Source organism: Pinus tabuliformis, chromosome 3_2 (assembly GCF_031772625.1).
Source record: "Pinus tabuliformis cultivar Carrire ecotype Pingquan chromosome 3_2, CPIR1, whole genome shotgun sequence".
NCBI lineage: Eukaryota > Viridiplantae > Streptophyta > Pinopsida > Pinales > Pinaceae > Pinus > Pinus tabuliformis.
The window spans coordinates 539049566-539337923 of record NC_142302.1 but is presented as its reverse complement, the minus strand read 5'-3'; positions in this window follow the sequence as shown (position 1 = coordinate 539337923).

The following is a 288358-nucleotide window of genomic DNA, read 5'->3' as shown; positions in this document are numbered from 1 at the left end:
CCTTTGGTTAGGGTTTTCTAGAACCTATCTAGGGTTATATAAAATCATATAAGTGTGGGGTGGGTAGATTTATCAAGAGATGAATCACCCAAACAAAAATCACTAGGATTCAATACTTCTAGTCATAACAAGGTTAGTAATATATCATCAAAACAATAATCTTTTCAATCAATGAATTCAAAGCATACCTTTGTTTCTTGACTAACCTTGTCTTGAGAGATCCTCCTTGTGGATGTTTTCCCTAATCAAGAGAACGGAGGGAGAGAAGTGATTAGTATTTAATATAATAAAAACTAAATGAGTACATGAACCCAAAACTTAAAATACATGAGATACTTATAATTTTCTGGATCAATCTCATTAATGGCCAAGAGATCATCCCTCAGTCTAGATATCTTCACAAAAAAGGTTTCCACAATATCTTCTTTTGTCATATTTGTATTCCTCATCTCATTCTTCGAACTTGATACTTGACCCATGTCCTTAATAGTGAAAAACTTCGACAAGTCTTCATACATCTTCTTAGCATGACCGCTATTAGCTACGAAAGGGACAAGATGGTATTTTATCCCTTCGACCATTAAATTCATAGCCACCATTTCGAGAGACCTAAATTTCTCTTTTTCGGCATCACTGGCTTCTTTGTTAGGCTTCTTTGCATTTCCTTTAACCATATATAATACCCTGTTCTTCTTGAGGATTAGGTCAATTATCTTCTTCCAGGATCTGAAGTTAGATTCTCCTTCAAAAAGTTTCTCACCCTTGATAGAGTTAAACATGTTCCTTGAATATAATAGATTCCTTCCCCGAGATAGTGCCTTCGAATGGATTTTCCTTTTTCTTCTTTCTTCACCAAAGCTTTGATACCATGTTGGAAAATCAGAAAGGCAGTAAATATTTTCTCAATCTTGATAATTACTTGTGATGTCACTTGTTATTATGATTCTTTATATCTTGTTTCGGTAGTTCATCAAGCAATGACACAAATCAGTAGCACATAAAACAATGAACACAAGATGTAGGCACATGCCATCGAAATCCCCCCTTGAGGGGGAAACCCAGTCAAAGTAATTCTTCCTTTCAATAGTATTCTTTAAGACTCTTCACCCTAGACCTTGAGTAGACCTTCCCTCCACCCCAAGTCAGCCTCTAGAAGATTGATCTCTTTCGAGAAACTTTGACTATGTAGAAACTTGCGGTAGCTCACGCCTTCAGGAAGTATTCCAACTTGGGAGACTTTGTTCTCCCAATATAGAGCACGAAACAAAGAGAGGCCACCACCAAAATTTACATTTTCCCTGACTCAGACTCCCCCAAACTCACATTCACTTCGACTTCTCGACAACAAACTTTCCCATCTTCGTACTTAACACTTCTACCCAGAAAATAGATTTTCACACTTCTGCCCAAAAGAGAGAGAATGATAAGTGATTCTCCAAATGAATTTGTTGCCCTTATTTTTCTAGGATTCTTGTGGGTTCGAATGGTTCCTTTGTCCAACTTGATATTCTCTTAGGATGACATGGTGTGGAGGTTACATAGTTCATATTTGACTCAATATTTAATCAATTTACATGATTCAAAAGCCCAAGAAGGGTCTCTTTAAATGTACAATAATTCTTTAGACTCATAATAAAGACTAGAAGTCCTTAATGGGGAATTTTACCTAAAACATAGTGACCCAAGCATGAAATCCATGCTTTAATAAGTCATAATAATAAGAATAAAAATTATTTTCTTTATTCTTTTAACAAGTACATTACATAATGACTCAAGAATGTTATTGAATATCGAACAGAGTTACTTTTTCCAAAATGTCCAAACCAAGTGGGAGAGCTAGGAGGGATAGTAGAATAGACCAAGGGATGCTTGTGATTAGAGAAGGGATGGTGCAACACCTTAGGCCAAGTGGGCTGATGGGGAGATGTCATATTGTTGGATAGAGGTTGTAGAGGTCAATACCTTGAAATTGTTTGTTTTTAATATTGGTTATGTATAGTACTTCACTCTCAGTAAACCAATTCCTTTGTGGAGTCATGGCTTAGCCTAAGAGTGACCCATTATTGAAAAATATAGGAGCAACAAAAAATTGTGCTTAGATGATATATTTTATTTATGAAGATAATATGAATGAATGAACGATAAGAAAATAGAAGTTGGTACTTCAATGTTTTTGGTAATACAATAAGATTACCTAATGAATTCAATGTCACATGGAATGTTCATATAGAAAGTGTACAAGAGTGATCTCTCCTTGTTAACTACAACATGAAGGAAAATAGTGTGCTTATTCTTATGCTTCTAAGACTTGTGATGTGGATGTTTGAAGAAAAGAGAGGCAAGAAAATAAATTTGAAAGTAAATTCATATGAATAGAATGGAATATGTGCAATTATGTCACATGCATGAAAATATGTATGTGGAGATGTTTCAGTGCATGATTGGAGGAGTTGTTTAAATGTGTAAATTTGATAGATAGTGCAAATACCCTTGATTAATATTCATTAAAACCTTGTGTGTAATAAGATGAAATGATAGATTTGTGATTAATATGTGAGATTGAGTAGATTTTAGGAGCTACAGAAGGTTGAAACCTAAAGTATGCTAAGAAGATAGTTAAAATCCTTGAAAAGGTATTAACTAGGAATGCATGTGATGGTAGCCATGTAAGTAGGGAAAGTAGAAATAAAAGGTGAAAAAATAAATCAATTGAGTAATAATTCCTTTCAGTTGAATTTAATATCTTTCTTTTCAAATTAATGCACGTATTGCATGGATGCCTAGGAAGGGTATGGTTGAGGATAAAAAATTAAATAGAAAAGGATTTAGTAAAATCAAAATAATGTGTGCATGCTTTGAGATACCATGTGGAATAAAAATAAAATGAATCAATAAAACAATCATCAGATAAAATATGCTTGAAAATACATTGTATAATGCATCAAAATGTGGGATGTATGAAGAAAATTTAGGGACTGCAATTGTGTTCATGAGTCCAAGAGTGCTAACCCAATAGTTTCTAAGCTTGATACAAGTTATTATATTATATATTTTTTAGTTTATTGGTAAGTAACATGTAATTGAAGGATTGGTTTTCCATATATAATGTGAATATTGTATTTAATTGTTGATATATGTGAGTAAGTAGGGCATTATTACCTTGTGGGTTATGAAAAATTCAAGAATCCTTTAGTGTGTAAAGATTGCTAGAATATTTGTGATGCATGCATGATTTTCTATGGCATGATCTGATCATAAAACTCATATTATGAACCATGATGGTGCATATTCTTGGTGCATTGAATGCATTCATGCTTTTATGAAACAATTACTTATGTTATTGAATGTCATGAAGATAAATAGTTTGTAATAGTTTTGAGGAATTGTTTAATAGTTGAATGAGTGTGATGAATCTCTCATCCTGCAAAGCAATGTAGAGGTGAATTTATCATGAATTTATAGATATGCATATTTGAATTTTAACCCCTTGGTTGTTGGAATAAATGTTTCAACAGATTATGGAATGCTTGGAATTATTGTGATGCAAATAAATAATGCAATGATAGGTTCATTCAATTTATTTTTAAATCAATTGAAAGTGATGAATTATTATGTGTATAATAATTATAGGGTAAATTCAGGAGACGTTATAAATCTTGCATTGAAAATATTTAATGTTAGAAAACTTACCACTCTTTAGATTATTGAAACTACAAGTTGTAGTTCAAATGGCCTTGGTTATGATAATGAAGGCTGAGTATCTATCATATGCAAGAGTTGAACATCATGATAGTAATCTCATATTTATGAAATCTAATTCCTATATGAAGTAGGTTTGGAAAATAAAAGAAAAAATAAGAATATTTGATTTAAATTATTATGATTAATCTCATGGAAATTCTATTCTTGTGATACATGTGAGATGATGATCTATCTAGGAAATATAAGTGATGCTTCTACAACTAAAAATCCTAGGGGCAAGGCCATTATGGTGACACTAGAACCTTATTACATAAATTGATCACCATGAGTTATGTTATGACAAATGTATTGTGTTATTCAGAGAAAGCTAGAGGGATTCCTTGGCTATAAAAATATTTAAGTCTTGAGACGCTTCCTATGCATGGAATCCTTGCTAAGGAATGGATCATGCAAGAGACTAGGGAGCTAGAGAATAGGACGCCTAGACTTGGAAGTAGGGAAAATTTTAAGAACCACCATAAATTTATATGTATAATAAATGGGTGAATCCCCATGATACATAGGAAAAATGGGAGGCGATTTTATCAATAATCTATATATATATATATATATATATATATATATATATATATATAGATATATATATAAAATTTTTGTCGAATCTCTCACCAGATTATATTGTCTTCTAAAGTCATGATGAATCTTTCACTGAATTATAAAATCTTGTAAGATTTTCGCAAATCTTTCACCGAATAATAAAACATTATGAAGTCTTGGTGAATGTTTTTTTAAAGTATGAAACCATATATGATAATAGGAAAACATATTCATTAAACTCTAATATACTAACATACATGTTTGGAAAAAAGAAACATAATTTTATCTTCCTACAAACAATGTTGCAAGTTTCAGTGGCTTTGTTTTTCAAGGTTCTTACTATACACTAGTTCATATCCTTCTATTAGTTTTGATAATATTCCACAACAAAGTTCTTGTATGCGTTCATCTTGACCACCAGTTCTGTTAAGGTAGGAGAGATTAGTCTTTTCTCTACCACTTTTGTCAAGCTATGAGAGATTAATGTTTGTACAAATTTTGTTTTACTTTTCTCCCAACTTTTGTTTCCTTCAGTGTTTCCATCACTACCTTTTTGGTTCCATATCAAACCAATTTCTCAAATGCTAGCCTAACTGTGACAAAGGACTTTCTAGCTTCTACAAATTTGCAGCCTCATTGTAAGGAGAAGTTGTCATATTGCAGGGGAGGTTTATAAAAACTTTCATTTTCTCTCCAGGTAGTTTTTAAGTCATCGACCTTCAGGTAGTTCATCCTTCCATATGATATTTGGTCATTACACTTTGTTCTTCAAGAAATATATAAGTTATGAAAGTCATTCTACCTTGTCATGAAGTGTTGAATCGAGTGAATCCCATACCCATGAACCTTACCTGTGGTCTTACGATGCAATATTTTGTTTTGAGTCATTGTGTTAAAGTCCCTCCCCTTCAAGTACGCTTTATCCAAGTAGGACAATGATATAGGGCCCCATACTTACTGACCTTCCTTTCTCTTAGTTGAATAGTTTTATCTTACCAAACCAACAAATGGTTCCTGCCTTGAATGATGGAGTTTAATAGACCAACAATAAAATATTTATGTAACTCTGGTCCCCACCACCTGAACACATTATGGCCCAGCATGAATGAAGGCATGTTAAGGATTTCTTCATTAGTCTTCGTAAAGATCATTTCAATTCATATTCATCATGGCTTCCACTAACCACTCATATAGGGTCACTTGGCTTTCCAATGGAAATTGCTCATTAATGCTTCCCATCACTCGACCACCTTCAATCATATTCATTTCAAAAATTTCATTTTGATTAGCATTTGTAAAATTCGTATGTGGTTTTGGTCATCAATAACTACTATTTTTTCTTAAATTTCTCCATCATATTATTAAGTAGCATTGCGATGTTCATCATCATCACCTAATATATGATAACATCCTTGAGGTAGACTCAACCTATTTATAACAACTTTTGCATCTTTATCACTAGGTATTTCAAAAACTTGGCTACAAGCCTCATCATTGGTAATAGCATCATAATTTACTAGCCAAATTCCATTGCACCTACATTCCACATTAATATTAGAGGGTGTAAAGGTCCTTTCAATAGATATGCTAGAAATTTCAACTGTTTCAAACCTTTTTACCTCTCTCCATGGGTTCTTTGCCATCCAATTTATTCTCTCAAACCTTAAAAATTCTTAAAAGACCCAAACACACTTCTAGGGGTTGCAACTTATGAGTAATATCTAAGCAGTGCCAACACTATGTATTCCTATCATGTTTGCCTTTATGGTTTGTAAAACTTTGTTGTTGTGATGGCCATAAAAAATTAACAAGTATATGTTTATAAGATAGATGCCTCTAGTTAAAAAGTGACAAAATGATATAGCCAAGTCATAAAAAAATATTTAGTCATCCATGAACTAGGATGTGAAACCACAATTCTTGGCATGATTCTTCATATTTTTATTTCCCTAAAACAAATATAGCCTGTTACACAACATTTTGTCACTGTCCCTGTACTCCCCATTCCTTGATCCTGGAGGACCTCTACAGTGAACCCTGCATGCTTTTCCTTCATGGAAAAACTCCCATTATGTCCCTCTTCATGAGCAAATCATTTTCCTTTTGCACCATTTCCCCTGAAACTTCGGTTTTTCCCAATTTACAAGATCGGTGCTAATGGCCTTTGTCTCCCCCACAGCGATGTGTAGAGATTAGCACTACCCCATGCACTGACAGGAGTGACTAAGTTGTGTTTTAACTGTGCCAGTCCTGTTATGGAAATTTTTTTAAAGTAGATCAGAAGCTTCCAGCTTTAGAAGCTCCGTAATGGAAGATTGGTAAATGGTTTGGCCAGATGGGGTCAAGGATGATAGTTTGGGCTCCTTTCCCCTACAATGATGGAACTACCTCAAGGGATAACTCCTTCTCCCATGAGAAGAGGATACATCTCCAATCCATAATTTTTATATAAACCTACCTTCTTCCCACGCACAAACTAGGCATAGTTGATAGTTTTGGTAGAGTTATTGTTTTGAGTGTTGATAATATTTTGGAGTAGCCAAGAAAGCTATTACTAGTTGTAGCTATCTAGTTGTGTTGAGGGAGAAGTGTGTTTCGGTTTCAAGTAAAGCCTAAAGGGAAGAGCCTTTAAACTTTTTTTGTTTGAAGCCATCATGGAATGCTAGCAGAAGTGTGTGGGAACTTGGTCTTATTAGAGAAATACTACAGTGTCAAGACGAATGGTTGTAATCTCTCTTTGATATTAATATATGCAACTATCGATTTATTTCCTACATGTTTTGTAATATTACATATCCATGTCTTAATGCTTCTTGACTCGTTAAGTAGGTTGAATTGCAATTTTTCTATTATTATGTTTGTGTGTTGTTGTTGTTTAGTTGTTTCAAGAACTTGAAGAAGGAAGCGAGAGATTGCTGGAGCGAGCAAGCAAGGACATCATCAAGCAGGATAAGCGACCAAGAGGTAGGCCCTCTTGATTGATTCTAACCTAAGGAAATCTTCCATAGAATGTATTTGTTATGGCTAGGCCCATTATCAGGCTAGAGGAATTCGTTTGTCTCTGCACTTATAATTTTAGTTCACCACAAATTGGTGACTCCACTGGGGAGATCCCAATTTTTTGTTTGTTTTGGATTTCATGATTTCATGAGAACTTTTCTAGTTTCACATTTTCCCTTTGGTTATATTTTCTTTCTCCTACTTACTGGCCTGAGTCTAAAATTCATAGTAGCAGATCTGGTCCCTGTTTTTGAGTTTTTTTATTTTTCCTTAGTTACCTATGCTAGCGTGCTTAATGCGCTAACAGTCATGCTAACTAGCGTGAATTGCTCAGGAATAGTCACGTCGACCAACCACTGGCACTTGTTTTCATTTAGGTAGCCGTGTCGATGCCTGTAAGTGAAGATTAGGGCTTGAACCCAATCTTGGCCAGCGTTATCTGCTCTTGTGTTTTTGACCGCGTAAGCCTTTTTTATTGTTTTCTCCCTGGTTAGAAAGCTACTTTTCATTTGGTTTTTCTTGCTTGTTGGCTTGTCATCTTGCTATTTGATTGATTGAGTCATTGAGTAGCCCGCGACACTAGGGCATCTAGTTGGTCGCCCATTCAGCAGCTTGTGGACTCACTAAGTCCGGTTCTGGGTGTGTTTACTTGTTGCATTTGGTTTCTGGTCCTTTTACAACTTTGACCTATTTTCGCACAAGTTTGAAAAAGTTTCTTTTACTAGCTTGAACATCTCTTTCCGGCATAGATTACATTAGTGGCCTTGTGTTTGGTAAATTCAGTGTTTCATTGATATGAATGAAATTCTACTTTCATGTTTTCATCTGCTTGAAAAGCTCATTGTTTTGAAAACTTTTTCATTGAAAGTTTGTATGCGAAAAGTTTGTTTCGTTGTTTCATGAGAAAGTATGAAATTCTATCCTGTTGCACCATTGTGTACGAAATTTGAATCTTTTTAAAGACAAGAATTGCATTAGCATTTGAAAAAGGAAGATAATTTGTTCGTTTTCAGAGGACTAAGATAAGTGCTTGTCAGAAAATTAGGAATTGGAATGCATTTTTCATTAGTTTGTTTTTTGAAAAAGGAAGGTAGTGAAAGATCATTTTGTTTTCAGTTGCTTGATTGTTTGCATATGATTGAGTAGTTTCTACCCTCTCTAGTGTAGGAATTTCATTGAATTGAAAGGGTCTTGTCCCATTTAGTTGCATTTTAGGTTTTTCAAGTAGCATCGCTAAGACCTGAAAACTAAAACTTAACTCAAGATCAAATCTAAAATGAATTCAATTGACCTAAGGTGCATTTGACATTAATGATCATATCTAGAAGGTCTAGGCTAGAGATGTGTTCTGGCATCTTTAAGCTCAGAAGTTGTCGTTAGCTTTGACATTAGACAATGCTAGCATGAATTTGTGCTCCTCGTACCATCGAGTATATAGCGGTAGACCCCACTAGGCAGCAATCCTTTTATCCTTAGGAAGCCGAATTGGCTGCCTTGTTAACGTCATACACCAAACATAGCATTCAGGGAGATTGTCTGCTCGTAGTTCTTGGTTCACCAGGAGGTATTCTGCAGTCACCTGGTAATCTTGTTTACCTAGATCATCTAGAGTGGTCATTTGATCTTTTTGACACATTAAATTTAAAAGATCATTCGAGCACTTGTCCTTTCGAGCTCGTTTCCAATCGAAAGTGATAGAGTCATCTTTGTTTCTTTCTCGACTCTTAAAAAATGAAATAAGATTAGTCTTTTATGCATCTTAATAATTGATCGCCATGATACAAAACATCTTGTTAGTCTTTTAGACCAAATCATGAGTTCCCTTAAAAGGAAATTTTAAAGACTTGAAGTTATTTTCTCTATCGACTAAGACAAAGTCATCATGGCTGAACCATCTGGTTCACCCAATTCCTCTTTCTCTCCTCCATTTGAAAGATTGTCTGAGTAGTCGTTTCCTAAGTTATCAGAGTCACTTAAGGACCAAAATCTTGAACTCGCAATTGTTTTGAGTGTTCAACCATTGCCATCTTGTGCTCTGTCTACTTTCAATTTAGGTTCATCTATTGATCTTGGCCCGGAATCTCTGGACAATCCCGTTTGAACTGTGTAGAACTCATCGACCACTGACAGTCATCTTGGACTAGTTATCTATCCTCTAGACCCTCTGTTTGATGTTGTTGAGATATCACCATAGCATCCTTACAGTCTGTATGACCAGCTGGGTGCTTCTTTGGAACTATCCCCCAGTACACATTCGGTCGCTCGTCATGCTTTGTTTTCAAACATGGAACCCAAAGGTGATGCTCCAATGACATCTCCAATAAGTCCGAAGTTTCTACTCCACACACTGTTGAGGGGGAAGAATTGCAATTGCAATTCCCTCCCAAGGGTTTCCCTTATTCAAAAGGTATTCCCGCCAGTTTGTCACCCAACTATGTGTCTTTGGGGCACCTAGTTTCAGGCACACCTAGTGCCTCATCACTCTACCATAATCCTGTATGGGCATCAGGTGTCAGGCCTACATCAATTCCATTCATCATGAAAATGACTTCCCAACAGGCTGTTACTTCAGTCCCGGTGTAGCCCACCATTCTGAATACCCTTGTATCATCGATCCCAGTTACACGTTAGTCACAACCAATAGTTTAAAAGATTGTCTCTGTCAGTTCCTTTGTCCCATTAGTTAGTGGCTAGATTGTGCCACCACCTGGGGAGCAGAATCTGAATGTCTCTGTGGCATTAGGTGCCACTAATGTGAGTGTCTCACAAGCTCACATGCTTGGTATAAACCAGCCCTCTTCTAGTATTATTTATAACCCTGCTAACCCTACTGGATCAAGCAATGTCCAGTACCAACAAGTTTAGAATCTCATTAGTTCATCTAGATTGAGCAATGTTCAGTATCAGTAGCCCTATGGGGGTCAGGTCCAATACCAAAATCCTTACTCTCCATACAGTTCTAAAGGATTGGTTAATCAACCTTACACCCTCCAACCTGGGTAATACATCCAGCGTGGCTATGGCCAGATTCAGTTAGGTAATTTACCGGGCACTGTTCAAGTACCCTTGCAATAGCCAGGACAACCTTTAAAATAACTAGGGTAGCCTTTGTTACCACAAGGGAAACCTTTGTTGCAACAAGGGCTCTTCATGCAACACTAAGGGCAAATTATTCCATATCAAGGTCTTCTGCAACAACTGCAAGGCCAATCATTACAACAGTTGTAGCAATCTACACAGCAGTAGATGCAATATGCTCTACATACCTATCAACCCATACCCTCGCAAGGCCAACCTCTGCAAACCCAAGGACAAATTTTGCAACTGCAAGGTCATCCCTTGCAACAAAAAAACCAACGAGGGTAGCAGCAACCCTTGTATACATACCAATAAGGTCAACCCTTGCAAGGGCAGGGTCAAGGTCAAGTCATGTAGTAGTAGGCCTAGAATCCTCTTATCCTAGGTCAGCAGGTTTAGAATCCTACCGGCCAAGGGAACCAAGTATAAAACCCCTATGTCCAAGGGCAATAAGCATATCAACCTTATACAGAAGGAATGCAGGTACAAAATCCTCTTGTTCAGGGATGACAGGTTCATCATCCCTATGTTCTAAGACTGCAGGTCCCATATCCATATGTCAAAGCTCAACAGGCTCAACAACCTTTTAACCCATACGTTTCTTATCAACAACCTATGCTTGGACAGTTTCAAGGTGTTCAAGGTCAAAATCCTCCCTATGGTCAAGGTAATCTGCAATGCAAGTAGCCTCAGATGCCATATGGCCAAAATCCCCCATTGTGGGGCCAAAATCCTTACTAGCAAGGATGGGCTCTTCCTTATGGGCCCACATATCAAGCTCCCATGCCTTTTAACACTCAATTACCTTTCTTCGCTACACTCGAGTTGCCAGATGTATCGCGCCTTACGAATGATCTGATCCTTCATTTGTTGTACTAGCCTCCAGTGCCATCCAAGATACTAAATGATTGCCCAAAGTTCGATGGAAAATCTAAAGAAGATCCTCAAGCCCATGTGATGACATATCACCTCTGGTGCTTGTCAAACTCATACGTGGATGATTCCATTTGTCTTCTTCTTTTCCAACAAACCCTCATGGGTGCCACAATGAAATGGTACATCGAGCTACCTTAGAGTGCTTTCCATGACTTTAATTCATTAGCCATGGCTTTCCTCACAGATTTTTAGTTGTCAGTTCGCTATGAAACTAGCACCTATTTTATGACATCGCTTAAGCAAGACACTGTGATGCACATCTCTGATCATATCCATGAATGGAGACATAGACGTCGCCTGATCAAATTCGAGATAGCTGATAATTTGCTCACTGAATGGTTTACCAAATCATTCGTAGCCCCAATTTCTTGTGATATAGCTTTAGGTGGATGCGTCACTTAATAGAAAGCCATCGCTCGTGCCCAGTACTTGGATCTAGTTTACTCTTAGTTTGGCACTTTATACGAGTTGTTACCAAATTCTCCAGGACCATCATCTGATCCCACAACATCAAAGTCACCAGTTGTTCCTCCCGTCGATGGAGTTATTGGTTCAGTATCCCGGACGCCTCCTAAAACTTCTTCCAAATAGAAGTCGGTCTTGAATGTTGCTCCTAATAGTTCATCTCAGAATCCCCCTGGCCCTGGTAAGACCTCAGAGGTCCATGATGTCCAATCTATTGCAGTGGACAAATCCTCAAAAGGAAAGAAGAAAGGCAAAGGCAAAGCTAAAGTCTATGCCCCAAAATAGGGTCTTCCCAAATCATTTTCTCGCGAATCTTCACAGCGGAAACCAAAGTATCCTTGCCTCATTTGTGAGGAGGATCACTATACTAAGGATTGTCCTTGACAATCTCAAGTTAGTCACCTGCTCAAAGGGACCCCTACCATCCTTAAAGAGCCATTTCCATCTCAGAAAACCCAAATGGTAGACCAACCCTGATCTTCTTCCTTTGGATCTCAAGTGTTCATGATGAGCACGCCCATTAATGTGGCTACTCGATTGAAAGATTATCAAACTCCAGCTCCGGCAGATGGGAAAGAAAAATAAGTTTCACCTTCTTCTTCTACCCCAAGTTCTGGCCCTCTGCAAATCGAGCACCCTAACCCTGATTCCACTACGTGGCCACCCTCTCGAGGTGTGCTATAGAAATCCTCATATAATCCCAATGCCCGAGCTGCTCAACACTACAATATTGTTGAGGATTTGGCTCAGGCACCGTTAGCCATGTTGGCTCTCGAGGTACTCCAAAGCTACCCATCACAGTGGAAATCTTTGCTATCAGCTATCAGGGGCATTGATCCCACCGATTCTAATTTGATATGTTTCAATTGAGAGAACCATGTTCCATGGCTCCCTCATCAGATTCCCTTTCTTATTCAGGTAATCATTAATGAGAAGACCATCCACCGCACTGTCATCGATGAAGGTGCTTCCACCTGCATCAAGTAAACTGCATGTTGGAAGGCTATTGGTTCCACCGCACCGAACCAATCTCTAAACACTTTAGAAGCTTTTGACGAGAACGATTCACGACCCTTTGGTGCCTTGCATAACCTTGCCATTGCCCTGGAAAGCAAGACAGTGCAAGTTGAAGTAGATATTGTTGATGCCAATCTTAATTATAATCTTCTAGTCGGCCGAATTTGGACTCATGCCATGCATGTCATGGCCTCCTCTTTGTTTCTCATGATCCGTTTTCCCCATCAAGGGAAGATTGTCACCATCCATCAGCTGTCTTTCTTTTCCTCTTCTGCCTCCGATGGCAATGTTCAGTACGTCAAGCACTCTGGTGCTAGCTATGAGAGTGTGCGGGTGGGTCTCTTCAAAGATTCTACCTTAATGGGAATTTTTCCACTTCCACCTCCTCATGTTACCTCTATCAACATGATCTTGGTCCAATCTGATCCCTAGTTCATACCTGCACCAGATCTTGTTGATACTTGGGGCGAGGTCATATTTCTTAGTCTCGCCGAAGTCAATTACATGGAAATTATTTCAGATTCAAACTCCACATCCTCTGATTCTCATATGACGAAGAGATCTCTCAATATGTATTCTCAATCCCCTTGGATTGGCACTTTAGAATCATCTGATCCCTTAGCCGAGACCTTCCTCGTTGATGAAGGTATCATGGAAATCATGTCTCTCGAGGAACCACCATGGATTGATACTCATCATCGCTCCTCGTTCCTGCCTCGCCCATCGGTCATGTCTACCACTTTTGAAGAGTACTCTTCTCCATTTCCGCCACTGACTGTTACTCATAAAGTATGGTCAGAAGGAAATTTGGGTAATATTACCCAAACGATTGTGATTGACATTTCTATCAAACCTGATGTCATTGAACATGTTCATATTGAGGTATCTTGTTCTTCGGCATGTGGTGGTCATATGTTTGGTTATGCTACAGCTTAGAAAATCCTTTGCACAGGTTATTTATGGTCTTCCATCTTCAAAGACTACATTCTTGCTATTCGTAAGTGCCATGAATGCTAAATTTATCAATGCAAGATGTGCACCCCACCTACTCACCTACACCATGCCATTACCATTGGTCCCTTTGCCAAATGGGACATCAATTATATGACATGTAACCCTCGTTCAGCCGGGGGGCATGGCTATATTATCATCACTGTGGATTATTTCACCAAATGGGCCAAAGTGATGCCTACATATTCTGTAGGTGGTAAAACGATGGCTTAATTCCTTTTTAGCCATGTTATTTCTAGGTTCAGAATACCCTAAGCCATTGTCACAGACCATGGCTCCCATTTCAAAGGTTACATGATGGCAGAACTAACATCTACATTGGGCTTGCGGAACGATGGATCAACTCCATATTATCCTCAGTCCAACGGCCAAGTTGAAGCCGCAAACAAGGTTTTGGTCACCATGCTTCAATGTACTATTGGGATGCACAAGTCAAATTGGCATCTCATGATATTTTTAGCTCTGTGGGCCTACTGAACTTCAACCAAAGATGCATTGGTTTCACACAATTCCAGCTAGTCAATGGTCTGGAAGCAACATTGCTGATCGAATACGAGATTCCTTCACTCAAGATAGTTGTTGAACTCCTCCTTGAAACATCGCCTCAAGAGGAACGCCTCTTATACTTAGAACAACTATACGAGACTCGTCGTCTCACTTCCTTGGTCATTGAAGCACAAAAGAAACGAGTCAAATCCCATTTCGATCAGTCGGTCTCCCCTCACACTTTATCTTAGGTTGATTTGGTCCTGTTATATGACCAAGCAAATGATAAGCTTGGGGCAGGAAAGTTCGAACCTATGTGGCATGGGCCCTATATTGTAAAACACGTTTTGCAGAAAGGAGCCTATGAGCTTATTGATTATGAAGGAAATCCTCTCGATAAGCCCCGAAACAGGCTTTACCTCAAAAAGTAATATTCTTACGTCATCTTGCATGATCACTATGTACATTAGTGTATGATTCATTTTTGTACAAGATGGTTTTGTGTGATATTTTTCAAACAACTTTCCTATTTACTATGCTTTTCTTGCTTTGCAGATGTCTGCAACTCCTCATGTTGGTTTCACTGATGGTGCTTTTCATAGTACCGGGAACCTATCATCCGCGACATGGGCTATCTATGACCCTAACAATTAGTTGATTGACCTTCAAGGTATCTGCCTAGGTTTTACAACCAACAACGTCACTAAATACAGTGTGGTCATCGAATTGTTGTCAGAAGCCATCGTTCTAGGAATTAGAGAATTGGTTGTCAACCTGGATTCACAGCTTGTCTCCTTTCAACTCAACGGGAAATATTATGTCGAGAACCCTCAAATATTACAAATGTATCTCTGTATCCATCTATTAGAAAGGAATTTTGATTATGTTACATATCATCATATTCCTAGATGCATGAATACATTGACAAATGCATTAGCTAATTATGTGTTGGATAGATATTTATGAAACATGTAAAAGATAAGACAAACCATTTGTACGATAATAGACAGAAAAAGTACAACATATATATATATATATATATATATATATATATATATATATATATATATATATATATATATGGTGAGAATGTTTGATACATCAGAACCCAAAAAAATAGTATATGTGTCTAAAATAACATCAACTGCTCGCAAGCCTCCAAAAATATGTAAGTGTTAGACCTAGCAACTACTCAGCATGGTGGTCATGGTAGCACAAGACAACTCATGCAACACAACTCAACAGTTGACAGATCCAACCTGAGAGTCCCACTATGTGCCTCTGGTACTGATGAGGCATGTCTCCTATCTGAGCATACTTCAGGATACCATGAGTTAACCCCTCAAGGTTCCTCACGATATCCTCCTTGTTGTCACTCCTTTCCTGATAAGGGCTGACAACATCAATAGGGCGAGGTATGTGCCTAGTTATTGGGGACATCACAGTTGGCAACTCTAGTCCAACATCTGCATAAACAAGAGAAATGTTATAAGCATGCATATACCAAAAAAAATTAAAAAATCTTGAAATTAAATTTGATTTTTTACCTTCATCATCGAAGTCCTATCCATATGGTAAGGGAATATCTGGGTCCCCACAAAAATTAATACCACTATATGGCTAGTCCTCCATGACAACCTTCTGTCATCGTCACCATGAGAAGAATGTAGGTTGTTATGACAGATGTTGACCCCGAGTGATCCTGGGCATCAAACGACTCCAGCGGTGTTATCGGGAAATCTAGTGTCCACTCGGAGTTGCTAGTCCCACTAAGACTGGTAGCTATCTTAGAAATAAACAAACTAAAACTACTTTCGTTTTCCTTTATGAGAAGTAGATAAGAGTGGAATGAAGGAGACCAACCTCAGTCTTGCGCTTGGTTCCTTGCTCGATTCCTCTCCCTTCTGACAGATCCTTGCTGCTTCTCCTTCGTCTAACCAGCTTCAAAGAGCACCTGTGGAATCAAAGCAGCATAATACTATCGAAGAATAGAGATCTACAATCATAAACAATATAGGACCAGATGTATATTGACCACACAAATGCATATATCATCAAACATACAAGAATGTGGAGGAAAACTTGAATAGCTTTATTAATATCAAGAATAGCAAAGACAATTAAAACCAATTGTTCTGACCCAACGTCATCCTCCAGCATGAAAGCCCTTCCTTCACCTCATGAAAATCTTATATCACCCAACACTATGATATTCCAACAAGAAACCAACAACACTTCCTTACAAGATACAAAATTCCAGCCTCTGGATCTCTGGGATGAGGGATCCATATATCGCAGCTCGGATGGATGAAACTAGATCTGGGGTCTTCAAACTCATTCAATCCTCACTCGGAGTACAATTCGATCCATGTGAAAGATGTTTTGGAGTCAAACATGGAAAGACATCGCCTGATTACCAGCCAATGATGTAAGCTATTAACAGGCGCGAGAGGAATCACCGATAATGATGATGACCCTCAAGGTACTACAGTAGAATTCACATGGTGTGAATAAGGGACTTGGCGTCAAACACCACGCAAAATATTTCGGTCGAAGGCCATTGATGTAAACCTATCACCGGAAATGAGAAACTTGCCATTGAGGCATGCAAGCTTCAAAGTACTAAAAGGGTTGTTCCTAAGTCGACTTCTTGGATAATGAGCTGATGTCGACAAGAAGCGACGCGCCGTAGGAGGGCCTTAATGAATCCCACATCTATGACATGGAATGGAGTAAATGATTTTAGAGGTGAAAATGATCTAGTGATACAGGGTTTAGGGTGGCGATCATGAAAGAATGGAGCGTGAATGCATTGCAGCGGATGAGACACAGGTGAATTTTCTGAGCGACTTCTCTTGAACATACCGGCGACACTGACATGATGGATTGGTAGCATTAACCCCAAATGTGGACGATGTGATGGACCAATGGTGATATGACCAGTGATTGGAACAACCCAACCCGACTCGGATGTAGAGTGAAAGTGTCATGTTCACGAGCGACTTGCTACCGATAAAGTTTCTTCAAGTTTTCTTCCCAATTTTTCCCCAGTCATTGCTAACTAGTACCTCTTTATTTTTGTCAAGCTTGAGGAGGATAACATATGCTTGTTCTATAATTTTCCCTTTGGGCAAACCCGTCGCTATATTTTAACGAGCCTAGCGACAGTGAAACTTGTTCTTGTCTGTATGGACAAGTTTGTAGCTATTCAGTTTTAACGAGTTTAATGACAAAGATAACTCGGTCCTTTTCAATTTTAGAGAGTCTGAAAGGGACGTAAAGGAAACTCCAATAATCATTTTTCGTCATGTAATCCCTTAAGTCCAAAAAGTATAAAATAATATGAAAGGGATGAATTTTTGGTAATTTTAATGAGCCGAACAAGACAAGCGCTCGATCTTTTTGTGTAATAATCCCTTAGGTCCAAAAAGATTAAAATCTAGAGGAGGGATAGCACTTCCGGTCACTTTAACGAGCTAGAGAGGCCAATCGCTTGGCAATATTTTCATGTTTTACGAGTCAGGTGAAAAGAGCTTAAAGGAGACTCGTTTTTTGAGGAACAAGTGATAATTTCAGGTAGCAGCTGATTCCAGGTAAGGTTTGGAATTTTCTAGTCACAGCAGTGTCACAAGGATGGCTAACAGGATCACTCTTCGTAGTTGTTCCTCAAAAGGGGTAAACAATCAAATGGAGGTGAATGATCGGCTAAAACAGAGTGTAGGTGATGATGAGAACATGACCAGGGCTCAAAAGCCGATGATAATGCATTCACAATGGTTATTTACCAGAAATTGGTTCATTTTTTAATGAGCTTAAACTCTGGGGGAACGTTTTCTCATTGCTTATGTTTAATTTTTAACGAGCTTGAACTCCACATAAAAACTGCTTGTGATAATGGTCATTGATTTAATTTCACCGTTCATCACTTTTTTCCTTCAAAGGTTGTACCGCCTGTTCAATTACTTCATCAAACCGATTAGACATGGACAATATATGTTTCAAAATGAGTTAAAACACTAATATTTTACTCGGATTACGTGAAAAGTAATTTAAAAGTGGTTTTTTACCCGTCATTTTACCATTTCATTTGAACTTTGGTTTGTTGGAGCTCTGGAGGTGCTTTTCCCCCTTGATTTTCACCAGCTGATTTCGGGGGATTCTATGGATGATTCTTGGCGCTGTCTGGACCAAGTAGGAGCTAAACCTGAGCTCTTCAGTTGCATTCCTTCCTTTTTGAATTCTGTGCATGTTTCCCTGTTTTTCTGAGCCTCCGAGGTTTGAAAAATTCACCTTGGCTCCATTGCACCCTTTCTATATCGAAAGGTGCGATGCATACTAGCTTGGCCATTGGCCAGTCTAGATGCATCCCACCCAGTACACTGCTGGGGGTGTGATGGGCGCGAGAAGGGAAGTTTTTGCATTGTTTTCTCACGGAATTTTTGCCTGTTTTTTTCCAAATCAGGATCTTGACTCTTCTCTTACTTTTTTTGCAGAGATTTATTGGAGCAAAATGATTATTACATGGCGAGAACGTGAGCATGAATATGAGGACATGCTTGCTCTACATGATCCAGTTACGGTAACTGCACTGCGGAACTATGGCCTCTTCAGGTTTTTCCACATTTCTAGCATGAGGCAACAAATCAACTTGTTGCAATATTTTCTCGATGCATGGGATCCTACCAACCAGGTGTTTCAGATTAGAGGCAAATCTATCCCCTTGACTATCATGGACATCTATTTTTTGACCAGTTTATCAAGGCGTGGTACCCCTCTTTCACTATCAGTTCTGCTCGTGGGGGCGAATCCATGAGAGATTATATTCGCCAGTTTTGCAAAGAGGGATCTCAGCCAGGTAGGGACGGCAATATCAACATCCAAGATGTCGATGACCGGCCCTTGAGGACCATTCTGTTCACTTTTACTAGACTGGCTGGTAGTGCGGCTCCTCACATGGCTAACAGGTCCTATATGCAGTACGCCTTGGAATGCCTGGAACCAAAGGTGTTCAACTGGTGTGACGCAGTACTCCCTGTGATGAAAGAACAACTGACCAAGGTAAAAAACTGAAAATTGAAGAACTTCGGCTATGGTTCTATTTTGACCGCTTTTGCCTTGGAAAAGATCCCACTGATGTAGCTGCAATACATCTCACTTGGCTTACCTCTACCGACTAAGCCACGGATGCAGAGATGGGTCGACCTTATGGCCCGACATGCTGGTCAGTCCTAGGTTTCCTTTTTTGATACCTTTTTCGAGTGGTTCAACCATTAGGAGATGGTTTTTTTTTAGTATCCATATGCTGGTATGGATTTCCGGGGTGACCCGGGTTTGGTGTTGCCGGCTGGTGAGAAGTGGGGTGTTATCGGTAAATCCTCTGACCATATCTCTGTTCATCGTTTCTTTTTATATTGTTCTTATGCTTTCTTCTATCAGGACTAATCAAAACTCATGTGCTCATGCAGATGTTGGACCAGTTTGGCCGGTAGTACGTCTGAGAGTACCAGCTACCACTCTAGCAGGAGAGGTTGTGGGGAGGGCTATCCTTCGCGACCTTGATGTGGCTAAGACTCTTTCAGCATTGCAGGATCAGGTCAAGGGCCTCACTCTTCATATCTTGGACGTGAGGACCAACGAGCTACCCCTGAGGTTGCAGCGACATACTACTGGCGTGCTGAGTTGATGGACTAGGCTTTTACGCATGATTGCACAGGTGGTGACTTGTTACCACCAGCATCATTAGACTAGGGTGCCCCCCAGCATTTTGAGTTTTGGGTCATTTGACTGATTTTGTCCTGGTTACAAAACATTATGTATGAACCATAAATAGTTATATATATATTTTTGATTTTCGGAGCTTTTTTTTGGTTGAGTTACGTGATCTTGATGCAAATATTTGATGAATGGCTTCTTTTATAAATGTTGCAAATGTCTATCTAACACATAATTTTCCAATGAGTCTGTTAATGTGTTTAAGTTTCTAGAAATATGTTTATATTAAATAGAATCAAACTGCCTTTCCAAAATCTTGACCCTTAGGAACATGCGATAGATAGCTGGAATCCGTACGGAGTAGATACCAGTGAGCTGTAGGATGACGAGTTGTGAGTTTAGCCTGACGACTAGTCGGCGTATGCCATGCATAATGGCATCAGAGAAGAGCTCTATCAATGCACTGTATTCAGCAATATTGTTTGTTGACCGACCAATACATACCCCTCTGAAACTCACTAACTCACCACTTGGATCAAGGATGGCCTAGGCCGCAGAAGATAGGTTCCGCGAACTACAACTTGCTCCGTCAGCATATCCAACAAATGATTCCAATAGGTCTAACATCTGCAACAAATGTAAAAGTAGATCACTTAACCAAAACAATTACCCTTAGCGAAAACAAAAATGTAACAAAAGCATAGGGGTTACTATCTTGAGTCAAGCATAGTAACGCTTAAGGTACAACCCATTGCGAGGTTGCGCCAGTGGAATCCCATCATAATCTACTAACTCATAGGCTCCTTTTGCTAATACACGTTTAACAATATAGGGGCCCATCCATAAGGATTTGAACTTACCTGCTCCCAATTTGTCAGATTCCTGGTCGTAAAGTAAGACCAGGTCACCTTCTGAGAAGACACGAGGTTTGACATTCTTGTCGAACTGCGCCTTGACTCATTTCTTATGGGCTTCGTTAGCCAAAGCGGCATCACGATGGGTTTCATCCAATTAGATTAGTTCCAAGAAACGAGCCCCTTCTTCAGAAGTTTCGGGGAGAAGGTCGACTGCGAGTTTGAGGGACGAGATTTCACACTGAACTGGTAAGATTTCTTCCAGGCCATACACCAATTGAAAGGGTGTAAACCCGGTTCCATTCCTCACCGATGTCTGGTATTCCCACAAGGCTGAGCACAGGATCAGGTGCCAACTCCTTTTGTGGACTCCAATCATCCTTTGCAACATCTGCTTCAGGACCTTGTTGATTGCCTCAACTTGTCCGTTAGCCTGCGGATAAAATGGAGTAGAGCTGTTGTGGGACAGCGCTAACCTGGCAGCCAACTCCACCATCATGTGATTACAAAAATGTAATCCATGATCGCCTATGGAACGCCGAATCTGGAGACTACATGATTGAAAAAGAAGAGGGAGCCATTTCGCCGCTGTTGTTTAATATAGGAATCGCCTCGGCCCATTTGGTAAAATAGTCTACTGCGACTATGATATACCCATGCCCCCCGGCCGAGGTGGGGTTACATGTCATGAAATCTATACCCCATTTGGAAAATGGCCCAACAGCAACTACTGGTTGCAGAGGTGCAGGTGGTATTCTGGTTTTTCAATCAAAGATTTGACATGCATGGCAACTTCTAACTACGGTTATGCAATCTTTAAATATCATTGGCCAGAAGTATCTTGCTCGTGAAATCTTTTGCGCCGTAACGTAACTAGATTGATGCCCCATATACACGCCTGAATGGCAATCATTCAGGACTTTTTCGGCCTCCTTGTGGGTGAGGCACCTCCTCAGAACTGTATTGACACCACGACGGTAAAGTGTATCACCAACAATCATGTAGTCTTTTGCTTGGTATCGAATGCGTCGTTGTTCCGAGCGGGAGGTATTAGACCTATATGTTTGGGTTTGGAGATAGATTATTATGTCTCCATACCATGGATTTCTTGAAGATATCAGAAACAAAGATTCATCCACGATTACTTCTTCTGATGTTACATCATTGGACGACGATGGGAGATCGCATAGTAAGTCCGCAAAAACCAGTGATTTCTTCGATTTGGATTTTATAAATTCCAGATCAAACTCTTTTAGAATTGCTATCCATTTTGAATATTTTCCCCCCAGCAAATGTCGTGACAATATATAAGTCATGGGGTTGCAATTTGACAGAATGGTAGTTTTTCAAAAGAGGATATAGTGTCGAAATCTCTGTATTGCTTGAACAGCTGCGAGAGCTAGCTTTTCAACATAGGAGTACTTTCTTTCTATATCATTTAAGTTTCTACTTAAATAATATATAGGATGTTCAATTCCATTGTCTTCTTGAACTAAAACCATTGCGATGGTTGTATCCGCTGCAGCTAGATACAGTTTAAAGTATTTTTGATAATCAGGAGCGTACATTAATGATGCTTTTATTAGGGATTCTTTTAAAGAATCAAAGGAAGCTTGCGCTACCTGATCCTAGACGAAGGGTACTTCTTTTTTCAATAGATGAGTATAACCTTTAGCAAGTTCGGCATAATTTGGAATGAACCTCCTCACAAAGTTTGCTTTCCCTTGGAGTTTCTGAATCTGAAGAAAATTTGAAGGTGGAGGCAAATTAATGATTGCCTGAACCTTACATGGGTCAAGACGAATCCCGTCCTTTGAGACCACAAAGCCAAGTAAACAACCAGAACCAACACAGAATACACATTTGTGTGGATTGAGTCGTATCTTGTAGTGTTGGCAACGTAGAAATATTGCTCTCAAATGTTGTGTATGAACGGTCCGCTTTCGAAAATGAGCTGGAAGATTGTCGAGATATGGTTGAATGATGTTTTTGATATCATGGAAGGCATAATTCATTGCCCTCTGAAATGTTTCCCCTATGTTCTTTAAACCAAAGGGTAGCTTGCGATATGCAAATGTGCCCCACGGACAAATAAATGCAGTCTTTGACTGGTCCTGTGGGTGGATATTTATTTGATTATACCCGAAAAATCCATCCATAAATGAGAAGATTTCACATCCGACGCATTCATCAATTATCTGGTCAATGAAGGGTGTAGGGTAGTTGTCTTTTGGAAAAGCTTGATTTACATCCCTATAATCGACGCACACTCTAATCGTTCCTTGTTTTTTCGATACCCAATCAGTTAGAGGAACCAGGTAAATAAAACAGCATGGAGAAGTTTTTCAACTTCTGCCTTGATGGCAGCGGCTTTCTTGGGGTGCACCTGCCGTAGCCATTGTCATACCGGTTTGACATCTGGATACATCTTAATTTCATGTTAAACTATGCTCGAGTTAATGCCTAGCATTTCATCAGACAACCAAGCAAATCCATCTCTGAATTTGCGAAAAAGAGCGTTATATATTTCCAGTTTTGAAGGAGAACAAGATTTGCCAACATGAATATTCTATACAACATCTGTTTTGGTCGAGATATTTATGGTGATAGTCTCTTCAATATTGGATAAATTTTGCTCGGAATCCACCATGTTTACAGTATTTGATAGAAAATCAAAAACTAAGGGATGATGAAGGTCACTAGGAGTATCTTCTTTGTAACCTAGAAGATGGGAACGATGGTGGTAATCTTCCCATGGTGCCCTGTCAATCATCGTTGACTGAACAATTCCTTCATCTGTATGATGTACTTGCGACCAAGGATCTGAAGGGGTACCATATTCCTTAGACCTATCTATCCAAACGCTTGATAAGCATTGATTTGGGTTTTCCTCCCATGCCGAAAACATTGATTGCTACAAGATTTCTATTGGGCTTGGAGGCAATACTTGCAAATGATCCTTTTTAATATCGTTTTCATAGATCTTTTGAATAGAAGATATCATATTGCATGTTCCCACTGTTGCCACTTCCGCCAGATTGATTAGAGGCGGTAGGGAAAAAGTCCCCATTAATATAGGGTCTTTTAGTAGGCCTACTCCAATATTTTGAAGCGAGTGAGGGCTTCCGTGGATCATCAGAATGCTTCTCGTAACTTGTGAACTGTTGGGGAGAAATGTTTGTTGGTCGACGATTGTAATTCCTCCTTGAAAGGGGAATGCAATCTTCCCGAAGTAGGTCGACACAACAGCTGCCATAGCATATATCCAGGGCCTTCCCAGTAGGATGTTGTAATCGAGGTTTCCGTCAATTACTTCAACATATACTTCTACTATTTTTCCCCCAGTTCAATTTACAAGTTACTTAAAATCCCATATGGGGTGTATGTTCATCCATCAAATGCTTTTAATGTTGTCGAAGATCGCGACAAGGGTGGAGATCCTAAATTTTTCTAGCAACTCATCGACATAATACATGTAGATGCCCCCTCATCAATAATTGTTTGACGAACAGTTTTGTTGAGGGCTTTCACTTGAATGAGGAAAGCTGTTTGAGCTGGTAACTAAGGGTCATATCCTTTGTGAATAAAGGACACAAGATTGGAATCCGTTGGGTCAATCCCACCTATTTCTGATAATAAATCCTGCTTTTGTGAGGGGAAATTTTGCAGTACCTCAAGTGTCGACATAGTGGATGGCGATTGGGCCAGATCCTCCACTATATTATAATGTTTTTCTTCTCTGGCACAAGGATTAAATGTCAATTTGTGTACTACTCCCTTTGGTGGCTTTATCATTAGTTTAGGAATGATGGGTGGCACAACTTCGGTCGAAGTTGTTGTCGAACTACTGGGTTGATCATTGGCCTTGTTGTCTAACAGCTGTGGATTCCCGTAATCTTTATTCCTTATTGATATCAAAGCATCGTTTTGTTGCTTTGAAACTAAAAACATTAGCACTTGGGATGGGGAAGCATTGTCACTAGCAACCAGATTTGTTCCTGGATTTGAAAACGGATCAGTTAATACTGCCGAGGTTTTTGAATTCTTGAAGAATTTTCTAAGCTCAGCTTTATACGGACACTCTCTTGTCCAATGATCCTCATCACATATTAGGCATGGACGATTTGGTTTCCTTTCTCCAGAAGGGTTTGTAGAAGATTTTTCAGGGGATGACTCCTCCTGTTTTTTCTTCTTTCGTTTCTTTTTCTTCTTGCCTCCTGGTTGCTTGGTTTCTTTTCCTTTATCAGTCGATACAGCATTTACTTCTGAGGCGAGAAGTTCTTCATTTGCATTTTGACCTGAAACCGTACGGGCTTTCTTCAACTTAGCCTTTACGGTTTTTGTGCTGGTCATTCCTATCACATTGTCCCCAGCATGAGAGTCTTTGTTTGATTTAGGAGATGGACAAACAGAAAATTCTAGTCTAGGAGCATCAGGGATTTTATCGTAGAGCATGCCAGACTGAGTATAGATCAAGTCTAGATATTGCGCACGAGCAATTACTTGATCTTCAGTGATGACTCCTCCCTTTGCCACATCATTCGTAATAGAAGGTAACAACGACTTAATAAACCATTCAGCACAATAGTTGATCAGGAACATATGTTTTTACAATTCTACGATGACGTCGCCACTCATGAATATGATCGGATATATGAGTGGCCGTCGTTTGCTTGAAATTGGTAAGAAGCTTTGTTCCCGTTTCGTACCTTATGGGTAACTGAAAATGGGTTAAAAAGGTTGTGGCTAGGGTGCTGAAGTTATCAAGCAAAGCTCTAGGCAATTTGATATACCATTTTGCTGCCGGACTAGTTAACATTCGCTGAAAAAGGCGAAGCCTAATCGAATCATCATTTAGAGTGTTAGATGAACACCACAGGTAAAAGGTCATCACACGATTCGATGGGTCTTCACCCGGATTTCCATTAAATTTAGGAATATCTGACAGAAGTTGATGAGGAATCGCTGGCCACCAAGGGGCATAAGCGATTGGATCATTTGTTAGCCAGTTTAGATCTGGTAACTCTAAAGTTGCCAAGAAGGGCAACTGTTGATTCAGGTTTGGCGAAGAGTACCCAGGATAAGATGGGATCGCCTGAGCAGTGGGTCTTTGCATACCAGCATAGTGCATTTGATGATGATAACTTTGATAAGGTTGATGGGCATAACCATTATGAAAAGGTTGATGTTGTCTGTTTTGAATATATTGCTGCCCATTACTTGCAAAGACTTGGTGCTCAGATCCTTGGTAAACTTGTTGGAATTATGGTTGTTGATATTGCACCAGCCATGGTTGTGAGACCATGTGCTGTTGCCCAATACTGGCTGTTTGACCGAGATGAGGGGTAATGGTACCCGTTTGAGCCTGGGTCACTCCAGTTAAGGAGCCACTAACCGATGATTGTGGTAGCATCGCAGTGATAAGGGGTTGTTGGATTGCGACCTGAGAGACTTGAGGTTGGCATACAACAGGTAACGCTTGTACTTGCGACACCATCACAATAGCTGGTGTAGTGGGGATATTTGACATAGGAAAACTTTGTTGCATTGAGTATACAACTCTTGGTTGTTGAGGCAGTATTGGTATCCAACCACTAGATGTAATTCCAGCATAACCTGAATTCTGTTGTGAACTCTCGTATGTTTGACCTCCCGGAGGCGATAATGAAAGGGCATATTGCCCTCCATACGGCGGTAATCCGGTGCTTAAGGGAATTATTTTCCTTTGAGGACCGGACTTCCCAAATTGACATTGCGAAGGATCAATTTGCTGAGACTCAACATAAGAGATTCTAGATATTATTCCAGATGAACAAACGGGAACATACCATACCATCAAAACAGCCCCTGGATGGATCGCATCCAGTGATTAACAGCTAGTTGTGATAGATGATACATCGGCGAACATTGTTGGAGTAGCAGTAGGAAGTTTTGCCGCTGCTGTGTCAGATGACACAGTCCTAGATGTCGACAGTTGTTCAGACTTATCTAGTCTATCCAAAAGGTTTCCTAGTGATTCTACAGGAACTTCCGATAACGGTAGACTAATTTCTGATGAAGAAGGATATAGAGTGACCCCTACTCCAAATTGCGATGGAGTACTGGATGGTGGATCCTCCACAATCTCTTCTATAGCAATCAAACCGGGTGGAAGAGGTAGACCGTCAGGTCCATAAAATATTTTCGATGCCGAAGAAGGTATAGATTCTACAGCGACTGATGATTGGGGAACAACACCTTCCAAATCAGCTATGGATGTAGCCGGTTCAGGTATAGAAGTGTTTACCTTCACACTAGGATCAGTTCTACTGTCCTTTTGTGGCTGCGGAACTTTTTCTGTAAAGGCAGGGGTGCCAGAAATGTTTGGAGTAACCAGAGTCTCCGAGGGTGTCGGAACACTTGTTCCAACTAGACCAGGGGACTTTGAGCCAGTTAAATGAGTTCGCTTTGTCCGGAATAGTTTTGATTCTAGGGACAAAGACGGTTGACTCGTAAGTCTCCGCGAATGATGGGGTTTCAATTGACTTTCTTCCACGATTGCAGATTACTCGATCAACTAAAAATAAAGGGGAAAATGTTTCTGAATTAAATGAATTTTAGACGCTTTGACACAACTTGTTTTTTCAATTTTTAAGAGTCGAGAAAAAACAAAAGATGACTCTAGTCACCCTCGATTTTTAATGAGCCTGAAGTGAAAAATGATCAGATGGAACTTTTCCTTTAAGGAGTCTGAAAAGGAATGAAAGAGACTACTTTGGAAATCTAGACAGAGGTATTACCAAACCAATTGCAAAACTGCATAATACGTTTTTTGGTACGGCAGTCAATCTTCTCGAATGTTGTGTTCAGTGCATTGCGATTCATAGGGTGGCAAACACGGCTTCCTATGGATAAAGAATATAGCCTATTGTGGTCTCCCAATATATACTCAATGGTACGTGGGAGCACAAGTCCGTACTGGCACTTGTCATCTCAAAGAGGAGGAATCACCCAACCAACAGTGAAAGCGACAGTTACCAGGCTTTACGACGCCGGAATACGTCTCTAGCCTAGACTTCTAGATGTTGTGCGTTAGGTTCCAAAGCGTTTTTAGGTTCATTAAATTTATTTTACAGTTGATCTTTCTTAAGAAATTTTCCTTTCAGGTTCACTGCGTGATGTAGATGTACAATTCCTAAAATGCAATCTAAGATGATAAACAATCGTTTAATCTTCTTTTTGCAATGAAAATCCTAGCTACTAAAGAAAGAGAGACGATATTATTTCAACATAGAGCAGAGAGCACACACTAGATGCACTATCCTAAATCAAACCAACAAGCAGTCTAAATGAAAATGCACATGCATGTATTTGTTTTCAGCTTTCTTAATGTGTGAATGACAAGAAGAATGCTAAGTACAAATCTGAATTATCTTTTCAAAGCGACAGTACTAACAAATTTCTCTTCAAAAATGAAAGGAAGATAATAACGACACTTTACTATTTTGAATTGAAAACTGCTTTCGACGCTTGAAAAACTACTAATTCAAATCAAATACAAGAGTAACTTTATAATCAACCATCAATAACAATAGAATTCTTTTCTTTGACTGAAAACGACACTTGCGACACTTTCAAATCAAAAGACGATAGTATGACTATGCTACTACTTTGCAAAAGAGAACTGAAAAATGGCAGAAAATACATAAAAAAATTCACAGTTCTTTGCACAATGGAGGTGGAATGATGGAAAGGAAGGGGGTTTCCATAGTGGTATATTGATCACAGACAGCAAAACTCCATAATAGAGCTGAAAAGAGTGAAGAAAATCCAAGACCTGGAGGCAAAATCAGCCTTTTCTGATCATCACACCTACAACACAGGGAAACAGGGATGCATCCCACCTTCTGCACAGGGGATGATGCATACTAGTTTCCTTGAAGAGAGGGTGCGATGGTACTAGGACGAGACTTTACTTGGCTCTTGGTCACAGTTTACAGCTCAGTTCAGGGATTTAGGCTGAGCAAATGATGTACAGTAAATAGAAATCACAGGGGCTGATCTAATGAGGTTACTAGAGCCACCACTAGGGAAATTAGAAAGTTTTCAAATCGATTGTTCAATTTATAAACAAAACCCAGAGATAGATTGAAGCAGCATTGATCTACTTTGCACTTGCATAGCAAATGTAGTTTGAAGGCTAGCTGGCTTGACTTCAGGCTTCGTCTATAAGTTTATAAAACAAACAAATATAGATAAACAAACAATCTATTCGCTCCCCAGTGGAGTCGCCATTTTGTTATCGGGAAATCTAGTGCCCACTCGGAGCTGCTAGTCCCACTAAGACTGGTAGCTATCTTAGAAACAAACAAACTAAAACTACTTTTGTTTTCCTTTATGAGAAGTAGATAAGAGTGGAATGAAGGACACCAACCTCAGTCTTGCGCTTGGTTCCTTTCTCAATTCCTCTCCCTTCTGACAGATCCTTGCTGCTTCTCCTTCGTCTACCCAGCTTCAAAGAGCACTCGTGGAATCAAAGTAGCATAATACTATCGAAGAACAGAGATCTACAATCATAAACAATATAGGACCAGATGTATATTGACCACACAAATGCATATATCATCAAACATACAAGAATGTGGAGGAAAACTTGAATAGCTTTATTAATATCAAGAATAGCAAAGAGGATTACAACCAATTTTTCTGACCCAGCATCATCCTCCAGCATGAAAGCCCTTTTGTCACCTCATGAAAAGCTTAGATCACCCAGCACTATGATACTCCAACAAGAAACCAACAGCACTTCCTTACAAGATACAAAATTCCAGCCTCTGGATCTCTGGGATGAGGGATCCATATATAGATGATTGCAAGGGGGTGAGTCAGCTTCTGGGATTTTGATTAGTGTCCTCTCTCTGATAGTTCTTGATTCCACTTGGAGATTGATGATCTCTTACTCATCCCTGGGCGAATTCAGAGAGGCAAGTGTCACAGGAGAAGTTTATGGAAGATTCCATGATCATCCACCTCGCAAACTATCTCTGCCATTTGTCCACTCTCACCCATCACACCCCATAGAAAGGATTTTCAGTATGCATCACACCTCCCGTGTGCATTAGGTGGGATTCATCGCACTTTGACCATGGAGCAGGTGAGATGGTCCAGTTTTGAGCAGTTTTTCATGGAGAACTTCTGGGAGATGATGTAATCAGTTGACCTTGTTCTTTTAGGGTATGGAAAAACACTTTTAGGGACTTAGTAGCCCTTGGTTTATGGACATGTTTGATTGGGGTTACAGTGCCCAAAAATGTCTATAACAAGCGGGCCATCCGGGGATCGCGTGGTGCAGGAGGATCAACCTCAGTGAACTGATACTAGAATAGTGGCACTTGTTCCAAGAAAAAGGTCACAATTACTGATTCAAAGCCAAATTGCTTTAGATTCCCTGCCTTGGCCTTGGAAAACTAGCACTTGATGTTCATCTTCATGGCCTCTACCCAATTGAAGATTGTAGGAGCTATGGAGTCAATAGCATAAAGGAACTTCAACTTGTTAGTCACATGTTCCGCCTAGGACCCCACCACTTTGTTGATAGTCAACAAAAGCACCCTCAATGTCCAATCCTGTACACTAGAAATCTCTATCTTCCCACTCTTGGATTTCAAGGCCTCAGACTAGTGTTTGGCAAGCAAGGAAGATATGCTTGCACTGACCAGACGTGACCCATACAAGTTCACTGGATCACCTCTGTGAGACATTCCAATGATGAAGTAGATATCTAAAGTTCTCAACTCCAACTCTTGGTCCCCAATGAAAAAAATCTCAAGATTAATGTCCCAAAGGCTTATCAAGTATCGAAGCAACTCGGGTTGGGCCCGCATCCCAAGTGTAAGGAAGAATTTGAGGAGCCTGCAAGCCCTCAAAGACTCTATGCAATTTGGATCATTCATTGCCTGGGTGTCAACATCTTTAGGTTCCCTTTCCTTCCAATACACCATTTTTGGCAATTTCTCTCTTGCAAAAGCCATTAATTTGAGTTAATAATCATCCTTGGCACATAAAATTCAAGTTTAAATGGTTAGCTTTTGAGGAGAAATGATTTTTCCCTATCCACTGTGCTGGTGCGCCTATTTTAAAAATAGTTGCATTGATCTACACATATGGTTGCGAACCCTCGGCTGGCATGATCCTGTGCCCAGAAATCTTGCCGACCGAGGGCGAAAAATTTCTCAGAAACCTCCTTACAAATCAAAAAGAATGGCTAAAAATAGAAATGAATACCATGAAAATGGAGATCAAGGCTTTGACTATTACCTGGAACTGAAGGCTCGTCGATTCACCTCCTAGATCTCCCGTAATCTGCTTTGGAACAACTATGGAAATAGACGATTACGAGTATTCACTGCAAAGGTAAAATGGTAAATCGTAAAAAGATATTTACTTTTCCCCTTTTTATTCATTTTTCATGAAAATATAAGGTTTTGTAAATGTTTTTGACCTGTTTTACCTCAAGGACTCGATAATACACTTTGCCTTACTTGTGCAACAACAGGAGATGGATGTTCGACGATGATGATGGGCCACATTTCAACTCTTTTCTCGAGTCGTTAAACTCATATGAAAATATTGTCGAGTATTTTTTCCCTTTTGACTGTTTAAAGAGAATAAAAATGGGGGGTCTGCTTTCAATGCTTTTCCGACCCTTGAAAAGTGAAAACATGGTTGAGCCCTTGTCATTTCAAACTCGTTAACAAATGTGAAATGTCATGTGACTAGTATAAGCTTACCCCTTTTTTAGGCTGGGATGCACTATTTATGAAAAAGGTACTCCTTGACTGAAATTGTCAAGCGGCTCTCTAAAGAATTGTTTTCTACCTTTTCGGGCTTGAGAGACACAAATGTATGAAAAGGGACCATGTGGAGTTTTCTTTTACGTGTCTTTTTTAAACTCTCTAAACATGAAAAAGATACCGAGTTACACCTTTGTCGGACTTGTTAAACTATTAAGCGACATCGGATTCGTCTCCATGACGAACATGAGCTTCTCCTTCCTAGGGCTCGTTAAACTTACTAGGTGTGATTCATCCAAAGGATGAACTTACAGTGCAAGCATATGTTATCAGCTTCAAGCTTATGATCAAAATATAATTGGGGTACTCGCCAGAAATGGTGGGTGAAAAATTTGGAAATCTATCAGTCGTGTGAGTAGCTCACTCTTGAACATGACACTCTTTGCTTCGTGTCAAGTTGAGACATCCATTTTCATCATTGACCTTCTTGGGTTTGGGTCGTTCATTTTTTCCTTCCATTTGATCTCTGCCACATCATCATGACCATCAGTCCTATGGATCCAAAAGCTGCCAAAATTCTAGTTGTGTCGCCGATATATTGAAGATTTGTCCTTTTACAGTTACACTTACCCCTGATTCTCTGTATCATCCAAAATCATTTTGCATCCTCTCATCTCGCGTCGATGATCTAGGATTCAGTAGGGCCTCCTTTGACACAGTCGCTTTCTATCAAATTTAACTCATTATTCAGGAAGTTGACCAAGAGACTCCCTTCCAGTACCTTAGAGCTTGCATTCAATAATGGAAATTTATTCACACTCGACAACAAGTTCACATCATTAGATTTTGAACGAGTGATTTCATGGGTGTTCGAATTCAGTTATTGTATTCACATTTAGTGGATTGTACTGATAGTACCTTGAGGACCATTGTCATTATTGGTGGTTTCTCACATGCTTGTTAACAGTTTACATCATTGATTGGTACAAGCGACTTTCTACCTTGTTCGACATCAACACATTTATTCACATGCTAGGATTTGTACTTTGATCGGGTCGTGTTGGAGCACAAGACCCTGGACTTAGATCACACACGTCCAGGTTGCGAAATGGTGTGACATGGTTTATGATGATATGCATGTCTCTTTTAGATGGCTAGCTGCAACCAGACCATGAGTTATCATATGTGATCCTTCTTGTTATTGGATGGCTGCAACCATACCTTGGTTTCATTATGATCCTCTTTGATGGATGGCCGCATCCATACCTGGATCCATTTACATGATCATTCTCTGGATGGTTACATCCATGCCACGATTCATGTATCATTTGACAGAGATCTCAGCTTATGTATATGTAAATGTACTTTCATGCAGGCTTTCCAATGGAAGGCCGGTTCCCCACACTGATTTATAAAGCATTTCATCCCTCACTCCAACTCGGCCTTCACGCTTTAGGGGGAATTTGTTACACAACATTTTGTCATTGCCCTTATATGTCCCATTCCTTGATCCTGAAGGACAGCTATGTTGAACCTCGCATGCTTTTCCTTCATGAAGAAACTCCCATTATGTCCCTCTTCATGAGAATATCATTTCCCTTTTGCACCATTTCCCCTGAAACTTTTGTTTTGCCCAGTTTACAAGATCGGTGCTAATGGAATTTGTCTCCCCCACGCTGATGTGTAGAGATTATCACTACTCCACGTGCCAACCGGAGCGACTGAGTTGTGTTTCAGTCACATCGGTCCTGTTATGGAAAGTTTTTTAAATTAGAGTCGAAGCTTCTAGCTCTAGAAGCTCTGTAACGGAAGTTTGGTAAATGGTTTGGCCGGATGGGGTCGAGGATGACAGTTTGGGCTCCTATCCCCTACAATGATGGAAATAACTCAAGGGATAAGTCCTTTTCCCATGAGAAGAGGATCTATCTCCCATCCATATTTCCTATATAATCCTCCCTTCTTCCCAAGCACAAACTAGTCATAGCCGATAGTTTTGGCAGAGTTATTGTTTTGAGTGTTGATACTATTTTAGTTGTAGCTATCTAGTTTTGTTGAGGGAGAAGTGTGTTTTGGTTTGGAGTGAAGCCTAAATGGAAGAGCCTTTAAACTATTTTTTGAAGCCATCATGGAATGCTAACAGAAGTGTGTGGGAACATGGTCTTGTCAGAGGAAGACTGCATCGTCAAGACGAATGGTTGTAATCTGTCTTTGATATTAATATATGCAACTATCGATTGATTTCCTACATGTTTTATAATATTACATATGCATGTATTAATGCTTCTTGACTCGTTAAGTAGGTTGAATTTCAATTTTTCTATTATTATGTTTGTGTGGCGTTGTTGTTTACTTGTTTCAGGAACTTGAAGAAGGAAGCGAAAGATTGTTGGAGCAAGAAAGTGAGGACATCATCAAGCAGGATAAGAGACCAAGAAGTAGGCCCTTTTGATTGATTATAATCTAAGGAAATCTTCCATAGAATGTATCTGTTGTGGCTAGACCAATTATCGGGCTAGAGGAATTCATTCATGTCCGCACTTATAATTTTACTTCGATTGATTTCCTACATGTTTTGTAATATTACATATCCATGTCTTAATTCTTCTTGACTCGTTAAGTAGGTTGAATTGCAATTTATCTATTATTATGTTTGTGTGTTGTTGTTGTTTACTTGTTTCAGGAACTTGAAGAAGGAAGCGAGAGATTGTTGGAGGGAGCAAGCAAGGACATCATCAAGCGGGATAAGCGACCAAGAGGTATGCCCTCTTGATTGATTCTAACCTAGGGAAATCTTCCATAGAATGTATCTGTTGTGGCTAGACCCATTAACAGGCTAGAGGAATTCGTTCGTGTCCCAAACACACTTCTAGGGGTTGCAACTTCTGAGTAATGTCTAAGCAATTCCAACACTATGTATTCCTATCGTGTTTGCCTTTGTGTTTTGTAAAACTATGTTGTTGTGATGGCCATAAAAAATTAACAAGTATATGTTTGTAAGATAGACGCCTCCAGGTAAAAAGTGACAAAATGGTATAGCCAAATCATAAACAATCATTTAGTCATCCATGCACTAGGATGTGCAACCACGAATATTCCTTTCTCACAATTCTTGACATGGTTCTTCATATTTTTATTTCTCTAAAACAAATATAGCTTAGACATTGATAAACCAATTGTAATTGCAAAAAAAAAATAGTTATCCATGTTGTTGTTAGGAAACACTTTGGCACATTTTCACTCATTCTCTTGGCATTCATCCACATGCAACAATTCCTTCCAACTTGGAAAGGAAACTTGTCACAATTGCATATATATTTTGTAAACTATATCAATGATCTTTGTATGCCTTGGTAACTGAGGCACAATTTGACAGGAGCATTAATTGTATTATCAAGGTCTACAATTTCTATTTACTGGCATTTGAGGGGAATCCAGATCAAGAACAAAGTCTTTATCAAGCCATTCACTAACCATTAACTCAACAAAACTATAAATAAAACCGAGGTATTTGAAATAGTTCATTAAATGAAGATAAGAAGCTTATTTGCAGCAACTCAATTCACAAATGAATCTTCGAAACACCTCCAAGTTAAACTATATTCAACTATCATCTATTCTTTCTTCACTTGGTCTTCAAATGGCAAGATTATCAAGGATGTCACACAGACTATCTATACATGTAGCAATTTCAACCAAAAAAAAATACATAAATAAATACATCATAGCATGAATTGTGAACAACAACATGGTTGCGCCAGCATGAAAGCCAGAGGATTTCCCATTGTCAAGCTTGTTGTGATACAAAAAGGTTTATATGATGGGCACAACCTCAAAGCTTCAAACCTCCTAATTTTCTAATTTTATGTTTCCAAGGAACCCCCGAAAGTAGTTGTGAATTTTTGGGCATCAAATTTGCAGTTGAGTTCAAATTATATTGACCCAACAAGCCCATCCCTACTGTTCCACTACCCATCATGACCTGCAATGAATATGTTTGCACCTGAAACAAGAGGTATCCTCTATGCCCACTTCAAAATGTGAAAAATAATCAAATATCGGGAGACATGTGAATCCAAAACTTGATGTATTATAGATAATTCTCTGGCAGAGGTAGACATGAAAGACACCAAAAGTAGCACCAGTTCGAATTTGCCTCCTGCACGTTGTTGACTTGGGTTCAAATCATGGATAATATATAGAACAAGAATATTACACATGCAGGAGCAGCTGACTTGGGTTCAAATCGCAGATAATATATAGAATAAGAATATCAAACATATTCATAGATAATATATATATAACAAGAATATCACCTTGGAAAGCACCAACAAAAAAAGGCCATGGATAAGTTTTATCAACCTCTAGATTGCAGCCCACCTTGGAACATTGAACTTTGGAGTCATTTTTATGCCTTCATGTAGGTATTTTATTTTATGATGTACCTAAAAAGGAGGTATCTCCTTATCTACAAAATTGTTAGTCCTTATTTCCTGTCCAAATGGCTCTAGAGGAAATCAGGGGAAATGATATATGTTATTTGAGTGCTCTATCATCAAACAATCCAACAAGGAAGCCTCCTGCCAAGTACCCTATCCTCAAATAAGGGGAGAATAACACCCCATACCTGCTGAGAAAAAAATCAAATGAACACCAACACGTGGTTTATTGTTTCACCTTCACATTTGCATAGAGTACAAATTCTAGGACCCTACCTTGCCCTATTTGGTAGAACCTCTCATGTCAAGACATTATTCGTTAGGGCCAACCACATAAAAATCATGGATTTCATTAAAGATTTAACTTTCCAAAAATTCCCCACCACCAAACCACTACTACTGCTTCATCATCAAAGATAGCCTTGTCCCGCAAGCTAGCTATCAATAGTAATATGCCAGGATCGTTGGACCGTACAACTTTCTTGCATGAAGAAGTCATGGAGACAACTCTTTGATCATAAATGCAACCAATGTTGAGTTTAAAAAAAAAATTGCTTGATTTTGTACTGAGCAACAACAAAATATACATAATTTCCTTGTGATAGAGTTGCAAAGATGGAATCTTCATCTTCAAACATTTACCTATCAAGATGAGAAAATGGAAATCAAATTTCTTTCTTATTCCATAGACTCCAACCGCGAGATAAAAAAAAAACACATCAAGTTTGTTTACCCCAACACGCCAACAAGTAGCAAGCCCCAACTGTATAATATAAGAAAGTAGTAGGTATTCCAAAGGCCTGAAGGGGCTATTGGGAAGAATTGACCATTTTCAAAAGCATTCCAATCAATATATAAATATATAAATGTAGATTTATTATTATTTGAAATGGAAATCTTCAATTAAATAATAAAATTGAATTATGTCTCTCCCAATCTAAATCGCTTATTAGCATAATTCACTACCTTCATATGTCTTGCATTTTTATAACAACATTGTAACATGTGGATTAATTTCCTTTTTGGTGCACAATATCCACCTTTTAGGACAACATGGTGCAGTGGCCCAACCCCTACAGATCATTACGACAAACTAAGAATAATAGAGAAGATGAAAGGTTGTACAAACCAACATATTTTTCAAACAACTAATCCAACATAAGTACCTTAACTTTTTCATGAAGGTATCATATTGAGAGCGTTTGAAAAATGGAGGGAAATCTGGGCATCGACTATCTCTCTTCTGTGAGGGTGATGCAGAAAGATTGATAAGATTTCACTCTTTTGATATTTTTTTTTGTTAAATCAAAAAAGCCAATATTAATGCAGATATTGGTATATTTTACTAAATATTTTGAAGTGACTAAATGTAGCTTTAACCATTCACCATAACATGTTTTTTTACAACATAATTTCCCAAGTCTATTTAGTGTCTTCATTACCATAAAAACCAACCTATATCCATCTTAACTCCACATCTACCAAACTCTTAGAGGGATGAAATCTATTTATCCCTCTTAGCACTAGACCCGGAATTAAGATGGATCTAAGTTGATAGAATTTACCCTTTAAATAGTATATTCTCACATGAATACCATGGTATTATCATGGGTCAATACCATGGGTTATCATGAGCTTAAAAACTACTATTAGTAATTTATAAAAATTAATAAAATTAATAATTGATTTTTTATTTTTATTTATTTTAACAGAGTAAAAATGTTTAAGTGGCATTAACTTACAAGATCCATTTTTACTCTTGATCTACTAAGACCAGAGAGGGATCAAATATTTTTCACTCTATGCTAGTTTGCATATCACGATATTTGATCCATCTCGATGCTTAGTAGATCCAGAGTAAAGATGGATCTATGCTGGTTTAATTCCCCCATTTAAATGGGCTACATTCCATGTGAATACCATGGGTCGATACCAAGGGTCCTCTTTATTTTTATTAATATTAATATTAGGGTTAATAATATTTTTCTTCATGGTATTAATAATAATTTGGCCCATGGTATTTGGCCCATAGGCTTCACCTAAATATAAAGCATTTTTTGAGTGTTCTTAAATATAAGGTGACTTATAGAGTAAATATATATAAAAAAATGTTTTATTTGTTTACCATACCTCTCCTTTATTTATATTTCTATTAATTTACCATACCTATTTTATAAATATGGTATTTGGCCCATAGGATTCACTTAAATAAAACCTCTTTTTTGAGACTTCTTAAATAGAAAGAGGGTTATTGACTAAATATAAAAAGAGGTTTTATTTATTTACCATACCTCCATTGTATTCATATTTTATTTAGTTACACCCTTTCCATCGATGAAAACTAGATTTGAAAACAAGGAGTCGTTCACATAAGAAATGAAGGTGATTGTAAACGAATTTAACATTACAAAGTAGAAAATCGGGCGATTGTAATGGAATATAACCTCCCAAACCAGACAAATCGGGTCAAATGAGTGTTTCCATAGTTTATCTAATCCTTTTTTTTGGCTAAAATGAAAAAAAAATATTTTTTAAATAAAAGTTTGGCTAAATAGATGAAATGGATGTTTTATATAAATTCCACCCCTCTAAATTGAAAAACCCCTTAAATTTATCCCTTGGGCTAAAATTCACCCATAAAATTTACCATGCTTGGAAGGTGTGTGACTGCACAGAGGGGAGACTTGAATGAATTGGTTTTCAACGATTCACTAATTAGGATCACGAATGCATTGGTTTTTTCCAAGAAAATAATGAGTTGAACCTTTGCCCTATGGATGCCTTATGAAGTAACAGACAACCATGCAGGAATGTGAGGAGATCTAGAAGAAACTACACCATGTAAAATGACTAGCATTGCTGGAAGTGGAAATTAAGGACATGGAAAATGTTGTTGATATGAAAGTGGCATATCACTTATTTTAGATAGAATGGTTCTACATATAGTAGAACATCGAGAATGTTGTTCCTTAAAGGGGGAGGGAATTATGCACCCTTTTTAATACCACAAATTTTTCAATATAATTAACAAAATGTAATGTTAGGGTGACAAAATTGATGTTATGATGTCACTCTATTATATTATAAAATATTTATTTTTATTAATACAAATGCTAGAGGTGGAGGAATGGGGGAAAACAAATATATTATGATGCCTTGAGAGGACAATTCATACCTTCAATTAATAATTCCCTTAATGTGATGGTTGGGAAGATGAAGGGTGAAGGTAGGTTTATAAAAATGAAAGGGAAAATCAATTGAAGGTATTTTACTTTTTTTCCTTTTTATTTTTAAAATTAATCCATTATTATTCTCATACACTCATTATTTTCCTTTCTCACTCATAAATTTGAATTGGAATCAAAATTGGTGACAACTTGTGTAACAAGAATTGAATATATTGTAGTGCATTATTTTTGGACTCGATGGTTTTCAAGATTCATATTTTCCCTAATTGTGTGTGGCATAAAGAGCAATGGAGAAAGTAGGGTTGAGGGACTACACATATCAAAGAAGGACTCCCTTGTGTTTTTCAAACTGGCATTGTAATTTGTTAATACAAATGATCCTAGTCAAGGAATGGAAAGGCTAAACAGTAAGATTCTTTCATGTGTGTGTAGGAGAGTGATCTTCAATTTTTGTGGTAAATAGAGTCTAAAAACTATGTTCTAAATCGACGAGTTTAGTTTTTCCCTAATTGAATCAAAATATAGCTCAGGGGTGGCCATCTATGAGAAATACTACAACATAGTTGAGCTTGTGATTGGGTGGAGAATATCTCACCCTTCTTCAAATCCAAATTTCAAAATATTTGCCTCAAGATAAGTATCTCTTTTGCTTGATCATTTTGTTTCTCTTTTTAGGAAATTTATATGTACATGCATTTACCATTCAACAAATCTATCATGGTTGTTGTTGTTCTACTATTTGGTTATAGGTTATTATATGTATCCAATTTTGTAACTACCCTAGTTGAGGAAAATATGATTCCTAAAATTATTTTTTGAACATATCATGTTCAAACTTCTACTATTACATTTCTTCTAAGGCGTTCTAGAAGTTTAAACTTATACCATAGTGAGTGGAAATCCCACTAATCCTTTGGTCTGATTTTTATATATTAGGTCATGAAAATTTAATAAATATGATCAGGGGAAGATGGGCTTCCTACATGCATATTTAAATAGGTTGTGTTGGAATGTCTACTCTAATGTTTCCTATGTGATGTTCTAGAAGCTAAAACATGGAACATGATATGGTGAAATCATGTTGAGAATCTACTCCAACTTTCAAATATTGGGTCATGATATTTTAGAATATATGATGAAAGGAATTTGAGCTTCCTCGATTCTCCTAAATCATGCATCAAATAGGCCATGTTGGAATTTCTACTATAACTTTTCCTCTAGGAAGGTCTAGAAGCTAAATCATGACCGTTGTGAATGGAAATTTGACTGATCATCTAGTCCAACTTTCAAATCTTGGATGGTGATATATTAGGAGATATTACCAAAGGAATTCATGTTTCCTATATTTCCCTAAAATCATGCATCATACAAGTCATGTTGGAATTTCTGCTACAACATTTGTTCTCGGAGGACCTAGAAGTTAAAAATTGGACCATAGTGAGTGGAAATCACATTGATCATTGAGTTCAATTTTTAGAACTCTGATTATTATAGATATTCCTTGAGAAAGTTTATATATTTCTTTGCATGAAAATGATTTCAAGAAATTCCTAAATGGTTTAATGATTCATTGCATACAAACTATTTCATGAAATGTGCAATTGAAGGTGTTGTTTTTTCCATGGGAATAATGATGTTGTATGTTAGAATTGTTGTATGATAGTAGTGATTTAGATGATCTATTACTAATTTCATGCAAATAATTTGAATAAATGTGTTAAAGGTGTTTTATTACAATTTTCATAAAAATTATTTGATAAAATACATAAGAGATAGAATTCAAAAGTTGCACAACTGGGTGGTATATTTCAGTAAGGTATGTGATAGAGAGGTATCCCCATATCCCTAATTAATATTTAAGGGAGAAAAATGTGATGCCCCGTAGCCCTAATTAAGGAAAAATGGGTTGGGTGTGACAAGGGCATATCAGAGCATGGTTCAGCACTGGACCTAGTGGCTCAAGAACAGATGAAATGGGAGATTTGATAATATGTTACGATGTGGTATCAGAGCTAAGGATCAACACTGAACCTAGATGGTATTGAGTAGAAGAAGTAATTTAAGCTTCAAACTAATATATATGCATACATGTGCACTCAAGGATTGGGAAGCTAATGAAGGCACTGTGTGTAGTCTAGTCGAATCAATGCTATGGAAGATAAGGTTTTCATGAGAAAATAATATAATTATAACCTATGCATGTTTTGATAATGTCATGAGTGCACTTCTCCTTGGGTTACCTTATGGAAGGATGGAGACCCAAAGGGAGGAGTGTAGGGACAAGTGTTTGTGTGTGAGGTCTGGAGATTACCTAGAGACATGAAGGCATATGAAACTCTTATAAACCATAGGGCTCTAAGACATCCATGGGCAACCCAAGTTGGAGACCTTGGAAGGATAGTGACATAGCCCAAAGGACTATTATAATCAAATAAGGGGCCATGCTCTTCCTTAGGTTTAGTGGGTTGATGGGGGGATGTGTGACTACTAGTTGGAGGTGCTAAGGTTGGTACCTTGACCTTTTTCGTGTTAAATATTGGTTGTTTCATACTTGTCTCATGGATCATGGTAATCCATTTCCTTTATGGAGTCATGGTTTAGCCTAAGAAGGAGCCACTATTGAACACATCAGGATTAGCAAAGCCTATGGCTAAGAGAAAATAAGAGGTTTGATTTCATTTAGTGGTTTCTCTAGACAAGTGTTCTAAGAGTTATTGATTGAATCTTGAATTTTATTTACACTTAAATCATTATTTAAATGTCAAATTAAGTTCTTGATATAACTATATGATTATGATATTTAGTGAAGGAGATCATGTTCTATGATAATTGTACCAATATAATGTGTATTGAGATAACTGACAGGAACATAAGTGCAAGGGGAAGGCATCCCATAGGTGTTAAAAGGAATAAATTTGGATTAGTTTCATTAAAGGGTAGAAGTGGATAAATGATTAGTCAAGGATGGGTTGACTAGGTCAATATTAACTAGATGGATAGTGAAGTCATAGCTATGGAAACAGATTGAAAAGGGAGCTTCCCTTGAAATTTTTCTTGCCTGATATATTTGTTTATGAAAATGAAATGAATTTTTGAATGGTAGGAAAATAGTAACTAGTACTTGGGATGTTCGGGGTAGTACAGTAAGGTTACCTAATGAATTCCATGTCGCATGGAATGTTCATAGAGAAAGTGTGCTAAAGTTATATATTGTTGTTAACTACCATACGAAGGAAGTTAGTGTGCTTATGTTTATGCTTAAGAGACTTGTAATGTCGATGATTGAAAACACGAGAGGTTGGAAATTAAATTTAAAAATGGATGTGTATGAATAGCATGCAATATGTGCATGGAACATGGATGACAAGATGTATATGCACATATTTGGGTGAATTATTGAAGGAATTGTTTGAATGTGTAAATTGTATACATAGTGTAAATTCCATCAATGAATATTCATTGAAACTTGTGTGTAAGAAGATGAAATGATATAGTTGTGACTAATATTTGATATTGATCTCATTTCATGGGTTGTTGAATTTTGTGATATCAAGTATGCTACGAAGGTTTTTGAACTCTTTGAAAGGATATTGGCTAAGAATACATGTGATAATAATGAGGTAAGTAGGGAAAGTATAAAGAAAGGTAAATAGAGAAAGTAACTAGGTAATAATTCCTTTCAGTTGAATTTGATATCTTTTGTTTATTGAATTCTCAAGAAGGGGTATGATTAAAGCATAAAATTGTCAACCAATTTTTTTATATTAAAATATTAATAATGTGTGCATGCATTAAGCTTTGATGTTGAAGAAGAAATAAATGAATGAATAATACACTCATGAGATAAACTATGTTTGGTAATGCATTGATATAGTGCATGAAAATATGGTACCTATGAAGCAAATGTAGGAGCTACAATTGTGTTCATGATTCCATGAGTATTGGCACAATAGTTTCTAGTATTTAGATAACTTATTATATCATATCATGTTCAGTTTGTTGGCAAGGAACATGTAATAAAAGGATTTGTTTTTCCTAGATAGTGTGAAAATTGTATGGAATTGTTGATTTATGAAATACATTTTTTCATTAATATCTAGTGGGTTATGACAAAGGAATGAAGCCTTTACTGTGTAAATATTCTAAAATCTGTGTGATGCATCCATGACTTACTATGGCATGATATGGTCATGACACTTATATTATGAATCGAGATGGTACATATGTTTGGTTCATTCAGTGCACCCATGCTTGCATGGGACATTAAATAACATGATTGAATGTCATGAAAATAAATAGATTCTAAAAATTTTGAGCAATTGTTGAGTAGCGAAATCAGTGGTATGGACCCCTCATCATGTAAAACAAAGTGGAAGCTAATCACCCATGAATTTAGAGATATTTTTTTTTAGTTTTTGACCCTTTGGTTGTTGGAATAAACTTTTGAATGCATTATGGAATGATTGTGATGCAAATAAAAACTAAAATGATAGTTTTGTTTCAATTTATTTTTGCATAAATTAAAAGTGGTTGAATTATTATATGTGTAATATTTCTAAGATCACATTAAGAGATATTATAAATATTGAAATGATTTTTTTTTTGATGTATGAAAATTTACCATCATTTGGTTTATTGAAAGTATTTTTTGTAGTTGAAATGGCCTTGGTTATGATATTGAACGTTGAGTACTACCATATGAAAGAATCAAGCATGATTAGAAGAATCTCATTTTTATGAAACTTGATTCCTATATGAAGCAATTTTGAAAAATACAATAGAAAGGAAGAATATTTGAATTAAATTATTGTGACCATTCTCATGGAAATTATAGTCCCAAGGAACAACTCAATTGGTGATCGAAGTAATGTGAAATCTATGAAAACTAAGAGATCCATGGTTCAAATCCTCCTGATTGTGATTGGGTTAACAGAGAGGAGGGAAGGTCGTAGAACCATAGAGGTTTACTAGTAGCTACATGTCAGGAGGGCTACTGGGTTCCTCTAGGATACCAAAAAAAATAATTTCTCATGGAAATTGCGTGCTCATGATAGAGGTGAGATGACGACCTATCTAGGAAGGATAGATGATGGTTGTGAATCTAAAAATCTTAAGAAAAATGCCATTATGGTGACACTAGAACCCTATAACATATATTTATAACCATTAGTTATGTTATCACAAACATATTGTTATATTTATAGCAAGCTAGAGGGATCCCTTGGCTATAATATTCCATAATCCTTAAGATCCTTCATATGTGAGGAAGCCTTGCCAAGGAATGGATCACCTAAGTCACTAGGGAGGTAGAGAAGGGGTTGCTTGGACTTGGAAGGTGTGTAGACTCAATAAAGTAGAGACTTGAATGAATTGGGTTTCAAAGATTCATTCACATACTCATTGGGATGATGAATTCATTGGGCATGTCTAAGAAAACAATGAGCTTAACTTGTTCCCTATTCATTCCTTGTGAAGAAATGGACAAGAATACACGAATGTGGTAGAATTATAGTAGAGTTAGAGGTAACTAGAACATGAAAAATGAATGGAATTACTTCAAGTGTCAACTAAGGACATGGAAAATATTGCTGACATGAAAGTGGCATACCCCTTCTTCTACATAGTATGGTTCTACATATAGTAGAACACTAAGGATGATGTTCCTTAAAGGGGGAGGGGATTCTGACACCAATTTAATTACCCCAATTTTTTTAATGAAATTAAAAAAATATAATGTTGGGGTGCCATCGTTGATACTATAATGTCAAACTCTGTTATATGACATCGTTTTTATTTTTATTAATAAAAATGCTAGAGGGAAATGAACAAGGGGAAACCAATAGATTTTGATGTATTGAGAGGAAAATACATACCTCAAATATATAATTCACTTAAAATGATGGTTGGAAAGATGAAGGGTAAAGGTGTGTTTATAAAAATTAAAGAGAGAATCCATTGGAGATCTTTTCATTTTTTCCTTTTTGTTGTAAGCATTACCCATTATTCTACTCATATGCTCATTATTTACCTCTCTCACTCATAAATTCAAAGTTTCATGAGAATTATTGATTACTTGTGTAACAGGAATTGAATGTGTTGTAGCTATTTTTCCTTTGATTTGATGGCTCTTAATACTGACATTTGTCATGTCTATGTGTGACACATATAGCACTAAATAAGGGTGGACTAAGGAACTATAGAGATTAGAGAAGGCCTCCCTTTGTTTTGTTTATTCTTGCATTTCCATTTGTGAATGTCTATGGGCCTAGTCAAATAATGGAAATGATAAACACTAAGATAATTTGTTGTGTGTGGAAGGGAGTAACCTTGATGTTTTGTGTTAAATCTAGTCTTAAAAGTTTGTGCTAAATCCCTTAGTTTAGTTTTTTCATCAAGGGATCGAGAATTGGCTTGGGGTGGTGTTGTAGCTGCTACAACCACCCTCCAAAATTTTTGCCTACACCAATTTCGGAGCCTCCCTTGGAGAGTTTCACTTGATGATTAGGCACACTTGAGTTCACTCCATGAGCTCACGTGATTCTTTACATTCACCTTGCTTGTTTATTGCACTCAATTCTCTGCATGTTGATGTTAAATTCATGCTTGCAACCGTGTTCTAGTTATTGTTGGAAATAATACTGAGAGGGGGGGGTGAATCAGTATTATCAGATCAGATAAAACTTTTCAATTTCATACTCAGAAACATATACGCGACTTCAGATAAGTGAACCCGCGTGTACACGCGACTGTGTCTAATGCAACTAGCGTATACCCAGAGATCTTATAATTCAGTTAGCTTAATCTTCAGTAAATGCATCAGAACATTATTAAGCAATTTAACAGTAAACAGGCGCAGTATAACAGAGCAGAACATCACACAAGAGCCATACACATGAACACCATGATATAAGGTGGAAACCCAATGTGGGTGAAAACCACCTGCTGCAATTCGTCTCTTTCTTCTTTAATGAGAAACTTCTTTTACAATGTACTGGTGCAGTCCTTTACCAGTACGCAGGCTACAACCTGCAGAGGGCTACAACCCTCTCTCGTTTTCCAACTACTTCTGGAAGGGAGTTACAACCCCCTCAACTCTTGTACTAGCTGATCCATTTACTAGTACGTAGGTGCTGACCCTACAACCTTCAGGGACCACGTTTCATCAATTTTCAGACTGGATCCAAGAGTACAAAACAAACATTACCGCTATACAATCATCAACTTATACTTGCATCATAATTCATTAAACAACCCTATACCGTATCACTGAAACCCTGTCATCAAGAACACAGAACCCAAACCAGAATCCAGAACTCTGCAACAACCACCAGAATCAGCAGCAACCTGAAATATTAACCCTTATCACGCATACGCTACTTCACTGTACCAAAACCGCGTGTATACGCGCTTTCTCCAAAGGCAACCCGCGTGCAGATCTAGAAATGATTACTTCTGCCTTCGCTGTCAGATCCGACCCTTACCAAGCGTCCCGAACAGATAACCAGCAATACCAGATCCTCTCACTGCGTCAGACACTCATAATCCATACTCCTTTGCCTAGTGATCTTCTCCTTATATAGCCTTAGGCCTTGTTCAATACCAAGAGCCAAAACCATAGAAACACAATACCATCAACCTCGAAACTAGGGATCAACACGTCCGTCGAGACATTATGGTCCAAAACCATAGGCACAACTTCCAAGGTCTAACTACTATGGACCAAAGGTACTTTTCACATGTACGCGCTTTTACTGAAGCCAACCTGCGTGTACACGCGGATTCTCCTTGCTGAACCTGCGTATATCTCTTTCTTGTCCTGCTGTACTGAGATCTGTCCTCTGATCAAGTTGCCATCACCTGTACCAACCTCTGAGCACCTGTACCAACCTCTGAGTGAGTTTCCATCAAGGACAACACTTGAAACATAATGCCAACAATCTCCCCCTTTGGACTTGATGGCAACCACCACACCAAGTCACTCTCCCCCTTTGACATCAAGGGCAAAGGGCGTACCAAGATATGCTCTTCTTTGGTATACCTTCTACTGTCCATATTGCTGTCCATACTCCCCCTGAGTACATGCTGAAGTTTCTGATTTGACTCCCCCTTTGTATATGCCAAAGTGTACCAATCTATCCACGCTCCCCTTGAGCAGATGCAAGTTCTAAGACCAACCATTCAGATCTGTATCATAAGCATCAACCTGCAATACCATTCCTTTGATCAAACAACAAGATGTATCATCAACTTCTAACCATAGTGCCAACAATGAATTATTTGAAGAATATTCTCCCCCTGAGTGTGAGCCAACCATGTCTGAACCATTTCCTGAGTCTGTTCTGCTCCCCCTGAGCCTGAGCCAGCCATGACTGAACCTGGGTCTGTTCTGCTGCCCTTTCTCCATATACGCGACTTTGCAGCCTGTAACTCGCGTATATACGCGACTTGTCTTCATTATATCAGCGTATGCAGGATGGAATACTGAATTTCATCACTTTCAGATTCCCCTGTGTCTGTTATGTCAGCTGACTGAGTTATCCCACACCTTTCTGTCTCTGTCTTCTTCAATTCCTGCAACTGTGATGATGTATGGTCCCCTTGTCTTGAATTTTGAAATCTGCTCCTGCATTCCCTTGCTTTATGCCCATAGTTGTTGCATGTATAGCACCTTATATTTTTCATGTTCCTTCTATCACAATCAATTGCTTTGTGTCCATATGCATTACAGGCAAAGCAATACCCTCTGAAATACCTGGGATGCGATGATCTTTCTTGAACCATTCTACTTCTGCATCTGGCTGCAACATGTCCAAGATTATGACATACATAACATTCAACATTATTCAGCGGAGGAAATAATCGTCTGTCACGTCCATAGTTAGGAGTAAAGGATCTTCCTTGAGGAATTTCTTTCCTTGGTTGTTCCTTGAGCATTTTAGATTTCTCATTAGAGTTTCTTGCCTCACCTTGTGAACTAGATTCACCTTCAACATATTCATGAAAACCAAGACCAGTCTTGATAGCAGGAGATCTTTGACTATTAAGAATATCATCCAAGACTTTAGAACTATCTTGAAATCGTAAGAGCTTATCCTTTTCTTCTAGTTTACCTTTCAAGATATTTACCTCAACTTGATGTTTTTCTTCCTTTTTCAGATACTGCTTCCTTAGGTCTTCTTCAACTTTTCTCCCTTCTTCCACTTGTCGCTTTAGTTTGATCACTTCATGTTTTTGATCTTCAAGATCTTCTTTTAGAGAGAGGATCTTTGATTCAAGTCTCTGAATAGTTGTGCTCTGATCTTTTGCTATATCCTACAATTTCTCCCTTACCCTGGTTTCTGTCTCCAATTGTTCCTTTAATTTGGCAACTTCTTCAGTTTCTGCATTCTTCTCTTCATGTGCCATGAGACTTTTAATATCCTCGCTATTATTGGATGAAGCATTCTTCTTCTTATGTGCCATGAGACTTCTAATATCTTCACTATCATTTAATGTACTTTTAATATGGGTATAATAGCTTCTACCATCTTCTTCATATATCTTTCCTTTGTTATGAGGACATCTAGCAGCATAGTGACCAACTCTACCACATAGAAAACATTTGAAAGGTAGCTTATCTTTGAACCGTCCAGTTCCCCGTTCAAGATTCTTGACAAAATTTACCTCATCTTCTTCCTCTGACACTTCGAATGCGGCCTCTGGTGGTACCTCTTGTCGCATTTCAAAAGCAGTTAAGATCCCGTGAAGCTGTGACATGGTAATTTTCTGCACATTCTCCTTTTCTTCTATGGCAGATACTTTAGAATCAAATTTAGTAGACAGAGATCTCAAAACCTTTTGAACTAAGACAACTTCCTCAAATTCTTCACGCAGATCCCTCATACAATTCACAATCTCATCCATACGCAGGAAATAATTAGCTATGCTTTCATTACTTCGCATCTTAAGAGTTTCATACCGGATTCTGAGAGTTTGAAGCTTTGCTATTTTTACCTGATCATCTCCTTCGTAGCTTGTAACGATTTTGTCCCATATTTCCTTAGCTGATTTGAAATGCATGATCTTCATAAATTCTGATTGAGTCAAAGTACTCAATAGGACAGTAACTACTTTGGCATTGAGCTCATATTTCTTTTTCTCTGCTAGATCTGTAGGAGTTGCTGATGGGAATTTGTATCCTCCTTCTACGATTCCCCAAGCTTCTGCTCCAAGAGACTGTAGATATGCAGTGGTTCTTATCTTCCAGTGAGTAAAATTGTTCCCGTCAAAGACTGGTGGCCTGATGCGTGCCTCTCTTTCTGGATTAGCAATTTTGATGGATCTTTTCCTTCAAGCGATCAAGCTTGTTCTGAAGGTCCGGCTCCGATACCAATTGTTGGAAATAATACTGAGAGGGGGGGGTGAATCAGTATTATCAGATCAGATAAAACTTTTCAATTTCATACTCAGAAACATATACGCGACTTCAGATAAGTGAACCCACGTGTACACGCGACTGTGTCTAATGCAACTAGCGTATACCCAGAGATCTTATAATTCAGTTAGCTTAATTTTCAGTAAATGCATCAGAACATTATTAAGCAATTTAACAGTAAACAGGCACAGTATAACAGAGCAGAACATCACACAAGAGCCATACACATGAACACCATGATATAAGGTGGAAACCCAATGTGGGTGAAAACCACCTGCTGCAATTCGTCTCTTTCTTCTTTAATGAGAAACTTCTTTTACAATGTACTGGTGCAGTCCTTTACCAGTACGCAGGCTACAACCTGCAGAGGGCTACAACCCTCTCTCGTTTTCCAACTACTTCTGGAAGGGAGTTACAACCCCCTCAGCTCTTGTACTAGCTAATCCATTTACTAGTACGTAGGTGCTGACCCTACAACCTTCAGGGACCACGTTTCATCAATTTTCAGACTGGATCCAAGAGTACAAAACAAACATTACCGCAATACAATCATCAACTTATACTTGCATCATAATTCATTAAACAACCCTATACCGTATCACTGAAACCCTGTCATCAAGAACACAGAACCCAAACCAGAATCCAGAACTCTGCAACAACCACCAGAATCAGCAGCAACCTGAAATATTAACCCTTATCATGCATACGCTACTTCACTGTACCAAAACCGTGTGTATACGCGCTTTCTCCAAAGGCAACCCGCGTGCAGATCTAGAAATGATTACTTCTGCCTTCGCTGTCAGATCCGACCCTTACCAAGCGTCCCGAACAGATAACCAGCAATACCAGATCCTCTCACTGCGTCAGACACTCATAATCCATACTCCTTTGCCTAGTGATCTTCTCCTTATATAGCCTTAGGCCTTGTTCAATACCAAGAGCCAAAACCATAGAAACACAATACCATCAACCTCGAAACTAGGGATCAACACGTCCGTCGAGACATTATGGTCCAAAACCATAGGCACAACTTCCAAGGTCTAACTACTACGGACCAAAGGTACTTTTCACATGTACGCGCTTTTACTAAAGCCAACCTGCGTGTACACGCGGATTCTCCTTGCTGAACCTGCGTATATCTCTTTCTTGTCCTGCTGTACTGAGATCTGTCCTCTGATCAAGTTGCCATCACCTGTACCAACCTCTGAGCACCTGTACCAACCTCTGAGTGAGTTGCCATCAAGGACAACACTTGAAACATAATGCCAACAGTTATGCTCAAAGTATTCGCTTCGTATGTGTTTATTGTGTTTGGCATGAAAGCATCTGTCACACTCATACACGGAGTCACATTCACTGTCGTGAAAGCATCATCTCGATCATGAACGATCAACCACAAGTGTCATGTTTGTCATTTGCACCGTCGGTAAGTCATGTTGAACATGTGTGTCTAGATGGTCTAGTCATTTCGTCGTCAAGTCATGTGAGTGTGTTTTGGTATGATCACCTATGCATCTTTCTACTGTTCACACACTTAGTCATTTTTGCTGAAGTTCTAACGACTAGACTCCTAATTGACAGCCCGACCATCACCCTTCTTTCAACTTGATTGACTATCAACTAGAACAGTGTAGAAGCACCAAGCTAGTTCTTTCGGTCAGCACCACCCGCAAGCAACTCAAGTAGCACCCATGGTAGCTACTCGGACAATTGATGGGTTGTTCATCTCAGAAATTATGCAGTGCTCATGATTTGGCCTCCTGCTGCCCACCAGTCAACTTAGCTCAGAAATTGCACAAAGATGATCAGTAGGCCAGCCTTCCAACCTTAGTGTAGATTTCCCAGCCAACAATTCCCACCAACAGACTGCATATTCCCTCCAGGAATTGCATAGTTTCTGCTGCTAGTGACCCCAGTAGCCAACTAGTAGTTCCCTCTAGGAATTGTGCAAGTCTAGATGCCAGTGATCCCAGTAGCCAACTGGTAGTTCCCTCTGGGAATTGTGCAGTTCTAGCTACCTGTCTCCTGGGCCGTTCCCTAGAAAACTTGCACAATCCCTGCCTGCTGACACTTCATGCAGCCCGACCCATTCCTCTAGAAAATTATGCAAATATGGCTATCCCATCCCTGCTGACTGTTCATTTTAGAAAATGCGCAGAGCATGCCTACCTTGTCCTCCTACAACCTGGATTGTCCCTCCCAAAATTTGCACAATTTTTCCTCCCAACCAAGCCAGACCTTGCAAATAGTCACTATCGACTCAAATTTTCTGTCTCCATCCCTCAGTGACTCTTGTGTAGTTTTCATCAAAAGTTTCTCGAAGCCATAATCCTGCATCACAGCCTTGCTGCCTCTCTCGGTCACCTGCATTCGAATGATCATGTTTCATGGTAGACTAGGAGGTTTTGGATTTGACGTTGTCTCATCATGAGTGACTACAGGTATAGGTACACCAACAAACATGTCAAGACGATGAATGAGATGAACGAACGGAGCAGATGCAGATGGACAGGTTCACCAATGGACAAACGAATGAAGCATGTGAAGTGGATGAATGTGATGAACATGAACCTTCATGAACAAGTGAGCCTGTCAAGCCTTCCAGCATGAAAGTAGGGAACAACATGCTAAAGCTTCATCAAGCAAACCAAGGACCATTGAAGACTCTGCACACTTCACCATGCAGAGATGAAGCTAGGATACACCATGAAGACATCCATCTATCAGTACCACTCTAGCTCGACATGCACTTAGTAAAAACGTGAATGTACCAGCATTGTCATGTTAATTCATGTCGAGTCAAGTCATGAGTCATGTTTCCCACATCTCCATTGTGGGCTTTTCGTCAATCAATGTGATGTAATGTGGAAGTCCAAGAGACCCACTTGCTGTTATAGACATTTTTGTGCCTTATAGCATTAAGCATGAAATGTCCATAATCTAAGGGATCCAAAGTCCCTAAACATGTTTTTCCTACCCCTAGAGGAACAAGGCTAACAAACCACAGCAATTTAGAGAAGTTCTCCACCAGAAACTGCTCAAAAACAAGTCAATTCGGGATCATTTCAGTGGCTACACTAGCTGTTTGCACTGAATGTCAAAGCCAACACTGGTTACCTGCGTTGAATGTCAAAGAGAACACTGGCTACCTGCGCTGAACGAGAATGGACATGTGGAAAACTCATTTCTCAAGGTGTCAAAACCCAGGAAGCTTCCAAAATGACACTTGCCTCAGGGAATTCGACTGGTGATGAGTAAGAGGTTCCAAATCTCCAAGTGGAAGCAAGAACCTCCAAGTGGAATCAAGAACTGACAGAGGGAGAGGACACTAGTCAGATCTCAAGCTGACTCATCCTCTCTCCAAACATCTATATATGGATCTCTCCTCCATGAGATCTAGAGGCTGGAATTTTGTTATTGCAAAGAATTGCTATTGGTTTGAGACTGGAACTATTGGGTGCTTAATGCTTTGAAGGGGGTGAAGATAGGAATTCCATTTGCTGGGAAGGAGATGCTACATTGGAGCCCTCTGGGTTGTATCTCTTCCTGAACCTTGTTATTCATCAATAAAGCTATCTTGGTTTCTCCTATATACTGGTGTATTTTTGATGTATGAATGCATTAGTATGTTTAGTTTATTTCTAATCCTGAACTAGTTATGAATATGAATCCATGTCTTGTGTAGTGTTCTCTTCTTGTGATCTTACAGAAACCTCTTGAAGCTGGGCGAGCTAGAAGGCAAGTAGCTGGGAACTCTCCAAGAGAAGAGAAGCCGGATCGAGGGACAAACGGAAGACACCGGTTAGTCCATCCATCTCTCTCTCTTCATTCTTAATTCATAAAGGAAGAATACTAGAATAGCTGTCTCTATTTGTTGCTAAGGCATTGTCACACCTTAGGTGGATAGGATCGTCCTGCATAGGCATTTTTCCCCACAACAAATTGGTGACTCCACTGGGGAAATTTGTTTAGTCATTTTATTTGTGTTTCTATCATTGTTTGTTTCATAGACTTGACAGCAACAATCAAACTGCATCTGCTTTTCCCGGATGCAAAGTAGACAGTTGCTGCTTTGATCCAATCACTGGACTTGTCTATGATCTGAACAATGGACTCACAAATGATTTGATGATCCTTTGTGATAGATCTTAGTACTCCCTCAAAGCATCCCTTTGATTCCACCTTGCTTGTTTCTTTTATTTGGCCTAAAACAATAGATTAAATAGCAATCTGTGACCCAAAACCAGTGAGAAACGAGAATTTCTCCTTCAGTGCAGACCCAGTGAAGGGATTCTGCATTTCAACGTAGGTCCCGTGAAGGCTACCTGCGCTGAATGTCAAAACCCCTGTGTTGAGGTTGCGCTGAACCAGTTTGCCCTTGTGCAGCTGGGGTTCTCTGTTCTGTTTTGCCTTGTTTTGATCTCTGATTTTTGCAGCCTGTAACCAGCATAGGTACCAGTCTGATAACTCCTTTTCTCTGCTTAAATTCTGCCTCCTTTTGTACAAAAAGACTGTGAGTGTTTTTATGTGTTTGTGGCGTCATTTACAGTTTTCCTTTGCATGAGTGAAATAATCATCCTGTAGCCCTTGATTTAGATATGTTGATTGTGATCTTAGGAGAGAGTTCATTGGCTGTTTGCAGTTGGTTATACATTCATTCTTGCTTATTGGTTTGAGTTTCTCTCTTTCAAAGTGTCGAAACAAAGGTTTATTTCGAAAATCGTTAAGTGTTGTAATCTCTTCTACCCTTTCTGATTTCGAAAAAGTAAACTTGTTTGTATTTGTCATTTAAAAGCAAATTCAAAGTTGTGCAAAAAGCTTTCTTTGTAGGCATCAATACTAAGAAAGCGGAAAACAAACACCTGCATTGTGAATTTGCATCTTAATAGTTTGCATGCTTGATTTAGGAAAAAGTGCATTAGAGTGTGCTGATTGCTCTTTGAGAAAAGATGGTGTCTTTCTTTTCCCTTAGTAGCTAGGATTTTCAAAGTTGAAAAGATATAAAGCTTGCTTATCATCTTTAGACTTCATTTAGGAATTGTTTCATACATCTCGTGGTGAACCTTGAAAGGCAAACTTTAAAAAGATCAACCTAAAATAAACTGAATGAACTTAACAACGCTTTGCAACATAACGCACAACATAGAGGTCTAGGCTAGAGACGTGTTCCGGCGTTGTAAAGCCTGGTGACTGTCGATCTCGTGGATGGTGGGTGATTCCTCCTGAGGGATGATAGCACCAGTACGGATTGTACTCCCACATACCGTCGCGTATATATTGGGAGACCCCTATAGGCATAAAACCTTTATCCTTAGGAAGCCGTGTCGGTCGCCCTACTGATCGCAATGCACTGAACACAGCATTCAGGAAGATTGACCGCCCGTACCCTAAAAAGTATTCTGCGGTTTTGCGAAAAGTTTGGCACACCCTCTACCTAGAACTCCAGAGCAGTTCCTTTTGGCCTTTTTCAGACTCTATAACGGAAAAAGTCCATCCGAGCATTTGTCACTTCGGGCTCGTTAAAACATCGAAGGAGACTAGAGTCATCTTTAGCTTTTTCTCGACTCTTTAAAATTGAAAAAGCAAGTTGTGTCTAAGCGTCATTAAAAATTTATTTTAAACAGAACAATCACCCTTTATTCCTGCGTTGATCTTTAGGTTGAAAAAAATGGAGCACACCAACCAAGGAATTCCCCTTGGTGGAAATCCTAGTCCCTTCTCCTCTTGGGGAGATGTTGGTGCACCCCATATGGCCACATTGTCACTTCCAGGACTGACAATTGGCCTGTCGGTCTGGCTCTTTTCAACCAATGTCGTTCAAAACACCACTATTCCTGAACAGTCGAGTCAATAGTTAGATCAGACCAGAGTTGCCCACCAGCCTTCCACTTCATCTAATTCCTCCTCTCCTCCTTCCTCTTCGCTTGACGGAACTGGTAAAACAAAAAACCAAGTTCCTAAGGAGAAGAAGGAAAAGAAGAAGAAAGAGAAGAAGAAGAAGGAGCCAAAAGCGACTGGGGGCAAACAAGTGTCGTCTGACAAAAATCCACACACAGCACTGACAAGGCCTAAATCGCCATGTGTCATATGCAAGGGAGACCACTTCCACAGAGATTGTCCCTGCATCCCTCGGATACTAAGGGACTGGTCTCCCCGTTTGCACAATTCGGTAGCATCAACCTCTCATAGCCATGTTGACTGCTCACCGTCGACTAGCAAAAGTGAAGTCCCAGGACAGAGAGGGAAAGCTAGATTTCCCTGAAAACTGTGTGAAGGTGACCACGCCATCCACCGTTGTCCCTTCTTAGACGAGGCGAAAAGAGTTTTGGAAGATCGCCGGATTTTACGAGCGCAACTTCCTCCTGGATATCAAAAACTCCTGCCAAGTCCTTCACTAGTTGAGAAACCGGTTGGCCCACCCAGGTGGTCAGCCGAAGCACCTATCATTGAAGATGAACCGTCTGGATCCATGCCTGACGAAAGTCAAAAGGTTGAGACGGCAGTCGACCTGGTTTTTCCTTCAGAGGCTCTATCTTCGAATGATACCATCACAGAGGAGAATAAAGACGACACCGTCCAAATTCTCTTCATCAACACAGACTCCGACGAACAAGGGGGAAATTTGCCCATTCCTTTGTCGCAGGAAGGAACTTCGTCAGAGTCATACCCGGCCGTCTATTCGGTCCCACCACCAAGCAACCTAGTTGTCTCGTTCGACTGGAACCAACTAGGCAGACCCCGGTTGCCAGCAAGCATAGCATTCAGAATTATCGTTCAAATATATAGAATGGTAATGGCTGGCACTATCATTGATGAGGGGGCATCTGTGAGTATCCTTTCCTCTATTGCTTGGAAAGCGCTTGGTTCTCCAGCGCTTTTTCCTGAAATGAGAAATCTATCAGGCTTTGATAAAGGAACCAATCGACCTTTAGGGATCCTCCCCAATGTGCCCATAACATTGAAAGGGAAGACCGTTCAAATGAACGTGATGGTCGTTCAAGGACCCTTGGATTATAACCTACTCCTTGGACGAGACTATATATATTGCATGGGAGCCATCGTCTCCTCACTCTTTAGAGTAATGTGTTTTCCGCATGAAGGAAGAGTGGTCAAGCTCGTGGACCAACTTTCATTTCCCGGATCACGCATCGCAAATAGTCATATACCATCCCTAAATGGTCTCTTCACGCAAGAAGTGTCTCAACCCACGGTCCGTCCTCCTGATGAGTGCGAGTAATCCGGGAGGATATGACTGGAACCCAGGGGTCATGCGTCCTGGTATGCTTCGGCAGGAAAAATTTGGGTATAGAGTAGGTTTCCACGGGAGAATATGACTAGTCTGTACCCCGTCCGTCTAGGAAGAGGGTTATTCTAGAATAAGATTCTTTTGTCAAAGTTATGTGAGTTGGCGGGCTATGTCGCTCACCTTTGTCTACTTCGGTAGACATTGCCAAGGAAGTGTTTTGTTTAAACTACTAACGAGACAATCTTTGGGTAACCTGAAGAGGTAAGCCTCTCTCGTTAAAACAAATGTTTTGGCGGAAGTGAAGTAGAGGTAACCTTGAAACTCTGTTTTATACCTGGGGGCATGCAAACCTTTTGGAGTGCGAGCAAGGGGCGGCTATTTATTTTTTAAATTTTTAGGTCCTCCCTTTAAAGCTGTAGGTCTAACCCTTTAAACTCATAGGATTAGTCGTTTCCGAACTTGCATAACGAAAGGATCCGGAGCAAAGCTTACGTAAGATCTAAGCTCCCTAAAAAATAGCATCTTCAATGAGACACTCTTATCATATGACTGGTATAATCGAGCAGTTTTAGCACACAGTTCATGCTCATTAAAAAATAAACGCAAGATCCGAGCAGTTTTAACGCGGATTTCATGCTCGTTAAAAAATAAACATAAGCAATGAGCAAGTGTTTCCACCAGCGTTTAAGCTCATTTTAAAATAAAAAATGAACTATCCCGGTAAATAACCACAGTGAATGTAATATCATCAGCCATTAAAGCCTTGGTCATGTTTGCACCATCACCTCCACTTTTCCATTGGCCGATCGTTCACCTCCATATAATTGTTTACCCATTTTGAGGAACAGCTGCGAAGAGTGATTTCACTAGCCATCCTTGTGACACTGCCGTGATTGGAAAATTCCAACCTGTACCTGGAATCAGCTTCTAACCCTGTTTATCACTCGTTCCTCAAAAGACGAGTCTTCTTTAAGCTCTTCTTAACTGACTCGTAAAATATGAAAAGATTGCCGAGTCCTTGGCCTTCCAGCTCGTTAAAGGGACAAGAAGTGCTATCCCTCCTCTAGATTTTAATCTTTTTGGACCTGAGGGATTATTGCACAAAAAGATCGAGCGCTTGTTTTATTCGGCTCGTTAAAACTATCGAAAACTCATCCCTTCTGTATTGTTTTATACTTTTTCGGACTTAAGGGATTAGATGACGAAAAAGGACTTTTGGAGTTAACTCTATGTACCTTTTCAGACTCTCTAAAAATGAAAAGGACCGAGTTATCCTTGTCGTTAGACTCGTTAAAATCACTAAATAGCGACAAACTTGTCTTTAGACGAGAACGAGTTTCACTATCACTAGGCTCGTTAAAACATAGCGATGGGCTTGCCCGAAGGGCAGGTTATAGAACAAGCATATGTTATCCTCCTCAAGCTTGACAAAAATAAAGAGGTATTGGTCAGCAATGACTGGGGAAAAATTGGGAGAAACTAAAGAAAACTTTGATGGTAGCAAGTCGCTCTTGAACATGACACTTTTCCTCCGTACCACAATCGGGTTGGGTTGTTTCATTCACCGGTCACATCCATGGTCTTGCCATACCATCCATATTTGGGGTAATGCTACCAATCCATCGCATCAGTGTCGCCATATGTTCAAGAGAAGTCGTTCAGAAAACTCAACCGTATCCCATCCACTGCCGTACATTATCCTTCATCCTTTCATGACCGCCACCCTGAATCATATGTCACAGATCGTTTTCACCTCCATCAAAATCATTAGCTCCATTCCGTGTCATTGACGTGGGATTCATTAAGGCCCTCCTTTGACAGATCACTTCTTGTCGACATCAGCTCATTATCCAGGAAGTTGATCTAGGAACAACCCCTTCAGTACTTTGAAGCTTGCATGCCTCAATGGCAAGTTTCTCACTTCCGGCGACAGGTATACATCAATGACCTTCGACCAAAAGATTTTGCGTGGTGTTCAACGCCAAGTCCTTTATTCACACCATGTGAATTGTACTGCAGTACCTTGAGGGTCATTATCATTATCAGTGATTCCTCTCGCGCTTGTTAACGGTTTACATCATTGACCGGTAATCAAGCGATGTCTTTCCATGTTCGACTTCAGAACAATTCTCACATGGATCGACTTGTACTTAGAGTGAAGATCGAACGAGTTTGAAGACCCCGGATCTAGTTTCATCCATCCGGGCTGCGATATATATTCAGGAAAGATAAAGACATTGACATGTACATCATTGCAGCAGATAATCATCCTACTCAAAGGATGATAATTTCATCAAAATTATCAGTCTACCATCAGACGATTGTCTGTTCTATGTACAGAAAAAATGAATTTATAAAGCTGAGCATGGGAATGCCCGCCTCAGCTAGATCATGAAATCAGTATGAAAAATAATGTATTGTATTGTATCTTATTACAGGTCTCCTCCTAGCATTGGATGAACTTCGGATCCCCCTGATAAAGCATTTCACCCGATAAACAGCCTCATACTTTAGGGGGCAACTGTTATAGACATTTTTGTGCCTTACAGCATTAAGCATGAAATGTCCATAATCTAAGGGATCCAAAGTCCCTAAACATGTTGTTCCTACCCCTAGAGGAACAAGGCTAACAAACCACAGCAATTCACAGAAGTTCTCCACCAGAAACTGCTCAAAAACAAGTCAATTCGGGATCATTTCAGTGGCTACACTAGCTGTTTGCGCTGAATGTCAAAGCCAACACTGGCTACCTGCGTTGAATTTCAAAGAGAACACTGGATACCTGCGCTGAACGAGAATGGACATGTGGCAAGCTCATTTCTCAAGGTGTCAAAACCCAGGAAGCTTCCAAAATGACACTTGCCTCAGGGAATTCAACTGGTGATGAGTAAGAGGTTCCAAATCTCCAAGTGGAAGCAAGAACCTCCAAGTGGAATCAAGAACTGACAGAGGGAGAGGACACTAGCCAGATCTCAAGCTGACTCATCCTCTCTCCAAACATCTATATATGGATCTCTCCTCCATGAGATCTAGAGGCTGGAATTTTGTTATTGCAAAGAATTGCTGTTGGTTTGAGACTGGAACTATTGGGTGCTTAATGCTTTGAGGGGGGTGAAGATAGGAATTCCATTTGCTAGGAAGGAGATGATGGATTGGAGCCCTCTGGGTTGTATCTCTTCCTGAACCTTGTTATTCATCAATAAAGCTATCTTGGTTTCTCCTATATATTGGTGTATTTTTGATGTATGAATGCATTAGTATGTTTAGTTTATTTCTAATCCTGAACTAGTTATGAATATGAATCCATGTCTTGTGTAGTGTTCTCTTCTTGTGATCTTGCAGAAACCTCTTGAAGCTGGGCGAGCTAGAAGGCAAGTAGCTGGGAACTCTCCAAGAGAAGAGAAGCCGGATCGAGGGACAAATGGAAGACACCGGTTAGTCCATCCATATCTCTCTCTTCATTCTTAATTCATAAAGGAAGAATACTAGAATAGCTGTCTCTGTTTGTTGCTAAGGCACTGTCACACCTTAGGTGGATAGGATCATCCTGCATAGGCATTTTTCCCCACAACACTTGCTGAACATAGAGTCATGTAAGTCAAAAATTCATGGAAGTTGAATGGTCATGAGGGTAGTCAAACAGCCACAAGGTTCAGTTACACCCTTGGCTATAAATACCCCCTCATTTGTACATGAAGCAACTTTTCGCCTCAGCTCCTCCCACATAGCCAAGGGAGTTTGTAATATTTTCTTTAAGGAGTAAGTAGTGGCTCCAATGCCCCGCTGATGGGGTTAGTGATGTATGGTGTAAAGATGTGTCTTGGAACTTTCGCTTAATTCAGAAGCCTTTCAACAGGCCAACACGTTTTTACACATGTATTGTATTTGTTGTAAGATTGACCTTTAACACTTGTAATGCATGTTGCTTTAACCTGTGTTATACATATGAACTAATTCTTTTTTTTTAATGCATAATCTATTAATGGAAATGTGTTGTATATGTTGCTAATGTTGTCTTGTCCGTGTTGACTTCTCTACCAGACATCGGATAGACCTTTCACATGAACCTTGTTGTAACAACTGTTGCACTCGTTCAGACTAATTCATGAGTTTTGTACATGTTATCTTACCTTGTTTGTATGACTTTCGAATTCAAGTGGACTGCTCTGCCGGAAGATGTGTATGTCCTTTGTGTTGTGTATTCCTAGCCGAGTTGGGACTGATCCCTTTCAACCTAGAACTTACCTTCACCTTTTTCCCCTCACAGTGAAAGAACCATTGACACAAGTACACTTAGACTCACTAGGCACATGAACCTAACTTCTTGAAGTGAACCACTATCCTGTGTTGACAAGCAAGACTTGAGGCAAATCCCTAAGACAATGGAAACCAGGCCATCATACCGGATAAGATTCCCATACCAAATGGTGTGAGTTCTAGTTGGGACTTCATACATGGGTGATCCTTTGAATTTTGGTAGGTCCAACACCGTCAACATTTTTGGTGCTAGAAGGAGGAAAACCAGTTGTACATGGATGAAACTCCCCTCACACTCACTCATCAACCATCTGGTCAAGGAAGTAACTCACACTCCCTCTCTCATGACTCACCAGTTGGTTACTCCTCACCTCCCATAATTGAACATGAGATTTCATATCAACACCTTCGCACCGTGTTATAGACATTTTTTGGCACTGAAACCCCAATCATAAATGTCCATAAACCAAGGGATCTTAAGTCCCTAAAAGTTTTGTTCCAACCTCTAAAAGAACAAGGTCAACTGATTACATCTTCTTCCAGAAGTTCTCCATGAAAAACTACTCAGAACTGGTCAAAGCTGGACCATCTCACCTACTCCATGGTTAAAGTGCGCTGCATCCCACCTAAATACACTTGGGAGGTGTGATGCATCTTGAAAAGCCCTTCTATGGGGTGAGATGGGCGAGAACGGACAAATGGCAGGGTCAATCTGCAAGGTGGAGGATCATGGAATCTTCTAGAAACTTCTCCTGTGACACTTGCCTCTCTACATTCGCCCAAGGGTGAGTAAGAGATCATGAATCTCCAAGTGGATTCAAGAACTATCAGAGAGAGGACACTAATCAAATCTCAAAAGCTGACTCACCCCCCTTGTAAACATCTACATATGGATCCCTCATCCCAGAGATCCAGAGGCTTGAATTTTGTATCTTGTAAGGAAGTGCTGCTAGTTTCTTGGTGCAACATCATAGTGCTGGGTGATCTAAGCTTTTCATGAGGTGAAGAAGGGCTTTCTTGCTGAGAGGATGATGCTGGGTCAGAACAATTGGTTGTAATCATCTTTGCTATTCTTGATTATTAATAAAGCTATTCAAGTTTTCCTCCACATTCTTGTATGATTGATGATATATGCATTTGTGTGGTCAATATATATCTAGTCCTATATTGCTAATGATAATATATCTATGTTCTTGGATAGTGTTACGCTGCTTTGATTCTACAGGTGCTCTTTGAAGCTGGGTAGACGAGGAAGTGAGTGGTACAGATCTATCAGAAGGGAGAGGAATCAAGCTCAAGACAGAGGTTGGTCTCCTTTATTCCCCTCTTATCTATTTCTCATAAAGGAAAACAAAAGTAGTTTTAGTTTGTTTGCTTCTAAGGTAGCTACCAGCCTTAGTGGGACTAGCAGCTCTACATAGACACTAGGTTTCCCGATAACAAAATGGCCACTCCGCTGGGGAGCGAATAGATTGTTTGTTTATCTACATTTGTTTATTTCATAAACTTACAGACGGAGCCTGAAGTTAAGCCAGCTAGCCTTCAAACTGCATTTGCTATGCAAGTGCAAAGTAGATCAATGATGCTTCAGTCTATCTCCAGGTTTTGTTTATGAACTGAACAATCGATTTTCAAGCTCTCTAATTGCCCTTATGATGGCTCTAGTAACCTCCTTAGATCTACCCCTGTGATTGATTTACTAATTACCACTTGCTCGGCCTAAATCCGTGAACTGAGCTGCAAACTGTGACCCCGGAACCCAGTTGAAGTCTCGTCCTTGGACCATCGCACTATCCCTTCTTTGGATTCTGGATGCATCGCACTTCCCGAGTGTAGTAGGTGCGCTGAATCTCTTTTTCCCTGTGTTACAAGTGTGCTGATCAGACAAGGCCTCTTCTGCTCTCATATTTTGGTTTCTATGTTCACTCTTTTCAGCTCTATTCAGGAGTTTTACTGCTTGTAGTCAGTACACCTCTGTTGAAACCCCCTTGCTTGCCATTATTCCGCCTCCATTGTGCAAAGAACTGTAAATATTTTTATGTATTTTGAGCCATTTTCAGTTGTCTTTTACAAAGAAGTAGCATAATTGAACTGTCGTTTCTTGATTTGAAAGTGTCGCAAGTGTCGTTTTCTGTCATAGAAGAGAATCCGATTGTTCTTGATAGTCGATTACACTGTTACTCTTGTATTTGATTTGAATTAGTAGTTTTTCAAGTGTTAAAAGAAAGTTTTCAATTCCAAATCGCAAAGTGTCGTCATTGTCCTCATTTTGTCTTGAGAAGAAACTTGCTAGTAATGTCGCTTTGAAAAATAATTCAGATTTGCGTTTAGCTTTCTTTTTATCATTCACACATTAAGAAGGCTGAAAAAAAATACATGCATGTGCATTTGCATTTAGACTGTTTGTTGGTTTGATTTAGGACAGTGCATATAGTGTGTGCTCTCTGCTCTATGTTGAAAGAACATCATCTCTCTTTCCTTAGTAGCTAGGATTTTCATTGCAAAAAGAAGATTAAACAATTGTTTATCATCTTAGATTGCATTTTAGGAATTGTACATCTACATCATGCGGTGAACCTAAAAGGAAAATTTCTTAAGAAAGATCAACTGTAAAATATATTTAATGAATCTAAAAACGCTTTGGAACCTAACGCACAACATTTAGAAGTCTAGGCTAGAGACGTATTCCAGCGTCGTAAAGCCTGGTAACTGTTGTTTTCATTGATGGTTGGGTGATTCCTCCACTTTGAGACGATAAGTGCCAGTACGGACTTGTGCTCCCACGTACCGTCGAGTATATATTGGGAGACCACAATAGGCTTTATCCTTTATCCATAGGAAGCCGTGTCTACCGCCCTATCGATCACAATGCACTGAACACATCATTCGGGAAGATTGATTGCCATACCGTAAAAAGTATTCTGTAGTTTTGTGATTGGTTTGGTAATCCCTCTATCTAGATTTTCAGAGCAGTCTCTTTCATTCCTTTTCAGACTCCTTAAAGGAAAAGGTCCATTTGAGCACTTGTCACTTTATGCTCATTAAAAATTGAAGGCAACTAGAGTCATCTTTTGTTTTTTCTCGACTCTTAAAAATTGAAAAAACAAGTTGTGTCAAAGTGTCTAAAATTCATTTAATTCATAAACATATTTCCCCTTTATTTTTAGTTGATCGAGTAATCCGCAATCATGGAAGAAAGTCAATTGAAAACCCGTCGTTCACGGAGGCTTACGAGCCAACCGTCTTCGTCTCCAGAATCAAAACTGTTACAGACAAAGCGAACTCATTTAATCGGTTCCAAGTCCCCTGGTAAAGTTAGAACAAGTGTTTCGCCACCTTCGGAGACTCCGGTTACTCCAAACATTTTTGGTATCCCTGCCTTTACAGAAGAAGTTCAGCAGCCACCAAAGGACAGTAGAACTGATCCTAGTGTAAAGGTAAACACTTGTATTACTGAACTAGCTCCATCTACAGCTGATTCAGAAGGTGTTATTCCCCAAACATCTGTCGCTGCAGATTCTATACCTTCTTCGGCACCAGAAATATTTTACGGACTTGACGGTCTACCTCTTCCACCGGGTCTAATTTCCATAGAAGAGATTGTGGAGGATCCTCCATCTAGTACTCCATCGTGATTTGGAGTCGGGATCACTCTGTATCCTTCTTCATCAGAAATTATTCTACCATCATCGGAAGCTCCTGTAGAATCGCTAGGCAATCTTTTGGATAGATTAGAAATGTCTGAACAACCGTCGACATCTAGGACTGTGTCATCCAACACAGCGACGGCAAAACTTCCTACTGTCACTCCAACAATGTTCACCGGCATACCATCTGTCCCAACTAGCTCTCAATCGCTAGAAGGGGCCCACTCAGGGGCTATTTCGACAGTATGGTCCGTTCCTGTTTGTTCATCCGGAATAGTATCCGGGAACTCTTATGTTGAGTCTCAGCAAATTGATCCTTCAAGGTGTCAATTTGGGCAGTCTGGTCCTCAAGGACAAAAAATTTCTTTGAGTACCGGATTACCGCCGTACGGGGGGCAATATACCCTTTCATTGTCTCCTCTGGGAGGACAACCATACGAGAGTTCACAAAAAAATTCAGGTTATGATGGAATTACATCTAGCAGTTGGGTGCCAATACTGCCTCAACAACCAAGAGTTGTATATTCGATGCAACAATGTTTACCTATGTCAAATATACCAACTACGCTGGCTATTGTGACGGTGTCGCAAGTACAAGCGTTGCCTGTTGTATGCCAACCTCAGGTTCAGGGAAAATTTTAAGAACCCCCCTAAATTTATAAATATAATAAATGGGCGAATCTCCATGGTATATAGGAAAAATGGAAGGCGATTTTATAAATAATATAATATGTATATATAATTTTTTGGCGAATCTCTCACTAGGCATGGCAAATATTTTACTCAATTATAAAATCTTGTAACATCTTGGCGAGTCTTTCACTAAATAATAAAACTTTGTAAAGTCCTAGTGAATCTTAGCATAGGCTACATGCTGGTTTGATTCCCCCATTTAAATAGGCTACATTCCAGGTGAATACCATGGGTCAATACCATGTGCCATTTTGGTGAATACCATGGGTCAATACCATGTGCCATTTTTATTTTTATTAATTCTAATATTAGGGTTAATAATGGTTTTTTGCATGGTATTAATAACAATCTAGTCCATGGTATTTGTCCCATAGTATTTTGGCCATAGGTTTCACCTAAATATAACCCATTTTTTGAGTGTTCGTAAATATAAGGTGACTTAGAGTAAATATAAAAAAATGTTTTATTTGTTTACAATACCTCTCATTTATTTATATTTTTATTAATTTACCATACCTCTTTTACAAATATGGTATTTGGCCCATAGGATTCACTTAAATAAAACCTCTTTCTTGAGCCTTCATAAATAGAACCAGGGTTATGGACTAAATATAAAAAGAGGTTTTATTTATTTACGATACGTCTAATTTATTTATATTTTTATTTATTTACCATACCGTTTGAGTAAGTATAAAAATACGTTTTATTTATTTACCATACCTCCACTTTACTTATATTTTTATTTGTTTACACCATTACATGTATATAACGTGACTTATGGAGTAAAAATAAAAAATGTTTTATTTATTTACCATACCTCTCATTTATTTATATTTTTATTAATTTACCATACCTCTTTTATAAATATGGTATTTGGCCCATAGGATTCACTTAAATAAAACCTATTCTTGAAAATGGGCTAATGGATTCACTTAAATAAAACTTATTCTTGAAAATGGGCGAATGGAAGGTTGTAAGTCCTAATTTCAAGGGCTAAATTTACCTTTTTAACCCTCTCCCTTAAAATAAGGTGGGCTATTTGAGGTGATTTGTAAAAATGTACTATGATACAAAATATTCGCCCACTAAAAATTTAAAACTCCTTAATTTCGCCAAAGGGCGAACATTCGCCCCTAAAATTATCCTTGCTCAGGTTTCTCAGGTTGTAATGCAACAGCCTCTTGTCCCTGCGACTCAACCACAATCGCCAACTAGTGGAATGACATAGGCCCAAACGGGTACAATTACCCCTCCTCTTGGTCAAACGGTCAATATTGGACAACGGCAGATGGCTTCGCAACCATGGTTGGTGCAATACCAACAACCGTAATTCCAACAAGTATACCAAGGATCTGAGCAACAAATCTTTGCAAATAATGGGTAGCCGTATATTCAAAATGGTCAAAATCAACCATTCTACAATGGTTATGCCCATCAACCTTACCAAAGTTACCAACATCAAATGCATTATGCTGGTATGCAAAGACCAACTGCTCAGGCCATTCCATCCTATCCTGGGTATGCTTTGCCAAACCTGAATCAACAGTTACCCTTCGTGGAAACTCTAGAGTTACCAGATCTAAATCGGCTAATGAACGATCCAATTGCTTACACCCCTTGGTGGCCAGCGATTCTGCATAAACTTCCGTCAGATATTCCTAAATTTGATGGAAATCCGGGTGAAGACCCGTCGAATCATGTGATGACATTTCATCTGTGGTGTTCATCAAACACCTTAAACGATGATTCGATTAGGCTTCACCTTTTTCTGAGGACGTTAACTGGTATGGCACAAAATGGTATATCGAGTTACCTAGAGCTTCGTTTGACAACTTCAGTGCCCTAGCCACAACCTTTTTAACCCATTTTCAGTTACCCATAAGGTATGAAATGGGAACAAAACTTCTTACCAATTTCAAGCAAACAATGGCTACTCACATATCTGATCATATTCATGAGTGGCGATGTTGTCGTAGAATGGTAAAAACGTATGTTCCTGATCAACTTTTAGCTGAACGGTTTATTAAGTCATTATTACCTTCCATTACAGAGGATGCGGCAAAAGGAGGAGTCGTCACGGAAGAGCAAGTTATTTCTCATGCACAATATTTAGACTTGATTTATACCCAGTCTGGCATGCTCTACGATAAAATCCCTGACGCTCCCAGACCAGAATTTTTCGTCCCTCCTCCTCCTAAATAAAACAATGACCCTCATGCCGGCGATGGCATGATTGGTACAACAGACACGAAATGGACAAAGGCTACATCTAAAAAGGCCCGTAATATTTCTAGTCAAAATGCAAAAGAATAACTTCTCGCCTAGGAAGTAAATGCCGTCTTGACTGATAAAGGCAAAGAAACCAAGCAACCAGGAGGCAAGAAGAAAAACAAAGGGAAGAAGAAGAAACAGGAGGAATCATCACCTGAAAATTCTTCTGCAAACCCTTCTGGAGATCGGAAACCAAAAAGCCCATGCTTAATATGTGATGAGGATCATTGGACAAGAGATTGTCCATATAAAGCTAAGCTTAGAAAATTCTTCAAGAATTCAAAAAACTCGGCGGTATTGACTGATCCGTTTCCAAATCCTGGAAAAAATATGGTTGCTAGTGAAAATGCTTCCCCATCCCAAGTGCTGATGTTGTCGGTTTCGAAACAGCAAAATGATGCTTTGATATCGACAAGGAATAAAGATTACGGGAATCCACAGATGTCAAACAACAAGGATAAAGATCAACCTAGTAGTTCGACAACAACTTCGACAGAAGTTGCGCCGCCCATCATTCCAGAGCTAACAATAAAACCGCCAAAGGGAGTAGTACACAAGTCGACATTTAATCCTCGTGCCAGAGCAGCACAGCATTATAACATAGTGGAAGATCTGGCCCAATTGCCATCTGCTATGTTGACACTTGAAGTACTACAAAATTTTCCATCCCAAAAGCAGGATTTATTATCAGCTATAGGTGGGATAGACCCAAAGGATTCTAATCTTGTGTCCTTTAATCACAAAGGATATGATCCTCAGTTACCAGCTCAACTAGCTTTCCTCATTCAGGTGAAAGCCCTCAACAAAACTGTTCATAGAACAATTATTGATGAGGGGGCATCTACATGTATTATGTCGATGAGTTGCTGGAAAACTTTAGGATCTCCAACCTTGTCACGATCTTCGACAACATTAAAGGCATTTTATGGACAAACATATACCCCATATGGTATTCTAAGTAACTTGCAAGTTGAAGTAGGGGGGAAAGTAGTAGAAATAGATGTCGAAGTAATCGACGAAAACCTCGATTAAAACATCCTACTGGGAAGACCATGGATATATGATATGGCTGCGGTTGTGTCGACCTTCTTTAGGAAGATTGCATTTCCTTTTCAAGGAGGAATTACAATCGTCAACCAACAAACATTTCTCCCCAATAGTTCCCAAGTTACGGGAATCATTCCGATGATCCATGGAAGCCCCCATTTGCTTCAAATATCGTAGTAGGCCTACTAAAAGACCCTATATTAATTGGGACTTTTGCCCTACCACCTCCAATCAATCTGGCGGAAGTGGCAACGGTAGGAGCCTACAATATGATATCTTCTATTCAAAAGATCTCAGAAAACGATATTAGCATGGATCATCTGCAGGTATTGCCTCCAAGACAAATAGAAATATTGTAGCAATCAATGTTTTTGTCATGGGAGGCAAACCCAAATCAGCGCTCATCAAGCATTTGGATAGATAGGTCTAAGGAATATGACACCCCTTTAGATCCTTGGTCGCAAGTGCATCACACCGACGAAGGAATCGTTCAGGCAATGATAATTGAAGGGGTGCCATGGGAAGATTACCACCATCGTTCCCATCTTCTGGATTGTCAAGCAAATACTCCTGATGACCTTCACCATCCTTCAGTTTTTGATTTCCTATCAAATACTGTAAACACGGTGGATTCTGAGTGAAACTTGTCCAATATTGAAGAGACTATAGCCATAAATATCTCAACCAAAATAGATGTTGTAGAGAATATTTATGTTGGCAAATGTTGTTCTCCTTCAGAACTGGAAATACATAACGCTCTTTTTCGTGAATTCAGAGATGTCTTTGCTTGGTCAGATGATGAAATGCCAGGCATTGACTCGAGTATAGTTGAACACGAAATAAAGATGTATCCGGATGTCAAACCAGTATGACAACGGCTATGGCAGGGGCACCCCAAGAAAGTCACTACCATCAAGGCAGAAGTCGAGAAACTTCTCCATGCTAGTTTTATTTACTCGGTTCCTCTAACCGATTGGGTATCGAACATTGTTCCTGTAATGAAAAAACAAGGAACAATTAGAGTGTGCGTCAATTATAGGGATGTAAATCAAGCTTGTCCGAAAGGAAACTACCCTACACCCTTTATCGACTAGATAATTGATGAATGCACCAGATGTGAAATATTTTCATTTATGGATGGATTCGCTGGGTATAATCAAATAAATATCCTCCCAAAGGACCATTCAAAGACTGCATTTATTTGTCTGTGGGGCACATTTGCATATCGCAAATTACCCTTTGGTTTAAAGAATGCAGGGGAAACATTTCAGAGAGAAATGAATTTTGCCATCCATGACATCAAAAACATCGTTCAACCATATCTCGACGACCTTCCAACTCATTCACGAAAGCGGACCGATCATCCGCAGCATTTAAGAGCAATATTTCTACATTGACGACAGTACAAGATACGAGTGACTTGGTCTTACTTTATGACCAGGAATCCGATAAATTGGGAGCAGGTAAGTTCAAGTCTTTATGTATGGGCCCCTATTTTGTTAAGCGAGTGTTAGCAAAAGGAGCCTACGAGTTAATGGATTATGACGGGATTCCACTAGCGCAACCCCGTAATGGGTTGTACCTTAAGCGTTACTACGCATGATTCAGTGTGGTAACCCATATGATTTTGTTACATTTTTGTTTTCGCTAAGAGTAATTATTTTGGTCAAGTAATCCACTTTTTACATTTGTCGCAGATGTCGAACCTATTGCAATATTTTGTTCGATATGCCGACGGAGCGAGTCATAGTTCGCGGAACCCATCTTCAGTGGCCTGGGCCATTTTCGATCCAAGAGGCGAGTTAGTAAGTTTCAGAGGGGTATGTATTGTTCGGTCAACAAATAACATCGCTGAATATAGCACGTTGATAGAAATTCTCTCTGACACCATCACACATGGCATAAGCTGACTTGTCATCAGGCTAGACTCACATCTCGTCATACTACAACTCACTGGTATCTACTCCTTCCGAAATCTAGCTATCTATCGCATGTTCCTAAGGGTCAAGATTTTGGAAAGACAATTTGATTTTATTCAATATCAACATATTTCCAGAAACATAAACACATTAATGGACTCATTGGCAAATTATTTGTTAGATAGACATTTGCAACATTTATAAAAATAAGCATTTCATCAGTGTTTGCATCAATATCATGTAATTTAACCAAAATAAAACTCTGAAAATAAAAAATATATATATAACTATTTATGGTTTACACATAATGTTCTTTAACCAAGAAAAAATTGGTTAAATGACCCAAAACTCAAAACCCTAGGGGGCACCCTAGTCTAATGATGCTGGTGATAACAAGTCACCGCCTGTGCAATCATGCGTAAAAGCCTAGTCCACTTTCTCGGCACGCCGGTACTATGTCGCTGCAACCTCAGGGCCAGCTCATCGGTCCTCATGTCTAGAATACCAAGAGTGAGGCCTTCGACCTGATCCTGCAATGCTGAAAGAGTCTCGACCACATCAAGGTCATGAAGGATAGCCCTTCCCACACCCTCTCCTGCTGGAGCGGCAGCTGGCACTCTCAAGCATACTACTGGCCGAACTGGTCCAACATCTACATGAGCACATGAGTTTTGATTAGTCTTGATAGAAGAAAGGACAAGAACATTATAAAGAGAAACGATAAATGGAGATATGGTCAGAGAATTTACCGATGACACCCCACTGCTCGCTAGCAGGCAGTACCAAATCTGGATCACCTCGGAAATCCATACCAACATATGGATACTCGGAAAAAACCATCTCCTGACGGTTGAACCACATGAAAAAGGTATCAGAAAAGGAAATCTGGGACTGACCAGCATGTCTGGCCATAAGGTCGACCCATCTCTATATCTGTGGCTCAGTCGGTGGAGGTAAACCAAGTGAAACATACTGCGGCTGTATCAGCGGGATCTTTTCCAAGGCGAAAGCTGTCAAGATAGAACCATATCCAAAGTTCTTGAATCATCCATTTTTCACCTTGGTCAATTTTTCTTTCATCACAGAGAGTACCGCATCACACCAGTTGAACACCTTTGGTTCAAGGCATTCCAAGGCGTACTGCATATAAGACCTGTTGGCCATGTGAAGTGCCGCAATACCAGTCAGTCTAGCAAAAGTGAATAGAATGGTCCTCAGGGACCGGTCAGTGACATCTAGGATAATGATCTTGCTGTCCTTACTCGGCTGAGATCCCTCTCTACAATACCTGCGAATGTAATCTCTCACAGATTCACCCCCACGGGCCGAACCTGATAATGAGATAGGGGCACCCCGCCTCGATAAGCCGGTCAAAAAACAGATGTCCATGACAGTCAAGGGGATGGACTTGCCCCTAATCTAGAACACCTGGGTGGTAGGATCCCATGCATCGAGAAAATATTGCAACGGGTTGATTTGTTGCCTCAAGCAAGAGATGCGGAAAAACTTGAACAGGCCACAGTTCCGCAGTGCATTTACCGTAGCCGGATCGTGTAAAGAAAGCATGTCCTCTTCTTCATGCTCACGTTCTCGCCATGTAACAGGAATTTTGCTGCAATGAGTCCCTGAAAAAAATAGGAGAAGAGTCAAGATCCTGATTTGGTGAAAAACAGGAAAAAATTTCCATGAAAAACTGTGCATAAACTAAGGCTGGTAGCTACCTTAGAAACAAACAAACAAAAACTACTTTCATTTTCCTTTATGAGAAATAGATAAGAGTGGAATAAAGGAGACCAACCTTTATCTTGCACTTGGTTCCTTGCTTGATTCCTCTCCCTTGTGATATATCTTTGCCACTCGCTTCCTCTTCTACCCAGCTTCAAAGAGCACCTGTAGAATCAAAGCAGCATAACACTATCCAAGAACATAGATCTATTATCATAAGCAATATAGGACCAGATATATATTGACCACACAAATGCATATATCATCAATCATACAAGAATGTGGAGGAAAACTTGAATAGCTTTGTTAATAATCAAGAATAGCAAAGAGGATTACAACCAATTGTTCTGGCCCAGCATCATCCTCTCAGCAAGAAAGTCCTTCTTCACCTCATGAAAAGCTTAGAACACCCAACACTATGATGTTGCACCAAGAAACCAGCAGCACTTCCTTACAAGATACAAAATTCCAGCCTCTGGATCTCTGGGATGAGGTATCCATATATAGATGTTTGCAAGGGGGTGAGTCAGCTTTTGAGATTTTATTAGTGTCCTCTCTCTGATAGTTCTTGATTCCACTTGGAGATTGATGATCTCTTACTCATCCCTGGGTGAATGCAGAGAGGCAAGTGTCACAGGAGAAGTTTTTGGAAGATTCCATGATCCTCCACCTTGCAGATTGACCCTGCCATTTGTCCACTCTCGCCCATCACACCCCATAGAAGGGCTTTTCAAGATGCATCGCACCTCATGTGTGTATTTAGGTGGGATGCAGCACACATTGACCATGGAGCAGTTGAGATGGTCCAGTTTTGACCAGTTCTAAGTAGTTTTTCATGGAGAACTTCTGGGAGAAGATGTAATCAGTTGACCTTGTTCTTTTAGAGGTTGGAACAACACTTTTAGAAACTTAAGAGCCCTTGTTTTATGGACATTTATGATTGGGGTTGCAGTGCCTCTATAACAGTTACCCCCTAAAGCATGAGGTTGTTAATCTGTTGATGTCGGGTGAAATGCTTTATCATGAGGATCTGAAGTTTTTTTGAGCTGGAAGGCGACCTGTAATAAGATACAATACAATACATTATCTTCATAATATTTTCATGATCTAGCTGAGGTGGGCATTCCCATGCTCAGCTTTATAAATTCATTTTCATGTACATAAGACAGACAATCGTCTGAGTGTAGACTGATGATTCTGGTAGAGCCATCATCCCTTAGGTTGGATGATTATCTGTGCAGTAATAATGTACATTTGATGTCTTTATTTTCTTCAATATATATCGCATTCCGGATGGATGAAACTAGATCCGGGGTCTTCAATCTCGTTCGATCTTCACTCAAAGTACAAGCTGATCCATGTGAGAGATGTTCTCGAGTCGAACATGGAAAGACATTGCCTGATTACCAGCCAATGATGTAAGTTGTTAACAGGTGCGAGAGGAATCACCGATAATGATGATGACCCTAAAGGTACTGTAGTACAATTCACGTGGTGTGAATAAGGGACTTGGCGTTGAACACCACAAGGGGGTGAGTCAGCTTTTGAGATTTTATTAGTGTCCTCTCTCTGATAGTTCTTGATTCCACTTGGAGATTGATGATCTCTTACTCATCCCTGGGTGAATGCAGAGAGGTAAGTGTCACAGGAGAAGTTTTTGGAAGATTCCATGATCCTCCACCTTGCAAATTGACCCTGCCATTTGTCCACTCTCACCCATCGCACCCCATAGAAGGGCTTTTCAAGATGCATCGCACCTCCTATGTGTATTTAGGTGGGATGTAGCGCACTTTGACCATGGAGCAGGTGAGATGGTCCAGTTTTGACCAGTTCTAAGTAGTTTTTCATGGAGAACTTCTGGGAGAAGATGTAATCAGTTGACCTTGTTCTTTTAGAGGTTGGAACAACACTTTTAGGGACTTAAGAGCCCTTGTTTTATGGACATTTATGATTGGGGTTGCAGTGCCCAAAAATGTCTATAATGGTTACCCCCTAAAGCATGAGGTTGTTAATCTATTGATGTTGGGTGAAATGCTTTATCATGAGGATCTGAAGTTTTTTCGAGCTGGAAGGCGACCTGTAATAAGATACAATACAATACATTATCTTCATAATATTTTCATGATCTAGCTGAGGCGGGCATTCCCATGCTCAGCTTTATAAATTCATTTTAGTGTACATAAGACAGACAATCGTCTGAGTGTAGACTGATGATTCTGGTAGAGCGATCATCCCTTAGGTTGGATGATTATCTGTGCAGTAATGATGTACATTTGATGTCTTTATTTTCTTGAATATATATCGCATCCCTGATGGATGAAACTAGATCCGGGGTCTTCAATCTCATTCGATCTTCACTCAAAGTACAAGTCGATCCATGTGAGAGATGTTCTGGAGTCGAACATGGAAAGACATTGCCTGATTACCAGCCAATGATGTAAGCTGTTAACAGGTGCGAGAGGAATCACCGATAATGATGTTGACCCTCAAGGTACCGTAGTACAATTCACATGGTGTGAATAAGGGACTTTGCGTCGAACACCACAAAAAATATTTCGGTCGAAGGCCATTGATGTAAACCTGTCATCGGAAGTGAGAAACTTGCCATTGAGGCATGCAAGCTTCAATGTACTGAAAGGGTTGTTCCTAGATCGACCTTTTGGATAATGAGCTGATGTCGACAATAAGCGATCTGTCATAGGAGGGCCTTAGTGAATCCCACATCAATGACACAGAACGGAGCAAATGATTTTAATGGAGGTGAAAACGATCTGGTGATATAAGGTTCAGGGTGGCGGTCATGAAAGAATGGAGCGTAAATGTATTGCAGTGGGTGAGACACAGGTGAATTCTCTGAGTGACTTCTCTTGAACATATCGGCGACACTGACATCATGGATTGGTAGTGTTAACCCCAAATTTGGATGGTGTGATGGACCCATGGTGATATGACCAGTGAATGGAACAACCCAACCTGACTCAGATGCGGAGTGAAAGTGTCATGTTCAAGAGCGACTTTCTACCAATAAAGTTTCTTCAAGTTTTCTTCCCAATTTTTCCCCAGTCATTGCTAACTAGTACCTCTTTATTTTTGTCAAGCTTGAGGAGGATAACATATGCTTGTTCTATAATTTTCCCTTTGAGCAAACCCATCGCTATGTTTTAACGAGCCTAGCGATAGTGAAACTCGTTCTTGTCTGTATGGACAAGTTTGTCGCTATTCAGTTTTAACGAGTTTAACGACAAGGATAACTCGGTCCTTTTCAATTTTAGAGAGTCTGAAGAAGGGACGTAAAGAAAACTCCGATAATCCTTTTTTGTCATATAATCCTTTGAGTCCGAAAAAGTATAAAACAATACAAAAGGGATGAATTTTCGGTACTTTTAACAAGCCGAACAAAACAAGCGCTCGATCTTTTTATGTAATAATCCCTCAAGTCCAAAAAGATTAAAATCTAAAGGAGGGATAGCACTTCCGGTCCCTTTAACATGCTGGAGAGGCCAATTGCTCGGCAATCTTTTCATATTTTACGAGTCAGTTGAAAAGAGCTTAAAGGAGACTCGTTTTTTGAGGAACAAGTGATAAATTCACGTAACAGCTGATTCCAGGTAAGGTTTGGAATTTTCCAATCACGGCAGTGTCACAAGGATGGCTAACAGGATCACTCTTCACAGCTGTTCCTCAGAATGGGTAAACAATCAAATGGAGGTGAATGATCGGCCAAAACAAAGTGGAGGTGATGATGAGAATACGACCAAGGCTTCAAAGGCTGATGATAATACATTCACGATGGTTATTTACCAGAAATTGGTTCATTTTTTAATGAGCTTAAACTCTGGGGGAACATTTGCTCATTGCTTATGTTTATTTTTTAACGAGCTTGAATTCCGCGTTAAAACTGCTCGATATAATGGTCATTGATTATCTTGATTTTACCATTGACAACTTTTTTCTTTCAAAGGTTGTACTGCCTGCTCAATTGCTTCATCAAACTAGTTAGAAATGAACAATACATGTTTGAAAAATGAGTTAAAACACTAATATTTTACTTGAATTACGTGAAAAGTAATTTAAAAGTGCTTTTTACCTCTCATTTTACCATTTCATTTGAACTTTGGTTTGTTGGAGCTTTGGAGGTGCTTTCCCCCTTGATTTTCACTAGCTGATTCTAGGAGATTCTGTGGACGATTCTCGGCGCCGTCTGGACCAGGTAGGAGCTAAACCTGAGCTCTTTAATTTCATCCTTTCCTTTTTGAATTTTGAGCATGTTTTGCAGTTTTTCTGAGCCTCTGGGGTTTGAAAAATTCGCCCTGGCTCCAGCGCACATCTTCTACATCGAAAGGTGTGATGCATGCTGGCTTGGCCATTGGCCAGTTAGCATGCATCCCACCTAGAACACTACTGGGGGTGCGATGGGCGCAAAGAGGGCAATTTATGCACAGTTTTCCATGGAAATTTTTGCCTGTTTTTCACCAAATCAGGATCTTGACTCTTCTCTTTTTTGTTTCAGGGATTCATTGGAGAAAAATGCCTATTACATGGCGAGAATGTGAGCATGAAGAAGAGGACATGCTTGCTTTACACGATCTGGTTACGGTAAATGCACTACGGAACTGTGGCCTGTTCAAGTTTTTCCGCATCTCTTGCATGAGGCAACAAATCAACCTGTTGCAATATTTTCTCAATGCATGGGATCCTAGCAACCAGGTGTTCCAGATTAGGGGCAAGTCCATCCCCTTGACTATCGTGGACATCTATTTTTGGACCGGCTTATCGAGGTGGGGTGCCCCTATCTCATTATCAGGTTCGGCCCATGGGGGTGAATCTGTGAGAGATTACATTCGCAGGTATTGCAGAGAGGGATCTCAGTCGAGTAAGGATGGAAAGATCATTATCCGAGATGTCACTGACCTGTCCCTGAGGACCATTCTTTTCACTTTTGCTAGACTGGCTGGTAGTGCGGCACTTCACGTGGCCAAAAGGTCTTATATGCAGTATGCCTTGTAATGCCTTGAACCAAAGGTGTTCAACTGGTGTGATGCAGTACTCTCTGTGATGAAAGAACAACTGACCAAGGTGAAAAATGGAAGATTGAAGAACTTTGGATATGGTTCTATCTTGACAGCTTTCACCTTGGAAAAGATCCCGCTGATACAGCCGCAGTATGTTTCAATTGGTTTACCTCCACCGACTGAGCCACGGATGCAGAGATGGGTCGACCTTATGGCCAGACATGCTGGTCAGTCCTAGATTTCCTTTTTTGATACCTTTTTTGAGTGGTTCGACCGTCAGGAGATGGTTTTTTCCGAGTATCTATATGCTGGTATGGATTTCCGAGGTGATCCGGATTTGGTACTGCCTGCTGGCGAGCAGTGGGGTGTCATTGGTAAATTCTTTGACCATATCTCTGTTTATCATTTCTATTTATAATGTTCTTGTGCTTTCTTCTATCAGGACTAATCAAAACTCATGTCCTCATGCAGATGTTGGACCAATTTGGCCAGTAGTATGCTTGAGAGTGCCAGCTGCCGCTCCAGCAGGAGAGGGTGTGGGAAGGGCTTTCCTTCGCAACCTTGATGTTGTCGAGACTCTTTCAGCATTGCAGGATCAGGTCGAAGGCCTCACTCTTGGTATTCCAGACGTGAGGACTGACGAGCTGCCCCTGAGGTTGCAGGGACATACTACCAGCGTGCCAAGTCGGTGGACTAGGCTTTTACGCATGATTGCACAGGTGGTGACTTGTTATCACCAGCATCATTAGACTACGGTGCCCCTAGCGTTTTGAGTTTTGGGTCATTTGACCAATTTTGTCTTCGTTACAGAACATTATGTGTAAACCATAAATAGTTATATATATATATATATATATATATATATATATATATTATTTTCGCAGTTTTATTTTGGTTAAGTTACATGATCTTGATGCAAATACTGATGAAATGCTTCATTTTATAAATGTTGCAAATGTCTATCTAACACATAATTTTCCAATGAGTCCTTTAATGTGTTTAAGTTTTTTGAAATATGCTGATATTGAATAAAATCAAATTGTCTTTCCAAAATCTTGACCCTTAGGAACATGCGATAGATAGCTAGATTTTGGACGGAGTAGATACCAGTGAGTTGTAGTATGACAAGCTGTGAGTCTAGCCTGACGACAAGTTGGATTATGCCATGTGTGATGGCGTCAGAGAGAAGTTCTATCAACGTGCTATATTCAGCGATGTTATTTGTTGGCCGACCAATACATACCCCTATAAAACTTACTAACTCGCCGCTTGGATCAAAAATGGTCCAGGCCGTAGAAGATAGGTTCCACGAACTACGACTCGCTCCGTCGACATATCCAACAAAAGATTCCAATAGGTTCGACATCTGTGACAAATGTAAAAAGTGGATTACTTGACCAAAATAAGTACTCTTAGCGAATACAAAAATGTAACAAAAGCATATGGGTTACCACATTGAATCACGCATAGTAACGCTTAAGGTACGACCCCTTATGAGGTTGCGCCAGTGGAATCCCGTCATAATCCATTAACTCATAGGCTCCTTTTGCGAACACTCACTTAACAATATAGGGGTCCATCCATAAAGACTTGAACTTACCTGCTCCCAATTTATAGGATTCCTGGTCATAAAGTAAGACCAAGTCACCTTCTGAGAAGACACGGGGTTTGACATTCTTGTCGAACTATGCCTTGACTTGTTTCTTATGGGCTTCATAAGCCAAAGAGGCATCGTGACGGGTTTCATCCAATTGGATTAGTTCCAAGAAACGAGCCTCCTCTTCTGAAGTTCTGGGGAGAAGGTCGACTGTGAGTTTGAGGGACGAGATTTCACACTGAACTAGTAAGATTGCTTCTAGACCATACACCAGTTGAAAAGGTGTAAACCCGGTTGAATTTATTACCGATGTTCGGTATGCCCACAAGGCTGAGTACAGGATTAGGTGCCAACTCCTTTTGTGGACTCCAATCATCCTTTGCAGCATCTGCTTTAGGACTTTGTTGATTGCTTCAACTTGTCCATTGGCCTGCAGGTAATATGGAGTAGAGCTATCGTGGGACAACCCTAATTTGGCAGCCAATTCGACCATCATGTGATTGCGAAAATACAATCCATGATCTGTGACCATAGCCTGTGGAACGCTGAATCTGGCAACTACATGATTGAAAAAGAAAAGGGCAGCTATTTCACTAGTGTTATCTAATGTAGGCATTGCCTCGGCCCATTTGGTAAAATAGTCTACTGCGACTATGATATATCCATGCCTCCCGGTCGAGGTGGGGTTACATGTCATGAAATCAATTCCCCATTTGGCGAATGGCCCAACAACAACTATCGGTTGCAGAGGTGCGAGTGGTTTTCTGGTTTTGCTATCGAAAATTTGAAATGCATGGCAACTTCTGACTGTGGTTATGCAATCTTTGAACATTGTTGGCCAGAAGTATCCTGCTCATAAAAATTTTTGCGCTATAGCGTAGCCAGATTGATGCCCCCCACACGTGCCTGAATGGAAATCATTCAGGACTTTTTCGGCCTCCTCGTGCGTGAGGCACCTCCTCAAAACTGTATCGATACCACGACGGTAAAGTGTATCACCGATGATCATGTAGTCTTTTGATTGGTTCAAATACGTTTTTGTTCCGAGCGAGAGGTATTAGACCTATATTTTTGGGTTTGGAGATAGATGATTATATCTCCATACCACGGATTGCTTGAAGATATTAGAAACAAATATTCATCCTCGATGGTTTCTTCGGATGTTTCATCGTTGGACGACGATGGGAGATCACATATTAATTCCGCAAAAACCAGGGATTTCTTTGATTTGGATTTTACGAATTCCAGATCAAACTCTTGGATAATTGCTATCCATTTTAAATATTTGCCCCCTAGAAACTGTCGCGACAATATATAATTCATGGGGTTGCAATCTGACAAAATGGTAGTTTTTCGAAAGAGGACATAGTGTCGAAATCTCTATATCACTTGAACAGCTGCGAGAGCCAGCTTTTCAACATAGGAATACTTGCTTTCTGTATCATTTAAGTTCCTACTCAAATAATATATAGGATTTTCAATTCCGTTTTCTTCTTGAACTAAAACCATTGCGATGGTTGTATCCGTTGCTACTAGATACAGGTTAAAGTCTTTTTGATAATCCATAGCATACATTAATGATGCTTTCATTAGGGATTCTTTTAAAGCATTAGAAGCTTGTGCGACCTGATCCCGGACGAAGGGTACTTCCTTTTTCAATAGACGTGTATAACCTTTAGCAAGTTCGGCATAATTTGGAATGAACCTCCTCAGAAAGTTTGCTTTCCCTTGGAGTTTCTGAATCTGAAGCAAAATTGAAGGTGGAGGCAAATTTATGATTTCCTGAACCTTACAGGGGTCGAGACGGATCCCGTCCTTTGAGACTAAAAAGCCAAGTAAATGACTAGAACTGACACAGAACACACATTTGTGTGGATTGAGTCATATCTTGTAGTGTCGGCAACGTAGAAATATCGCTCTCAAATGCTGCGGATGATCGGTCCGCTTTCGCGAATGAGCCGGAAGGTCATCGAGATATGGTTGAACGATGTTTTTGGTGTCATGGAAGGCATAATTCATTGCCCTCTGAAATGTTGCCCCCGTGTTCTTTAAACCAAAGGGTAATTTGCAATATGCAAATGTGCCCCACGAACAAATAAATGCAGTCTTTGATTGGACCTTTGGGCTGGGATCAGGTCGCGCAAGCTTCCTTTGATGTTTTAAAAGAATACCTAATGAAAGCATCATTAATGTATGCTCTTGATTATCAAAAAGACTTTAACCTATATCTAGCTGTAGCGGATACAACTATCACAATGGTTTTAGTTCAAGAAGACAACAGAATTGAACATCATATGTATTATTTGAGTAGGAACTTAAATGATACAGAAAGCAAGTATTCATATGTTGAAAAGTTGGCTCTCGTAGTTGTTCAAGCGATACAGAGATTTTGACACTATGTCCTCTTTCGAAAAACTACCATTTTGTCAGATTGCAACCCCATGAATTATATATTGTCGCGACAGTTGCCGGGGGGAAAATATTCAAAATGGATAGCAATTCTTCAAGAGTTTAATCTGGAATTCGTAAAATCCAAATCAGATAAATCCCTGGTTTTTGCAGAATTACTATGCGATCTCCCATCGTCGTCCAACGATGAAACATCCGAAGAAACCATCGTGGATTAATCTTTGTTTCTGATATCTTCAAGCAATCCGTGGTACGAAGATATAATCATCTATCTCCACACCCAAAAATATAGGTCTAATACCTCTCGCTCACAACAAAAACGTATTCGATACCAATCAAAAGACTACATGATTGTCGGTGATACACTTTACCGTCGTAGTGCCGATACAGTTCTGAGGAGGTGCCTCACCAATGAGGAGGCCGAAAAAGTCCTGAATGATTGCCATTCAGGCGCGTGTGGGGGGCATCAATTTGGTTATGCTACGGTGCAAATTTTTTTATGAGCAGGATACTTCTGGCTAACAATGTTCAAAGATTGCATAACCGCAACCAGAAGTTTCCATGCATGTCAAATTTTCGATAGCAAAACCAGAAAACCACCCGCACCTCTGCAACCGATAGTTGTTGTTGGGCCATTCGCCAAATGGGGCATTGATTTCATGACATGTAACCCCACCTCGACCGGGGGCCATAGGTATATCATAGTCGCAGTAGACTATTTTACCAAATGGGCCGAGGTGATGCCTACATTAGATAACACTGGTGAAACAGCTGCCCTTTTCTTTTTCAATCATGTAGTCGCCAGATTCGGCATTCCATAGGCTATAGTCATAGATCATGGATCGCATTTTCGCAATCACATGATGGTCGAATTGGCTGCGAAATTAGGGTTGTCCCACGACAGCTCTACTCCATATTACCCGCAAGCCAATGGAAAAGTTGAAGCAATCAACAAAGTCCTAAAGCGGATGCTGCAAAGGATGATTGGAGTCCACAAAAGGAGTTGGCACCTGATCCTGTACTCAGCCTTGTAGGCATACCGAACATCAGTGAGAAATGCAACCGGGTTTACACCTTTTCAACTGGTGTATGGCCTAGAAGCAATCTTACCATTTCAGTGTGAAATCTCATCCCTCAAACTCGTAGTCGACCTTCTCCCCGAAACTTCAGAAGAGGAGGCTCGTTTCTTGGAACTAATCCAATTGGATGAAACCCATCGTGATGCCGCTTTGGCTAACAAAGCCCATAAGAAATGAGTCAAGGCGCAGTTCGACAAAAATGTCAAACCCTGTGTCCTCTCAAAAGGTGACTTGGTCTTACTTTACGACCAGGAATCCGATAAATTGGAAGAAGGTAAGTTCAAGTCTTTGTGGATGAGCCCCTATATTGTTAACCATGTGTTAGCAAAAAAAGCCTACAAGTTAATGGATTATGATGGGATTCCGCTAGCACAACCCTGTAACAGGTTGTACCTTAAGCGTTACTACGCGTGATTCAGTGTGGTAGCCCATATGCTTTTTTTACATTTTTGTTTTCGCTAAGAGTAATTGTTTTGGTCAAGTAATCCAATTTTTACATTTGTCACAGATGTCGAACCTATTGGAATATTTTATTGGATATGCCGATGAAGTGAGTCGTAGTTCGCGGAATCTATCTTCTGCGGCCTGGGCCATTTTTTATCCAAGCGGCGAGTTAGTAAGTTCCAGAGGGGTATGTATTGGTCGGTCAACAAATAACATCACTGAATATAGCGCGTTGATAGGACTTCTATCTGATGCCATCACACATGGCATAAGCCGACTTGTCATCAGGCTAGACTCACGGCTCGTCATACTACAACTCACTGGTATCTACTCCGTTCGAAATCCAGCTATCTATCACATGTTCCTAAGGGTCAAGATTTTGGAAAGACAATTTGATTTTATTCAATATCAGCATATTTCTAGAAACTTAAACACATTAACAGATTCATTGGCATATTATGTGTTAGATAGACACTTGCAACATCTGTAAAAAGAAGCATTTCATCAGTATTTGCATCAGGATCATGTAACTTAACCAAAATAGAACTTTGAAAACCAAAATTATATATATAACTGTTTATGGTTTACACATAATATTCTGTAACCAAGACAAAATTGGTCAAATGACCCAAAACTCAAAATGCTAGGGGGAACCCTAGTCTAATGATGATGGTGATAACAAGTCACCGCCTGTGCAATCATGCGTAGAAGCCTAGTCCATAGACTCGGCACACCAGTAGTATGTCACTGCAGCCTCAGGGGTAGCTCGTCGATCCTCATGTCCGGAATACCAAGAGTAATGCCTTTGACCTGATCCTGCAATGCTGAAAGAGTCTCGACCACATCAAGGTCATGAAGGATAGCCCTTCCCACACCCTCTCCTACTGGATCGGCAGCTGGCACACTCAGGCGTACTACTGGCCGAACGAGTCCAGCATCTGCATGAGCACATGAGTTTTGATTAGTCCTGATAGAATAAAGCACAAGAACATTATAAAAGAAACGATAAATAGAGATATGGTCAGAGAATTTACCGATGACACCCCACTGCTCGCCAGCAGGCAGTACCAAATCTGGATCACCTTGAAAATCCATACCAGCATATGGATACTCGAAAAAAACCATCTCCTGAAAGTTGAACCACTCGAAAAAGGTATCAGAAAAGGAAACCTGGGACTGACCAGCATGTCTAGCCATAAGGTCGACCCATCTCTGCATCTGTGGCTCAGTCAATGGAGGTAAACCAAGTGAAACATACTGCGGGTGCATCAGCGGGATCTTTTCCAAGGCGAAAGATGTCAAGATAGAACCATATCCAAAGTTCTTCAATCTTCCATTTTTCACCTTGGTCAGTTTTTCTTTCATCACAGAGAGTACTGCATCACACCAGTTGAACACCTTTGGTTCAAGGCATTCCAAGGCGTACTGCATATAAGACCTGTTGGCCACATGAAGAGCCGCACTACCAACCAGTCTAGAAAAAGTAAACAGAATGGTCCTCAGAGACCTGTCAGTGACATCTTAGATAATGATCTTGCCGTCCTTACTCGGATGAGATCCCTCTCTGCAATACCTGCGAATGTAATCTCTCACAGATTCACCCCTACAGGCCGAACTTGATAATGAGATAGGGGCACCCCACCTCGATAAGTCGGTCAAAAAATAAATGTCCACGACAGTCAAGGGGATGGACTTGCCCCTAATCTGGAACACCTGGGTGGTAGGATCCCATGCATCGAGAAAATATTGCAAAAGGTTGATTTGTTGCCTCATGCAAGAGATGCGGAAAAACTTGAATAGGCCACAGTTCCGTAGTGCATTTACCGTAACCGGATCATGTAAAACAAGCATGTCCTCTTCTTCATGCTCACGTTCTCGCCATGTAACAGGCATTTTTATCCAACGAATCTCTGAAAAAAACAAGAGAAGAGTCAAGATCCTGATTTGGTGAAAAACAGGCAAAAATTTCCATGAAAAACTGTGCACAAATTGCCCTCTTTGCGCCCATCACACCCCTAGTAGTGTTCTAGGTGGGATGCATGCTGACTGGCCAATGGCCAAGCCAGCATGCATCGCACCTTTCGATGTAGAAGAGGTGCGATGGAGCCAGGGCAAGTTTTTCAAACCCCAGAGGCTCAGAAAAACTGCAAAACATGCTCAGAATTCAAAAAGGAAAGGATGAAACTAAAGAGCTCAAGTTTAGCTCCTACCTAGTCCAGACGGCACTGAGAATCATCCATAGAATCTCTTGGAATCAGATAATGAAAATCAAGGGGGAAAGCACCTCCAAAGCTCCAACAAACCAAAGTTCAAATGAAATGGTAAAATGAGAGGTAAAAAGCACTTTTAAATTACTTTTCACGTAATTCAAGTAAAATATTAGTGTTTTAACTCATTTTTCAAACATGTATTGTTCGTTTCTAACTAGTTTGATGAAGCAATTGAGCAGGCAGTACAACCTTTGAAGGAACAAAGTTTTCAATGGTAAAACCAAAATAATCAATGATCATTATATCGAGCAGTTTTAACGCGGAATTCAATCTTGTTAAAAAATAAACATAAGCAATGAGCAAATGTTCCCCCAGAGTTTAAGCTCATTAGAAAATGAACCATTTTCCGATAAATAACCTTCGTGAATGTATTATCATCAGCCTTTGAAGCCTTGGTCGTGTTCTCATCATCACCTCCACTCTGTATTGGCTGATCATTCACCTCGATTTGATTGTTTACCCTTTTTGAGGAACAGTTGCGAAGAGTGATCCTGTTAGCCATCCTTGTGACACTGCCATGATTGGAAAATTCCAAACCTTACCTGGAATCAGCTGCTACCCGAATTTATCACTCGTTCCTCAAAAAACGAGTCTCCTTTAAGCTCTTTTCAACGGACTCGTAAAATATGAAAAGATTGCTGAGCAATTTGCCTCGCCAGCTCGTTAAAGGGACCGGAAGTGTTATCCCTCCTTTAGATCTTAATCTTTTTGGACTTCAGGGATCATTACACAAAAAGATCGAGCGCTTGTTTTGTTCAGTTCATTAAACGTACCGAAAATTCATCCCTTCTGTATTGTTTTATACTTTTTTGGACTCAAGGGATTATATTACGAAAAATGATTATTGGAGTTTTCTTTACGTCCCTTTTTTAGACTCTCTAAAATTGAAAAGGACCGAGTTATCCTTGTCGTTAAACTCGTTAAAACCGAATAGCGACAAACTTGTCCATACAGACGAGAACGAGTTTCATTATCGCTAGGCTCGTTAAAACATAGCGATGGGTTTGCCCGAAGGGAAAATTATAGAACAAGCATATGTTATCCTCCTCAAGCTTGACAAAAATAAAGAGGTACTGGTCAGCAATGACTGGGGAAAAATTGGGAAGAAAACTTGAAGAAACTTTATTGGTAGCAAGTCGCTCTTGAGCATGACACTTTCACTCCGCATCCGAGTCGGGTTGGGTTGTTCCGTTCACTGGTCATATCACCATGGGTCCATCACACCATCCATATTTCGGGTTAATGCTACCAATCCATCATGTCAGTGTCCCTGATATGTTCAAGAGAAGTCGCTCAGAGAATTCACCTGTGTCTCACCCACTGCAATACATTTACGCTCCATTCTTTCATGACTACCACCCTAAACCTTATATCACCAGATCGTTTTTACCTCCATTAAAATCATTTGCTCCATTCCGTGTCATTGATGTGGGATTCACTAAGGCCCTCCTATGACGGATCGCTTCTTGTCGACATCAGCTCATTATCCAAGAAGTCGATTTAGGAAAAACCCTTTCAGTACTTTGAAACTTGCATGCCTCAATGGCAAGTTTCTCACTTCCGGTGACAGGTTTACATCAATGGCCTTTGACCGAAAGATTTTGCATGGTGTTCAACACCAAGTCCCTTATTCACACCACATGAATTGTACTGTAGTACCTTGAGGGTCATCATCATTATCAGCGATTCCTCTCGTGCCTGTTAACAACGTACATCATTGGCTGGTAATCAGGCAATGTCTTTCCATGTTCGACTCCAGAACATCTCTCACATGGATCAACTTGTACATTGAGTGAAGATCGAATGAGATTGAAGACCCCAGATCTAGTTTCATCCATCCGGGCTGCGATATATATTCAGGAAAATAAAGACATCAAATGTACATCATTACTGCACAGATAATCATCCAACCTAAGGGATGATGGCTCTACTAGAATCATCAGTCTACACTCAGACGATTGTCTGTCTTATGTACATGAAAATGAATTTATAAAGCTGAGCATGGGAATGCCCACCTCAGCTAGATCATGAAAATATTATGAAGATAATGTATTGTATTGTATCTTATTATAGGTCTCCTTCCAGCTTGAAAAAACTTCAGATCCTCATGATAAAGCATTTCACCTGACATCAACAGATTAATGACCTCATGCTTTAGGGGGCAATTGTTATAGACATTTTTGGGCACTCCAACCCCAATCATAAATGTCCATAAACCAAGGGCTCTTAAGTCCCTAAAAGTGTTGTTCCAACCTCTAAAAGAACAAGGTCAACTGATTACATCTTCTCCCAGAAGTTCTCCATGAAAAACTACTCAGAACTGGTCAAAGCTGGACCTTCTCACCTGCTCCATGGTCAAAGTGCGCTGCATCCCACCTAAATACACTTGGGAGGTGGGATGCATCTTGAAAATCCCTTCTATGTGATGCGATGGGCGAGAATGGACAAATGGCAGGGTCAATCTGCAAGGTGGAGGATCATGGAATCTTCCAGAAACTTCTCTTGTGACACTTTCCTCTCTGCATTCGCCCAGGGATGAGTAAGAGATCATGAATCTCCAAGTGGATTCAAGAACTATCAGAGAGAGGACACTAATCAAATCTCAAAAGCTCACTCACCCCCCTTGCAAACATCTATATATGGATCCCTCATCCCAGAGATCCAGAGGCTGGAATTTTGTATCTTGTAAGGAAGTGTTGCTGGTTTCTTGGTGCAACATCATAGTGCTGGGTGATCTATGCTTTTCATGAGGTGAAGAAGGGCTTTCTTGTTGAGAGGATGATGCTGGGTCAGAACAATTGGTTGTAATCCTCTTTGCTATTCTTGATATTTAATAAATCTATTCAAGTTTTCCTCCACATTCTTGTATGATTGATGATATATGCATTTGTGTGGTCAATATATATCTAGCCCTATATTGCTTATGATAATAGATCTATGTTCTTGGATACTGTTATGTTGCTTTGATTCTACAAGTGCTCTTTGAAGCTGGGTAGACGAGGAAGCGAGTGGCAAAGATCTATCAGAAGGGAGAGGAATCAAGCAAGGAACCAAGCGCAAGACAGAGGTTGGTCTCCCTTATTCCCCTCTTATCTATTTCTCATAAAGGAAAACGAAAGTAGTTTTAGTTTGTTTATTTCTAAGGTAGCTACCAGCCTTAGTGGGACTAGCAGCTCTGCATAGACACTAAATTTCTCGATAACACATCGTCTATCCCATCACTCACTAGTTTGAAAAAGCAGTCAAATTGATCCCCAAGCATACAGTATCTTCCACACACATCTAAGAACCCAAAAGTGACTCGGACAGGGGTTGTTGTATCATTGGTGGAAGAAGCAATCCTTGCTACTCTTGAAGGTTTGGAAGAAGCTATTGAAGATGGAGAGGAACCTCCAATCTTCTTTGAAGATGAACAAGGCACTCTTGTGCTCCTGGGATCAAACTCTGGTATAGGAGGTGGAGGGGAAGGTAGAGGAGGAAGTGTAGGGGGAGACAAAACAACAGACTCAAATCCAAAACCATCATATGCCAAATGAGAGGAAGAAGATGAAGAGGATGAAGAGGATGAAGAGATGGTTGACCCAAATATTGAATTTTCTCTCCTAGCTATTCTGCACAAGATGTCAAAGTGAGCAGAGAGAATGAACATCAAGTTCAACCCTCATAGCGTGGTGAAGGTAGAAGACCATTTGGACAACTTCTACCTACAGCTTTAGACCCTTGAGGTACGCTACAATGACATGGCATGTAGATTGTTTAGATCTACCTTGGATAGCTGCGTAGCTGCTTGGTATCACAACCTTCCACCCAACTCCATACAAAACTGGGGGTCTTTCAAATGTATGTTCCTTGAAAATTTTGTTGATGATAAGGCCCCAGCCATGATACTCATAGAATTCGGAAGCCTTGGGATGGAGGGAAAAGAGAGTGAAATATTTCAATCATAGGTTTATGTGTATTTTGAACAAGTTTGAAATAGACACCAAATCTCATGACTCTAGCACTATCGACTATTACACATCTACACTTCCAACCACCATTGCATAGTTCGTCAAGTGAGCTATGAAGCCAACATGTTTAGAAAGCTGCCAAGAGGCTATTGTTGTTGAGGAAGACTTATGCGCCATTAGAGTCATCAAGGATGACAAATCAACAAAATACTCCAAGGATGCGAGAAAAAAGCCCCAAGCAACGATGAGCAAAGGCAAAGATAAGGAAGCAACTGACATTGGGACCCTCACTCACCTTGTCAAGAACTTGACCATTGAAATGTCCGAACTCAAGCAACAGAAGACAGACACATTCACGAACATTCATCTACCCAAACATTGATAGGCAAGTAGTTCATAAACCAGCTCATCAAGCAATATCCGTTTCATTCCAAATTTTTGCAGAAGCCTATGTTCCAACTCAATCAATGCGTTGATCATAAGTATTATTCCTTCCATGAAGAATTTCACCTCGACAACTCTCGTTCAAATTGGAAGCAAGTTGTTACCTCTTCCTGTACTCATACACTCGATGCAGATGGTGACATAGAGGAGCAACCGGAAGACACTTACGATACCAAAGACGTTGCATCTGATGAGGCACCAAGTTCGGGGCATGTGGTGAACACATACCAGTGCTCACAAGTAGTCTTGAGGACTAACACTGAGAAGAAGCTCCAAAAGCAAAATGATCAGTACCCTCTTAGGAGTAAAGAGGCTCCCCCTACACTTGAGGAGATGCAAGAGAAGGTGAAATAGCTAATAAAGAAGGCCGACACACCAGCTGCCTCAAAGAAACAAACACAAAGCAAGTCTGGGAAGACAATGGCAAATAAGAGCATGTCCACAAGCAGCAAAGTCCAGAACAATGTGCCAGACAACACGAGCATCCGTTCCACCCCGAACACCTCAATGAGTCTACCACATGTGAATTACAGCCTAGTCAATGACATGAAGAAAAATCGAGTGAACATCAGTTTTTTTGAGCTATCCAAAGTTCAAAGTTAACAATATATCTAGCTACGTTCATTGGGACAAACATCAACAGACAACATGACCTCCACTAGCAAGGGAGGAAGTACACATCCTCAATCACTATCCACTATGCTCAATACACTCTATATGGAAGATGCAAACTTAGGTTTCCCCTCATTCCTGCGTTCATTCAAAGTTTTCAACTACAATTTCCACAATTGCTTAGTTGATTCTGGTGCGGAAGCCAATGTCACGTCGCTCTCCATTGCTAACGAGTTCAATGTACGATGGAGCGAAATATCCGCAGGAATCATCCAACTTGATAGAACGTCAGTAACAGCCATTGGTGAACTATGAGACATGATCATCTAACTATCCCATGACTCTCAAGCCCACTAGTGCATAAACATAGTTTTTGTAGACATACTAGAAGCATATGGTATGCTTCTCAGCAAAGACTAGTCCAGCAAGCTAAATTGATACTTTGCCATAGATTGATCTCACATGTGGCTTCCACACAAGGGCAGATGTAACCAAATCCGAGTGTTATCGGAGAGGTATATGAAACACAATGTCACTCCCCTTAACGGTGAGAAAAACCCATTGGCCTTTGCAGAACTCATGTTTGAAAACTGTTTCCTGGAAAAGACATTGGAGTGTTATCTTACACGGCCAACCCCAACCTCATCAAACAAGTAGTTGGGACTCCTTACTCACCCAACTGATGATAATGAAACTTGTACAGTTTGTTTTTCTGATAGTAGTAGTAGTAGCAACAATAGTAGTAGCAACATTATGAGCACACTGAACGGTCCATATACAGACAAGTTGTGGGACATGAGTCTTGGCAGATCAGGAACACATAATGGCTTAAGGACCAAGTGTATCTCAGCCATCGGAAATAATGAACCATGTGTGATTTCAAGTCTTTTGAAGACCTAAGTCACAAAATATGATGTTGAACCACTCGTGCTGAACACATGAAGGACCAACACCATGAATGAACAAAGCAACCTAGGAACCCACTATGATCCGAAGATGGCCAATCTTGGTACAAGTTACACACTGCAATAACAACCAATTGTTGATCACTGGATCGAACAGTACCAAGATGGGTCTGCATGAGTAGATGATGACCTAAGTATCCATTACACCTGAGAAATCCAACATGAGATTCCAAGTAAAGGAGGAGACAAACCATTGCAGCAAATGATATGTAACACATACATGTTGTTTATCCTCTTTTTTCCGAAAAGGTTGACTAACATTTTAAGTGTTTGGATTACTTGCAAAGTTCATCATCATACTTGGTTTTCTAATTCATGCACATAAGAAATCTGGGAATATCCACTTACACAATGACTTCAGAAACATGAATCCTTCCTGGAATAAAAGCAACTAACCAATGCCATCATGTGAGCCCATGTTGAACACAGTACCTAAAACAATGGTGTTGTCTTCATTTGAAGGTTTTCTGGAATGCCACTAGGTTCTGGTAGCGGAGCTCGGTGGACCAGCAGTGGTCCACGAGAAACTTGGCTCACACACCTATCATTTGCAATCAATTGATGGGAGGATTGATAATCTTCCTGTCAAAGGCCAAGTCCTCAAAAACTAGTTTCACTAGGTTGGGTTGCACCCGTGCCATGTACATAGTCTGCTTGCTACATGTTGTTTTCATTTGGTTTGTTTTGCTTATTATCTTTTCTTTTGCTTTTTTTTATTCTACTTACTATTATTATTCACATTCATTTTGTTTTTTTGATATATTACTATTTTTGTTTCTTGAAATAAGCGCTGCCAACTACTATGTTTTGGCTTTTGAATAGAGTATGTGGTTGAAATTTGAAGAGACTTGTGACACTGCAGCACTTGGCCCGTCTTGTGTCCATTTTCTTTGTGCTTGGTTACAACCTTTGGCCGATGAAGTCCTGACAAAAAATACGAACCATTTGTAAGGGAAGCTCTGGTCCAACCATGAACCTATGTCCACACTGGGAAGCCCCATACCTGTACTCATCTTTCTACTCTATGTGTTTAAGCTAATTCAACTAGTAGAAATGGAGAAGGGGAAAAATCTAAACGAGCAAACCTATGTCAGAGGTCTTACATGCTTCCATGAAGGAACAACCTCTTCTGCACTCAATAAGTTAGGATCCCTCTTCCACCCCAAAAATAAATAAGTGGCTATGCACAGTTATCTAAAAAAAAATATACAATGGCGAAAGAAGAGAAAGGCTTCCTGCGCAAAGAGGTAAAGCATGCAACTCTGCCGGGGTACTGACCAGGCTCGCTGGCAACGGAGAAATGTTTGTGGTCTTGCGTGACTCCACTAGGGTACTATCCAAGCCTACTAGAAGTGGAGAAACACCAGAGATGAAAACTTATACTCTGAAAATCTTTAACTCGCGATCTAAACTACCCTTCCCGGATTCGAAACGCTAAGATCTAAGATGAACTTTTTGTGTTTGACTGAGTTGGGAAAGGGTGAACCATGTGTGTCCATGGGGTAATTAGGGAAACTAAAGTAACCTACACAGTGATTAAATACTCCTTGAATGACCAACTCCGTGTGCTAGTAATGAACTGAAATAGAGAAGCTTGAGTTCTACCAATTTGTCACCAAGTGTTGTAGCAGCTACAACCACCCTCCAAAATTTTGGCCTACACCAATTTTGGAGCCTCTCTTGGAGAGTTTAACTTGATGACTACACACAATCCAGTTCACTCCGTGAGCTCGTGTGAGTCTTTACATTCGTCTTGCTTGTTTATTGCACTCAAGTCTCTGCATGTTGATGTATAACTCATGCTTTCAACCATGTTCTGGTTATGCTCAAAGTCTTTTCTTTTATGTGTTTTTTGTGTTCACCATGAAAGCATCCATTGCACTCACACAAAAAGTCACATTCACTATCACGCAAGCATCATCTCGATCATGAATGATCAATCACAAGTGTCACGCTTGTTTCTTGCACCGCCAGTCAGTCATGTTAAACATGTGTGTCTAGATGGTCCGGTTGTTTCGTCGTTAAGTCATACGAGTGTGTGTTCGTATGATCACCTATGAATATTTCTATTGTTCACACACTTAGTTATTTTTGCTGAAGTTATGATGACTAGACTCCTCACTAACAGCTGAACCATCATCCTTCTTTCAACTTGATCGAATATCAACCAGAACAGCGCAGAATCACCAAGCTAGTTCTTTCAAGTAGCACTGCTTGCAAGAAACTCAAGAAGCACCCATGCTGGCCACTCAGACAGTCGACCAACTATTCATCTCATAAATTGTGTAGTGCTCATGAGTAGGCCTCCCACTGCCCATCAGTTAGCTTAACTCAGAAATTGTGGAGAGATGATCAGCAGGTCGACCTTTTGGCCTTAGTGTAGTTTTCCCATCTAGCAGCTCCCAGCAGCAGACTACCTGTTCCCTCCAGGAATTTCATATTTTATGCTGCTAGTGACCCCAAAATCTAGCTAGTAGTTCCCTCTGGGAATTGCGCAGTTTTGGCTGCCAGTCTCTTGGGAAATTCCCCAGAAAAACTGTACAATCCCTGCCTACTGACCCTTCATGCAACCCGACCCATTCCTCTAGAAAATTGTGCAAATTTGGATGTCTAGCCCTTACTGACTGTTCATTCTGTAAAATGTGTAGAGCATGCTTGGCATACACTCCTACGTCTCGCACTGTCCCTCCCAAAATTTGCATAATTTTGCCTCCCAAACAAGCCAGACCTTAGAAACAGTCACTGTCGACTCAAATTGTTTGTCTCCATACCCCACTGACTCTTGTGTAGTTTTCATCAGTAGTTGCCTCGAGCCACAATCTCGCATCACAGCCCTGCTGCCTCTCCTGGTCACATGCATTCAAATTATCATGTGTCATGGTAGACTAGGAGGTTTCAGATTTGATGTCATCTCTTCATGTGTGACTGCAGGTGCAGGTACACCAACAAACATGTCAAGACGATGAACGCGATGAACAAAGGGAGCACATGTAGATGGATAGATTCACTAATGGACAAATGAATGAAGCATGTTAAGTGGACAAATACAATGAACATGAATGTTCGCGAACAAGTGAGCATCTCAAGCCTTCCAGCATGAAAGCAAGGAACAACATGCTAAAGCTTCATCAAGTGAACCAAGGATCATCGAAGACTTCATGAACTTCAGAATGTAGAGGTGAAGCTATGATACACCAAGAAGACATACATCACTCAACAACACTCTAGCTCAACATGCGCTCTAGCAGTAGCATGAATGTACCAGCATTCTCATGTCAATTCATGTCGAGTCAAGTCATGAGTCATGTTGCCCACATCTCAACTATGGGCTTGTTGTCAATGAATGTGATGTAACGTGGAAGTCCAAGAGACCCACTTGTTGAACATAAAGTTATGTAAGTCAGAAAGTCATGGAAGACGAACGGTCATGAGGGTAGTCAAACAGCCACAAGGGTCAGTTTCACCCTTGGCTATAAATACCCCGTTCATTTGTACATGAAGGGACTTTTCACCTTAGCTCCTCCCACATAGCCAAGAGAGTCTGTAATATTTTCATTGAGGAGTAAGTAGTGGCTCCAGTGCCTTGCTGACAGGGTTAGTGATGTATGGTGTAACGATGTGTCTTGAAACTTTCACTTAATTCAGAAGGCTGTCAACATGCCAACACATTTTCACACATGTATTGTATTTGTTGTAAGACTGATCTTTAACACTTGTAATGCATATCTGTTTAGCTTGTGTTCTAGATCTGAACTAATTCATTTATTGTAATGCATAATCTATCAATGGAAATGTGTTGTATATGCTGCTACTGTTGTCTCATTCATGTCAATTTCTATGCCAAACATCAGACAGACCTTTCACATGAACCTTGTTGTAGCTACTGTTTCACTCGTTCAAACTAATCCTTGAGTGTTTTATGTGTTATCTTACCTTGTATGTTGTGAATGACATATCCGAATGGAATTCTCCACTAGAAGTTGTGTATGTCCTTTATGTTGTGTGTTCCTATCCGAGTTGGGACTGATCCCTTTCAACCTGGAACTCACCTTCACCTTTTTCCCCTCACATTGAAAGAACCATTGACAGAAGTACACTTACACTCACTAGGCATGCGAACCTCACTTCTTGAAGACAAAGTGAACCACTCTCTTATGCTGACAAGCAAGAGTTGAGGCAAATCCTTAAGAAAATGGCAATCGGGCCATCATACCGGATGGGACTCCCACACGAAACGGTGTCAGGTCTAGTCGGGACTTCGTACAGGGGTGATCCCCTAAATGTTGGCCTGTCCAGCACCAACAACAAGTGGCCAACTATGACAAAGATTGCACAATAGTTGAGCCTATGGTTAGGTGGAGAGAGGATCACCCTTCTTTAGTTACATAATACAAAATATTTGACTAAAGATAATTATCTCTTATGCATGGTTATTTAATTTATCTTTTTAAGAAGTTTGTATGTACATAAAGTTATCCTTTAGCACATTTATCATGACTATAGTTTTTATACTATTTGTTTGTAGGCTTTATATGTATTAAATTTTGCAAGAACAATTGTGAGTAAAAAAGTTTTTCTAAAATTCTTATTTAAAAAGGTCATGATGTCATTTCCATTGTAACTTTTGTTCTGAGATAGTATAGAAGTTAAAACTTGGATCATAGTGATAGGAAATCTTGTTGATCCTCTTGTCTAAATTTTAGATATTGAATCATCAAATTTTAGGAAACATGATCAGAGGAATTTGAGCTTCCTAAATAAATATTTAAACCTTTCATGTTCAAATTCCTACTATAACTTTTATTTTGGAAAATTTCAGAAGATAAAACTTGGATCATAACGGAGGAAAATATTGCTGATAATTTGGTTCAAATTTCATATCTTAGGTCATGATATTTGACGAGATATTATCATATCGTGTCAACATTCCTAGTTTCTTCTAAAATCATGCATATAATAGGTCATTTTCACATTTATGTTATAAATTTTCTTCTTGGATATTCTAGAAGTAGAAACTTGGACCATGGTGAGAGAAAATCATGTCTGTTGTTCCCACTGCTAGTTATGTTCGGTTGTCCTTTCCCTCAGCTACTTTCCACTATCCTTCTTGTCTGCTTGGTTATTCCTATTTGCTCCCGACACCTTGCCACAACTTCTTGTCTACTATATGTTCTTGCCTTTATCCTTGACTATCATCTCCATAACTCGATCATTGCTCCCGCCACTTGTTCTCCACTTGGATTATCTCAAAACTTCAAAATTGAAAATGAAGGACCCGACCACAGTTCTTTTACTCGTCCTTGAGTCAATCTATCTCAAGCATTGTGGGTCCTATCTCTAGTCCTATATATATTTCGGTTTTTTCTACCTACCACTACAATGGTCCTTCTCTCTGTGGGCTGCTACTTCAGCTACATGTTGGCCTTCTTTTCCAAAAAAAGGCCCCAATTTAGGTACAATTATGGTCGTTTCTTGTCTAAAGAGGGTGTAATCATCAATCATTACTTGTCATGCAGTCATGATTGAGTCAACCTATTTAATGAAATAGTTCGTCATGATGGAGGTTTCCTAATTCGGCATGTTGCTCTATAAAGTGTTCCACTGTGCTTCATTGTTGTTGCAGACCTCCCACAGAGTAAGAACATGCTGGCAGACTAGTGGTCGGAGGTCACGGATTTTATTTTTGGTCTTTGTAGACTCTTCCTCTTTTTTTTGAACTTAGGCCTCAATGGAGGCGATGTATTCATAAATCTGTTGCAATCGAACTGAGTTCATGCATGTTTTGTTATCTGCAATGTTTTTTTGTAGCTTATCACAAAGGGGATAGACCGACTGATTATGTTGGGCTATGCTTCCCAACTAGTCATGTACCTATTTGATGAGGGCATATCCATCTACGAGGGCTTCCGTAAGGGACTGATTTATAGCGGTGACGATGTTGAGCTTCTTGTCAATTGCCTGGGTGTAGCTCACAGTCGAGTCATGCAAAGTTGATCTAACTGTTTCCAAATTATTTTTTAGCTTAGTGTCTCTGGCTAGCAAGACTAAATACACTACCTGAATGTGTTCATAGCAATTGAACAGTGTGTAGGATGTAAAATCTTCAGGTGCTTCAATGGAAAGGTCTGAAACTGTCGGTGAAAGAACCCAAAACTTATTTGTGACTTGATCTCGTTGTACTTGGAGATCATGGTTTGCCTATCTAAGCTTATGCCTTTCCTCTCTGAACGCTTGCAATTTATGTTTCTACTGCTCATGTGCTTGGACGAGGTCATCATGCATTTTCTCTGCTCATTGTGCATCTCGTTGAATAAATCCAAACAATGTCTGCTAGGATGATTAGTGTTGTAGAGTCTTTGGCTGCACAATATTTGTATTTGGGAAGTTACTCTGAAGGGGTAGGTCACTGGTAATGGATTTTTTGGAGTGGGTATGGGGTGAGCTGGTTCGCTGGGAAGCTTTGGTGAGCTTAGAAATGGGTTGAATAATAACTGAGTTTGGGATCCGTAGAAAATTTATTGAAAATGTAGGTTGGTAGGGTTTAGTTCTCATACACTGCGATGTGGAGGTGATCGGTTCCTCACATGGTAGTGGGCCTGACCCTAGGAGAAGAGATATCAGTGAGGATGTGTGAGTTTCGTTACCCTGTAGCAACCCATTGTACTACTCTGTCAAGTCAACTTCCATTTCTTCTATGTCCACTCAGGTACTGGGGAAAATGGATTCATATAGGGTTTTGGAGGTGGAGGTTGTATGTGGCAATGGATCCAACAAACCACGTGAAACTATAGATGTGGATGGAAGATTTTCTTCATATACAAGTGAGGTGGATACTGATTGAGTTTCCTCGTTAGTGAGGTGAACAACCTAAAGTATAGGGGTTGTCTTAGGTTTCTTAATAGGTGAATTTTTGACCCCTCTTTTTTGTTTCGGATTAGGAATGGTTGGCTTAGGTTGTGTATGAGGGCCGATGTTTGGAATTTCTAGAGATAACAGGGTGGTCATAATTGGGTTAAACAATGTAGATCCTTGAAAACATATGGATAGTGTGCTATTACCTGAGGGTTATATGAAACTTGCGATTGTCTATTTGAGGGAAGACATTTGTCTCTCCATTTGACTAAATATGGCTTATAGCTCATGCTCGACTGCTCTCTTCCTATTGCTTCCTACTTCTTCTCCTGTCTACGGTTGTGGTTGCATTCCTGCAAATAGGTACTTGTAATTTCCCTTCGTAATCTCACACGCAACCCTTGGCCATGAACCAACTTCAGTGTGGAATGTTGCCTCGGCTAAATAAAACTTTTGTGTTATCATTTGGAATGCCTCCAAATGAAGACATTGTGGTCTTATATAGGTATGCCCATGGGTGACCCCCAACCAGATATCTTTCAAAAAACCATTTAACAATTCTCTAGGTATCCGCTTTGCCTCTTTGATTGTAGCAATAATTGTTGAATACTAGTCGTTGAAGGTTGCTTTATTGACCTTTTTACTACTCGGGTCTCCTGAGGTACTCTTACCTCATGGCTATGGGTTGGTCTTATCTGATTTGAAAAAACTCGCTTCCTCTTAGCAGACGCCACTTCCACATTTCTAATGTCATGAGTAAATATCTAAAGATAAAATTGGTGCTTCTCCTATATATGTCTTCTCAATCTTCAAAGAGTTCATTCAGTAATAAGGCCAACCAGTTAAGCAATTTCCCTTCGCAGAATTGTTCCTCAACTAAGATCACATCCTGAGTACACTCATTCCTAGAAATGTGTCTCATCATCTTCCCTGATATGATATAATAGGCGAATTTAATCTCTTCCTTGATGATGAGTTCAATTTTTGTGTCTTTTCCTCCATGCTTGGTTTTATAATTTTCATAGTAGTCCTTGTCACCTTCTTCCTTTTCCTATTTAGTTCCTGCCTAGAATGCTGATGAAACTACATTTCCTATCACCGAGAGTCCTCTTAGTTGTTGGTTGTCATCCATATGAATTGGGTATTCTCTTTCTAGTGACAATGATCCACCATGCAACCTCCTTGCAAGGAGCTTGGTACATTACACTGTATCCAACTGCGTACCAAAAACTAGTAAACTTCTGAAATTGATCAATGTTGATCATTGGAGGCCCTTGAATGTAACTTGAACTTTTGTGGTCATGGTGCCATCTCCCTTGAGAACCTCCTCTGTGTAGACTTCTCATTTCAAGGCTAGGAATTGGAAATAGTTAGAAAGATCATTTTCGACTACCGTTGCCTTATCATACTTGCCATTTAGAGTTTCGAGAACTAGAATTTGTTCATCTAATCTATCCTCCGAGACTGAGATAATGGACTTTATCATCTTGCTACGCCTATGATAGAATATTTTTATTGGAGGTTTCTATTTTCCGTGTCTTTGTTTTTTTTGGTGCTCAGACTGAATTTTGAGCTCTTCTATCACCTGCATTTGAAAATTTGAAACTTCCTCTGTAGCCATGCAGATTAAGTAGACCAACTTTGACACGTCATTTCTAAATAGACTCTCTAAATAATTATGACGAAAAATTTCCCTATGCAAGCTTAATCATGTTACTCCATCATCGACTAACCTGGCTCTGACTCGGATGATGTAGCATGGTAAAGCACATAGTGGGGCATATGGGTAATAAAGTTTCCATAATGGCAGACACTTGTTAGTTAATTTCTTCTCCAACTGGCAAATATCCTACATAAATTTGTTTGACATGTGTATTATTTCCTAGTTATTTTGGCAAAGACTTGGAGTATGACAAATAAGACTCATAAAATGTGTGACTACCTACCTCGACCATAAGTGGGTTGCGATGTCATGGTATTGATGCATCCACCCAAATGACATGCGCTATTTATTTTCTAGAAAAGGAACTTGAAATGCAACTGACAATTCAACTGACTAAGTGTTATTGACTCTAAACCTAGTTATGGGCCCATTTCTGGCACCCTTTCAATATGGTGACATGACTTGGGACTTGTGGAAAGCTTTCAGGTGTGTGTCATTTAGCTATCCTTGTACCAGTATCCCGTCTAGTTGCACTAACTTCACCGCACTAGATTCTTTGATCTCTGCAAGTCTGAATGGCCCCAACCAATGCATGTGTAGCTTGCTTGGGAATTTCTGAAATATGTTGTCATATAATAGAACACGATATCCCACCATGAAAGATTTCTTCTTCATGTGCCTATCATGCTAAGCCTTTTATCTCCATTGTTCGACTAATTGGTGGAATTCAACTAAAAATCTTGATTAATCTAACTCCATTAGTTCTTCCAACCTCTCTTTTAAGGATGCGTCGTCTATTATTTTAGTATCCTGGGAAATGAAGACACTTGGTACAATTAATGCCACTGGTACTACTACTTCTCACCTATATACTGATTGGAATGATGTTTGTTTGTGTGATCGCTTTACTATTGTTCTGTAAACCCACAATGTGGCTCACACTTGCTCATCCCAGTCATCTCAATTTGCTGAAACAATCTTTTTCAGGCCCTTCTCAAGTATCTTATTGAAATCCTCGACCATTCCATTAGCTTGAGGATGGCAAGGGCTGCTCTTATAATGTTGGATTAGGAAATTATTTAGGAGAGAGGCAACAGATTCATTTATGAAATGAGCCCCTTGATCGTTGGTTAGGCTCTTCATACATCCAAAAATTGATATTATGCTTTCGAAGATGAACCTTTCCACTGTATCATTTGTACATTCCTTTACTGGTGTTGCCTCTACGCACCGAGTGAGGTACTCAGTGACTATGATAATGTATCTTGCATGGGAATGACGTGCTAGCGGTGTAATTGGATCGATAAACTCTACTACCCATTTTTTGAAAATTTGTATTGTGTGTACCAGATGTAAAGGTAATTCATCCTGATGTGATGGCTTTACAACTCTTTGACAAACATCACATCCCTTTGCATACTCCTTCGCATCCTTGTGGAGTGTGTGCCCCCACAACCTAGCTTTTAAGATTTTCCTTGCGGTAGCTTTTCCCCTGACATGGCCACTGGCAACCCCAGGTTGGCATTCCCATAGCATGTCTTTCCTTTCGTGTTGAAGGAGACATTGTCACAGAACCTTATCAAGTCCCAGCTTTTATATATGTCTAGAAATTAGCTGATAATCTGCCACTGTTACTACTAGGTTCCTTTTCTACATTGTTGTGTATCCTTCTGGGCAGTGGCCTGTTGCCAAGAAAGCAACATTCTCGTCTAGGTAATTTAGTATGGGATCTATTTCGAACAACTTGTCATATGTCAGTTGGTCATCCAGTGATCCTCCATTCTCTCCTAACTCCAATCTTGATAGGTGGTATGACCCCATATTTAATCTTCCCGGTTTGATAAAAACTTCAAATGTAAACTCTTGTAACAGTAACAACCATCCAAATATCCTTCCTTCAATGACTTTCTTGTTTACCAGATATTTTAAAGTTGAATGGTCTATGAAGAAATTGAATGGCACTCTAAGTAGATAGTTCCTAAAATTTTGTAAGGAGTATACCATGGCCAATGATTCTCTTTCCATTGTGGTGTAATTCTTCTCTGTGGTTGACAACTTCCAACTAACAAAGTAGATTAGGTGGTCTAGGTTCCCTTCTCTGGGTTGTGCCAATACTACTCGTAGTGAAATTCCTGATGCATAAATGTGTACGTGGAACTATTTATTCCAATCTAGATATACCAATATGGGAGAACTCACCAACTTTTCCTTTAGTTTGTTTAGCGCTACCTGGCAAGCCTCCATCCATTTGAAGGCTTCGGTCTTCTTTAGCAGTCTCTCCATGGGAGCAGTAATTGATGCGTAGTTGCAGATGAATCGATGGTGATATATTGTGTGGCCCAGTGTTGATCGTAGTTTCTTCACATTGTTCGTTGGATCCATATTTACAATGGTTGTAACCTTTGCGAGATCTACACAAATTCCATCCTTGCAAACGATATTGCTGAGCAATGTTTCAAATGGAGCTGTAAATATGCATTTCCTCAGGTTTAATAGATATTTTCAGTTGTCTACATCACTCAAACAACACTCAAAGGAGGCTGGTATGTTTCTTTAGAAAGATTTAAATTGTCCAATCAACCATGTATACTTCTAAGAATCATTGGATGTAATCCTTGAAGGAAGCTATGACAATCCGGAAGAAAACAACATGTTCATTCTTTAGACCAAATGGCATGACATGATATGCATAAGACCCCCATTCTGTGGTGAATGTTGTTTTCTTCTTATCTTCTTCTTCTATGTGAACTTGATGGTATCCTGAGAATCCATCAATGAAAGAGTAGGCTTCATTCCCCACAATGTTATCCAAGATCTCATCACTAAAGGGCATTGGAAATGGGTCATCTACACACACATTATTTAAGCTCTTGTAATATATGCATGCACTAATTTCGTGGCATCCTTATTATTTCATGTTACAATTGTGTTGATCCATTATGATTCGTCTACTGGGAATATAAGTCCTGCTTCTGGCATATTATCAATATCTTTCTTGACCTTCTCTTTCACCCTTTGGTTGAACCTATATGGTCTATGCTTTACTGGTCATGTGTCTAGCTTCAACATAATCTTCATTTCCCTAATGTCCACTTTTATTCATTTCAATTCAACAACTGAGGCTAGGAATAAGTCCTCATACTTGCACAACAAATCAAAAATGTTCTTAGTTGTTTTCTCATCCCAAGAATCGCCAATGGACACCATCTTAGGTTTATCTTCTTAGCCAATTTTTTTCTTCTACAACTTTACTAGGAGAAAATGGGGGGCATCCGTTGCAGGTCCCTCTTCAATATCTTGTCCTCCTTTGGTTTCTTTAAATGTCATGTGTCTAAGTCCTTCCAAATCATCCTCCTTTGGATCCGCATTAAATTTTCTACAAGACATGAACTATGGATACCTTTCTTCATAGAAATATTGTAGCAACCTCTCATCAATGCACCCTTCCCACAGTTGTCCTAGAGTAAATAGGATCCTTTTAATGGCATGCACGGTTTCAGTCAATTGTCCATCATTATCTCTAAATTAGAATCTGATGCTGAACTATTTAGCCATAGCATCAGAGTAACCAGTTTTTCTTCGAAGTTCCTCCTATATATACCATGCTTGGGGAATTATACCCAAGGTATGTATGAACATCTGTACCTAAAACTCCTTTGTGACTCGTTCTTTTCTCCATATCTCTGTGTTGTCCTTTAGATGTTTCCCGGGATCAGAGTTCGCCTTATACTTCACCATCTGCTATGGGTGGTCTCCTTCATGTCTAAACCTTTCCGTCATGGCCCACTTGATTTTATCCCAATCACACAAGGTGTTTCGATGTGCTCCCCACCATCTTGAGGGGTGGCTTGCAATGCAATGTCCAATAACAAGAACTTGTGGCTCTTCTTTATAGTTCTATCAACCATATTCAGAAAAGCATCTTCTATGCCATGGAAGGTTGGGTAATTACTTACCTCTGTTCCAATCCAATTTACTCGACATATCTTGGCACAACGTCTTGTATCAACCTCATATCCTCCTTATTACAAAGCATCCCAAGCAGCTTCCAAGTCGGCTTCTAAGCTTTGTATGCTTCTCCAACTAATTGATCCTCCTATTGTGGGATTGATGTAGTCTTCTCATTTTCTTGTAGTTAGCCTATACAACTAATATATCATTCCAGGCTCATCTTAATCATCTATAGTTTCAGTAAACCTTGGTCCCTGGTATGGATCTAATGGTTGTATTACTCGCATCCCTTCTACTTCAAAAATCACCAACTCCTTCTTTAGATGAAGGATGGCATAGTTCGCATATGCCTAGTCAATACTAAGGAGTGTTGGGAAAGGGTCCTTGTTGCCCATTATATCTATCACTTCAAATTTGGCAGGAGTCTTTACCCATGCTCCATCTATCTCCACATCTTCTAGCCTCCCGATGGGTAAGATGCAATATTGTTTTGTCATCCGCAGTGGAATTGGTAAACACTTCAGTTGCGGCTTCCCCATCACTTCCCATGTTTTTTTGGGTAGGATATTAACACCTGATCCCATATATAGCATCCTATCTTTAATCTGAAACCATGCAACTTGAGCGTCGGTCTGGAATTCCCTACCAGTCCTTTTCTTCTTCCTTTAGATCCCCCTCATATGTATTTTTGGCATATTTGTTGAGATTTCTTCTTTTCTCTCTTATTCTTCTGGTAAGACTTCTTTCAAACTCTAGCACATCTCCCTTAGCATCTCTTCATTATCAATAATTTTCAGGAATAGCCTAAACCATTCTTCAATTGGTCTAAAACTTGTCATTGTGCCTTATTCTTGCACCTTGTCCCTTTTAGCTTCTGCTAAGTTATCAATTAGCTTGGCTGCTTCTTGATAGTATTTCTTCTATTGAGTGGTGTTGTATGACTTCTTTGGGGATGTCACCCAAATAATTAAAGGATGATCTATCACTCATTGATCAACCCCTGTCTTCTTTCCTCCTCTGGTAACTATTTTTATATTATTTAATGGGATATTGTCATCAGTTTGTGGTTCTTCGTTGATCAAGTTAGTTCCTAGTTGTTTGGTTTTTCTTCCCATTTTGCAATTAGTTGAGGGAAATCTTCTATGGCATGTTCATTGACCCAGCATTGTGAACACCAAGGCTGTTTTGGGAGTTGGAAGTCTCTAGTGTCATGTCCCTCCTGATTATAGTTGTAGCACCTTACAAGTCCTCTACCCCCTATTCTTCCTCCTGTCATACGTCATCTCCATCCTCCTCGGCTAGTTTCATTAATTTTGAATGTTGACCAGACCAGTAGTTCTGTTAAGCCATCTAATGCCCAGCACTAGTCAGTGTGGTATGTCATGGATGCACAAATCTCACAATATCTTTTGTTGGGTACATTGGAGTACTTCTTCAATATTGGACATATCTGCGGTAGATGTGCATAGATTCTACAGACTTCACAATATTGTTGTGAATTCCAGCTCAAGAATGCTGCTTGTGACCCTACCAACACAACACCTATTGTTGGCAGGGTCGTTGATGATCCTACAAGGCCCACTAAACTACTTATGCCTCTCAGTATTGGGAATTCAATCACTACATGTCCTTCTATCAGGCAGTAATTGCACCATACATTGGGTTTCACCGGTCGAACTGATTGTAAGTCTTTTAACTTCTTTTTTCGACTGACGATCTAATTTTGGAGGCCCATGATCGATGGATCTTGAGATCCCATTCCTCCTTGATACTCATGGGGGAACCCTCACATGGCCTCTATACGTGTTTCGCTCTAGAGCATCTTAGAGGGTTTCGAGCTTCTATTGTGTCAGCAGTGTCCCAGTGAGGGGTAGGAGCACTTTAATGAACCAATCCCTCTGATGATAAGGATATATTATATAAATTAACTTTTCGATTGCATCTTTAAACCTCTACATTAATTCCTAAGTAGTCTCTCCTTCCTTCTGCTTGATCTCCCATAGTTTTGATAGTCCTTTCTAATCTATTTGCGGTACTTTGAACTCTTGCACAAAGTTCTTCTTGATGCCATCCACATAGGATTCTGATTCAACTTTGTCCATTTGATAAACCACCTTAGAGCTCTCTCCCTTAGCGTAGTTTGGAATTAAATCGACCTCACATTGTCCAATTTTTGGTGGGCTCTCCATATGGCTTTACATAGGTACCAATGTTGTTCCACATCTTCATTCCCTATACCAAAGAACTCTGGATATCTAGTAAAGGATCCTGCCATGTTGGCTTGAGTATGTGCTAGGAGCACAAATCCTTGGTCTCCTGGTTGCTAAGATCCTTGAAATCATAGGTTACTAATATTGTTAGGCCCACTACTATTAGATGTATCAAATATCATCTTATACCTATCATGCACACTATGTACACGTATCAATTTAAGTAACTTAGAAACAAATTTATCAAGGCTATTGTAAAGCACTAGGGGAAGGTTGGGATGAACGCTACCTAAACTTTGGGGATTCATCTGTTGAACTTCATTTGATGTATCATCCTCTGCGAACAATCTCCTCATCACATCACACATATCGTCTTCCATATCTTCCTCGTAAATGTTGTGAATTCTTCCTTCTAGTATCTTCCCTGCAACATGGAAGGGAGTGTTCCTATCATTCTCGTGGCTCCTGTCTATCCTGTCGACAACCCTCTCTTTCTTTGGGTCTTTTACCATCTTATTTATCTCTTTCAGACTCTCTAACTCCTCTTCGTCTTGGTGGGATCCTACAAGTCTCTCTTTGAATGCCTATACTGCTCTTTCCTACCTCTTTTCTTTTATCAACACTCTCCTTTGCACTCTGACATCTCTAGATCTTCATGATCCTTCTATATCCATTCGTTCAGTAACATCCTAGTTCCCTAAATGGTAGAGTTCTCCTCTTAAATCCTTCCCCCAACACTGGGGTTTCATGCTACCATGTAAAGGTATTAAACATACCTCCACCATCAACATCTTAACCCAAAAGGGTAGCTCTTTCACTAATTTTCCTCTAAACCTAGATCTAAACACCACAACCACTTTCGAGAAAGACTAGTAACTCTCTACTACAAACTTGACAATGTACCCCTCTATGGTAGTCTGTACCGAGAAATCTATTTCCCTCGTCAAGTCACCATCCAAGCGTTGAAGCGTCGCGAGATTTTCGAGGACCCAATCATGATTTGCTGGCGTCGATCTTTCCGGTCAATTCTTCACTTTTAGTCTCCATAGCCAGTTGTACAACTATTCTAGAAACTTACACCAGAATATCTCGTACTAATCACTCGTAGCCTCTGAGTACAAGATTTCTTCATTCACCTTAGTAGTAGATTGGCTTCAAAGCGTAGCTTGTTCTAATATGAACCGATCCACTTGATTATCCCACCAGTCCCGTATTTCCTTCTTAAATATCCTTGATACCATATTTCGAATCACTTTTTTGTGATTTCAGATCCCGGAAATGGAACCACTTGTGGGCACAAAAATTTCATCAAGGAAGAGACCCTGTGTTTAGGCACAAGGGGCCAACAAGGATCCATTATAGTCTAGGAGAACGTCGACATTTTCACCTTACCCAAGGGGTAAGGAGTCTCACCCAAGGTGTGTCATGAGCAGAACTAAGAGAGTGATATCAAGGGTGATCCAGACATTAAATATCAATAGCTTAAAGAGATCATACATCACAACATTATGTTGTTACCATTACCATATTCATCGAGTAATTGGCCATTAATTAAATTTTGGGAAAGTCTATAAACTAGAACAATGCACTTGATCATAATACCATTCAAACTGTCTCATTCATTCATTAGCATCAACATAAGTAATATTCATTATAATATACATCAGGCATAAAGCCTTTCATTAGATACATAAAATACCATAGACACAGGATGCCTTAGACCTCTGACCAAGTCTAGCTTTGGCCATTCTACAATTTCTCAAGTCCTCGAAACCCTACTCTTCTACACTTGTGACCCCTACTAGATACCAACACCTCTCCCTTGTTTTCTTATGCTTTTATCTTCTCTTATGCTATTTTCACTACCAGTTATGTTCGGTTGTCATTGTCATCAGTTGCTTTCTGCTCTCCTTCTTGTCTGCTCAGCTATTCCTATTTTGTCTCAATACCTTGCTGCAACTACCGATCTACACTATGTTCTTGCCTCCATCTCCGATTGTCATATCCGCAACTCGATTGTCGCTCCCGCTACCTGTTCTTTGCCTTGATTCTCTCAAAACATAAAAATGCAAAACAAAGGTCCCAATTTTTTTTTTACTATAGGTGGAACAACTCACAGTTGGGTTTCAAAATTGAAAAACATTGTTGTACTTTCAACAATGGAAGTAGAGTATGTTTTTGCTACAGAGGATAGTAAATAAATGATTTGGTTACAAAGGTTTATGGATGACTTGGGAAAGAAGAAGGAGATTGGAAGGTTATATAGTGATGAATAGAGTTTCATTCACATTTCAATGAAGTAATCATTTCATTCCAATACTAAACATATAAAACACAAGTACCATTTCATACATTTGGTGTTGGAAGATGAACAGTTGAAGCTGGAAAAGATACACACTAGCCAAAATCCTACAGATATGTTAACAAAAGTTGTAACGAGGGAGAATCTAATATTATGCTCAGGAATTTCTCTTCAAGTATGATTATGAAGATGAGAAATAACTAGGCCCAAAGTGGAATCCTTGCCTAGAAAATTAGGTAGTGGTGGAGTTGCTATAATTAGTCTCCAAGTGGGAGATTTTTGGGTGTGGGGCTTGATTATATTCTTGATTCAAAGGTCTTGTTTTAGCTAGGTATATATCCCTAGAGTGCTATAAACCCCTCCATGAGGGTAGATACGGGGGGGACTTTTCCCTCCCGTAGGGGTTTAGGTGGGACCATCCCCCCCGGTTAGGGTGTCTGGGGGCTAGCGGGCCCCTAGCTTGGGTTCAAGGGTAGTGCCCATGAAGCTAAAAATAGATGTAAAATTTTCTTGTAAATAGTTGTAATTTCGTAGTCAATTTGGGTCATTCATTACGAAAATGATTTGATGGTAGAAGGTATGTGAATTTGGGATTTGTTTCCATAGAAGTAAACCCTTGATTCATATGAGGTAATTGTATTGTGGTCGTGTATCATTATTCTGAGTGGGAGAGAGAGGAGGTTGTGTGAGAGCGAAGAGGAAATTACAATGGATATATCGTATATTGTATCTCTTCATTTTGCTCGATAATATAAAATGAAGGACATTGTTTTTCCGTGGACACAACCCAAGTTGAGTGAACCATGTATATTTGTGTCTCTCTTGTTTTATGTGTTTCTGTATTTGCGTTTTCATAATATTGTATTTGTTTCATTTTTCTATTAATTAATTTCTAACAATACACACATATATAAATAACTATATTAGATGCAACTTAGCTTAGATCTAACAAGCATAGAGAGATATTAAAATTATGAAAGTGCAAAAATTTTATCAAGTTATATACTCTAGAGATTTGACTCCTCTCAATGCTCGATAGATCTAGATAAACAAATTTATGTTGATTTATAGTAATAATAAAATCAATTTTAATTTATCACAAAAGAGATATTTGCAAAATTTGGTTTTCTCATTGAAACCCTAACTGTTGACTATTTTATGGCCCCTTAATCACTCTTTCCATGGCTAGTGCTAGTTGAGCGAGTGAAGCTCCTTCATACAACTAAATTTTAGCAAACTACAATTGTATTAGACAACCTTCGACCTAAAACCCTCAAGTTTCTAGCCAAAACCCTAAGGGGGGACATCAAAATGGTTTGTCACCCAATACTCCACCAAAGAAACAAATTCTCAATAGTTTCCTCCACAAAGAAATAATAGATCCAAAATTTGAAGTAAAATCCCATTATATTAGGGAATATATCCAGTATATATGAAATCACGCCTTCGTTGGGAAATTCAAGCCATTTGGCCCTAAAAAACAACACTCCCATTATATCTAGATGAAGTGGAAACCTAAGGGGAAAATCAAACTAGTACTCAGTATCAAGGGACCTTTTACTATAATATTTACAAGCATTGACGAAAAAACATGGGTCTTTGAAAACACCCCATAATTTGTGAACTCCACTGGAGTCTATATTCACTTACAGATGAAGATATTTGTAGTAGAGAAAGAATATTCCACTACAACTATGGTCTCAATTAAAATGTCCTCATTTCCATGAGAATTTTCGAATGAAGAAACCCTCAACAACATCGTAACGCCCTTGGAAATTTCGTAAAATACTCTGAATATAAAAATAAATCTAGGTATATATTGTATGCCTATAGTTATGTTTATATGAATATCTCATGGTCACTTCAAGATTCCATTGATTTTTCTTATTAGGATGAACTATGGAATCAAAAACTAGACTACGATCATATCTCATTTTGATGTTGGAGATGTCATGGGTATGGCCATATTTATAGAAATTTCCCTCTTAATGTTGTAAATCGTAACCTTGATCCTACTTCCACCCCCAATGAGGAGAACTTCACTACATTTGGTAACAAATGGAGGGGCCTAAAAATCCTTCCCCCTCAACCCAATCATGTTGGGAAGTAGAAACCTAAGAGCAACTTTTTCAACCCCATCTCCACTATTGTTATAGACATTTTGGTGCCTTACAACTATAAGCATGAAATGTCCATAATCCAAGGGATCCAAAGTCCCTAAACATGTTGTTCCTACCCCTAGAGGAACAAGGCTAACAAACCACAGAAATTCACAGAAGTTCTCCACCAGAAACTGCTCAAAAACAAGTCAATTCAGGATCAATTCAGAAGCTCCATTAGCTGCCTGCATTGAAATGCAGAGGTTACACTGGTTGGTTGCATTGCAACGCAGGTAGAAGCACTACCAGGGTGCACTGAGTGGGAAATGACAAATGTCAAGGTCTCTTGTGAGAGGTGTCAAGACTGTGGAAGCTTCCAGAATCTTCCTCCATGACACTTGCCTTGCTGAGTTCGACTAAGTGATGAGTAAGAGGCTCTTAGTCTCCAAGTGGAAGTAAGAACTGACAGAGAGAGAGGACACTAGTCAGATCACAAGCTGACTCATCCTCACTCCAAACATCTATATATGGATCTCTTCTCCATGAGATCTAGAGGCTGGAATTTTGTTATTGCAAAGAATTGTTGTTGGTTTGAGACTGGAATCATTGGGTGCTTAATGCTTTGAAGGGAGGTGAAGATAGGAATTTCATTTGCTGGGAAGGAGATGCTGGATTGGAACTCTCTTGGTTGTATCTCCTCCTGAACCTTGTTATTCATCAATAAAGCTATCTTGGTTTCTCCTATATGCTGATGTGTCTGTGATGTATGATTGCATTAGTGTATTTGGTTTATTTCTAATCCTGAACTAGTTATGAATATGAATATATGTCTTTGTGTAGTGTTCCCTTCTTGTGATCTTGCAGGGACATGTTGAAGCTGGGCGAGCGAGAAGGCAAGTAGCTGGGAACTCTCAAAGAGAAGAGAAACTGGATCGAGGGAGAAACGGAAGACACCGGTTAGTCCATCCATCTCTCTTCATTCTTAATTCATAAAGGAGGAATACTAGAATAGCTGTCTCTGTTTGTTGCTAAGGCACTGTCACACCTTAAGTGGATAGGATCGTCCTGCATAGGCATTTTTCCCCACAACAAATTGGCGTCTCCGCTGGGGAGATCTGTTTAGTAATTTTATTTGTGTTTCTATCATTGTTTGTTTCATAGACTCAACAGCAACAATCGAACTGCATCTGCTATTCTCAGATGCAAAGTAGACAGCTGCTGCTTTGATCCAATCACTGGATTTGTCTATGATCTGAACAATGGACTCACAAATGATTTGATGATCCTTTGTGATAGATATTAGTCCTTCTTCAAAGCATCCCTTTGATTGTACCTTGCTTGTTGCTTTGATTTGGCCTGAAACTGTAGATTAAATAGCAAACCGTGACCCAGAACCCAGTGAGGAACTCTCGTTTCTCCTTCAGCACAGGCTCTATGAAGAGACTCTGCATTTCAACACAGTTCCTGTGAAGGCTACCTGCATTGAAATTCAGTTTCCTTGTTATACAGGTGCACTGATCCAGTTAAGCCTTGTGCAGCTGGGGTTCTCTACTCTGTTTTGCCTTGTTTTGATCTCTGATTTTTGCAGCCTGTAACCAGCATAGGTACCTGTCTGATAGCCCCTTTTCTCTGCTTAAATTCCGCCTCCTTTTGTACAAAAGATTGTGAGTATTTTTATGTGTTTGTGGCATCATTTATAGTTTCCTTTTGCAAGAGTGAAATAGTCATCCTGTAGCCCTTGATTCAGATCTGTTGATTGTGATCTTAGGAGAGAGTTCATTGGCTGTTTACAGTTGGTTATACATTCATTTTTGCTTTTGGTTTGAGTTTGTCTCTTTTGAGTGTCAAAACAAGTATTCATTTCGAAAATCGTTAAGTGTTGTAATCTCTTCTACCCTTTCTGATTTCGAAAAAGTAAACTTGTTTGTATTTGTCATTTAAAAGCAAATTCAAAGTTGTGCAAAAAGCTTTCTTTTTAGGCATCAATATTAAGAAAGCGGAAAACAAACACTTGCATTGTGCATTTGCATCTTGATAGTTTGCATGATTGATTTAGGGAAAGTGCATTTAGAGTGTGCTGATTGCTCTCTGAGAAAAGATGGTGTCTTTCTTTTCCCTTTGTAGCTAGGATTTTCATTGTTGAAAAAGAGATAAAATTTGCTTATCATCTTTTAGATTGCATTTAGGAAGTTGTCTATACATCTCGTGGTGAACCTCAAAAGGAAAACTTCTAAAAAGATCAACATAAAATAAACTGAATGAACTTAATAACACTTTGTAACATAGCGCACAACATAGAGGTCTAGGCTAGAGACATGTTCCGGCGTCGTAAAGCCTGGTGACTGTCGATCTCGCTAATGGTGGGTGATTCCTCCTGAGGGACGATAGCACCAGTACGGATTGTGCTCCCACGTACCGTCGAGTATATATTGGGAGACCCCTATAGGAATAAAACCTTTATCCTTAGGAAGCCGTGTCGGCCGCCCTACTGATCGCAATGCACTGAACACAACATTCAGGAAGATTGACCGCCAGTACCTTAAAAAGTATTCTGCGGTTTTGCGAAAAGTTTGGCACACCCTCTACCTAGAACTCTAGAGCAGTTCCTTTTGGCCTTTTTCAGACTCTATAACGGAAAAAGTCCATCCGAGCATTTGTCACTTCGGGCTCGTTAAAACATCGAAGGAGACTAGAGCCATCTTTAGCTTTTTCTCGACTCTTTAAAACTGAAAAAGCAAGTTGTGTCTAAAGCGTCATTAAAACTTATTTTAAACGGAATAATAAATCACCCTTATTCTCGCGTTGATCTTTCAGTTGAGAAAATGGAGCCCTCCAACCAAGGAATTCCCCTTGGTGGAAGTCCTAGTCCCTTCTCCTCTTGGGGAGATGTTGGAGCGCCCCATATGGCCACATTGTCGCTTCCAGGACTGACAATCGGCTTGCCTGTCTGGCTCTTCTCAACTAATGTTGTTCAAAACACCACTATTCCTGAATAATTGAATCAGCAGTTAGACCAGTCCAGAGCTGCCCACCAGCCTTCCACTTCCTCTAACTCTTCCTCTCCTCCTTCCTCTTTGCTTGATGGAGCTGGCCGAGCCAAAAGCCAAGCTACTAAGGAGAAGAAGGAGAAGAAGAAGAAAGAAAAGAAGAAGAAGGAGCCAAAAGCGACTAGGGGCAAGCGAATGGCGTCTAATGAAAATCCACACACTGCACTGACCAGGCCTAAATCGCCATGTGTCATATGCAAGGGAGACCACTTTCACAGAGATTGTCATTGCATCCCTCGGATACTAAGGGACTGGTCTCCCCGCTTGCACAATTCGGTGGCATCAACCTCTGATAGCCATGTTGACAGCACACCGTCAACTAGTGAAAGTGAAGCGACGGGACAGAGAGGGAAAGCTAGATTTCTCTGCAAACTGTGTGAAGGCAACCATGCCATCCACCGTTTTCCCTTCTTAGACGAAGCTAAAAGAGTTTTGCAAGATCGCCCGGTTTTACCAGTGCAACTTCCTCCTGGATATCAAAAACTCCTGCCAAGTCCTTCACCAGTTGAGAACCCGGCTGGCCCGCTCAGGTGGTCAGCCGAAGCACCTATCATTGAGGATGAACCGTCTGAATCCATACCTGAAGAAAGTCAAAAGGTTGAGGCAGCAGTTGACCCGGTTTTTCCTTCAGAGGCTCTATCTTCGAATGATACCATGACAGAGGAGAACAAAGACGACACCGTCCAAATTCTCTTCATCAACACAGACTCTAACGAACAAGGGGGCAATTTGCCCATTCCTTTATCGCAGGGAGGAACTTCGTCAGAGTCATACCCGGCCGTCTATTCGGTCCCACCACCAAGCAACCTAGTTGTATCCTTCGACTGGAACCAACTAGGCAGACCCCGGTTGCCAGCAAGCATACCATTCAGAATTATCGTCCAAATATACAGAATGGTCATGGCTGGCACCATCATTGATGAGGGGGCATCTGTGAGTATCCTTTCCTCTATTGCTTGGAAAGCACTTGGTTCACCAGCACTTTTGCTTGAAATGAGAAGTCTGACAGGATTTGATAAAGGAACCAGTCAACCTTTAGGGATCCTCCCCAATGTGCCCATAACATTGAGAGGGAAGACCATTCAAATGAACGTGATGGTCATTCAAGGACCCTTGGATTATAACCTACTCCTTGGACGAGACTATATATATTGCATGGGAGCCATCGTCTCCTCACTCTTTAGAGTAATGTGTTTTCCACACGAAGGAAGAGTGGTCAAGCTCGTGGACCAGCTTTCATTTCCCGGATCATGCATCGCAAACAGTCATATACCTCCCCTAAATGGTCTCTTCACGCAAGAAATGTCTCAACCCACGGTCCGTCCTCCTGATGAGCGCGAGTGATTTGGAAGGATATGACTGGAACCCAGGGGGCATGCGTCCTGGTCTGCTTCGGTAGGAAAACTTTGGGTATAAGGTAGGTTTCCGCGGGAGAATATGACTAGTCTGTACCCCGCCCATGCTAGAAGAGGGTTATTCTAGAATAAGATTCTTTTGTCAAAGTTATGTGAGTTGACAGACGGAGTCTCTCACCCTTGTCTATGTCGGTAGACATTGCCGAAGAAGTGTTTTGTTTGAAAGATTAATGAAACAATCTTTGGGTAACCTGAAAGAGGTAGGCCTTTCCTGGTAGAACAAATGTTTTATCTGCAAATTGAAGGGTAACCTTGAAATCATACTTTATGCCTGGGGGCATGCAAACCTTTCTGAGTGCAAGAAAGGGGCGGCTATTTATTTTTTAAATTTTTAGGACCTCTAACCCTTTAAACTCGTAGGATTAGTCGTTTCCCAACTTGCATAACGAAAGGATCCGGAGCAAAGCTTTGTAAGATCTAAGCTCCATAAAAAATAACATCTTCAATGAGTCATTCTTATCATATGACTGGATTATTCGAGCAGTTTTAGCACACAGTTCATGCTCGTTAAAAAATAAACGCAAGATCCGAGCAGTTTTAGCGCATAGTTCATGCTCGTTAAAAAATAAACATAAGACCGAGCAAATGTTTCCACCCGCGTTTAAGCTCGTTAAAAAATGAAGTATTCCAGTAAATAACCACCGTGAATGTAGCGACATCAGCCATTAAAGCCTTGGTCATGTTTTCCCACCACCTCCACTTTTCCATTGGCCGATCATTCACCTCCATATGATTGTTTACCCATTTTGAGGAACAGCTGCAAAGAGTGATTTCACTAGCCATCCTTGTGACACTGCCGTGATTTGGAAATTCCAATCCTTCCCTGGAATCAACTGCTACCCCTTTTACCACTCGTTCCTCAAAAGACGAGTCTTCTTTAAGCTCTTTTCATTTGACTCGTAAAATATGAAAATATTGCCGAGTTTTGGCCTTCCAGCTCGTTAAAGCGACAGGAAGTGCTATCCCTCCTCTAGATTTTAATCTTTTTGGACCTGAGGGATTATTGCACAAAAATATCGAGCGCTTGTTTTGTTCGGCTCGTAAAAACTATCGAAAACTCATCCCTTCTGTATTGTTTTATACTTTTTCGGAATTAAGGGATTAGATGATGAAAAAGGACTTTCGGAGTTGACTTTACGTACCTTTTCAGACTCTCTAAAAATGAAAAGGACCGATTTATCTTTGTCGTTAGACTCGATAAAAACATTAAATAGCGACAAACTTGTCTTTAGACGAGAATGAGTTTCACTATCGCTAGGCTCGTTAAAACATAGCGATGGGTTTGCCCGAAGGGAAAATTATAGAACAAGCATATGTTATCCTCCTCAAGCTTGACAAAAATAAAGAGGTACTGGTCAGCAATGACTGGGGAAAAATTGGGAGAAACTCAAGAAAACTTTGATGGTAGCAAGTCGCTCTTGAACATGACACTTTTCCTTCGTACCACAATCAGGTTGGGTTGTTTCATTCACCGGTCACATCACGATGGTCTCGCCATACCATCCATACTTGGGGTAATGCTACCAATCCATCCAATCAGTGTCACCATATGTTCAAGAGAAGTCGTTCAGAGAAGTCACCTGTGTCCCATCCACTACCATACATTATACTCTTTCATGACCGACACCCTGAATCATATGTCATCAGATCATTTTCACCTCCATCAAAATCATTAGCTCCGTTCCGTGTCATCGATGTGGGATTCATTAAGGCCCTCCTTTGATGGATCGCTTCTTGTCGACATCAGCTCATTATCCAAGAAGTTGATCTAGGAACACCCCCTTTAGTACTTTGAAGCTTGCATGCCTCAACGACAAGTTTCTCACTTCCGGCGACAGGTATACATCAATGACCTTCGACCGAAATATTTTGCGTGGTGTTCAATGCCAAGTCCTCTATTCACACCACGTGAATTGTACTGCAGTACCTTGAGGGTCATCTTCATTATCGGTGATTCCTCTCGCGCTTGTTAACAGTTTACATCATTGACTAGTAATCAAGCGATGTCTTTCCATGTTCGACTTCAGAACAATTCTCACATGGATCGACTTGTACTTAGAGTGAAGATCGGACGAGATTGAAGACCCCGGATCTAGTTTCATCCATCCGGGCTGCGATATATATTCAGAAAATAAAGACATGGAAATGTACAGCTTTGCAGCACAGATAATCATCCTACCAAAAGGATGATGGCTCTTTCAGAATCATCAGTCTATCATCAGACGATTGTCTGTTATATGTACATGAAAATGAATTTATAAAGTTGAGCATGGGAATGCCCACCCCAGCTAGATCATGAAAAAAGTATGAAAATAATGTATTGTATTGTATTGTATTACAGGTCTCCTCCCAGCAATGAAAGAACTTCGGATCCTCCTAATAAAGCATTTCACCCGATAAACGGCCTCATACTTTAGGGGGCAACTGTTATAGACATTTCTGTGCCTTACAGCTATAAGCATGAAATGTCCATAATCCAAGGGATCCAAAGTCCCTAAACATGTTGTTCCTACCCCTAGAGGAACAAGGCTAACAAACCACAGCAATTCATAAAAGTTCTCCACCAGAAATTGCTCAAAAACAAGTCAATTCAGGAGCAATTCAGAAGCTCCACTAGCTGCCTGCGTTGAAATGCAGAGGTTACACTGGCTGGTTGCATTGCAACACAGGTAGAAGCACTACCAGGGTGCGCTGAGTGGGAAATGACAAATGTCAGGGTCTCTTGTGAGAGGTGTCAAGACTGTGGAAGCTTCCAGAATCTTCCTCCATGACACTTGCCTTGCTGAGTTCGACTAAGTGATGAGTAAGAGGCTCTTAGTCTCCAAGTGGAAGTAAGAACTGACAGAGAGAGAGGACACTAGTCAGATCACAAGCTGACTCATCCTCACTCCAAACATCTATATATGGATCTCTTCTCCATGAGATCTAGAGGCTGGAATTTTGTTATTGCAAAGAATTGCTGTTGGTTTGAGACTGGAATCATTGGGTGCTTAATGCTTTGAAGGGAGGTGAAGATAGGAATTTCATTTGCTGGGAAGGAGATGCTAGATTGGAACTCTCTTGGTTGTATCTCCTCCTGAACCTTGTTATTCATCAATAAAGCTATCTTGGTTTCTCCTATATGTTGATGTGTCTGTGATGTATGATTGCATTAGTGTATTTGGTTTATTTCTAATCCTGAACTAGTTATGAATATGAATCTATGTCTTTGTGTAGTGTTCCCTTCTTGTGATCTTACAGGGACCTGTTGAAGCTGGGCGAGCGAGAAGGCAAGTAGCTGGGAACTCTCAAAGAGAAGAGAAACTGGATCGAGGGAGAAACGGAAGACACTGGTTAGTCCATCCATCTCTCTTCATTCTTAATTCTTAAAGGAAGAATACTAGAATAGCTGTCTCTGTTTGTTGCTAAGGCACTGTCACACCTTAGGTGGATAGGATCGTCCTGCATAGGCATTTTTCCCCACAACAACTATGGAAAACCTAGACCCTCTTGTCACAATTCCATCCTCTGAATCGAAATGTCGAACTCCAATCCATCTCTACGAACATTGACTAATTACTCCAGCCAAACCCTCTACACATTTTCATCCATGAGACAAGCCCAAACCATTCCTGGGGTCTCATCGAGAACATGGGAATAAATAAAAAACATTTGTAAGGAACAGGCCCTACAAAATCCTAGAGCACTAGGTCAATAAATTAGGTCGAGCATATTTTAAATCCTACCAGTCTACCTCCAAACTATGTTATTCACAACCTATCACTGTAATATTGGGGTTCCAATCCCAATCATGAAAGAAACAGTAGAAATCCACAAGGAAGAAAGAAAAAAGGTCAGGAAAAGAAATAAATAGATCATGGAAGAACTGGGAGACATTATAGTCAACTTAGGGTGGATTAAAGTGATTATGGAGGTTCTCGTTCTCATAGGAGGCTCCCTTTCTCAATATTCTAACTTCATACCAAATTCTCATGATCCAATTTCAACTTATTGGCTATATTGAAACCTATTACCTTTCAAATGTTTATCCCCCCCTTACCAAAAAACAAACCCTTTTTTCTCAAATCTCTCATCAACACTAGTAATATACTATCTCCCTCCCCCTAGATTTTAGGTAGTGACTTCAACATGATAAAATCCATGGAATGAAAAGGAGGTGTCATAAGGATACTCGATGATGATTCCATTCAATTTTAGAATACATTGGTGGCCTCCTATCTGGAGGATTTGGACACTACAAGTAACACTTTTACCTAGAATAATGGAAGAGGAGGTACTAAAAAAGTGTAATAATGAAATAAATCTATCATGGAATAACTAGAAGACATTCTATTCAACTGAGGGTGGGTTAAAGTGTTTATGGAGGTTCTCATTTTCATAGGAGGCTCCCATGCTCAATATGATTACATCATATTGAATTCTCATGATCCAATTTCAACTTATTTTCTCTATTTAAACCTATTACCTTTCAAATTTTTATCCCCCACTTTGTCAAACAAAAAACTATTTTTTCTTAGATATCTCATTAGCACTAGTAATATACTATCTCGCTCCCCCTAGATTTTAGGTAGTGACTTCAACATGATAAAATCCTTGGAAGAAAAAAGAGGTTGCATAAGGATACTTGATGATGATTCCATTCAGTCTTATAATACATTGGCGACCTCCTATTTGATAAATTTGGACACTACAAATAACATTTTTACCTAGAATAATGTAAGAGGAGGTATTGAACAAGTGGCTTCCAAACTAGACAGATTCTTAGTGTTGGAATCAATAGTGAATTAGGGTATCTTTCTGTAAGAATCTATTCTTCCCACCCATGGATCTGGTCATTAGCCCATATGTAACATTGATATTAAAATTAATCCTATAAATAGCGCCTTCGACCTTGAGAAATTCTAGTTTCATCTTCTTGATTTTCAGGTCAACATCTAGACCTAGTGGAATGAAAAAGTGACTGTAGAAGGAACTTCAATGTAAAAGCTACAATAGAATCTCAAAGGATGGAACAAATAAAATCTGGCAACACTTTGGAAAAAAACAAAAACTAGAAATGAAAATGGACACAATCCATTAGGATGCGATCCTCCATGACAGATTGAAGGCTTTAATAAAACAAGAATCAATACCCTTTCCCAACTTCAGGAATGCGATAAGCAAGAATAAGTACTATGGAAACAAAAATCAAGGATAAAATAGCTCAGAGAGGGACAATGAAATATGAAATTCTTCCAAAAATACATGTTGCAGCATCACTACCATAATTTCATCTCCTGTCTCAAAAACCACGAAGGATTTGAGTTACAGGAGCATTAATATGTAGCCCAAGAGCTCAACAAATACTACCAAGATCTTTTAATAGAAACCCTTTCTAATAGACAACAAGTGATTCAAGAAAAAAAAAGAATATTCATTCATTGCTAATGTTGGAAGAAAATGAATCTCTCCTCATAGAAATATCCTTTGAATAAGTGGAAGGAATTATCAAAGAAAAAATTTATAACAAAGCTCCTGGTCTAGATGGTTTCATGATAAAATTATTCTAGAACTAGTGGACCATCGTAGGCCATAATTCTTGGAAAGTGTTGGAAGAATCTTAACAAAAAGTGTCTATGTTACAAGCCCTCAATGCCACCTTCGTCACAATAGTTCCTAAAAAGGAAAAGGTGGAGGACCCCAATGGTTATTGACCCATAGATCTCTGCAATGTCATTTATAATATCTCTACCAAAAGAATATCTAATTGAATCAAACCACTACTTCGAAAGCTCATTTCACTGGAGCAAATTGGATATATTGAAGGTCACCATATTATTGACAACATCATGGTTACCCATGAAACCATCCACTTCCTGAAGATCTCAAAAAAATTATGTGTGCTACTTAAATTAGACCTCTTAAAGGAATTTTTCAAACTCATTTGGTAGTACATTTCCAAGATCCTTCAAGCCTTGGATTCAACCAATATTGGATAAACTAGATGTAATAACTTTTATCATCATATTTTTTCTTTATCCTAGTCAATGGATGCCCCACCCACCCATTTAAATCATGTAAGGCATAAGGCAGGGAGACATGCTCTCGCCTTTCCTCTCCATATTAGTTGTAGAAGGGATGGGAAGAACTCCCAAAGCAGCTACAATGCATAAAAAAATCAAAGTTATTTTCTTGTTTGTTTTAGACATTCCTTTAAGCCACCAAATTTGTTTTGATGATATTATGTGTATGGGAACTCCCACCATCAAAGAGACAAGGAAATTCATGCACATTCTAGATGATTTCATAGAAGCTTCAAGTATGGAAATAAACAAAATGAAATTGAGAGTTTTATTTTTCAATACTTTGGCCTCTATTCAGAGACACATAGCAAAAATTATTGGTTTTCAAATCATCCAAATCCCCTCTAAATACCTGGGAGCTCCATTTTCAATTAGATTTCTCAAATGGAATCTATGGGAGAAACTTGTAAACAAAATCAACACCAATCTTTCCAGTTGGACCTTTCGATCCTGTAACATACCTAGATGTTATGTAATCTTAAATTTTGTCCTTCAATCCATTCCCATCTACATATGATTAGATCTTATGGCACCAACCTCGATCTTACAAGAAATTTTTCAACTTCAGTGCTCTTTCCTATGGGGAGGAACTAAATTGGAAAAAAATGGTCCCTCATCCCATGGGATAAACTTTGTGTGCCAAAATTGAAAGGATGTTTAGGATTACATGATCCCTACACTATTGCAGTCATTTTAGAAGCCAAAACTTGGTAGAGATGGATCCAAGGAGTCGAAGATTTATTGAATCAATCTAGCATAAAGCATATGCCCCAGACACCCCCCCTAACATCTTATATGAATGCATCCTCCCCACTCTGGCTCATCTATATGGACCTTGGCCAAAGAAGGAGTGCATATAATCCAACAACACCATTTGTAAGAAGTAAAGGATGGACGATCTTCTCTATTCTGCGAGGACATGTGACAATAGCTTCCTAAACTTTAGGATAAAATGAAACTAAAAAATATCCTCCTACAAATGATAGATCTAGTCCTACTAACAATCAAGGACTACTAGACCAATTTAGGAATTAGTCGATGGTGAAGGAAATGGTTATCACGAGAAGAACGGAAACTAAAGCCATAGAGGGGAATCATGAACTTAGTTTGGGGATAATCTCCAAAAATAGATAATCCCACTCTCCTTCCAACCAGATAAAATTCAAGGGGATACCTCTCAGGGATCCTTTACCATTTAAAAATCTTACCATCTGGAAAAAAGCAATTAGGAATTGCAAAGAGATCTACTCTGGTTGAATATTTGGTAGCACAACTCCTGGCTAAATTTATCCTTCTTATTAGCGATCGTACTCAAAAATTGAAGCCTAACATGGGATAACATATAAAAAGAAAACCATCATGGTCACTCTATATTCCCTCTCTACTTCCTCCACTATGAAAACCTTGAACATATTTTTAATAGTTTCACCTTCTCCTGTGGCCCCTTACTTCGACTAAAAAATTTATTCAATTGTTCTGACCAAGATCCGCTAAGAATTCCAAACATAATTATTGAATGGTGATACCGAACCTTTTCTAAGTCCATCCTAAACTACATCTAGACACTCTCTCCTATATTCATGTTATGGGATGTGTGGAAGGAGCGCAACTTCCACATCTTTAGAAACTCTTCTCAACCTCTTGACTCTCTCTAGAAAATTATACAAAGTAATATCAAATAAACCATCAATTCTCTCCCCTGGTCCTGTCAAGGTTGGAAATAACATGGTTTAGAACCTTGTCCCAATCGCCCTTACCCCTTTCTCCACCCAAATCCAATTTCCTACTCCAGCTGTCCCTTCATCCTAGTCCCCACCACCTCTATCCTTTCTTAAACTAAATTTTGATGGTGCCTCAAAAGGAAACCCTAGGAAATATGGATATGGTGTCATATTCAAAATTAATAATGTTTAACCACTCTACATATACTCTAGAATATTGGTCATTAGTAGCAATGCAATAGAGATAATTTCTCTCCTTGAAGGCCTAAAAATATAAAAAAATGTATTGTGAATCAAAATTTTTTGTGAAAGGATTTTCTCAACTTATTATCCACATGCTTTGTAAGATAAAAAAATGACACACCTTTTCATAAAATATCCAAGATCTAGAAGTTGGAAAAATTTCTTTATTCAGTCACCTCTCAAATTGTCAACATTCCTATCATCATCCCTAACCACATCTGAAGATCCAGGAATAAGGTGGCTCAAATATGCTTGAAAATTATGGCTATTTATATTATTTATCAAGGATTTCTTTCACTTGGAATCTTTTGGTGGATGCTTCTCTCAAAAGAGCTTGCTATTAGCTCATTCAAAAAGACATGTAGACCCAAGCTAGTATGCTAGATGTGTGAGATGGTGTGGGGAAACGTTTTTCCATCCCACCTAGTCATTTGACCAGGGGACATGTGATAAGAACCAGTATTGCAGCAAGGATGCTGCAACTCCTTGGCTACCAGCTTTACTTATCAACCCGGGGTTCGTACAAACTTGAAGGTGACAGTGCTATATACACAAGTAAAAGTGATGGTTCTTCCTATCATCACTGTTTAGCTAGTGAGAGACCACTGGGGTTCCAATCTAGACTTCTACAGAGTCAGAAGAAGCTTTATTCTTTGATGGAAGAAGGGAAAATCTACTCTAAGGGAATTACTCTACTGCAGTAATGGAAAAGGCTGACATGTAATGCTAACGACACCATACCCTAATTAACCATTTAAGAAGCTATGCTAAGCAGAATTAATAAATCAAAAATAAACAAATGCTACTATCTAAGTTGAAAAAGTAAAAAAAAGCATCAAACCATACTAATGTCCACAAAAAGAAACTAAACTAAATATGTTTTCACTTTTTTGTTTTTTTAGGCAAAATCAAGTATGCAAACTAATTGTTCTATGGACATGACAGGTGGGTGGAAGGTGTTTAAGGATGGCTAGAAGGTTTATGGAGTGGTTGGATGGTGTGGAGGAATCCTAGGAAGATTTTTGTGACTTCCTAGAGTTTTCCGATCAATTCATCCTCAAAATAGGCCATTTCAGGAAAACCTTCAGGATGTACTAGAAACCTACAGGATGATCCTGTAGGAATTACAGGAAACCTATACGATACAGCTGAGAGCTAATTGTGAATTGTTGGGAAGCTTAGGAAAAAAGTGTGATGGGTGGAATGGAGTGTTAGAAGGTCTAGGGGCACTCAGGAGTCAATATCCAAGATAAGAGATGGCTAGATTCGCTCAATGTGTTTAGGGGAATTTTAATGAAAAATCATGAAAAACTAGTGAGGGCGATGGTGAAACAAGCGATGGCTAAGGTGGATGAAGTGGAAGGTGGCTACTTGTTATGATGTCTTGGTCTCCTATTGAAGTACCCTCTCTGCATAAAACACATGTGTCTTCCAAAAGGAACTATGCAACAAGATACATTTTCATAAACTAGAAAAGCATGAATCAACTGCCTATATTATGCATGAAGAAAGTTGTTGAAGGGAATGAAAGAATGAGTGAGATCTTATTGTAGAAATGGAGATGGAAAAAGATGACAATGAATTCTTCCTTGCAACATGAACCAAATACTGAATCAAAGACAACAAACTCGAAAGCTCGTACAAGAACTAGAAAACTATGTTTTTGGTGCTAGTGAAGGGTCCCTTCCTCATGTCATGGTCCTAGAGGGAGGAAGTGAGGCCGAGACACATGCTGACAACCTTGTGGTGATACTTTTTCTCCTTGCTAACTTGCTACTTGAAAGAAGGCACAAATGGAAGCAAACTAGCACACAACCAATCTAATCTACAATGTTGTGATGGAAATGCATCTACTAAGGAAATGAACAATTATGCTATGAATCTGCACTAGCATACATGTAAAATAAAGAGGAGCCTTGGCTTCTAGGGTTGGGACCTAACCCAAGAGCTTCATCCCTATGAGTTAACTCAGTGCTAGCTCAAAACAAAACTCATTCTTATTACCAAAACAATAAATTACATCAAAAAAACTGTCACAAGTCTTATAGCTCAAAAATAGAGTAGAGTTTTACAGTCAAAAATCCAAATCCTACTAAGGTCCTAGGCCTCTCTACTTATACATTTGAAGTCAAAAACAACTTCCTTAAAATTAGGGAGTCTTGGCTCCCAAACTTGAGATAAACTGGTGCTTTGTCTTTCACTTGCTCGACTGCCTCGTAGTCCTCATGATTTGGATGTTTGCACTCCGAGATGATGGAGGAATATTCGAATGGAGAGGTAGTAAATGAGGAGGATTTACCTCCTATAATCCCTCTCCCTTGTACCATTCAAGTTTTTACCTTGGTCTTTGCCAAAATTCCTTTCTTTTCTCCTTTCATCTTGCATTAAAAGCATATTAGACCACAAAGAAAAATATCCAACTCTAACCCATCTCATAAACAAAATATAATCAAAAGTATGCAATAAGTTATGAGAATAGTTGATTTGACTAAGTTAGGAGGTGAATTAAGGCCCATATAATTACCCAATGATGAGTCTCATCAACATGGTAGCCCATCCCCCTAGATATCATAAATCTCAAGACAAAACATAATATATTCAAATGCTTGTGCCATGTTTTCATATCCCCTCTTTGACCAACCTAACTCTTATCTAATTGGCCTCATTGCACTTGCCAACACTTGATCCAATTTCCCACTCTTCCCTTGTGTGAATTCGCAATCAAAATAGGTCAAAAATGGAATTTACATCCCCTACAACTGTTATTCAATATTTTTATTTGGCCAATCACCTCAAACCCTAGTCTTCCGAGCATCTTCTAATGCCTACAAAGAACGACTCAAACTTTTTGTGGATACCATTCTTTCTTGTAGGAAATTACATGCCAAGGGAAAAGGTCTCCTTTCCATTTCCCTCATTCATTCGAACTGCAAACATTAACAGAACTCTTAGACTATTGGTGGTCATAGATAAAAAGGAAAGTCAACTTGCTAGCAGGCCAAACTAAACAACAATGGATTTTTTCGGTTTCACTAGTAGTCAACATTCTAATGCATACAAGAATGAATATCTATACTATATTATATTCATTTCACGTAGTTGGCCTATGAGAATTACCAAACAATTGCACTATGAACAATGGAACACTCTCTCAAACAGGTGTCATTCTTCTTGCTCTAGCTTTAACATATCTCTCTCCTTAACATTTAATGGATGGGTATGTTTCTCCACCTCGACATCTTTGTTTTATTCCTCGTTTTTTCATTATTTATTCTGAACCCCTAAGGGACTCTCATTCTCCTTCCCATATTTCTGGTCTTGTCAATAACACCCTCTACTAGAATTCTCTCTCATTGGCCTTCCACTTTCCTCTCTATTGACCTTCAATCTTAGTTTGTTTCTCCAACATGGCCCTATCTAAATACCTTTGGCCCCTCTTTCTTCCTGACCTATCATATTCCTAACATCCTTCCTTCTATCCTTTGGCTTGGTCCCCTCCCTTGTGTCATTACCATGCCTCGTCACCGAGCCTGAGTTATTTGTGGCACTAGTTATTATCAGGAGTGAGGTAGTAAAGGAAGCACAAGAACCCACCATAGACTATTTTATACAACCAACTCACAAAAAAGAAGAAAATATAGATCAAGGACTTAAAAATTATCCTCTTCAAGGGGTAAACCAACCTTACATTACATAAATGAACAATTCTTGGATGATACAAATGATAAGACATCCTTGGTATATATAGGAGTTTGAGGGGTCACAATATAATTAGAGCCTACATAACACTAATAATGTAAGGGCACAACAATAACAATATGGGGGATGCATAGGCATAACAATAATAATAGGGAAATATACTAACAATAACAATAAGGGGGATACATTAGTAGTATAGGGACCTAACATGGCCCTCTCCTTCAAAAAAGTGTTGTCCTCAATGCTTGAATAGTTATGGATGCTTCTATATAAAATTATCATCGTCCCATGTGGAATCTTCGATGGGTAAGTTATTCCACTTAATCAGATGCTCTAAAATTAACTGGTTCTCTAATTGTGAGGTTCTTATTTTTATGATTTCTTTAGAATATGATCTTTCCTTCTTCGTCAAGTTCTTGAAATATTATTTGAACTAGGAGCTTGTCACCGATAACCTTGTTTAAGCACGAAACATGGAAAACTGGGTGTCCTCGAGAAGTTGTAGGAAGCTCCAATTTGTATTCCATAGTACTAATTTTTTGCAACACCTCGTATGGACCATAGTACTTCAGTGATAATTTATTATCCTTCTTAGCTTTCCTGAGGGACAATTGTTTGTTTGATGCTAATTTTCTTGTTGTTTCATTTGATTCTATGCCAGAGTGAGGTTATCCTTTAAGAGTTGGAGCACTTGTTGTTTACGCTCAATGTGATCTTCCACTGCTTTAACATTAAACTTTTCTCTTAAATATGATGTGATGGATGGTGGACGATGTCCATAAAGTTCCATAAATGGGGTCCTTTTTGATGTAGTGTGGAAGGAAGTGTTATACCACTATTAAGCTAAAGGTAACCACTTGGCCCATTGTGTTTTTTTATTAGATACAAAGTAATGCATATATCCTTCTAAGCATTTTTGCACCATCTTAGTTTTCTCATCATATTGAGGATGATCGGATGAGTTATGAGATGATTGAGTACCAAGACAAGAAAATAGTTCCATCCAAAAATTTCTAGTGAAAATGGGATCTATGTCTCTTACAATAATATTTCGGTTACAATGCAACTTTTGAATTGTTTCCATAAACGCATTAGCAATTGTATTGGATTTAAAAGGATGAGATAATGCAAAAAAGTGTGCATACTTCATAGTTTTATAAACTACCACCATGATGACACTCTTTCGTTCAGACTTGGATAAAACTATGAAAAAATCCGTTGAGAGCTCCTCCATGCGTTGACATGGAATGGCTAAAGGATGTAATAGACTAGGGATCTTAATTGTCTCAACTTTATTTTTTTGGAAAACCAAACATTCTGCCAGAAACTTTTGAATATCATATTTAAGGCCATCCCAAAAGAATTCCTTCTTGACCCTGTGGTAAGTTTTTAAAAATCCTGAGTGCCCTCCTAATGGGGAAATTTGCAATTCCAAAAGACTTGTTTTTTGGGGGGAATTCTTACAAAGATATAAGCAATCTTTGTACCATAATGAATCATTTTTTAAGCTAAATGTATCACATCTATTGGGATCTTGCTGCAAATTTTAAATGAGTTTCCACACTTTGTCATCATTCTTCCATTCATCCCTTCCTTCAGTTATCCAATCAGGTTGGATAATAGAAATGGCACAAAGCAATGCTTCCACATCCTCATCCTTTCTTGAGAGTGCATCTACATCAACATTTTTCTTCCTTTTTTGTATATGATTTCAAATTCATAACCTGACATCCTTTTGACCCATTTTTGATGCTCTTCTAAAGATAATATTTGCTCCAAAAAGTATTTAAGACTATCATGATTTTTTTTACCTTCAAGTTTCTTCCCATTAGGTAAGATCGCCATCTCTTTAGTGCATGTAGTATTGCAAAAATTTCCTTCTCATAAATAGGTTTGTGTAAATACTTTCCTTTGGTTGGAAACTTTCAAAAGCAGCAGGTCTTCCTTATTGTATTAAAACAACACCAACTCTATTTCCTGAGGCATCACATTCCACAATAAAGGTTTTTGTGAAGTCTGGCATAGATAAGACCATTACTTTGCACAATTCCTCTTTAATATGTTCAAAGGCCTAAGTTTCTTCTAGAGTCCATGAAAATGCATCTTTCTTCAGAAATGTTGTCAGAGGTGTTGCTATTCTCCCATAATTCTTAACAAACTTGCCATAATACCCAGTTGTTATAGACATTTTTGGGCATTGCAACCCCAATCATAAATGTCCATAAACCAAAGGCTCTTAAGTCCCTAAAAGTGTTGTTCCAACCCCTAAAAGAACAAGGTTAGCTGATTACATCATCTCCCAGAAGTTCTCCATGAAAAACTACTCAGAACTAGTCAAAATTGGACCATCTCACCTGCTCCATGGTCAAAGTGCGCTGCATCCCACCTAAATGCACACGGGAGGTGCGATGCATACTGAAAAGCCCTTCTATGGGGTGCGATGGCCGAGAGTGGACAAATGGAAGGGTCAATCTGCAAGGTGGAGGATCATGGAATCTTCCAGAAACTTCTCCTGTGACACTTGCCTCTCTGCATTCGCCCAGGGATGAGTAAGAGATCATCAATCTCCAAGTGGAATCAAGAACTATCAGAGAGAGGACACTAATCAAATCTAAAAGGATGACTCACCCCCCTTGCAAACATCTATATATGGATCCCTCATCCCAGAGATCTGGGGGCTGGAATTTTGTATCTTGTAAGGAAGTGCTGCTGGTTTATTGGTGTAACATCATAGTGTTGGGTGATCTAAGCTTTTCATGAGGTGAAGAAGGGCTTTCTTGCTGAGAGGATGACGCTGGATCAGAACAATTGGTTGTAATCCTCTTTGCTATTCTTGATTATTAATAAAGCTATTCAAGTTTTCCTCCACATTCTTGTATGATTGATGATATATGCATTTGTGTGGTCAACATATATCTAGTCCTATATTGTTTATGATAGTAGATCTATGTTCTTGGATAGTGTTATGCTGCTTTGATTCTACAGGTGCTCTTTGAAGCTCGGTAGACGAGAAAGCGAGTGGCAAAAATATATCAGAAGGGAGAGGAATCAAGCAAGGAGCCAAGCACAAGACAGAGGTTGGTCTCCTTTGTTCCCCTCTTATCTACTTCTCATAAAGGAAAACGAAAGTGGTTTTAGTTTGTTTGTTTCTAAGGTAGCTACCAGCCTTAATGGGACTAGCAGCTCTGCATAGACACTAGATTTCCCGATAACAAAATGGAGACTCCGCTGGGGAGCGAATAGATTGTTTGTTTGTCTATATTTGTTTGCTTTATAAACTTACAGACAGAGCCTGAACTCAAGCCAGCTAGCCTTCGAACTGCATTTGCTATGCAAGTGCAAAGTAGATCAATGTTGCTTCAGTCTATCTCTGGGTTTTGTTTATAAACTGAACAATCAATTTACAAGCTCTCTAATTGCCCTTATGGTGGCTCTAGTAACCTCCTTAGATCTACCCCTGTGATTTATTTACTGATTACCACTTGCTCGGCCAAAATCCCTGAACTGTGCTGCAAACTGTGATCAAGAATTGGATCAAAAGTCTCGCACTGTACCATCGCACCCTCTCTTCAAGGATATCAGTATGCATCACACTTCCCATGTGCTATAGGTGGGATGCATACTGGAATCCCTGTGTAACAGGTGCGCTGATCAGAAAGGGCTAATTTTGCCTTCAGACTTTGGTTTTTTCACTCTTTTCAGCTCTATTCAGGAGTTTTGCTGTCTGTAGTCAGTATACCTCTATTGGAAACCCCCTTCCTTGCCATTATTCCACCTCCATTGTGCAAAGAATTGTAAATTTTTTTATATATTGTGAGCTATTTTCAATTCTCTTTTACAAAGAAGTAGCGTAATTGAACTGTCATTTCTTGATTTGGAAGTGTCGCAAGTGTCATTTTCAGTCATAGAAGAGAATCCGATTGTTCTTGATAGTCGATTACACTGTTACTCTTGTATTTGATTTGAATTAGTAGTTTTTCAAGTGTTGAAAGCAAGTTTTCAATTCCAAATAACGAAGTGTCGTCATTGTCTTCATTTTGTCTTGAAAATAAACTTGTTAGTAATGTTGCTTTGAAAAATAATTCATATTTGCGCTTAGCTTTCTTTTTATCATTCACACATTAAGAAGGCTGAAAACAAATACATGCATGTGCATTTGCATTTAGACTGTTTGTTGGTTTGATTTAGGACAGTGCATATAGTGTGTGCTCTCTGCTCTATGTTGAAAGAATATCGTCTCTCTTTCCTTAGTAGCTAGGATTTTCATTGCAAAAAAGAAGATTAAACGATTGTTTATCATCTTAGATTGCATTTTAGGAATTGTATATCTACATCACGCGGTGAACCTGAAAGGAAAATTTCTTAAGCAAGATCAACTGTAAAATAAATTTAATGAATCTAAAAACGCTTTGGAACCTAACGCACAACATTTAGAAGTCTAGGCTAGAGACGTATTCCGGTGTCATAAAGCCTGGTAGCTGTTGTTTTCATTGCTGGTTGGGTGATTCCTCCACTTTGAGACGATAATTGCCAATATAGACTTGTGCTCCCACGTACCGTCGAGTATATATTGGGAGACCACAATAGGCTTTATCCTTTATCCATAGGAAGCCATGTCTTCCGCCCTATCGATCGCAGTGCACTGGACACAGCATTCAGAAAGATTGACTGCCGTACCGTAAAAAGTATTCTATAGTTTTGCGATTGGTTTGGTAATCCCTATGTCTAGATTTCCAGAGTAGTCTCTTTCGTTCCTTTTCAGACTCCTTAAAAGAAAAGGTCCATCTGAGCACTTGTCACTTCAAGCTCATTAAAAATCAAAGGCGACTAGAGTCATCTTTTGTTTTTTCTCGACTCTTAAAAATTGAAAAAACAAGTTGTGTCAAAGTGTCTAAAATTCATTTAATTCGGAAACATATTTCCCCTTGATTTTTAGTTGATCGAGTAATCCGCAATCGTGGAAGAAATTCAATTGAAACCCCGTCGTTTGCGGAGGCTTATGAGTCAACCATCTTTGTCTCCAGAATCAAAACTGTTATGGATGAAGCGAACTCGTTTAACCAGTTCCAAATCCCCTCGTAAAGTTAGAACAAGTGTTCTAACACCATCAGAAACTCTGGTTACTCCAACCATTTCTGGTATCCCTTCCTTTACAGAAGAAGTTCCGCAGCCACCAAAGAATAGTAGAGCTGATCCTAGTGTGAAGGTAAACACTTGTATTACTGAACCAGCTCTATCTACAGCTGATTCGGAAGGTGTTATTCCCCAAACATCTGTCACTGCAGATTCTATACCTTCTTCGGCACCAGAAATATTTTACGGACCTGACGGTCTACCTCTTCCACTTGGTCTGATTGCTATAGAAGATATTGTGGAGGATCCTCCATCTAGTACTCCATCGCAATTTGGAGTTGGGATCACCCTATATCCTTCTTCATCAGAAATTAGTCTACCATTATCGGAAGCTCCTGTAGAATCGCTAGGAAATATTTTGGATAGACTAGAAATGTCTGAACAACCGTCGACATCTAGGACTGTGTCATCTGACACAGCGATGGCAGAACTTCCTGCTGTCACTCCAACAATGTTCGCCGGTATACCATCTATCCCAACTAGCTCTCAATCACTAGATGGGGCCCACTCAGGGGCTATTTTGATAGTATGGTCTATTCCCGTTTGTTCATCCAGAATAATATCTAGGAACTCTTATGTTGAGTCTCAGCAAATTGATCCTTCACGGTGTCAATTTGGGCAGTCCGGTCCTCAAGGGCAAACCATTCCTTTAAGTACCAGATTACCACCGTATGTGGGGCAATATACCCTTTCATTGTCTCCTCCAGGAGGACAACCATACGAGTGCTCACAACAAAATTCAGGTTATGCTGGAATTACATCTAGCGGTTGGGTGCCAATACTGCCTCAACAACCAAGAGTTGTATACTCGATGCAACAATGTTTACCTATGTCAAATATACCAACTACACCGACTATTGTGATGGTGTCACAAGTACAAGTGTTGCCTGTTGTATGCCAACCTCAGGTTTCTCAGGTTGTAATGCAATAGCCTCTTGTCCCTACGACTCAACCACAATCGCCAACTAGTGGAATGACACAGGCCCAAACGGGTACAATTACCCCTCATCTTGGTCAAACAGCTAGTATTGGACAACAGCACATGGCTTCACAACCATGGCTGGTTCAATATCAACAACCGCAGTTCCAACAAGTTTACCAAGGATCTGAGCAACAAATCTTTGCAAATAATGGGCAGCCGTATATTCAAAACGGTCAAAGTCAACCATTATATAGTGGTTATGCCCATCAACCTTATCAGAGTTACCAGCATCAAATGCATTATGCTGTTATGCAAAGACCAACTGCCCAGGCGATTCCATCTTATCCTGGGTATGCTTCACCAAACCTGAATCAACAGTTACCCTTCGTGGCGACTTTAGAGTTACCGGATCTAAATCGGCTAACGAACGATCCAATTGCTTATGCCCCTTGGTGGCCAGCGATTCTGCATAAACTTCCGTCCGATATTCCTAAATTTAATGGAAATCTGGGTGAAGACCCATCGAATCACATGATGACATTTCATCTGTGGTGTTCATCAAACACCCTAAACGATGATTCGATTAGGCTTCGCCTTTTTCAGAGAACGTTAACTGGTCCGGCAGCAAAATGGTATATCGAATTACCGAGAGCTTCGTTTGATAACTTCAGTGCCCTAGCCACAACCTCTTTAACCCATTTTCAGTTACCCATAAGGTACGAAACAGGGACAAAACTTCTTACCAATTTCAAGCAAACGATGGCCACTCACATATCCGATCATATTCATGAGTGGCGACGTCGTCGTAGAATGGTAAAAACGTATGTTCCTGATCAGTGTTTAGCTGAATGGTTTATTAAGTCATTATTACCTTCCATTACAGAAGATGTGGCAAAGGGAGGAGTCGTCATTGAAGAGAAAGTTATTGCTCGTGCGCAATATTTAGACTTGATTTATACTCAGTCTGGCATGCTCTACGATAAAATCCCTGACGCTCCCAGGCTGGAATTTTCTATTCCTCCTCCTCCTAAATCGAACAATGACTCTCATGCAAGCGATGGCGTGATTGGTACGACAGACACGAAATCAACAAAGGCTACATCTAAAAAGGCCCGTAAGATTTCTAGTCAAAATGCAAAAGAAGAACTTCTCGCCTCGGAAGTAAATGTCGTCTCAACTGACAAAGGCAAAGAAACTAAGCAACCAGGAGGCAAGAAGAAAAGCAAAGGGAAAAAGAAGAAACAGGAGGAATCATCACCTGAAAAAGCTTCTGCAAACCCTTCTGGAGATAAGAAACCAAATCGTCCATGTCTTATATGTGATGAGGATCATTGGACAAGAGATTGTCCATATAAAGCTGAGCTTAGAAAATTCTTCAAGAATTTGAAAACCTCGGCGGTATTAACTGATCCGTTTCCAAATCCAGGAAAAAATATGGTTGCTAGTGATAATGCTTCCTCGTCCCAAGTGTTGATGTTGTCGGTTTTGAAACAGCAAAATGATGCTTTGATAACGACAAGGAATAAAGATTACGGGAATCCACAGCTGTCGAACAACAAGGATAAATATCAACATAGTAGTTCGATAATGACTTCTACAGAAGTTGCGCCACCCATCATTCCAGAGCTGACAATAAAACCGCCAAAGGGAGTAGTACACAAATCGACATTCAATCCGCGTGCCAGAGCAGCACAGCATTATAATATAGTGGAAGATCTGGCCCAATCACCATCTGCTATGTCGACACTTGAGGTATTGCAAAATTGCCCCTCCCAAAATCAGGCTTTATTATTAGCATTAGGTGGGATTGACCCAAAGGATTCTAATCTTGTGTCCTTTAATCACAAAGGATATGATCCTCAGTTACCAACTCAACTAGCTTTCCTCATTCAAGTGAAAGCCCTCAACAAAACTATTCATAGAACAATTATTGATGGGGGGCATCTACATGTATTATGTCGATGAGTTGCTGGAAAACTTTAGGATCTCCAACCTTGTCGTGATCTTCGACGACATTAAAAGCATTTGATGGACGAACATATACCCAGTATGGGATTTTAAGTAACTTGCAAGTTGAACTGGGGGGAAAAACAGTAGAAATAGATGTTGAAGTAATCGACGGAAACCTCGATTACAACATCCTGCTAGGAAGGCCCTGGATATATGCTATGGCCGTCGTTGTGTCGACCTACTTTGGAAAGATTTCATTTCCCTTCCAAGGAGGAATTACAATCGTCGACCAAAAAACATTTCTCCCCAATAGTTCCCAAGTTACGGGAAGCATTCCGATGATCCATGGAAGCCCTCATTCGCTTCAAAATATCAGAGTAGGCCTACTAAAAGACCTTATATTAATGGGGACTTTTGCCCTCCCACCTCCAATAAATCTGGAAGAAGTGGTGATGGTAGGAACCTACAATATGATATCTTCTATTCAAAAGATCTCAGAAAAAGATATTAACATGAATCATCTACAGGTATTGCCTCCAAGCCCAATAGAAATATTGTAGCAATCAATGTTTTTGGCATGGGAGGTAGACCCAAATCAACGCTCATCAAGCGTTTGGATAGATAGGTATAAGGAATATGGCACCCCTTCAGATCCTTGGTCGCATGTGCATTACACCGACGAAGGAATTTTTCAGTCAATGACAATTGACGGGGCGCCATGGGAAAATTACCACCATCGTTCCCATCTTTCGGAATGTCAAGAAGATACTCCTGGTGACCTTCATCATCCTTTAGTTTTTTATTTCCTATCAAATACTGTAAACATGGTGGATTCCGAGCGAAACTTGTCCAATATTGAAGAGACTATAGCCATAAATATCTTGACCAAAACAGATGTTGTAGGGAATATTTATGTTGGAAAATGTTGTTCTCCTTCAGAACTGGAAATATATAACGCTCTTTTTCGTGAATTCAGAGATGTCTTTGCTTGGTCATATGATGAAATGCCAAGCATTGACTCGAGTATAGTTGAACACGAAATAAAGATGTATCCAGATGTCAAACCAATATGACAACGGCTACGGCAGGTGCACCCCAGCAAAGCCACTGCCATCAAGGCAGAAGTTGAAAAACTTCTCCATGCTGGTTTTATTTACCCGGTTCCTCTAACATATTCGGTATCGAACATTGTTCCTGTAATGAAAAAACAAGGAACGATTAGAGTGTGCGTCGATTATAGGGATTTAAATCAATCTTATCCAAAAGACAACTACCCTACACCCTTTCTTGACCAGATAATTGATGAATGCGCCGGATGTGAAATCTTTTCATTTATGGATGGATTCTTCGGGTATAATCAAATAAATATCCGCCCACAAGACCGGTCAAAGACTGCATTTATTTGTCCGTGGGGCACATTTTCATATCGCAAATTACCCTTTGGTTTAAAGAACGCAAGGGCAACATTTCAGAGGGCAATGAATGATGCCTTCCATGACATCAAAAACATTGTTCAACCATATCTCGATGACCTTCTGGCTCATTCGTGAAAGCGGACCAATCATCTGCAGCATTTGAGAGCAATATTTCTACATTGCCGACACTACAAGATACGACTCAATCGACACAAATGTGTGTTCTGTGTCAGTTCTAGTCGTTTTCTTGGGTTTATAGTCTCGAAGGATGGGATCCGTCTCAACCCCTATAAGGTTCAGACAATCATAAATTTTCCTTCACCTTCAAATTTGCTTCAGATTCAGAAACTCCAAGGGAAAGTGAACTTTCTGAGGAGGTTCATTCCAAACTACGTCGAACTAGCTAAAGGTTATACACGTCTATTGAAAAAAGAAGTACCCTTCGTCTGGGATCAGGTCACGCAAGCTTCCTTTGATGCTTTAAGGGAATTGCTAATGAAAGCATCATTAATGTATGCTCCTGATTATCAAAAAGACATTAACCTATACCTGGCTGCAGCGGATACAACCATCGCAATGGTTTTAGTTCAAGAAGATAATGGAATTGAACATCCCATATATTATTTGAGTAGAAACTTAAATGATAAAGAAAGCAAGTCTTCCTATGTTGAAAAGCTGGCTCTCGCAGCCATTCAAGTGATACAGAGATTTCGACACTATGTCCTCTTCCAAAAAACTACCATTTTTTCAGATTGCAACCCCATGACTTATATATTGTCGCGACAGTTGCTGGGGGGAAAATATTCAAAATGGATAGCAATTCTTCAAGAGTTTGATATGGAATTTTTAAAATCCAAATCAAAGAAATCCCTAGTCTTCGCGAAATTACTATGCGATCTCCCATTGTCGTCCAATAATGAAACATCCGAAGAAACCATCGTGGATGAATATTTGTTTCTGATATCTTCAAGCAATCCGTGGTATGGAGATATAATCATCTATCTCCAAACCCAAAAATATAGGTCTAATACCTCTCGCTCGGAACAAAAACGTATTCGATACCAATCAAAAGACTACATGATCGTCGGTGATACACTTTATCGTCGTGGTGTCGATACAGTTCTGAGGAGGTGCCTCAACCATGAGGAGGCCAAAAACGTCCTAAATGATTGCCATTCAGGCACGTGTGGGGGGCATAAATCTGGTTATGCTACGGGGCAAAAAAATTTACGAGCAGGATACGTCTGGCCAACAATGTTCAAAGATTGCATAACTGCAGTCAAAAGTTGCCATGCATGTCAAATTTTCGATAGCAAATCCAGAAAACCACCCGCACCCCTGCAACCGATAGTTGCTGTTGGGCCATTTGCCAAATGGGGCATTGATTTCATGACATGTAACCCCACCTCGACCGGGGGGCATGGGTATATCATAGTCATAATAGACTATTTTACCAAATGGGCCGAGGTGATGCCTACATTAGGTAACACCGGTGAAACAGCTGCCCTTTTCTTTTTCAATCATGTAGTCGCCAGATTTGGCGTTCCACAGGCTATAGTCACAGATCATGGATCGTGTTTTTGCAATCACATGATGGTCGAATTGGCTGCCAAATTGGGGTTGTCCCACGACAGCTCTACTCCATATTACCCGCAGGCCAATAGACAAGTTGAAGCAATCAACAAAGTCTTGAAGCGGATGCTACAAAGGATGATTGGAGTCCACAAAAGGAGTTGGCACCTGATCCCGTACTCAGCCTTGTGGGCATACCGAACATCGGTAAGGAATGCAACTGGGTTTACACTATCTCAACTGGTGTATGGCCTAGAAGCAATCTCACCAGTTCAGTGTGAAATCTCGTCCCTCAAACTCGCAATCGACCTTCTCCCCGGAACTTCAACAGGAGGCTCGTTTCTTGGAACTAATCCAATTGGATGAAACCCATCATGATGCCACTTTGGCTAACGAAGCCCATAAGAAACGAGTCAAGGCGCAGTTTGACAAGAATGTCAAACCCCATGTCTTCTCAGAAGGTGACTTGGTCTTACTTTACGACCAGGAATCCGATAAATTGGGAGCAGGTAAATTCAAGTCTTTGTGGATGGGCCCCTATATTGTTAAATGTGTATTAGCAAAAGGGGCTTACGAGTTAGTGGATTATGACGGGATTCCACTGGCGTAACCCCGTAACGGGTTGTACCTTAAGCGTTACTACGCATGATTCAGTGTAGTAACCCATATGCTTTTGTTACATTTTTGTTTTCGCTAAGGGTAATTGTTTTGGTCAAGTAATCCACTTTTTACATTTTTCGCAGATGTCGAACCTATTGGAATCTTTTTTTGGATATGCCGACGGAGCGAGTCGTAGTTCGTGGAACCTATGTTCTGCGACCTGGGCCATTTTTGATCCAAGCAACGAGTTAGTAAGTTTCATAGGGGTATGTATTGGTCGGTCAACAAATAATATCGCTGAATACAGTGCGTTGATAGAACTCCTCTCTGATACCATCACACATGGCATACGCCGACTTGTCATCAGGCTAGACTCACAACTCGTCATACTACAACTCACTGGTATCTACTCCGTCCGAAATCCAGCTATCTATCGCATGTTCCTAAGGGTCAAGATTTTGGAAAGGCAATTTGATTTTATTCAATATCAGCATATCTCCAGAAACTTGAACACATTAATAGATTCATTGGCAAATTATGTGTTAGATAGACATTTGCAACATTTATAAAAAGAAGCATTTCATCAGTATGTGCATCAGGATCATGTAACTTAACCAAAATAAAGCTCCGAAAATAAAAAATATATATATATAACTATTTATGGTTTACATATAATGTTCTGTAACCAAGACAAAATTGGTCAGATGACCCAAAACTCAAAATGGTAGGGGGCACCCTAGTCTAATGATGTTGGTGATAACAAGTCACCGCCTGTGCAATCATGCGTAAAAACCTAGTCCATCGACTCGGCATGCCGGTAGTATGTCACTGCAACCTCAGAGGCAGCTCGTCGTTCCTCACGTCCAGAATACAAAGAGTGAGGCCTTTGACCTGATCCAGCAATGCTAAAAGAGTCTCATCCAGATCAAGGTTGCGAAGGATAGCCCTTCCCACGGCCTCTCCTGCTGGAGTGGCAGCGGGCACTCTCAAGCGTACTACTGGCCAAACTGGTCCAACATCTGCATGAGCACATGAGTTTTGATTGGTCTTGGTAGACGAAAGCACAAGAACATTATAAAGAGAAACGATAAACAGAGATATGGTCAAAGAATTTACCGATGACACCCCACTGCTCACCAGCCGGCAGTACCAAATCCGAGTCACCTCGGAAATCCATACCAGCATATGGATACTCCGAAAAAACCATCTCTTGACGGTTTAACCACTCAAAGAAAGTATCAGAAAAGGAAACCTGGGACTGACCAGCATGTCTGGCCATAAGTTTGACCCATCTCTGCATCCGTGGCTCAGTCGGTGGAGGTAAACCAAGTGAAACATAATGCGGCTGCATCAGCGGGATATTTTCCAGGGCGAAAGAAGTCAAGATAGAACCATATCCAAAGTTCTTCAATCTTCCATTTTTCACCTTGGTTAGTTTTTCTTTCATCACAGAGAGTACTGCATCACACCAGTTGAACAACTTTGGTTCAAGGCATTCCAAGGCGTACTGCATATAAGACCTGTTGGCCACATGAAGAGCCGCACTACCAGCCAGTCTAGAAAAATTGAACAGAATGGTGCTCAAGGACCTATTAGTGACATCTCGTATATTGATCTTGCCGTCCTTACTCAGCTAAGATCCCTCTCTGCAATACCTACGAATGTAATCTCTCATGCATTGACCCCCACGGGCTGAACCTGATAATGAGATAGGGGCACCCCGCCTCGATAAGCCGGTCAAAAAATAGATGTCCACGACAGTGAAGGGGATGGACTTGCCCCTAATCTGGAACACCTAGGTTGTAGGATCCCATGCGTCGAGAAAATATTGCAACAAGTTGATTTGTTGCCTCATGCTAGAGATGCAGAAAAACTTGAACAGGCCACAGTTCCGCAGTGCATTTACCATAACTGGATCTTGTAAAGCAAGCATGTCTTCTTCTTCATGCTCACGTTCTCGCCATGTAACAGGCATTTTTCTCCAATAAGTCTCTGAAACAAAAAAGAGAAGAGTCAGGATCCTGATTTGGTGAAAAACAGGCAAAAATTTCCATGAAAAGTTGTGCATAAATTTCCCTCTTTGCGCCCATCGCACCCCCAGCAGTGTTCTGGGTGGGATGCATGCTGACTGGCCAATGGCCAAGCCAGCATGCATCACACCTTTCGATATAGAAGAGGTGCGATGGAGCCAGGGCGAGTTTTTCAAACCCCAGAGGCTCAGAAAAACCAAAAAACATGCTCAGAATTCATAAAGGAAAGGATGAAACTGAAGAGCTCAGGTTCAGCTCCTACCTGGTCCAGACAGCGTCACGAATCGTCCACAGAATCTCCTAGAATTAGCTAGTGAAAATCAAGGGGGAAAGCACCTCCAAAGCTCCAACAAACCAAAGTTCAAATGAAATTGTAGAATGAGAGGTAAAAAACTACTCTTAAATTACTTTTCATGTAATTCAAGTAAAATATTAGTGTTTTGACTCATTTTGCAAGCATATATTATTTGTTTCTAACTAGTTTGATGAAGCAATTGAAGAGATAGTAAAACCTTTGAAGGAACAAAGTTGTTGATGGTAAAATCAAAGTAATCAATGACCATTATATCGAGCAGTTTTAACACGGAATTCAAGCTCGTTAAAAAATAAACATAAGCAACGAGCAGTTTTAATGCGGAATTCAAGCTCGTTAAAAAATAAACATAAGCAATGAGCAGTTTTAACGCGGAATTCAAGCTCTTTAAAAAATAAACATAAGCAATGAGCAAACGTTCCCCCAGAGTTTAAGCTCATTAAAAAATGAACCAATTTCCGATAAATAACCATCGTGAATGTATTATCATCAGCCTTTGAAGCCTTGGTCGTGTTCTCATCATCACCTCCACTCTATTTTGGCCGATCATTCACCTCCATTTGATTGTTTACCCTTTTTGAGGAACAATTGCGAGGAGTGATCTTGTTAGCCATCCTTGTGACACTGTCGTGATTGGAAAATTCCAAACCTTACCTGGAATTAGCTGCTACGCAAATTTATCACTCATTCCTCAAAAAACGAGTCTCCTTTAAGCTCTTTTCATCTGACTCGTAAAATATGAAAAGATTGCCGAGCAATTGGCCTCTCCAGCTCGTTAAAGTGACCAGAAGTGCTATCCCTCCTTTAGATTTTAATCTTTTTGGACCTGAGGGATTATTACAGAAGAATATCAAGCGCTTGTTTTGTTCGGCTCGTTAAAATTACCAAAAATTCATCCCTTCTGTATTATTTTATACTTTTTCAGACTTAAGGGATTATATGACGAAAAAGGATTGTCGAAGTTTTCTTTAAGTCCCTTTTCAGACTCTCTAAAATTGAAAAGGACCGAGTTATCTTTGCCGTTAAACTCGTTAAAACCGAATAGCGACAAACTTGTCCATACAGACAAGAACGAGTTTCACTATCACTATGCTCATTAAAACATAGCGATGGGTTTGCTCGAAGGGAAAATTATAGAAGAAGCATATGTTATCCTCCTCAAGCTTGACAAAAATAAAGAGGTACTGGTCAGCAATGATCGGGGAAAAATTGGGAAGAAAACTTGAAGAAACTTTATTGGTAGCAAGTCGCTCTTGAACATGACACTTTCACTCTGCATCCGAGTCAGGTTGGGTTGTTCCGTTCACGGGTCATATCACCATTGGTCCATCACACCATCCATTTTTGGGGTTAACGCTACCAATCCATCATGCCAGTGTCACCGATATGTTCAAGAGAAGTCGCTCAAAGAATTCACCTGTGTCTCATCCACTGCAATACATTTACGCTCCATTCTTTCATGACCGTCACCCTAAACCTTATATCATCAGATTGTTTTCACCTCCATTAAAATCATTTGCTCCGTTCCGTGTCATTGATGTGGGATTCACTAAGGCCCTCCTATGATAGATCGCTTCTTGTTGACATCAGCTCGTTATCCAGGAAGTCGATCTAGGAACAACCCTTTCAGTACTTTGAAGCTTGCATGCCTCAATGGCAAGTTTCTCACTTCCGGCGATAGGTTTACATCAATGGCCTTCGACCGAAAGATTTTGCATGGTGTTTGACGCCAAGTCCCTTATTCACACCACGTGAATTGTATTGTAGTACCTTGAGGGTCATCATCATTATCGGTGATTCCTCTCACGCCTGTTAACATCTTACATCATTGGCTGGTAATCAGGTGATGTCTTTCCATGTTCGACTCCAGAACATCTCTCACATGGATCAACTTGTACTTTGAGTGAGGATCGAATGAGATTAAAGACCCTGCATCTAGTTTCATCCATCCGGGCTGCGATATATATTTAGGAAAATAAAGACATCAAATGTACATCATTGCTGCATAGATAATAATCCAATCCAAGGGATGATGGCTCTACCAAAATCATTAGTCTGCACACAGACGATTGTCTATCTTATGTACATGAAAATGAATTTATAAAGCTGAGCATGGGAATGCCCGCCTCAGCTAGATCATTTAAAATGTTATGAAGATAATGTGTTGTATTGTATCTTATTACAAGTCACCTTCCAGCTCGAAAAAACTTCGGATCCTCATGATAAAGCATTTCACCCGACATCAAAAAAGATTAACAACCTCATGCTTTAGGGGGCAACTGTTATAGACATTTTTGGGCACTGCAACCCCAATCATAAATGTCCATAAACCAAGGGCTCTTAAGTCCCTAAAAGTGTTGTTCAAACCCCTAAAAGAACAAGGTCAGCTGATTACATCATCTCCCAGAAGTTCTCCATGAAAAACTACTCAGAACTGGTCAAAATTGGACCATCTCACCTACTCCATGGTCAAAGTGCGTTGCATCCCACCTAAATGCACATGGGAGGTGCGATGCATACTGAAAATCCCTTCTATGGGCTGCGATGGGCGAGAATGGACAAATGGCAGGGTCAATCTGCAAGGTGGAGGATCATGGAATCTTCCAGAAACTTCTCCTATGACACTTGCCTCTCTGTATTCGCCCAGGGATGAGTAAGAGATCATCAATCTCCAAGTGGAATCAAGAACTATCAGAGAGAGGAAACTAATCAAATCTCAAAAGCTGACTCACCCGCCTTGCAAACATCTATATATGGATCCCTCATCCCAGAGATCCAGGGGCTGGAATTTTGTATCTTGTAAGGAAGTGCTGCTGGTTTATTGGTGTAACATCATAGTGTTGAGTGATCTAAGCTTTTCATGAGGTGAAGAAGGGATTTCTTGCTAAGAGGATGACACTGGGTCAGAACAATTGGTTGTAATCCTCTTTGCTATTCTTGATTATTAATAAAGATATTCAAGTTTTCCTCCACATTCTTGTATGATTGATGATATATGCATTTGTGTGGTCAACATATATCTGGTCCTATATTGTTTATGATAGTAGATTTATGTTCTTGGATAGTGTTATGCTACTTTGATTCTACAGGTGCTCTTTGAAGCTGGGTAGATGAGGAAGCGAGTGGCAAAAATCTATCAGAAGGGAGAGGAAACAAGCAAGGAGCCAAGCGCAAGACAGAGGTTGGTCTCCTTTGTTCCCCTCTTATCTACTTCTCATAAAGGAAAACGAAATTGGTTTTAGTTTGTTTGTTTCTAAGGTAGCTACCAGCCTTAGTGGGACTAGCAGCTCTACATAGACACTAGATTTCCCGATAACACCAGTCAACCCGAGAAATCCTCGAATATGATTTATGATTGTGGGGATTTTTCATTCCTTAATGGATTTAATTTTGTTAGTGTCTACCTTAACACCCTCATGAGATACAATATTAGCCAGATATTCCACCTCCTATACTCCAAAGAAACATTTGGAGGTTTTTTCATATAATTGTTTCTCCTCCAATAGTTTGAGCACCCTATCAACGTGTTGAAGATTATCCTTTCAATACTTGTTTTAGATTAGTATATCATCAAAAAATACTAACATAAATTTTCTTCAAAAGGGTTTGAAAATTTAATTCATCAAACCTTGAAATGTGGAAGGTGCATTAGTAATGCCAAAAGGCATGACCAAAAATTCATAATGACCCTCATGAGTTATAAATGTGTTTTTGAAAATGTATTCAGTGTTCATTGTAATTTGATGATACCTTAAATGAAGATCCAAATTGGTGAAGTAAATTTCTCCATGTAATTCATCCAACAATTCATCAATGACATGAATGGGAAACTTATCTTTAATAGCTAGTTTGTAGATCTCCCTATAATATGAACACATGTGCCATGATCCATCCTTCTTATGCACCAATAGTACTGGAGCAGAGAAATAACTTTGACTAGGTTGAATTATATCGGCCTCTAGAATTTCTGCAACCATACGCTCAATTTCATACTTTTAGGCATAGGTATATTTGTTAGGCCTAATGTTTGGAGGAAAAATTCCTAGAATAAAATGAATAGAATGATCATGATCAAAAATAGGTGGGAAGCATTTGGGAGTCTCAAATACCTTAGAATGATTGTCCAAGACATTTTGGAGATCTAGAGAAATAGATGATTTCGATGTTTGAACCTCTAGTGAGCATAATTGTGAAATTAGGTCTCGTTGTTATTTATTTAGAATGTTTGTCATGCCACTAGAGTTGGTTATCTTTCGTGGTTTCCTTGCGATGTCCCTTAATTCAACTTTCTTTCCTTATAAAAAAAAATTCAAGAAAAATTCTTGAAAATTAAAAGCTATTGTCCCCAAATATTGTAATCATTGGACTCCTAGTACAACGTCAACACCACTCACTGGAATGAAAAGCATTGGAATATTCAATACATATTCCCCCATGGTTAGAATGATATTGTGGAACTTTCAGTAGAAATTTATAGTTCCCCCATTTTCAACCATCGCTTGATACTCTGGTGTTGGATATAGGAAGAAATTAAATTCCTTGGCTATCTTACAATGAAAAAAATATGTCCTTCTTTATTGAGATTTTGAGGAGTGGTAATTCCTGCCAATATATTACAAGATATGGTCGGATTCATTTTTCTTTCCCTAGGGTTGTTTCCTAGTGTATATCCTCTTCTTTTGATATTTCTTGTTCCTTTTCTTACTCCTCTTCACAATATATGTAAAATATTTTTTTCTCAACACACTTAGGACCTTTAGCGTATATTCTATCACAACTATAACGGAGCCCTTTTGCTATTTTTTCCTCCAATTTTTTTGGTGTCAACCTTATAGGTTGTGGAAATATAGGAGAAACAACACTTCCCTATTTATAGTTGTGATTGGTAGACTTCCTTGTTGCCGGAATTTTTCTTTCAAATTTTCTTGCCACCCTAAATGACTTCTCCAATGAATTAGGTTCCAAAGGTGAACATCATGTTGTGTGTTATCCTTTAAATTCCATATGAAGACATCAATATTATGCTCCTCAGGAATATCATTTACCCTGATATTCAATTTTTGGAAGTCCTCAATGTGCTCTGCCATTGAACCCTTTTGTTTGAGATTTATCAAATGGCTAAAGAAGGTGTTTCTCTTTGTATCTTCATAATGTGTTATCATTTCCTCCATAAAAATTGACCAAGTGTAAGTGCTTTATGAGAAAAAACCCATCGATACCATACAATCTAATTGGGTTCTAAATATAAAGATGAAATGCGTACTTTTTTTTGTGTGTTGGACATTATGGAGATCAAAATATTTCTCCATCCGTAGTATCCATGTTACCGAATCCTTGCCATCAAAATTCCTCATATCGATCTTTGCAATTTAGTGGGTCTTCAATCAAAATTTAGACTCTCTAAAATCATGATCAACATTCCTTTTTTTCCAATCATGAGTTTCATTAAATACCTTTTCGCCATTAGCAAGCATTTCTTGTAGTAAATTTGTCAAAATTTCCTTCAAAACATCCATATTAGCTTTCATGTCTGCATTTAATCCATCCTTCAAACCTTCCATGTCTACTTTTAATCTAACCTTAAAACCTTCCATGTTTGATTTTAAACCAATTTCCAAACCATCCATCTTAGCTTCCACTTCATTTTTGCTTAATCTTTTCGAGAGCAAAATTTGTTGCACTTGGTCTCGTAATTTTGATATATTATGTTGCATTTCTTCTTCTTTCTCATGCGTCATAGTAGAGCTTTCTAGTTTCTTACTAGTTGTTCCCATTTTCTTGCTTTGAGTCATTTTGGAATCAAACAATGATATTTATGCTTCACTATGCCCCTCTAATCACTTCAAATTGATTTTCAAACAAAACTTATGTAAATTTTAAAAACATACACACCTTTTTCTTGTTTTGTAGGAGCTCAATATCGAATCTACTATAGCTATGTAATTGAAGATATTCAAGATCTAACAGGTTTTCTTATGGTAACCCGCCGAGTCTTATTTCCAACCCCACAAGCTATATTGAGATTGGAGTCTTAGAGAAGGAGTTATTCACAATATCCCACGATGACCTGATTATAGAATGGTTCAGTAGAGTGAACTTATATGGAACTCCACGTGTCAGTGTTTTTACCTTTGTCTCTGAAAATGATACAATATAAACAATAGTCCATATAATTTCAGTCACTTTTTTATGAAATTCAAACCCAATGCTCAAAGAGAAAGTTATGACTATTTTCCCTAGGTCACCTATTTGATACTGAATTATGGAGCCTGCAAAAAACCTAACTTCCTCAGATCATATCTCTGAAAATATAGCAAACCAAGATTTGAAATTTGTTCATGATCTTCACCACGATTTTACCTCCATGTGGTTTCAATTTCATCTTTGTAAGCCTCATAGAAAAAATGTTATAGCAAAAATTCTAGGATGACCTATTTGAAGAAGCGAAACCCTAGAATCCAAATCTCTCATACCAAATGTTATGCAACCAGCTCACAAAAAAGAAGAAAAGTTAGATCAACTTCTTAAAACTTATCCTCTTTGACGGGTAAACCTCATTTACATTACATAAATGAACAATTCTAGGATGATACAAATGATAAGACCTCCTTGGTATATATAGGAGTCTAAGGGGTCACAATATAATTAGAGCCTACATAACAATAATAAGGTAAGGGCACAAAAATAACAATAGTCGGCTTCTATGGGTCACAACAATAAAAATATGGGGGATACATGGGCATAAAAATAACAATGGTGGACTACACTAACAATAAAAATAAGGGGGATACACTAGTATTATAGGGGCCTAACATACTGGTAGAAGCTAGTAATTACTTTTGGGATCTAACATTAGGTCCCATATAGGTGAAACTAACATGAGTTGAGAGGGAAGGAACCTCCCATTAGGACCTTCTCTCGGACACTGAAGTACTTGGCGGGTTAGCAGACTGGGTTCCCAACATAAACCATACATGAGGACACTTTAATCAATACATGCATATAGTGGACCTATACTGACACACGAAATTTCCCATTGGAAGGGTTGTATTGAATCAACATGAGTAATAAGAGGATCTCCTCCTCTCCATGGATCATCTACACTTGTATATGATGGACCTAACCTTAATTACTGGAGCACATCAAGAAACACCTTATAATAGCCTCGACTATTGTCCACTCTTAGGGAAAATCCTAGGAGCCAATCTAGGCCCTAGCTATAGACTTAGATCCCACCTCCTAGCTTTCTATTTCTGTTATGTATCTAGTTTCATAGTCTTCTAGTAGTTTTTTATGTTTTGATGTCCTTGAATGGCCAAACATTAATGCATGTATGTCTTACTTTAAACTTTCTGAAAACCTTTTGTCTTCAACCATTGTCAAAAGTGTGCACTTTTGGATATGGTTTGACGTTTCTAGAAATCGGCTAGTCTAAAACTATTACCATATTATATAATATCTTGTTTTTTAAGGAAATACAAATTCACTTCATAATAATAATAATAATAATAACAACAACAACAATAAAACCAAAAAATATCTTTAATGAAATCATAATAGATCTCCAATATATTATACAAGACTTATATAATTTATATTATCGATAAATTTTATTTAAATATTTAAAATGAAAAATTAAGATATCTCTACTCATTATTATTATAATTGCTCATTCAATGGAGCATTGTTATTATAAGATCCAAAAGAAAGATGAGAGAAGAAAGAGCATATTATGCACTAAGTTATATGGTTAAAATAACTATAAAGGTCTAATTTAATGTAGACATATATTAGTTATTTAAAAGTGGAGATTTTGAGAGCTGTTCATATTTTTAGAATTTATGGAAGCAAACTGTGTAGAGAATTAAGTTTGTACAACTTTTCGGGTGGAAACTCGATGTAGAATTTCGTTGCAAATTCTCTACAAATATAGCCCTAAGACTATGTATAAAATATGACTGTAGATTAACGCGATAATGTAATATAACTAAAAAATACAACTAAAAGAAGAAGAAGAATCAATGCACATGGAACACAGAAAATACAACCAGAAGAAGAAGAATCAATGCACATGGAACACAGAAAATACTCAGGGGAAAGCCTCAACTAAAAACCCCATTATCTGTATTATCATACAAGGTGGAAATACATCAGAATTAGACAAAGCCTTAGCTCTCACAGCTAGCCATCTCTTAGTACAATCCTCCTGGATGCTCATAGGCAATCAAAGCTTCTCACAAGCCTTCTCCTCTACCCTCCAAGCTCCTATTTCCTTACGCAGTTACCTCTGGGATGATCTCCTTCACCCAGTGTAACACTTCTCTTACACACTACTCTAACACATTGGCAGAACTGCGCAATTCTCAAGGAACCTTACCTTCACTTCATCCATGAGTTTCCTTTATAGGAGAAAACATGCAACTGATCGTATATTGTCCTTGACATTTAGCTCAACTTGATCTTTCTCAGAATAGACATGCATGAGTTTCTGATGAGGGAATCTTTAGTTATCTGGAGTACACTGGTTGAGTGCATGCATGCATCAATTGACTGATAACTCACAATTAGTTCCTAAAATAGTTTGGAACTAATTTAACTAGACTTAACTCAGTAAACTAAGCTAATTAATTACAACTAAAATATAACTCAATCTTATCTCCTTAATTAAGGGATAATCTCCTAATTTAAGGGATAACTCTTGCATGACTTTAGAAAGACTTCTAACTTGAATTTCTCTAACTAATTAATCCATAATGAATTAATTAATTATTTCCAAGAAATTGGTGAGACTAAATTCGAATTTTAATTCAAGGACAAATTAAAATTGGAATATTCTCATTGCCACATTTCAACACTCCCTCTCAACAAGAAAGGGATTATCTTCCACCCTGATCCTGTCTCTATGGAACTCAAATTTACACTTTGACAATGCCTTTGTCAAAATGTTAGCATATTTCTCCTCAGTTGAAATATAGTGTAGCAACATGATCCTCCTCACTACACAGTCTCTAAGATGATGACACCGGATGCCAATGTGCTTGGACCTATCATGAAATACTGGATTCTCAGAGAGTTTGATACAACTCTGATTATCACAATAGATCACAGTTGGATCCATCCTCTTATCAAACAAACCAACTAGGATTTTCCACATCCTGATGGCCTCACATGCTGCCTAACTTATAGCCATGTATTCAGCCTCTGACGAGCTGAGTGCAACTGACCTTTGTTTCCTACTGGAACAAGAAACTACCATTGACCCATGGCTGAAAATCCCTCTTGATGTGCTCTTCCGATCTGATGAACTCCCTACCCAATCTACATTAATGAAGCCCTATAGCTTCACTCCCTCTGTCCATTTGTACCATAATCCATACTGAGATGTGCCTTTGAGGTATCTCAATACATGCCTTTCTACCTTCCAAAACATATTGGTAGGTTGAACCATCACTTCACTCACCTGGTTCACTGCATAGCACAAATTTGGTCATGTGTTCACTAAGTACATCAATGAACCCACATGATGTTTGTACACAATAGCCTCTACTACTTCTCTTGAAGTAGCATCTTCCTCCCTCCAGTTACCTGCTAGAGGAGTCTGCACGGGGTTACACTTCTCCATGTGGAATATATTAAGTATTTCGTTGGCATACTTGCCTTGAGACACAACAACTTCCCATCCTTCTGCCACACTTCCATGCTAAGGAAGTAATGCATGAGACCCATGTCTTTCATCTTGAATTCTCTTGCAAGGTCCTCTTTGCAAGACACGATCAACTGATCATTACCAGTCAATATGTGATCATCAACATAAAGAATGATGATCAACAACTTACCTTCCACCACGATGTTGTACAGGTTAGCATCCACTTCAATCTTTGTGAAGCCTGACCCAGTGAGGTAGTTTCCTATCCTGGTGTACCAAGCATGATGTGCTTGCTTCAGCCCATACAACGCTCTCTTGAGTCGGCACACATGTGACTCATGATCGAAGGTCTCAAAACCTTTCAGCTACTGTATGTACACCTCTTCCTCAATCTCACCATTGAGGAATGCAGTGTTCACATCCATCTGATGGATCTTCCAACCATATGTGCTAATATTTCCAACATAGATCTGATAGATGAGTACCTTGTAACAGATGCAAAAGTCTCATCATAGTCAATCCCCTCAACCTGTGAGAAGCAACGGGTAGGAAATCTTGCCTTATGATTCTCCACACTACCATCAGTAGCTTGCTTTACCTTGTAAAGCCAATGGGAACTCACAACTGACTTGTTATCCAGTCCTAGAACCACGTCCCAAACACTGCTATGAACTATGGATTCATACTCCTCCACCATAGCATCAACCCAAATCGGCTGCTACACTTCTTCCTCAAAGGAAGATGGCTCAGTCTCAACACATTCTCCAATAAGGGCCATGTATCTAGTGTACCTCTTAAGTGACCTCCTCTGTCTGTGTTGAGAAGATGGTGCTACCAGATTTTCTCTCGCATCCTACAACAATCTATCAGCTTCTTTTGTGCACTTCCATCCATCTCTGGAAGACACTTCTTGAGTGGATGTCTCCACTCCTAGAACCTCTGTAGGCAGCTACTCCACATCATTCTAAGGCTCCTCCTCCTTAGGAACCACTAGTTCCTCCACAGCCTGTAGCCGGAGCTCCCTCTCAAGGGAAACTTGCATGGCCTTCTACTCGTCAAACTTGAGATCTCTGCGAACCACTGTCCTTCGTTTGGTAGGCAAGTACACCGGATAGTTGTGAGGTGTATCAGTGTACCCCACAAGTATCCCCAACTCTGTTGTTGCTAAAGCTTCTTTCGTGCATCCTTTGTCGCATGGAAATATATTGATGAGCCAAATATCTTGAATTGACCCACATTTGTTCTCTTACTGGAGAAACCTTCCTCTGGTGTCTTCATACTGGGTATGCGATGCGGGCTTCTATTATGGAAATATATTTTTGTGTTGCATGCCTCAGCCCACAAGTGAAGTGGCAGGCCTTGGTCATGCAGCATCACTTGTGCTACTCCTACAATAGTTTTGTTCTTCCTCTTGGCCACCCCATTCTGCTATGGGTTATGAGGTGTCGTCAACTCTCTTTTAATTCCTTCCACTGAACAAAAGTCTTTAAACTCTCGAGAGACATATTCTCCACCATTGTCGCTTCTCAAGGCCTTGATCTTCTTCCCTAACTCTTTCTCAACCAAAGTTTTGAACTCACAAAACTTTGAGAAGGTTTGGTCCTTCCTCTATATGAAATAAATCTAGCATTTACGAGAAAAATCATTAATGAAAATCACATAATACCTTTGCTTCGTTGTGGATGCCGTCGAGAATGGTGCACACACATCTGTATGAACTCGATCTAAGATAGACTTTGCTCGACTGTCTCGATAATGGAAGGAACACTTAGTGTACTTTCCCAAGGTAGAACCTTTGCATGTGTCAACTTGCTCATGTTTACCTTTGGGAAGTCCTGTAGATATCTGCTACATTATCTTCAAAGCCCTATGATGAAAATGGCCCAACCGCCTGTGCCACAACTCGCCAATGTATTGACTTTGCACCAATTCCACTTTTGTACTCAATGCTGCACCATCATATACCTCTAGTTTATAGATATTCTTCACCTGAATCCCTATCCCCTTGGTCTGACTTGTGTCTATGTGTCTTAGGAACACCTTTCCTTTACTAAAGGCAGCCTCAAAGCCTTTGTCCTCCAACATTGCGACTAATACCAAGTTCTTCTTCTGTCTAGGCACATACATCACATTTGTCAAGGTGAGAAGAGTTGCATGCTCCCTCTGAAAAACAACTGTGCCCACTCCTGAAACACTATACTTTCCGTCGTCACCCATCACTATGCGCATCTTGATGTCTTTCTCCTCCAAGGCACTGAATAAACTTTTATTGCTGGTCATGTGGAAGGAGGCTCCACTGTCAATATACCAGACACAACCCATCATCGATGACACCATGCATGTGATGAGGGTAAAGTCCATTTCGAACTGAGAGGCTAATGCCTCACCTTCCAATCTTACCAAGGATCCCTTCTTGGACTTCTTCGATGGGAAATTAGTCGCATAATGTCCCATCTCAATTGAAGTATGCTATGAATACGATTTTCACCTGCAACCCCGAACTTCAAAATTTGAATTCTCTTCTCCATATACTTTTCACAGCTTTGATAAACTTAGCTTCGATACTATGTATAATTTTGCTGCAAATTCTCTACAAATCTAGCTCTAATACTATGTAGAAAATATGATTGTAGATTAACCCGACAATGCAATATAACTAAATCAAAATACTATAATCTACTTCTACTATCAATTTTCTTTGCAGAAGCTTAAAGATCGAGCTTAATCAAAACTAAACAATATAACCAAAAGAAGAAGAATCAATGCACATGAAACACAGAAAACACTCAAGGGAAAGCCTCAACTAAAAATCCCACTATCTTTATTATCATACAACATGGAAATACATCAGAATTATAGAAAGCCTTAGCTCTCATAGCTAGCTAGCTCTCAATACAATCCTCCTGGATGCTCATAGGAAATCAAAGCTTCTCACAAGCCTTCTCCTCTACTCTCTAAGCTCCTATCGCAGTTACTTCTGGGATGATCTCCTTCACCCAATGTAACACTACTCTCACACACTGCTCTAACACACTGTCAGAACTGCGCAATCCTCAAGGAACCTTACCTTGACTACATGGATGAGTTTCCTTTAGAGGAGAAAACATGCAACTGTCCTTGACATTTAGCTCAACTGTGTCTTTCTCAGAATAGACATGCATGAGTTTCTGATGAGGGAATCTTCAATTATCTAGAGTACACTGGTTGAGTGCATGTATGCATCAACTGACTGATAACTCACAATTAGTTCCTCAAACAGTTTGGAACTAATTTAACTAGACTTAACTCAGTAAACTAAGTTAACTAATTACAACACAAATATAACTCAATCTTATCTCCTTAAGTAAGGGATAATCTCCTTAATTTAAGGGATAACTCTTGCATGACTTCAGAAAGACTTCTAACTTGAATTTATCCAACTAATTAATCCATAATTAATTAATTAATTATTTCCAAGCAGCTGGTAAGATTAAATTCAAATTTTAATTGAAGGAAAAATTAAAATTGGAATATTTTTGTTGCCACATTTCAACACTCCAACCATCATCATGACAAGAAATATTTATGATCCCTATTGATGGGTGGAGTGTCCACTCAAAACATTAGATAACCTTAAACTTCTATATTAGTGATGTCAATTATTTACTATATTAAAAATATAATACTTAACCATATTTCTATTTCTTAAAATTACATAATAATAATACTTAATTATAATTAAATAATAAATTTTATATATTATAATTAAAAAATATTTTGCTGAGTTTTTTTTTTTAACTGGTGCAAAATTTTTGTAAACAAGTGCAAAGGATTTGTGTTGATGAAAAATAGGTTTCATGGATTTCATAAAAAACATTGGTTCCAATAATACCCTCCTGAAGGAGGGGATTTCCACAGTTTTCTATAATACTAAAATAAACATGAACACAAGAATGAATATTGTAGCCATTAATAGCAACAGAGTCATCGAAACAAAGAGACCACAAATAAATTCTAAGGAGAGATCAGTTTTCAATAATACTAAATGAAACATGAACACAAGCATGAATATTGTAGCGATTAGTAGCAACTAAGGCATCAAAACAAAGAGACCACAAGCAAATTGTAAGGAGATATCTAGGTAAACAGAATAACAAAAACAAAATTATCACCCAACTTGGGGAAGTTTTCAGATCTAAGCTCCTTCCAAGTCTCTTAGATCTCATTTTGAAAGGATGAAAGTCATCGTCTCCAGTCCAAGGCGATGAAGGCAATGAGAGAGGAAAGGACACAAAAGGAAGAACATCTGAAAGAGGGGCTCTATAGCAACAAAGGCTATAGCACATGTGAGGAAAATCACCTCTAAGAGGCACATCTCTCAAAAGTGGGTTGCCACCTCTACTAGAGAAGGAAGCCTACTACCAAAAAACTAAAGTTGCAAGGCTTTGAAGCCTGCAAAAAAAAAAAGACATCGAGTTTCACCAATTTTCATCAATATTTAAAATAAAATAAAAAATATTTTTCTTAATTAATTTAATTTATTTTAATATAAAATTTACTATACGCTTTTAATTTTTTTGAATTTTAAGTATTTAAGGTTTTGCTGTGATTGATCATTAAATTAATTTCTATTTAAATCTTTTTAAAGAAGAGGAGAGCTCGCGGAAGCTTTAAAATAATAATAATAATAAGTTTAAACATTAATTCAATATTATGGAAAAAGTATAAATTGTAGTACGAGCAAATCTAATTATATTAGTTAATATTATTAATGTTATTGATAATAGTTTCTGGAGAAAATCATATAAAAATATTTCTATGGACTCGTTTCGAACCATCCAGTGTGGTTCATCTTCAGGATAAGATGAGGTATCAGATTGGGGCAATGAAATAATTAGATGTAGAGAGCTGCCACTAGTTTGACTGAGGGCAGAGAAAAGATCTGAATTAAAAAATTTTAAAACACGTCCACAAAGATTTTATGATGTGATTTTTTCCGAAAATATTTCTATAAATTCAGATTATGGATCACAGAGGCTTAAATTCAAATAAAAAAGTTTAAGTTAAATCAATTAAATAATTATATTTTTTATTTTATTTTTCATTATTTTTATAAAAATATTATAAAAGATTATAATAAAATAGTAAAATTATTTAGCCCTTTTTAACCCTAAAATCTTATTTTAAATTAAAATTAAATTAAAAGGGTCATTAAAATGATAAATTAGATTAAAAAAAAAATTATAAAAGGTTATAATAAAATAATTTATTATATTTAATCCTTTATAACCTTAATAAATATTATAATATTAATATCTTATTTCAATTTTCAAATACTAATTAAAATAAAAATAAATAAAAATAAAAGAGTACTAATAATAAAAAAGGTTTAGTAATAAGATCAAAATATATAAATAAGTTTAAAGAGAAATATTATAAGAGGTTATAATAAAATAATTAATTATTATATTTTAATCTTTTATAACCCTAATAAGTATTATAATATTAATATCCTATTTTGATTTCCAAATTTAATTAAAAGTAAAAGGCTACTAATAATAAAAGAGGTTTAATAATAAGGTCAAAATAAATAAAATTAAACAAAAATATTAATAAGTCTAAGAAGTGATATGTCGATTAAAAAACTAATAATAATAATAATAATAACATATATAACTATATATATACATATAAAGTATATATATATAATAATAATGTTTTAAAAAACTATATTAACAATGTTTGATTACCATTAAATAATAATATAATATAATTAAAAAATAATTTATCTAGTTTATTCAATTATTTTAAAGTGAAATTATCATGATATTTGTTTACCCTTTTCAATCTAGTCTTATTCACATTTTTGTTATTGTGATTAAATTGATATATATTTAAATATTTTAACTAAGAATGAAAAATCTCACAGATTTTGAATAAAAAAACTCTAAAAAATAATTCATTAACTAAAATTATTTCACACGACTTAGTGTCGACCAATACAATTATCAAACAAAATTGTATTATTTAATATTTTTAATCGTTGTTAAAAGAAAATTGGATAAATCTTTTTCATAAAATCGTAGAATTAAATAAAAATAAGGCATAGTTGTATATATACATGGCCTCGTGAGAAAGAAATACATGGCCTCGTTATTCCAAAAAACCAGAGGGAATCGTGCTGGGATTTTTTTTAATAATAACACAGTAATAGTACATAAAATTGTATTTTTTAGTTGATATAATATTTTCATAATTTTTATTTTAAAAATGGTTAAAATAATATAAATTTGTATTTTTTAGTTGATATAATATTTTCATAATTTTTATTTAAAAAATTGTTAATATTTAATAATGTCTTAATTTTTTAGGGTGTCATTGCATACTTTGTGGATATTAATGTTAATAATTTAGTAATACAGATTTAAATAATGCAATTTTATAAAAAATAAATTTGACTTTAATGATAAGAACAAATTAAAAAATGATAAAATTGTCCAGTAATGTCTTAGTTTTTTAGGGTGTCATTGCATATGTTGTGGATATTTTTTATAATTTGTTCAAGTTAATTTCTTTGGTATGTGTTGCTACTTAAGTTTCTTAATATGGATATTGATAATTTAGTAATACAAACTTAAATAATGCTATTTTATATAAAATAAATTTGATTTTAATGATAAGAATAAATTAAACAATCATAAAATTGTCTAATAATGTCTTAATTTTTTTTAGGGTGTCATTGCATACGTTATGAATATTTTTCATAATTTCTTCTGATTAATTTCTTTAATATATATTGCTAGTTATGTTTCTTGATATAGATATTGATAATTTAGTAATACAAACTTAAATAATACAATTTCATATAAAATAAATTTGACTTTAATGATAAGAATAAATTAAATAAAAATAAAAAATAAGAATAAATTAAATAATGATAAAAATATACCATTTTATAGATAAAGTTAACTAATTCATATAAATTCTATTATATAATTCGTAATATTTAAGTTCAAAATAAATAAATGATATTTTTCATGGTGTATTGGTTGACCTAGTATTAAGGGCAAAGTAGTCACTAATTAATCCTTAGCCTCATCACTAGCTAATCCATATGATTGACCTAGTATGTAGGAGTTGACCTGTAGGCCATAAAGTTGTCACAAGGCAATCCTTTTTTTTTCTGAAGAGGTTGCCACGAAAATCGAGACACTTATATTAATATTCAGGATTACCATTAAGTCTACATGCATCAATCTTTATAAATTTAACATGTAGCATGTGAGCTGCGTGTAAATATTATAATCTTTTCGTGTACAGAAAACTGTCTAGTGCCTCCCTTCCAATGGATATTTCACGTTGACATTTATAAAATATAGGTGACCACAAAGAACACTCTAGTGCATTGATAAACACATGTCAGATAAAATAAAATAAGATTATTAAAGGCTTGGAGAATATTGTGCTTCTCTAGGTATCATGCTAGAGGTCAACTAAGAGAATGTGCCCCCTTTTATATGTATACATTAGCTATAGAAATATGATTGAACTCTAACCAAAACGGTTAGGGGTCCAATGCTATTTAATATTAATGTAAATCACTACGAGAACTAATCATAATCATTGATATATATAAACTAGGGAGTATTTAATATTGCGAGTATTGAATAACCAAATTGAAAGTTGAAAGTTTTGTAATAAAATTTAAAATACAAGAGAGTGAATAGAATAATTAAATATCAACAAAAATCAAAATTAATATTAGTTTTATTGATCACATAAAAGGAGTATCAATGTTAAGGTTATATTTGAATACTCATGTATACGAGAAAGAGAAATTATGTCAATTAGGTTTAGTTATTATGGTAGGAGGAAACATTAACACCTCCCTTATCTATCTTCAATTCGCGTTGTACTTTACCTTATAAATATGATTGGGACAGCTTAATTATATTTTGAGGATTGACAGCATAATTAATGTTCAAATTATAGTTTTGTAATATTTTATTACGTTAATGATATAAGTCACATAATTTGAATTGAATGAAATATTTTTCTAGTTGGACATATGATATTTGAACTAGTTAAAATCAAGTCGTGTTGTACTTTACCTTATACATATGATTGGGACAGCTTAATTATTTTTTGAGGATTGACAGCATAATTAATGTTCGAATTATAGTTTTGTAATATTTTATTACATTAATGATATAAGTCACATAATTTGAATTGAATGAAATATGTTTCTAGTTGAACCTATGATATTTGAACTAATTAAAATCAAGTTTATTTTCTAAAGATCGGACAATTTAATGTAGGATGAGAGGATGTTAAGGTCATAGTGGTATGCATGCATTCGTGTGTAAAGTTAAAGTTTTTCCTATTAAGGTGAATTTAATTTGAAAATGAGGTTGAATTTATTGACATTACTGTATTATTAAAGATAATTAATTCACATTATTAAGAAGTATTAAAAGATATTAGAGTGTCTTTGATTTGTTGTTAATTTTCATAATTTCTTAACATTCAAAGTAGGCATATTTTCATTTTTAGAATTAGTTATATTGTTAAAGAATTTTTGGATGAAAATTGTGTTCATAGTTTTGAATGTCCAACATTTCGGTTTGGCACTTCACCCATCATTGCGGACAAAGAAGCCTTTGATAATTCAAATGAGTGTTGAGAGGGAATAATAAATAATAAAGGGTAAAGAAATGCTCATTACTAATATCAAGGGTCAAAGGGCAAAAAAAAATTTGATATACAATTATTCTTAAAGTTATTAAAGTTTTAATATAGATAAAAAAAAATCGGGGTATAAATGGGGAAGCTAGTCATCGTCGAATAAGAATGGGGGGGTTTACAAATACAGGTTAAAAGGAAAGAGTGAGCGTGAAAATAAAAAAATAATGGATAATAGAACCACTAAAAATACAACAATATAAAAATATATATAACTAAAGAAATTACCAAGTAATAGGAAATAAGATTAACGAAAAATTGCCCCAAAGAAGAGGAGTGTGGGTTAACAAGGGGTCAAAAAATTTGTAAATAAAAATTAAAAGGAGTGAAGCAAAATAAACTGTGAAAATAAATGAAGTAATGGATAAGAGAACCACTAAAATGAAAAAAATATAAGAATAGTATAACTAAATAAATTACCAAGAAATAAAAAATAAGATTGAGGAAGGAATTCCCCAAAGAAGAGGGGTGTGGTTAACAAACAAAAAAATTGAGAACCTTGATTAACAATAGGGCACAAGATAAGAGGTAAATTAAGAGGAGATCGTAAGGAAGAAACTCATATTAGTGGTCAAGGTGATGGATAATAAGCTTCCAATATTGGTCAATCTTGTATCCATCTTCTGAATTGAAATTATCAAGGTGTTTCTTAATTTCCAGAGCTTCTGAAATGATGGGAGAATGACAGAAGGGAATAGGAACTAATATCTTTGTTTGATCAAAATAAATGAGATGCTTATATTTGAAAGAGTGTTAAGCATGATCTAACTTTGAGAGTAGCTTATGAGAAATGGTAGCTATTTTTTCATTAGGATGGGTTTGGAAGAAATGTCATGTCTAACCACTTTTTCAAATCTAAGCATCTCATATGTTTTTATCAAACCAAAATTATATCTTATGATCCCTTCTATCAATCTTACATCATTTGTGAAGCTATGGAAATCGAGAAGCACCTAGATAATTCAAATATCGAAGATGACTATAGGCTTATAGAATCGTGGAAGCCTATTGCCCATGGCCTTGACCACTAATGTGAGTTCATCTTTATAATGTCCCTCCTCCCAATTTACCCCTTATCTCATGTCTGATATTTAATCAACATTCTTGCTCTTTTTCATTTAGTTAACCCCCACCCCTTAACACTATTTCCTTAATCGTATTTCCTATTTCTTGGTAATTGAAATAGTTATAATACTTTTATATTGTTTCATTTTTAGTGGTTCTCTCATCCATTAGTTTTGATGTTCACAATTATATTTGGTTGACTACTTTTAATTTTTGTTGGTAAACTTTTTACCCCTTCTCTTATCTAATAAATAATTTTATCGTCTTTACTCCCCTTTTTTGTCTATCTTAAAAATTTAATTAATTTTAATAAAAAATTATATTGAATTTAACATGTTGACCCCTAATCTTCTTGCTGGTCATTTCCTTACCCTTTCTTATTTACTCTTCCTTCTCACCACACATTTAAGTTATTAAAGGATTTCTTGTGCCCGATCATGGGTGGAGTGTCCACCCAAGATGTTGGACATTCGAAAAATGACCGCAATTTTATTCCAAAAATTCTCTAATAGTGTGACTAACTATGAAAATGAAAATCTCTATTCTCTAATTGCTATCCTCTATGGAAAGGACTATCTCATGGAGACACAATTATTTGAGAAGCTTCATATCAAATTGAAGAAAATCATTGTTGATATTTCCTACCTTAAGCACTTTTGAGACTCTCACATCCTTCCTTCATTCACCATAATTCTCGATCAACACTCAAGGTGTGATTTCTTTCCCAAACTAATAATGCAATACTCTGGCATGAGATACACTTCACCATGTACAAAATCAACCATTTATCACAAAAGATATTTTTCCTTCATTTAAAACTATCATCTTTAAATTATGCTGATATTTGGTTGACCACGAAAATATTCTTTTTATCTTTATTTCATTTGTCTTTGAATCCAAATCTCATAAACATCTTAGAAAATTCAACAAATTATATTGTAAACAATAGTTCCCTTCCTTCCATATTTATTATCATCATAATTCTATCTAGTCATGCAAGTCCAATTAGTCAATCTCTAGAGATCCCCCTACCCATAGGCTTTGTTATTAAATCAATATGGTGATAAAAGCTTCTCCCTTAATCATAACCCCATGCCTGATCTAGAGGCATCCATTATTTTCACCTAGTCTATCTCGACTCATCCCATCCTTCTTTTGATAATTTCAGGTCATGATCTCCCAACCTAGCCTCCTCTCCTAGTTCTAATTTAAATTACCCTACATTGATTCAACCATTTTTCTCACCTCCTTTTCACAACCAAAACTCTACTCTTCTTTAGCCCACCACCACACCTCTTTTATCCTCAACCATGTGAACTCCCGCCATCATATACTTGGCCTCTTCTCCCAACATTCTATTTTATTTTGTGGTGCAGTTAACATTGTTCCTTCCCATTATTCGACATGCACTCCCCAATATGATGTTATCTCTAAAATGAGAGAGAATGATAAAGAAGGAATTAACCCTATTATTGATTTTATCTTTCCTAGCCCAATAAACTTCCCTAACCATGTATCAACCCATTGGATTGATCTGGCCCCACCCCATCATCCATCTACTAATTTAATTCTTTTATTTTAATTCAAATTACTTTTATCCTAATAATAATTCATCCATCTCTGATTCTCCTTGTAATACTTTTGCTAAATTGTCTCCTTCCTCCAATATTAATATTTCTTCTATATTAAATAATACTAATAAAATATAGTATTTTTCCAATATTATTAGCTATAATTCCACTTATTCTTCTAATGTTAATATTTTCCTTAATGTGGGTAATAAAAAAATCCTATAATTCCCACTTCCTAATCCTATTATGTTATGCTTACTTATTAGCATGCTTGTTAAAAGGTTGAGTGCTATTTGATTTTTTGTTGTTATTATCAGTGTATCTAAAGGGTATGCATACGGTAACTACATACCCACACCTTGCATCAGTACATTAGAATTATCGGTCTAATATGCTAGTTGAATATCTAATGTAATTTAGGATTAGTCCTTAATCTTGATTAATGTTAAATTAAAGTAACTTTATGTTAATTTAATATTGAATTAAATAAGGTTCTTCGTGATTTATTGTTTTTTACTAGAATATTGAGATTGACTAAGTTTTTTATTGTGTATTTATTTAGTTTTCGACCGAATGGCTTATCCAGTCATGTAAGGGGGGAATTCGAGATCTATTGAGATTTGTTTAATTTTTTCTTATGTATGTGATTAATTGTTAAACATGATTCCTTGCATTATGCTATAAGGGGGGAATTCAAGACCCTAACATTAATTAATTAGGTGAATCTTTAAAGGCGAAAAATATGTTAGTTGTGCAAGATTTATGACTTAAAAAGTGAGCCATTGATAAGGGAGGATATTTTAGATATTTGTGAGGGATAAAAGAATAGGGTGTAGAGAATGTTGGGGGAATTTTTTCCATGTCCTGGCTTTTTTAGAGTGTTGGGGGAGGAGAAGGGAGTTGGCAAAACATGGTAGATATTTGAATGGACTAGTTATTGTAGTTTGTATTAGTTAAGGGAGGTGTTGGGAACCTAGTGGTTTAGACAGACTACAGGTTGTAGTTATAGGTTGGGGCAGGAAGGGCTAGGGAATGTTGATAGATTGTTCCTAGTTGTCTTGATGGAAAATTTAGTTATCCAGTTCATGTGCAATGCAAGGGAAGACATGTGCAAATATCACCATCAACTCAGCTCAAGGTTGATGCATTTCCTAACTCATTCCCAATTTCATTCTCCAAAAATTGATTAACATTTGTGTTTCATTTGTATTCAATTATCTTATTACAAGTATTTCTTTTCACATGCTATTAAGTTACTTCTTTATATGCTGCTTAGAAATAACCATTACATGCTACTTTTGAAACAAGTATACGTGTGTGTGTTTGTGTGTGTGCCAAAATGATGTAAAACATAAGAAGTTATTCATTCAACTAGTGCCTCATTAGATCAAATAATTGGTTAAAATCTCAAGCTTTAAGGTTTTGGTAGAGGGCCTCACAATTCCATTATTCCTAGTAATATTTGTCCTTCTCTATAATCATCTCATTAAGAAACATCAACCCCGATGTAGATTTTTCCTCTTCTCCAAAACTTTTTGAGTCTTCCCCTCATTAATTTCTCTATCTATCATTATTAATCTCTGTTCTCTCAATGTAGATCCCACAACCTTTTTCCGTATTGAAAAAGGATTTAATTTTTCTATTGTTATGTATTGCATCCCCACTAAAAAATTTATTGTGTAATTTAATCCATCATGCAAAACATCCAATGCATATTGGTCAAGAAATATTGTTAAGAAACCAACTCAAGGAAATATAGAAAAGATAGATCAACGCCTTAGAATTTAGCCTCTTCGAGGGGGAAACCTCCTTTACATTACATAAATGAACAATTCTTGGATGATTCAAATGACCAAAACCTCCTTCCTATATATAGGAGTCTAAAGAGTCACAATATAACCCAGCCGACCTAACAATAATAATATAAAGCCAGAAAAATAACAATAGAGGGATTCTATGGGGCACAGTAATAACAATATGGGGATAATAGGGGCACAACAATATTAATAATGGATGCAAATACAATAGTAATGGGGTAATTACTAGGGACCCAACATGCCCCTCTCCTTCAAAAAAAGTGTTGTCCTCAACACTTGAGTAGTTCTGGATGCTTTTGTATAAAATTCTCATCCTCCGATGTGGAATCTTCAGTGGATAAGTTATTCCACTTGATAAGATACTCTGAAATTGATCGATTTCATAGTTGTCGAGTTCTTATTTCTGTGATTGCTTCCGGTTCCAATATAATTTTTCCTTCCTCATCAAGTTCTGGCAATATTGTTTGAACTGGGAGCTTGTCACCTATAACCTTCTTTAAACATGAAACATGGAAAACTGGGTGCAATCGAGAAGTTGCAGGAAGCTCCAATTTGTATGCCATAGTACCAATCTTTTGCAACACCTTGTATGGACCATAATACTTTGGTGATAATTTATTATCCTTCTTAGCTTGCTTGAGGGACATTTGCTTATATGGTTGTAGCCGTAGGAATACCCAATCACCTACATCAAAACTTCTTTTGCTGCGATGTTGATTTGCCTGTTGTTTCATTCCATTATGTGCCAACACGAGGTTATCCTTTAAGAGTTGGAGGACTTGTTGTTGATGTTCGATGTGATGTTCCACTGCTTGAACCTTAGAATTTTCTCTTAAATATGATGTGATGGATGGTGGCTGATATTGGTCGGCTAGGTATAAGAAGCAATTCAATTTTTTTGCTACCTTACAATGAATAAAATTATGGGTACTTCCTGAATCAATCAACACTAGCACCTTTTTCTTCTTTATTTGTCCTTCTATCTTGATGGTTTGAGGAGTGGTAATTCCCGCTAATGCATTACAAGATATGGTCGGATTCATTTCTTCTTTATCTAGGGTTTATTCCTGGAGTATATCCTCTTCTTTTGACCTTTCTTGCTCCTTTTCTTCTTCCTCTTCACAATCTATGTAGAATAATTTCTTCTCAGCACACTTATGACCTTTAGTGTATTTGCTATCACAACTGTAACAAAGCCCTTTTGCTCTTTTTTCTTCCAATTGTTGTGGTGTCAACCTTATAGGTTGTGGAAGACTGGGAGCAACCACACTTCCATCTTTATAGTTGTGAGTGGTATGCTTCCTGGTTTCCATAATTTTGCTTTCCATTTTTCTTGCTAACCTGAATGCCTCCTCTAATGAATCAGGTTCCCAAAGGCGAACATCATGTTGGATATTATCCTTTAAAGTCCCTATGAACACATCAATCCTATGCTCCTCTGGAATATCTTTTACCCTTATGTTCAATTTTTGGAACTCCTCAATGTGCTCCATTATTGAACCCTTTTGTTTGAGACTTATCGATTGGCTAAAAAAAGTGTTACATTTTGTACCCTCATAATGTGCTATCAATTCTTCCGTAAGAATTGCCCAAGTGATAATTTCTTTACGAGAGCAAAGCCATTGATACCATACAAACTGATTTGGTTCCAAATATAAAGTTGTAATACGTACCTTTTGTGTGTTTTGCACATTATTGAGATCGAAAAATTGCTCCATTTGTAATATCCATGTTGTGGGATCCTTGCCATCAAACTTCCTCATATCGATTTTTGGAATATGGTGGGTTTTTGATCCCACATTAGAGTCTAAGAAATCATGATTAACATTTCTTTTTTTCGCATCATAAGTTTCTTTACTACCTTTTCACCATTGCTAAGCATTTCTTGTAGAAAATTTGTCAAATCTGTCTTCAAATCTACCATGACTATCTTCAAATTTGTGTTCAAATCTATCTTCAGGTTGTCCATCTTAGCTTCCATGCCATTCATCTTAGCTTCCACGCCATTTATCTTAGCTTCTGTTAGCTTTTGTGACAGTGACATTTGTTGCATTTGTTCTTGTAATTTTGATATATCATGTAGTATTTCTTCCTCTTCTTCATGAGTCATGCTAGAGATTTCAGGTTCCTTACTAGGTGTTTGCATTTTCTTTCCTCGAGGCATCAGTTACCGATAATAATTCTCTACTATTCCCTTTGAATTCCTTCAAAATAAATTTTCAAACCAAGCTTAAGCAAAAATTTAAGAAAATCTACACACCTTTTTTCACTCTGTAGGAGCTCGATATTTCATCAGATGTATCTTTTTACTTTCCAATCAACTAGTTCTAAATTTGTGACCTGCAATAGCACTCTGTGTTCTCTTCCCAATGCCACAAGTCTGACCCAAATTGGATTCTCGAAGGAAGAGTTATGCAAAATCTCCCACAGTGACTTGATTATAGACTAGTTCAGTAGAGCGAACTTGTACGACGTGTCACGAGTCACTGTTTCAACCTTTGGATCTGAAAAATGCCTACAATAAACTACAATCCGTTCTCTTTCTGTACCTTCTTACGAAATTTCAATCTGATCCCCAGAGAGAAAGTTATGACGATTTTCCCCAGGTCACCTGTTTGGAATGTAATTCAGGAGTCTGCAAAAAGACCAACTTCCTCAGATCATATCTCCGCAAATATAGCACGAAAAGCTCTGAAATTTGGACCCGAGGTTTAGCGCGATTTCTTCTCAAATGGTTTTTTTCTTGCAACTTCTGAGATGTCACAAAAAGAAAGTTATTGCGAAAATTCCACGATGACTTGTTTGGAGCAGCGAAACCCTAGAATCCAGAGCTCTTATACCAAATGTTAAGAAACCAACTCAAGAAAAGATAGAAAAGATAGATCAACACCTTTAGAATTTAGCCTCTTCGAGGGGGCAACCTCCTTTACATTACATAAATGAACAATTCTTGGATGATTCAAATGACCAAAACCTCCTTTCTATATATAAGAGTCTAAGGAGTCACAATATAACCGAGCCGACCTAACAATAATAATATAAAGCCACAAAAATAACAATAGAGGGATTCTATGGGGCACAGTAATAACAATATAGGGATAATAGGGGCACAACAATATTAATAAGGGATGAAACTACAATAGTAATGGGGTAATTACTAGTATTATAGGGACCCAAAAAATATTGAAAAAATGTGAAAGGGTTTTGCATTACTCTAAACCTACCAAACTTAATTTATCTAAGGAATAATTCCAATACATTCAACCCCTTGATGCTAATATCTACATTGTATCCTTAAATCCAATAAAGGGAATTTTTCTATCATTATGAGCAAAAATAATCACATCTAAACTTTTTGAGCTTATTTCTTCCTCTTACAAAATGCCTTCCAAAATTCCCATAAGTTTTATATCTAATATTGTCACTAAAGCTACTAAATCCTCGTCTCTTGAGCCCTCCATTCAAAAGAACCTTATTTCACATATACCTCAAACACCAAAATATATGGTTAACCTAAAATTCATAAATCTAACATTCCCCTTAGACCTATTCTCATTGTCATTTGTACCCCTACCCATGTCCTTGGTCACTTTCTAAACAAAAAATTTCAATACTTCTTTAGGACAATCCCCTCTTTCATTAAATACTCCTCTTATTTTATTCTAAACATAAAAAATTTCATATTGATGAATACAACATTATGTTCAATTTTGACATTTGGTCTCTATTCATGAAAATATCAGTTCCTAAAGTGATTGATATAATCTCTAATCTGGTTTACTTTTAAACCCTCAAACATCATCAAAATTTGTCTTTCTTGCACTTTGTTTTCTTTTACTAGAATATTTTAAGAGGAAACCAAAAGCACATTAATGGGATCCTCCTTACCATTAATTTTTGTTAATATCTTTATGGAACACTTGGAAACCATACCCTAAACTCTTAGCATTAAAATAAAAAATGTTTGTTTCATTTCATAAATGACACCTGCGATCATCTAACCTCATGGATTCTCTTCTCTTAACTTTGTTCTTGAGCATCTTAAAGAATTTCATTCCACATTTAACTTGCCATGGAAAAATAAAAGTGATAATTCCTTACCCTTCTTGGCTTTCCTTATCGCTTTCCTTCCTAATGACTCCCTAACCTACCAGGTTTCAAGAAAAGACCCATATTGATCGTTATTTTCATGCCTAGTCCCATCACCACCTAGCCCAAAAGCTAGTTGATGGAGGAAAATCCTGCACATACCCACAGTATGTATATGAAATGCAAAATCCGGTTTGCCCCAGGAATTTTAACTCTCTGCCGACTCAAATCTTCATTATATAAGGTATAAGGCCCCCTTCATTAAATCTCATGTGGAAACGATTTATAATTAACCACAGTCTAGCCTTAATTCATCTTTTCCATTGGGACTTATTCCCCTCATAAACCTTCCTTAAACTTTAATTAATCCTTATGCCTGCACATATATAACCAACCCCACTCTATAACTATGGTTCTTCACGGACTTACCCATAAACCTTCTATCGGTGCTTTATTTCTATTATAACCTTATATAATAGAAATACTCCATGAATCATACGTAAACCATACCTTTTCCATGCTTTCCTCGACCTTTACACATTTCTCGAGGCTTACCTTTATCGCAATCGCAATCACGAGGTTTCAAAAGGACTCTTCAGAATATAGCATTCAGAACTCTTGATCTGCGGGATGCGATCATGCTTTCCACAGTTGATTTCATCCACCAGATCTACAGCTATCGCAATATCACATCATACCAACTTGTGACTTTGTCACCTCTCGCATGCAATATGCGATAATATAACCGAACTTCAAATGGAATAAAACTGCACCTATAACCTTCTTGGGTCCACTCTCCACAAGTCTTATCGCTTAATCTCCACCGTTGATCTTACCTTTAATCTGACGGTTGATGTCCTTTCTAATCAAAAGAGTGCTAGATGATTCGGTGCCATAGATCTAATCCCATTTGATCCTACGGTCTATAATGATATCGAATCAGAAATTTGCACGACGTTTAACCACCTCATGGAGCCAATACGAATTATAAGTCCTTGGTATATAAAACTTTGCATCCATTCAAAGATTATCGTCTGATCATCTTTATGGCCAATATCCTTTGGATGATGGAAACAAACAAATCCTACAGTCTGCGACACTCCAACTAGCATGCGGTTAATTATAGGTTTAATACCATAGTGTACTATGACGTAAGCATTAACTTTTGCAATTGATGGCTAAGAAAAATTGTGGGCATTCAACCACGATCAAGGCATCTCATACTCTCTACCCCCGCTCAGTTGTTAGTCACTGTCGATCTACCAGATCTATAGATCTGATGGTCTAGATCGATTCCTACCTTTCTCCTTTTGCAAATACTTAGATTGAATCTCCACTGTTCATTTCTTGGTTCCATTTTATGCGACTTAATCCTGGCCGCTTATCACGAACAAATCTCGTTCATTGATCATATAGATCCAATGACTCCTGTGCGTCGACACTTCACTTCTTCGCTCTTCTCTTCACTTGGGTTTTTATGCCAGTTCTTTAATGTTCTTCTGTGGTTTTGGGTTTCTTCAGATTCTCATCCTTCCGCTGTTTTGCTACACCACTCTCTCCTGAGTTTAACTTCACATGTTCTTAGCACAATCACTCCCAAATCTTGACTCAGATCCTTCGAATGGATTCAAGCAATCCATTATGATCCTTCGTATCATTCTTTTCCTCTGTATTCTGCCCGTATCCACTTACAACCTCTCTTATGTAGAATAACCATGTTAACACACAAATTATAATTGAATTACTCCACAAACACATGCAAACTTAGAATTGAGTTGTTTGTATTAATAACCATATATTTACACATGAACTATCACAGGCTTGATTTCCAATATCAGTGGCCTCTGTTTCACAATCTGTCCGTAGGCTTACAGTCACACTCTAACTAGCTTAATTATCAAACTACTGACTGACTAACTTTCTCTCAGCCTTTTAGGCTTACCTTTATACAAAAAGGATTTGTTAAACTAATTCTAGTTCAGATCCTTAATTTGCTGAACTAACTCCTCAAAATCTTCTAAATCCACTTTTAACTCCTACTTATCCCTAAGAATCCTCTCTATTTCCTCGAATCATGAGACTTATAATAGTTACAATTGATTTCCAACTCTCTCATCATCATTAATCACTCATGTTCTCCTACACTTGAGACCATTTACAAATACCCTCACACTTATCTAATTAATTCCTACTTTAACCACTAAAAACATTAATAATTACATACATAGGAATCAAACTTCCTTGAAAATACAAGACCCTCTATGTCTACTAAAATACAATGATAGTTTTGAGTCAATGCTCCTGCATCAGATTCCCAAAGTAGAAAACATTCATGCTCTCCTGATCATGTGTCTCCATGTGTTGATAGGAAACCTCTAGTGTCCCAAACTTTAGTTTGTAGTTGTCTGAATGATCTGCACCTTTGTTGTTGTTGTATGTTAGTTGTCTTTTGTTTCATTTTCCTCTCCTTGTCAATTAGGTTCATGTTATGATTGATCATTCTTCCTGCTACCATCAATCTCCTCCATATAGATTGCTTCATCATTATTTTCCATAACTCTTCAATCCCCATCTCCAGCACATCCTTGGGTTGGTTTATACTCTGCCACTTACTGCTATCTCTTTCTCTTTGATTCAGTTTGTTGCTATTGTCCACTAGCTCTTCAAATTACTATTCTTCTCTTTGAAGTTGTTGAATTCTATCACTTACACTTTCTCCTATTCTTACTTCTTCTTCACTTATTTTTATTTTTTCTCTCATTCTTACTTGTTATCCCATTCTTACTGGTTCTGCCTCCCTTTCATCCTTACCCTCTTTCATGATTATCTCTTTCTATATTGAATCCTGGCTTTCCAGCATTCTCTCCAACAATTTAACATCTCTGTTCCATGGATTAAATACTTCCACACAATCATCCTCTTTCATTTTTATTTTGCTGCTCATCTATGCCAAATTTCCTCCAGCATCTGCAACTAAACCCGTACTCACCAAACAATTATAAAAATAAAAATCATAAGGCTTTTTTGCCTTTTCTTCCATTGGCAACACATCAGTATGCTACTCTAATTCTTCCTCCTCTATCAGCACATCAGTATGTTGATTTGAATTCTCAATAGAATTCACGAGACTGTTAACTAGTCTCTCCTCCACACCATCTATTTTAATAATGTATTCCTGTCCTTTTCCGCTGTAGTGAACTTCTTCATTCTCATTCAGTTCTGATTTTACAACCTGAACACTTACTTTTTGGTTTTCTAGCCTTTTCTCCAAAAGACTTAACTCATGCCATAAATTTGCCATCTCACTTGAAATTTCTCTGAAAAGCTTTGTACAACCCTCACTATCTTCATCTTTGTCACAAGTATAACTTCTTGTTGACACTAATTCTTCCTTCTTGATTAGAATAAAATTTTGGTCCTCCATCTCTATGATAGTTTTAGATGTCTGTCCATCACTCTCCTTTTGGTCATTTAAGAAAATCAATTCCTCTTTGTCCTCATCAATAGCAAATTCCTTATCATAAGACATACCTGTCTCTTCTCCACTGAAGATATTTCTTCCACTATGCAAGGAATTTATGAACTCCTTTCACTGTAATAACTCAACCTGATCTTCATTTGAAAGATAGTCATCATCATACTTTACTTGGAAAATTTTAGGTTCATTCAAGACAGTTCCATAGGATGGTTTGTCTTCTGAAATACCTGCATTCACACATGACTTGTCAGTTGTAAAACCACAAGACCTCATGATCTCATTTGATGATTCAATCACCAGGTCCTCCTATCATTCCAAGTCCTTTACATGACTCAGAAATATTTCAACTGTCTTCTCTTCAATCTCATCAAGTCCTTCACTTGATTTCTTGATATTCTTCTCTACTTCTTCTCTTAGAACATAATTTAGATTATGCCTGTCTTCCTCCTTCTTTATGTCAATATCAGCAAATTGTCGTCCTTCACATGTTTCACCTGCAAACATACACAAATTTTCAGATTTAAAATCATGTGACTCTTTGGTCTCACTCAAAGTTTCAGTCTTCAAGTCTTCATCTTCACCCAGAACTTCACCCTGCTCTGGTTCACAAATGGACACTTCCATTTCCAACTCAGCTTCTCTGAGATTTCCCATCAGCCACTTTACTTACCTCTAATGTAGATTCCTCTGTAACTTATGCTACTTCACTGGATTCTTCTTTAATACCCAACCTAATATCTAGCTTCCCTCTAGTATCATCCTCAATACAATGAGTTTTTCTTTCATCTCAGCAATTCCCTTGTCAATTTCCTCTTGACACATCCTCTTACCATTTGCCTTGGCATCCCCGTTCTTCACCTTTCTTATGTTGTGGTCTTCCTCTGAACCTCTACTACAACTATCATTAGTCATCTTCTTCTCCATCTCTATCTTCATGAGCTCCTCGCCCACTCACTTACTATGAGCTGCATTAAAGCCTATGCAACATCAAGTCCTCCTTGTTGCCACTTACCTCACCAAGCTTTCCTTCATTACTTAGCAATTCTACCCACATCCTCTGTGGAATTTCCCTTATGATATTCTTGTGAGTTGCAACAATACCTCTGTAGTAACAAGTCTCCTTCTTGCTACATATGCCTCACTAAGCTTCTCGCCTTTGAGCTCAGTCTGTTAGCATTTCTCTGGTTCTTTCCTCTAGAACCAATTGAGCACTTCTTTCTCTAGGTTGCTGCAATATTCTCACCTTCTTATGTTGCTACCTATGCATCAATATAAAAACCACACACTCTCCAATCCTCAAATCAGATTAAAATAAAAACATACCATTTCACCTTCAAGATCTCTGCATGATCTTGTTCTACCATTCACCTACACTTTGAATGGATTGTCCTCTGTCCCTTGCATCTACAAGTCCTGCTACACATTATCCCTGTGTGCCTACTATTTGTCAGATTAGAATTTGATCTCCTCTTGCCTGCATACACATCCTTACACATAGCTCTGTTCTAAATTTTCTCAAAGAAACTTTCACACAAAATTTCTTTGTTTAGCTCTGATACCACTCTGATGCAGGAAAATCTCGTGCATACCCACAGCATGTATATGAAATGAAAAATCTGGTTTTCCCTAGGAATTTTAACTCTTTGGCAAGTCAAATCTTCATTATATAAGGTTTAAGGCCCCCTTCATTAAATATCATGCGGAAATGATTTATAATTAACCACAGTCTAGCCTTAATTCATCTTTTCCACTGGGACTTATTCCCCTTATAACCCTTCGTTAAACTTTAATTAATCCTTATGCCCACACATATATAACCAACCCCACTCTATAACTATGGTTCTTCATGGACTTACCCATAAACCTTCTATCAGTGCTTTATTTATATTATAACCTTATATAATAGAAATACTCCATGAATCATACATAAGCCATACCTTTTACATGCTTTCCTCGGCCTTTGCACATTTCTCGAGGCTTACCTTTATTGCAATCGCAATCGCGAGGTTTCAAAAGGACTCTTTAGAATCTAGCATTCGGAAATCCCGATCTGCGGGATGCGATCACACTTTCCACCATTGATTTCATCCACCAGATCAACAGCTGTCGCTATTTCACATCATACCAGCTTGTGGCTTCGTGGCCTCTTGCATGCAATATGCAATAACACAACCAGACTTCAAATGGAATAAAACCGCACCTATAACCTTCTCGGGTCCATTCTACACAAGACTTATCACTCAATCTCCACCGTCGATCTTACTTTTAATCCGACGGTGGATGTCCTTTCTGATCAATAGAGTGCTCGGTGATTCTACATCGTAGATCTAATCCCATTTGATCCGACCGTCTGTAATGATATCGAATCGGAAATTTGCATGACATTTAACCGCCTCACGGAGCATATATGAATTATAAGTCCCCAGTCTATAAAACTTCGGGTCCATTCAGAGATTATCGTCCAATCATCTTTATGGCTGATATCCGTTGGATGTCAGAAGCCAACAAATCCTACAGTCTGTGGCCCTCCAACTAGCACGCGGTTAATTAGAGGTTTAATGTTGTAGTGGACTATGACATAAGCATTAACTTTTGCGATCGACGGCTAAGAACAATTGCGGGCATTCAACCGCGATCAAGGCATCCCATACTCTCTACCCCCATTCAGTTGTTAGTCACCGTCGATCTACTAAATCTATCGATCTGATGGTCTAGATCGATTCTCACCTTTCTCCTTCCACAAATACTTAGATTGAATATCTGTCATTCATTTCTTGGTTCCATTCTGTGCGACTTAATCTTGGCCACCTATCACGAACAAACATCATTCATTGATCATATAGATCCAATGAATCTTGTGCATCGACACTTGACTTCTTCGCTCTTCTCTTCACTTGGGTTTTTACGCTAGTTCTTTAATGTTCTTCTGTGGTTTTGGGTTTCTTCATATTCTTATCCTTCCTTTGTTCTGCTACGCTACTCTCTCCTGAGCTTAACTTCGCATGTCCTTAGCACAATCACTCCCGAATATTGACTATGATCCTTTGAATGGATTCAAGAGATCCATTATGATCCTCTGTATTATCCCCGGATCCAAATGAAATCTCTATTACGTAGAATAACCAAGTTCACACACAGATTATAATTGAATTACTCCACACACACACATAAACTTAGAATTGAGTTGTTTGTATTAATAACCATATATTTACATAGGAACTATCTCAGGCCTAATTTCCAATATCAGTGGCCTTTGTTTCACAATCTGCCCGTAGGCTTATAGTCACACTCTAACTAGCTCAATTATCAAACTACTGACTGACTAACTTGCTCTCAGCCTTTTAGGCTTACCTTTATACAAAAAGGCTCTGTTGAACTAATTATAGTTCAGATCCTTAATTTGCTGAAACAACTCCTCAAAATCTTCTAAATCCACTTTTAACTCCTACTTATCCCTAAGAATCCTCTCTAGTTCCTCGAATCATGAGACTTATAAGAGTTACAATTGATTTCCAACTCTCTCATCATCGTTAATCACTCGTGTTCTCCTACACTTGAGACCATTTACAAATATCCTCACACTTATCTAATTAATTCCTACTTTAACCACTCAAAACATTAGTAATTACATACATAGAAATCCAAATTCGTTGAAAATACAAGACCCCCTATGTCTACTAAAATACAATGATAGTTTTGAGTCAATGCTCCTACATCACTAGTTGTCCTTAAACCCCTTATCACAACGGCCTTAAGAATATCTTCCTCTCATTTCCTAGAAAAACAAAAGGCCCACCTAGCTAATGCCTTAAAAGCCAATGGTTATTCTCTTTCTCAAATAAATAAATCCTTTCATGATGCCAAAAATCGTAAACCTATTTTTCCTAACCCTTCTCTCCCTAGCACCATTGTTATCCTCCCACACATACAAGGAACTAAAGATATCATTTCAAAATATTTATGCAAAAGTAAGATAGAGACCATTTTAAAACCATATAAAAATCTTAAACACCTATTCTACTCAACCAAAGATAAATAAACCCCCATTCAAGGTTCAAGAGTCTATTAAATTTCGTATTCTTATGGTAAGTATTATATTGGTAAGATGGTGTGTCCCTTCTAAACCCATCTCAAAGGACACGTAGCTGACACTTCCCATAACCGTTTAGCTGTTATTCCTTTTTAACATTCTCATTTTTTTCATGAAGCTTTGGAAATCAAGAAACACCCACATAATTTCAATAAAAAATACGGTTATAGGCTTATCCACTGATGGAAGTCTTTCATCTTTTTCCCTGAGTACTAATATGACTCTCTTCTTTATGATCTCCCTCCTCTTCAATTACCTCTCATCTTTTGTTTTATTTTTTATGAAGTGTCGTGGTTTTTTTCCATTAACCACCATCCATATTCTTTGGGAATTTTCTTCCTTAATATTATTTCATATTTCTCAACAATTTCACTAATTACAATATTTTTATATTGTTTTATTTTTAGTGGTTCTTTTATCCATTAGTTTTTCAATTTTCAAACCTCCTTTTTTTGACTTCTTTTGTTTATATTTACAAATTATTTATTCACTTTCTTATCCAATAATGGCTAGTTTACCCCTGATATGGATTGGATCATTATATTTTTTTCATATATCTCGATGCTTTCATAGTGGAAAAAGTGGAGGAATCAACTATCAATACCCTTTTTACTAGTGGGACCTAGTTTGGCAAATTGGGATAAAAAATCCTCTAAGAAAATTTTGAGACATCAAATGATTTTTTTTGCAGATAAAAATTTGTCGATTAGTACCACACCTTATTTTCAAATTCTACACATAGATACCTTTCTAACAACACAATAATCACATCAATTAGAGTCTATATCCAAAAGTTATGCCACTTAAAATTCGACCTTCCTATTTTCCACCACTACAATTCTACATGATGCCACATCAACCCCCATTATTGATGAAAGGGGGCTAGCCATGTGTTTATGATGTAGAAGACTCTATAAGAGTCTATATTGTAACTCTAGTTAAGGGTTGAGGTAGTAAAACCTAAACACTAGTAGGTTATTGGGTTTTGTTATAACTAGTCCACTTGGAGGAAAAGTGATTCCATTCTTTCAAGTGAGTTTGAACCTTACACAATGCCCTATCTAAGAAAGAATTACTGAATGAAGAATGCCTATAGAATATAATTGGGTATATTTTGTAAGAGGAGGTACAACTCCAATATTGAAGATAAAGAGTTGAGAGGTGGCCAACGCCATTGAGGGAACGATTTTGGGTCATGATTTCAATATGCATTGGATAAGTAAAATATTTCAATATGAGTATTTAAGAATATATTAATAATAAAAAACACTTTTATTTGGATAATGTGGACCATAAATAAAATATGTCAATGTTAAATATTTGAATATAAACTATGTATATATTATATAAATCAATTAAAATATATATATCCTTGTTGCACCCTATAGATCCTTGTAGTGACACTTTACATAAAGCCTTAGATAATAAATGATAATAAAAAAACATAATGTCGGCCTAGTTAAAAAGTAATAATTGATAATAATAATAAAAGGAATTGAATAATAAAAAAATAGTAATATATTGATTTCAATTTGTTATATTGTGATTTTTGTTTTATTAATAAAATTGGAAAATTTTTTAGAAGAAAAATCATAATATGTGTTTTACATCAAAATAAATTTAAGAAATAATGATTTATATTCATACCCATGATATTTAAAAACTTTATATATATTTATTTAATAAATATATATTATTTTAATACCTATTAAACTATTTGTGTAAGGCGTACATGTGTGTGTGTGTGGAATCAATGTTATGAATATTAAAAATATAAATTAAAACATGTCAAAGAAAAAAGTGAAGTGCATATATATGTAATTAAATGTATTAATTAAATTGAAAAACAAAACGACAACTACATTTGAAAAAAATCTCAATCCTCTAACCCTCACTATTACTAAAAATATTCCTTCCATATTTAATAACGGTTAAATCCCTACTATCCACCTATTAATTATCAATAATTAAATTAAAATTTTGGAAATTGGATTCAAAAAAGACACGTCTATTGGTGTGATAAGAATATTAAAATATATAAATATGTGAAATTGATATAAATATAAACAATATTACTAAAAACTAGCATAGATAGATAATAATTGTTATGAGGAATCAAATCTCTCTTAGCATAAACCTTTTCTCAAATTTTGCACTCAAAATGAGGATTGCAACTTGAGATATTTGTTTTATTTTTTCGCAAACGGTATATTTTTGGATCAATTTTGCCCACAATACATTAAATATTTATTGGAATTTCAAGTTCAAGTTATGTAGTCTACATAGTAAAAGCACTCAAGGGGATGCATTTAACAATCCAATTGAAACAATGAAAAATTACAGTATCAAGAAGAATTGTATCATTGGAACATTTTATTGCTATTTTGGTTGAAATGAAGGAAATGTGTAATTCCTTTTATGCTCACCAAGATGACCGCACTTGATGAATGAAAAACCCATAACATTTCCATGAATATACTTATATATAATACCAAAAAAGATGGGAGGATTTCACTAACAGTGCTAGATACTGCCAACATACAAGGGGTCTCCCCGATGTGAAGTCCCAATTAGACCTCACGCCGTTTGGAGTAGGATCCCCATCTAGACTATCGACCCGACCACCATAACTTAAGGTTTGCCTTGGATTCAATGAATAACACAAGGGATTATATACATAGCCCTTGAACAAGCAAGCAAGTTGACATGGTGTAGCACCAATTGTAATGTGTATAAGGAGACCTTCATGAGGTGAGACAAAAGTGAGCATCTAGGAGGAAAGTAATAGTACTAATCTAAGACGGACACATGAGAGCATGAAAATATTCGTTAATCATCTAGTGAAATAGTTCACATAGATTCAACAATCATTAAACAAAACATGCATTCAACAAGGTAGGTACCAAAGACAATGAAGTAGTTCATTTTCCTTCGTACATATGAATATAACACATATGACAAACATCCAAAGAGAGGTCTCAAAACATCTACAATACTTGCATGAAAGTATTTTGGCTCAATGAGATTCAATAATAGGTGAAAGATCCAAGTACAATGTTACAATAATGAGGCACTATTTCCAATAGTGGAACATTAAGTCACTTCTTTCTTCTCCAAAGAATCATTTTCTCTCCTATGGCAAGTTAGAGAAGCCAAGACTAGCTTTCCAAAGCATAAGCCCCCAAAACCTTTTTACTTGAGTTATGAGGTTTCTTTTATAACATGAGGAATGATGTTTCATATCCCCATGAGTCTTGAGTTACCCTTATGACTCTTGGACTTCCATTATGACCTTTAGATTTCTACACAATGCTTCAACTTCTAAATGAATTTTGGACTTCTTTATGTGAGCTTTTTCCATATATGACTATGTGACTCTTCTTATTCCGCATATGACTCTTGGACTTCCACACATTAAATATTTTCAGTTTTATTTTATTAATTACATCATAATATCCCTAAATTATGTGGTATGATACATGGACACATTTTACATTTCGACAACTCATGCATTAGTCACAACTTGACAATGGTGACATGGACTTCATGATGAGGTGGAAATGCCAAGTTGTTCTCCTTACTACCATGTCTTTGACTTATTTATGATAGATGTGTTTACCGTTGATATTCATGAAAGATCTATTTTGTTGCTAATCTTCATGCTCCAAAGCGCCTTGACTTAGTATTGGAATCTTCTAAATTATTATGCAATGTCTTAATTATATCTTGTTCCATGATATACTTCCTTCCTTCCTGATAGTTCTTCATTGTGCTTCTTTTCTCCAAGTGCTTATTTGTGTCTTCTCCTTGCTATCTTCCTTGAGAATCACCTTGTCATGTTGAGAAATCACTCCTACCAATGAACATCATTCTTGAAAATGGAAAATCAGTCGTGGAATCACGTGTTTTATATCTACCTAGCTCATGGAATGAACTTCTGATGATAGACCTTTAGAAGGGTTGAAAGGAGAAATATTGAGATGGAAAGCACAATTGAACTCAGTAGTGGTCTATGAAGGTACCACTATTCATGTTTATTTCAATATACACTATAAATAGGGGTTCTCCTTGTCCCAATGCAATGGGGATGCTCAAGGGACAAAATGATGGGCTTGTTGCTTAAGAATATACCATGCGCGAGCAAGAAAATAAGTGAATACTATGCCAGCATACTTTAAATGATCAAGGGTTTACTCCTTCAGCCTTGTTACTATGCCATGCAGTCAGAGAGGGAGGCTTCAGAAGTGTTAAATGCAGAGGGGAAGAACAAGGAACACAAGTGAAGGAATGGTTCTTGAGAATGCACTATGCAGTAAAGGAGAGAGGAGGCCTTATGGAAAGCATATTTTTTCTCAACAAGGGTTCACTATTTCTTGAGACTATTCCATGTGCTAAGGTAGGCCTAATAGGATTATGTTTGAGTACAAAGAGGGACAACAGTGATCAAGGGAAGCAAGATTGAGCCTTGTTACCATGCCATGTGCTCAGCTTAAGGGGAGGACGTTATTATAGCGCAAGTTTTTTCAACAAGGGCTCACTATTCATTTGGAATGTAATTTTCCTTCTATTCTAGTATACTTTGGCCCAACAATCATTGATTTCTCATCTGGAATGTGCTTTTCATTGAGAGAAGAAGCAGAAAGTTAGGTCAGTTAGCTTAGGAGGGTTTTCGCTGCGCTATAAGGATAAGAGGGCCTTTTCACTGCATATTTTTATCTTTTAAGGGGATTTAAAGGGTACTTGATGCAACTTAGAGTGCTCTATGTTCCATGTAAGGCATAGGTGATCAATATTTAGTGCAGTGAGTCAGTATGAGCAAGAAGGGTTCGATGATCATACTTGCAAGGCTTCTTAATGTGAAGTCATTAGAGATGGACCTGGGAAGGACTTAGTGCACAAGTATTGGCTAGAGAGGTCACATAAATGAGGATCGTGAATAGGATAATATCATCTCCTAGTAAAAGGTCTAATGCCTTCACAACTTGCACTACGAAGGAGAACGAAGAAGAGCTCAAAAATGGATAAGTGTGGGGCAAATATAGTAAGAGAGGGAAATATATGTGAACACAACTAAAAAATGGATCACACACATCAATTCCATCAATACCAACCAAGAGGATAAAAAATCCTCATAAAAAATAGTCACACTTTGAAATGAAAAGAAAGTGACACTTGTTTCTAAGTGTGACAGTTGAAGTGACACATTACAAAACTTATACCAGATGTTGCGACAAAAGTGGTGATTGTGACCAAAGGGTGTTCTAAGTTGTGGGAATGTGTATAGAGTGTATTCTAATGATATGTAGGATAATAAAATCCAAAGGGGTGTGCTATGAGTAAATCTAGTGGTGTGCAAAGGTGCGAAACATACATGAGTGAAAACAGCAAAAGCAACACCCGCATCAAGAAGAAATCATGAAGATGACACTTCAAAATGCAAATGAAATTGAAAGATACAAATTTAGAGTGAATATAACATGAAAATTCCACTTAATTAAGTGAAGAAAGGAAAAAGCGACAATCGCAAACATGAAAGTGGCACTTGTGAAAGAGAAGGTGTGCAAAAAGCAACAGTTGGGAAATATCACTAGAATAGAAGTATGAATGCGACCAAAGTTAGGTAAACTACCAATGAAAGCATACACTAAATATCGACATGGATTGAACATTACATCGACACTATATTGATGGATTGTGCTATGATTATTCAAACTTGCATAGAAGCATGCTTATAGATTCAACAAGAATTGAGCATGTGTGAGCAAATGAATTTCACCATTAGGATCCAAGAATAAGAATTAAATAATTAATACAACATCATTCAACAATGAAGTGACCATGGACAAAAAAATGTCCGATCCTAAGTAGGCTACAAAATTATAGTGTAGGCAAAATTTTAGAGGTATCTAATCGCAATGTCAACACTTGGGGACACATTGGTAGAACTCCAACTTCTCCGTTCAGGTTCCACCTTTAAGTGAAAGGCCTCAGTCTTTAAGGAAGTATTGATTTTCCTTGTAGATTTCCCTAGAATTTCCACTTAACACAGTTAAAGATATAGTCTCTTCTATTATTTTCTCAACTTTAAAGACATCAACATAAGTCTAGTCATACCTCATCTATTTTGATATGGGAGAAGGATAATAAGTATGCCAATATTTTAGGAACATTCCCCAGTGCTTCTACATTGTTAGTGAGCTTGGAAAATACTTTAGTGGAGTCACCTCGAGGAGCCATATGCATTTCCATGCTACCAGTGAGCCTGAAAAATACCTCGACGAGGTCTATTACTTCACCTCTTTGTGTAGTAAATCTTTCTCTTCTTCACTTCTTTATTTAGTCACTAATAGAATGTGCAAATGGAATTATTTATTTTGATGGTGGAATAGGATCTTGACTTATTGAGAGTAGAAGAGGTTGTTTCCTTGTTTAAGTGGTTTGAAAGATAATCAAAATTAATATGCTCATTTGAAGTTTTTCTCCTTTCCCTTGTCTACTCAGTTGAGTCGACATGTTGAAACACCATTCAATACAAGGGCGAGTCAGAATGCATGTCCTAATAAAGATACAAGCTTTGTAGTTTGAGTAAAGGCTTTCTATCTAGAATGAATTATATTTTCCATCCAAACATCGTAGACTTTAAATATATATAAACCAAAAATAAAGAAGAGGATAAAAAATTAACCAAGAATTGTTCATCATCACAATTTCCCTTTTCAAGTTTCACCACATTATGTTTTGAGCCAAAGGGAACACATTTCATGCAAATTCTTGTTAAACAAAACCCAAAATAAAATACATGACAAAATAGCGAAACAAGAAAAATAACAAAACAAATGGAGGTTAAACATAAAACCAACATGTAGGACATAAAAAAGTGAAAACAAAACAAATGCAAAGAGTAGATGGACAGAAAGTGCAAGATGAGTGAAAAATAAACTAGAATGCAACTAGACCTAGTCCTAACCTAACCGGGTAGAAGGTCAAGTTCAAGTATAATAAAATTTGCAGTGTATCCACCGCAGTACCCAACCTGAAAACATAAAGATAAGAGTGATTAAAAATGATATATAATAATAATGTGCAAAAGGAAAGATAAGATCTTGAATAACTAGTACAAAAGATAGAAGGTCTTTGCTAAATGCATAGAGATGTGTTGTAACAACCAAACTTAACCAACCTACCACCTTACCTTTTCGATGAGAATAATAATCAAACAAACCTTGATGGTTCCTTGTGAAAGTACTTTTATCTTTTTTGTCTTTCTTAGAAAATATAAAAAAATATTGAATCTTGTTGTTAGCATAAGGGCTTGCTAAGTAATATGCTTCCAACCAATTATAGATTCGATCACAAAATTTAAAACCATCCTCTTGAAAACCTTGAAATTCCTAAGAATATAATTTTTCAATTAATCCAATGGAATCAAGGTGAGAATCTTGTAAGGGAAAATGAAGCCAGTCATATTCAGAAGGCTTGTTAACTTGTCAAGATATTGAGGAACTAACATAAGCATTAGTGAAGTTTCAAGTGCCTCAACTACTTGATAAGTATCTTAATAGTGAGATAACAAACCATAAATATTAGTGGATGAAAAAAAATTATCATCCGATATACTAATGGGAATATGATTAGTTGAATGATAGTTACTGGAACCAACATTATGATTAGATGGACCGATTAAGACATAAGACTCTCAATCAATGGATAATAGAGAGAGATCATTTTGAATAGTTTTGTAAATTATTTGAACAAAAACATCATCTTCCTCATGTGTTAAATGTGATCAACCATTTCCGTGTAACTGGTTACAATCATCGAAATAATTAAAAATGAATGTTAGTATAGCAAACACATGAAACCAGTCAAGCTGCAACAGGTGAAAAAGAGGAATCTGATTCATTATATAACTCAAGGATCCACTTACACTAAACATGATATCTGGTTCGATAATAAAGATGATTAGCATCATGAGATTCATAAGAAAGAAGGAGATCATTAATTTCCAAAGAATCTGATAGGTATGAGTACTTTGAACAATGATAATCTTTAAAATGATCATCTTCACATCTTTGTCCATCCATGGAAGGTATACGCTCCAAAAATGAGTTTGATACAAGAGCTTTGCATGAACATAAATTAACTGAAACATAAATCTCAATCCGATCAAAAACCGAGTCTTGAAAGGTAGAATAATTATATCCAAGATACCGCAAATGTTTTAAGAGAGAATTTGCATCTAGTGAAACCATGCAAAGAAAACAATTTTGTGAGAAAATCCACATCTGACTTAGTTCGGGGATCTTACCAAAATTGCGAGAACCTGACATAACCATAATTGGAATTTTAAGTGCCTCGACTTCCTGATGAGCCCCAAAACTTTCAAATATTGTAGAATTACATTCCGAAGATTGGATCAGATCATGCATGGTTTGTTGACAGATACTACTGGTAATTTTTGTAAGACCACTATCATCTAGATGGGAGACATCTATATCACTTATTTGATAAAATTTAATAATATCAACATACAAATTACCCAATTCACAAGATTATCCTAATTGCACATATAAGGATGGATATATTGGACAAATCTCATGAGTAACGCGAAAAAAGGAACTTTCCTCATGCAAGACTTGAAATGATAAGGAATGCAATGGATACTTGATGATTTGATTTCTTCCTTGTTCATCATGGATAACCTCACTACCTTGTGTCAATTTAAAATCCAACTCATTATATTATGAACTTGAAGATAATTGATCATCTTCTTCACAAATTAATGCATTCCAAACAACATTGCACAAGGGATAGTGAGTTGAAGAAGAAGTTTCCATAAGAACATATTCTTTAACCGAATTATATTTTAGATCTAAATCTTTCAAATCAACATATTCTTGAGAAACTAAGAGATTAGTGGATGGACTTGGGCATTCCTCATTGAATACATCAACAGAGTCATGATCATAAGAATAATGGTTTCCCAAGACTTTACATAGATTAGGAAAATCAATTTCATTTGATTGAAAATTGGTATTAGTAGAATCTAGATCAGCCAATAATGGAGGAACACCATTTTGGTAAAGAGGACTTTGAAAAAGATAAGAAATATCAAAATAATCTTCACTCTTTTACTCCTCTATATGTGAAATGTGATTTCCTTGCATCTAATAAGTACTTTGATTTGGAAGAGACTAATCAAGTGGATCAAGGGGCAAGGGATCATGGGAAAGAGATAATAGAGGATGAAAAATATCCACATTGGATTCAAAATTAATTTCTTAGCATTAATATCATCTTGAGAAATCAAGGGATTGGCCTTCACCTCAAGCTCCATGAACCATTCCAAATTATCCTCAGCCAAATCAATATCATGGGACGTGGATGAAGGTTGATAATATGGAATGGAAATTTGATTTGCAAATATCCCATTTTGATCATTAATACATAGAGGCACCTTGATTAGTACTGGAAAAGGAGTAGGACAAGGAGCAAAAGGAATAAAAGGTTCCTCCTCTATAGTTAAAGGTGTCTCGTGGTTTACAAAACTTGGGAGAATGGGAATATCTGGAGGTTTAGATTCACTATGTGAAGATATTTGAACCAAAAATTCAAACTTCCTTTTAAGGGAATCCCAATATGTATCTTCTTCAAGAAACTCATAACATAAGTGAAGGAATCGATTATAAAAATCCTCAATTGATTCATTAGGGTACATCCTTAGTTGATTAATCCTTTTAAGAACATCTCGTTAACCATACTTGTCAAAAGCTTGATCAAGCTTCTTGAGGAATTGATCAAGAGAATGGATGGAAGCATATCATAAGCTATGACACCATCGGTTAACTTGACTATTGGGTAGGGGTCCCCTAGGTCTATGTTTTTTTCAAGTCATGTAAAGACTCCAAATTTTGAGGAGCGGAGGGTTATAAGAGTCAAAGGTGCTTTAGGGCTGGTCAAAGCCCCTTCTTTTGTAAAGGGATGGGATTATCTAGTGTATTTTGTTCTCCACCCATGGTTTATGAACCATGGTATTGTAAGGGTAAAAGAATATATAAAGGGATGTCTTAGCAAGTCAAAGGAAAGAAATGGATGAGATATTTCTGTATTCTAGAAAAGGGGAAGGATCCTATAGTTTTGTGCGTGGAGACCTTAGTAAGTATGCATTTGTGTGAGCATGCCTCTGTAGTTATGTGCACAGGATCTAAAAGATAGTATATATGAAGACTTGAATTAATAAAGAAGAATTTGAGATAGATCTATGTATTTTCTTATGTTCACGTAGTTTCTGTGTTTTATCTTCTTTATGGTTCATTTTTTCACATTTCTTGTGTTGAGAATGCAACAAGATGATGGAGCTTAGTGGAAAGGAGTCACCTTCACTAAGTGGGCCCGCAGGCAAATTATCGCGCAAATTCTATTTTTAGACTATGTCTATTTTTAGACATATGGATCATGGTCTATGAGTTGCAGGATGCTATTTATGGATGATTGGTCATGTTGGGAAAAATAGATGGACTTCTATTTTTGGATCACAGCAGGAGTGATCAAAGTCTATTTTTAGATTACTAGTCAAAAATAGAAAAGTCAAATATTATTGTCTCATAATAATATTTGGACTATAAACATTATCTTATCCTCTTGGAGCACATTAGTTTGAGCTACAGATGTGGCACATGCAGCTTTCAGAAGGAAATACGCTTTATTTTGAGTCAGTTGAGCTATTGCATGCATGACATCAGTTAGAACTCGTGCATGTGAATTCTGTGGAGTTGGATGTGGAGTTGATGGAGTTGTGTTCAGTTTGACTTGGTTAAACTAGTTGTAATTAGTATAACTGCAAATGGACTAGTTATGAGTGATGTGAATTAATTGATTAAATTAATTCACTAATTATTAACTCATAATGCAACTGAAGAATACATCAGTTAACTCAGTGCATGTACATTTCAGTGGAGACAGGTGTTAGAGGTTGAGATTGCTATCAGTTGTGACTATAGTTGTGCATGAGATCTTGCACAAGCAATGTATTGTGTATGCCCATGAGGATTGTGCAGTGTAGGAAAATGTGCCTAGTAGAATAGCCTGTGCTCACGTGATTTCCAGAGTGAGTGATTCTCAACAGGTATTATGTGCAATAGAGGTAGGCAAAGCAGTGGAGAATATTTGAACCTGTGACTTGTTCGGATCTGAGCTATTTTTGTGTGTAACAGGTGGAGATAGTGCTCGATACTTGTGAGGAGTATTGTACTATGTACTGTTACATGTTCTCAATCATTAATATACAGATAGTGTGGGGTTTTCAGCTATAAGCTTTCCCTGGGTTACATATTGTGTTAATGTGTGCATGTTATTGATGTTTCATTGTTTTTGATGCTTCTAAATTGATGATCAACATAGAGGAGGTTATGTATTATGCATGTATTCTGCAATAATGTATAATCGGGATAATCTCTGTGAATAAGTGTTTATTATTCAAAATTTCTATATGGTATCAGAGTTGTTGATCATCAGATCTACTATTTAGAAAGTGTTTACATTTTATTTCTTCAGGCAGAGTCTATAATCGGGCCAGGTAGCCTCTGGATTCATCCTTCCTTTGGAAGGTGAGATATCCGGTAAAATCACATACGGTCAATATTTGTACGAGAAATACTTTGTTCTCACGAATTCTAGATCAGAGGCGGTTGAGTTTGGAGCTGGTGGAATTCGAATTTGCAGCAGTGTTTTCTTGGTATCAACGTGGCAATGTCTTTCAACGGATTGTGATTGGAGTATGCTCTTGAGGGTAGATCAAACTATATTGCATGGAAGGACAGGATGGAGGCAGTGTTGGATGATAATGGGCTAAAGGATTTCATAGAGGCTGATGTCCCAAAGCCTATTGATGCTACGCAGGTTGATGCTTGGCAAAAGAAGACAGCAAAGTGTCGAAGGATTCTGTTGGAGGGCGTGAAGGATCACATTGTGTCTAGCTTGCATGGAAAGGCTTCTCCATACTTGATGTGGAAAGCATTGACAGATCTATTCAAAAGAAAGAGCGATTAGAGGAAGCTGGCGCTCAAGGATAAACTCAGAAACATCAAATGTGACAAGGGAGACAGTATGCCCAAGTATCTCATGAAGTTCACTCAGTGCAGAGATGAGCTGGGAAGTGTGGGGGTGACTGTCGATGATGAGGACTTGGTGAGCTTGGCTCTCCTTGGTCTTTCGAAGAGTTGGCATTCCTATCAGGACTCTATCAATGGTCGGGAGAAATTGCCAAGATGGGAGAGAATTTGGTCAGATCTTGTGCAGAAGGAGATCAGGCGGAATACCAGGGATGGATCTTCATCAAAGGGACCTGATGAAGAAGATTGCGCTTTGGCTGGCAAAGCAAAGAAGCAGAAGAGCAAGAAATATTCTCAGTTTGGTGCGAAAGGCAAGAAGAAGGACATGTCCAAGGTGAAGTGCTTTCACTATCACTAGCATGAACACTATGCCACAAATTGTCCGCAGAAGAAGAAGAACAAGCAAGCTATTGGATCTACAGCAGGAGAGGCTCTAGCCTGGCGGTTTGAGATTGATTTTTCATGATCGCATGCCTAGTTTCAAGTGTGATGGGATCAGTGTGGTTCTTGGATAGTGGTGTGCCTTTTCACATGACAAGAGATCGAGATTTGTTTTCTGATCTGGAGGACAAAGATCTTGGAGTGCACATCGAGATGGGTGATGATGGTCGATACAGTGCGACCGGTATCGATACCATTTCCTTTAAGAGGGAGTCTAGTAAACCCTTTGTATTGAAGGAAGTGATGCATGTTCCAGGATTGAAGAATAATCTTATCTCTGTGGCGATGTTAGAAGACAAGGGATATGATGTTGTTTTCAGCGAGGGAAAGGCTTTCTTGCATAGCAAGACAACTAGAGAAACCCGAAAGATAGGGGTTCCAGTGAGGAACCTTTATCAGTTGCATGTAGATGGATGCGCAACAATGGCATGCAATTCAGAAGGATTGGTGAGCCAAGATTATGGCGAGCTGTGGTACAGGAGATTGGGTCACCTTCACCATGGAGCCTTGAAGATACTGCAGCAGATCACTACAGGGCTTCCTAAAGGCACTCTTGTGCAGTCTGATTAGTGCAAGGGGTCTACTTTGGGAATTTTTTTGAAAGCCACCTTTCATGAGAAGGATAATCACGCCATGATGATCCTTGGGAGAATTCACACAGACTTGTGTGGACCTTTCTCAGTAGCTTCGACAACAAAACACAGGTATTATGTGATTTTTGTTGATGATTTCTCTAGAAAGTGCTGGATCTTCTTCATGTAGAAGAAGAGCGAGACATACTCAAAGTTCTGTGAGTTCAAAGCATTGGTCAAGAAGGAGTCGAGGAAGAAGGTGAAGGCTCTTAGGAGCGATAATGGTGGTGAATACATCTCTAGTGAGTTCAAGGATTTCTGCAGTGCAGAAGGGATTCGAAGAGAGCTCATAGCTCCCCATAACCCACAACACAACGGGGTTGCTAAGAGGAAGAACAGAACAATCGTGGGTGCTACATGGGCGATGTTGCATGATCAAGGCCTACCCCTTCACTTGTGGGTGGAAGCATGCAATACAACAGTTTATGTGCAGAACCATTGTCCTCACAGGATACTTGGCATGAGTACACCCGAGGAGGCTTATTCTAGTAAGAAGCCTGATCTTTCTCATTTGAGGATTTTTTGTGCTAATGTTTACATGCATGTGACAAAGGATGCCAGGAAGAAGTTGGAGCCGACCGCAGAGGTTGGGATATTTGTGGGGTACACTGATACACCCCACAACTATTGTGTGTATTTTCCAGACAGTGGTAAGACTGTTGTGCGACGGGATAAAAAATTTCAGGAGGAGAAAGCCATGAAGTGTTCGCTTGAGAGGGAGCTACACTTGCATGCAGATGAGGAGCTATTAGTTCCTAAGGATGAGCTTCAGGACGTGGATCAGCCATAGGACGAGGTTCATGGAGTGGAAGAGACCACTCATGCAACGCCAACCATCAGAGGGTGAAAGCGCTTGACAGAAGCTGAGCAACTGGCTCAAGATGTAGAGAAAGTTGTAGGACCACCTATAGCCCAACGCAGGCAGAGACAGCCACCTGATCGGTACACTGGATACATGGCTCTTGTGAGCAAATGTGTTGTGACTGAGCCATCCTCTTTTGAGGAAGCTGTGGAGGAAGCCATGGTGGAAGAGTATGATTCGATTGTCAAAAACAGTGCATGGGAGATTGTTCCGAGACCGGAAGGAAAATCAGTGGTGGGTTTGAGATGGATCTACAAAGTTAAGCAAGCAGCTAACAGGAGTGTGGAGAAGTACAAGGCAAGATTTGTTGCCTGAGGCTTTTCACAGATAGAGGGGATCAATTATGAGGAGACCTTTGCACCTGTCACAAGGTATTCTTCCATACGGACGATTCTTGCTCTCTCAGCGCAGATGGGATGGCACATTCATCAGATGGATGTGAAGACTGCGTTCCTCAATAGATTCATTTAGGAGGAGGTGTACATAGAATAGCTCGAAGGTTTCGAGATCTTCAGCAGCGAGTCGCATGTGTGCAGGCTCAAGAGAGCACTGTATGGGTTGAAACAAGCACCATGTGCTTGGTATGCACGAATAGACAATTATTTCACCGGTCTTGGATTCTCCAAGAGTGAGGCAGATCCTAACCTATACAAGATTGTGGTGGACGGTAAGTTGCTTATCATTGTACTTTATGTAGATGATTTGATTCTAACGGGTGATGAGCTGTTGATACTTTCATGCAAGGACGATCTTGCTAAGGAGTTTGAGATGAAGGACTTGGGCCTCCTTCATTATTTCTTGGGATTGGAAATTTGGCAGCGCAGTGATGGACTATTTGTTTCTCAGGGTAAGTATGCTCGAGAGATACTGGAGAAGTTCAACATGCATGGATGTAAGCCTGTTGATACTCCTCTTCTTGGAGGTTGGAGGAAGGAGGATGCCACTTCAGCAGAAGAAGTGGATGCCACTGTTTATCGACAGTTGGTGGGGTCGCTTATGTATCTGGTCAATACATGACCCGATATATGTTATGCTATTAACCAGCTTTCACAAGCAATGGTTAAGCCAACCAAGCTCTTCTGGAAGGCAAGCAAGCATGTATTGCGTTATTTGAGAGGCACATCGGGATATGGTTTGTGGTACAGACAGGAGGATGAGGTGAAGCTATGTGGCTTCACAGATGCAGATTGGGCAGGGAGACCAATGGACAGAAAGAGCACATCAGGAGGGGTCTTCAGTATTAGGTCAACAACAGTTTCTTGGTACAGCAAGAAGCAGAGATCCTTGGCACTCAGTTTAGCAGAGGCTGAGTATATGGCAGCAAGTTTGGCTGCATGCGAGGCTATATGGATGAGGAAGGTGCTGGTCGGTTTGTTTGGTTCTCACTTGGATCCTACTGTGATTCACTATGACAACTAGAGTTGCATTAAACTCTCGTCTAATCCTGTATTTCATGATAGATCTAAGCACATTGACATCAGGTACCATCATATCAGAGATTGTGTGCAGCGGAGAATCATGTTACTTTCATACATTCCAACAGAGGATCAGGATGCTGATATCTTGATGAAGGCGCTCACCAGGAGCAAATTCGAATAGCACCGAGGCAGGATAGGGGTTGCTGATAATCCATATCTTGTTGAGAGGGAGTGTTGAGAATGCAACAAGATGATGGAGCTTAGTAGAAAGGAGTCACCTTCACTAAGTGGGCCCGCAGGCAAATTATGGTGCAAAGTCTATTTTTAGACATATGGATCATGGTCTATGAGTTGCAGGGTGTTGTTTATGGATGATTGGTCATGTTGGGAAAAATAGATGGACTTCTATTTTTGGATCACAGGAGGAGTGATCAGAGTCCATTTTTAGACTACTAGTCAAAAATAGAAAAGTCAAATATTATTGTCTCATAATAATATTTGGACTATAAACATTGTCTTATCATCTTGGAGCACTTCAGTTTGAGCTACAGATGTGGCACATGTAGCTGTTAGAAGGAAATACGCTTTCTTGTGAGTCAGTTGAGCTATTGCATGCATGACATCGGTTAGAACTCATGCATGTGAGTTCTGTGGAGTTGGATGTGGAGTTGATGGAGTTGTGTTCAGTTTGACTTGGTTAAACTAGTTGTAATTAGTCTAACTGCAAATAGACTGGTGATGAGTGATGTGAATTAATTGATTAAATTAATTCACTAATTATTAACTCATAATGCAACTGAAGAATACATCAGTTAACTCAGTGCATGTACAGTTCAGTGGAGACAGGTGTTAGAGGTTGAGATTGCTATCAGTTGTGACTATAGTTGTGCATGAGATCTTGCACAAGCAATGTATTGAGTATGCCCATGAGGATTGCGCAATGTAGGCCAATGTGCCCAGTAGAATAGCTTGTGCTCACGTGATTTCCAGAGTGAGTGATTCTCAACAGGTATTGTGTGCAATAGAGGCAGGCAAAGCAGTGGAGAAGATTTGAACCTGTGACTTGTTTGGATCTGAGCTATTTTTGTGTGTAACAGGTGGAGATAGTGCTGGATACTTGTGAGGAGTATTGTACTATGTAATGTTACATGTTCTCAATCATTAATATACAGATAGTGTGGGGTTTTCAGCTATAAGCTTTCCCCGGGTTACATACTGTGTTAATGTGTGCATGCTATTGATGTTTCATTGTTTTTGATGCTGCTAAATTGATGATCAACGTAGAGGAGGTTATGTATTATGCATGTATTCCACAATAGTGTATAATCAGGATAATCTCTGTGAATAAGTGTTTATTATTCAAAATTTATACATCTTTTGCAAGTGCATCACAAAGGTTCAAATATTATTCTATATGATGAATAATACATGTTAGACTAGTTACACACAGCTTGCAAGTCTGTTAAGTAGGAAAATTCTTTACGAATGTAAAATAAGGTTAACGGTTCGCAAAGGTCATATTAAGCCCTAAAATAATAAAAACATTATAGAAACACTGCATAATCCCTACGGATGCCTAAACTTGGTTCCAACATCCCCCAATATTGCCTTGGGTGAGACTACGGTCTGTGCTACGCTGATTGTTGATGAAAGGGCCAGTAGTATAGTGTTATCTTGGTTAGCACAGTTAACTCTGAACCTAGGTCTAAGCCCCTAAAGCCAACAAATGGTTTCGTTGTCGGGACTAGTATCTATCTAAGGGATGTGTGATGTGGTGACCAACTAGAAAAGAGTTCCAAAATTGGGTAGATTCGAAGTTGCACGAATTTTCAGCACAAGAAAGAAGAAATCGACGCCAGTCAATAGAAAGGTGGTTATGAAGGTGTATCTCTATGGAACAAGATGAGATATTTTGGCATCATTCGCTAACAAGCTACATGAGTGTCTTTCAAAGCTAGCGGAAAATGAACCCTGTTGGAAACATGATGATCCTATTGTGTTGACCCTAAAGTGATTAAGTGACTTAAGGAGTCTGAAAATAATGTCACAAGAGTTGTTGATTACTGGATCAATAGTATCCTCAGAGGATTCATTAGTGAATTTGCAATTGACACAACAATATCCTATAGTGAAGTCGAGTGCATATTTTTTAAAGTTCCACAAGGTAAGTATCTGAATTCCTTAAAGCTCTAGATTAAGATGTTGTTATGTGAAAAGGTCGTTATGCCTCTAGATTGATGTTTAAAATAAGCCAAAATAGATCTAAGTGAAGTGGAAAAAGATTCAGAATAGATCATGACAAATTTATTAATGGTGAGTAGAGTCCATTATTGGGTGAATGAGAAAGAGAGGAAGAAAGGAGCCACCCTTTTACACCTAGATGTGCAGCGCAGGTGAGAAGCTCAAGGCACTTTTGGGATTCATCACATGTCCACTCTACCTCCACCTCCACCTCATACACCTACACCTTCACCTCCACCTCGACCACCACTATTTGACATGGCTAATGTAGTAAAGATGCCTATCTTTAAGGGTTAGGGATCAAAGGATTCTGATCAATTTTGCTTTGTCACAGAAGCTATGTGGAAAGTGTGGCATATCAATGATGATGATATGAAGAAAGCACATCTTGTCACAGTGTTGCAGTACAAAGCATTGTTGTGGTATATCAAGTACAGTATGATGAATCTAGCTGCTTCATTAGTTGCGACAAAGAATGCACTAAACGCAGAGATTAAGAAGCCCAAGTCACAATCATAGTGCATTACAAAAATAAAATAAATCAAGCAAGTCATTAATGAGACTACATGGGATGTAGATCATAGGTTAAAATGTTTATTGGGACAAGTTAACTTCTAGATCTTTGACAAACAACACAAAGAGTGGTATATAGTTGTGTTATTTCCAGAGCTTAGATTACCACTATCGCAACAAAAAATTGGGATGCAAGCGAAAGAATTAGAAATCGTGATGAAATTAGAAGCTTCACCGATACAAGATACTCACATAGGAGTTTAGCCGATACAGTCCCAGTTGGAAATATTTCATATGGAGCTACAAGAATTGAATAAAGGTAAGGAAGCTTGGCCTGAGATACTCAGAAGTTTGGTGTCTAAAGTGTAAAGCAGAAGGTCACTATAAGGACCAGTGTCCTATCTATCTTGACTATCTGGCTGGAAGAGCTCCCAATCCTTTGAAGATGGATCTTAGTGCTAGACCAAGTACTGAACCAAGTGTATGGTGTAGTATTTGCTGAGTTGCAGACAAACACTAGATTGATCACTGTTATTTTTTATAAAAATATTTGCAGTTTCTGAGGCAATTTTATTGTAACTTCTTTCGATTAGCAAGACATGATAAGAAGAATTGTTGCAGCTATGATTTGATGATGGATTGAACTTCCTCATACAGGATGCAAGGTGAAGGCTATGCGCAAGAAGATCATAGTTGACCTGTGGCTCGTGGAGGATTTCAAGGTCAAGGACATGGTCGGGTAGAGGGCATTGGACGAGGTTGAGGTCAAATCATATGCTATAACTATGGTGAAGTTGTACATTTTTCACAGGATTATTAGAACCCCACTCACCCGTCCTATTAGTATTGTAGACAATTTGACCATGTGATAGAAGATTTCCCTATTTTAATGGCTAAGATGCAGGAAAAGAAGAATCAACAGCCTGTGCATAATTTATAAATGATGAGATCCGAACCACGGGAGGACGTTCCAACCATTAATATAGTGACACGATGTGGTACGGCTACTAGAGAAGATAGGGCAGAAGGTAAAAAACCTGTGGTAAATACATGGGTTAGGAAGGCGGGAGAGAAGAGTACTGGATTCGATCTACAGAAGGAGAAGGAAACTTTCATATAGGTGAAGAAGAGTTTCATGGACCCAGTAGCTTCGATGTCAAGGATGAAGACGCAACTAGTACCAAGAAAGAATGCTCCTGAAGTAGTTAATGCGACAGAGAACCTTGATTCCATTCTTCTGAATTCCTTTCTAAAAACATGTATGAAGTTTCTAAGGGACCAGAAAGTAGTGGAAGGGTTACAAGAATTGATCGACAATTGTGCCAGTAAAGAGAAGCCACAACCTGAACAACATGCAGTAAACAAGGTCAACAAAAATAAGAAGAGAACTGGCCAGGAAATGTGATTAACTATGTAGATTGGCGAATTTGAAATGGATCAAGTAATTATGGACTTGGGATCGGATGCGAATGTATTACCGAAGTAGACTTGGGAGTGGATGGGGCAACCAAAGCTGCAATGGTCACCAATTTAGCTACGCATGGCCAATCAGCAGAAGATTATCCTGATGGGTTGATTGTAGGGCATTGGTGTAGACATTAAAGGAGCAAGCGTAATGGCGAATTTTGAGGTTATTAAGATTGTGGATGACAATGATCCGTATCTGGATTTACTCAAAATTGATTGGCTTTTTGATATCTATGCCATAATCAATATAAAAAGGATAAGTATGGTATTTGAAAATAATGTTACCAGGGTCGTTGTTCCTTTATATCCCTCTGAAGGAGTGTGATATACAGAACCCTTATGTGAAGAATAAGGTGATGAAGATATTGACCACATCTACAAGTTAACTGTGTGTGACGAGGATTGGATCAACCCCATAGCAAATGGATGGATAAGATGGGAGAAGGATAGTTCATGTCATTTGGACTCAGATGAAGAATTGGATAACTTGTAGAATCAGTTGCATGAAGTTTCTACTCTGCGTTGTAATAGAATAACAAAATATCTTCACTACATATCAAATGAGGTATGTAATTTTCCATATTATGATGGGATAGGTGATGTCAGCTTATTTCTGATGAATTTGAAAGGGATGTACCTAAAGAACAAAAATTCCAGTCCTTAGATATAGCTTTGAGGGCTGCACCTGCACGCTGGTGGGGCACACATAAGGATAATATAGGAGATTGGAGGAGCTACCAAAGGTTGATGAGCCTAGTTTTGGTCATGCAAACGGAAGGGTCACAGAAACATACAATGGAAAAGATGATCCCTGAGATCATTTTTCTCGTTGGACTAAGGCATGAGGTGAAGAACCTCGACAAAAATGGGTACATGTATTTGTTCCCACTTTGGAAAAGACCAAGGGATAAATAAGGATTTGTGTCGATTTAAGGAAGTTGAATGATGCATGTGTATGTGATCTGTTCCCAACACCATTCACGAATGAAGTTCTAGAAAATATAGGAGGACAAGAAGCCTACTCCTTTACATATGGTTTTTTCGGGTACCGTGAAATTAAGATAGCACCAAAAGATAGGAGTAAGACCACCTTCGCTACTGAATGGGGATCCTTTCAATATATAGTCATGTCATTTGGGTTGAAGAATATACCGATGATATTTTCCAGAGTTGTCATCACATTGTTTAAGTAATTCATTGATAAGTTTTTGCAGGTTTACTTTGATGAGTGGACAGTCTATGGACTGTTAAAGAAGCATATCTCGAGCCTGCACTTTATGTTGGGTATCTGAAGGAAGTATTAAATCTAATTAAACCTAAAGAAGTATATTTTTTATGTACCTTGTGGAATTTTACAAGGACATGTTGTCTGTAAGCAATTTTTGATGGTGGATCCTGCAAAAATCATTGTTATTATTAATTTGGATCGATTGAAGAATGTGAAGTAGCTACGTGAAAATATTGGACACACTGGATATTATCGAAAATTCATTAAGGCATATGCACAAACCACTATGATGATGGATAAATTACTAAATAAAGATGCCACCTTCTGTTGGGACAATGAGTGTTAGAAGATCCTTGATGTATTAAAGGAGAAAATGGTCACTGTGTCGATCTTGGTGTTTCCAGATTGGAAGAAGGAGTTCCACGTTCATGTGGATGCATCATGTATAGCTTTGGGAGTTGTCTTAGTACAACCAGGAGAGGGGGATCTTGATCACCCCATTGCATTTGTGAGTCGCAAATTGTCTAAGGCAGAGACGAATTATTCCATGATGGAATGGGAGGGCTTCGCTGTGGCGTACATGTTGCAAAAGTTCAGGCATTACTTGTTGGGTGCACACTTCAAGATGTTCACAGACCATTCTATGATGAAATACTTGGTGGACAAGCCTGTGTCAGGGGGGATATTTGCAGATGGCAATTGATGTTCCAAGAATATTATTTTGAGGTAATATTCAAGCCAAGACCATTGAACACTAGGCCAGATTATCTGTCTAGAATTGATATCGGCGAAGAACCAATCAACATTGAGGAAGGATTGCCTGATGTGCAACTCTTCCCAGTAAGGGTTTCTAATGAAAATTTTGCATAGATTATTTACTTTTTGACAACTGAAGTAGCCCCTACGAAGTATACAATGAAACAGAAAAAATAACTAGTAGTTAGAGTGGTAGATTTTTCTCAGATTGCTGGGAATCTATATAAAATGGGCCCTGATGAAATATTGTGAAGACGTCTCTAAGTATGAAAGAAACAATATTTTGGTAGAAGTGCATGGTAGTGTCGCAGGATGGTATTACGCAAGAAAAGGAATCACGCATAAAATTTTGAGGGTAGGACTATGGTGGCCCATGGTGAACAAGGATTCTAAGCACTATTGTAGTGCTTGCGATGTTTTCAAAGGGAATGAAAGACCATCATGGAGAGATGAATTTGTGTTGAATCTACAAGTTACTTTGCAGGCTTTTGATAAGTGGGTGATTGATTTTGTGGGATCGATCAATCCACCAGGCAAGAATACCGGTGCATGATATATTATTACTGCGATGAAGTATCTGACTAGGTAGGCTAAGGCACAACTGGTAAAGGATTATAGTGCAGATACTACTGCAAAATTCATCTTTGAGTATATATTGTAGAGGTTTGGGTGCCCAAAGATCTTGATGAGCGACAAAGGAATGCACTTCCTTAACAACACTATTGAAGCATTAACGGAAAAGTTGCAGGTACATCACCTAAAGAGCACACCTTATCATCCTCAGGTGAATGGCACGGTCACAGATTTTAATAAAATTTTGGAGAACGTTCTAACAAATATGTGCAATGTCAATAGGAATGATTGGGATGTGTGCATACCCACAATATTATGGGCATACAAGAATAATCGCAAGAAGTTGATAGGGAAGACTCCATTTAGACTGGTGTATGGACAAGAAGTTGTAATGCTGATGGAATATATAGTAACAAGTATTATAATCGCAGTAGACACGAATATGGAAGACAATGATATTATCGAAGAAATATTGGAACAACTACTCACGCTATAGGAAGATCACTTTCTTACAGGCTTTCACCAACAAGTACAGAAAGCCTGGAAAAAGGCCTGGCATGATCAACATATTAAGCGTAAAACATTTAAGAATGGAGACTTAGTTTTCCTATACGATAGTAAGATTGTGAATTTCGCTTGTAAATTCAAGATGCATTGGCTAGGCCCATATGTTATCAGGGATATCTCATATGGTGGTGCAGTTCAACTCATGATGCTAAATGGAGAACTATTTGATATCAGTCTTTCAGATTAATCACATCGCTAGGATTTGGTCAACGTTTCGAACCAACTAATGTGGTTCATCCTTAGGACAAGGTGATAAATCAATAGATCTGAGGCAATAAATAGCAAGGATGCATCACTGCCCAGAGTTAGCCATTGGAAATTAGTTGTTAGGTAATTTGTTAAATTGTTAATTGATTTAGTTAGAGAATATCTGTTATGTAATAAATAAATATTTCATTTTGATATTGTAAATTGATAATATTAAATTTAGTTATAAAATAGCTATTGTGTAATAAATAAATATTATATTTCAGTATTATAAATGGAATATTAATATTAAATATTATATTAAAAATTATCTAGAATTAATTAATATTAAATATTGTAATAATATTGTCTAGAAATAATTAAATTATTAATATAGTTTGTTAGGGTTTGACTCATAGTATTAGAAACTAGCTGTTATGAAGTAATATTATTTAGAAGTCATAAGTTAAATGTTTAATAGTAATGTCATCTATAAATAGTTAGTTTAAATAGTGTAATTTGTTAGGGTCTGACCCTATCTTTTATTGATTGGAATAGTATTTAATTCATTAATAATTTAATATTATTAATTCCTATTATAATATTACAGAGAGATTGTAATATTAAATCCTATCAATAATGTATCGATGGTATTCTTATTAATAATATTATTATAGAGATTAATAATATTAAAATCATTATTTTAATATTTTAAAGTCACTTATAATTCGATATATTAATTTCTATGATAATAATTTTAATTTAATATCTATAAAAATAAAAAGACTAAGATTGGAAGGAGGAAAACTAATCACATTAAAAATGGAGGATGGCTAATGATGGATTGATGGTATTTCTATTATTATTGATATTATAGAGATTAATAATATTAAAAATTCTTATCTTAATATTTAAATTCACTTATAATCCAGTATATTGATTTCTATAACAATAAAATACAATAGTTTAAAAAAATAGAAAAATATAACAGGAAGGGGGGAAACTAACCACATTAAAAAGGAGGAAGGTAAAAGATAATTTTAGATCAGAGATATACTTCGACTGCAAACAAAGAAATTAAAGAAAATTAATACAAGATCAAGGGGAAAAATCTTGAAGGCAAGAAGGGAGATCCAGCAAGAACGAAAAGGGGAAAGGAGCGGGAGGGGATGAAGGGTCAAGAAGAGAGAGTTGGAATCCAACTTTTACTTAAATTCTAGCCATCATCCCTATTCAGATTTTTGGCATGCCTCTCTATTTCAATCGCTTCTCTGAGTTTCTTATGGTGGAAATGATCCACCCTGGCAATGACTTTGGATTCTTCAATGCAGACATGGTGTTTCAATTTCACAGAATGCTCGACAAGGGCTGATGTGTGAGAGTGATTATGTCTAATGTCAGCCTCATGTTCACTGATTCTATGCTTAATAGACCTACTTGTCTCTTCAATGTAGGGGATACCACAGGAGCAAGGAATGAGGTAGACCCCTTTCGTGTCTTTAGGGTCAATAGGGTATTTAACAGATCTAAGGGATTTTTTAATGGTTTGGAGAGGTTTGAAAGAATAAGAGACATTCAACTTTGTAAGAATATGCACAATCCTATATGGGGTCCCTTGGATATACGGGAGATTAACCATAACGATAGGATCATCACAGGAAGTTTTACTCCAGGCACTTTGCTGGCTCTGTGAAAGGCTTTGAGGCTCTCGAGCCTACTATACCCATTATTTCCAAAAACTTCAAGAAGATGAGATTTCTCCTGATCAAGGTGGATATCATCAGATATTCTTAGAGAGTGGTTAGCAAGATTGTTGAGAACCCTAAATTTCTGAGCAGGGAAGTGATGAGAACTGACATGGAGATATTGTTTCATGATGAGAATTATTTTCTAAGAAAATAAATGTTGGTTGATTTAAGATCTACAGGGATGGTTCCATCCCTGGGACTGTGTATTAACTATATGAACAAAGGAAAGTATTAGTGCTACAGGTAGTTGGAAGGAAGCACATGACTATAAAGTACTATGTGAAAGACCAACTTTGTCACACAAGGAGGGTTGCATGGCATTCAAGAGGGTGGCCCAAATGGAGAAAGTTGTGATGAAGAAGCGATAACTACGCTACAGGGAGGGGTATCATGCAGTTTCTCTAGAATATGAATGTTGGGGTTGATTTGATAGGAAAATTGTCATTAAAAGGAGTGGGAGAAATGCATTTAAGCCGCATATCTAAAGAAATCTTCCATCCAATTCATATTTATGAGGAATATATGAACAAGATTGAGTGGTTTGAATTTGAAAAAGGTTATAAATATGGCACCCCAATCCACATTCGGACACTTTTCTTTTTGCGAATTCATTATGTGATTTTGCGCCTAATTATGAGTCGAACATTCTGCTCCATGTCTGATTGGATTTGGAAGGAGCTTGAGCAAGAGTTTCTGAGTCAAGGGATACAATCCATCATGATTGCTTCACAGCCAACGCATACTACTTCACCAATATCGCTAATAACCTACTACTGAAGCAACAACAACCAGAAAGCAAAAGAATTCCGAAAATACATTGGTTAGGAAATCACGGAGGCAAATCCCCCTAGAGCAGTGAAGTGAGGAGAGATTGGATATGTAGAAGAAATGAATGGATCCCTAAGATCTGGATGAGGAAGAAATAACTGATGGAATTGTTGATATCAATGTAGTAAGATGGAACCAAACTCTAGGTTTTCGCCCTATATGCCGCCAAGGAAGCCAACTTCAAAGGTTACAAAGGACCTAAATTTTGTCATATACAAGATATTTACACCCCTGCTACCAGAGAAAGTGCCGATTGAGGGAGATTTGTTGGCCAAGGTGCCACAAATGAGCATGGAGGATCGGGATTTCAATGATCATAGAAAGTATCCCCAATTCAAGCCCAGTAAGTACCTCCAATCTGTTTATTACTACAAACCTAGAGTGACAAGGGTTGAGTCGATGAAGTGGGTAGCAGGGATTCAATGCACTGGGTTGCTGAATATGCTTTATGTTCCACACTTTGGGCACAGAAGCATAAACAAAATCTGTGTGTGACAACTATTGGCATTAATACATGATGGGTGTCTATGGCTCAGAATGCCAATTCTGATTGAAGATATGTTAAACTGAAGGATTACTGTGCTGCATTACCAAGGAGTGAACCCCGACGACACATTTGTCGGGAGGTATCAGGAGAAAAAGCTAGATGGTCAGATGAAGAATGACTTTGGCTTAGTTAAGAAGTCTCGGGGCTATGCTATTAGTTATATTAATGATGAGGTTGTATGTTTTGCCGCATCCATTTTGACTAGTAAGATCATGAGGAAGTTTTGGGTAGGTGAAATTTTGGCCCAATTGTATCCTTCACTGTGCAGTGCAACAATGGGGTCCAATTTAACTAGGTTGGGTATCTATTTCAGGAATTTTTGGATAACTACTGAGAAGTATAGGAAGAAGGGAAGCAATTCCACTACTCATGGTTATTGCTCTTAATCACATTAGTAGAATGGAGAATGTCAGAGGAGTCACAGTTCCCCACTGTGGACCCTGATGTGTCTAAGGCTATGAAGTATGCCTCGATGTGGGCATCTAAGGAACCGGCTTGGGTTATAAAGAACAAAATGTGATGGGTTCTATTTCAGATGGATCTACGTACAGTCATCAACCAAAGGTTGCGGCTATCACCCACATTATTTCAACAATATAGAGACATTTCCAACTTTAAAGCATATTTTCATAGTGTCTTTATCCACGCAAAGAAATATTTGGAGAAGGTATGGTATGAGCTACCATACTTAGTTTCTGAAAGGAACATCTTGATGGTCATCAGCAAGTGGTTGAGTAATTATCTCACCCCAGATGGAATGGAGACAGAGTAGGCGGGTACAGGTAAGACCACTAAAGGTACACAAGCTGAAAAATTAGTGCCCAAGAAGGATACAAATAAGGTGGCTCTGATGGTCATAATTGACCTCGAGAAAAACATTGTGCATGAAACCAAGTGTGCAGTTGAGCAGGAGACTGACGAGGGGGATCAGGGCGGAAAAGACCCTGTTGTGGATATGAAGGATGTTGATTCCCTATTTATAATAAGGAAGTGACAAAAGAAGAGTGTTGGTCGTGCATAAAAGAAGCATAATTCAAATAAATCTGTCAACATAGGACCATTGGTCCTCACTGAAGGGGACTTTTACGAAATTGGAAACACTTTCTGAGCAGCGATGGAGGAGATGGAGGGGAATATTGAAGATCAATACAAGGAAACATTGACATAGTGTTATAGACATTTTTGTGCCTTACAGCATGAAGCATGAAATGTCAATAATCTGAGGGATCCAAAGTCCCTAAACATGTTGTTCCTACCCCTAGAGGAACAAGGTCAGCAAACCACAGCATTGAAAATAAGTTCTCCACCTGAAAACACTCAAAAACAGGTTAATTCTGGATCATGTCAGCTGCTCCACTGAGCATCTGCGCTGAATGTCAACTGCTCCACTCTGCACCTGCACTGAATGTCAAATCTAATGAAGGCTACCTGCGCTGGGCGAGATTGGCCAAGTGGCACAGTCATTCTGCAAGGTGTCAAATGCCCAGGAAGCTTCCAAAATGACACTTGGATCAGGGAATTCGCCTCGTGATGAGTAAGAGGATCTAGATCTCCAAGTGGAAGCAAGAAACTACAAGTGGACTCAAGAACTGAAGTATAACTGAAGTGCGAGAGGACGCTAGTCAACTTCATGCCAGCCTCAAGCTGACTCATCCTTTCTCCAAAACTCCTATATATAGAGCTCTCTCATGAGGTCTAGGGAGGCTGGAATCTTGTGAATGTAAGGAAGTGCTATAGGTTTGAGTATAGAACTATTGGGTGATTGCTTTGAAGGAGGTGAAGAGGAGATTTCTTTCTGCTGGGAGGTGTTGCTGGATTGGGCCTCTTATGGTTGTAACACTCTCAGAACTTTACTTCTTCCATTAATAAAGCATTTGAGGTTCTTCTATATGCATGTGTCTCTGTGGCGTATTGATGCTTGTATATTTGATTTATTCTAATCCTTGAATCAATTATGGATGTATGCTTCTTGTAGTTTCCTTTTCTTGTGCTTTTGCAGGATCTTTGTGTAGCTGGGCCAGTGAAAGAGCAAGGAGCTGGGAGCAAGCAGCAAAGAGGGAGGATTGGATCAATCATTAGCAGAAGATAACGGTTAGTGGATCTCTTCCTCCTCTCTCTTACGTCTCATAAAGAAGTAATCTTGAATAGCTTTGCATTCGGTTGTTGCTGAGGTACTATCACCCTTAGAGTGGGATAGGGTCATTCCATATTGGATACTTTTCCCAACAACAAATTGGCGACTCCGCTGGGGATCGTATCTTGTTGGTTGTTTGTGTTTTTGCTATTCATTTCATAAACAAAGGGAGTACCGAATCGAACTGCATTTGGATCTTTCAAATGCAAAGTAGAGGGCAGCTACTCTAGCTCAGTTTCTGGGCAAGTTTATGATTTGAAGAGCTGATCCACAAGGACTCTAATAAGCTCTTAGTGATAGCTTTTCATCCTCCTTGTCATCCCTTAGTGTGTCCTTGACTGATAGCTTCTGATTTGGCCAAAAACTGTGAATTTTTGAGCAATCTGTGACCCGGAAACCAAGAGAAACGAAAGTTTCGTTCTTCAGTGCAGGCTGTGTGAAGGCTGTCTGCATTTCAGCGCAGTTCCCGAAGGGGCTACCTGCGCTGAAAGTCAAACTGCCTGTGTTCCACCTGCGCTGGACCAGTCTTGCCTTGTGCTACTAGGGTTTCCTGCTGTTTCTTGCCCTGTTTCACTCTTGTTTTTTGCTGCCTGTTACCAGTCAATGTGCCTATCTGAAACCAACTTTCCTTGCCACTATTCTGCCTCGGTTGTATAAAGAAACTGTGTTTGTTCTTTGTGTATTTCTTGTATCATTTACAGTTTCCCATAACGAAAGTGAACTAGTCTTGTTGTGGCCTCTTAGATCTAGACCTGTGATTAAGTGTCGTTTTGATCTTAAGAGTTAGTTTATTTGCTGTTCATAGCTGATTGAGCTTTTGCTTTCGTCATATGGTTTGAGTTTATATATTTCTAGTGTCGAAACAAGTAAATCTTAAGGTGTCTTTTGATTTTGGACAAGCTTGTTTGCTTTCACTTGAAATCGAATTCAAAATTATACAACAGCTTTCTTTTTGCATTGCGCCAACATTAAGAAAGAGAAAAGAAATACTTGCATTGTGCATGTGCATTATGACAGTTTGCATGTTGATTTAGGAAAAAATGCATTAGTGTGTGCTCTATGATCTGTGTGAAAAGATGTTATCTTTCTTTTCCCTCAGTAGTTAAGATTTTCAAAGTTGAAAGATTGAAAAGCTTGCTTATCATCTTAGACTGCATTTAGGAGTGTTATCATACATCTCGTGGTGATCCATAAAGGCAAACTGCTAAACAAGATCAACCTTAAAATAAATTGAATTTACATAACAACGCATTGAAACATAACGCAAACACATAGAGGTCTAAGCTAGAGACGTGTTCCGGCGTCGTTAAACGTGATATCTTAGCGTTGAGTGGTTGGGTGATTCCTCCACGGTGAAGCAATAAGTATCAATACGGACTTGTGCTCCCACGTATCGTCGCGTATATATTGGGAGACCCCTATAGGAACAAAGCCTTTATCCATAGGAAGCCGTGTCAGCCGCCCTACTGATCGCAATGCAGTGAACACAGCATTCACGAAGATCGACCACTCGTACCGTAAAACGTATTCTGTGGTTTTGCGAAAAGTTTGGCACACCCTCTGCCTAGAACTCCAGAGCAGTTTCTTTTGGCCTTTTTCAAACTCTATAACTGAAAAAGTCCATCCGAGCATTTGTCACTTCAGGCTCGTTAAAACATCGAAGGAGACTAGAGTCATCTATAGCTTTTTCTCGACTCTTAAAAAGTGAAAAAGCAAGTTGTGTCTAAGCGTCGTTATAAAATTTATTTTAAACGGAACATAATCACCTCCTATTCCTGCGTTGATCTTAGGTTGAGAACATGGAACGCCCCAACCAAGGAGTTCCACATGATGGAAATCCTAGTCCATTCTCCTCTTGGGGAGAAGTTGGTGCACCCCACATGGCCACATTGTCACTTCCAGGACTGACAATTGACCTGCCTATTTGGCTATTCTCAACTAATGTAGTTCAGACCACCATGGTTCCTGAACAGTCGAGTCAACAGTTAGATGAGTCTAGAGCTGCCCACCAGCCTTCAACTTCCTATAACTCTTCCTCTAATCCTTCATCTTCGCAAGGTAGAGCCGGTAAAAGCCAAGCTCCCATGGAGAAGAAGGAGAAGAAGAAGAAGGAGAAGAAGAAGAAGGAGCCTAAGGCGACTGGGGGCAAACAAAAGACATCTAACAAAAATCCACACACAGCACAGACCGGGCCTAAATCGCCATGTGTCATATGTAGAGGAGACCACTTCCATAGAGATTGTCCCTGTATTCCCCGGATACTAAGGGACTGGTCCCCTCGGTTGCACAATTCGGGAGCATCAACCTCTGATAGCCATGTTGAATGCTTAGACGAAGCGAAGAGAGTTTTGGAAGATCGTCAGGTTTCACCGTTGAGACTTCCTCCTGGATACAAAAAACTCGTGCCAAGTCCTTCGTTGGTTGAAAATACAGCTGGCCCACTCAAGTGGTCAGCTGAAGCGTCAGTCATTGAAAATGAACCTACTGAATCCAGACCAGACGAAAGTCTAAAGGTCGATACGGCAGTTGACCCGGTTCTTCCTTCAGAGGTTTCATCCTCAAATGACACCGTCACTGAAGATTCGTCTTCAAATGACACCCTCACTGAAGAGAATAAGGATGACACCATCCAGATTCGTTTCATCAACACAGATTCTGATGAGCATCAGGGCAATGCGCCCATTCCTTTATCGCAGGAAGGAACATCGTCAGGATCGTATCCGACCGTGTATTCGGTCCCACCACCAAGCAACCTGGTTGTGTCCTTTGATTGGAACCAGCTAGGCAGACCCCGGTTACCAGCCAGTATACCATCAGAATCATCGTCCAAATTTATAGAATGGTAATGGCTGGAACTATCATTGATGAAGGGACATCTGTGAGTATCCTTTCCTCTATTGCTTGGAAAGCACTGGGTTCCCCGGCGCTTTCGCCTGAGATAAGAAATCTCTCGGGTTTTGATAAAGGAACCAGTCGACCGTTAGGGATCCTCCCCAATGTGCCTGTTACATTGAAAGGGAAGACCGTTCAATTGAACGTGATGGTCGTTCGAGGACCCTTGGATTATAATCTACTCCTTGGACGAGACTATATATATTGCATGGGAGCTATAGTCTCCTCACTCTTTAGAGTAATGTGTTTTCCACATGAAGGAAGAATGGTCAAGCTCGTAGACCAACTTTCATTTCCGGGATCACGCATCGCAAATAGTCAAATACCAACCCTGAATGGTCTATTCACCCAAGAAATGTCTCCCCCCCCCGTCCTCCTTCCCGATGAGTGCGAGTGATTCGGAAAGATGGGACTGGAACCCAGGGGGCATGCATCCTGGTCTGCTTCGGGCAAAGGAAACCTTGGGTATGAAGTAGAATTTCCACGAAGGAATATGACTAGTCCGTACCCCGTCCGTGGAAGGAAGAGGGGTTGTTCTAGAACAGGATTCTTTTGATAAGGTTACTTGTCTGACAAAGGTCATTCACCATTGTCTACTTCGGTAGACAGTGCCGAGGAAGTGTTTTTGTTTGATGGTGTTAACAAAACAATCTTTGGGTAACCAGGAAGAGGCAAGCCTCACCCTTTAAAACAAATGTTTTATCAGATAAGTAGGGGCAGCCTTGAAATTGTACTTTATACCTGGGGGCATGCAAACCTTTTGGAGTGCAAGCTAGGAGCGGTTATTTATCTGTTTTTGGGATTAGCCGTTTCCGAACTTGCATAAAGAAAGGATGAGAGGGAGCATAGCTTATGTGAGGTGCAAGCTCTATAAAAATTGGAATCTTGCAGGAGACATTTCTTATCTTATGACTGGTATTTCGAGCAGTTTTACCGCGGAATTTATGCTCGTTAAAAAATAGAAAAGCGAGATCCGAGCAGTTTTATACATAGTTCATGCTCGTTAAAAAATAAACATAAGATCGAGCAGTTTTACCGTGGAATTTATGCTCGTTAAAAAATAGAAAAGCGTGAGCAAGAGTTTGCTCCAGAGTTTAAGCTCATTAAAAAATGAACCTATCCCGGTAAATAACCATTGTGATCGTAAACTTATTAGCCATAAAAAGCCTTGGTCGTGTTTGCACTTGCCACCTCCATTCCATTTGGCCGATCGTTCACCCGCATATGATTGTTTACCCATTTTGAGGAACAACTGCGAAGAGTGATTTCACTTAGCCATCCTTGTGACACTGCCGTGATTGGAAAATTCCAACCTGTACCTGGAATCTGCTGCTATCCCTGTTTATCACTCGTTCCTCAAAAAGACGAGTCTTCTTTGAGCTCTTTTCTCCTGACTCGTAAAATATGAAAAGTTTGCCGAGTTTTGGCCTTCCAGCTCGTTAAAATGACCGGAAGAGCTATCCCTCCTCTAGATTTTAATCTTTTTGGACCTGAGGGATTATTGCACAAAAAGGTCGAGCGCTTGTTTTATTCGGCTCGTTAAAGTTATCGAAAACTCATCCCTTCTGTATTGTTTTATACTTTTTCGGACTTAAGGGATTAGATGACGAAAAAGGAATTTTGGATTTAACTTTCTGTACCTTTTCAGACTCTCTAAAAATGAAAAGGACCGAGTTTTCCTTGTCGTTAGACTCGTTAAAATGATTAAATAGCGACAAACTTGTCTTTAGACGAGAACGAGTTCCCCTATCACTAGGCTCGTTAAAACATAACGATGGGTTTGCCCGAAGGGCAGGTTATAGAACAAGCATATGTTATCCTCCTCAAGCTTGACAAAAAATAAAGAGGTACTGGTCAGAAATGACTGGGGAAAAATTGGGAGAACCTCGAAGCTTTAATGGTAGCAAGTCGCTCTTGAACATGACACTTTGTCCTCCGTATCACATCGAGTTGGGTTGTTTCATTTACCGATCCATCACATCAGTGTCGTTATATGTTCAAGAGATGTGTTCAGAAAGAGTCAACCGTGTCCCATCCACTGCCATACATTATCCTTCATCCACCCATGATCGCCACCCCGAATCATATCTCACAGGCTGTTTTCACCTTCACTAAAATCATTAGCTTCGTTCCGTGTCATTGATGTGGGATTCATTAAGGCCCTCCTTTGACGGATCGCTTCTTGTCGACTTCAGCTCATTATCCAAGAAGTTGATCTAGGAACAAACCCCCCAGTACTTTGAAGCTTGCATGCCTTAATGGCAAGTTTCTCACTTCCGGCGACAGGTATACATCAATGACCTTCGACCAGAAGATTTTGCGTGGTGTTCGACGCCAAGTCCTTTATTCACACCACGTGAATTGTACTGCAGTACCTTGAGGGTCATTGTCATTATTGGTGATTCCTCTCGCGCTTGTTAACGGTTTACATTATTGACCGGTAATCAAGCGATGTCTTTCCATGTTCGACTTCAGCGCAATTCTCACATGGATCGACTTGTACTTAGAGTGAAGATCGAACGAGTTTTAAGACCCCGGATCTAGTTTCATCCATCCGGGCTGCGATATATATTCAGGATATAAAGGCATTTGATATGTACATCATTGCAGCAGATGATCATCCTACTCAAAGGATGATAATTTCAGCAGAGAATTATCAGTCTACCATCAGATGATCGTCTGTTCTATGTACCAAAATTAATTTATAAAGCTGAGCATGGGAATGCCCGCCTCAGCTAGATCATGAAAGCAGAATGAAAAATAATGTATTGTATTGTATTGTATTTTATTACAGGGCACCTCTCAAAGATTGAATGAACTTCGGATCCTCCTGATAAAGCGTTTCACCCGATAAACGACCTCATACTTTAGGGGGCAACTGTTATAGACATTTTTGTGCCTTACAGCATGAAGCATGAAATGTCAATAATCTGAGGGATCCAAAGTCCCTAAACATGTTGTTCCTACCCCTAGAGGAACAAGGTCAGCAAACCACAGCATTGAAAATCAGTTCTCCACCTGAAAACACTCAAAAACAGGCTAATTCTGGATCATGTCAGCTGCTCCACTGAGCATCTACGCTGAATGTCAACTGCTGCACTCTGCACCTGCGCTGAATGTCAAATCTAATGAAGGCTACCTGTGCTGGGCGAGATTGGCCAAGTGGCACAGTCATTCTGCAAGGTGTCAAATGCCCAGGAAGCTTCCAAAATGACACTTGGATCAGGGAATTCGCCTTGTGATGAGTAAGAGGATCTAGATCTCCAAGTGGAAGCAAGAAACTCCAAGTGGACTCAAGAACTGAAGTATAACTGAAGTGGGAGAGGACGCTAGTCAGCTTCATGCCAGCCTCAAGCTGACTCATCCTTTCTCCAAAACTCCTATATATAGAGCTCTCTCATGAGGTCTAGGGAGGCTGGAATCTTGTGAATGTAAGGAAGTGCTGTTGGTTTGAGTATAGAACTATTGGGTGATTTCTTTGAAGGAGGTGAAGAGGAGATTTCTTTCTGCTGGGAGGTGTTGCTGGATTGGGCCTCTTATGGTTGTAACACTCTCAGAACTTTACTTCTTCCATTAATAAAGCATTTGAGGTTCTTCTATATGCATGTGTCTCTGTGGCGTATTGATGCTTGTATATTTGATTTATTCTAATCCTTGAATCAATTATGGATGTATGCTTCTTGTAGTTTCCTTTTCTTATGCTTTTGCAGGATCTTTGTGTAGCTGGGCCAGTGAAAGAGCAAGGAGCTGGGAGCAAGCAGCAAAGAGGGAAGATTGGATCAATCATTAGCGGAAGATAACGGTTAGTGGATCTCTTCCTCCTCTCTCTTACGTCTCATAAAGAAGTAATCTTGAATAGCTTTGCATTCGGTTGTTGCTGAGGTACTATCACCCTTAGAGTGGGATAGGGTCATTCCGTATTGGATACTTTTCCCAACAACACATAGGTATAGCACGGCCTTGAAGAGTTGCAAGTTTAGATGAGCATAATCCAAGTGAGGGTGGTTCAAGCGAGAGTGAATCAAGCGAGCACAGTACCTTCGATATTAGAGCCTACCATAGACCTCCGAGAAGTACATTTGGCAGAAGGATCACTACACATCGAGACTGCATAAGAGAGCGAGAGCGCACAAACATTAAAGAATATGAGCCTCAATCTTGTGGCACTCCCCCTTCATACATTGCATGAGGTACATCAGGGCATCACAAATGATCTCAAAGTACGAGAGAAACAATATCTATTGGTCATCAACAAAGTTAAAATCAACAACCAACATATGTTTGAAGAAAAGACTAAAGTGTTGCAGGATCACAAGGATATACTTGCGTGCAACCAACAACTCGAAGAGGCCTAAAAGAAAATATTGAGGGCGTACCAGCGGAGTGACTCGAAGATGAGTCACATCTTTATGTTGCGGGCCTATTGGGTAGGGGTCCCCGAGGTCTAAGTTTTGTCCGAGTCATATAAAGAATCCACATTTTGAGGAGAAGAGCATGATTAGCACAGGGCTATAAGAGTCAAAGGGGCTTTAGGGCAGGTTAAATCCCCTTCTTTTGTAAAGGGATGGGATTATCTAGATTATTTTGAGCTCCACACATGGTTTGCGAACCATCGTATTGCAAGGGTAAAAGAATATATAAAGGGATGTCTTAGCAAGTCTAAGGCAAGGAATGGATGAGATGATATGTTTCTGAGTCTGTAATTGTGAGACATTTTTATATTCAAACGAAGGGGAAGGCTCCTGTAGCTATGTGCGCAGAGACCTTGTTAAGTCTGCAGTTGTGTGCAGAGGCCCCTACAGCTATGTGCATAGGATTTGAAAGATTGTATATGTGAAGACTTGAATTAATTAAGAAGAATTTGAGATAGATCTATGTATTTTCTTATCTTCATGTATATTTTGTGTTTTAGCCTAGTTATGGTTAATTTTTGTACATTTATTTTGCAAGTGCATCATGAAGGTCCAGATATTGTTTTATATGATGAAATAATACATGTTATACTAGTTACATGCAACTTGCAAGTCTGTTAAGTAGGAAAATGCTTCATGATTGTAACAATAAGGTTAATGGTTCGCGAAGGTTGGATTAAGCCCTAAACTGATAAAAACCGTACAACCAAACTGCATAATCCCTCTAGATGTAGAAACCTAGTTCCAGCATCCCCCAATATTGCCTAGGGTGAGACTGCAATCTGCGATATGCCGATCGTTGCTAAAAGGGCCAGTAGTATACGGTTTTGTTGGTTATCATGCTAATTCTAAACCTGGCTCTAAGCCCCTGAAGCCAACATCGACCTTTAAGGGTGAGGAAGAAAAGCATAGAAGTAGTATGTTCATCTTTGATTTCATGAGATTTACAAAACTTACGAAACTGAAAGAAATGCTCAGTTGTGGATATATCACCCTCACCATAAAACTTCAATTGAGACAAGTCATAAATTTGTTCTACAGAGATGAAAATTTTAATAGGGGATAGGTTAGAGAAACACTTCGAGACTATGATTTGAGGAAGAAAAATTTATGATTATAGATTCAAAACTGACTCAATGGGCACAACTTGTCATCTCTCCCTCCTTCTTGCACCAGAATGTCGATGGTGCTGGATACCACGAACATATAGGGGGTCTCCCCAATGTGAAGTCCTAATTTGACCACATTGTTTGGAGTAAGAACCCCATCTTGATTATCAACCTGACCACCATATCTTAAGGTTCATCTTGGTTTCAATGAATAACATAGGAGATTATATATATAACCCTTGAACAAGCAGATAAGTGGACATTATGTAGCACCAATTGCAATGTGTAAAAGGATACGTTCACGAGGGGAGATAACACTAATTCTCTAGGAGGAAACTAATAGTACTAACCTAAGAGATACACACGAACACATGAAAATATTTGTTAGTCATCTAGATAAATAGCTCACATAGATGAAATTATAATTAAATCAAATACCACATACATTCAACAAGATAAGTACCAAACCTGATAAAGTATTTCAATTTCCTTAATGTATATGAATATAACACATAAAATATCAAAATAATAGTCTCAAAACATCCATGATAAATGCATGAAAGTATGTTGGCTCAATAAGTTTCAATATTAGGTGAAACATCCAAGTACATAGTTACAATAGTAAGGCACTAGTTTCAGTAGTGGAACATTAAGTCACTTCTTTCTTCTCCAAAGAATTTTTTTTTCTTCTATGCCAATTTAAAGAAGCGAAGACTAGATCTCTAGAGATTAAGCCTCAAAAATCCTTTTGCTTGTGTTAAGAGGTTTCTTTTATAACAAGAGTAATGGTGTTTCATATCCCCATGAATCATAAGTTACCCTCATGACTCTTGGACTTAGATTATGACCTTTGGACTTCTAAACAAATCTTGAACTTGTAAATGAACTGTGTACTTCTTTATGTGACTTTTGTCCATGTATGTCTATGTGACTATTCATATTCCACATATGACTCTTGAACTTCCACAAGTTACATTTTGTCCTTTTTCTTTCAATAATTGCATCAATATATCCACAAATTATGTGGCCTAATACATGGAAATATTTATCATTTCGATGACACTTGCATAAGTCACAACTTGAAAATGGTGGCATGGACTTCATGATGGCGTGGCAATGCCAAGATTTTCTCCTTGTTGTTCTATCTTTGACTTCTTTATGATACATTTGTTATATAGTCCATATTCATGAACAATCTACTTTGTTTCTCATATTCACCCTCCAAAGGGTCTTGAGTAAGTATTGGAATCTTTTGAGTCATCATGAAATGTATTGATTATGTGTTGGTCTAGGATCAACTTCCTACCTTCATGATAGGTCTCCTTTGTGCTTCTTTTCTACAAGTGCTTATTTGTGTCTTCTCCTTTCTATATTCCTTTAGAATCATGTTGTCATGTTGAGAAAGTATTGTTTCCAATGAATATCATTCATGACAAGGAAAAATCAGTCTTGAAATCACCTATTTTATCTCTACCTATCTTATGAAATGAAATTCTTATGATAGGCTCGTAGAAGGGCTGAAAGGAGAAGGCTTCAGAAGGAAAGTGATTGAACTCATGAGTGGCATAGGAACGGATTACTATTCATTGTTACTACACTATGCACTATAAAGAGGGGCTCACATTAGTCTAGTGTAGTGGGGAACCTCAAGGGACAAGGTGATGGGCTTACTGCTTAAGACAACGCCATGCACTAAGAAGGAAAGAGAGGAAGACTATGCCAGCACAATTTGACTGGACAAGGGCTAACTCCTTGAACGTTTTTACTATTCCATGTGTTGGGAGAGGGAGGTTTTGTAAGTGTTCAACGCAGAGGGGAAGGATAAGGAACATTGGTGAAGGCTTGTTGCTTGAGGCTACGCTATGCACTGAAGGAAATATGAGGCCTTAAGGAAAGAAATTTTTTTCCCAACAAGGTTTCACTATCTCTTGAGACTGTGCCATGTGCTAAGAGAGGCTTAACAGAACAAGGCTTGAGCATAGAGAGAGAAAACAATGATCAAGGGAAGCATGGTTAAGCCTTATTACTGCACCATGCGCTAAACTTAAGGGGATTCCTTTATGACAACATCATTTTCATGAACAAGGGCTCACTTTTCATTTGGAATGCACTTTTATTTCTATTATAGCACATTTTGGCACAAAAATGGTTGTAGTTCATCTAAAATGTGATTTTCACTGAGGGAAGTAATAGAAAGCTAGGTCACTTAACCTAGGAGGGTTTTCACTACACTGTAAGGATAGAAGGGCCTTTCCATTTCACAATTTTCTCTTTTAATGGGACGGAAAGGTTCCTTTCTATAGATTATAGTGCTCTATTTTCCATGTAAGGAACACATGATCAACACTTAGTACAATGAGTTAGTATGTGCAAGAAGGGGACTTGGAAGCCTTCTTAATGTGAAGTCATTGGAGATGTCCTTGCGAGGGAATTAATGAAATATTATTGGTGGGAAAGGTTGCATCAACTCATTAATAGGATAATATAATCATCTACTAAGAGGTCTAATTCATTCACAACTTGCACTAGACAGGAGGATGAAGAAGAGCTCCAAAATAGCTAAGCATGGGACCAATAGAGTAATAGAGGGAAATGCATCTGAACATGACTCGAACATTGATCACACAAATTAATGCCACCAATAAAAGATAGGAGGATACACATAACTCATGAACAACAATCACACCTTAAAATGACAACAAAGTGACACTTATTTCTAAGTGCAACAATTGAAGTGACACATTACGACACTTAGAACACAAGTTGTGACAAAAGTGGTAACTGTGACCAAAGGGTTCTCTAAGATATAGGAATGTATCTACTGAATATTATAATGATATGTAGGACCATGTAATGTGAAGGGGTCTGCTAGAACTAACTCTAGTGATGTGCGAAGGTGTGACACATACATGTGTGAAAACAACAAAAGCGACACCTGCGACAGGACGAAAACATGAAAATGACACTTGCAAATGCAAATGAAATTGAAAGTGGCACATGCCAAAGTGAAGATAACATGGAAATGACACTTATTAAGTTGAAAACAAGTAAAAGTGATAGTCGTAAACATGAAAGTGACACTTGTGAATGTGAAAGTGTGACAAAAGCGACAGTTAGGAAAAGTCACTGGAAAAGAACTACGAATGTGACCAAATTGAGGGAAAATTCCAATGAAAGACCACATTGACTGTTGACATGGGTTGAACATTCCATCCAAACTATTTTTATGGAGTGTGATATGCTTGTTCAAGCTTGCATAAAATAAGTGCACTTAAAGATTCAATAAGGACTGAGCATGTGTGAGTAAGTGACTTTGACCATTAGAATCTAAGAAGAAGACTTAAACACATAATACAACATCAATCAAAATTGAAGTTACCATGTGTGATAGATCATTATATCCTTAGTAGGCTCCAAAATTCAAGTGTAGGAAAGTTTTTGGAGGTTTTTTATCACAGTGACAACAAATTTCCATTGTTATTTTTTTCTATGTGATTTGACCATGAATATTTAAAGGTTTTATTTTAGACATTTCTTTCCTCAAAAATTACATATATAATATTACCATTAGTGATGAAATATACTCAAAAGGATCACTTTCTTCCAACTCAATGACAAAGCTACCTAAAATGATCACTTTCTGCAAGCTCAACCATATAGCCTAACCTAGAGAGTATCGAGATAATTTAACATGTGACCTGTCATAGTAGAGATCCTTTAATTATGGGGACTCTAAACTAGACATGTTAACCCTATACCACTTGGAATTTTTAAGAAGTGCATAATGAAGAGAGTTGGGAATGCTTTAAATCATTATATCTTATAAGGAATGGATGGATCACCTTATCTTTGACTTGATTACTCCCTTCACCCCAGAATATGGAGTAGTTTCACAACCACTTGAATTTATCACTTAATAACTACTTTTATAAACCCTTATATTCTTAGGACGTAGACTACATGGCTTATTTCTATTGATATACTCATATACTAGAACAAACATATAAATGAAATGGCTGAAAAACACTGATAAACCTATAATAAGCATAAAAATACTTACCTCATCATCGCAAGTTTCTAAAATTAAAAAAAATCATATAAATTAACTAAATTATAACTTTATTTAAAATTGTTATTATTATTATTCTTTTTTCGACTTGACCCCAACTCATAGTTTAGATCATACTTGATAACATGGTGATGACTAATTGAGCTACCCCAAGGGTTAATTATTATTATTATTATTATTATAAATAATTAATATATAAGTTAAACATATATTCATTTAAAAAAACATGTGACAAGATTCTTAACCATGGAGATTCACCCCCACAATGAAAATTTTTAATCTGTAAATAAGATTTATTAAAATACCATGACTTATCAATACCACGTGCCAAAAACCCATAATTCATTTCATATGACACTAGTTCATATGATTTTTTTTTAAAGTTAATTAATCTAAATAAAAGGGAAAAAAGGGCTCAATTTCTTTTGATATAAATTTCAACCTTAGATTTGTGTAACTACTAAGAATATTCTACCATATTCTATGGAGATTAAATTCCTACCATCCACCTCGTAATTATTGATAGTTAAATTAACATTCATATGGATGTTTTTATTATTATTATTATTATTATTATTAAAATAATTAATATATAAATTAAACATATATACAATTAAAAAAAAACATGTAACAAGATTTTTGACCATGTAGATGATACATGTTCACATGACACTTTCATTTTTACTTAATTTAATTAAAAAATAAAAGATACATAACTAACTTCAAGATAAATATCAAGCTTCGATGTTTCCCACTACTAAAAATGTTCTACATGTTGGGTGTGGAGTGTGATTATCTTCTTTATTTAGAGGTATCGCAACGTTCGACCCAAGTTTTGTTTAATTATTGTCATGGGGGAAATGATGATTTTATGACCACCCCCCCTCATGGGGGTTTGAGGGAAATGCCCCTGAAGCTAAAAAGAGATGTAAAATTACCTTGTAAAATGTTGTAATTTCGTAGTCAATCTGAGCCATTCATTAGGAAGATGATTTGACAATAGAAGTTATGTTTAATTTAGGGTTTTTTTCCCTAGAAGGAAACCCCTCGCTATATATGAGGGATGTTGGGAACGGGATCCCCCAAACGACATTTTTGGGGCTAAAAGCCCATGTTTGAGTCAAATTTTGTAATAAAATGGTAAATACTCCACATTTTGTGGTCACGGAGCATGAAGGTGTCATAAGTCATAAAGGGTTGTCCGCCCTTAGTTTTGTAAAGTAAAGTCAACTATAAGAGATCTACCCATGGTCCGCGGACCATGGGATTGTATAAAAAGAGCTAAGATCTAAGTAGTTAGAGAAATCAGTCGATGATGAAGAAGATAAGAGAGAGATAGCTCTGAAGTAAGAAGTCTACGTGTCGTGTCGTAGCATAGGTAGAGGCTTTGCAGCTGAGTGCGCAGAGGCCTAGGTATAAGTCTGTAGCTAAGTGCGCGGACCCATGCAGCTATGTGCGCAGGGTGGATAGAGTCTGTAATCACTTGGAAGATATTAATAAAGAGAAGTATTCTATGAATTCTGTGTCTTTGTTACAATTGATCCATCTTGTCATTTTATGTATGAATTTCCTTTATAATGCTTATATGGTGCACGAACGTGTATAATTATTTTGGATAACTAAACGCATATAAGAATATCTGTTTATGCAGTGCTAACTATGAGTATTTGTTAAGATAAGCAAGACACTTACACTTGTTAAGGAATCTGCATGGTATGCTGCCTTAGTAGTGCAAAAGTGTCTAGATCAAGGGTTAGGGCTGCGTGAAGGTTAGTCGTACCCTTTCACGGAGGTATTGAAGGACAAAATAGAGGGCTGGTCTGCCAAGCCTTAGAGCAAAGTGACCTGCGTGAAGACAGGAAAAGAGGGAATTAACCGACATCAGAACCATATTAGGGTGAAAAAACTTGGTTCTAGCATCCCCCCATACTGCTTTGAGTGAGACTTCGGTCCATGCTCCGCAGGCTCATGCTAAAAGGGCTAGTGGGGTAGAGATTTGTTTGGTTAACTAACACTGAACCTGGGTCAGGCCCCCTCAAGCCAACAAATGGTTCTGTTGCTGGGACCAGAATCTACATAAGAGATATGTGATGTTGTATCAATAGAATCTGACTAAGAAATTGATTGGAAACTGGTTGGATAGGAAGATCCAAGAATTCATGGCGCAGGAGAATAGAAACCCATGACTGACAAGGGAATAGTGGCTAGATAGGTACCTGTATATAGAGATCCACGAGATCATTTTCTGCTCCTTTCCGATTGAGCTATACGAGTGGATTGTGAAGCTATCAGATAGCCAAGGAAGGTGGAAACTTGACGGTCCTATTGTGTGGACCCTAGAGCTAGTGCAAAGGTTGGAATCATCGGCAGATAATATTGCCCATGTTGTCGATTCGCTCTATCATGTCATAGGAGGATTTGTAACTGAATTTTTTGTCAACACCTTAGTCGGCTACAACGAGGCGGAGCGTCGCTTTTTCAAAGGACCGCCAGGTAAGTACGTGAAATCTTTGAATACTTGGATTAAAATGCTATTGTGGGAAAAATGGTTTATGCAACTACCTTGACGTTTGGAGCTACACAAAGCGGAAAAACTTATAGAAATGAAGGAAAAGAGGGTCCTAAATATAGTCCATTGATTTCACCTATGCGAGGTGACGAAGAAGGAATAGCACAGGTTTCTCCATGAAGTGTTATAAGGCAAGGATTCCCATGAATACCACCTCCACCCACACCACCTACAACTTCACCACCATCACCTGCAACTTCACCCATACCCCTCCGCCGACACCGCAATTCAGTATGGAGAATTCAGTGAAGCTGCCTTTGTTCAAAGGCTTGGGGAATGAGGACCCGGACCAATTCTGGTTTGTTGTAAAAGCTATATGGAAATCTCAGGGCATTACAGATGACAACGTGAAGAAGGTGACATTGGTTAGTGCTCTACAGGATCGTGCACTAACTTGGTATATAAAGTACGCTAATGATAACCCGAATGCTGGAGTGGAAGACATCTAGGCAGCACTGAATAGAGAACTCCGTAGGCCTAAATCTAAAGCACAGTCGATTGTAGGGTTCAAAGAAATTGGGATGCAACCAGGTGAGACACCTTGGGAACTTGATCAAAGCTTGCAGTGTATAATCCACTAAGCTAACATGAACCTAACAGATGGACAACACTGCAAATGGTTTGTGGTTTCACTCCTACCACACATAAGGGTTGCGCTGTCACGGTAGAATATAACAACTTAGGTAGAGGTATTGGAGATTGCAATGAGGCCGCATGAAACACTGATGCAGGATCCAAATCTAGGGGTTCAGCAGATCCATACGCAGTTGAAAAATATTTTCCTTGAGATGCAAAGCTTGAAGCAGGACAGAGCAGTCCGACTAGAGGTGCGCGAAGAGGTATGGTGTCTGAAATGCAAGAGTTAGGGGCATGACAAAGACCATTGTTCTGTCTTTGTGAACTACCTTATAAGGGTGGGACCAATGCCTTTGAGGCTGAAAGCTCAAGCAGGACCGAGCGTAGGGCCTACATTGTGGTGCGCTATATCTCAGGTAGCAGGAAAAAATGCCACGGATAACTATCATTTGTTGCAGAAGTTTGTACGGATGCCGCAACAACTGTTTTGCAACTTTTGTAGGTCAGTAGGGCATGATGAGCGTAATTGCAGGAGTTATGAATTGATGATGGATAGAACTTCCGCCTATATGGTTCAGGCTGAAATGTGACCTCCTGGCTAGAGTGCAGGGATGGTGTGGATAGGATTTTAGGGGCACAGATGAGGTCTAGGCAGAGGAGGACCTAGAAGAGGTTGGGGATAGTTGATTTGCTACAATTGCGAAGGAACAGAACATTATGCCCATGATTGTACTAACCCAACACGTCCATCATGCAAGTATTGCACGTTGTTTGATCATGAAACAGAAGATTGTCCTACGCTGATGGCAAGGATATGCGATGAAGGGGTGCTACCATCGCAACATACTCAGAACCTGTAGATGATGAAGTCTGAGCCACACAAAGAGGACCCAAATGTTGATATAGTGCTCCAAAGTGGAATCGTAATAGGAGATGACAAGGGGAAATAGTCTGAAGACAGTACGTGGGTGCACAAAGCTCCAACAAAGGAGGTTGAGTTCAATTTGGAGTGTGCATGGGAAAACTTCATGGAAGCGAAGAAGATCTTCACTGAGGCCTCTAGCTCAGGAAGCAAGGATAAGCTTGACCAGGAGATGGACCCTACTATGCTTACAACCTTCCTAGAGACCTGCATGAAGCTACTACGTGATACCGAGGCTATGAAGGGTTTGCAGGAGCTCATAAATATATGCACTAGAAACACTCATGCTGAGCTGCATGTAGTGCGAAAGCTTGGTAAGCATAAAACAAGGATGGGATGGGAGATGAGACTGACCGTGTAGATAGAAGAGTATGAAATGGATCAGGTTATCTTGGACCTGGGGTCAGACGCAAACTTCCTACCAAAACAGACTTGGGAATGGATGGGAGGACCCACACTACAATGGTCTCCGATTTAGGTAAGGATGGCGAATCAATAGAAGATCATCCCCATGCGGCGGCTACAGGGGGTGACTATGTATATTGAAGGTGTGAGCATGCTAGCTGACTTTGAAGTAATAGGAATTGTGGATGACAGCAATCCCTATCCTGCACTCCTGGGAATTGATTGGGCTACTGATATGAATGGGGTAATCAATCTAAAGAAGCGAAAGATGATACTTGAGAAGAAATCACTACGCATAATAGTACCCCTAAACCCTGCTAAGGGATTGTGCTATACTGAACCAGTCTGCGATTATGAGAACGATGATGATTTGGACTGTATTAAAAAGATAACAACGTGAGACCAAGATTGGGTGAATCCCACAGTTGATGGAACGATTACATGGGATCGCAAGAGTTCATGCACCTCGGACTCTAATCAAGAACTAGAGCGTTGGCAGAATCAGTTACATGAGGTAACCACACTAAGCTATAACATGATGACCTGGTTGCTATGATGTGTGTCGTCGGAGGTAAGACATCTACCAACTTATGGTGGACTGAATGATCTATATATTTTTCTAGATGCATTTGAGAGGAAGGTGCCAGAAAAGTAGTGCTTCCAGGCATTCGACTCGGCACTGCATGCTACGCCCACAAAATGGTGGGGTACACACAAGGGAAACTTTGATGATTGGTGCAAATGTAGGAAAATGATGAGAACTTGCTTCGGGAAGCCGAAGGTATGGATAAAAGATGAATATGATGGGCAGGAGAAGAACTATTCCAAGTCAGAGAGGAACTATTCCACCACCGAGCGCGAAGGGTTAGCTATGGTATATGCGCTCCAAAAGTTTAGACACTACTTGCTGGGAGGCCATTTTAAGATGTACACAGATCATTTCGCAGTGAAGTACATGGTCAATAAGCTTATATTGCGGGGTAGAATCTACAAATGACTGTTATTTTTCTAGGAATATGATTTAGAAGTTATTATGAAGCCTAGACGACTGAACGTGGGACCAGACCATCTGTCGCGCATCGAAACAGGGGAAGAGCCCACTAATTTGGAGGAAGGATTGCCTGACACGCAGCCATTTGTAGTGCGTGTCGTAGATGGTCTTTTTGAGGATATAATACACTTCCTAATGATAGGAACTGCCTCGGAAGGATACACTATCCAGCAGAAGAAGGAAATAGTGGTGCATGCAACAGAATTTTCTATCATTGCTGGGCATCTGTACAAAATGGGGTCTGATGAGATATTGTGATAGTATGTCCCCGAGTTTGAAAGAAGAAACATCCTCACGAACTCTCATGGGGGCAACGCGCGAGGGAATTATGCGAGAAGAGTAACTACACAGTAGATTCTATGCATAGGGTTGTGGTGGCCAACCCTCCATTAGGACTCAAAAGTGTATTGCAAGGCATGTGATGTGTGTGAAAGGAATGGCAGGCCATTTCGCAGGGATGAGATGCCTTTGAGTCCACAAATGACGTTGCATCTTTTCAAGAAGTGGGTGATAGATGTTTTGGGACCCATTCAACCCCAAGGAAAGATGGGAGCAAGGTACATTATCACTACGACGGAGTATTTGACTTGTTGGGAGGAGGCACAGCCTGTGAAGGATTGCACAGGTGCGACTGCTGCAAAGTTCCTCTTTGAGCATGTACTGATGTGATTTGTCTGTCCAAAGATCTTGATGTGTGATCGTAGAATGCACTTTTTGAATGAGACGATTAGCGTGCTAATAGAGGAATTTCAGGTATACCACCAAAAGAGCACACCTTATCACCCGCAGGCTAACGAGATGGTGGAAGTATTCAATAAAGTGTTGGAGAACGCACTAACTAAGGTTTGCAATGCTCACCAAAGTGATTGGGACCTACGCATACCTACAATACTATGGGATTATCAAACGACATGCAAGAAGTTGACTGGACAAACCCCCTTTAGGCTTTTCTATGGTGTTGAAGTGGTAATGCCTATGGAATATATTGTGCCTAGTCTATGCATAGTAGCGCTTACAGGTATGATGGATCACAAAGCCTTGGAGGAAAGGCTCGCACAGCTGGATGAACTTTAGGAAGAGAGATTTCTAGCTGGATTTCACAAACTGGTCCAGAAGCAGTGCGAAAAGGCATGGCATGATCAGCATATTAAGTTACGCACCTTTAAGGTAAATGACCTGGCTCTATTATATGATAGTAAGTTTGATAAATTTCTAGGGAAATTTAGAATGCACTGGTTAGGGCCCTATGTCATTAAGGAGATTACCGATCAAGGAGCAGTACAACTGGTTAAATTGAGTAGAGATCCCTTCCCAAGAAAGGTGAATGGCAGTTGATTGATGCTATACACCGGTGGTCTAGCCATGTGACTAGATGAAGGTAGCACAGTCTTAGCACTCCAGGCCATTGAAAGGAGGCGTGGGACTATAAACTACACAACCCAGGTTGGGAAGTTGCATGATTGGAGGATTGCGTGAAGCAAAGGAGTGTCACAGGGTTCGTGACAATGCAAAGGGAGCTATGCTACCCAGGGAGAAATCGTGCAGGTTGGCCGGGAAGTGGCTGTTAAAGTCACTATTCATGATTTGATGGCTGAAATGCGGCCAAATGGAGTGGGCGGTCGACATTTAAGACAAAATTTATGGCTCAGATCCTTGAAAATATTATGCTAATATGGCATTAATGAACCGAATTTGGGGCGAACAGTCGTATTTGAATTCAAAATGCACTATAAGTTACATAGTGACATAGTGAGGGATGTCACCACGGAGGCCCTGTAATAGTTTGAATAACAGCACCGGATCATCTTAGGGACCATCTAGATAGGATTGCAGAAGTTGCAGACCCACACATCGCAGGCTGGTATGGTGTCTACTAGCCTACCTATAGATACTTCATAGGATATCGATACGGTGCACACGAAGACTTTCAGTGTGATAGTGTTGTTGGATGGAGCACTGACCACAGAGAATGAGGCTAACATACCCACTTTCAATGCCTTAAAGGGAGTCAGATTGAACCTGGCAATGCTCCCGCGTGAAGCACTCCACCTTTTGCAGGATGGAGTAATTGCAGAGCTGAGGGCCTGAGAGCACCACACCCTCCAGCTGATCAGTGAATAGCAGATCAATAATGAGTAGATGGCCCTACAGAGAAATGCTTCCATCACCACTGAGACTGAAGTGACCAATAATAGGAAGCACATTTTGCAGGTCGTTGAGGATGCATGTAGAATGGTCCCAGAGTTGGCCATTCCAGAGGAGGAGCCAGTCAAGGTATGCATCCACAAGTTTGACACAAGAGTGCGCGACACTCGGACTGAGATGGCATGGGTTTAGTAGAGTTGAACCTGCAAATTACGGAGTTGCAGTTGAAGCCCATCCTTCAACCCCACTAGAAGTCAAGGAACAATGGGTGACCACTGTCACAGAAGCAGTAGTGGCACTGGATAGTGTAGTAGCAGACTGCACACAATTGTTTGAACAGTCATTTGAGGTCCTGACCAGCTTGCAGGTGGACCCCAATGTACATAGGCTACAGATGGAAGCACGTGAGCTCCAACAATGCTACGATGAGGTTAATGGCACAGTGCAAACTGTCGTGCTCACACAGAGACTAGCCAACCTGCAGGAGGCCAAGCAGCTGAAGGAACATGTGGACACAATGCTACAGAAGGAAGCAGTGCTCAAGGCGAAACTAAAGCCCTGTCTAGATGAGGCTTACGCAGTGACAAGAAATATCGAAGGCAAGCTTGTGACTCTGTAGGTAACGCAACAAAAGATTCAGGCTAACAGCATAGGAGCAGTGACCGAGAAGGCAGTGGAAGATGCGAAGCAGGCGGCAGCTCAGTGCACGACCGAAGTTGCGGTCATACGGGTCTAGCTAGAAGGGCTTTGTGCAAAGATCTTCGTGACTATCGAGTGACTCAAGGGTGAGTCATGATGTTTGTGTTGGGGGCTTGTTGGGAATGGGATGCCCCAAAGGGTAGTTTTAGGGCTAAAAGCCCATGTTTGAGTCAAATTTCGTAATAAAGTGGTAAAGACTCTGCATTTTGTGGTTACGGAGCACGAAAGTGTCATACGACATAAAGGATTGTCTGCCCTTAGTTTTGTAAATTAAAGTCGACTTTAAGAGATCTACCCATGGTCTGCAGACCATGGGATTGTATATAAAGAGCTAAGCTCTAAGTATTTAGAGAAATTAGTCGATGATGAAGAAGATAAGAGAGAGATAGCTCTGAGGTAAGATGTCTAAGTTTCGGGTCATAGTGTAGGTAGAGGCTCTATAGATGAGTGCACAGAGGCCTAGGGTAGAAGTTTGCAGCTGAGTGCATAGACCCCTGCAGCTATGTGCGTAGGGTGGATAGAGTCTGTAATCACTTGGAAGGTATTAATAAACAGAAGTATTCTGTGAATTTTGTGTCTTTGTTCCGATTGATGCATCTTGTCATTTTATGTATGAATTTCGTTTATAATGCTTATATGGTGCAGGAAGGTGTATAATTATGTTGGATAACTGAATGCATATAAGGATATATGTTTACACAGTGCTAACTATGAGTATTTGATAAGATAAGAAAGACACTTAGACTAGTTAAGGAATCTACACAGTATACTGCCTTAGCAGTCCGAAAGAGTCTAGATCGAGGGTTAGGGCTGCACGAAGGTCACCCGTACCCTTTCGCGGAGCTGTTGAAGGATGGAATAGAGGGCTTGTCTACCAAGCCTTAGAGCGAAGTGAACTGTGCGAAGACAAGAATAAAGGGAATAAAATGACATAACAACCATCTCAGGGCGTGGAAACTTGGTTCCAGCATCCCCCCATACTTATTCGAGTGAGACTTTGGTCTGCGCTCTGTGGGCTGATGCCGAAAGGGCCTGTAGTGTAGGGATTTCTTTGGCTAATTAATGTTGAACCTGGGTCAGGCCCCCTCAAGCCAACAAGGGAATTATATTGTGGCTGTGTAGATGTGTATTATGAGCAAGAAAGAGAGAGGATATTATGTGAGAGAAAATAGGGAATTACAACGGATCTGTTGTAGATTGTATCTCTTCATTTTGTTGGATAATATAAAGGAAGGACTCGTTGTTTCTCCATGGACATAGCCCAAACCACGTATATCTGTGTCTCTCTTGTTTTATGTGTTTTATGTGTTTATGTTTCTACAATATTTCATGTGTTCCATTGCTCTGCAATATATAATTTTCTAACACTACAATATTATGTGGAGGTTAAATCCCTACCATCCACCTCATAATTATTGCTAATTAAATTAAGATTATGGAAGCTCTATTCTAAAATAAACACCCCTATAGACTCAACCAATGCAAAAATATAAGTTAAATAGTTGATTCATTTAGATAGGTACATGATCATTGAAATGATATTGTATCATCTTGAAATAAAGTAACTGAAATTAAATTATATTTTCTTGCAATCATGTAAAATTTCTCTAAACTTACTTTTTTAAACAATAGTTCCTATAATAATAATAATAGTATGATTTTATTTTTATTATTTTAAAAAAAGTAAGTAATTTATTTTAAATTTCAATGCATAATCTATTTTAATAAATTATTTGAAAATATATTATAATGATTCATTTATGATAAATTATTTGAAAATCTATCGTAATTATTCATATTCTTGTTATAGACGATGACATGCTTTGTAACACTTCGAATTTAATATACCTAAAATGCAGACACTTTAATAAATATATCCGGATGAAATGGCCGACCTCTAATGCTCAGCTTGATTTTTCTTTTAAATGAAGATTCTCTAAATTTGGTCCACAATGTTGGAAAATGGATTATGGAAGTGCTTTTAATTTAACATTTTCCTTTCATGACACTCACCTGTGATATTATGGCTTCTTTTTAATTATGATTATGTTTTCATCATCAAATATATTTTAAATCAAATAAAGATCACATGAGCACAATATATATGGTCTACATCAGTTCAAGACACCTTAAAGGGGAAAAGCCATCAAATTTTTTTTTTTTATCAATTCAATGTGGACTTCCAATATCAAATCCTAGACCAGGGCTCCCACCAAGTAGACTAGCCTACCTTCACACATAAATTCTTTGAAGATAACGATTTGGAAATTATCCAAGAAGAATGCCTTTTGGCTTTTGATTCAATAAACAATGTCTGCAACTTACTTCTATAAATTTCGATTAGAATCATGCCTATAATCCTAGGCATCTCACACATATGAATTGTGCCAATCATAATAACAAAGATTTAACCTTTAATCCTTTCTTTCTTTTTATAATTGGATCTTCTAACTTCTTTTCACTACCTTTCTTGACCATATATAAGATATGATAGATATGCATACTTGTGTGTCCATAATGGAGGTCGAAATCCCTCTATATATAGCCTTCCAAGCAGCTTTATAATCCCACTATAGGCCAAATGATCAAGGTTGGTCGACTTGGTATGTTGAGCCATCTTGACACTTCAAAATAGAGAAGATAGAATTTATTTCTTTGATACAATTTGCCAAGATGATATTTTACATAATGACAATGACACTTTTGACTCAAGGCAAAATACCTAGAGCACACAATAGGTGCTTTTACCTAGGACCCTAATACTTTGAGCATGAAACCCATGCTTTAAATAAATATTTTTCTTTTAGAAAAAACAAGAAATAAAATCCTTTTTCTTTCTTTTCACAAGTATAATAATATTTACATCATATCACGAGCCAAATATAGTTATGAAGACCGATATTAGTTACACTTTTCAACACTCCATCTTAACTAGGGAGGTATTCATAATTGGTCAACTAGTACAAGGACACTACTCACTTTGAAAATTTCTCATAAGATGAGTATCAACATATGCCATGTCAAGGATCTAGATACCATAACTCCCGAGGTATCCTCCCAACGTGGACCAAAGTGTCATAAAGGAAACTTTCCACTATAGGTAGCATCAAGATACAACCCTGGTACCAATCCAACTGGATATAGATACCATATAGGGCTCCATGCCATGCCATGACACCAACCAAGATACTCTCCCATACCAGGATCTAGACATCATCAAGGCCAAACTATTACTAAGATCTCATTACCAACCAGGACAAGATGCCCTATAAAGTACCATCATACATGCATGCATCCTAAGGTACTCATCTCTCCCTCTGAACCAAATTAGAGATATCCAACAATCCAAGCATACTAATCAAATATTCAAACTTCTCAGCAAGAGATCAACACATCAACTACTTCTTCATCTTTGGTACTTATTATCAATACGCTAGCATAAAATCTGGGGTCCTCCACCATTCTTATGTTTCTTAGGTTATCACAATATCCAAAAAAATATTAAAAAAAGCCTCCTTATTATAATCCTCTCAAGAAACACCAAAGAAAACCTCAACACTCCTCAAAACATCTGAGTCTTATTCACGACACATCAAAACTAACCATCAATAGTTCTTTAGTCATTCTCTGATCTCATACTTTTTTCATGGTCTTCATTGAACATATGGCTGTAAGTACTAGCCTCTTGCATGACATATGAATTATAAAATCATGTCCCCCCCCTCAACTTTGGAGGATATATGTGTCTTTATTCAAACTCCTTCTCAATTAGGGGGGTAATTCAATCATTAACAACTTTTTTAGTACACATTTGTTTTCTTTCGCATAATCACATCATCGGAGAACTTCAACCTTTGGGATAATCATCTTTTATCTTCATATGGAAACAAGGTCATCTTTCAATCAACAATGTAAACTTCAATGTCATCAGGGCTCTTGCAACTTCCTCTTTCCATCATTCTCAACATTATTATAAGGTCATTATCAAATATGAGGTAGACATACATCTTTTACAACCTCTTGCAAACTATGTGCCTGTAAATCTCAACAAGTACAAACAAGAACAAATACACATGTACAATAGAATCAATTTAACTTTATCAATACAAGGTTAACATGTTACCCCAAATAGAGCCTTTAAGGTTATCAAAACTTTAAATAAGAATTTAAACTTTAGATATCCAAAACCTTAACCTAGTTAGGGTCACAATAGGAGAAATCAACTAGGGATTAAACTTTCATGCCCTAGACCCTTACGACAAATTCCATAATGGTTTTGTCATAAATGCTAAATATTATCATCAAACCCTAAAAAGATAGGGTTTCACTAAAGTGAACAAAGAGCAAAAACTAATATGATAAGGGTTGATTTAACAAGATACAGATATTCATGATTCTATAGCAAAACCCTAGAGATGATAGAGAAATTTTAAAGACAAAATTCTTGTACCTTTTTTTGTGATCGAGATCTTCTACAAATCTTAAGAACATACCTTGAGTAGCTTCTCCTAAAAATCTTGAAGGGATATTCCTCAGCATAACGATTTTTTTCATTAAAGTATTGACATGCTCATGGTCCACCTTCATATAAGTCTACTTTTGTTAGAGTTCCCAAGGATCCAGCTCGATTACCAAGTTATCATTCTCTCTATTCATCATGATCTTAATGGAATAACATTAGTATATATTTATCACTTCACTTCCTTCATTATGTTCCTATAATACTCATCGGCAAGAACAACCAAACAAAAGTATACAAATACAAAAGCATGAAGATAATTTTTTTAATCTAGGCTTTCCATGGAATCTTCTAGGGATATTTCCTATGGTTTTCAAATACAAAACCTAACCAATTCTAGAGATATAATTTTATACTCTAAATCTCATATTAGCCAATGTTTTCCATATATCCTCGACTAGCTACAAGCTTTAGAAATCAAGCGCTAGGGTTTCTATCAAATTAGAGTAAGGGTTTTCTCACTTCACAAGGGTTTCTACTTTTAGAACCATCTAGGGTTTGTTATCCATAGATGCCAAAAATGAAGTCTATAATCCCATTGATCAAGACATACATAGAAAACTCAACACATTTAAAAGTAGACCTTTTATTCAATTATTCATAAAATAAATGCACATGCTTAATGACCGCATACCTTATTCAACCATAATCAGTTAAGATGCTACAAATTCTTCTTCTTGAATTCATTGTCCAAGGTACTTTCACTTCCATAACTACCACGATATTCCTTCTATTTTAAAAAGTGAGGACTCAAAAGATGCCAAAACTAAAGTCTGAATTTTATGATGCCTTCTTCATAAATCAAGGTGTTGCTTCTTATATCTGAAATAAAATTTTAGTTTCATCAATATTTAGTTGCAATCCTTCCTATAATGTTCCCTTTTTTTATATGGTCAAAATGGACAAAATTTACCCATGATATTTTCCCATGGGATCTAGCCATGGTATTTTCCTTCGTTTTTCAAGGGAAAATAATAAAATAAGATTTATATAGAGTCCGTCAAGCCTATTAAAGGGGATAGGAGCTAGGGCTTTGAATCATCATGAGTTTATCTTATTTTTTTTTTGTTGAGAACTTGCCATGGCGAGTTCTAGTTTGATCTCGGGACAAAAACTCTGCGGTGACATTGTGTTGTGGATCCATTCAAGATTTACAAGTGGGATTTAGTGTCATAGATTAGTCCTTATTGAGCAACCATACATGTTATTTGTAGGGGCTTCAATATGTCTTGTATGATAACGTATAATGTTCTTAGTTATTAATAAAAATAAGAGGATGCATTTTGATATCCCTTTGGTGTTAACTAATTTTTATGCAAGAATTTTAATTAGAACACTCAAGTGTGCTAGATTTGTTAATAATTTTGACATTTGGAATCTTACAATAGTATCAGAATTGTGCATCCTACCAACCTGAGGATTTTTTTATTGCGGATAGAGGATCATGAGAAACTAGTCTTTGGTGATTTTCGATTAATCACCCTAGCTAGCAACTCATCCAATTTTAGTGGCTTTCTGTAACCACCCTAGTTGGCCAAATAATTTTATCTACAAGAGATTTATTTGCTGGAATTTACCCTTGTTTTGGGAGATTGAAGAGACTATTGTTCTTGAGATGTCGAGATCTTCTTGTAGATGACGAGGCCAAAATGGTCGATTGAGTCCAAGGAAGGCATAAATTAGAATATCCATTCCTCTCACTGCTAGCCAATGAAGTTATCAGTGTTAAAACTTCAGTTGAAAGGGTTGTGGTTCCTCTTTAATGGAATTGAAACTAGATCGAGTGGCAATGAAGCCGAAGAAATTGTTTCTGTATAGTATCTTGATGACCTTATCAAGGAAAAGCGAGATTCTACTCAGCATTAGAGGAATATGTTGCGAGGTTCCTCTAGTTCTCCCATGAGATCATGTTGGATCAATGCTAGTAATTATAAGATCAGTGGAATCACATTTTGAGTTATTGACATCAAAGAAAAGTTATTATTTGAGTGGTGAACAGTGTCATCCAATAGTTAGATAAACTAATTGGTCGGATACCATGTACTGTAGGGCTGCACAAGGGAAACAAAGTGGTGGTTCCATCCCTTATGCAACAACAATATGCTTGAGTAAAAAGTTCAAATATGACCCGCAGTGTTGACGATTAAAATTCACTTTCTACTTCCAAAATTAGATGAATTGCAAGTAGAATAATATAATAATAATAATAATAATAATAATAATAATAATAATAATAATAATAATAATAATAAAATATTTGTAAGGAACCAGCATAGCCTTTTATATTAGGATTAGAATGCTCATAAGGCAACCCAACTGATTTTTTGGAACAATTTATCAAGTAGTGAATGATGTATTTTATTCAAGTAGAGTTAAAGGACGCATATGAGCACTATTTTGAGAGGTTGAAGCACAACATGAAGAGAACCACAAATTGTAGGTTTGAGTAGCTGTGTGATGAAGTCACTTCCTATCCATTCATGTTTGCTAAAGGTTTTGCAAACCACGAGGGGAACAATACGTTACATAAATAGGTCATAGATCATCTATTCCTACTCAGTGTGACATTGAAGATGTGCAAGAGATAAAATGAAGGTGCCTTCATTTAGCAAATCTAAAGCATCTCTAGCCGATGTTGATCCCTTGTTTGATGTGAGAGAATTTAAATATTCATTGCATGTTCATGGGATATGGTGAGGAATCTTTGACAATAGTCCAACTATTCAACACTAAGTAGAGATCTGTCACATTGCTCATGCAAGGCTAATTTCTTATTGGCATAAGGGGGCCAAAGGTCAAAACCTTGTTTTTGAAGAACACAACGAAGTTAACGAAGCCACTCATAGGGAATTTAGTATTTTCTTTGGCATGGATCGTTATTTAAGGTCATGAGGCCATACTCATATACCGTGCATGCATCGCATAGGGCTTGGAGGGTCGTGGGCCATTGATTAGTGCAAAAATGGGGAGCCATTTGGCTGATGTCAACACATATACAAAGAGGCCACTAGGTGGTGTGCACCATTTCCTTTAAACCACTCATTGTGTTGACGGAGCCATGAATTAGAGAGGCCAAAAATAAATTCTAGTGGAAGTCAAATAAGGTCGCGCCCACCTTTGTAGATCAAGATTCGTTGTTTCAAAGGTTGTGAGACTGAGAGGCAACATATATACTACCCACACCAAGTCAAGATTGCTCATAGTCATGGAGCCATCATCTGTTGACCTATCGAGCAAGTTTCTCTATTATGAGGGTTGAGAGGAAAACCTGTCGCATCACTCATCCAAGGTCCATCTTTCATCTAGCATAAGGGGTTTGAATGCATAGCCATTGAGAGCTCTTAAAATCTAGTAAAATCAAAGCTGAGTTGGGGTGGTGGGTCACTATAATTAAATAAAGAAATTTAATGCCCTTTTATAGTGTGGTACATTATATGTTTAATTGTTTTATGCATTGGAGAGGTTTATTAAAATAAAGTGAGGTGATTATCTTAGTGAGATAAAAATAAAATTTGGGTATAAAATATTTAGGAAGATCTTTACCATATTTTATGTCCAGTTCTTCATGCCATAACATATTTATGCCATATATCATACCCAAAATAGCTCGAATAAATTGTTGTGCTCAGGAGTTTAATGGGCAAGAGTATATTCAAAGGACAAGCTGCAAGGAGATTAACGATTTATCAATTGTTTTCTTTCTTTCAATCCTAGTCTAAATTAGTTTCTCAAAGGGATTTAAATTGATTTATTTGAAGAAAACCAAGGAGTGAGAATGAAGGCTAAATATTGAGATCCATTGTAGGAAAGTAATAATGTCATCATTTTAATTTTGGAAATGCCACAGAAATCAACTTAGTAATGCATCATTTGATTCTCTAGACTATATATTTTGTGTATCAAAAATGGAAACAACAAGTCAAAACCAAGAGCAGAACAACATGCATTTCTCTCAGAAGGTCTATATTATCCTTCAGCAATCAAAGAATATTCGATAGGAATATGTAAAAAGCAAGTTCCTCTTTGAACATGGATCTAAATTACAATGAACAAAGTCAGTCATAGACCTCTATAAGTTGGAGGAATCAGACACGTGTCTATCTAGTGTGGGGCAACCAGATGGAAGAAACTCAGTTGGTCTCTCAAGCCATCCATGCTTGCATTGATATAACCCAAACTTTGTGAGCATCCTTGTCAAGAGGTTAATATCATAGTTGCCTCTTATCTTAGTAGGATCTCCACTTTAACATCACCTCTACTGCCTTACAATAATGATATCATGAGGGAGATATTACAACTGATAGTATAATCCCTTCAAGGGTTGAACAACATCATGTTTCCTACCTTTCAAAAGTGGCGCTGAATCTTGGAACTCATGGAAGTGTTCAGCTTTGGCACATTCATGCTGAATATGGAATGTGAGGACTTAATCTGTCATGTGTTCCATAAATTTTACACCAACATTACATCAAGTCATCTAGATTGTGTCAAAACAAGCATGAAAAATATTATGTCATTATTTTTAGAAGGAGATGTTGACATCCACAAGATACTAAGATCCGAACTCTTGACCATTTGGAGAGAGGAACTAATTGTATCACCAACTTCCTATGATCTAGTCTAGAATTTGATCATACGAAACATAAAATTTCCCAGAATGGTGCTAGCTAAGAAGGATCTTGAAAGGATTGATGGAGGAATCAAGAACAAACGTGTTAAAACCTACAACAAGAATGCACTAACAAGGAGAGGACTATGCTTTATTTGCAAGGGGCCTTGGGCACTTGACCATTCATGTCCAAGTGATAGGAAGGAGGTAAAAAGTATAAAATAACAGGAGATTTCTTCAGATCATGGGGATTCTTCTATAGTTGGGTCTATTAATTTTTAGAATGGTGAGAAACAACACAATGTTTTTCAGAGAAACTTGCAGGACAAGTCAATGATAAGCAACTAGATTGACAAAGTACATGGTGAAAGGAAGGAGGTAATTCTTCCTAATGATGTGGTAAACTATTTTATAATTTAGTCTGTAGATATCCAGGAAGACATCCATGAAGAGTATGAGAAATCAAGTGTAACTAAGAGTCTACCTATGCATCCATGTTTTACAACCAGAGAGGATAGACAATAAATTGTCCCCACGGGTGGAGAAGGTTAGGAAGAAGACATTCAAGGAGATTTAAGTGAGGAGCCAATAGTGGTAAACCAGCGTGATAATCATGGGAAACATTACAAATATAGTATGTAAGATAATCCATTTCTAGAGAATTAGTCAAAGTTTCAAGCTAGAGTTATTATAGTTGGGCATCTAGTGTAAATAGATACAGAGGAATTTAGTAGGGCACCAGAATTTCCAGTAGAGGACTTTGAGGAAAAGATCATGCACTTTAAGAAATATCTTATAATGTTGAAGAAAATAGTCTAGATAGTCCAAAACACTATATTGCAGGAGAATAAAAAAAGTTAAGGAGCTCATAGTGGTATGTATCAAATCAACGACCAGTCTTTCTAGTGATGAGGACTGACTAAAGTCCCTCACAAGGCACCAAGGGGAGTACATTTGGGAGTTCCAAAGAAAACCTCTACATGAGTACATAGATAAGGCTTGAAACACTATAGCCCCACCTTTATACCTTGGATAGACCAGGGAAGAGTTCTCTTAATGGATCATGTTGGGTGACCGAGTGGAGCAGCATGAGTTGAGAATCAGGCAACATCAGCATAGCATACTTATTGCATGCACATACATTCATGCATTAGATCCTTCACATAGGATGGATTGGAAAGATATTAAGAGTTGGAACTCTATTGATGGGATTATTCCTTAGAAGATACCCTTATCCAAGGGCATATTGTAGCTTGGGCCCTTAGGCATGAGAAGTTTTGGAGGGATGGGATGGTATCATAACCCACAGGTCCCAGGACTTAGGTGGCATCGGGATCGAGGTGAATCTATTGAGGGCATCATTTGTTGGAGGATTGTTTGGGATCTAGGTGTTAAAGGATCCATTCAGGATCATTTAGCATGGAAGCATGTAATAACACACTGGTTTGTATGGGTTCCTAGTATCACTATACAAATTCTTTTATTGTTGATAGAAGTGGATTACTTGATGGAAAGAAATATTTGGGTGGGAGGATTTGTAATATTCCCTATTTTTTATATGGTCAAAATGAACAAGATTTACCCATGGTATTTTCCCATTGGATCTACCCATGGTATTTTCCTTCATTTTTCAAGGGAAAATAATAAAATAATATTTATAGAGAGTCCATCAAGCCTATTAAAGGGGATAGGAGATAGGCCTTTGGATCATCATGAGTTTTTCTATCTTATTGTGTGTTTTTTGAGAACTTGGTGTGTCCAGTTCTAGTTTGATCCCAAGATGATAACCCCGCGGTGACATTGTGTGGTGGATCCATTCAGGAGTCAGAAGTGTGATTCATTGTCTTAGATTAGTCATTGTTGAGAATCCATACCTGCTATTGGTAGGGGCTTCAGTATGACTTATATTAGAATGTATCATGTTTTTAGTTATTAATATAAATAAGAGGCTACAGTTTTAGATCCCTTCGGTGTTCAATGTTTTTTATTGCAAGCATTTTAATTAGAACACTCAAGTGTGCTAGATCAGTTAATAATTTTGAAGTTTGGGATCTTACACTTCCATAATTCACAACATATCATTTTTTATTCATCACAAGGTAACCTTAGTACATGATAACATTATAAGTATCCAAAGCCATAAGAATATATATCTGCGATCTATGAATCATAGTATTGTTTGTGGGAAATGTTCCTTAAGGTAAGGGTTGATAACCTCAACATAGAAGAACAAGAAAATCAACAAGAAGTCATCAAGGAAGCATGTAAAACACGTGAATTATTAAATGTAGACTTGGAAACTTACTTGAACGTCCTACATTTGAATATGTACTCGTAGGCTCCAAACCCTCTGCTTCCTCCAAAATCAAGTAGGCTTGCAAATCAGTTTAGAGAAGCATATACATGATGTAAAATTAAATGTGCATACATAAAATATATGTGAGATCATCATATATAAACATATAAATTGATATGAATGAGAAAATAACATATCAGGAACAATACATGAGCTTCGTTATTGATAATCTACAATAGGTACAGGAAAGGTACAACCTAATCCAAGGCAAAGAACCAATGAAGCCTTCCTCCGGATCCATCCAACCCAAACCATGAAGACAACCTTTATAACAAGTGAAAGGAGATTCTATAAGGATGATGAACATCTCTGGAAAGGAAAAAAAGGTTTCCTTAGAGACTGAGAGTGCAAGAGGCATGGGAAAATTTGACTTAATCTCGAAGAAAAAATGGTATAATGTGAATAGTCCTTCTCTTATGTCTTTTAGGCATACCCAAGGTGTGTATATATACCACATGAAATCAGTTAATTCAATTGTGTTATGGGCTCTCCTATAGGTGGGCTCTCAGTAAAACTTATGAACCCCACCCTAAAATTAGCATAATGTTTTATTTTTTCATATTAAAAAAGGTATACATGGGTATGCAATTATAGAACTTGCTTATGTGTGCTCTTTTGAATGGACAGAGTCATGTATGGAATTTGAAATATTATTTTTTAATAAAGGATCAAGTTTGAAAGGGAAAAGGCTACCCAAGACCATACAAGAGTATCGAAATCTACGGGAGTGCTAAATGATGTTATAACGTATAGCCCCTAATATATGAGGTCAGAACGGGTACGTGATGCCTGAAATGCATTATGTACAAAGAGAGGAGTCATCCAAAAACTCGAGACGACATCACCAAATTCCAGCTCATCAAATACCTATAGAAAGGAGTCAGAAACAAAGCCCATGTTTGAGGCAGGCATACCCATGCTCAGAAGTAATAAAGCATGTCTGCTGATCAAGTATAAGTGGATCTAGAATGTATACATAAGTAAACCGAACGATCTGTAGAATAAATGATGGATCATCAGATCATAGCCACACAAGAACACAATGGAGCTATGTCTCAATATCACATATATAAGAATATTCAATCAGGGATGCAAGAATATTGACCGATCAATGATGTTGCATAAATGATCCTCATAAAAGTACCAAGTCATAAAGGTGGAATAGTAGTACTGCATAAACTTGGGTGCCAACATATAGCATGTTGTTGTGAAGAGCTGCAACATATAAGGTGGAAGGTGTCACTAGCATAAAACTAAAGGACTTGTTAAGTGAACCAAGATGCTGACATAATTTGAGGTTCTCATCAACCGCAGATGGTACATTTCTACACTATGGTAATAAATGATTTAAAGTCGACCATGTGAGAAATCATCTAATTACTGTTGATTGATGTATACCATAAACAAACATGAGACAACTCACCAATAATGATAATGAGTATCAAGGTACACTAATACAATCTAACAAGTGTGAATAAATGTGTTGAAGTTGAACACTTGAAAGAATCTATCAATGAGAAAACATTGATGTATTCTCACTATCGATAGCGAAGGAGTCCGTCACTAATGACTACAAACCCTAAGGTAGTGAAAAAGGACTATAGACCTTATTCTCAGAGAAATGAGTCGGAGTCATTGGGAAAATATCCATTGGAATGAAGGTATTCAAACATCCTGCATCAACCAGCATGAGTGTAACCCATAGGCCAATAATTTGGAAGAACTCCGATGAAGAGAGATGAAGTAACCATCTCAAGCACATTTCGGACATACACAAGATGTAGCTAGAACATGATAGAAATCCTTTGAACCAACCAAAAATGAAAACTGAAACAGCGCCGAAGAATCCACCAATAGGGTCAAATGGAGACCAGGTTACTGCATGAATCCTAATGTGTGATAATGTAAACTGACGTCGAACACAAGGGAAACCACTCAATCAAAGACCCATGATATTTATTGATTCTAAGAAGAAGGTCACCTATCAATGATGTAAATGGGGCTAAGGTGCGACTATAGGTTTACTCTCAGAGAAATCTGTCAAAGTCGATAAGAGAAAACCTGCCAGCAAGAAGTCAATGAGGACCTCCTTAACTAGCACAAGTAAAGGACCAAATATCTGGTGTGATACTGATGATAATCTGACAGATCGAGTATGGATTACATAAATGAGTTAAGAGACATTGCAGAATGGCTGACAACATTTTTACTTCCCTTGAACAAAATCATGACTCAATGTCACTTTATGGGAACATAAAATAACTTTGTAAAAGTTTGAAATGCAGGAAGCATTAACAAACTCTCCATATGATTGGAAGAGATAACCAATCGGAGGAGGAATGACTCAAACAAAGCTATGGCTTCCCGAAAGCCAGAATAATTCCAATCCCAATGGAGGAAAGACTCATTTTAAGTGTGTTGTTAAAGGGTGACACAAATGACTCTAGCTTCCATGAAATGATGAAGAAATCACCCCGTTCCTGCTCCATTTCGAATATTTGATTTTTTTTGTATTTTTAATATTTAAAGATTTAAAAATAATAAAATAATTCCTATATTACAGTGGAAAGAATGAGTTTCGATGGAAAGTGCACTATTTTCTCGGTCTGGAAAAATCCTATGCTTAATGTAGGGTAGCAGATGTTGGTCATCAACACTCAGGGGAATGTTATTTCTACAGAAAAATAGGTGTCAATTTGCAAAGGCTAATGGATGCAAGGTTTGAACTTGTAAAATTTCATGGTCAAAACTGGCTAATAAATGAGTCTGAATGAAGTCATCTTAAGTCCAAAAGAGGTACAAGTAGCCAAAATGTAATGCAATAGTACAACTTAACAAATGGGAGCCTCTAGGGCATAAAGCCAAAAAAATAGTAGAGAAGAAGAAGAATGAAGCTTTAATGCAAGGTCATGGTGGGACTAAAGAGGACTCCCGAGCCTAAGAATAAAACTTCAGCATCGGTGCCAAGTGACAACCAGGTACTTTCTAGAGTGCCCATGATAAGTTAGGCTCTACCACACAAGTTATGACACTTCTAAGTAGTAAGAAGGTTCTCTGTCACATCTTGGTGGGCTCGATCCTAAGGCTAGAATGGAAAAGGAAAGTAATAAATGAAAAATGAAGGTGGAGAACCTAACCTATAATTCCAGATTCGAGAACCAATACCTGTTCGATAGGATCAACCATGAAAATACACAAAGGAGAAGTATTCAAAGTTCTATAGACATAATTAGGAATACTAGGTAAGAAGTTAATATGCCATCGCATATATAAAATTCAGATAAAATATTGTGTTATAAAATACAAAACTTGAAAATGTGTAACTTATATATACAATATGGTGTAAAGAGCCATGCAGCCTCGCGTCTTACATATAGTATTTCTTTAGGAAAAGCCCCTTGCAGGACTCAGGCCAAGGACCCCTTTGGTAACTAAAATTCATGGCTTCAAAAAATTCCTCGTGCAAAGGAAACTCATCGTCCAAGAAATCATGACAACTAGAAGGATCAAAAGAGGGAATTAAGGGGTCCCATGTCCCCATAGGAGAAATCATTCTATCAACTATCAGGATTGAGTAATGAGAAGGAGAATAATATTCCAATGGATACTTCTGAGAAGAAATTGGGTTTTGAGGATACAATGCCAAATAGTTCACCCATGGCGGGGCATAATCTACTTGAATAATCAGAACATACCAAGGGGTATTTTTAACTAAATTTGAATTAGGAGGATGATTATCATATGCAAACTGATCAATAGTGACAATACTCTAGTTATCAAGAAAACACATCACTTGAAAGAGTGAAGACACCATAGCATTCATAGCATAGATATAATCATGCCCAAGTAGCATATTAAAGTCTAAATGGTGATCAAAAACCACTATATCGATTAAGACAAAGTTCCATCCTAGGTAATTGAGGATGAAAACCCATAGATTCACTAGCTCTTCTATCATAGGCTAACAATTGAGTATCCGCTTCCAACAACTTTGGAAATCTCAAAGATTTCCAAGTCGAGGAGGATATAATACTTGCAGAGGATCCTTCATCCACCATACATTGATATTTGGAAAGGTGTAGCAAAAGGAATATGAGGCTCAACAAGATTATCCCAATCAAAGGAAACACTCCTAGAACTTGGATGGTGTACACTCGAAGATGCTGGCATGTACCCTATACCGAAAGCATATGAACTAGAAATCAAGAATACTTTATTGTTAGGCACTTCAACCCCTAAAAGAGGAGTGGCATTGGCCAAAGATTGCAATGGCTCGACCACTTGGTGAACTAATGTACGAGTAGATTGTTGAAAAACCATAAAATATTAAGGAGTAGAACAACCTTCAGACTCTTACCACAACCTTTGTACCACTGAAAGACCAGGGCATAAATGAGTAAGATGATCTCCCTTACATATCTTACAAGGGAACTTAGGTTTAAATCTTCTACACCTAGGTTTCCGATCAATGTCCATCCCCCCAACATGATTAGAAGTGGTTGGTGGATAGTCTCCAAAATGACTTGTAGAGATTAGTGACTCTTTTTCAAGAGAGATAGGACTTGTGCCCCTAGTCCTACTCACAGAAGTAGGTGAGTCAACATAAATATGACTCACAAAGGTAGGTGATCCATTACTAGTATGACATGCAATGACTAGGTTTATGCCCCCAACATCACTTGCAGTGGTTGAAGGCTCATCTTCGACATGACTTGCATAGGTTGCTAATGATTCATGGAGACAACTATTCTTCTTCTTATTCTTCCTATTTCTCTTCTTTTTATATTTATTATTATAATATGGAGGAGAAAGAGGAAGCCTAGATTTCTCTTGTGAAAAAGATGAACAATTAACACCCATTTGATTCCATTGCAATAAAGCATTCATCTGAGAAGTTTCAAGAACATTTCGAATATTCTGGGTGAATCACATCCAAACCAGTATTCTAACATTCAATCCAGAAACATTCAAAGTGGCCATCAAGGGGAACCAACATTTCCAAAGAAAGGAAAAGCACATGGATCCTCTTTGGAAGGGGTCCCTTAGTTGGCCTTCACAGGAATATTGGCCATACCCAACTTATGTGTAGATCCTTCCCTTATGGGGTTGTTTAAATGACTTTTCAAGGAAGAGAGATGCAAAATCAAACCTTTTCCCTTAAGGAGGACGTTGAATGATTCCAAGGGAAAGATCAAAAATCCTTTTAAGACAAGTGGAGTGGTTGGTAAGACACTCAGAATCAAAGTACAAAAGTAACAAGAAAAATCCACCTAAAGCCAACTAAATACACATATCAAAGAGCACTCCACTATAAACTCCTAAAGATACAACCAAGCAAGAAACTTCCAAGTATTTCCACTCTGTGTGGTTAGGGCCGGACACCAAAATAGAAGAAAGCAATAAAAAAGGGCCTCTCCAAGATATTTGGGGATGATAAGGGCCCAAGCCTACCAGTGAATGTATAAGAAGCATTTATGTTGACCTCCAGACAATAGCCTTTTCCGGTGCAAGTACCCAAGCTTCGTAAGGGCACCCTCTAGAAGTACTATGAAAGTGATGCAATGTCTGCCTCAGGTACCATGGGAATTCACCTCTGCAATCACCTATGTTGTCCCTAGGAAAGACAACTAAGGTCACCAGTTTGCAATGAGAAGCCAGGCAGAATAGTCGTGGGCGCATGATCCAATAAGTAGGAGATGGGGTATCTCTCTTTCCTTATCTTTATAGGTCCTCGCGCTTAACTCATGTGTTAGAAGAGCTTTCCCAGACAACTTAACGAGACTGGATTTCCACTCTTTAGTAAACTTCTATACATTTAGTTCAAGTGGCCTTAGAAAGTTTACTCTCAACACACCTATTCCAAGGCCCTAATTCCCTATACTAGTTCATGTTTCTATGAAAAAAACCAAAAGTCTAGTTCATTTTAATTAAGCGCTTGTTTTAATTTCTTGTTATTAGGACATAGGGAAGCATAAGTGCAACTGATGATGTTTTTATGTGAAAGAAATCAATATAAATCTTAGCTACATGAAAATGCAACTCATTTTCTTCAATGAAAAGTGATTTCCGCAATGGTTCTATGAGGAATTTAATAAAGAAAAACGTTTTTTTTTTTTTATATTTTTCACTTCACACATTCAAAAGCTAACAAAAAGAACTAAATTATTTCTATAATGCATCTAACCTAATGCAAACTATTATGCAAATGAAAAATTCAAAAAGAGACCTAAAGGTGAACAAATGTGATCACAAAGGCAAAGGCCAATTCAATAAGAAAAGAGAAGAAAATCCCAAGATAAAGGGCACTCCTCAAAGAAAAAAGGACTTTTAAACTTATAATAAGGATTCACACATTTTCTAAAACCCAAAAGGCTACAAAAACAACAAATAAAATGTTTTCCTTTTCTTTATTTTCTAAATATTTCTGAAATTGAAAGAAAGCATCAACTTCAAGACCAACAACAATAAATAGAATCAAATCCCACTATTCATCAATGATCCCAAAGATTAAAAAACTAATGTGAATAAGAGATTAAAACACCTTGAATGATTTTGTCGAGAAGGTACAAGGAATTATGGAAATAAAAAAGATTCCAGAGACTGAAATCTCTTTTTTACCCAAGAAATGTGAACACTTCTTTCAAACAATTAATGAAAAGAAAAAAAAAGTTAACCTCAAGAGTGTAAAATAATCAATCAATAAAACTGGGTTATAAGTAAATTTCAAGAGAAACCAACTGTCTCAACAACACAGAATAGTTAGACACTTCCCAAAGAAAGTTTGAAACCCAAATTTAATTATAAAAATCTTCAAAATTCACAAGCCCTAGGCTGACATAGGATTTTAACCAAAGATATGGAAAGAATCAACAACAACTGCTAAAATATGATTTCTAGCCTCACTCAAACAATAAAGACAACCAAACATGGCCAAACCCCTAGAAAAAGAAAGAAATGATATTTGTTCTCAATCTGTACGCGACTGTGTAGTTCCATAAATGCATATGTATGCGACTATGAAGAAACTAGTCTATACGCGGGTTTCTTCAGGATAAAATGTGCATGTACGCTTCTCTATACCACCAAAAGTGTGTATAAATGAAAAAATAAGGAAAAAATAAAATACAGTCCTCATCCAAGAGATCAGGTTGATTGACCAGATTTCCTAGGAGTCAAGAAGGCTAGAAACAAGAAGAAATAGCAAATCAAAAACCTATATCAAATAATTACAACCCTTCTAAGAAATATTTAATGGTATTCCCCAGCAAAGTCACCAATTTTGTTTGCGGGAAAAGTTCCCTAAGGTAAGCGTTGACAAACTCAACAGACCAGAATAAGAAAATCAACAAGAAGCAGTCAAGCAAGCATGCCAAACATGTGAATTATTAAATGTGGACTTGGAAACTTACCTAGAGGTCCTACATTTGAAGATGTTCCCATAGGGTCCAAACCCTCTGCTTCCTCCAGAATCGAGCAGGCCTGCAAATCAATTCATAGAAGAATATACATGATATGTAACTCAATATGCATACATAAAATATATGTTAGGTCATCATATATAAACATAGAAATTCCTATGCATGAGACAATAACATATCAAGAACAAGACATGAGCTTCTCTATTGATAGTCATCAGTAGGTATAAGAAAGGTACAACTTGATCCAAGCCAAAGCACTGACGAAGCCTTCCTCTGGATCTATCCATCTCGAGCCACAAATATAATCTCTCTAAAAAGTGCAAGGAGATGCTATAAGGATGATGAACATCTCTGCAAAGGAAACAAGGGTTTCCCTAGAGACTGGGAGTGCAGGAGGCATGGGAAAATTAAACTTGATCTAGGAAAAAAATGGGTATAATTTCGATAATCCTTCTCTTATGTCTTTTAGGCTTACCCAAGGTGTGTATATATACCACCTAAAATCAGTTAATTCAATTGTGTTACGGGCTCCTATAGGTGGGCTCTTGGTAAAACCAATGAACCCCGTTTGAAAAATGGCATAATATGTTATTTTTTCATATTAAAAAGGTCTACATAGGTATTCAGTTATAGAACCTGCATATGTACGCGCTTTTCAATGGGTAGATTCATGTATGGAATTTGAAATATTGTTTTTTAATCAAGGATGAAATCTACATGGGAAAGGTTTCCCAAGACCATACAAAAGCATCAAAATATACAAGAGTGCTAAATGATGCTATAACAAGTATAAATAGAAAGTTGGATTTTAGGTTGTTGCAATACATGTCACATATATGTATATTATATCCAAGACATTGCTGTTGTTTCTAGTGAAGTCTCATAGTCAATCACAATATTATTCTCAAGACAAATTTTTAGTAAGTAGTTCAAGTTAGTGATACCTTATGGTGCTATACATAAAATGATGCCATACAATTTGAAGCCACTTAGAATTATAGTCAATTCGCACCACAAAACTTAGTACCATTATTATGTATGAAATCACATTGCAAGGGAAATTTATAACAATCTATTGTTAAGTATTATCGATAAGCCATATCTCAATCATAACATGGAGTGTGATCCAATGTTTCCATAGAGATTATTGACACTATTGTCGAGATATAAAGTCTCAAAAGTGATAAACGATGTCACTAAGTATATACATGAACCACAATAGCATCATTCCATATAGATCAATCATTGTATAGGTCTTTGTATAATGTGATCTTGAATCATTGCTATGAACCATTTTGAAGCAAATGTGCGTATTGCGAAACTTTTTGTTTTCCATTGAAATTAATGAGACCATAACAAAGTCGACACCACAAAGTTGCTATAACTGTTACGCTGCTAGAGAAACATTGTTTCACAGTATATTGTGAATTTTGTCACCATAAATATTTAATTACATGATTCATGCGATCAATAGAGCAAGCACATAACTCATATCTCTATCTAGTAGAATTTTGCAAGACCACAAGGAGTTAATTACACAAATGTCATGCAAACTTGATGAAATCATTCTAAGAGTATATATTAATATAATGCGGGCCTGGGAAAAATCTGAGTCAAGCCACAAGATGCTTGATACTTTGATCCAAAATATAATAGATCAATCTTCTACCCTCATACTTTAATCCTTAGTTCTAATATCATGTTTTCAAATGGATTGGGGCAATGTTTTTAATTTAAATTTCTCTTATTATGACATTTACCTGTGATATTATGATTTATTTCGTAATTATTATTACGTTTTCATCATCAAATAAATTGCCAAAACCAATAAAGATCAAATGAACACAATATATAAGATCTGTGCTAGGGAAATACCCCTTCAAAGGGAAAAATCATCAGATGTTATCTTCTTATCAATTGAATGCAGACTTCCAAGACCAAACCCTAGACTAGGGGTCCCGCCAAATCGACCAGCCGACCTTCCCACATAAATTCTTCAAATATAGCAAAGTGGATATTCTCCAAGGAGAAGCCCTTCTAGATTTTGATTCCATAAACAAGGTCTACAATTTACTTCTATAACTTTGGATCTGAAGCATTTCTATAATCCTAGGCCTCTTGCACTTATGAATTGTTCTAAGTTGGATAACAAATATCGAACCATTAATTCTTATTTTCTTTCTATACTTTGATTTTCTAGATTCTTTTCACTACCTTTCTTGAAAACAAATTAGGTACGAGAGATATGCATAATTGTGTGCCAATAATGGAGGTCAAAATCCATCTATCTATAGCCTTCCAACTGCCTTTATGAGCCCACTCTAGGCCAACTAAGAAAGGTTGGCTGACTTGGTCTGTTGAGCCCTTTAGACACTTCAAATACAAAAGATCAAATTTCTTTGATACAAGTGCCCAAGAGGGTATTTTACATAATGAGAATGACACTTTTGACTCAAGAAAAAAAACCCTAGAGCACAAAATGGGTGCTTTAACCTAGGACCCAAATACTTTGAGCATGAAACCAATGCTTTAAATAAATAATTTTCTTTTACAAAAAAAAAAAGACTTTTTCTTTCTTTTGACAACTATAATAATAATTACATCATGTCATGAGCCAAATACAATTATGAAGATCGATACTGGTTACACTTTTCAACAAACAATGCTTGAAACAAAATTTATCCTTTGGAAAAAGAAATAAAACTCTAAACTCTAAAGTTTAGGGTGTTTTATCCAACCTTTGGCAAATCATTAAGCGACACAAGAATCTCAAATTGCAGTAGTGTAGTTCCATAGTGAGGCAATATCCACTCTTATACACAGTTATATGGCCACTCTACTTGTATCTGTTTAAAATTGAATTGAAATCAAAGCTGATATCTGGTTAAATATTGAAGTGTAAAATTGGAAATAGAGTTTTGAGGTGGGAGTATTGTCAAGAATTGTGGATAATATTAAAATTAAATCAAGATTATCTACTTAATTAGAAGATATCCATATTAACTATCAGTGTAGCATGTAGAGACGGATGAAACCTTTTGAAGTGAAAATCACTTTTATAGTGCAAAACTTGAAAAAATGTTTGCGTTTGGAGATATTTTATCCTTTTTTGTTGTATGTGTGTGTGTGTGTGAAAGTTTTCATTGTTTAAATGTATCAATGGATTTAATGCCTTGAAAATATCCTTGGGAACATAACTTAAATTTTTAATTCCAACAAATCTTTGTTGGATTTTAGATAAAATTGACCAAGAGAACACCTAAAAGAGCTAAAATGTAAAATAGTAAGATTATTTCACATGTTTTATTTGTAAAAAATATTCTTTTCAATTACTTTATATAATATATACATACATACATACATACATACATACATACATACATACATACATACATACATACATACATACATACATACATACATACATACATACATACATACATATATATATATATATATATATATATATATATAGACACGCACACACACACACACACGTAGTTGACGTTGAAATCTTTTGGGTAAGGCAATAAGATATTTTATCTATAAAATACATTGTAAATAATAAAATGTTGTTATGTTATTGATATGTTTTTAAATACATGTTTTCATTCATGATTTACAATGAATATTTTTTTATTAGTGTGCCTAGAGGTTCCCTCCATCCCAATATGGAAGAGATGTAATGTTTTATTATGTTATGTTATGTACTATAGTGCAGATGATGATGATGATGATGATGATGATAATAATAATAATAATAATAATAATAATAATAATAATAATAATAATAATAATAATAATAAATTGAGTGCAAAACTTAGGAAAAGTTTGCAAGTTGGAAGATTTGATCTCGCACTTAGATGAGGATTAATATGGATTTAAGATGATTATTAATATTTTAAATGCAGCATATTAGTTTTATATTAATAATTTGAATAAATTACACATCTTCCATTTATTATTGTTATGAGAAAGTAATTCAAATTTTTACTTTCAAGTAATATATACATATATATTGGCATTCATATGTCAATTTTTGGATTCCAACTGGGTGCAGAATTTGGAGTTGTCCAATCACGGACAAAAGCAAACCAAAGTGGACTAGAAAAGAGCATCAAGAGCATTATAAAGAAAATGAAAGTGAGAGGTGCCCATAATGGTAGTATAAAGGTTGGCGTTATTGTTTAATTGGAAAAATATATAATATAAAAATTAGTATTAGGGGATCTTTGACATCAATGTTTTATATTATTAATAGATTAAAAATAACAATAAATTATTGAGGATGAACATTAGTACTAAAATTCAATTGGAAAAATATAATATGAGGATCTTTGATCTGAAACTTTTTTATTATTAATAGATTTAACACAATAAATTATTTAGGTTTAACATTGATCAAACACTGGAAGCATAATTGAAAGGTTAATAGTTTATAACTAATAAAATAAATTTTAATTAATTAATAAGAAAAAAGTATATGAAAATTTCTTTGACCAAGCAACAGAAAGATTAATTTAAATGATTAGTAATAATAAACATATAAATAAATAACAATATTATAATGAAATATGTTGGAATTAATTAGTTTTTAGATACTAAAGAAATGTATAAGGAATCATCCCAGGAAATTTGAAAATTAGGAGTAGAATAATCAAACATATAAAACATTTTTATAAATAGAAATAAAAGGGAAACCATTATAAAAGGATTGTATAGAGGAGAAAAGAAGAATTAGTGGATGCAAATAGAAGAAAAAGGAGAAAGTATTAGATTATAATAAATTAATTGGATGCCTAAAAAAAGAAAAATAAAACATAAATCAAAATTAAAAGGCCAAAATCCTAGAGGGGGGAACAAGGAGGACAGAGAAAATTTTCAAAAATGGAGGAGGGAACAAATAAGGGGAAGGTGAAAATAGGTGAGGACCAAGAAAATGTTAGGGGGAGGGGGGATGGAAGGCAAAGAAAAGGAAATAAAGAGAGAGGAGGGTGTGTCATTGACTGAGACAATGGATAAGGAGTTTTGTAAAGTCACTAAGTTTGTAGCCATCTTCTTTGTTTAAGTAATATGGATATTTTTCAATCTCGATAGCTTCATAGATTAGGCAGGTGGACTATAAATGAGAAGGGACTGGGATCTTAGTATGGTCAAAACCTAATGAGGTTATTTGTTTTGAAGGAGTGTCTAGCTATGGAAGACTTGAGGACCTAGTTTTGAATCGTATATGTTGGGTGTGGATCTTGATTATCCTCCTGATTATTCAAAGCTTTTTTGTTTCTGTTGCATTGGATCCCTGTTCCTAATGGGGTGGAATTGATACACGTATGATCATCATCAGGCGGGTTCAGTCTGGGGTGATGGTGATTTTTATAAGCCCCTCCTAGCAGGGATCCGGGGGTAGCACCCCCAAACCTAAAAATAGATTAAAATTTTCCTTGTAAAATATTGTAATTTCTTAGTCAATTTGGGTTGTTCATTAGGCAGGTGATATAACGGTAGAAGTTATGTTAATTTAGGCTTTTTTACCTAGATGGAAACCCTCGTTTTATATGATGGCATTGTATTGCAGTGGTGTATTATTATTTTTAGAAAGAAAGAGAGAGGAGACGTTATGAGATCGAAGAGGAAATTACAGAAGATCTTTTGTAGGTTGTATCTCTTCATTTTGTTGGTTAATATAAAAGGAAGGACTGGTTGTTTCTCCATGCCTGTAGCAAAAATTGGGTGAACTACGTATATATATGTATCTCTTATTTTAAATGTTTCTACGTTTATGTTTCCGCGATATTTCATGTGTTTCATTTGACTGTTAATTAATTTCTAAAAAATGGTATTAGACTCAAAGGTCTATTTGGCTGATAAAATCATAGGAGAGAAGGATTCTTGATTCGAGTGGGAGAAATGGTAGAAGATGGTAGTGTTAGGGTCGAAAAATTTAACAGCCAAAACTACCAATTGTGAAAGATGTAGATGGAATATCATTTGTATAAGAAAAATCAGTACCTACCATTGAGGAGAAAATAAAAGAAGCTGATGAGTATGACAAAAAAATAATGGGATATTTCAACAAAAAGGAACTAGGAACAATACGACTGTGTTTTGTAGCATTGGTGGCATTCAACATTTCAAAGGAAATGAAAAAATAAGGTTTAATGATGACATTGGCCAAAATAGATGAAAAACCCTCAGCCTCAAATAAGCTATGTCTTATGAAGCATCTATTTTAATATGAAAATGTTAGAAGGTGGATTCATTGCTAATTATTTAAATGAATTTAACACGGTTACGAGTAGTTAAGTTTTGTAGGGGTAAATTTTGATGATGAAGTTAGGGATTTATTTTTCCTGTTCTCATTGCTAGAAAGTTGAAATGGCTTAGTCATGGCTATCAGTAACTCTGTCTTTGGATCTAGTAATTTAACATTTGATGATGTCGTTGGTGCTATCCTTAGCAAGGAAATGCGAAGTAAAAGCTCAAGTGCGACAACAACTAATTATTTAACTATATAGACTAGAGGAAGAAAATTAGATAGAGGAAAGAGCCCAGGACATCATAATAAGTCAAGGAAAGGTAGGTCCATGTTGAGATCAAGGATAGTGTGCTGAAAATGTGGGAATAAATGACACCTGAAGAAAGACTACAAATTTCAAAAGGAAAAAGAAGGATATGGACAATAGGAGAAGAATTATGAAGTGAATGTGACAGGTGATATATTGCAATATGCTTTTATTCTTTCATTAGATAATATTGTTGATGCCTAGGTGGTAGATTCAGGGGTTTCATTCCATGCCACACCTGATAGGAAACATTTTCATGACTATGTTCAAGGAGATTTTGGACAGGTTCATCAGGGTGATGATAAACCCTGTAAAATCATTGGAATAAGTAAGGTTTTTACTAAGAAACAAAATGGAAACAAATGTTTATTAAAGGAGGTAATGCATGTTCCATATCGAAAGAAAAAACTAATTTCAACAAAGCAATTGGGAGGTGAATATTTTGTAACTACTTTTATAGACAAAACTTGGAAGGTCACTAAAGGAGCCCTGGTAATAGAAAAATGATAAAAGGTTGTCATTTTTTATTTATGCAATGGTATTAATAATTTTCTTAATTATTTAACCTCCATGAGAGCAGATATGGAACTTTGGCATCATAGGCTTGGGCACATGAGTAAGAATGGGATGTAGATTCCTCACTAAAGAAATTTGTTACCAAGTTTGAAGAATATTGATTTGGATTTATACGAAAAATGTGTTTATGAAAAAAAAAGAGTTAGATTTATCAGAGTTAGGAAGGAAACAAAGAGCGAAAAATTAGATATTTTGATGGGGACTTGCTCAGGTATCATCTCTCAGTGGATCTCACTATTATTTTACTTTTATTGTTGATGGAACTAGGAAAACTTGGAGTGATTGTATTAAGAAAAAATATAATGTACTTGATACTTTTAAGAAATAGAAAGCTTTGGTTGAGAATGGTACATGAAAGAAGATGAAGTGTCTCAGATCAAACAATGGAGGTGAATACTGCAACAAAGAGTTTGATAGCTATTGTTTAGAGTATGGAATTTGTAGAGAGGAGAGAGTTCCAAGAACACCACAAGAAAATGGTGTGTCAGAAAGGATGAACAACACAATCATGGAGCATGCAAGGTGCATGAGAGTGTATGCAAGATTTCCGTTACAATTTTATTTAGATCTTGTGTATATTTCTTTTTATGTAATAAACATATGGCCTTCATGTTCCTTGGATGGTGGTATTCCCAAGGAGGCATGGATAGGTAAAAAGGTAAACTACTCAGTTTTAAAGACTTTCAGTTGTGAAGCATTTGTCCACATTAATAAAGAAAATAGAACAAAGCATGAGGAAAAATCAGAGAAATATACCTTTATTGGATATAGTGTTAATTATTTTGTTTATTCCGTATATGATTATGAAAATCACAAAATAATTAGGAGAATAGATGTTATATTCAATGAAAAGGTCTTGTATAAGGATCAGATGTAGGGAAAGAAAGAGGAAAATGAAAAGAAAGAATACCCAGTGGTTAATGACATCACATAAAAAGTAAAGGTGCCTAAAAATCATAATGACCAACAACCGTAACAACAACCACAACCAAAATGGAAACATGCACCTCAAACACTTGAAAATGGTGTTAGAATATCTACTAAGATAAGTAGACCCCCTAAACAATACTCTCCTTCATTATATTATGTACCGTTGACTGATTCTGGTGAATCGGAAAGATATGAAGAAGAAATGCAGGTAGAAACCAGGAAGAAGTGGGAGCAAGCCATGGAAGAAGAGATGGACTCCTTGATGCATAACTATACTTGGGACTTAGTCAAGTTACCTGCAAGTAAAACAACATTGCAAAATAAATGGGTTTATGGGTTGATTGAAGAAGATGGAGGTAAACATAGGTATAAGGCTAGACTAGTGGAGAAGGGGTTTGTACAAAAAAATGTATAGACTTTGATGAATTTTTTTCTCCTATTGTTAAAATGACTTCAATCGGAACTATTTTCAGTATAATGGTAGCAGAATATTTGGATCTCGAGAAATTAAATGGAAATACAACATTTCTCCATGGGGATTTTGAGGAAGAAATATATATGTAGCATCCACAAGGGTATGAGGTCAAAGGGAAGGAAAAATGAGTGTGCAAATTCAAGAAGAGATTGTATGGCTTAAAACATGATCCAAGGTTTTGGTATCTAAAATTTGACAGGTTTATTTCTGAACAAGGTTATACTAGATGTCACTCTCACCATTGTATTTATATTAAAAAGAAAAATGATGGTAGATATATTATATTTCTATGGTATGTATATGGCATACTTGTTGCAAGGTCTAACATGCAGGAAATAAATGTGCTCAAAATAAAATTGGAAAATTCATTTACAACGAAGGATTTGGGTGTTGCAAAACAAATCCTTGGTATGCGAATAACTAGAGACAGGAAAAATCACAAATTAATATTGTCTCAAAGTGAGTACATAGAAAGGGTGTTGGAAAGATTTAATATGCAAAATGAAAAGCCAGTTAGTACACCTTTGGCTAGACATTTCAAACTAAGGAGATGTGTCCCAGGACTAAGGAAGAGATGGATTATATATGTAAATTCCCATATGAATCAACAGTTGGAATCTTAATGCATGCAATGGCTTTCAGAATGTGTTGGCATTATGATGCATGTGTTGTCCTTGATGGAAACTCACTTGTAACAGAACAAGTATATGGTGACTAGATGAATCCATAGGTTAGTTCAGAGGTTACAGAGTGATGGAAAAGAATAACAGAATGATGGGCCAATGGTTTACAGATCAGAAAAGAAAAAAATTATTGTGAGTTTTTAAAATACCGATTCACCACCCCCCCCACCATATTATTTTTTCCAACAATTGGAATCAAAGCAAGTCCTTCAAAAGAAGCTTGATTACTTGAAGGAATATCTCTCAAGATGGGAAATCAAGATGGAATGACATCTATCAGAACAACACTCTTCAATGGAAATAATTTAATATATTGGAAGACAAGAACCAGATCCTATCTTCAATCCCTTGGAGTAGATGTTTCAGAAATTATGGAAGGAGGTTACCAATAACCATTCATAGTTCCCACAGACGCAGCAGAAAAGGATATGTATGAAACCAATGCCAAAATTGTCAATCCATTATTTGGAAGTCTAACAGAATCAGAATTTCTCAAAGTTATGCAATTAAACATAGCAAAAGAAATATGGAACAGAATCATTCAAATCTATGAAGGTGATACCAAGGTAAAAAGTGCTAAGCTCCAAACTCAGAATTCAATATGAAACTCTCAAAATGTATAATGATGAAAGTATTGCTAGTTTCTTTCTATGTGTAGATGAGATTGTAAATCGTATGAAAAATCTAGATGAATAAATAAAGGACACCACTTTAGTAGAGAAAGTCTTAAGATCTCTAACTCCTAAATTCGAGTCAAAATTTTCTGCCATTGAAGATAAGCGGGATCTACAAACTCTTACTATTGTTCAACTTCATGGGATCCTAATTACTTTTAAAATGATGAAAGGAGGTCACGTAGAAGTTATAGAAGTCGCATTTAAAGCATCTACAAAGGGAAAAGAAAAGGAAGAACACAAGGAATCAAGATATATATCAGAAGAAGATGAGTTGAACTTTGTAAAAAAGCTTCAACTAGGCACCGAAAGGTTCAGAGGTAAGCTTCACTTTAAATGTTTTTCTTGTGGTAGAGTTGGTCATTATGCTGCTAAATTTCCTCATAAAGACAACCATGACAAAGGGAAGGATAATGAAAAAATTAATAGGAGACAATTTGACAATAGAAGAAGTTATTATACTCATGAAGATAATGATGGCTTGTCAAATAGTGAAGAAGGAGAATCTGATCAAGAGCTTAAATTACTCATGGCCTTTGAGAAAAATACTAATGAGTCTAATGATAAATTTGTGGATTCTTTAGAGGAAAACTGTTTCTTTGAACAAATTACTCAACTCAAAATTTTCTTGGAAGAAAAAAAAGTAGCCATAGATACATTGAAGTATCAACTTATAGAAAAGGAAAGGAATAATGAGAAGTTAGAATGTGAAGTAGTAAGTCTAAGAAAGGAACTTGAGAAAATTAAGACTCTGAATCTTAGATTTGCTAAACGATATAAAACCGTGGATGAAATTTTCAAGGTACAACGCTCTCCTCTTATGAAGATAGGTCTTGGATACACTGGAGAAACATCCCAAATAGAAAAGTCTTCAGCCACCACCAGAAGCTATCTAAATGCAGGAAAATCCAGTCAGCAAAGTTTCAGTCCTCAGCAAAATAATAAAGGCATTCCACAGGTAAATCATGTTCACTCTAATCCAAGGATGAACAACAACAGAAGCACCAGTCAAAAGGTAAACAACATCAGAAGATTCTATGATCACATAAATTTCTTCTTTAATGGAAAATGTTTCTCATGTCATATTTTTGGTCATAATGATTCTCAATGTGTTGCATACAAAACCATCATGACTAGATAAGCAAGAAAACAAAGGAATGAGAAAAGATTAAAGAAGAACACTTCTAATAACTTCTCACCTCTTATAGATGAAATTGAATGTTAATTTTGCAATAAATTTGGAGATGAAGAATCTGAATGCAGGAGAAAATTATAGCCAACATCTCAAAAAGAGAAAATATCAACAAATTCTATGGTATGGAAAAGGAATGAGTTAGACTCTGAGAGTTGTGGCATAGCATTGTTTGTAGAAGGACAAAAAAATCAATGGTACATTGATAGAAGATAATCAAAACGCATGACAGGTGATAAAGATAAAATTATTTCATACAATTCTTTAGAGAAAGAAAAGAATGTCACTTTTGGAAATGACTCACTTGTTGTCATTAAGGGTAAAGGTTATCTTTTTCTAAAAGAAAAGGTTAAAGGTGGTAATTTTATGTATGTTTATGGATTAAAGCATAACTTGTTGAGTATTAGACAAATGTGTGACCAAGGAAATGGGGTGGTGTTCCGATCAAAATAATGTCTAGCTCGTGAACTTGACACAGGAAAGACCATAATAAACTAAACAAGAACCTCGAGAAATCTGTATATATTGATAGGTGGAAAAGAAAAAATTTAACTAGGAAAGGCAAAGGAAAACTGGTTATGGCACAAAATATTGGGACATATAAGCTTCTCTCAAATAAGAAAATCAAGCAGACTCAAAGTTGTTAGTGATCTACCCAACATCACCCTACCAGAAAGTACCATATGTAAGTCATGTCAATTCGGTAAGAAAACTAGAGTTCAATTCAACACCAAAGAAGGATCAAGAAGTAAGCCTCTTCAACTTATACATACTGATTTGTGTGGACCAGTAAGGAAAAATTCAACTTGCAGAGAACAATATTATATCTTATTCATTAATGACTTTTCTAGAATGTGATGGATCGATTTATTGAAACACAAAGATGAAGAATTTGATAAATTTAAATTCTTCAAATCATTAGTTGAAAATGAATTAGATCTAAAAATCAAATGTCCTAGATCTGACTGAGGACGAGAATACATACCAGATGAATTCTTTGATTTCTGTGAAAAACATGGCATAAAAAGACAATTTTCTATAGCTAAGACTCTTCAACAAAATGGTGTGGCTAAAAGAATGAATAGAATTGTTCAACAAATTGATCGTGCTATGCTTGATGAGTCTAAAACTCCTGACACCTTCTGGGGTGAAGCTACACATACCACAATAAATATTCTCAACAAGGCTCATGCTCATGTGAATAGTGATAAAAATCTGCATGAACTTTTGTATGGTAAGCCTCCCACTATAAATCATTTTAGATTTTTTGGAAGAAAATGTTTCATAAACAATAATTATGAAGAAACGTGTAAGTTTGAAGCTAGATAAGATGAAGGAATACTTCTTGGTTACTCATGTAGAAGCAAAGGATACAAATGTTACAATAAGAGACTTCAGAAAATTGTTGAATGCATTAGTATTGTGATTGATGAAGCATGCACAGATCCCAAAAAGGTAACATCAGGAAAAGAGGATGATGATGATGAATGTTTTCCCACATCAAATTGCAATGATATAGAAGAAAAAATTAATGAAGTAGAAGAAGAAGACACATCAGACAAAGAAAAGTCTCCACCCAGGTATGTTCAAAAGAATCATCCAGAAACTAAAAATTATAGGAGAAAAGGCATCTAGGGTACAAACAAGAAGAACCCTTGTAGGATCTCCTAGTTACCTAGATTTATTATCCACCGTTGAACCACAAAATGTAAATCATGCTAGTAAAGATTAATGTTGGGTTAATTCCATCAATGAAGAACTTGATCAAATTGAAAAGAATGATATCTGGGAATTGGTTCCAAGGCCTCAAGATAAAAAATTTATTGGGACAAAATGGATATTAAAAAATAAATTGAATGAAAATGGAGAGGTCATTAGGGACAAAGCTATACTTGTTTGTAAAGTTTATGCTCAACAAGAAGGTATATAATTTGAAGAAACATTTGCACTAGTAGTCAGACTTGGAGCCATAAGAATGCTTCTTGCATTCTCAAGTTTTGGACATTTCAAGGCTTATGAAATGGATGTAAAATCTGCTTTCCTTAATCGAGATCTAGAAGAATAAGTATATATTGAACAACCAAAAGGATTCATTTTGGAGAATGATGAAAACCTTGTATGCAAACTCAAAAAGGCTTTATATGGGCTAAAACAAGCTCTGCATGCATGGTATTATAGTCTTGAAATATATCTTCAACAACAAGGTTTCACAAAAGGATCTGCGGAAAACAACTTGTACACAAAATTTGAGGGTGATAAACTACTTATTATTGTTGTTTAGGTTGATGATATCATCTTTGGCAGTAATGAAGAATCTATGAGTCAAAACTTTGCTTCTGTTATGCACCAAGAATTTGAAATGTCTTTACTTGGGGAACTACCTATTTTCTTAGTCTATAAGTGCAACAAGCAAAAGATGGCATCTTTCTCTCACAAAAAAAATATCTCAAGTAGATTCTAAAGAAGTATGGGATGGAATACTAAAAACCTTTATGTACTCCCACGATGACAGGATGTAGCCTTAGTTCTAATGATGATCCTCCCGCAGTAATCCAACCAGAGTACATATATATGATTGGAAGTATGATTTATCTAACATGTACCACACCATATATCATGCATGCAGTTAGGAATTTTTTGCATTTCCAAGCCAATCCAAAGGAGTCACATCTTCAGGCAGTAAAGAGACTATTCAAATATATCTAAGGAACCCAAGACTTTGGTTTATGGTATCCTAAAGATGTTGATGTTACCCTTCATGCATACACAAATGCAGATTGGGCTGGAAATGTTAATGACCAGAAAAGCACTAGTGGAGGTGCATTTTACATGGGGCCCCGATTCATATCTTGGTTTAGCAAGAAACAAAGCTCCATTTCCTTATCTACATTGGAAGAAGAATATGTGGCTATTGCATCTTTTTGCACACAACTTCTCTGGTTGATGCAAACATTATAAGACATACAAATCAAATGTTCTCCACCCATCTCCATCATATGTGATAATACAAGTGCCATTAGTATTTGGAAAAATCTTGTTATTCACTCCAAGACCAATCATATTCCTATTAAGTATCACTTTATATGAGAACAAGCTCTTGAGAAAAAGGTTAAATTGGAGTATGTTCCCTCCAAAGAACAAATTGCTGATATATTTAATATACCTCTTCACATAGAAGCATTTGAATATCTCAGACACAAACTGGGAGTTGTCTCTACCTCATTTTGTTGTTAATCTAGTTCGCTTAGTCTACAAGTGAAAAATCAAAAGGTTGCTTTCTATACACGAGTTTCATGAAGTATAGTCATGTATATACACGAGATAATTTGCAGACAGTTGCATATATTTTTCTATGATAGAAAAACAGTGGGACAAACTCAAGATCAGCCTCTGACATGCTACTGGTAGCTATGATTTGATTTTTCTTGGTCTGATGTTGATGGGTACAGTCTGTTGATATGGTATTGAGTTATGTTTTTCTCATTGATATTTATCTTATTGATGAAGATTCTTTTATGAATGATTTTTTGACAATGAACAGGTAGCACAGGTGCAGGGGAAGCATTAACCTTGTAGAATATAGTGCATTCTTGGCATTATGGTTGTTGAATTATGTTACTATTAAGATCTTTTGGTCTTAGTTATTAATGTCATATCTGTCATTTGATGTAAAGGTCATGTGGAGACATATGATGTAATAAGTTTCATATTTAGTCATGTATGGACTTTTCAGGTCGTGTCAAATATGTAATCCCACTTGGTTGAAAATGTAATCCCACTTGATTAGGTGGTTGAGGCAAATATGTATCCCCAGTTGGTTGGGTGATTGATGTAAGTATGATTCATTAGTGATAGGAAGGTCATACTCAGTTGAGTTATAGAGTCATGGTCTTCATTTGAAAATCTTTCAGAAGATTCGGCATGTGCTCAGGGGGAGCATGGACAATATAGTGCAAATCAGATCCAAAGGGGGAGCTATAGTCCACCCTTTTCCCTTGATGTCAAAGGGGGGGAGTATCTTGGTATTTTAATAATGGTTATTTGATGTATCTAATAGGTTTCTATATGCTGAGGTTATCAACACTAACATGGTTTCCATCAAGTACAAAGGGGGAGATTGTTGGCGTTATGATGCATGTGTTGTCCTTGATGGAAACTCACTTGTAACAAAATAAGTATATGGTAACTAGATGAGTCCATGGGTTAGTTCAGAGGTGATAGAGTGATGGAACAAAATAATAGAATGATGGGACAAATGTTTATAGATCAGAAAATAAAATTATTATTGTCAGTTTTTAAAATACTGATTCACCCCCCTCTTAGTATTTTTCACAACACAAGGCTTGATATTTCACATATCGTGGGAGTTGTAAGAATGTATATGAACAATCCAAGAAAAGAGAATTGGATGGAAGTGAAGTGGATTCTCTGGTATTTGAGAGGTACCACCAATCAAACATTATGCTTTGGTGGTTCAAACATTTCTCTACATGGATATGTTGATGTAGATATGGAAGCTGATAGAGATAACAGGAGGAGAAACCCAAGGTATGTGTTTACTATAGGTGAAAAACCATCAATTGGGTTTCAAAATTGCAAAACATTGTTTCACTTTCAACAATGGAAGCAAAGTATGTTTCTGCTACAAAGGCTAGTAAATAAATGATTTGCTTACAAAGGTTTATGGATGCATTGGGCAAGAAGAAGGAGATGGGCAGGTTATATAGTGACAACGAGAGTGTCATTCATCTTGCAAATAGCTCAGAATTTCATTCCAAGACTAAAGATATATAACCAAGTACCATTTCATACAGTTAGTGTTGGAAGATGGACTGTCGAAACTTGGAAAGATACACAGTAGCCAGAAACCTACAAAAATGTTGACAAAGGCTATAACCAAGGAGAAATTAAGCTTCTTCTCAGTTTCAATTGGGCTTCAAGAGTGAGGATGAGGATAAGAAACAACCATGTCCAAGTGGAGTCATTTTGCAGCAAGAAAAGCAATGATGGAGTTTATGAAATCAATATTCAAGTGAGAGATTGTTGGGTGTGGAGCTTGATTATCATCTTGATTGTTCACATGTTATTTTGTTTCAATCATGTTGGATCCCTGTTCCTAATGAGGCAGAAATGTCGCCCATATGATTGTCATCAGGGGGTCCAGGGGGGTGACGATGGTTTTTATGAGCCCCCCCTAGTGGGGGTTTGGGCTTAATTCCCCCGAAGCTAAAAATATATGGAAAAATTCCTTGTAAAATATTATAATTTCATAGTCAATCTGGGAAGTTCATCAGGCAGATGATCTGATGGTATAATTTATGTTAATTTATGGTTTTTTTGTCCTATAAGGAAACCCTCAGTTTATATGAAGGAATTGTATTGTGGCTATGTATTATTATTCTAAGTGAGAAATGGATAGGAGAGTGTGTGAGATCGAAGAGGAAATTACAATAGATCTGATGTAGGTTGTATCTCTTCATTTTGCTAGATAACATAAAAGGCAGCATTGGTTGTTTCTCCATGGACGTAGCCCAAATTGTGTGAACTAGGTATATCTGTGTCCCTCTTGTCTTATTTGTTTTTTTGTTTGTGTTTCTGCAATATTTTATGTGCTTCATTGCTCCATTAATTAAATTATAACAATATCATCTATGTGCTCCTTCAAATGAGATTTAAAATACCTACCAATTTGGCCTATATAAGACTTGCCATAGAAACATTGAATTAGGTAGACTCCCATACCTAGCATAATATCCATCTTATCTTTAGGGTACGTCAATAATTTTTTAAGGGTTTTGAAAGGTTTGAACAAAGTTTTGATGTTATTCTTGGATAATAATTTTGAAATGATGACAGTGGTTCCTTTTATATACGAAACGGAGAGGAAGTCCTTCGGAGGGTGCATAGTGTATTTGGCATGGTGATAGCAAGAAAATTTATAGGCTTTATTGATTTTGGATGAGGAATAACAATTCTTGATAAGAACTTGGGTGAGGTGAGCTCTTTCTAAGTATAAAAATTAAGAACCGAACATTCTGAGCACTTTATTGAAGAGAGTCTTTGTGATGGAAGATTTATAGGTCATGTGATGATGGGAGTCTGCATGGAGGTACCGTTATGTGTGTGTTTTATTTTGATACACATGGAATTAAAGGGAATCATTAGACCATCAAGTGATAAGGACATCTAGAAAGGGTAGCAAGGAGAACTCTTATAATTCCATGTTCAATTGGATATGGAGAGAGAGGTTGTTGATGTAATTCATGGAATCTTGGTGGTAAGGAAGGCCATGTGGCCAAACCATGAAAATATCATCGATGAACTAATAACAAGATTTAGCTTTTTGATGCCATGAATTAAGGGCCAAAGTCTCAAAATGCTCCATAAATATATTTATAAGAACATGAGAAAAAGAAGATAGCATTATCATGCCTTCAATATACTCATAGAAAGTACCTTTAAATGAGAATAAAATGGAGTTTAACCATATTTTAATAATACTTAGGTTTTTTGAATCAACAAGATTCAATACCAATTCTACTGTTTCAAGGACAAGGAATTTTGTGAAGAGGGAGACAACATCAAAGCTTACCATGACTTCATTGTGGCCAAGATGGATGAACATGGCTCTTTTAATGAAGTGGGAAGAATATTTAATGAAGGATTCAGTGGTACAAACAAAAGGTTTGAGTTTGTCAGCCAAGAATTAAGAAAGGACATGAGTAGGGGCACCAATGGCACTTACTATGGATCTTCAGGGAATATCAATTTTTATGAATCTTAAGTTTCCCATAGATTCTAGCATCAATGGGGCATTGAGGGATAAGATTCTTTAATTTGAGGATTAATGGATGAGGCTTTAATGGATTTGGTGACCAAGCTTATGAGAAAATTAATGGGATTTTAAGAGAGTGGTTTAAAAGGAGATGAAGAGGAGTTCATGAAGTTTGGCATCATAGTTGGAGACATTCATTATAATTGATGTGTTCCCTTTATAATATTTTAAGAGTAAGATTTCAGGGTTATTCATAAGCTTATTGATCGAGAGGAACTCCTTTATAGAAAGGTTAGTTCGGGGGATTTTTGCATTTTTTAAAATTCAAGGGGTCTTGAATTATTTTAATTACTAGATATCAAAATATTTTATTTATAGTTGAGAGTGAGAGTGAAGGATTTTACATCTCTGTCATATAGGATTGTAATATCAACTAACCAAGTGAGCACAGTGAGATAATTAAAACTAACCAAACATATATATTTGTTACTATTTTGAACGAGTCCGGGACTGAAAGCGGGCTTTGGAGGACGACGGCTAGGGTTACAGTGGGCAAGCAATACGCCATTGCTGCACAAGAAACCAAGGAACAGAGAAGTCATGGATCAGCGCCGCAAGGGATAAACGATGCAAAGGATAGCTCAGACCCTCTCCTTACTCTATCCACAGTTCACATCGACGTAGGAAGCGCAGTCAAACAGAGCAGGGCTGCTCGCGATGGAGGGAAGGCTACGCGGCCGGAGGAACCCCTGCCCCCAATCCGACCTTCCCGTGATGATCAATCCAGTTTACTCAAACGAAATAATAAGGGAGAGAGAGAATACGCTGAACCGAGGATTAATGAGATTTCCCAAACATTGCTCTGCTTAAAGGCTCTTCATCTGCGAAGAATGATCGTTATGCATGAAGGTCCCAGCGCTCTGACCCGTGCTCGCAGCCACATACTGCAGGCTCCTAAACTGGAGAAGTGCTCGGGGTTTTCGACTGTCAGGCTTCTCGAAGTTGAATGCTCCGGCAGATCTGCCATTGATCAATAAAATAGGGCCCGGATGGAAAATCGCCATGGCAGATCTGCTCTAGGAAGCACTAGAAGCCCTGGAACTGGGTCCAGGTCCTTCTTTGACTCTTTTCAGGTTCAAATTTATCAGCCTACAGGCAGAACCATCCTGCAATGGGTCAGCTCTTCAGATCTGGTGCTGAATCTTAAACTGGAGCTAGAACGGCGGATTGGGATCCCTTCAGACCTTCAGAGTCTTCTCTTTCAAGGTAAACAACTTGAAGATCTTGTTCCCCTCTCTTCTTATAGCATTACTAGGAACAGCTCTTTGGTGGTAACCCTTCATTTGAGAGGGGGAGCTGTCGGACAGCCATCTTCAGCTGCGGCTTTTTCATACAAAGATGTCGTCCATGCTCAGATGCCCAAGAAAACAGCTCCACCAGCTCAGGCTCCCAAACCTTTTTTGGTGGACAAACTAGAGGAAACCCCTTCAATAGAAATAATGCATCCAATGTTGAATGAGCAAATCCAAAAGTATGCAGAGCATAGCATTATTTACAGGTTTAATGGGCTATGGCCATGCACAACAGACCTCTATCAATGGATTCACTCTCACTGGACCAACAACATAAGGTTCTTCTCTGCTCAAAGGGTTTTTTCATTCTAGTGTTTGCTTTCAGTGAGGACTACCAAAAAGCATTAATGGAAGGCCCATGGTTTTGGGGCTCAGCAGGTTTATTCCTCACCCCTTCGTTCCCAGATTTCGATCCCTCTACAGCAATCATTACCAAGCTCCCCATTTGGGTCAGACTTCCTAATCTACCAACGCATCTATGGCACTTTGCTGTATTCCAAGGGATCAGCAATACTCTAGGCCGCTTTCTAGCTACAGACACCTCTAGAGGGGAAAAGGGCTTATACACCTTCGCCAAAATTTGTGTAGAAATAGACATGAGCAAAGGTTTACCTGATTAGATTATTCTCAAAATTGGAGACTTCCATTGGACTCAGACCCTGGATTATGAGAACACAGCCTTCCGCTGCCGAACCTGGCATCACACAGGGCACCTTCAAAGCTCTTGCCCCTCGAAGCCTGCCCAAAAGAAGAAAGCCAATCCTAAGCCGAAATCCAGAAGCTGGAAACCTCATGATCCTCCCCCCATGGATGATGTTGATGATTTTGATTCCAGCTCAGATGAAGAGGAAGGGAATGCAGAAGGAATGGACGCAACGCTGGCACAGGACCCGCCCTCGACTGATCCTGAGGATTCTACTATCCCTCCAAACTCACAGAAAAGAACTCTGGAGTCCTCTCCCTCAGATTCAGACAAGGAAACTTCTCCATCAGCCCAGCTCAGTTTGCAAATCATGCCAGCACAGCAGAGTCATCTTGGATGGGTCAAAGTTGGTAAACAGAAAGGGAAAAAATGTCGAATAGTTGATTCTACCCATGTTGGGTAGAATCCTTCGTTCTACTCTTGTTTCTCTGTTCCTCTTGTCACTTCTTTCTTAGCACTGCTCTCTTCCTGTTCTCTCTTAGGGGCCGAGGTGGATAGTCTATCCTTTCCGGCTGCCCATTTTCTTGCTTCTCTTGGTTGTAACTTCATACTGTACCATTCGTACTCTTAATAGAATTAGTTTTACAGAGAAAAAAAAAATATTTGTTACTATTTCTTATTGTAATCTACTTCTTATTTATATTTAGGGAATATTTTATTCTTATATTAAAAGGTACACATGTCAACTTGAGGTTGAGAATGGATGCAATCGCACATGGCCTTCATGTTGGGCTATATAATGTGCCTCTCGACATGCTAATTATTGATAATTATATTAAAATTATAAAGACATTATTCCTAAGCTATATGGTGAAAATATCATGTCATAGCTCAATTGGTGTTCAACCTTGAGATTCAAAATCCAAATCTGCTTTTTTAAGCTAGAAAAAGGAAAATATATATATATATATATATATATATATATAGCGAGAGAGAGAGAGAGAGAGAGAGAGAGAGAGAGATACCACTCAAATATATATATATATGTGTGTGTGTGTGTGTGTGTGTAATCATAATAATAAAAGATCCCATATCTTCATACAATATATCAAAAAATGTCAATTATTAAAAAGACCTCCTAATAATAAATGTATAATAAGTTATTTTTTAGATACTAATAAAATGTGTATGGAATGATCCTAGAAAATTTGAAAATTATAAGGAGGAGAATAGCCAAAGATATAAATTATTTTTTAAATAGTGATAAAAGGGAAACCATTATAAAACAAATATAGAGAGGAGAAAATATGAAATAGTAGATGCAAAGATACGAAAAAAGAGAAATCCTTAGATTATAATAAATTGAGCTATATTTTTTCAAGAATAAGAGGGGAAATACAAGAAAAGGGGGACCAAGGGCCAATTAAGGTAAGACAAAAAGATCAAACCATGCGGGGGAGGGGTGAAATGGGGCGCTTAAGAAAAGAAAACTAAAAATAAATTAAAATTAAAGGGCCCAAATCCTAGAGAAAGGTGGTGGGGTTGGGGGGCAACAAAGAGGAGAGAGAAAATTTTCAAGAAAAGGAGAAGGGAGAAAATAAGGGAGAGGTGAGAATAAGAGAGGGTTGAAAAATGAAGAGGGGAGGCAGGGATAGAAAGAAAAGGAAATAAATAGAGAGGAGGACCAGTCATTGATTGATAAAATTAATATCAGGTTTCCAAGAGTCGTTAAGTTTGTATCCATCTTCTCTGCTAAAGTTTCTTGGCTAGGTTTCAATCTTAAGAGCTTCCCAGATCATGCAGGTGGACTCGAAAGGAGTAGTGTCTAGGATATTAGTATGGAAAAAGCTAATGAGGTGCTTGGTTTTGATGGAATGATTGACTATAGCAAACTTACGGACATGGTTGTGAGTCAAGTCAGCTATGTACTCCTTCAAACAGGACTTAAAAGACCAGCCAGTTTGGCCTATATTTTGAAACAGTCAATGTGGCATCATGTGTACTGGAATTGATGTCAAAATTCCATATGTATGGCATGTTCAACTTAGCAGGAGTCTCAAGGTATATGCAATATTTTGTAAAGCATCATCATAGGACAAAGTCAGTAAAAGAAGCTAAAATATTGTAATTATGATGGTTGGGGAGTCCTATGATTTGAAGAATTTTGTTTCTCATGAGATCATTCAATATGATTACGAAAATGGCATAGTTAGACAGTGCTCAAAAGGTGCTTTCCAATGATATATTTCAACCTAAAATACTCCTAAGGATGAAGTAATTTTGGCCAATTGAAGTCTGTAAACAAGAAGCCTGAGAAGATCAGACCACTTGGGAGAAGAAAGAAGGAGAGTTGGGTCCTGACCCCCACAGCTTAGTTGGTTGGTAAGCCTTGTCGGAAGGTTTTGGTACAAGTACAAAGGATCAATCACTGACTCTCGACCTGTCTAAGACTAGCTATAACTGGAAGTAATGATAGTAGGATGACGTAAGCATGGGGTGACATGGAAGCATGGGAAGAGGACACGTGGCATGTGTTTTCTTCATTTTTAGGTATCTAAGTGGGATAAATATGGGTGAGACATGTGCCTGCCTAGGAGGCTCAATGTGGGTTAGATGATGTCAGTGTGACATAACTTGATGATGTGGCATTGATTTCTAAATTCTCGCCAAAGGGTCAATCTGGTGAAGTTTACTTGTGTACTTGACTTTTGGTTAAACAAAAATGAAAATGACCCTAAGTCGGGTCCTCAGGAAAGATGGGTCTCTAGCACTATCCAGGGAAAACTCATGCTCATAATAAGAAATTAGGTTGACCTCTGACCTTTTGACATGCATTGAAAATGTGTCCCAATGATTCATTTAAGTGAAGGTTTTCTTTGTTAAGATCTATGGTTGTATGACAGGAACAGGTCGGTAGGAAAACATTGTGGAAGAATGTTTAAGGTAATTTTAGACATAATGAGATATATTTTGCAAAAATTCCATAGCTAGCGGTGGTTCCATCATGATTGAAAGTATACCAAATGTTGAAACCCTCGTTAGATCCTGCAAAAACTTTAGTTGATCTCAAAACCTCAAGAAGTTCACTTACGCAAAGGAATTAAGGTCGATTACAATACACTATGCTAATTAAAGGTGTTAGGTCAATAGAGTTGGTGGAGCGCATTATTTTTCTGATGGGATTTCTCTACAACCTGTCAAGATGAAAAATAAAGAACTCCTAGTTCCATGTTCTATTAAATGGAAGAAATCTCATAAGATAGCTAGAGAAGACGCAAGACCATGTGGAGTGTACAAAATTGAAGAAAAGTCCGAGTCTCAAGAAAGTATGGAAAGACATAGTATGCCCCATGGCATACTGAAATTGAATGCACTATGTCCTTCAGCTATTCAAGAAAGTGAAAGAAACAATTAATGACCAAGTAGTTCTAGAAATCAAATTGAACAAGCAATGTGAGACATACTGAAAAATTGAATGCCACTGGTTTCATGAAAGAAACCATTCTCTGAAATTAAATTCACTAATTGTGTGCTACATTAATTCTAATTTAAGTACATGATTTCAATTAATGTATGATCTCAAGTTATGAGGATTTACTAAAAACTATGCTCTGAAAGAGGTTGAGTGGGTGTGTAGAGTGGCATGTGTTAGAGTGTGTTGTATAGTAGGGATGGTATGCAAGGGTTGATTTTTTGAGTGTCATGATTTGCTCAATTCGTGGTGGTAAGTGTGCCTATGCAATTGTGAAGAGAAGATAATGCATTAGAGTTGAAGTTGTAGAGAGGAGGGAAGCTAAGAGTGTGGATGTAGAGCAGAGAGGAAGGATTTGTAAGAGACAATAGAATAGGTTCCTTTTGTTTTTATATCATAGAAGAATGCCATTTTTTTGAGTTCGAAATTTGAATGAAAAATAGGGCAGCTGGCTAAAGGAGGTTGTGGCCTACATTCATAAGAGATTGATGTCTCTGGGAAAGTTGTGGCTTCCTAATTTGAACGAGGCTAGGGCCTCTTGTGAGTGAGTGATCACAAACAAATTGATGTAACTAAGTAGGGGCTTATTATACATCATATTAACAGACAAATTGGTATTTTTTCCCTTTCGTGTTTCCATGTTAAATTTATATGTCCATGTGTGTGTGTTGCTCATATTAATGGTGTGTGTTCATATGAATGATTTAGTCTCCTGCTTAAGTATTTAGTTTTCAATTCTCATATGGGTGATTTCCAAGTTATAAGGGAAAATAAGAATCGAGATTAATTGTTGAAATTATCATTGATTATTGATTCACCCCCCTCATTGTAATTCCTTATTCCAAATTATATAAGAAATGCCACATAAACATGAAATTAGGTAAACTCCCAAACCTAGCATAGCATCCATTTTATCTTTAGCGGACCTAAATGATTTATTAATGGTTTTGAAATGCTTGAAAAGGGTTTTAATGTTATTATTGGATAATAATTTAGAAATGATATTAGTCATTCATTTTATATATGGAAGGGAGAGCAGGGGCTTGGGAGGGGAAAAAGGGTCTCCGACACAGTGTAAGCGAGCAACTATATAAGATTTATTTCTTTACAATGAGGGATAATTATCTTTATAAGGAATTTAGTAAGGTGAGCTCTTTATGAGGATAAAAATTGAGGATCACAAATTCTTAGCACTTTATTGAAGAGGGACTTTAGGATGGGAAAATTTTGAGCCAAGTGATGATGGGAATTTGCATGGATGTACCAGTTTTTGTGAGTTTTCTTTCGATACACATGGAAAGAAAGGGAACAATTAGATTTCTAGGTGAGAAGGACATAAAGAAAGGGAAGGGAGGAGTGTTCTTCTAATTCGATGGTAAATTTGACATGTGAAGAGATTTTTTCAAGGTGATTCGGGGAAGCTTGGAGGGTAGGAAGGCCATGTAACCAAAACACAAAAGTATCATAAAAAAACGAATACCAACATTTAGGATTTTCATACCATGAATTAAGGGCCAAAGTCTCAAAATGACCCATAAAGATATTTACAGCAATATGAGACAAATAATATCACATTGACATTCCTTTAGTATGCTCATAACAAGTACCTTTAAATGAAAAGAAAGCGGAGGCTAAATAGATTTTAATAAGACTTAGGGTTTCTGAATCAAGAAGCTTCGATATCAATCCTAAGGTTTTAGCAATAGGGTGTTTTTTCTAAATGGAGACAACATAAAAGGTTACCATGATTTCATTGGGGTTAATATGGATGGACTTGGCTATTTGAATGAAGTGGGATAAATATTTAATGTAGGGTTTGGTGGTATCAAAAAAGGGTTGGAGTTCGTGAGCTAAGAATCGAGAAATGCCATGAGCAGGGGCACCAATGGCACTCACTATGGGTCTTAAGGGAATGTCCTTTTTATGAATGATAGATTACCCATACATTCTAGGGGTAATAGGGTGTTTAGGGATAAGTTTCTTATGAATCTGAGGCTCAATGAATGAGATTTTAATGGCTTGGGTGACCAAATTAATGGGATTTTTAGAGAGTGGTTTATAGGTAGATGAAGATAAGAGTTCACGAAGTTTCGCATCATAGTCTGTGGAATTCATTATAATTGAGGCACCCCATTGATCAACTTTTAGGACCAATATTTCAGGCTATCATTAAGCTCCTTGATGGCAAGGAACTCCTCTTTAGAAAGGTTGGGTGGCAAGGGGACAGGTTTGATTTTCATTCTTTAAAATTCAGTGGGTTTTGCATTATTTTTAATTATCTCTCTCGAAATTTGTTGAAAATTATTTTACTTGATATGGATATCATAGTATTTTATTTATAGCTAAGAGTGAGAGTGAAGGATTCGACATCTTTGATTCACACTGGGATGTAATATCAACTAACTGAGCAAGCACATTGAGATACGCAGTGAGATAATTAAAACAATCCAAAAATATATATTCATTATTATTTTTTGTTATCTTCTACTTACTTATTTAGAAAATATTTTATTTTTATTATTTTAAAAGGGGCACGTGTCAATTTGAGGTTGAGCACAAATGGAATCACACATCACCCTCAAATTGAGTTGTAGAATGCACCTCTCAACATAATAATTATTGATTTTAAATTAAAATTATAAAAACTTATTTTTAAGTTATATGGTGAAAAGCTCATGTGACAACTCAATTGGTTATAGAGATTGAGTTCAAAGTTCAAATCCATTTTTTAAACATATATATGTATGTATGATGATGATGATTAATGTCCACTACGGCCAATGGAGTCTATCCGATCTTAAGAAAGAAAGAAATGTGGTTTCTTTAAAATTTTATTTCTATGATCAAAAAGAAGGGAAAGAAGTGTTCTAAGATCACTATAGTTAGGTTGACTTAACAAGTCAAGAAGATTGAAAGTGTGGCAAATGTTTTGGAAATAAGAGCTGATGTGAGTAAGAGTCCCGCAATCTAAGAGAAAGCATTTTTCATCTCCCACCTTCTTAGTATCACAAAGGTGATAGATTCTTTTGTCCTAAAAAGTTTTGGGAATAGATCACTACCCAATTTCACTTTAAAACTCACAAAAATGAATTCTTATCTTAGTAATATTCATTTTTTTCTTAATATATATATATAATTATAATTATGATTATGAATATAATGTCGATGATAAAAGATCCATTCACTTCCCATCAATATTTTCATATAATACATCAAAAATATCTTCATATAATGTATCAAAAATGTCAAATATTAAAAAGATCCCTTCTCATTTTCATGAACATGTTCATATGTTATACCATAAAAACCACTTTAGGTTGATTCTAAATGGATTCTAAGTCAGGAAAAAGCCAAAATATATTGATCTTAAACATATATTTGCTGAGGTCGTATTTACCTTAGTCAATCACGTATTTGATAACATATATTTACTGAGGTCATAGTTACCTTAGTCAATCACGTATTTGATAATGTCGATAGCCTCATCCATTGCAATATCAATGAACAGGGATAACACTGAATCTAACCACTGTCTTTCTCTTCCACGCTTTGAATTTTAAGCTAAGCGTTGAGTGTTTCCCACCGAACGACTGCGTGAAACTGCTGGTTGGTGGCCCTGCGAGTGGAATTTTTTATCTTTTGTTAGTACGTTCATGCTCATGGTCTCAAGATCTTCATTATTTTCGTGTATATGCGACTTGTAAGTGCTTTCATGTCCTTAGGTCAGCGCTTTCCATCATCTCATGTCTCTTCGATAGGGATGTTAGTTCTTCTACGATAATTCTTTTTAGGACTTTGGGAACCCATTATTAATGTGAGGCCATTAAAAAAAACATTTTAATTTAAAAATAAATAAATTGGATTTAAGTTAAAAATAAATGGGTAAGAAAGTTAAATAAACATAAATTTATGTTAATTAATTTTATATAAACTTGAAAATGATGAGGGGTGATTTAGTAAAATTAAAATTAAAAGTAAAAATGATTTATCAAGGGTAGAAGAAAAAATATATTGTTAAGTTTTTCAAAATTTCATTTTTATAATATAAAAGTATTAACAAAAGTATTTCAAATTCACTATAATTCTAATGACTACAAAATGAAAATGATTGATATTATGAGTAATATTTTAGATGTTATTGAGATTTTAAATAAATAATTTGATCTGAATTGTTTTTTTTTCAGTTTTTTTTAGTATTATAAAATTATATATTTATTTTTTAAAGGATTTTGGAAATTGACCAATAACCAATTTTACCATGGAATTCATAATACTTTGTACTTATTTCAGAGATGTGTACTCTAATCTTTACATTATTTAAGATAAAGAGACTTTTTCTTTTTTTTGAAATTTAAGTTATTCATCTCAAAATATTTTAATTTAATTTTTCCTTCTAACTCTTTATCATACCACAACATTTTTGAGAAGTTGAGGTACTAGTATTTTTAATATTATCCTTATTCAACTTCTTCCTTCATCACCAAATGTTCTAGCCAAGATAGGCTATTCTTATGGCATGCCCATTTGAGTAAAATGTGGTTTTTCATAAACCTTGAAGCAATTTTTGGAATTGTCTTTCCTTCCATGTTGCTTAACTTCTTCTTATAATTGAATATTAAGTCATTTCCATGCTATCGATAGAAAAAACACTTATTTTGATAAGGACAATAGGATAGGATATGATGTATTGCTTTAATTTTGAGATTATATGTTATAAATTGATTTTGGATCTGTTATATCGTTATGCATGACCTTCTGATTTACATCATCACCAAACCTCAAATCAACATAAAGCTAGTGCAACCATATATACTAAATGGCAATGGCTGGTAAATGGTGATAACCATCAATCCATAGAAAACACCAAAATGATTATATCTCACATTACTAAAAATTAAACAATCATATAAATCCAACTAAATTATAACTTGTTATTGGTAATTATAAAAATACTTAATTGTAATAAGAATTTGTATAGAATCAACAACTTCAAATTATTGGTTGCCACTACTACACTAACAACTATTCATAAATTCCACTAGTGAGGTGGTTAGAACATGTCTTCTAAGACTTGAACCCAACAATTCCATGGGAACAAATTGTTCACCAAAAGATCCTTTGAGAATATGGTAGGGATACTCTAAAATGTTTTTGGTTGTGATCACAAATCAAAGGTTGAGATTTATTTTTAAAGTAGTTATGTCATTTCTAAGCTTTCAATTAAATTGACTAATTAAAAAAGATGGCATATGAATATAAGTCATCTTTTTGTGAACATGTGGTATTAGTAAGTCATGGTATTGGCCCATGGCATTGTATCAAAGCCTATTTACATGTTAAGATTCTCCTTTGTACATAAATGTTGACTTTTCATAGTTAAAAGTTTTGTTAGATGTTTCTTTTAAATGTATACATATGTTTAACTCATATATTAATTTTTTTATAATTGCTATGAATAATAATACTTTAAAATAAAATTTATTTGTTTTTTAATGATTTTGTAAATCTTGGTCATGTGATTTTTATAATGAGGTGAGTATTTTGATGTCTATTAGCATTTAACATCCACTTAATTTATATAAGTTATATATAAATAAGTTTTGTTACAATACCATGAGCCATAACCATAGTTTATCAATACCACATACACAAAAAATCACAATATCCCTACCTCTACTTAGTAATTATTGATATTTATATTAAAATTATGGAAACCTCATTTCAAAATAGACATGCCTATTGACATATTAACAAAAATCACCAAAATCTTAAAAATGAATTTCCTTTGTTTATTCCATATTGATTATTTTTTAATTATTTTTGATAAATATAAACTTCACCCTCCATGAATATTTTTTCCAATTCTAAGTAAATTAAAAAACCAATAATATTATTAATATTATAAAATATTGTTAAGGACTCAATAATATAGGTGGTCGTTTGACCCCGATCGGGGTGCGAGCTAGTGGCGGTTGGGACAACTTGGGGATAGTAATGATAAGTACCTCTGATATATGTACCGCCGCCCCCCACATGCTCAAGGCGATGGGTGCGGTGACCCTTGGCATGAGTGCATGCAAGGGTGGTGGGAAAGGTGGCGGGAAAGGTGGCAGGGAAGGTGGCGAGGAAGGATGTATAGGAGAGCACAACAGACAAGTGGGGGAAGCAGGAGTGTTGGCCCGCGGATGAAGGAGGTAGTGCAAGGGAAAGGTAAGGCGATGTCATCCTCGGCATCAAGCTTGGAGACAGCCTGCAATTGCATACGAGTATGTTTTTCGGATTTTCTCCTCCATAGAAATGATGTCGTATTTGGGGTTTCGTTGGTGGGGGAGGGGGAAAAGTAGGAATGACAATTGGGGGGTTGAGAATTGCTGGTGGAAATGGGGTAGGAAACAGGTTGTAATTACTTGGTTTTCCATCTATATCTTGCGCTTGTCTAGTATTGCCTCTGGCCTCTGTTGTGTTGACCATGTGTCGTTTGGTATGGAGAATCTAGGTACTACAACCCACAGTTGGTGCGGGACTGGCGGAAGGAGGCATGTGGGTAGTGGAAATGAGACGGATGTTGGGGGAAGGGGGCAGCAATCAATATGATGCATAGGAGTAAGGTCATACAGCCACAACCAATGCACTTGCTAGGCTACTGTGAAACTCTATTGGGGATATGGAAAGGCTAGGGACTTAGAGTGGAAAGCTGGGTATGAAAAGGACAATCGAATCACTAAAAAATCTTGGGCTGAGGGGGAAGGGTTTACAATTACTTCTTGGCAATCCACTGGCTCGAGGTTGGGCTTACTCGCTTGGCCTTGGCAAGGGCCTCCCTACCTGACTGTGATTGTGAGGTACTGGGTATGGTGTTGGGTGTGACAAAGTGTTGCTAAAGGAAGCCCCCTCTGAGGACTGGTTCTCCGCCCATTTTGGCTATGGATCTGATAGTAGAGGGATAGGAGAGGAGCATGGCAAGGCTGACCTCACCATTAAAGTAATTCAGGGAAGGAACCAAAGCCATATTATATTAAACTATTTTTTATTAACAAATTGTCACTATGAATAGGTCTCAAGAATTTATGATATGGCTCAGCCTGCATGAGGTTGTGGATGAGGAAGGTAGGGCTGGGTCCCTAGGAACGATAAGAAACCGACCATGTCAAAGCCCCAAAGAAAAGAAAATCGGTAGAAAACCTTATCAGCGAAGCTCCTGAGGCTTGTCGTGAGGGTACTGATGAAGGAATTTAGAAGCTGTTAGAAGAATGGGAAGAGGAAATTAAGCAGGATAGTGAGACTAAGGAGGATATGGAAAACAGGAGGACCCTAGTATCAGATCTGGGCAACACCAAAGGAAGAATTACATAGTTCAAATAGAACTTATACCTCTACTGGTTAATGAAAAATCTGTTGTGCAAATCAATGGAACAAATCTTGGTAGGCATGGCAGTTTCACTCCAAGGTATGTTGAGCTACAAACAAGACCTACAAAAAATTCAATTCCAACACCATAAGCAAGACATTAGGCTAGAAAGAATTTAAATACACATTCCATGCATCCTAGAATTGTTTGATATGTCTCGATCAAGAGTCAAGGACCTGACACCTGTGGAATCGACCTCGAAGGAGCAGAAGGGCTAGTGATTTTCCTATGTTTATTTTTGTGTTATATGCGGTTAGCTTTTAATGTTCATCATGCAAGTATATGTATAAGGAGAAATATATAGTATGAACATGAAACATAGAAATATATAGCTTGGTTAGAGAGATTAAAACTATATTGTTTTTGGATGGCTTACAATGCGGATAGGTGGCCAAAATACTTGGTTTCCCACCTGGGCAAGCTGAGGCCACTTAGACAATCTATGTGGTGTAAATTTTTCTATAATTTAATAGAAAATGAAGAGGTCCTGCTAAGCTTAACAATATATATATATAGGTGGTCGTTTGGGTTATGTGTAGGCTTGTTTGCTATCGAATTTTGCATATAGTGACTTAATGGATCCTCCTATGGATCCAATTCTTCTAATGGACAGTACTAGTCATGATTGCACTACCATTTCTTTAGATCCAAACAAAGGGCTATGGTGATATGGTTTCTCTTTTGTCGGAACAATATTTTTTTAGTGACCGTTAAGTCCTTTTGGCATTCTATGTCAGAACTTTGTGGTGATAATTGGCGGTGTGTTTTGTATTCTTTATGGGCCTTATTTTTTGGAGAGTGCATGCTTATAGGGCTCACTACAATGCAGTTCAATGATATTACTCGGACGATATGTGTGATCTCTGTTCAGGTTTCCCACGTGCTCTTTTTTTCACTTTTTGAAATGTGTTTTTGTAATATTGGAAAAGATGATCAATCCTCACTGAAAAAGAACGCTTTTCGTTTACAACAATCTGATTAAGCTGAGTGGTACATTTCACTTCCACTGGACTACAACTCCTACTACTCTTACTCTTATTGTGTGCGTTGCAGGTTCACTTTTGTGTTTATCATAATAGAATGATCATCGAAGGTTGGTGGAACATCTCCTACTTCATGCAAGTTATTCACGGATTGGTGGAACTGCCTAATGATGTTTTTCCTACCAAATTGTGCTACTATGATTAAGTGTTACTTCCTTTTGGCTCGATGACATTTTTTTATACTATCAGTTCGCTCGTGGGGTGCCTTGTGGTATTGTCACTAACTCTCCATGCTCATGCGTCTCTAGTCCATTTTGTTGTATTCTATATGTTGTTGGAAAACTGGAACCCATCTCCTAAGTCCTCATGATAAGTCTATCACTACGTTGTTGGATATTCATAATGCATTCCTTTTTTTTTCATTAATAGAAATTGTTTCTAGCTTAAAAAAATAAGTTGTAAAATAATTTAATTTTCATAAATATAAGTAACAAGAATCATGAGAATGTCAAAAATGAATTTTGTTTATTATTTTACTATTTTTTTCGTACCACACTATCCATGAATTGTTTTTTCAATATTATAATTTCAGTGGAATAAGTAAATAAAACAATATTATTAATATTAAATTATAAAATATATTTTATTCATGTTAATATAATAAATTAAAATGAAATATATTAAATATTTAAATTAAAAAGGATAATAATATGATAGAAAGTCTTCCTTTATTTCCTTCATTATATTTTATGAAATAAATTAATATTGAACAAATTAAACAACCATTTTATACATAATAATAATATTTTTAGGAGGAAAAAAAACAAGGTTAATAAGAGAAAGTAGGATACAAGGTTATAGAAATTATTAAACATTATTTTATACATATAATATTTTTTTAGTTAAAAAAAATTATTAGAAGCATATAGGGTTTGGTTGGTTATTATGTATTATGTAGTTAGAATTTGTTTATGATAGAACTGTCTAAGAATACTAGTTTATAGTGGAATTGTTTATGCATCTAGGTTCATATTTAGTTCTTTTTGGTATGAAATAGGGTTGTTTTGATAGTGTTCAATGTCACCAATATACACGGGATCTCCTCGATATGAAGTCCCAAATAGAACTCACACCATTTGGTGTAGGAGTCTCATATAGCTCTATGGTCCGACCACCATTGCAAAGGTTTCAGAGGTACACCTTAGTTACAACAGATACACAAGAGATTTGCCTTAGACCCACTCTAAGGCTAGAGGGGACAGAGGCAACCCCTCCAGCCCTAGAGTGGGTCTAGTCACAGCAAAGACAAAACAACAATCGATTCCCTTAAATAGTCATTGTTGGAAGCCTACTTCAAACTGGTGGTTGATGAAGTTTTTGTTGCATTGCTCCAACTTTCGTTTCTTTCTCCTCAATGAGCAATCAACCTAAAACACCACAAGGAAACAACAGAGCCCGTAACCGAGAACAATAATGATCTATTTACTTGTAAAGTCAAGGAGTCACAAGCTATCAAGTAGATTATAGACAAAATATAGGAAATCGTCACTGCTTGTATTAAAAATGAAACAAGAGAAAACTTACAACCATGCCTTGACATCGCAAGTCTTCTCGGAGGGTCCAATCAGTATGTTCCTTCAAGCATTCACTCTTAAGAATGGGTCTCCCAATAGGACAATAGCTCTCTCTCTCTCTATCAAGCCCTTATGCAAAGCTAAGATACTCCACAACCTCTTATCAAACTTTTAGCAATCCCACACTTGCCACACTCACACCAAAGCTATCTACTTAGTTTCAAACCAAACTCAAAAGAACTAGCAAGCACTAATTCCAGCCCTAAAGAACTAGTAGATCATAGTAATAGTGAGTGATTTTATAGGAGAAGGAGTCTCCATCAAATGAGGGAGAGGGAGCTTATCCTCAAGGGAGGTTGCAGAAGAGGCAGAACCACCATCCCAGAGGAGGAAAAGTGACCCAAACTGACCCAACAACCAGCTCTAGAAACACCTAGAAGGCCGACTGTTTGAAAAAATTCACCAAATCTGGATCATCGTAGGTCATGAACTAGGGCTTAGCGACGACATCGCAAGGGAGCAATGCGTTTGGACCAATCATCACAACAAGAATCTGGAAGACTTGCGCTGAGCCCTAAAATTCGACCGTCGCAGGAAACAGGTGTACACCTACGACGACGTCGCAATGATACAGTTCATGACAGGGAATTGTCACAGATGTTAAGGGTTTACTAGCGATGATGCAGAAACTTAGGCAAACAGGGTCAATCTTTAGCATTAGAGAGCACTTGCTTAATCTTCTTGCATGAGTGGGAAGATATGGACATGTTTATTTGATACATGACACAGTAGAGGGACTGAGATGAGGACAGTGACAAATTACTATGTAACAAGAAGAGTCACAACTTGCGACAACATATTGAGACTTTTACTAGAAAGAATGGGTTGAAGCACCAATGAAGAATCTGAAAAGAAGTGAAATTCCAACAAAGAAAGCAATATCAATAGAAGAAACATCAAATGAAAGTGAAAGAATTGGCATGAAAAAACTTACATGGAATAGAGATCGATGAAGAGCTCCTTGATTCAAATATATGTGCTCAACCTAGATGAGACTGATTATGTGAAAGAATGATTAATTGAGTTGATTATAAAGAGATTAGATGAAAACCAAAACCATGCATGATCACCATTTTTTTTCGGATGAATGTTTTAGTTAAATGACATGAAGTAGGCTCCTATTTTCTAGGAGTGCGTCCACATGCCACAAGAAAAGCACACGCATGAGGCTAAAAAGGGTGCAGTTCTTTGAGTTGAAGGAGTGCACCCAACTGAGGGAAGCACTCACTGAGCACACAGGAGTTCTCTCCACCAGCGTGCAGTTGTTCAACTCAAAGGAGTGTTCTCAACTAGAGTGCAATTCCATGTCATCTTGAGGCATGATTTTCTCAAAGAGGGTGCCATTTCTTCCATGAGTGTCCCTTATAATTTTTTCCTAAAAAGAGTGAGTTCTTTTATGAAAGATGTCTTGTTTCTTCTTTTGTGTCTATGGTTCACGTCAAATGAAGTTGTTTACTAAGTGAATAAAAGTTATGTGTTCTCCTATCCTTGGATAGGATAACGCAAAGGCCTCCTAAAGATAGGGTGATGACACTTAGGAACTTTGACTTAGGAGGAGGCAACACATACGGATAACACAAGGATAGTCAAGAAAACATCATGATGACACTAGGAAGCTTCAAACCACTATACATAGTCTCAAAATTTAGACTGGGATTAAATTTTGTACGGTCACTTTCACAGCGACAAAACTTGGCAACAGACTGGGAGAACCCCAACTTCTCTATTTTGTTTTAAAATTATGCAATAAGTCTCAATTTTCCAAGAAGTATTAATTCAATTAGTGAGTGTCCTTAGCTCCCAATTCTACTTGGTTAAAGGTATATCTTTTCATGTTTCTTAACTCAAGAAAACATAACATAAATGTAGCCAAATCATAATTGTTTCGATGAGGATAAGGGTAATATAGAATCATAAGTTAAAAAATATTCAGAGTATGAGTTTTCATCTTTGGTGTTACTCTATGGCTAGCAAGCCTTAATAGTACCCTGACGGATTCATTTTAGGAACACAAGATTTGCTTCACTACCATCAAGCATGGACAATACCTTGGTGAAGTTGCTTACTTCACCTCTCTACGTAGGAAGCCTTCCTCTTCTTTCACCTGTTATATTTTATTTAATAGAACTGTTATTTGGCAATTATTATTTTTAAATGGGGAAAAATAGGGATCCTGACTTATTGAGAGCAGAAGAGGTTTATCCTTCATGGATAGGTTTTAAATCTATGATAGTTATCCCACCAAATATTTTCCAATTATCTTTCTCTACTCAAATAGATATGCAAGAAGAATGACATAATAAACAAGATCGAGTGTAGGAATGAGAATCCTGAATAGATACGGGCATCATGGTTCTACTTATGGTTTCCCGGTTGAAAGGATTGTATTTTCCATCAAAAAATAATTGACTTTAAACATGTAGAAACAAAATCAAAGACGAGGGTAACAAATTATCCAATGGTATGTTACCACAACTTTCATTTTGAAAAAGGTTAGCCACATTTTCTTGAATCTCAAAACCAACTTTTATGCAATGTTTATTAAAACTAAAAAGACAAAGCATAAAAAATTGAAAACACAAAATAAGGAATGTAGTGCATCTAACTAAATGCAACCTATCCTACCTTAAACTAACATTTACAGTGTCTGGTTAAGTTAAATGTAAGTTCCAATGTGGCCACAGAAGTTTCTCTCGACCTTTGTGTTGAAAAATGTGTGTGTGTAACATCAACATGAGATACAGTGTAGTTAAAAAGATAAACAAACAAAACATCCACACTAATAGGTAAAAGAAAAAAGTACAAGAACAATGGTGTTACACACTTGACTGATATATCGAATGAAGAAACACAGAACAAAAAAAATTCCCAAGCTTACAACCAAACAAGACTCAATTGAATGCATGAAAGAATAAAGTGTGAGACATATGTCCTAATCAATAGGACTCTTCGAGCCAATCTCCAATAGGATCATGGAAACAACCCTTTGGAAAACTTTGACAAGAAATATTAAGCAAATACAAATCCATATTAAAAGTGAAGTCAATAGATTGACCACAATCCATGTTGGTGTGCGATTTTCAATTTTCAATTGATGATGCAAGATAGATGTATCATCGAAGGGTTTGACAATCATTAAAATCACTCTTTTTTTTACATTACAAGATATTTGCATGAAGAGGGAAGTAGCAATTGAAATTTAAAATTTGGATTAACCATTCTATATTGAGGATTAGGATATTTAACATGAAGAAAATGGGAATTCCTTAAGGAAGAATCAAAATCCGATGAGATGTTGTATATGATAAAACTATGCGAGAAAATTTTAAACCGGCCAAATTCATAAGTATAATCGAGATAGTAGGAACTTGACATAACCATCAGCATGGGCTAAATTTTGCTATTCACCTAACTCGAATTTGAATTCTTAAAATATTGAGAGTTGAAATTAGAAAACATGGTCGATCGCTTGTTTAAACAACATTCGTCGACCAAATTGAAGTTATTCAAATCACAATATTCATAGCAAAATTGAGGTTCATTATATAGATTTTTCAGATTGCAGCAAAAATCCTCAATAATAAGCATGTCATACTCTTGAATAAAATAAGGTATAATTGAAAGGAAATCCTCAATGATCACATCGCACTCCATTTGAAATTTATGCAAGTGAAAATCTTCTTGTGAGAACAAAGATTCATCCATAAGACTTGAACAATCACCATCATTCAAACTAGAAGGAAGAAGATGATTAGGATAATAGTTGTCCAAGGATTCAACTTTATTAATAGGTTCAATATCAATAAGCGGATTATCGAGATTAAAAGATGATTGATTAATAGAATCAGTAAAATCATCATCTAGAGAAATATGTGAATGAAAAGTTAATTCTTCATCAAAAAATTGATCTTCCATATTATTGATCATAATCGGCTCAACACATGGAACATCGAAAGGTGGGGGACAAGGATTAAAAGGGATATCGAATTATTCTTCAAAAAAATAAAATTTCTTTTGAACATGAGTGCATGATGAATCTGATTCAAAATATTTTCTTGAAATCCTAACTAAGAAACATAACTTTTCACCTAGAAAGTGCTAGTCCACATCCTTGTCTAGAAATTCATAGCATATATGAAGAAATCTGTCAGCAAAATGCTCAATATTTTCATTTAATTCCATTCTAACCTGGTCAATTTCATTAAGAACATCTTGATATTCATACTTTCTGAAGACACACAAAATCTCATTAACCAATTGATTAAAAGAAGAGATGGAAGTAGTGCGTAAAGAATAACACCATAGCTTAACATGACCATCCAGTGTATGGATGAAAAACCTTGTGAGAATATCTTCTGAATAAACACCACTTGAGAAAAAAAATTGAATGAACTGAATCACATAATCAAGGATGTTTGTTATACCCTTGAAATCAAATTTTATATGTGACAAGTTATGTAAAATTTCCATATGGGTTGACAAATATAAGGCTTCGAAAAAACACCTCGAGATTATGATTTGGGATGAAGCCATTTAAGTTAAGAGATTCAAACAAACTTTATGGTCTCAGCTTGTCACCTCACCCTCTTTCTAGTGCCAAAATGTTGATAGTGCTAGATGCCACTAACATATAAGGGATCTCCCCAATATGAGGTCCCAATTAGACCTCACATTGTTTGGAATAGGAGTCCCATCTGTCTATATGGTCTAGACACCTTTGTAAAGGTTTCATAGGTATTCCTTGGTTACAACACATACACAAGAGATCACAAACACTTCTTTGGGGGAGAATGTATGTAAGCTTTGTGTGACACCAAATGTAAAATATACAGGAAACTTCCATCGTTGGTAAAGAGAAACGAGCCTCTAGTTAGGGAAGTAATAGTACTATCCTAAGAGAGACCCGTGAGTGAAAGAGAAACACTTTTTGATTAACCTAAAAATTATACGATAAGACAAACAACAATTGTAAAATCATAAAAGAACTCATTCAACAATATCCATATCGAATCAACGAAATAGTTCATTAGTCTTAGTATGTATTATGCCAACACATACCACAAACATATCAAGAATAGTCTTACTACATTTACAATACATGCATGAAGAAGTGTTGGCTCGAGGAAATTTTGATTATTAATGAAATATTCTAGGTACACTATTACATAGGTGAAACAATAGATCCAATAGTGGAACATGAAGCCACAACTTTCTTCTCCAAAGAATGATATTCCTCTTATGCAACACAAGAGAAGCCAAGGAAAAACTCTAAGAATATAAGAAATGGTGGTTGGACCATATAGCCAGAAGGGACTTCTACACCAAATGGTGTGAGGTTTAATTGGGGCCTCACAAAGGGGAGATCCCTTATATGTTGGTGGCATCCAACACCATCAAAATTTTGGCACTAGAAGGAGGGAATATGACATTGATTCGAAGGAGTGCACTCAAGAGAAAAACTTAGGTTTTGGGCACAAATTTCCAAGACAATGAGGCCTTTGTTTTCAGAAGTGTGCACTTGCTTGAAATGGCTTGATAATAGCTTAAACAAGTCCTTCAACAAGATGAAAATGCTAAGAGGAAGGATATACAAAGACTTATATATTATGTCGCAATCATGACCAGATTTTGAAGAGTTAGAGGATACGAAGAGTCACAACCTATGACAGAATATTAACATTTTTCCTAAAAAGAATTTCTTAAAGTAATAGCGAAGAAATTGAAAAGAAGTGAATTACAGCAAAGAAATCAAGATCAACAACAAAAAATCAAAGGCAAGTAAAAGAATTGACATGAGAAAAATTACTTGGAATAAAGATCAATGAAGAGCCCCTTGATTCAAAGATATGCACTCAACCTAGATGAGAATGATTATGCGAAAGAATGATTAACCGAGTTGATTATAAATAGTTTACATGCAAAACAAAACCATGCATGCTTGCCAATTATTGTCGGATGAATGAGTTAGTTAAATGAAGTGAAATGCGCTCTTATTTTCTAGGAGTGGGCTCACATGAAACAAGAAAAGTGCATGCATGAGGTTGAAAAGGGTACAGTTCTTCAAGTCGAAGGACTGTGCTCAACTAAAGGGTGCACTCATTGAGCCTAAACAAGTGTGGTCTACTAGGGCATATTTATTTAGCCTGAAGGAGTGAACTCGACTAGAGCGTAGTTTCGTGTCATCTTGGAGTGCGCTTTTTCTCAAAGATACTGTAGTTTCTTCTAGGAGTGCCTCTTATAACTGTTGTGTGAAAAGAGTGAGATTTTATTATGAAATATTTGTCATTTCTACTGTTATTTGTGTGGTGCATGTCGAATAAAGCTAGTTACTAAATCAAGAAAAGTTATGTCTTCTCCTATCCTTGGATAAGATAACACAAAGAGATCCTAAAGATAGGGTGATGAGACTTAGGAAGTTTGACTAAGGAGGAGGTGACATTTAGGGACAATAGAAGGATCGTTAAGAAAACTTCATGACAACAATAGGCAACTTGAAATTACAGTTCATGTAGGCTCCAAATTTAGGTTAGGCTTAAATTTTGGAGGGTCATTGTCACAACAAAAATAGGTTGATACATTGAGACCCATACTTTAGCAAAGAGTATTAAACCTAAGGATGATAACATTGGTGGCTGAATAGTTTTTTTATTAAAAAAATCCCAAATTTGGTGTGATTTCCATAAGAGCATGTTTTTTCACGTTTTTCCACAGTGGTGAACCACTCAAACTGATACAAATTTGTAATTGACAACTTTGACCTTTGCTAACTCCTTTTTATTTTCTCATTCATTTTTTTGGGGGGGCAGTTAGGTCAAAGATAATACTTGTTTTTATTGGAAGAAGATAGATTTACTCATAATGTCATTCTTATTACCACAATTGTGTGAGGTAGCTTGGACACATTTTGGGAAGTTAATTCTTCAAAATTACTTCCATCCTCAACCCCTCCCATTAAAGTTGGAACCTATAACTTAAAAAAAAAAAATCCCACAGAAACCAACTTTGCACAAATTCTACACCTCATAAGTATTTATTTGTTAAATCTAATATTCTTTAATTTCTACACCTCATGGGTTTTTTTCTTTACATTGTGGTGGTGCTCATGTTACTCTTCTTCTTTCTTCATGACAAATCCCTGACATCTGTTGTGTAAAATAATTCCATTGAATTTGAGTTTGGGTTTTGCCTTTTTCAATTCGATTTAGTTGAAACCAAGAAAAGAAAGAGCCTCTTCCTCCAAGAAAGATGAGTATAGATGCCTTTCTCCATTACTCTATGGACCTGTTGTGGCCAGCAACAACCCCCCCCTTTTTCATTTAATTGTTGTCCAAAATACTAAATGAATGGGGACCCTTAGTTAAAACTTTAGGAAAAGCAAGAGTTTCCTTTCTTCAAAATAAGGTTACCATCGTAAGCTTAGGAAGATCCTTTGAGTAGTTTAAAACCTAAGTTTATGATAAGAAAAAATCTTTAAAAAAGTCGCATCATAAAATGACAGAAAAACACCTCCATTTGGGTATAATCCTGGTATGTGCAAGATTCTCGTACTAAAGCGATATATCGCATCGCAATAAGGTAATGCCAATGAGAAAGACTTCAAGATTTTCCGATTTGTGATAACCCTGATCGCAAGATCGCATATCGCAGGACTGGGCTAACAAAAATATGGCAATCATAAAACTTCTACGATCTGCGATGTGTGTGATATCGCGATAACGCGATGGTGCGATAATGCGAGAGCACGATGGCGTGATAATGCGATGTCGCGATCTGCGACCGTTGCGAACCAAATCACAAAATCACTCCATCACGAATCTTTCGGGCGCACTATTCAAGAAAATCCACTTACCATAATCTGACTCAAGATCATGCACTTTTAATGATAATAAAGGAATTAGTTGTCATCTATTAAATGTAGACGCGTGCTTTTGCAAAGAATTACTTCACGTAGGGTGGCATATTTGATATATCTGCTACATTTAAGACTCTCCCATCACATTTCTTGATCAATCATTTCCATTTGTGAGATGCAGGAATGGAGTACTAGGCTTGGCAGGAAGAAGACGAGCGAAAAAGAGCAGGCACGCCCAAGATAAATGAAAATCATAAAGACTTGCTCTTCAACAAATGGGATGATCAAATCAGGGAAGCGGAACAAGCAGCAGAAACAGCGGCCACGATAGCGAGCATTCTTGTCGACTGTGTAAATGCAAATTTGCACAGAGAAAACTTGATCACAGAAACCACCCCAGGGTATTTGCCAAATAAACTGTGACTAGAAACAGAATGGAAACAGAAGGCACAAGAAAAGGAAAAAGCGGTCCAAGCACTAGACAGGTTAAATTGGGAGTGTTACTAGGCATATTTGGTGAAGCCGCATAGTCAGCAAATGACTATGAAATGTATCATAAGTGCGGCCGAGAAAGTAGTGCCAGCTCTCATAGAATCTGTTTTCTTAGCCCAGCTCAAAGCAGAAGTCAGCCAGCCGACTCTCCTCAAACCCATGATGAATGCATGCAGTTTTAAGGATCAGATTCAGAAGTAACTTTATTTAGAATGTTGTTTTTTCTTTAAAATTAGATTAGAAAAAGGACGGTCATTGGAAAACCACATCCTAAATTTTGTAAGTAAACTATTATTAGAATTAGGAAGTAGTATTTTAACCCTTCTCATGCATTCGGAGAAGGGTCCAGAAATTTGTCAAAAAACTTGTCCTCAGAACATGCACTTCTGCACCCTCAGAGGAGGTTTTGATGAATGGATGGATCGAGGTTTATTAATGTTTGCATTTGATGTCTGCTACTGATGTTGCATTTCTGTACTCTTAGTAGATGTTAGAACAAGTAGAGATAAATCATTTTTGCTTGAAGCTTATGAGTAGAACTAGTCATAAATGGTACTTTTATCTCTTAGTCATTTCTGCTTATATTCTTGAAGTGATATACAGTTTTTAGTTGTTTATATGTTATTGCATGAATGTGTGAGTTACCATTTGGCACTTTTGTATGGTGGAGTCATTTATTTATGTTTGATATATGAATAACTTATTATGCGATATGCTATTCACAACTATTTTGCCTAACTTTTTATGAAAAGTGGTTCATCTTAATTGAGTCCTATTCTTAAGATAGCTGAATGATCTTTATTACCAATTATTGTTCGAAATCTCTTTAGATCGCATAATAGAAGAAATACACCCCGGGTTAGCATAGATTAGATGTGTTGTTTTCATTAGATTACAATAGCATAGAAATAGACTAAAGTAGCTTAGATTAGAATTCTTAGATCAGCGTCATCCAAATTTGCACACACACACACCTTTAGATTGGGAAACTGGTCCCATTATCCCCAGTCGGACCCGCTATATCAAATGGATAAGGAGCTGCCAACCAAGGTCCGGACCGGGTGGGTATCCCCCTTGTTGTCGACCCGATTTTCGGGGCTTCAACATATTTGGCGCTAGAAGGAGGGCCTGAACATAGTGTCTGTTGGAATGGTTTGAAATCGTAATCATTTGAATTAGGATGGCTGCTCAAAAACTTCCTATTTGGAGTTGCATCCATGTTCGTGCATATTCCAACACTCCACCTGAAGTGGTAAGACTCTTGTCTCAGGTAAAATTCAATGGTAAGAATAATTCTTCTGCTTTTAATCATGCTCTTGAATTTATTCAAAAATTTTCAAGCTCGAACGTTCAAAGAATTGATGAGGGCATTTTATGCAGAATTTTTGCTCTCACATTCATGGCGGAAGCTAGAAAATGGTGTAGAACCCTCCCAGTTGCCTCAATTCACAACTGGGATCAATTTGTCAAGGCTTTCATTTGTAAATTTGATTGATATGATTATGATCAGGTATATGATGAAATTGAGTATCTACGAAAAGAAGATGAATCTGTTAGGGATTTTAATATGCGATTTCATCTTGATTTTCTAAAATATGATCTTGAAAATGAACTCATGAATGAATAATCTTCAGATTATGTTGAGCATTCCCTACCTCCTATGTCTGATCCATCAAAAATTAGTTCGAGTCTTGTTTTATTTTATTCTAATAGGAATGAAAATTCCAATTTAAATGTGCGAATCACTCATGATGAAGAAAATTCCCAAAGCTTAGGAAACATGCCTGCTCTAATGCAAGAAGATAAAAGCGAAGATGTTGCAAGAAAACCTGCCTTGGAACCAGAAGACAACTTGGAGACAAGGTTCGATAATATCATCACAAGTCAACAAATGCAGACGCCAAGGTTAGAACAACAAATTAATTCTCTTTCAAAAAATACAAACACGCAAAGGTATGATCTAAAGCCCGATGTCTACGGTGAATGTGATGAACAAGAATTTTTTCACGATGATATTTTCAAATGCATTGTTTCGGAATCACATTTTTCTCTTTATCCTGATGTATTTAGTGATGATAATTTTTTCCCCCTCAGTATTAATGATATCTCAAAAAGTACAGAGGATTATTCAAATGAATCACCATTAGGTTTTCAAAATAAAGAGGCAACCAAAGAACATCCTTTGGTCATTTATAAACAAGAACGACTTGCCCTTCCTTTTCTGGAAATATTGGATGAAAAAGAAAAATCTAGAGAGACCAGTAAAATCATTTATGATAGCTACTATGATGATGATGATGATGTTGATTTATCTCAAGTAACTCAACAGAGCTCAGATAATGAGAGATATTCCAATCCAAGAATCATATCAGTCGATCCTCATTTCAGAGTGACAGATCATTTGCATGATTTTACTATCCAAAACAATATCCCGATCTATGATTCGTATCATGAGCAAACCCCTATGCCTGTTCCCAATCATAACTTGTTTTCTGATTCACAAGACGTAATTCGAAATTACTCGGATCCCATAATTCTGGCTAGCTCTTGTGAAGAAGAAGATATTTCAAGTCAATCCCAGTTGTGCTGTAACACTAGCTGTACAGATAATCATTGCATTCTTTTTCGCTTGCACTCATTTTGTACAAAATCGGATTGTATTTTAAATTTTCAGACTTTTGATAGATTACTATGGTATATTGAGCACCTTATGAAAGAACATTTGAAAGATGTATTACCATTTTTGAAAACTAAATTGTGTCAAGGAAATACAGAACTTTTTCAATTCCACGATCAATCAATATTAGCCTTTCAGAAGAAACTTCTGTGTCATCCAAAACATCATCAACAAAAAAAAGTATTTTTGGAAACTCACCAGCAATTCGCGTTAATTGATAAATCTCTTTCCAAAAATTTCCATCTATTCTTCATTGATTTATTTAGTGATTTATATGTGGAAACTTTCCTTTTACGAGAAATTGCTAAAAGCTTGACTTTTACACATAGTAGATTACAGGCCATTAAAACTAAAAAATCATATTCACAATCTAGCTTGTCATCTTTCCTATTACATGATCACCAATCCATAACAGAGATTCATCCCGATTTTTACGATCCAATAGGTATCCAATTGGACAGAAGATTTCATAAGAAAGAAATTTCAGGCGGAATTCCAACTGAAGTTACACTTTCTAATCCTACACCCAATATTCATAGTCCAAGAAAAGTTTTATTCTTAATACTAATGTTTAAAAGGTACATACGTGTAGGAATAAAAATGAAAAGATGGTTCCACTGAAAATATCATTTTACCTAGTTAATTTTTCTGTTTATAGTTAGAATAGGAGTAGGGGTAGTTTAGCTAGGTTATTAGGTGGATAATTTAGTTTTTAAATATTGGTAGGCAAAATAAGAGAAGAACTTGTCCCTATCATGTACATAATCCAAGGGAATAGTTACCTCTCATTTCTTTAAATATTCTCCTCCCTAATAAAATTTGCATGTGGTTAACAACATTTGACATTTACTAAAGACACCATTTCTCTATCAGATTTTGAACTTCTGCTCGTATAAATAGAAAATATTTTGGAAACTTGATCTTTATTATTAGTAGATACAGTTAAAAACTTTAAACCCTATGATACTAGTTTCAACTTCCAAAAATTTGATGAAAGCAATCTTAGTGAAGAAATTGTTTTATATCAGTACAATGAAAGGTATC